The sequence below is a fragment of the Muntiacus reevesi genome, chromosome 3 (assembly GCF_963930625.1).
Source record: "Muntiacus reevesi chromosome 3, mMunRee1.1, whole genome shotgun sequence".
Taxonomy (NCBI): Eukaryota; Metazoa; Chordata; class Mammalia; order Artiodactyla; family Cervidae; genus Muntiacus; species Muntiacus reevesi.
The window spans coordinates 234,174,953-234,395,077 of record NC_089251.1 but is presented as its reverse complement, the minus strand read 5'-3'; the positions used below and the strand labels follow the sequence as shown (position 1 = coordinate 234,395,077).

The 220,125-nt window shown below is 38.1% G+C and overlaps 2 protein-coding genes and 2 pseudogenes across 7 annotated transcripts; 3 read left to right on the top strand and 1 right to left on the bottom strand.

The window, feature by feature from the left end:
* Nucleotides 1-24,123: 24,123 nt before the first annotated feature.
* Nucleotides 24,124-24,998, top strand: LOC136163446 (non-histone chromosomal protein HMG-14 pseudogene; annotated as a pseudogene).
* Nucleotides 24,999-41,176: 16,178 nt separating this feature from the next.
* On the top strand, nt 41,177-157,497 carry LY75 (lymphocyte antigen 75). 2 transcript variants are annotated; one of them, XM_065931619.1, is made up of 39 exons: nt 41,212-41,337; nt 46,668-47,039; nt 51,902-52,072; nt 53,965-54,129; nt 59,602-59,712; nt 60,923-61,063; nt 63,470-63,664; nt 64,600-64,757; nt 67,828-67,938; nt 68,746-68,834; nt 68,983-69,152; nt 71,195-71,394; nt 72,831-72,973; nt 79,799-79,880; nt 80,790-80,858; nt 84,640-84,754; nt 88,338-88,373; nt 88,767-88,942; nt 89,748-89,815; nt 90,101-90,180; nt 91,085-91,224; nt 92,933-93,038; nt 93,284-93,444; nt 98,755-98,884; nt 99,953-100,179; nt 105,540-105,705; nt 107,122-107,289; nt 108,482-108,598; nt 110,428-110,622; nt 112,904-113,130; nt 114,503-114,671; nt 116,915-117,064; nt 118,827-118,949; nt 120,222-120,389; nt 140,655-140,765; nt 148,525-148,641; nt 149,398-149,571; nt 151,663-151,689; nt 154,560-157,497. In XM_065931619.1, the coding sequence occupies exons 1-39, from the start codon at nt 41,244-41,246 to the stop codon at nt 154,760-154,762; spliced, it is 5,625 nt and encodes a 1,874-aa protein (XP_065787691.1). In that variant the 5' UTR covers nt 41,212-41,243; the 3' UTR covers nt 154,763-157,497. The 2 variants fall into 2 exon arrangements, with proteins under 2 accessions (XP_065787689.1, XP_065787691.1); XM_065931617.1 differs by lacking the exons at nt 140,655-140,765; nt 148,525-148,641; nt 149,398-149,571; nt 151,663-151,689; nt 154,560-157,497 and adding an exon at nt 122,312-124,146 and having other exon boundaries at nt 41,177-41,337.
* Nucleotides 157,498-157,762: 265 nt separating this feature from the next.
* Nucleotides 157,763-207,149, bottom strand: MARCHF7 (membrane associated ring-CH-type finger 7). Of its 5 annotated transcripts, XR_010662492.1 has the most exons (11): nt 207,004-207,149; nt 188,671-188,835; nt 179,766-179,955; nt 178,011-178,163; nt 175,311-176,415; nt 172,496-172,665; nt 165,883-165,992; nt 163,182-163,295; nt 161,692-161,740; nt 160,977-161,162; nt 157,763-159,083 (listed from the first exon to the last, which is right to left on the bottom strand). XR_010662492.1 is itself a non-coding variant. In XM_065931624.1 (10 exons), the coding sequence occupies exons 2-10, from the start codon at nt 188,821-188,823 to the stop codon at nt 159,025-159,027; spliced, it is 2,103 nt and encodes a 700-aa protein (XP_065787696.1). In that variant the 5' UTR covers nt 188,824-188,835; nt 207,004-207,149; the 3' UTR covers nt 157,763-159,024. The 5 variants fall into 5 exon arrangements, 2 of the variants coding, with proteins under 2 accessions (XP_065787696.1, XP_065787697.1); XM_065931624.1 differs by lacking the exon at nt 160,977-161,162; XR_010662494.1 differs by lacking the exons at nt 160,977-161,162; nt 161,692-161,740 and having other exon boundaries at nt 165,860-165,992.
* A 7,755-nt stretch (nt 207,150-214,904) lies between these two features.
* LOC136163445 (large ribosomal subunit protein uL30-like) lies at nt 214,905-215,928 on the top strand (annotated as a pseudogene).
* The last annotated feature ends 4,197 nt before the right edge of the window (nt 215,929-220,125 follow it).

The following is a 220,125-nucleotide window of genomic DNA, read 5'->3' as shown; positions in this document are numbered from 1 at the left end:
ATAAACAGCAGGAGTGATAACTTCCTTTGAGACTTTATCTCATCCAGCCCCTGTCTATTATGAAAGACTATATCTTGAGAGAATATCTCAGAAAAGCAAAGTAAAGACAGTGTAACTGTTGATAAGACCCTAAAGTGTTACTTTATAAGCTCATGGCAAGGCTCTGTGTTTTATTTATCTTAAGATTTCTAACTGAGCTTTGGGGAAGAGTATTATCATGCTTATTTGAACTGAAAAATGAAATCATAATTTTTTTGAACATTGTCTTATTTGGCTCATTTGTTTGACAATAATGATTGGCTTTACCAATTAAATTTTATGATGAAAATTTTCATTAAATTAGATGAACTATATGTGCAAATCAAGTGTTTGGATTAAAGCATGTATAAAATAAAGACACTTTAATAGAAAAGTAGTATTGACCAAAGTATGATAAAATTAGCAATATTTTATTTTTCCCAACCTTACTTTGTATGCTAGGCAAAACAAGGTGCCCATAAGTGAAAGAGTAATAGGCATAATTGATAGTCATTTTTAAAAGGAGTAGAGAACTCTGAAGTTTCTGGGTCTAGAAGCACAACATGGCACTTCTTCTCATATACCATTGGCCAGAATTAGTCACAGGGTTCAATCTAACTGCAGGGAAGCCTGGGAGGTCTCCCAGTATGCTCAGGAAGGAGAGGATAATGGACAATCGTGAGCACCAACAACCTCTACCAGCTTTCTCAGCACATATAGATACAAAAGAAAGGGGCTGGGGGGAATAGAATTCATGCTGAATCTTGATTCATGCTAGCAATTTTTAATTAATATTAATTAATTTCATCTGTGGTATATCCATTTCATTAAGAGATGAAATATAACATTTTATTTTTATATATACTATTTATCAACCATTGTAATATATTCATATGTCAGATAATAATTGTAATAATAGTAATGGTAATGGCAACTCAATACAGAAGAAAATGTTTAACACAGCCTATGTTCACAGGGAAATTTTTAAAAAATAATTTTAACTTATCTTTTTACTGTAGGCAAATATGACAAGGAAATGAATAAAATAGTTTCAAGAATAAAAATATATTACATTAGGATAAAATTCATAGGAGGATTGAAATGGAAATACAAGACTAAATGGAAAAAGAAACAAGAATCTTTGACTGCTAAAAGTTTGTATTTCTATTGTTAAACAGACTATGATAGAATTCAAACTGTCATGGTATCACCAATCAAACGAATTAGGGCTTCTTGGTGAAGTGATTGGTTTCAGGTCTGGGGCAGGAAAAACACAAGATGAAACTGGAATATCTTGTGATAACAGAAAGTAAGGAAATGCTAACAAAAAGATGAGATCATGTCCAAAGGGCACAGCACCAAACTGAAGGGGCTCCCAATGGTCAAAATTGGAACGCTTTGAGTAACAAAATAATAATAGTATTGGATTTTAAGCATAGAATATCTATGAGTCCATATTAATGTAAATAAATAAACAAGTAAGTAAATCAAGGAGAAGCAGCAGTTCTTTTCTACAGAAGAATTCCAATTAAAAATGTAGAAGGAATGAGAGAGACAAAAATCACCAATAGGAAAACACAACAGTAATAATTGTTACAGCAAGATCCACTAGTGGTTTCTAAAATTCGTGGGTGAACATTTAAGAAGAAACGGGAAATTTTCATAGCCTTAAAATATTGCCTCCAAAATAGTCATTAATTATAACTGGAAAGTACTAACTTTATAAGAGAAATCTCAGGGTTAAGATAAGCAGTAATAAGCCACCTCAGCATCAGGTATTCTCTCGTATCATGCCCTAAGAAGGGCACTTGATTTTTTGGTATCTACTCAAATAATGCATAATCCCGATTTAACAATAAAAAACATCAGACAAATTCAAATTGATGAGCATTACACAAAATAATTGATGACTTCAAAAGTGTCCTGGTCATGAAAGATAAGGAAAGATCGAGGAAATGTCACAGATTGGAGGAGAATAAGGAGCCATGACAACTAAATGCAAGGTAAAATCCTGAATTGGATCCTGAGACAAAAAATGGATATTGTGGGAAAACATGAAATTAGAATACAATTTCTAGTTAGCAGTATTATATCAGTAATAATTTCTTAGTTTTAGTGATTGTACTATGGTTATATGATAAGTACCATTAGAAGTTGAGTGAATGGTGTATAGAAATTCTCTGTACTATGCTGGTACTACACTATGCTGGAAATTTTCTATAAATCTAAAGTTATTTCAAAATAAAAAGTTAAAAATAGGCTATGATATTATATTCCACTGGATGTGTTGAAAGGATGACATGTTTTTACTTTTAAATGTCATTATAATATGACGAAAATTGTATCCTAATTATAAAAAACTTTAAATGTCAAATTAGAAATGTAGGGAGGGATTTTTTCCCCAAAATTCTTTTAGGAGTATGCAAGCAAAAATATTTGAGGACCATTGTTATATGACATTGTCTTCTCCTGTCCCAAATAAGAACCAAGCAAAACTCAATTTTTCTTCAATCTGTCTAATAGCTCGTCCACTGGAGAATTTAGACCAACATATATCTTGTTGTCAGCTTTCTGCTTTCTGTGCTCTTTTTATTTCACCCCTCTAGTGTCTTACCAGCATTTCCAATTCTCTCACTCCTGTTTATCCATTACAACCTCACGGCTTACTCTTCATGGTAGACAAAGTACAGAAGCGGAAAAGCAAAAGTTGCTTAGTTTCCTCTTTGTTCTTAGGGAACAAACATTTAGAAACATTTCAAAATGTTACATTCCATCAAAATTCTTATCACCAACATTTATATGAAACTTTGCAAGATTATTACTATACATGGCTGGAATCTTCATTCCCTTTTCTTCCACCCCTCAGAACAATGATGTAGAACAGCAATTGGCAGGGTGAAATCCAGCCTACTGCCTGTTTCTGTAAAGTCACGGGAACGCAGAGATCCTCATTCATTCACTCACTGTGTAGGATCGCTTCCTGGCTAGGGCAGCAGCGTTGAGTGGCTGCAACATACACTTGAAGGGCCTGAAATCCTTTGGTATTTACCTCTCACCCTTTACAGGAGAGGTCTGCTGACCCCTGACTTAAAAAAGAAACATCTAGAAGCAAAGTCTAACATGCTTTGGCAAGTCAAACAAGAATTATCATATACACGGGAAGCACTTCAGTGTATTGATAAGCATTTCTACTTGGAACCATGTGAACCATGTGAAAGTCACACAGTCATGTCCGACTCTTTGTGAACACATGGACCTACAGTCCATGGAATTTTCCAGGCCAGAATACTGGAGTGGGTAGCCTATCCCTTCTCCAGCAGATCTTCCTGACGCAGGAATCGAACCGGGGTCTCTTGAATTGTAGGCAGATTCTTTACCAGTTGAGCCTGGTAAAGAATAAGAAGAAATGTCTCTCTATCAGAGAAGTCTGAAACACTTATTGAGAGACTACTATGCCCCAGCAGGCAAAGAGCCAACTCATTGGAAAAGACCCTGATGCTGGGAAAGATTGAGGGCAAGAGGAGAAGGGGGCAGCAGAGGATGAGATGATTGGATAGTGTCACTGATTCAACGGACATGAGTTTGAGCAAACTCCGGGAGATAGTGACGGACAGGGAAGCCTGGCGTGCTGCAGTCCATGGGGCCGCAAGGAGTCAGACACGACTTGGCGACTGAACAGCAATGTGCCCCCAGAGAGGGTTCCAGGTTCTAGAACTGGTAATACAAATAAAACCCCGTGAGCGAGCTCACGAGGTCTCGGGGAAGAAGAATACATACATAATAAATGTAATATAATGTGACACAAATAACAGAAAGAAAAGAATCAGAAAAAAAGGGTACTGATGAATTCTGTCAGGTAAAGAAAGAAACTTAACGGAAAGAGTAATGCCTGTTAAACAGGAAATTTTAAATAAAAGTGATTTCTTTGATATCTTTTGAGTTAGAAAGAAAGCTTTTTAGATTTTGACCAATAATAAAGAAAAGACATACCTAATTTACACATACTTCACTTCTGAATCCTCAGAAAAAAGACAATCACAAGAATGGCATACATTATTACCTTTACACTACAGCTAAATTCATGTAAAGCCTACTTGATTATAGTTATCCCTAGTTATTACTGGGGTGGAATGGAAAGGGTGGGTAAATCTGCATTTGCTGATCATACCATGGCATTAATATTTACTTCCATAAATAATTCCAGTTTAAAAGTCTGTATTATATCACATGCTATATGAGCTACATAATTAACACGTTATGACTCTCAATTCTTATATATAAAAATAATGGCTTCTACTAGAAAAAACTAAAGCACTTATAAATGAGCATTTGAAATAAACATTTAAAAGCTATATCTATTTTAGGAACGTTGACTTAGCTGTTCATGGTTCTCTAAAGCCTAATGAAACTGCTAGTGTCTTGGATTATTTACGAAAATTTACAGCACTTCGAATTTTATTTCCAATGTTTACAATTTAATAGAAAATGACTGAAAATTCAGATTTGTTCACTCTTAGGTTGTAAAATTTGAAGTACAATAGTGTGTGTGTGTGTGTGTATTAGTTGCTCAGTCATGTTCAACTCCTTGTGACCCCGCGGAGTGTAGCCCTCCAGGCTCCTCTGTCCATGGGATTCTCCAGGCAAGAATACTGGAGTGGGTTGCCATTTCCTGCTCCAGGGGATCTTCTCAACCCAGGGATTCAACTTGGGTCTCCTGCATTCCAGGCAGATTTTTTACCTTCTGCGCCACCAAGGAAGCCCATAGTGTAAGCAACTTTAAAAATTCAGCTAATAATATTCAGGCTTACATAAAAGGTTAATATTCCAGGTATACTTATAAATATGTTGAACCATATGTTTTATTTCTTAAGTCAATTCCATTAGTATTATTGCATTTTAAATTTTTTTAGAAAAAAATAACAAATGTGCCTAAATCTGAAATGCTAGATAAAAAAAGTGAAAATCTGCATATGCTTATAATGAATGCCTAATGAAGAATTCTAATTGCAGAAGAAAATCTATAACTAAAGCCACAAAATGAGTACTATGTATACCAGTGACCTTCTCTCCTCAGAGTTAATTAACAGAAGCACTTGCTTCTTGCAGAGCACTTTGCTGTAATTTAGAACAAATTAAGGAAAAAAAATCATTTAAGTGCTATTTTCTTCACACCATGAAGTGAGCATGATGGGCCAAAGTTAACTCATTTAAAATATTGTCATCCTTTTCTTGTAATTATGAATAGCAATACCATTTTTATTGCAAAAAAAAACGACATCCTGATTTATGCCATTGTCTATTTTTTCTTGAGCTTGTATTTAATAATGGAAATTGATTTCTTTAACTAATACAAAATGCCTTATTCTATTTCTCATTTCTCCTAAGTCTTTCATTCACATTAAATTCAAGCATTGTATATTATCCTGGGTATTTTTCAAATATTTTGAAATTAATACAGCGAGTTATGAAAGGACCATTTTCATATTTCCCTACCCTTCCCCCAACCCTGAAATTGTGACTTTACTATTATTTCCATTCAATAATTTATTAATTAACTTGAGTTCCTTCAGTCCCAACTTATGAGGTCATGTCCCCATGAGGCTGTTTAAACTTTGCTCTTCCCCTTCTCAGACAGTGGAGTTTTGCAGGAGCAAAAATGTAGGTAGTAGGCAGGATTTTCTTCCCAATAGACTTTGGTTAGAGGGAAGACCCAGAAGAGAAGACAGAATCAATGAAAACTCATCAGGATTAGGGAGGAATGGGGACTTAACAGAGGCATTCCTTCATGTGTCACCAAAAGCTTTGGCATTTCTGATTAAAAATTCTATTCTGTGGAGACTGAGAAATCTGTTCAAGATTGATCATGCCTGAACAGATTCAGTGTGGACCCAAGCCATCGACACTTGCAGTCTTCAAGTTAGGGTTCCTCTAGCTGGACACAAAACTGTTTTATTCCCATTTCATCCCCCATGACACCTAAGGTGCAAAGGAAAACCAGTCTCTCTGCTCACTACCCATCTGAGGGGGCGCATCTGAGTAAAGCAGTGCCTCCTGGTGACAGAGAAGGATCAGAGCCACTGGCACTCAATAGAAACCCCCTGGAGTTGGCACCTCTATTTATTTCCCAAGGGAAGTTTAGAGAGAAAAGAGGCATACTGAGCAAGAAGGCCAATTTGGTTACTTTTGCTATAGAAGATAATCTGTAATTGAATATTGCTGTTCAATCACTAAGTCGTATCCAAATCTTTGCAACCCCATGGACTGCAGCACGCCAGGTTTCCCTGTCCTTCACTATCTCCCAGAGCTTGCTCAAACTCATGTCCACTGAGTCTGTGGTGCCATCCAAACATCTCATCCTCTGTCGCCCCCTTCTCCTTCTGCCCTCAATCTTTCCCAGCATCAGGGTCTTTTCCAATGAGTCAGCTCTTTGACTCAGATGGCCGAGATATTGGAGTTTCAGCTTTAGCATCAGTCCTTCCAATGAATATTCAGGACTGATCTCCTTTACAGTTGACTGGTTTGATCACCTTACTGTCCAAGGGACTCTCAAGAGTCTTCTCCAACACCACAATTCAAAAGCATCATTTCTTCAGTGCTCAGCCTTCTTTATGGTCCAACTCTCAAATCTGTACATGACTATTGGAAAAAACCATATCTTTGACTAGACTGACCTTTGTTGGCAAAGTGATGTCTCTGCTTTTTAATACGCTATCCAGGTTTGTCATAGCTTTTCTTCCAAGGAGTAAGCATCTTTCAAATTCATGGCTGCAGTCACCATGTGCAGTGATTTCATACTAGTCAATAAATGTCATGTTCCATTTTAATAATCAACTGTACTTGTTAAAAAATGTAGTTGCATGGGTGGGAGCCACTATAATTACCCATAAGTTATTATCATTATTCATACCGCATTTGAGGCACTCTTATCTGACTTAGGATCTTTAGTCAGGATCCTTTAGTTAGGATCTTTAGTCAGGAAGTCAAAAGTATCAGTTAAAGCAAGGAATCATAAAGGTAATAATAGATGCATACTTAGCCTGAACATTTTAATTTCTATTAAAACACACAAATATACATTTATCCACAAATCTCTTGGTATACAGACAGTATTATTCATTTCAATATGGCTTCCTGTCGGTCTTGTGCATAAAGCATTTGTTCACAATCTCTGGTTTCATTGCCTTTAGTGGAGTGCAAATTTAAAGATATCTGTAAGCCAATCTGAGTGCAGAGCACTAATTTAAAAAAATTTTCCCCAATATTTAAAATTGTCTTTCTCAACAATATAATCTTTAGATATTCACGTTTATTGAGTCTTTGCAAAGCTTTTGGTTTTCATAATTCTTTTTATACTCATATTTTCTTACAATTTAGTTAAAGTATAAAATTACAATGCCTAGAACAATTGTCATAGAGAGATTTGTGAACAAACACAAACAATCACGTTAACCACGTGAGGGAATTGGTGGGAATATAGCCTTGCCTTCATTTCAACAGAATGTCTCATAGAGGACTTGGCTGGCCCATCAGGGTGGTGAAGTCTTTAGCTTCTTCTTCAGCTGTTAGTGTTTGAGGTTTCCTCCAAGCACAGGAAATGAGAATTTCCCTCATAACTTAACTTGATATCTACACAGAATGGATCTGAACAGAAATAAGCAAGTTATCTAAATAGAGAAAACAGCTTCCCAGGCCACCTGTCTACAGTCTAGATTGCAACTTGATTAAACATGTCTGAGGAAAGAAAGCAAGAAGGTGCCTAAGAAGGGGCTGGGGAGTGGAACTGGTGGCCCATGGAAGCAGGCTCAGAGACAGACATCCTTGACAGTGTTGGAAGCAAGGATATTAGGCAGAGTACATTTTAGGATTCCAAAGACATCTCTGGGTGAGGTGAATGTACAATATTGTTTAACCATCTTACCTTGTGCTGTAAACATAACATTCTTTGTTCCATTTCCAAACCTAACAAAAATCTTCTTAGTATAGATTTGCCTAGTGTTGAGAGAACAACTTCTCAGACTTTAAGTATAATAGGTCCCTAAGAGAGGGGTTGCCTATGGTAAAGGAAATGACTTGAGATTGTGATTAAATATCCCATGCAGTTAGAAAAAAGCTGTTGATTGCATAAGTACTCATCTTAAATTTCTGGTTGTAAATGAATACATTGGCATTGTGATAGCTACTTCAGTCTCCTGTGTGATTCTGTTGTGGCAGGTCCAGACTGTTGCTCATTGAAAAGGGGATCTAGATCCAAAGAACTTGTCCTAGTGCAGTGATTGAAGAACAAGGGCACAGTGCTTACTTGGACGCCAGAAGAGTCGTAAATTGGCATTACAATCTCTATCACAGCTTGTGGATGTTCACTTAGGGTGAGTGCAAGCATGACATCCCCTAGCGCCAAACAACAGTGATTTTCTGGGATTAAAACCAAAATTCAGATCCTGGCATACAATTGTGATCTTCAGGGTCCAGCCCATCTCCACTTAGCCTCCATTTCCTGTGAAGACTACTAAGTTCTTCCACCAAGTCTCATTCTGTTGATTTCACAGGAGTATTTGAGGGATCACAGATCTGTTTCATGCACCCTGTTTTTCAGATGACAAAAACAAGGCTTAGAAATACACTTTGAGTTCCATGTGCAATACAATAGGTTTTTGTTGGTTACCCATTTTAAATATAGCAGTGGGTACATGACCTGCTCAATGTTATGTTAATTGGTGTAAAAAATAAAATTTTTAAAAATTTAATAAAAATATTCTTTGATTTAATTGATGAATGTTATTTGGCTAAAAGTTGGAATTAGAATCTATCTCATGATTCTCCATTTCAAGCTCTCATCAGTCAGCTGTGTTGCCTACAATTCCACTGACCCCAGAGCACTGCAAGAAAAGCGGAATTTCAGAGGAGTGTGAGGCATGGTAGACCGTGGACAATGAAAGAGGCCATGCTATAAAACCAGAGAAGGGCAAATAGGTTCTCAGCTAACTCAGACACCTAAGAAACGGAGACATAGTTTCAGTTCTACTTTGGAACCCAAACAGGTCTATAGAGCAGGTAAGAAGGGCATGTGGAGCTCTCAAAGTGGGGAGCTGAAGGTAGGAGATACAGGAGGGGGAGTTGGGAACCCCAGAAGAGCTCTACAGAATCCTTGACAAACAAGAAGTTACCCATTTGCATTTTTATGATGGATCTTATGAATGACAAGATTTCTTCCTATAGTCCTGAATAGTAGCAAAAATTGGGTTATTTCTGTTTTGTTCTGTGTTCCTAGAGAACGGTGTATCCTTGTTAAAAGCTAATGCATTGCATTTCAACTTGATTAGAGATATAAAACAAACAGCTCTGAAAAATCACAGAAACTCAGGAAAAGGGGAACTTTGAAAAAAGGCTTTTTTATGTGTAGTGGCTAGAAAGCAGAAGAAAACAGGAACTATTCTGAGTTTGGGATCTAATTGGTCACATACATATCAGATAAAAATGCAGTTTTTGGCATCAGTTTTGTTCGTGTGTGGCTGGTATATGTACTGGGTATCCCTCCAAATCCACATCCCACCTGTCTTCACCCTGCTCTGTGCCTCAGATGGTATCATTTGAACTTCCAGCATTGGCTGGGTCTACCCAATAGGAGACTCCACAGGAAGATTTCAAAGGTGGGGAACACGTTGGTGATTTTAATCTTCCCAACTCCCTCCTCGCCTAAATGCAACTGAATAGTGTGCACCTTCCTCCACTGAGGCCACAGCACCCGTATCCTGCCCCCTCTTCCACAACTACTTCCTCTTCCAGATATAGAAGCAGCAAAACCACTCATCTCTTCATGCCTGGGGTGGTGAAGTCTCCTAGGGCATGAATTCCTGGGTGCTTCGCTGTTCCTTGTTGCTCCTTGGCACCTTCCCACACCTTTATAAATGGTTCTTTCATTAAAGTCTTTCCAGTTCCACTTCTCATGACGCCTCCATTTCCTGGAGGGTCCCCAAGGATACAGCAAGCTTGCAAACATTGGGTTATGCTTTTGATATTGGAATAGCTCACACTTTAGCAGTCTTGATCCTCCAGCTTTCAATTTCATTTTTGTCTGAAGCTTTTCCAAGACAACAACATAAAATTCCAATTAAACACATGTTCAGCCCTACTAGACTCTAAAAGCAAGCACAGTAAATCATTTCCAAGTAAGCCATACTTGGACTAAAGTAAGAGTGGACACTGTCAAGGGAAGAAAGGTTATTATAAGCCTAAACTGTTAAATTATACTTTCATGACTGAACACAACTGTAATCCATATTATTATTTTAAATTACACTATAAAAAGCAGTCATTTATTGCCTTTCCAAAACACAGTGATAATATATTACCAAATTATCAAGGGTACTTTATTAAAGCTCTTGAATTTGATTTATAATGCATGATGTAGCGTATCCTTGAGAAAAATCTACTAAAAGGTATACTTAGTCTTAAAGCTTGTGAAATAAAATCTCCCTCTAATCAGCCGCCGGAAAGCTTCCGCTTCAATGCTTTGTTGATACTGGTGTCAGCAGGACCTTAAAAGCTTGAAGCTTTTTATGTTTGATCAAATACCAGCATTATGCTGAAGCATAAGTATTAATTCACAGAGTGAAGCTTCCAAAACTTCTTCAGTTCTCCTTCATCCTTCCTCCACCAATCACAAAGGTCACATCAAATAGGAGGCTGGGGTCAATACAGAGATGGATATTTTGTGAAAGTTCGATACACACAGAACCACTCTAGAACCCAAGGGAGAGAAGAACTCCAAAATACACTTTTCTGAAAATGCCAATCATATCTAAGAAAAGAAAAAGCAACTGCTGCTTGGAAGTAAGACGACATGGTTATTATTCTCATCTTAAATGAGAGGTGGATGCCAGAAAGAGTTAAGACTTTCAGTTAGTATTTGGAGGAGCTGGAATCATTGTCAATCAGATCATAATGGTCCCTTCCCAAATAAAATCTCTGAACAGAGAAATAGGAAGCCGCTAAAGTTAAAGAAAATAATTTTTTCTACAACTTTTTACCTCACTTTGATTCTAGGCCTACTAACAGAAAGCTTTTGTTATGACACCAGATTCCCCACCCCTACAAATGCTCAAGGGAACAAACAGGATTTTTTAAGTATGTCTTAGAAACAAACATACAGCAAAGTATCAACAATAAAACAATGTTCTCAGATGGTCCTTTTACAGAAGAGCCCAAGATGTATTTATATTGACACCAATGTAGTTGCTATAAATGCTGATCTCAATAACTTTTACATGGCTTCCTTTCCCTCTTATATATACACATACACCTCAAAATGGAGAATTACTGTTCTCGCCATAGTAATTTGGACTCTAGGTAACCTGTAAGATGCCTACCATCAGTGTAACACTATTAAGGCATGGGATTTCTTACCAGATTATTTGATTTTCTTTTTTTTTTTCTTTAACGTATTGAATAGGCAAATAAGAGTTGCCACGATTATTTCTAGCAGGTACACAGGTAAGAGGAGCTGAGGAAATTAATTGCTGACATGGAAGCACACACATGCATTGAGAAAAATGGGGGAAGTACCAGAAGGACCTGTGGGTTTGCCTGAAAATCGTATCAGAGAGTTAAAGAAACATAAGCTGTGCACCTTCTGCTGTCTGAGTCTTTACTGCCATAAGTGTATCGGACAGTTCTGAGCCCCACAGGTGTGATGTACATCAGATCAGATAGGAAATGGAATTTACCATGACATTATAACTTTAGTGTCATTCTTAATAAAATATAAAATTTAACTGAATTGGTCATATTAGGGTCCCGGGGAAGATTTTTCCTGTGATTGAAAGAGGAACATTGCCCAAAGCCATTCCTGCTGACTCCCCAAGTCAAAGAAATTTATTTTCCAAATTGATGATTTTCCTTGTCCACAGATGCAAGGCTTGAAATTTGATGCCCAAAACTTTCAGCCATGATTAGCTTCTCTCAGTTTAAAGGATCTGGCACCAAATTCATTTCTATGGCACTCTGGAGACTATTTTAATTGATACTTGACATTTTGTCCATCTCTTATCTTTGAATGCCTTTCCTGACACGCTCACTTCCTAGCCTCCCTTGCAGCTCAACAACAGGCATGTGACCTGGGTTCCACCAGTGAGATGTACACAATTGAGACTTCAATGCAGAAGCAAATACCATTGCAAGTATGATGAAAGATGACCCCCAAAGATATCAGATCCCAATACCTGGGACCTGTGAATGTTACCTTATAAGGTAAAGACTTCACAGGTGTGGTTAAATTAAAGGTATTGAGACAGGGAGAGTAACCTGGGTTATCCAGCTGGGCCATATACAACCTTGCGTGTATCCTTAAAAAAGGAGGGCAATGGAGAACAGTGTGGAGATTCCTTAAAAACCTGGAAATGGAACTGCCGTACAACCCAGCAATCCCACTGCTGGGCGCACACAGCAAGGAAATCAGAACTGAAAGAGATACCTGTACCCCAGTGTTCATTGCAGCACTGTTAACTAGGACATGGAAGCAACCTAGACGTCCATCAGCCGACGAACGGATAAGAAAATTGTGGTACATATACATAATGGAATATTACTCAGCTATTAAAAAGAATGCATTTGAGTCAGTTCTAATGAGATGGGTGAAACTGGAGCATATTATACAGAGCAAAGTAAATCAGAAAGAAAAACACCAATATAGTATATTAATACATATATATGGAATTTCAAAAGATGGTAATGATGACCCTATATGCAAGACAGCAAAAGAGACACAAAGCATAAAGAACAGACTTTTGGATTCTGTGGGAGAAGGCAAGGGTGGGATAATTTGAGAGAATAGCACTGAAACATGTATATTACCATATGTGAAACAGATGACCAGTCCAAGTTCAATGCATGAAAAAGGGCACTCAAAGCCAGTGTAATGGGACAACCCAGAGGGATGGGATGGGGAGGGAGGTGGGAAGGGGGCTTTGGATCAGGGGACACATGTACACCTGTGGCTGATTCATGTATGGTGAAAACCACCTCAATATTGTAAAGTAATTAGCCTCCAATTAAAGTAAATTAGCTTTTTTAAAAAAGGGTAAAAAAGAAATTATACAAATGAACTTATTTACAAAACAGAAACAGACTCACAGACTTAGAGAAGGAACTCATGGATGCCAGGGGAGAAAGATGCAGGGAAGGGATGGTTAGGGAGTCTGGGATCAACATGTACACACTGTTATATTTTAAATGGATAACCAACAAGGACCTACTGTATAACACAAGGAGCTTTGCTCAAGGCTATGCGGCATCTGAATGGGAGGGGCATTTGGGGGAGAATGGATACATGTATAGGTGTGGTTGTCCACTTGAAATTATCACAACATTGCTAATCAGCTATACTTCAATATAAAAACTATCTACTTGTAGAAATGGTGGCTCAGATGGTAAAGAAACTGCCTGCAATGCAAGAGGCCCAGGTTCGATCTCTGAGTCGGGAATATAAAAAGTTGGTTTTTTTTTTAAAAAAAGGAGGGCAGAGGGAGACTTGACACATACAAGGAAGAGACAACAATGTGATAACAGAGCAGAGGGGTTTGAAGATCCTGACTTTGAAGACTAGAGCTATGCAGCCAAGCCAAGTAATACCAGATGCCATCAGAAATTGGCAGGGCTTGTAAGGAATGTGTTCTCTCCTAGTCACCAGAAGGAGACAGCCCTGGCCATACCTTCCCTGATTTCCCACCAAGTCAGTGATACTGACTCTTGACTTCTGTCCTCCAGAATAGTAAGAGAATACTTAGACAGAGGAGCCTGGAGGCTTGCAGTCCATAATGTCACAAAGAGTCAGACACAACTCAAGTAACTGAACACAATAGCACACATTTTTGTTTTGGGGCTTCCCACATGGCTCGGTGGTAAAGAATCCGCCTGCCAATACAGGAGACACAGGTTCAATTACTGGATTGGGAAGATCCCCTGGGGAAGACTATAGCAACCCACTCTAGTAACCTTGCCTGGAGAATTCCATGGACAGAGGAGCCTGACAGGTTACAGTCCATGGGATCACAAAGGGTCAGACACAACTAAGTATGCCTTTTTGTTTTAAGCCACTCAGCTTCTGAAAATTCATTACAAACTGGTAACTAATAAAAACATCAAGAAGGAGGTCCTGCACAGAATCCATTGTACTAAGAGTGGTGGGAGACACACATAGCTGAAGTGGCCAAAGTTCAGAACTACAGTCAAATACCCAGCGAACTGCTGATTCTATGCCCAAAAGATGCATCTGTGGAGTCCCCTGGTATAATTTATGCATTGCTTTCACTGCGTAGTTTCTGACCCTCTCAACAATTCTGTTAGCTGCCTAATATACTTCTAGAAACTACTTTTCTGCTTAAGCTAGAATGACTTCAGGCTTTTGCATTTAAAGGATCCAAGCCATCACAGTCAGAGAAGGCAATGGCAACCCACTCCAGTATTCTTACCTGGAAAATACCATGGATAGAGGAGCCTGGTAGGCTACAGTCCATGGGGTCGCTAAGAGTCGGACACGACTGAGCGACTTCACTTTCACACGTTGGAGAAGGAAATGGCAACCCACTCCAGTGTTCCTGCCTGGAGAATCCCAGGGACGGGGGAGCCTGGTGGGCTGCCATCTATGGGGTCGCACAGAGTCAGACACGACTGAAGCACCTTAGCAGCAGCAGCAGCCATCACAATAATTAAATTAGCATTACCTTAAAAATGGTGGGTCATCCTCACCTACAGCAGATCATGTACATAGTATTCCTTTCTTCCCACATATTTATCTATTTGAAATCCAATTAAACTAAGACATGAGGGTGACCATAGAGTGGAAAAGAAAAGGCAATATCAGAAGCATATTCAATTCAATTTAAAGTAATTTGAATGAGTTACTGTATTCAATCAAAATAACTATGTGCCAATCTCTATCTTCGACAAGGTAAAATGGGTACTTCAAAGATTGTAGTGTAAATAAATAATACATAATTTCTGTCCTGGTATCTTGCCCCACAGTTCAGTGAAAGAACATGCTTCTCTCTAGGGCCTTGCTACTCAGCTTGTGGCCCAGGCACCTTCAGCATCAACGAAGAGTTTGTTAGAAATGCAGAACCCCACACCTTGCCTGAGGCCTACTGAACCAGAATCTACGTTCCAATGATGCCCAGGTGGTTCATACATCTATTAAAGGTTGAGAAGCATTTTACAAGGGGACCAGAAGGAGGACTTCATGGAGGAAGTGACATTTGGTTTGACACTTAAGTTGATTCTTGGGTTGAGCTGCACAGAGAAAGAGACACCATGTAAAGAATAACACCCTAAGCAAATAGAGGACAGTGGGACAATATGGAACACAATTATGGATCATAAAGTGTTTTTAAAAATCCTACGTATAGACTGCATGCATGCTAAGTCACTTCAGTCATGTCTTGACTCTTTGTGACCCCATGGACTGTATGTAGCCCGCTAAGCTCCTCTATCCTTGGGATTCTCCAGGCAAGAATATGGAGTGGGTTGCCATGCCCTTCTCCAGGGGATCTTCCCAACCCAGGGATCAAACCAGCATCTCTTCTGTCTCCTGCACTGACTGGCAGGCAGGTTCTTTACCACTAGCACCACCTGGGAAGCCCACATACAGACTACTCAGCCATAAAAAAAATGAAATAATGCCATTTGCAGCAACATGGACGGATCCAGAGATTATTATACTAAGTGAAATAAGTTAGAGAAAGACAAATATTACATAATAACACATATGTGGAATCTAAAATATGGTAAAAATGAACTTATTTATAAAACAGAGACAGGTTCACAGACATAGATAACAAACATAGTTACCAAAGAGGAAAAGTGTGGGGGGAGGGATAAATTAGGAATTTGGGGTCAGCAGGGGCTTCTTTGGTAGCTTAGTTGGTAAAGAATCTGCCTACAACGCAGGAGACCTGGGTTCAGCTCCTGGGTCCAGAAGATCCCCTGGAGAAGGAAATGATAACCCACTCCAGTATTCTTGCCTGGAGAATCCCATGGACAGAGGAGTCTAGTGGGCTGCAGTCCAAGGGGTTGCAAAGAGTCAGATATGACTAAGCAACTAACACAGAGATACAAATTACTACGTATCATATAAAATATATAAATGACAAGGCCCAATGTATAGCACAGGGAGCTATAATAAATATCTCATAATAGACTGTAATGGAAAAGAATCTAAAAACTTTTTTAATAAATAAAAATCCTACACATAATAGGATAAAGAATGGCGAAGCAGGTTAGGATCCAACTGTGGATGGCTTGAGAGTCCGGCTCTAGAGTTTTCACTTTAGACTGGAGCACAGAAGATGCAGGAGGGGGCGGGAGACAGGGTGCTGTGTCCAGAATTTTGCTTCAGGAAATTTAATCTGACCATACGTCAGATTGATTTAGAGGGACAACTAGAGATCGGAGCTCAATGAGGAGCAAATGACAATTGTTCAGGCAATGACAAAGTAATGACAGTATGAGAGAGAGAAAGGATTTGAGAGGCAACAGTCCAGGAAAGGGTTTCCTGCTGGCTTGGGGCTTCCCTGGTGGTCCAGAAAAAAATAAAAAGAACTTGGTACTATTTGGGTTATTAGGGATGGCACAGAGAGAAAGATCCAAAGTCTGGGTGTTCAACAAGAAAAAGGAATTTGAAGAACTTGGTGTATTAGCAAGATGAGAACTGGTGAGTCTGAATTTTAGTCTTACTGCTTTGGGTGCATCCCAGGACAGGCCCTGGGTGTGCATATAGAAATATGCTGTTAGATTAGAGCTCAGGTGGGAGGTGGCACTTGGAAAAAGATTTGGGAGAAACCAGCATAAAGGTGATAACCCATACCTGGGAAATAGGTGAGCTTGCCAGTGTTAAAAGAAAATTGTGGATAGTGGAAAAAAAAAAAACCAGGCAAGGGAAGAGATGGGAGGAATACCTTCACTTAGGGGTCAGAAAGAAAAAGAAAAGTAATTGTACTAGCCAGAGATCTTGGGAGTAAATCACAGAACCCAACTCTGGCTCACCTAAGCAGAAACGGAACTTATCGATAGGATGTTAGCTTTCAGAGAGAGAAAAGAGGGAAAACCAGGCCCGCAAAACAATGACCAGGTTAGGCCAGCAGCTGTGAGCTGGCACGAGGTTCCGGGACGGGTGGGTGAGGTCACAACGCTGCCTGCGGAGCACGCTCCGCACAGACGCAGTGCTACCGTCACCTGCAGATGTTCTGACTGTCCCGGGCAGGAGCCGCTCTGGCAGGGCCCAGCTCACGTGCCCGCAGGCTGGCAGCCGGGCTGGGGGAGGGGAGGACGAGGGGCGCGTAGGGGCTGGAACGGAGGAATCAGGTGTGCGGGTCCCGGCGGCGGAGAGATCGGTGGTCACGTGATCACCAGAGGCAAACACCCGGGGAAGCTAAGGAGGATGTGGCCAAACGGTTCCGGATCCGCCCATTGCGGTCAGCGGCACCTTCATGGGGAATTAGACAGACTTTGAGAAAAAAAAAGTGAGCAGCTGGAGAGGTGATAACATGAAGGCTGTACACGTAACTTTTTTTTTTTTTTTCTTTTTTAAGAGTGTGGTGGAAAGAAAGCCGAGAATGGTTATTTTAGAACAAGGGACATTTGAACTTATTTCAGGCCACTAGGCAGGCATCTGTAGCAGGTGACTGAAAATTCCATAAGAACAAAAGGAGTGAAATAAGATCCTAGAGGATGTGGGAGGGGGTGGGATCAAATAAAAGCAGGTGGTGGTGGAGGGAGGTGGCTGGAAGAGAGAAATGAAATTGGGACAAGCAAATCTTGGTATGGGTCCTTTAATTCAATGTAACTAATATTTTTGATATGGTTACCATAAGCAAGTACTCTGCTGGGAAGAGGAGGGAGGTGATTAACAAATCTTGATAAGGCAAGCCACGACTTCAGTGAGCTGATAGTCTAGCCACATTAGATAGCCTCTCATGTTCCTTCAACCTTAAATATGCTACAACATTTTTAACTGAAAATATCAATAAAAGCAAGTTAGAATTTAATAAGGTCAAACAAGATACAAATTGCTGCCGGAGTTCAGGGCTGGAGGCAAACACTTGCAGCTGGGAAGGTTTCCAGGAGGAAGCTGGATTGTAAAGGATAAGTACACATCGCGGGGACATGAGCATTTGGAGGGCTTGCCAGAGAAAACAGAAGACACAAGCAAAAGCACAAACACACAAATTGGATATTAGAGTAGATATGCACCAGTTGTGGGACTTCCCAGTATTTGAATCTCTTGTCTGAGATTCCTCTGAATTATGAGGCAGAGCTGTCACTCTAAAACTTGAAAGATCAGATCCTCAATTGCCCAGCCACCTGTAAGTCTAGGACGGAGGGACATGGGTTAGATTCATCAATGAGGCATGCCCACCACTGGTTGTAGCAGTGGTCATCACTGCACTGGCTCTGTGACATGATTTTATCCATAGTTTTCCATCCACTGCATAGATTTCATTTTCAGAGTCTGGTTCTCCAGCCCTCCTAGCAATTCCACATGCTCTCTGAATTTACTCAATAAATTTCTTTTCTTTTTAAATTGGCTGTAGTTTCTTTACCTTGCTTGCAAATGTGGAATCCAAACAGAAGATAATCCTGACCAATACTGATGTGATCATGGAAAAGCTTATAATCCAGTTTCAATGTAGAACTGGGGGGAAATATATGTCAGAAAAACAACAGCAAAAAAAAAAAAACTCTCTAAATACATCAAGTCAAAGGGGCTTTAACACAGAAAGTTAGAGGATTACTCAGACTCTAGAAGGTCCAGGGGAAAGGTCAGAGCAAAGGTCAGAGAAGCCACTGTTGGAATTCAAGACATTTAGAAATGTGTATATTGTAGAAACCACTACTGCGGATCTCACCCCTCTGATGCACCAAAGTAGGTGACTCTCAGGGGGAAGCCTGGAAATCTTGGCACATCTGACGAGATGTCTGCCATCCTTGGATGCTCATGCGCTTGTGCATACCTGCAACTGGAGAACAACGGCTTCTCCTCTTCTCCCTTGCAAATCTCAAACCAGTGTCTCTCATAGAAGATTCTAAATTGAAACTCCACTGGCAAGGGAATCTGAGAAGTGTAATTTACAAATTTCCAATCCTGCAATTAAGGAGAGCATTTAGAAGGATGGTCATTGAGGTGACAGGAGATAACTCTGCCCACTCTGAAAGCTCAGATGCTCTCTTCTCTCCTTCTGCTTCATCACTCTCCTGCTCCCTCTGCATCTACCAAACCAATAACCCCATTAAAACTTCCAAGACTTTGATGCCTTGATTTCATTCACTCTACCAGCTCCTTCCTCTTTTCCTGAAATCTTTGATTCCTTTGTCTTCAACCACTGCCTCTCTAAACTGTAAAATCCCAACGTTGTACCAATCCAACTCTCAGGTTCTTAGGTCCAAGCTCGCAGACATCATTGGGGGAAAAACTCTTACACCATGCAGATTGGTGTCACAAGTAGACTATAGCCTTTGACAAGTCCCAAGTCAGCTATAGCTCTGATTCCCTACAGCTACCATTTAAATATTAATAATACTCCTATTAGGTCTGACTGCTACCCATCTGCTTCCCACCCCACACTCACTCTAAGCGATGGTCTTATCACCTAGTCTACAGAGAAAATAAACAACATAAACTTGGTATTTCCTTGTGTTCTCTTCCTTCTCCTCACATAAAGCTTCCATTATTATGGGTCCCTCTTTCCAGTTCCCACCACATTCCTCCTACTAGCAGTGGAGGCAACCGCCTCTTGCTCAAGATGGAATCCTCGGGGATTTTATCATTAGTTACTATCTGTCTTGCCTAGTTGCCTCAAATTCTCTCTTCCTGCCTCATTCCCTTCACCATGCAAGAATGCTGAATTCTCACCCATCTTTAAAGAAGAAAGACCTTTTTTAACCATACACTTAGCCATTTTTCTTTCTGCTTTTGTCCATAGGGAAGATACGTGGCTACCTGAATAGTAGTTGTCTACACTCAGTGTCCACCTCCACTAACCTCACACTGGAAGATATTATAGCATATTATTATTGGGTTTAGTTTCTGAGATGGTCAACAGAGTTTAAGTTTTGCTCGAACCAATTACTTAACTGTGTGACTAGTACAAGTCATTTAAATTCTGAAAATCTCTGATTGTTACCTTAAATCAGGGGTAATCACAACTTCTCAGGGTTATGTGAAAAGTGTTTAGTTAGCACAGAGTCTAGCATGCAGTGAGTGCATTTTAAATATCACATGGCCTGCTTATTCCTTGAACTTCCATGATCTGGCTGCCCCCTCTTCTAGTATTGACACTGCCCCCAGCAAGGACCCCAGTGACTGTGTTCTTAAAGGTGATAAACATTTTTCCATTTTTTAAAAGATAGCATTTTATTTAATTTCTTCAAGGTGTTCCACACTGTGTGCCCCTCTGTCTTGATTAAAACCTAATCTCAAACACAGAAGTACAGAACAGACTTTTGAACTCCGTGGGAGAAGGTGAGGGTGGGATGTTTCAAAAGAACAGCATGTATATTATCTATGGTGAATCAGATCACTAGCCCAGGTGGGATGCATGAGACGAGTGCTCGGGCCTGGTGCACTGGGAGGACCCAGAGGAGTCGGGTGGAGAGGGAGGTGGGGGGGGGATCGGGATGGGGAATACGTGTAACTCAATGGCTGATTCATGTCAATGTATGACAAAACCCACTGAAATGTTGTGAAGTAATTGGCCTCCAACTAATAAAATAAAATTAAAAAAAAAAAAAAAATAAAATAAAACCCAATCTCAAAAGTGGGACACACAAGATGAATCACTTGGGTGGGAAAAGAAAGCACTGCAACTTCCATTGACTGTAAGATGCACCATTATTTTATGTATTAGTGAGAAGGGAAAACACTGCCAATTAAATATGATATAGTGTTCTTGTCATTTACAAGTTTAGTTAATATTTCTTACAAGAACTCATTTAGATTCATGTAAACATACATTTATTTAGGGAACACAGATGGCTCAGTGGTAAAGAATCCACCTGCCAAACAGCAGACAGGGGCTCGATCCCTGGGTCAAGAAGATCACCTGGAGAAGGAAATGGCAATCCACTCTAGTACTCTTGCCTGGGAAATCCCATCGAGAGGAGCCTGGCAGGCTACAGTCCATGGGGTCGCAAAGAGTCAGATACTACTTAGTGACTAAACAACAACAAAATACATTTATTTAAATATACAAATAATGGTGGTATGATTTGTTGTAACTGAATTCATATATGTGTGGACACTGATGTCATTTCAGCTCCCTGGTGGACAGACATTAAAATGGGGGAAATATGCATTTTTTGCTAAGTAAAAGAGATTTAGTTTATATCTAAAACTTAGAGAAATTAAGTTTTATTAATAATTACTTATGGATTGAAAATGTTTTAAGTATATAATCCATAAGTAAACAGATATCTATGAAGATTGCTCAAAGAAAAACCTATTGATTGGATACACAATTTTAAAAGTTAAGAGACCACTGATTTAAACATTTCCAACAAGTAATGAGGGTGTTAGTCGTTCAGTTCTGTCTGACCCTTTGTGACCCTCCACGGCCTGCCTCCTCTGCTTCTCCAGGCAACAATACAGGAGTGGGTAGCCATTGTCTTCTACAGGCTCCTCTGTCCATGGACTTCTCCAGGCAACAATACCGGAGTGGGTTGCCATTCTCTTCTCCAGGGGATCTTCCTGACCCAGGGATTGAACCCAGGTCTCCTGCATTTCAGGCAGATTATTTAACAACTGTTTATTATTATTTACTGATCTGTTCCCTGATGGCTCAGAGGGTAAAACATCTGCCTGTAATGTGGGAGACCTGGGTTCAATCCCTGGGTCGGGAAGATCTCCTGGAGAAGGAAATGGCAAGCCACTCCAGTACTCTTGCCTGGAGAATCCCATGGAGGGAGGAGCCTGGTAGGCTACAGTCCACGGGGTCACAAAAAGTCGGATACAACTGACTGACTTGACTTTTCACTTTCTATTTACCAACTGAGCCACCAGGGAAGCCCAGGTTTTCTTCCTCTATCTTTTCATCTGTCTTCTTGCCTCCTGTCTCCTCTTCCTCTTTCCTTTCCCTTCCATGAAATTCTTCATTGTTTAGACAGTCCTATAACTTCATCTACTGCCTATATGCTGATGACTTTCAAATCTGTCTCCAACAGATCCCTCCCGAATTCCAGACTCAGTGAATTTCTCCACATCTATACCATGAATATTTCAAATTCACCAACTCTGAAAGTGAATTTGTTGTCCCCTTAAAATTTGCCCCTCCCCTTAGCAAAAGGTATCATCATTTGAGTTGCCCACTTTAGAAGCTTGAAGTTTATTCTTTCAGCTCCCACTTTACACTTTCAGATATGATACCTTCCAAATGCCTCTCAATTCTGTCACCCGCTCTCCTCCTCCACTGTTACTGTTCTAATTTAGTCCCTGGCTGCAACAGAAAATATGTTACGAGAAAGGCCAATAGTTGCAGCCACAATGTAAAATTGAAATGAAAAAATAATTTGCATCATTAGTTTATCATGCTAGAGTTACTGAGATAATCAAAATGGTCTGAAACAAAAACATCTGCTGCTAAAGAGTGTGTGCCAGAACTCAACACAATATTGTTTTAAGCCGATAATTAACTGGGATGCTGAACTGATTTTTTCTATCCCATAATTTGGTGTCTAGTGACTTAAGTATCTGGCTGTTAGAGAAAATCCCATTATTATTTGGCAAACGATTTTAGACTGGATTGATTAGCCATGAAATGAATGCAAGTGATTTGCACAGCTTAAATATGCAAGTAATAGTTTAAATATGAGATGACATTGACAGCTTTCCAAATAGTGCCGATATTCTAATAAAGCTATTCACTAACATATATCAGTATAATCCTTATACATTACCATCCAATTTTTTCTTTATAGTTCCAGAATTTCCAATTTTTATCTTGACTAAATTCCTAAATTCTTCATTCTAACACCTTTCAGGGGAAAACAATAGAATGGGAAAGACAAGAGATCTCTTCAAGAAAATGAGAGATACCAAGGAAACAATTCATGCAAAGATGGGCTCAATAACGTACAAAAATGGTATGAACCTAACAGAAGCAGAAGATACTAAGAAGAGGTGGCAAGAATACACAGAAGAACTATACAAAAAAGATCCTAATGAGCCAGATAAACATGATGGTGTGATCACTCACCTAGAGCCAGACATCCTGGAGTGTGAAGTCAAGTGGGCCTTGGGAAAAATCACTATGAACAAAGCTAGTGGAGGTGATGGAATTCCAGCTGAGCTATTTCAAATCCTAAAAGATGATGCTGTGAAAAAAGATGATGCTGTGAAAGTGTTGCACTCAATATGCCAGCAAATTTGGAAAACTCAGTAGTGGCCACAGGGCTGAAAAAGGTCAGTTTACATTCCAATTCCAAAGAAAGGCAATGCCAAAGAATGTTCAAACTACCGCACAATTGGACTCATCTCACACGCCAGCAAAGAAATGCTCAAAATTCTCCAAGCTAGGCTTCAATAGTACATGAATCAGGAACTTTCAGCTGTTCAATCTGGATTTAGAAAAGGCAGAAGAACGAGAGATCAAATTGCCAACATCCACTGGATCACAGAAAAAGCAAGAGAATTCCAGAAAAACATCTACTTCTGCTTCATTAACTACACTAAAGATTTTGACTATGTGGGTCACAACAAATTGTAGAAAACTCTGAAAGAGATGGGAATACCAGAACACCTCTGAGAAACCTGTATGCAAGTCAAGAAGCAACAGTTAGAACCAGACATGGAAAAATAGGCTGGTTCCAAATTGGGAAAGGAGTATGTCAAGGTTGTATAATTTCACCTTGCTTATTTAACTCATATGCAGAGTACATCATGCAAAATGCCAGACTTGATGAAGCACAAGCTGGAATCAAGATTGCAGGGAGAAATGTCAATAACCTCAGATATGCAGATGACACCACCTTTATGGCAGAAAGCAAAGAGGAACTAAAGAACCTTTTGATGAAAGTGAAAAAGGAGAGTGAAAAAGCTGGCTTAAAATTCAACACTCGGCGGGTCCCAGCAGCTCGGGCGGCGGGAGGAGCGGCAGCGGTCCGGCTACGCAGCTTCGCGAAGGCTCTCGGCGCGCCGCGGCCCTCAGGCACCCGGCTCTCGTCCGCCCCGCCGTCACGATGCCCAAGAGGAAGGTCAGCTCCGCCGAGGGGGCGGCGAAGGAGGAGCCCAAGAGGAGATCGGCGAGGTTGTCAGCTAAACCGGCTCCTGCAAAAGTGGAAACGAAGCCAAAAAAGGCGGCGGGAAAGGATAAATCTTCAGACAAAAAAGTGCAAACAAAAGGGAAAAGAGGAGCGAAGGGAAAACAGGCGGAAGTGGCCAACCAAGAGACTAAAGAAGTCTTGCCTGCGGAAAATGGAGAGACTAAAAACGAGGAGAGCCCAGCCTCTGATGAAGCAGAAGAGAAAGAAGCCGAGTCTGATTAATAACCACACACTCAGTCCTGTCAGTGGTCCCTGTTTCCCTTCTTGTACAATCCAGAGGAATATTTTTATCAACTATTTTGTAAATGCAAGTTTTTTAGTAGCTCTAGAAACATTTTTAAAAAGGAGGGAATCCCACCTCATCCCATTTTTTAAGTGTAAATGGTTTTTTTTAAGAGGTGAAATCATTTGCTGGTTGTTTATTTTTTGGTACAACCAGAAAATAGTGGGATATTGGATATGGGAGGCTTTGATTGTCTTGGGTGTCAGCTTAACATTCCATAGATGGGGGGTAGCTTTTATATCCTATAATACAAAAGCATACTAAATGGCAGTTTGGAGTCAGTTGTGCATTTAATGTCTTGAACACTTTAAATTACTTCTCTTCCCATATTGTTTTGGTAGAATTATTTCCTACAGCAAACCACTTTTTCATCTTGGCTCTCCTGGTCAGAATTTTGTGCACTATACTATAACACCGTTGGTCGTGGTAGTCCAGTTTTCCTAGTAACTTGGTTAATGTGCTGTGAACGATTGACAGTTTGGGTATGTAGTGTATATGATATTAAATTGTGAATCAGTGGGACGTATGTAACAATATATCAATATTTGAAGATATTGGTACTTGATATCCTGTTAAGGAAAGTTTGCTCCAAATTTTAAGCTGGAAAGTCACTGGAATAACTGTTAAGAATCATAACTACATGATATTTTAGATTTCTGGTACGTATGTGAAGAATTGCGTACAAATTGAAATGTCTGTGTAGTGATCCTCAAAACAACCAATAAAATCTCAGTTATAAAAAAAAAAAAAAACAAAAAACTCAACATTCCAAAAACTAAGATGATGGTATTCGGTCCCATCACTTCATGGCAATTAGATGGGGAAACAATGGAAACAGTGATAGACTATTTTCTTGGGCTCCAAAATCAATGCAGATGGTGACTGCAGCCATGAAATTGAAAGACACTTGCTCTTTGGAAGAAAAGCTATGATCAATCTAGACAGCATATTAAAAAGCAGAGACATTACTTTGCTGACAAAGGTCCGTCTAGTCAAAGTTATAGTTTTCCAGTAGTCATATATGGATACGAGAGTTGGACCATAAAGAAAGCTGAGCACTGAAGAATTGATGCTTTTGAACTGTGGTGTTGGAGAAGACTCTTGAGAGTCACTTAGACTGCAAGGAGATCCAACTAGTCAATCCTAAAGGAAATCAGTCCTGAATATTCATTGGAAGGACTGATGCTGAAGCTGAAACTCCAATACTTTGGTCACCTGATGCGAAGAACTGACTCAATGGAAAAGACCTTGATGCTGGGAAATATTGAAGGCAGGAGAAGGGGCCTACAGAGGATGAGATGGTTGGATGCTATCACTGACTCGATGGACATGAGTTTCAGCGAGCTCTGGGATTTCGTGATGGACATTTAAGCCCAACATGCTGTGGTTCATGAGGCTGCAAAGAGTCAGACAATACTGAGCGACTGAACTAACTGAACTGAACACCTTTCAGCAATGGTGGACTGTGGTAAATACAAAATAAGCTACATTGATGGTTACAGCTTTATTGCTAACTTTATTCTCCTCTTCCAATATTTACAGTTTAGGTGCAGACAAGTTTGGTTGGAAAGCACAAAACCCAAAACCATAGTATACAGTTTGAAGAGAAATGCAAAGAATCTCAATTGTACATGGATTGATAGTCATTAAAATGTTTGTCTAGAAAATTTGGAAAATCTAATTGTACTATAAAATATCTCTCAGTCTTTCAATGGTAGCTTATACTTTTCTATTTCCTGAATGATTTCCCTTATCTCTCATCTCCTCTCTACTTCCATCGTTGCTGCCCAGTTAACACTCTCCTGTCTCTTGTTGGCTTTCCTAACAGCTCTTCCAGTCTTATCAATTTTAAGGTATCCACAGCTGCCAGGGTCATCTTGTCATCTTTTTAAAATCTAAACCTGGTTATATCTTTGTTGTTTTATTGTTTTTATTTAGTCACTAAGTCATGTCCAACTCTTTTGGGACCCCACGGACTGTAGCCCACCAGGCTCCTCTGTCCATGGGATTTTCTAGGCGAGAATAATAGAGTAGGTTGTCATTTCCTTCTCCAGGGTATCTTGCCAACCCAGGGATTGAACCCATGTGCCCTGCATTACAGATGGATTCTTTACTGCTGAGCCAACAGGGAAGTCCATCTTTGTTGCTTTTTTTTTTTTGGTCAAACCCTTTTAATGGTCGGCAGTACACAGAGGATAAAGTCCAAGTTCCTGAATACTGCACACGGGACTTTTTCTTGATGTAGCTACACCTTACCATCTAGTATCACCTTTTTCTTGATCTAGTTCCACCTTACCATCCAGCATCACATTTGGCCATTTCTGCACCGACAGACCTCGCTCCACTCCTGGGTAACCATTCAGATGTTCTGCACTGTGTGCTGTCTTTATGACACTGCATATACAAGTCTCACTACTAGAAAGCCCTTTACCCCTCTCCCATACGGCAATCTTTCTCAGCCCCCAGAGCCTCTTACTCTGGAAAATCTTCCACTACTGTCTAAGCAAAATTAATTGCTCCCTCTTTTAAGCCAGGACCCTGGTGTTAATATGTCTCTATTGTTGCACTAGAAAGTGAAAGTGAAGCCGCTCAGTCATGTCCAACTCTTTGCAACCCCATGGACTGTAGCCTACCAGGCTCCTCCATCCATGGAATTTTCCAGGCAAGAGTACTGGAGTGGGCTGCCATTTCCTTCTACAGGGGATCTTCCCAACCCAGGGATCGAACCAGGGTCTCCTGCATTGCAGACAGATGCTTTACCGTCTGAGCCACCAGGGAAGCCTGTTGCACTGAATCCTCCTAAACTGTAACTGCTTGTTCACATGTCTCATTTCCCATTAGGCTCAGAGCCACTTGAAGAGAAGGACTGTATCTTCTCTATTATTTTTACCTCTGATAGTAATGAGTAGCTAACAATAATAATAAATGCTAGTGATTACACACTAGGACTGTATCAGGTGCTAATCTGCCTCCCCCACCTAATTGTTACAATACCCCATTATGAGGTGGGTGATTTTATCAGCCCCATTTTATAGATAAGGAAAGTAAAGCAAAGCACAAAGTAGGTGCTCAATAATGTTAATGAATGTTATTGCTTTTTAAAAAATTTAATGGAATCATATCATCATTACTCCTGAGAGCTTCCAGAAGCTATCACAACTGAAAGTGGATATCTTGGTGCAGCAGGGTACATGCAGTGTCCTGAGGCTGGCTATTTGGTTTGGGAAGACCCAGATTACCTGCCATTCTGAACTCAATTCCACATATAATGGGCTTGAAGAGTAACTGCATTGTTTTTTTTTTTCCTTTCACATGGTATACTGACTTTGTAAATCATTTTCCTTTCCCCTGATTTCATCTATACCTAACCAACGTGAATCGTTGGAATTAATACTTCTTGTCAACTTCCTTAAAATGTCTAACACAGGGATAAGGTTGCCAGGCCTGGGAAGAAAAAAATGCCCACCTCAAAAGCAGTAAGCGAGCAGTTCTTATGCTAATTTTATCTAGTCTAAATCCTCTCTTCAGCTAGGCTCACTATTAAGATGGATTTGAGAGTTATCCTAGATTATAAGAAACCGTTGCTCTATGACACTTGCTTTACAATTCTTCAGCTACATCACTGCACATGAGCATATGAACTTAGATTGTTAACCAATATGGGTTGTTTCCAGAAAACATTTTCATTTTAACCACTCCAATTTGCTGAGCCCAAATGCATAAGAAATGGGCAGGGCGGGGCGGGCGGGGGGAGGGTGGTGGCGCAGTCTAGGTAGGGGCGGGGTGGCTGAGTGGAAGGCCAGAGGCTGAGGTATTTGTAGTTCAAGGATTGGTGCCAAGTCACACATTTTGTAGCAACTACCTATTGGCCACCATGAAGCTGGCCCTGCCAGTGAGAGAGAGAAGTGTTACAAAAACACCTTTAGCCCCTAGACTAATTCACCAGAGATACCCACAACCCATATTGAAAATCACAGAAAAATAAGTTCACTAATAATCTATTGAGTTCTTCTAGGTGAAATCCACACCTCATGTGACATAGACAGATGAGGAAAAGGGAAATCAGAAGCAGAATAATAAAGTAGCTGAACCCGAGGATTTGACCATCTGGTTCTTCTGTTGGGAGAATCACGCCTGTCACCTTTACTTTGTACTCAAGATACCTTTGTTATTACAAAAGGCAGTGATGGGGGAATTTCCCTGGTGGTCCAATGGGTTAGGATTTGGCACTTTCACTGCAGAGGCCTGGGTTCAAGCCCTGGTTGGGGAACTGAGATCCCACAAGTCATGTAACATGACCAGATTTTTAAAAATTACTTGAATAAAAGAAAGCAGTGATAGAGTAATGAAAGACCACTTCTCCAAGGGAACGAGTTAGTGAGTGAAACCAGGGCACATGCCCACATACAAAGAATTCTGTACACCTTTGCATCTATTCCTTTCAATTCTCTCTGCTGCTTCTTGCTCATGGATTCTGCTGCCTCTTAAATTCTTGATAACTCTCTGTGTTTTGTTATCCCCAGATACAAGAGGATCTGATTGGTTCCACAAATCACAATAGTACCTCCTGAGCAACCTTTCACACCAGGCCCGTAGAATCTAACAGAGAGCAGACCATGTCTGTTCATTTATATCCCCACCCTAGTCTCAGCTCTCAGCCCAAGACTGATGAGTATAGGAGTACAAATACCTCAGCTCCCTCAACCCTGATAGGATTGTCTGTGATGGGATCCTCACAAACCTCTCCAAACCTCTCTACAGAATAGTTACCAAGTTACTTTCTGTGGGATTTTGCTTGACATCCCACCCTGTTTGTCTTCCTTTCAACCTTGTCCCATGTCCCCATTGCTCTAGATTTTTCTGGGAAAAATTCCTATCTCAAGGGTCCCATGACAGCAAGACAAACTCTACATTCTATTTGAAAACTCTTTTCATCAGGGCACTTTCACACAATTATCCCAGGGCCTGCTTTTGGGGAGCCAGTCTCAGAAAAGGCATTTCATATTTTCCTTTTGGGAGTTTTCAATCTGCCCTTCTTAAGAGCCTGCTTTATGGATTTTGGCTTTTGTTCATAAATAAGAAAAAGCCATTTTACATTCTGCCAAGCCATGTAGAGATTGGCTGTTTGTGAGACAGAAGCTAATCTTCGATCTATTCAGTTGTGATTAGAGGTGCAGGATCATGTGGAACAGAGAGCATCATAACCTGTGCACACCCTTTATCAGGGGCTTGGCCGTAGGCTTTGGGAGCCTCTCTGAGATAAGAAGCAGAATCCCAGAGCTAGAAAGCTCCCTTGAGAACACTTTCATATTTATCTGGATAATGCCTCTTGGGCATATGTATGGCAAGGTGATAACAAGTAAAGGCAATGATTGCAAACAGCATATGTCAAATTGAAGAGACCAAAGTGCTCTCAGGGGTGGAAATAGTATGGAAATGATGATGTGTCAATTGCAATCATAAAGCAGCACCTTAAAATGTGAAAGACAAAGACACAAGAAACAAACGGGAGTATAGTATCAAGAGGGAAAGCACACCGACAGGCATGTGCAAGCACGCACACACGAGCATGCAAACACACATACACCCACCCACACACATCACCTCTTCCCACTAAGAGCAACTGGAGGTTGAACCACATTTAAGAACCTTACATGAGAATGGTGTCTCCTTAATTTTCCATTAACTCACTCACAGGGGACGTCTGACCACCCATGGGGAAGAAACTGATGACAGCTATTTACAAGGCAGCAAGGGTACACCTTTACTTATGGTTCTATTCTGCTTTTAATTTTTGAATTGTTAGGTATCTATCATTCATTCTGCAAACTGCATACAGCCACCTAGTAGATGATTTGCAGATTAAATCATTTAACTGTAAGAATAATAAAATACTAAAAATTCCTTTATAATCAATAACTATTGATACTTATCCTAACTCACACACAGACATCACAATATAAAATAACACTACAAAACAGCCATTAAATGAAAGAAATCACAAAACATATAAAGTGCTTTTAAAGGAAATGAGGAGAAACGTCCACAAACATTCCTCTACCCAAATTTGTTCATGATGACCTCACACAGCACAATGGTCCAAACTCTACCCACGAAAGGGAGGGGGAAAAAACCAGTGTTCTCTAGGGGACAAATGAAGGTTTTACTTTTTAATTCTTGAACTATTACTCTTTGTTGCCTGACAGGATTTTTTCTTTGTATTAAAAGGAATTGTGCCAGAGAGCAGGGAATAAAAGCCATTATGACTTGGTACCTGCTCCTATGGGGATGGTGAGCATGGGCATAATCATAAAACAAAGGAAAACATGTTATGTATTCTCATTCCAGCTGATGAAATCAGGGTTGGCCTCAAGGAAGAGGTCTACATATTTGAACCAGACTTGAAAGAAGCATGTACTGTGCTAAGTCGCTTCAGTCATGTCCAATTCTTTGTGACCCTATGGACCATAGCCCACCAGGCTCCTCTGTCCATGGGATTCTCCTGGCAAGAATACTGGAGTGGGTTGCCGTGACCTCCTCCAGGGGATCTTCCTGACCCAGGGATTGAACCTGCATCTCCAAAGTCTCCTGCATTGGCAAGCAGGCTCTTTACCACGAGAGCTACCTGGGAAGCCCTAAAAGAAGGATACGATTTCCAAAAATGTGGGGTGGGGGGCAGGAAATAGGAAACTCCAAGGACTCATTCCTGTGATTACCACTTTCCCCGACCACAGGTAACTCCTTTAAGTCTTACCTTCTTTCTCTTTCAGAGCTTCTCATTCATCTGTCCTTTAAAAGAGAAGCAGGGAGCCCAAGTGGATCTTTTTCTTTCAAAAAGAAGTAATTACTTGTTTCTGAAAAGTTTCTCAAATTTATCTTAGTCTCCATTACCACTTCTGCTAAAGTTCAGACTTGCATTATTGTTCCCCCTTGACTTTTGCAAGAGTCCTGTATTTCTAGTCTCCCATCAAATTGCTAGCACTCTTAGATCAATATTTTCAAAATAAGGTTCTAATCATGTCAGTCTCTTCACTCAAAATCCTTCAGTGGAACCCAAACAACTGCCAAATTGGGTACACATCCCTCAGTTTAGCATTCAGATCGACACACATTTTCAGACCAAAATGAAGAGAGGGCAATATCATGTTCACCAAGCAGAAAGACCAGCGTCCAGAAGACCTGGTGCTATGTGCTGAGTCACTTCAATCATGTCCAGTTCTTTGTGATCCCCATAGGCAGTAGCCCGCCAGGCTCTTCTGTCCACAGGATTCTCCAGGCAAGAACGCTGGGGAGGGTTGCCATGTGCAGTTGCAATGAAAAGCCAAATAAGGTTTCTTGTGAAACTTAACAAGCTGGTTCTAAACTTCATATGGAAGAGCAAAGGGGAAGGAATGGGCAGGATGGTTCTGAAGAGGTAAAAGAAGTGAGATGTTCTCCCTTCCAGAAATTGAGACTTATTCTAAAGTTATAATATATAAGAAGCGATGTGCCACTATTGGTGCAGAGATGGGGAAAAATTTTTTACATGAAGTACCCGTTTCCTCATCATGTGTTCATCAATTATTAATTCATCTCCACTGTTTTCTTTGGTGTGGAGCTTCTCTAGTTCTCATTCATCTTTTGGGATGCACTGTGGAAGGTGTGGGGGAAAAGATTTTGAACCCTCCAGCTTGCTCTGCTCATAAGTATTAGAGTTAAGAAATAAGCTTTGTTCCTTACATCATATACCAAAAAAAAAAGCTCAAATGGCTTAAAGATCTAAATGTAAGACCTGAAACCATAGACTCCTAGAAGAGAACGACAGGCAGGACACTCCTGTGTAGAGCAAAGAAAATCATCAATAAAACAACCTACTAAATGGGAGAAATATTTGAAAATGATATGGCCAATAAGAGATTAATATCCAAAATATATAAATAGCTCATACAACTCAATATAAAAAAACAATTTAAAATGGACAAAAAACCTAAATAGATATTTTTCCAAAGAAGACCAACAGATGGTTAACAGGCACATGAAAAACACCCAACATTGACAATTGTTAGAGAAATGCAAACCAAAACCACAATGAGATATCATCTCATACCTGTCAGAAAACCACCTGTCACACCCTGGTGGTCCAGGGGTTAAGACTCCATGTTTCCACTGCAGGGGGCACAGGTCTGATCTCTGGTTAGGGAACCAAGATCTTGCATACTGTGTGGCTAAATAAAATTAGAAAAGATCTACAAATATATTACAACATTGTCAAGGAAGCAGAGAAAAGGGAACCCTTGAACACTGTTAGAATGTAAATTGGTACAGCCACATAGACAACGTTCACTATAGATGTTCTTCAAAAAATAGAAACATCATATAATCCAGCAATTCCACTCCTGGTTATATATCCAAAAACAAAAACTCTAACTTGAAAAGACACATGCATCCCAATGTTCACAGCAACATTATTTACAATAGCCAAGACATGGAAGTAACCCAAATGTCCCTCAACAGACGAATGGATAAAGACAATAAATATTGGATAAAGTAATATTCCAATATCAATGGAGTATTACTCAGCCATAAAAAGAACAAAATTCTGCTATTTGCAACAATGTGGATGGACCTAGAGAGTACTATGCTTTGCAAAATTAATCAAACAGAGAAAGACTAATACTGTCAAAAACTGGAAACATCCATCAAGTGGATAAACAAATTGTGGTATATTTATACAATGGGACATACATAGCAATAAAAATGAAAAACAGCACAGCTACAGACAACAATGTGAATAATTTTACAAACACAGTTTTGAATAAAATAAATCAGATATAAAAAAATACATAGATCACCAACCCATCCGTATGTAGTTCAGAAACAGGGCACACCTAAAGGGGTCTATTTGTAAGAGTTCTAACTATAAAGTATATCAAGGACATTACTACCATGAAAATGCAAATAGTGGCTACCTCTAGAGAGAAGGGAGATATGTGTGACTTAAAAAGGCGGGGGACACAGAGAGAGTTTCTGGATGGTTTCTGGAAATATTATACACTTTTGCCTAAGTAGTGTTACATGGACATTCACTATACTATTTCAAATATATTAAGTTTCAAAACATTTATAAGCTAATTGGGGAAATGTTAACAGTATGGAATTGTTGTTAATGTTTTTAGGTGAGATGATGTACTAAGGTTGGGTATTTTATGTGATCTTTTAGTGCGTGCATGTGTGCTAGTCACTTCCTTCATGTCTGACTCTTTGCGACCCCATGGACTGTAGCCCGCCAGGCTCCTCTATCCATGGATTTCCCAGGCAAGAACACTGGAGTGGGTTGCTATGCCCTCCTCCAGGGAGTCTTCCAACCCAGATATTGAACCAAGTCTCCTGCATCTCCTGCATTGCAGGTGGATTCTTTACCCATTGAGCCACCTTTTAGAGATGTGTGCCAACGTATTTACAGATGAAATATTTGATGTCTTGAGATTTTATTCAAAATAATCTGTGAAGAGTGGAGAGTGGGTCAGAGCACAGACGAGACAAGATTGGTCAGGTATTGATAAGCATCAAAGGAGAAAAATGGGAACAGCAATTGTCTATACTTTGGGTGTAGTTTTTACATTCTATAGGAAAAAGGGTTTTTAAAAAATTTAAACATACTCAGAGTCTCTCTTCCTCAGATTCATGGACAGGAAGAGACAAAAAATACTAAAGAGGAGAGAATTAGGATGAGAAGCACAGATATGTTAAGAAAAGGGAGGCTGGCTTTTCTTCCAAGGCTGAGAAAAAGATAAGTTTACAGCGAGAAAAATAGAGACCTAGTGAACTAACAGCAAGTAACCTCTATCCCATTAGCAGGCTTCCCAGGTGGCTCAGTGGCAAAGCAGGAGACCCAGATTTGATCCCTGAGTCAGGAAGATCTCCTGGAGGAGGAAATGGCAACCCACTCTAGTATTCTTGCTTGAGAAATCCCATGGACAGAGGAGTCTGGCTGGCTGCAATCTAGGGTTGCAAAAGTCAGACACAAATTAGCAACTAAACAACAACAAGTCCTATCAGCAAAGTAAGAAGCATGTTCCTCTCCATGGAGGAAGCCCAGGGGGAGATAGAACTGGCCCTGAGGAGGAAACAGTGTGAACCATCTTCTTTATGGAGATATAAGTAAGTTGGCAAAATGCAAATAGAAGGTAAAATTGCTAAATTGGTAATGTCATAGTGTCATACATTTTGGTACTCAAATTTCTTAGTAGGAGTCTCACTATGACACAATTGACAAAAATTTCTAAAACTTAGTAATCCAGCATTCTTAGTTTCACCCTTAACTAACAGGTTAGGTATTCTGAACTTTGTCCCTGGGCTATAAGTCAGCTCTGGTATATGGTCAGATCGCCTCTGATTTCCAAAGCTGAAAAGCCTGACCTTCTTTATCTTCTGCTAAAGTTGGGGAAATAACTGTTCTAAAGCACAAAAACCTGATCAGTTTCCCTGAGGAGCAAGGACTCTTGAGCTTTGGTTATTTATCACTGGAGCTGTTGTTTTCTTAGAACAGATTTAGGCAATGGATTTAGTAAACCTGAGGAAAGAGACTCCAATTACATAAGTAAAAGCAAACACATCACCTCAGTTCTCACTTGTTTAACAAAACGCAGTGAATACATGTCTCTGGCAAAGTCAAAACTTATCCCTTCATCACATTTTCCACATCCAGAAAATCATTTGTACCACGACAATAATTTCCTTGTTATTCAAAGCATGCATCTTTGATGAAAATGTTTCCTAGAGAATACCCACCATGCTTGGGATATTGTACCCCTATCCAAAACACATCACTGATATTCACAACACACTCCTACCAGGTACATACTCCTACCAACATGAGCATCCTCTTGACCTGTGACCCACCCTTGCATCACCATCTCACACCCAAATTTCACCTCTACCCCCAGTCAGAAGTAGCTTACCAGCCGTAAGGTGCTTTCATCATGTTTTGGACTCTTCCCATGAATCTCAGGGGTCTACAAATAACCTCTTTAATTTTTTTCATATCCACAGTGGTCACTGCACCTTCTGAATCCTCAGTTTCCTCATCTATAAAATGAGAGGGGAGATAATGGACTCCAAGATCATTACAAGCTCTGTAATTCCACAATTCCTTGCTATCTGTGCATGAGGTTAAGCTGAGCAAGTGAATAAGTCAACTTTGGTTGTCAACTGTCTGCCCAGCCTCTTGTGTCAATGTTCTGTACACACCCTAACAGAACATTTTCTCATCTGAGAATTCTATAATGTCTGTGAAGGAAGTTCAGTTTACTTTAACAAGAAGAATTGTTTAATTTTTTTTGTTTGTCTTTTTAAGTGGATGAATTAAAACCTTATCTTTGCACTGTGATGTCTCTTTTCACAACTAGTTCTCATGAGTTTAGTTATGACCAGGAATAAGCGCAGATCTTTATTATCAAAGTGTAGTGGGAATTGTTTAAAATTTATTCTTAGGCCAAGCCTTGGCCTCCTGGGTCCTCTTACTACACCTGGGACTATCTGTGGGCATCATCAATTTAAATGCATCCCATGCTGGATCTCCTATACCACACCACCTTATGCAGTTGGATACACTCCATTTGGAGTTTTTCTTGTTTACCTCTTACTTACTTTTGGATAGTGTCTCAGGTACAATTTTTGGTAAGTTGAATCAGTGTCACCAAGGTCCAATAAGGAGAACAAAACCCATGCTAGGCAGTTCAATAGAACTAGAACCTTATAGAAGGAACCATCCAAAAGGAGCTGGAAACAAAACACGGGTTTCTGGTGGGAGCTGGACCACAAAGGATGAGACCTCCAGGCCAGAACTGGAACCACGGAGGAGACACAGCATTGCTAGATGCAGTGGCAAAGCAGAGAGGAGAGAAACACCTCGGGGCCTCCCCATCCCAAACTTCTCTCTCTTGTCGAAACTCCCATTAGCTGAACCTCATCAGAAGGCAGTGGGTGAGGGAACCCAAGCAATGCAAGTAGTCCCTTGGGAGTCAAGGCGGGGAAGGGCAGGGGATGGATCCTAGAGAAAACAAATGAATAACCTGCACAAGTACTGGAAGAGGAAACACAAATAACCAAATCATAGGAAAACGTGTTCAACCGCGTTAGTAATTAGGGAAATGGAACTTTAATGTACAATCAGATACCATTTCACCTCACACCAAAAACGTCAAAAAGCCAAGTGCTGATGGAAATGTTCAGCAGTGGGAACACATGTGCACATCACTGGGCGTGCAGGCTGGAGAGCAGAGTGACATGGTAATAACGTTGGTGCTGAAGATATTCTGTGCTCCTGCAACTCCATTTCTAAGATTTACCCTCCAGGGAAATCCAGCAATGTGCACAGAAGTTGTGTACAAAAACATTCATAGGGGCATTGCTAAGGACCACAAACCACCAAGCTAAAACCTACCCTAAATGTCTACTAACAGGAGAATGGATAAAGTGTGCTTTATTCTTATGATGGAATACCACATAAAAATGAATTAACTGTACCTACACACACTTACACAGATGAATGTCACAGGTGTAATTTTGAGCCAAAAAGGATAAGTAGGAAAAAACTTTAAATGATCCTATTTACATAAAATTCAAAAACACGCAAAGTTATATATACTGTTTAAGGAATGACTCACATATGGAAAAGTGTAAAGAACAATAATTCAGAGGCATGTTATTTCTGTGTGGGAATAAGGTGGAGGCCCACAGACATAGCTACTCTTTTTTAAGTATGATATACACTTCATAATTAAAAACAGGACTTTAGAGGTCCTAAAAGTTCATACTCCCTCTCCCTAGTTGTAAATGGGAAGAAAACAGCAGTAACCATCACACACATTTATGTAGTCTTGGTACTTTCACTATGGCTACTGACCATGACCAAGTTGCTGATGTTGTCTGTGTTATTTCAGTTTCCACAGTGAAGACAATAGTAGCAAATACTAGTGAAGTGAGGATAATAGTAACACTTTCATAGAATGATTATTAGATAATAGAGTGCATGGGAAATGCTCTGCAAAAGGACCTGGCACCCAGCAGGAGGCAGATGTCTATTATTTTGCTCACATCATGCACCAGCTTAGAGTGTTCTCCTCTATCTACTATCTACTGAATGGTACTCATCCAAGGCCTGCAGACCCTCCCTTTCAGGCTAGCTGACTTCTCCCTCTTTTAAATACTTGGACCTCCTGTTGTCTGAATCATTTATGAGGCATTTGCTGCTGCTGCTGCTAAGTCGCTTCAGTCGTGTCCGACTCTGTGCGACCCCATAGACGGCAGCCCACCAGGCTCTGCCGTCTCTGGGATTCTCCAGGCAAGAACACTGGAGTGGGTTGCCATCGCCTTCTCCGTTATGAGGCATTTACCATGTATTTAAAAGACAAGCGATTAATATGAGAGGAAGAGAAATCAGAGTATCCCATGTATTTATTTATTTATTCATTTATCCTTTATGAGGCATTTATCAGGTATTTATTCTTTTATTCATTCAGCATCTCATGGGCTAGGTACTTGGGAACACAGAAGTGACTAAAACAAATACAGTCACCACATCCAGGATCCTGTGACCTGGGGAGAGAAACATTCATTCAACAAATGAGCAGGCATATAATTATTTAATCCAGCTGTTGCTAAGTGTTATCAAGATGAATGTGGGATGCACTGAGAACCTGTCACAGAGGAAGCTCACCAGCCTGCAGAGTCAAGAAAGATTTCAAGGAAATGACATTCAAGTTGAGACTTAAAGGATACACTGTTTCTACTGTCACCATAGACAATAAATATTTGTTTAGGATCTATAACCTGGGTGGAATATCTATGCACATGTACTTACAGAAAAAAACAGCTGCAGGAGGTACCATGCTTTAAGTACCAAATGAACAGAATGTACCTTATACAGATGTTTGGAATCCCCAAGGTCTAGAGACCGTCTTAGAAACATTTTATATAAAACATGAGATTTGAGCAGGGCCTTAACTGGAGAGGTGGAAAACTAAGACAAGGGAGGGAGAAAACAGGCATTCCTGGTAGGGGAAAATAAAATATATGGGCAGAGCTAGGAAAAGGCAGGACAGATTTAGACAGGTTGCTTGAATCAAGGAGTGACGTAGGAGGTAATTAAAGACAAAGGGTTGGGTCACAGAGGGGCTTGCTTTATCTTACACGGAATTTTCTTCCTTTTTTGAAGGAATGACTTTCTTTGAGACTCTCAAAGAAAACCTTGGACCCCTCTTTATCAAAAAATAAAAAGGAAAAGAAGGAAATTGTATTCATAAACCTGCATGCAATTTCAGGGGTTCACCACAATCCCCCTGAAGTCCCATTTAGCAATCCCTGCTATCAGCAGGTTGCACTGAAAGGATGTGAGTAAAGGAAAGGTGGCATATTTCAAACTGTTTAGAAGCCTTCACTTGCCTGAGGGTTGGCAGCGAGGTCAACTGAGAAACTGCTGCAGGACTGTGCAAGCTGGAGCTCACACAGCCCTAAACTAACTCCAGGCATTCATTAATAAAGTCAACTAATATTCAGTGAGAGCTCACTCTGGGACAGGCCTGGTGCTCAGTGTTAATGAAGAAGATCATATCACTGCTCTCAAGGAGCTCCAAGCTAGACAGGATGAGAAAGGTAAGCAGTCACAGGTGTGGAGGGAATCCAAGCAGCAATAGATTGCCTTACCCAAAACTTTACACAGCCTGTTCTGCAGAGAATCAAGTCAACATCTTTAATATCACGTTCAAGGCACTTCACAAAGTAGCCACACCTCACCTTTCTGCTGTCATTTCCACTTAGGTCCCAACGACAGCTTCTGTCAACACACACCTGCATCCCGCAGGTCGACCACACTAGACTCTTTGACTGTCTTCTGACACTGTTTTGCCTTTTCCTGCCTCCGTTCTATCACTATGTTCCTCCCACCAGCTGCGCCTGGTCAAGTGTCTACCTATTACCCATGGCTTCCCTGGTAGCTCAGATGCTACAGAATCTGCCTGCAAAGTAGGAGACCCCGCTTCGAACCCTGAGTCGGGAAGATCCTCTGGAAAAGGAAGTGGCAACCCACTCCAGTATTCTTGCCTGGGAAGTCCCATGAACAGAGGAGCCTGGCAGGCTACATTCCATAGGGTTGCAAAGAATTGGGAATGACTTAGCGAAGGGCCAGCTGAGGTGTTGCCTTTGTGGCGTCTCCCTATTCATTCTGCCCTGAGTTAACTGAGCATGCCTCAGTCTCCCCCAGTGAGTACTAAGCCGGAGCAGGCAGGGAGTCCTCCTTTGATCTCACGCTGGGATGGGCCCAGCTTCCTGTGCTGGCAGGTGTTCAATATACACACTGAACCGAAAGGCGACGGCCTGGGGAGAGATGGGAGCCATCAGCCAAGCCTTGGTGGTTGGAGTCGGAAAAGGTAAACTTCCTGTTCACCTCCTTCTGGAAGAATTCACCCTGTGAGGAGGGCGGAAGGTCACCCAGGCACACACCATGCACTCAGTAAATACAGGCTTAAAAATATGGGACATTCATATCCACACTCAGATCACCCTATTTATGATAGCTATTTATAATGAGAGCTTGGGGCTTCCCAGTTGGTGCTAGTGGTAAAGCACCCGCCTGCCAGTACAGGAGACGTAAGAGACTAGGGTTTGATCCCTGGGTCAGGAAGATTCCATGGAGGAGGCACGGCAACCCACTCCAGTATTATTGTCTGGAGAATCCCCATGGACAGAGGGTCTGGCAGGCTACAGCCCATGGGATCTCAAAGGGTCGGATACGACTGAAGAGGCTTGGTACACGGGCAACTCAGATCACCCTATTTATAATGATATCAGTTCCCACAAGCTGAGGATAAAGTCTGCTCTCACAATGACCAGTTTTGGAGGCAGACTTCCACACTTCTAGTGGATTATAATTGTTGTTTAATTATTAAGAAAAGAGCTTACTTGTAAAGGCCAAACAGTTATACGACTTAGTCATCCTTGGAAGTCTTACAGGGTCACTCAAACAGTTCTTGCTTTTAATACTTTAACAAGTGCGGGTGCAACCTCATTGACCCATCACCTCACCTTTGTTTGTACTATCAGATACTCAGGGCGGTGCCAAGGACGACTGAATTCTTTGACTCGACCACAGTCGCAACAGGATGGGTGCACATTTCGCTCTTTCGGGTGCGAGGGGATGCGGGTGCCTTTCCAGGCCAGCTGCGCGAAAGGAAGAAGCCCGTGCCTAACTGAGGTGTGTCAGGCAGACCACCCACCAGGGCGGTGCCAAGTCCCAGCCAGTGCCGCGTCTCCTCAACTTTACTGAAGAAGCGGCGGGGCCCAGGACTTGCCCCTGGCCCCCTAGTCTGCGCGGTGCTCCGCTCTCCAGCCTAGGCGGGCAGCCCAACGCAGGTGCGCAGCGCTCTTTACGCGCAGTCTTCCAGCCCGGCGTCCCGCCCGCCACCTCCGGGCCCCGCCCGCCCCGCCCTGGGACCCGCGACGGGCTGATCCGATTGGCCGAGGGCGGCGGGGGCGGGCCCGGGGCGCCCCGGGAGGCCGGGGGTTGGGGGCAAAGGCGGTGGAGGGGCTGACCTGGCGCAGCCGGAGGGCTGAGTGCCGCGTGCCCCCGAAGACCCGACTGAAGCGCCGGGGCCGGCTCGGGATGAGGACGCGCTGGGCAACCCCTCTCCGTGCGGCGGAGCTACTCATGCTGCTCCTCCCGGGCTTCGGGCTGGTGGAGCCCTCTGGCCGCTCAGGTAACCGCGGGCGCGTCCGCCGGCCGGCCGGCTAGGGACCTCGACGCCGCCGGGTCGGCCGACTGTTCTCGTTTCGGGTTCGGGCTGCGCGTCGGGGTCCTGTCACCTCTGCTGGACAAGTGAACGGAAGGGAGGTTGCGGGGAGAAGGCGCTCCGTTACCCTCCGGAGTCCGGGAGGAACACGGGGTGGGCCGAGGAGACGCAGGGCTTTTCTCATGCGGAGGGCCTGGAGTCCACCGTAGGGGAGGCACCCAGAGTGTCTTTTCTGAACGAGACTCCCGCTCCTTCCTCGTCCTTTCCTCTACAGTCTTGCTTCGCTAGGGTTTAGGGCTTCTCAACTGCCCCCTCACTCACCCACCCACCTCACGCCGCATCCCGCCGTCCCGGCCCTCCTTCGCCCTTTGGCCACTCAGGAGCTTTCCACTCACAGCGCCAGAATGAAACCGCGATTCTCTGACTTCAGTCTGCTCGTGGTGCCCGTCAAAAAGCCATGTCTCCTACAGTGACTATGGCCAAGACTCTGATATGATGCCCGCCCCCAATGCCTCGAGCAGCGACTTTTTCTTCTTATTGGCTTATCGGGCTCCAAACGTTTACCCCAACCCCCACCCCAGAGGCCGAAGTTCCCGCAGTGGAGCCCAGGTTGCTTGCCCAGAGACCTCTTGCCTCTCACTTGAGAAGCAGGACGAGGAGCAGACACCCTTAGCTGATGCTGTGAGCAGTGCCTGCCCCACCCCCTCCCCTTGGCAGCGCCCGGAGTTTGCTTTTAATCTCTCTTTCTGCCTTGACAAAAGGTGTGCTGAGGACTTGGTTTCTTCCTCTGGCTGCTTCATAGGCAATTAGTGAGCTGTCCCCAGCTATCACTTCTGTCATCATGTCAGAATGAGGAAGTAAAAGATGGTCAAGGGAGTTTTTGAAAAACTTCAGTTTGCTTGTGGTATTTACTTTCTTTGCAGTTAAGCTGAGTTACTGTCTGATTGTTCAGATCATGAGTAGCATCATCTTATCTATGTCAAGAACTTTATTGCTGACCTTGTTTTGATTCACCCTTCTGCATTCTTCTTTGATTCCCCATATTGGGAACTACCAAAATGCCTTTATTGCTGTGAGAATTCTGTTCTGCCTGCCCACATAATCCAGGGAGAAAATGATCATGGCAGTAGCTAACTGTAGTGGAAACACACTAGACTTTCAATCACTAAACTTGGTCTCCACCTGCATTTGCTTTATCTTTTTTGTCTCCCCCATAGAACTCAAGATTTTCTTAATTTCTGCAATCTCTGCAATTCCTGGCCTCTCTCATCAGCCAAGAGCAAAGAGCACTAACTTCATGCCTTTCTTCTTGCAGGAGGTCCTCAAAGCTGTTTGTTTTCCTGCATCCTTCCCCACCTTGAGCACTTGCTCCAGTCAGACTTGTGGCCCTCTTGAGGGAAGCACTGGGATTTTGAAACCTCAGCCATTTGGGTAGCTGGTTTGGCACTATGTCAGCTTCATGATGCTGGTGATGGTGTGTGCTTCATCACATGGATGCAGCTAGGTTTGTGCAGGTGGTCTCCAATACTCAGATGCAGGGGAAGTGCTTCTGTGTCCTTGGGAGGATGCCAATTGCTTAGTTAGCTTTTTTGCCTCCTTGGAGGGCTAGCAGCTTAAAGTACACTAAATTTTCAGAGACTCCTGAGGTTTTCATTAGCCCTCACCACCCAATCTGAACTCTATGACTTTCTGACTCCTCGTACATTGCTCTGGACCCAACCATCGCTTTAGGACTGTTTTTGAACTGGCAAATCCAGACTTCTGGGTCTCTCCTAGTATACATTCTGCACATATAGTAGCAGCTCCAGAAAATGCTTAACAGTGTGGGCTCAGGAAGTTCCCCTGAAACTAAAAAAGTTGCAATCTTCATCCTTCTTGCCTTCCCAAACCATCTCCTCTCCATGTGTCTGTGGGTTACAAAATGTTGAGGTCCAGTTTCTCTTTGGAATGTGCAAAGCTCTTTGGTTTGGGTCTTGTAACACAGGAGTTACTTAATAATCAGACAGTAAGAAAGAGCTTTCCTGTGATGGTCTAAAAATTCGTTTTCAATTTATGATAATGCTATGTAGCTATTTCTTCTTAACACCAGTAGAATGTTTATATAAAGAAACATTTTTAAAAGTGCTCTAGAGATGATGAGGTAATGAGTCTTCTTTTCATCGACCTCTATCTTTTAGACTTGTCCCAATATTGTATTTGTGGTTAATATTAAAATTCCTTTTAGGGCCAGTGTAAAGTGAATAAGATACAATATAAGGCTATCAGTAATGAATCTGTTTTATAAATTGCTCTGCAATCACCATTTCAAAGTGTAATATTTTTCTGATATATTTCATAGACCCTTATTTAACAAATTTTTAAAATTATTTTCACATTTTCCAGACCTCCCCCACCCCAACCTACTTTCTCAATAGGGTCACAAGACTGGAGCAGACTGAACAGCTTCTTTGTAAGGGTAAAGAAAGATATGAAGAACTATAATGAGACTACACGACTCTCCCTAGGTTATATATTATGTATGAATGCTTACACATTATATATGAAGGCTAATAACAAGTTTCCTTAAATCATATCAATAATTAATGTATTAGCTAAGTGATCACAATAGATGTCAAGCATTGATACTACATACGTGGTTAAAAGATAGATTTAGAATGAGACAAGTATCTACAATTGTAGATTTTAGAAGCTTGGCAACTTCTTTTCAACATAACTACTCCACACCTCTCCTATAGTCTTTCAGAATTTCTACAACCTTGTTAAGTCCATGGGTGTCCTAAAGTTAAACATATAGTAAATGAAAGTGAAACTATTAGTCACTCAATCATTTCTGACTCTTTGGAACCCTCTCCTATTGTCCATGGAATAGGCAAGAATACTGGAGTGGGTAGCCATTCCCTTCTCCAGGGAATCTTCTCGATCCAGGGATTGAACCTGGATCTCCTACATTGCAGGTGGATTCTTTACTGTCTGAGTTACCAGGGAAGCAAATGGGAAAGGGTAAATTTTTTTTTCTCTTCCAGAGTACTTATAAGGCAGCACTGTCACCTAAGTGCACATGCCCAATACAGATGGAACTCAAATGACCTAAAATGCTACCAGCATGATGTAATAAAGTTGTGGACATCTGTTCAAAAACAACATGCAGTGAACTTAGCAGAGACCTGTAAAGCCTGCAAGGCTAGGAAAACTGAATTAGTGGGAGCATAGGGTGTTAGCACTGGAAGTAACTTAGGTTTTTATACTCTACTGCTTTCATCTCACATTTGGAGATGAGAAGACCCTGGGGGGATTAACCGAATTCCCCAAGGTGTCCCAGCTAACCAGAAGCAGAGGTAGATCTTCGGTCTAGGACCCCTAACTCCTTATTCTGCTGCTCTCACCACTGTTCTAAGTGCTGTAGCTAATCCATTGGATTCTGCAAAGGTAACTTGGAAAATCTTAGGTCAAAGAGCACAGAGCAAAGTGCTCAGGAAGGAGAGCAAGGAGATTTCAGAGCAGGAGAGGGGAAAGTTCCAGCAGGGGTGCACTGCCCCTCTCCCGCAGAAGCCGACGTCTTTGTTTCTGCTACAGTACCTGATACTCCGGAGCACAGGAGAGGTGAGAGGGAATAGATTGAGAAACAGTTACATCAAGGTCTGATAATCTTCTACGATAATATGTTTTCCTTTTTTTTTTTTTTTTTGGTTAACTGTCTGCCCAAACTCTGTCTGTAAGATAGGGAACAGCAGAGTGATGTCAAAGAAGAATGAGGGATGGAAGCTGCTATTCAAACAGATCTAACTGCAACCCTAGGCAGTATTTTAAAATAGCAACTTGAAAGTGGAAATAGCTTAAGGTTTTAAAGGGTTTGTTCTTGTTGTTCCTGTTGTTTCTCTTGGTGCTGGCTACTGTTATTTAAAAGAAGCAAAAATTCTGTGCAAAGTTCAAACTGGAATTGAACTTAAACATATAGGTGTTATTTGCATAGTGAAATTTCCCCTCCAGTCCTTAGTATAAGAATTTCTAACTCTGCAAGCCTATAAATTATTATTAGAAAAGGTGTTTAGTGTTAGTAAAACCACTGAATGTGACGCTGGCATCAAAATGAAAGTACGTTTTGGGAACTAAAATTTTACAGCTCCTTCTCCAGAACCCTTTAGTTCATTGACAAAGATGGCTTTCATTTGTCTAAACTGTTTCAGATCATCAACATGTTCTGTGCTATACCTTCACAAAGTGTTTCTTTGTAAAAGCACAGACCAAATTGTACTATTGTAATTCGCTATAACAGATGTGAATCTTGCTCTACAGACTCAGGTGTTCAAGAAACAGTGCACTACCTTATTTTCATAAAATCAGGTTAAATTTTATTCTGAGGTCCTATTCTACCAGGTTAACAGAAATTCAGTTTCTGTCGCTACTGGGGTCTTCCCCAGCTCATGCAAAACTGCCCAGAGAACACTCAGGGAGATCCGGCCCTGAAGTGACCGCTCATGCTGGTTCCTTCTGAGTTCCCTTTGTGCACGCCTACTGGGTCCTGAATCCTGTGAGTCAGGTGTCTCCTGGAGCTCAGGTTTTACCTCCCTGGGTGGTCCAGATGGTCAGTGCCCACGTCCCCTCCCCAGGGCCTTCTGTCACCTCCTGGAGGTGTGACGGTGGAGCTGGCCACAGGTCTCCCTACACTCAGAACCCAGACCTCCATCGCCTCTTATCCCTTTATCCCACTTCTCTACCCAGTCTCCTCTCAGACACATTAATGTCATGTAATAATTACCTTGCTGTAGTAGCCAAAGTGCAAGCAGGACAGAATTGTGTCCTGAAAGAATTCAGAATATTTTTCATTGACTACAGGCCACTTATCTAAAGAAGCTCTAAGGAGCTTCTTCATCTCATTAAATAAGGAGGAGATCTCACTGAATGACAATAACAAATATGTATACTATTCTAAGTGTTTTGCATGTTTGAGCTCATTTTATCCTCACATCCACCCTGTGAAGTACTGTTTTTCAAAGGAAAAAGCTGATGCTCAGCAGGTAAATGACGCCCTGATCACACGGCCAATAAGTAGCAGAGCAAACTATTAATATGAAGCCAAGCAAACTGGCCCCAGAGCTCACGCTCTTAATCCTACACTGAACTGCCTCTCTGGCCCCCACTGCCCTCCAGCCTTGTGCAGAACATTACAGTTTATACAGCTGGGAGGGTGTTAACAGTCTGGGGATGCTCAGACTCACTCCCTTTAGCGAGTGGAGCCAAGGCACATGGACCACATAATTCAGAATCCTGAAATGTCTTTTCTGCCTGTCTTGTCTCAGGTAATGATCCATTCAGCATCGTCAATGAAAACACAGGCAAGTGCATCACGCCGCTGAACGACTGGATAGTGGCAAAGGACTGTGACGAAACCAAGGACATGTTGTGGAAGTGGGTGTCCCAGCATCGCCTCTTTCATTTGCAGTCCCAGAAGTGTCTTGGCCTAGATATTACCAAACCCGCAGATTCCTTGAGAATGTTCAGCTGCGACTCCAGTGCCATGCTGTGGTGGAAATGTGAGCACCACTCTCTCTACGGGGCTGCCCAGTACCAGCTGGCCCTGAAGGGCGGACACGCCATAGCAAGTACAAATTCATCGGATGTCTGGAAGAAAGGAGGCTCAGAGGAAAGCTTGTGCACCCAGCCTTACCACGGTGAGTCCTGGAGAGGGACTCTGACTTATTTGTTGCTGTATTTGGTGCAAGTGGCCTTATACGTGTACCTCTGATCACACTTAGAGTCATACACTGGTGAGTCAGGTGAACTGGCCTCTAGTTCCTCGCACTCAGTCGTAATGTTGAAGGGCGTCTATGAGGTCAGTGCTATTTGCCCACTTTCACAGGGAAGGGTAGGAGAAGTTAGGTGCCTTGTCAGAGGTCTCACAGCCGTTCTGTGGCACCCGGGGGTTTGAAATCTCTCTCATTTCTGAGCATATGTACTTTCCATGATTACATCCTGAATTCCAGAGAAAAGAAAATGTTAGAGTGACTGGAAGTCCCCTACACAGGATAAAAGTCAAATAACCTAATAAGGTTGACTCTATTCTAAGTTTAAAATGAAGAAGAAGAAAGAGGAAAAAAAAAAAAGGAAATGAATTTTTTTCTTGTCTGCAGATTGGGATGTAATGGAAAAACTTGAAGAGTATTGTGTGGCTTTATTTTATATTTTGGCAAGGCTATCACACTGTATTTATGATTCAGTATTATTAGAGTGGACTTTTTCCACAGTTGCCTCCAAAGTAAGTATATGAATACAAATCTTCCTCTACTTACAATGTTGTTTTGTCCCAATAAACCCATCATAAATTGGAAATATCATAAGTTAAAAATGCATTTAATACACTTGTAATGAATATCATAACTTAGCCTGGCCTGCCTTAAATGTGCTCAGAATGCTTACATCAGCCTACAGTTGGGAAAAGCCACCTCAAACAGAGCCTGGCCTATTTTATAATAACGTGTTGAGTACCTCATGTAGTTTATTGAATACGGTACTGAAAGTGAGAAACAGATGACTGTCTGTCAGTTGTTTACCCTCGTGACTGTGTGGCTGACTAGGAGCTGTGGCCGCCACTGCCCAGCATCAGAGAGAGGACTGTACCGTATATTGCTAGCCCAGGAAAAGATCAAACTTCAAAGTACAGTTTCACTGACTAGGTATCACTTTCATGCTGTCACAAAGTCAAAAAGTTGTATGTCATACCATCGTATGTCTGGAACTGTCTTCCTTTGCCTTTGGGGGCACTGATCATGAACTTGGAGTCTAGAGACTCAGTTATAATGAATTTTTGAGTTTAAAAGGAAAGAGTAGATTTACCTTTTAAACCTCCAAATGTAAATTAGCTCTCACGCAAGCAAATCTTTTTCCATTATGTTGCTCTAAATTATATCAAATGTTGAATGTGTGGGTATCTATCTATATACATTTATATATGTTTCATTATATTATCTTTGTCTTAATTGTTATCTTATGTGTGCTCTTCTTTGTAAATTTACATAGCTTTACAGAGATTTTTTCCTCTCCTCTTAAGCTAAATTTGGCCCCCCATCTTTCTTGTACCTGAACAGGTTTTTCTCCTGGAGGAACCACCTCTTTCCATTTCCTAGTGAGGGTGCAGTAGCTTCTGGGATGTCAGGTTCTGCTGTTATGGGAATTGTCCGAGAATCAGAGATGGGGTTTTCCTTTTCATCAGTCCTTGACCCTTGAGTAGTTGAAAAGTCTGCTTCTGCTAGCCACCTTCCTCCTAACCTTTACCACTTTAAAAATGGCAAGCTTAAATTTTGTGCTATAAAAGCCTTCCTCTCACTTGGCAGCCAAGAGAAAACATGGAACCAAGCAAATTGCCTTTTGAACTGGATTTAGCTTGGTTCATTATATTTGTTCAAAGATCAGAAACAATAATTTTCTTGGCCAGGTTCCTTCTGTCTTCTGCTCCTAACTGATGGACATAGTTGTAATTATAAATTCCCTCAGTCCCCTAAATGCCTTCATTTCAATATAACTAGTTTTCTTTATAATCCTATGTGTTTTATTTTATGCATTTATAATGTTTTTCTGAGAAGGGACTCACATGCTTCACACAGCTGCCGAAGTTATCAGTGGCACAAAAAAGGTTAAAAACCCACCTAGGACATCACCCCAGAGAAAGCTGAGCAGTGCTCACCGGCAACAGCCCACAGGCTGTTTGACCTTATCAAATACAATATTTTAAACCCTAAATATCCAACTAAGAAACTTAGAAATTCCTAAGACAAGATGCATGTAGTCCTGACTTATCAGCATGTATCTTGAGTTTTCATTTGCACTGATGCCAGGGCCAAACTTACCTCTTCTCCATTCCTCTCCAGGTGACAGGTACCATCCAAGTTGCACGTCAGAAATCTACAAGTCACCCTAGAGTTCCTCTGCTCTTCTCTCCCACCATTCAAATGTAGTCAAATATTAAGTCCTGGCAATTTTACTCTTTTAAAATTTTGTAGTCCCTTCTTGTTCTTGGGTTGGAGACTGCTGTCTTAAGTTAGAGACTTTCTCTAGGTCTGCTCTCTCAAACTTCTCATATTGGACCTCGCCCCCTCCTTCTTGTCTAATTGTACCGAATAAGAAAGATAAGATACCAGAGTCCAACAAAGTGAAGTTCAAGGTAACCCAGCTTGTTACGGCAAAGCTAAGGCTCAAAACCAGGATGACATCCCCCAAATATAGCTTCTTTACTTTTCCTTTGGCTTCTGCTATATAAAATTTTTTAATCCTAATATAAAAACATTTATCTGTCATTATGTTCTGGGTTGCCTCTCTCCTCACCCCCGTCCTGTGTGAGCCATGCTCCTCTCAGAAAAAAACTTTCACTGTATAAATTTGATGAATTAATTGCTCTTGACTGGCATCCACATATGCATTTATATCATTAAGATATCTTGGCCTCACTATCACACCTCAGTTTTGAATGTTTGATGAATCACGCAGAGGAAGTAGACTTTCAGTGGTGGGGAACCTATAGAAGTGTCTGAATTCTAAGCAACTTAGAAGTCTGCCAAGCTCTTTAAATATTGAAGCTGTTTTTTTCTTTTGCTACCAAAGAGGTTAATGTTAGTTTTCTGTGTAAGCATCTCATCTCACAGATGTGTGCCTATTGCAAAGTAAGTTGTGGTTTTAAGGCTGCCATCATCGAAAATTCATACATTCAAAGGGTATCTTAGGAAAGCCTGTCTCTCTGGGGAGACCCTTGGGACTTAAGAGGTCCAATAACATCAAAGAATGTGTAAGAATAAAAGTCGTGAATAATTAGCATAATTTAGCTGCTGCTGTTGCGGTGGTTGTTATATGCTTATCATTCTTCAAAATGTATTGTGAACAGGAGAGCTTTTTAACTGAAGCCCAGCTTTGAGCTATGACACTAACTTGAAGCCTGAGAAGGCAGCCATTGATATCACAGGTTGTCCTTATATGTCAGGGACTCAAGGAGAGCCAGTTCTGATCCCTGTCACAGCTAAATGACTCAATGTTTCACTTAACGACTCTGCAAAAACGGGGATTTCACAAACAAGTGTAATACTTGCCCCACTGATCTTGTGGGCTTGTGGGAAAGAGCAAGTGAAAGCACTTTTACAAGTTTTACCAAAAAAATAGACCTCATGATTCTACAAATTATAGTCATTGTGCTCAGGGACTCTCCTTTTAAGTGCTGTGATATGGGAAGAGAAATCAGTCATGTGCTATTGGGAGTTTTGTCATGGTTAAAAATAAAAGGTAGATAATAAGTAGAATCCTTATAAAATATAAGGTCAAATTGCTCTTTAGCCAAAGTATACTGTTCAAAACCATTTATTTATCAGAGGAAAACAAAACCAAAATCCTTAAAAGATTGTTTGCAAATAAAAACATCTACATTATTTTCCTGCACTGCTGCTTAATACATTTTAAACTGTTAAGCCTCACATTTCAGTTAAACAAGCAATTGAGAATAATAAAGAATGTGGAATCAAATTCTATCTTAAACACCCTTTTAAGCAAATCTATGAGACATTTTGAGGGACCCAACTAGCATGATAAATGATGATAAAAATCTGATTATTATGCTTTACCTATAATAGTCATTATTTGATCAGATAACAACCATGGTTTTAAACAAATTATGGAAAAAAGTGACCGAAATAGTTATAGGATTAGCTGTTCTATAAGACACCTCTCCAAAGGAACTGTTACCAACATAAGTATTTAGCACTTCTTCTAGCATTTCCAGGTATATTTGAGGTTGGAATTGTTTTTCAGTTCCTCTCCATGTACCAGGGGAAAATTGCTAACAGGAAAGGCTAGTTTTGCTACATTGCTGGCCACCAACTGGTTCCATGACTGCCCTGCTGACTCTGGTTCTCCTTTCATAACCTGAATTATCATGTCCTATCCCTCTCCAAGAGACTACTGAGAAACTCAGCAGTCTTTTCTCCTACTTCCTCAAAACCCTCAGCTTTGATTCTACCACCAGTCTGTAACAATGGAGCCATTTGTGCATCTAACTCCACAGTTGGTTTCAAAGCCCACACCCAGCCTCAGTGATTCCAAGGTATTTTGCTGGCCTCACTCTTACTAAAGAAAATAGAATGTAGGTTTCATCTCAAGCAGACTCCCCTTTTGGTGACTTTCTCTGCCCTCCAGAGTAGTCAGTTTATCCTTACATGATAAAGCCAGGATCTTTTAGCTCCTCATCACAATAAACGGAGCTTTACCTGATCATCTCACTGAATCTCATGAACAGCCCCATTTGCTGGTATCATTATTCCTAATTTTCAAATGCAGAAACTGAGACTGATAGATGTTGGAGAGCTTGCCCACAGCCGCACAGTTGGTCAGTGAGGGAACCAGCATCCGTGCTCTGAATTGCCACATGGTGCACTCCACCTAGATACTGTGTTCTCACAAGTATGAAAACATCTTTCAAAACGGTTTTAGAAGGTAGTTAGCTAAAGCTGATTATCTAGTTTTTAACTCTTCTTTCCTCTACTTTCTCCCCAACCCACAGAGATCTATACTAGAGATGGGAACTCTTTCGGGAGACCTTGTGAATTTCCCTTCTTAGTTAATGGGACCTGGCATCACGAGTGCATTTTTGATGGAGATCGCAGTGGGCCATGGTGTGCAACTACCTTAAATTACGAATATGATCAGAAGTGGGGCATCTGCTTACAACCAGGTATGTATGGGCTGGTGAACTTCGTAGGTGGAAAGAAAAGGATACTGTTCCTATGTGGCAAAGGGGAGAGGGAAGAGTCCACGATTACTCAAAAATGATAGCAACAGATATCCTAGAGAAGGAGTGTATATTTGAGGAAAGATAGGGAAGTTGTGTGTAGCTAAGAACTTACTTTCAGAAGTGAGCCAGGAAGAGAACCAAGACAGGATGTTGTCACTGAAGGTAGATGATGAGGAAGTCTGCTATACCACAGACACTTCAGGAAGAGGACCAGGCCACTTCCTGGCTATTGCCAGGGTCAGTCAGGAAATTGCTACCAGCCTTAATAGAGCAGTGTCAAGATTAAGAAATATTTTTTAATGGGCAATAAGTTAAAAGCATCAACAGTAAATAGAAAGGCAAAAGCTCCAGTAATAGTAATGGTTATTACTTATAGTAGCAATAGTTATCTCTTGGCCCTGCCAAGTTTCAGGTGCTATTCTAAGTACGCAACCTTTATTAACTCATTTACTCCATATACAGTTTTATAAGGTAGGAACTATTATTTATCCTCATTTTGTTGTTGTTTAGTTGCTAAGTCCTGTTAGACTCTTTTGTGACCCCATAGACTATAGCCCTCCAGGCTCCTCTGTTCATGGGATTTCCCAGGAAAGAATACTGCAGTAGGTTACTTTTCCTTTTCCAGTTGATATTCCCGACCCAGGGGTGGAACTTGGCTCTCCTGCATTGGCAGGTGGATTCTTTACCACCGAGACGTCTGGGAAGCCCATGTCCCCATATTACAGATGAGCACAGCGAGGCGCAGGAGAGTTAAATCAATTGCCTAAGGTTACATAGATAATAAATTTCAGAGCTGAGATTCAAATTCAGCTCTGGAGTCCTTGCCTCAAACAATTACATTATCCTGCCTTATTCAGTAGCCAGTCTGATGAAATTAGTAATGCTGATCTCTCCTTAAGGGAAGCTGAGCTTCAAAATGTAGAGTCCTAAGCAACTTGAAGAGATTATCTCAAGCCAATCATTCTCAAACTTCAGGTTGCAACAGAATTATTTGGAGAGTTTGTTACAATACAGATTTCTGGGGTCAACCTCCAGAAATTGTAATTTGGTAGATTTTGGATGGTATCCAAAACTTTGCAGTTTAGTGAGTTCCCAGATGATGCTGATGATGGTCTGGGGACCACACTTTAAGAATTACTTTTCTAGGTAGAGGCAAAGGCTTTTCAACACTTAGAATTTACTGAAAGATAAAAAGCCAACATTTACTCCACCTGTAATTGATGACAAGCTGGGTTCGGTCAACCAGGCACCAATTTTATTTCAATCTTACTATAGTCTGGATCATGGGCTTCCCAGTAGCTCAGCGGTAAAGAATCCGCCTGCAATGAAGGAGCCATACGAGACACAGGTTCAATCCCTGGGTCAGAAAGATCCCTTGGAGGAGGGCACCCATTCCAGTATTCTTGTCTGGAGAATCGTGGACAGAGGAGCCTGGCAGTCTACAGTTCTTAGGGTTGCAAAGAGTTGGACACGACTGAAGTGACTTAGCATAGCACAGAGTCTGGATCAGAAACTTTAGGGATTATGGAGAGGCTTAGATGTTATTCAGAGCAAACCCTCATTTCTCAGGTGAGGAGCAGGAGACCTAGATTGATGAAATAGCCTGTCAGTGTCAGACCATATTTGTGTGGGGCCTGGTAGATCTCCCAGAATTCTGACCCTCATTTCCCAGTGTGCTCCACCTTGTTCATTCCCCATCCCATTCCACCTTGCTACCTTGACTGGCGTGTGTTACTTTGGATGAAAGAGGGGATTGTATTTGTAAGTACTCTAAGTAATAGTCAACATTATGCCCTTATTTTATGATCGCTGACATATCTTTTTATCAACAGAAAGTGGCTGTGAAGATAATTGGGAAAAGAACGAGGAGATTGGAAGTTGCTACCAATTTAATATTCAGGCAACTCTTTCTTGGAAAGAAGCTTATGTTTCATGTCAGAATCAAGGAGCTGACTTACTGAGCATCAACAATGCTGCTGAGTTAACTTATCTTAAAGGTAGGTTTAAAGAGAGGGGATATATGTATACCTATGGCTGATTCATGTTGAGGTTTGACAGAAAATAACAAAATTATGTAAAGCAATTATCCTTCAATAAAAAAATAAAAAGAAAAAAAAAGTAGGTTTAAGTTGCTTATGGTAGAGCAAATTGCTGAGATGGTAAAGGTGCTGTCTTCTATTTTCATATCTAGGTATGTTGTTTTCTTCTGTATTTCTGTCTCTTTTCCTGGGATTTAACACCAAAGCCCCCAAGTAAAAAAACATACTGAATATAATCCTCTTCTGTCCATTGAAAGTGCATCTCATGATAAAGACCAAGAGAGGTAAATATTCAGAAAACGAGGTGAGGTAACAAGATTAAACTGCTAACTGAAGTCTAAACGAAAGGATCTGAAAAAAGGTGAACATTAAATACTTTGAACATTGAACAGTAGAGAATTTGAGGAGAGTGGAGAAGATTGTTGAGTCGAAGTAGTTCACCTCAGTAAAAAACTTCACATTTGAATAAATGAATGCAGTTCCATATCCATGGATTCAACCAACTGTAGATTGTATAGTTCTATAGTATGTATTTAGTGAAAAGAGTCGGCATGTGAGTGGACCAGCATGGTTCAAACCCATGTTTTTCAGGGGGCAACTATAAATTAATCATCTTTACAATGCCATAAGACAAGTATTTTTATCCCCACTTACAGATTAGGAATCAATGTTTAGAAATAATACACCCAACATCCCAGAGCTATGAAGTATCAGAATTGGAATTTGAATTTCAACATATATATAACTCCAGAACCCTTACTTCTTTACTATAATACTTACTCCTCTTACATACCTTTGTTTGTTTTCATCCTTAAAAACTTACTGGACTTTTACATTCCCACCCACAGTGTATGAGGCTTTCCTTTTCTCTACATCTTCTCCAACATTTTTTGTTTCTTGCCCATTTGATAACAGGCATGAGGTGATATCTCATTGTAGTTTTGATTTGCACTTCCCTAATAACTAGTGATGTCAAATATCTTTCATATGTTTGTTGGCCATGTATGTCTTCTTTGGAACAATGTCAATTCAGATCCTATGCCCATCTTTAAATTGGGTTGTTTGGTTTTTTGTTCTTGAAATGTAAGAGTGCTTTGTATATTTTGAATATTAGCCCCTTATAGAATAAATGATATGCAAATATCTTCTCACACTGGTAGGTTCTTTTGTTGTGGTGATAGTTTCCTTTGCTGTGCAGAAGCTTTCTGCTTTTATATAGGCGAGTTTGTTTACTTGTGCTTTTGCTCATTTGGCCAAGGAAATCTATCCAGAAACATTCTAAGACTGATGTCAGAGAACATACTGCCTATGTTTTCTTCTAGGAGTTTTATGGTTTCAGGTCATAGGCTTAAATTTTGAATCCGTTTTGAGCTGATTTTTTTATATAGTACAAGACAGTGGTCTAGTTTCATTCTTTTGCGCATGGCGGTGTCCAGTTTTCCCAATACCATTTATTGAAAGGACTATCCTTTTCCATTGTATGTTCTTTGTTAAAAATCAGTTGCCCATATATGCATGGCTTTATTTCTGAGCTCTCAATTATGTTCTTTTGATCTGTGTGTCTGTTTTTCTTGCCAATACTATACTGTTTTAATTACTCTAGCTTTGTGATATAATTTGAAATCAGGGAGTGGTTACCTTCAGCTTTGTTTTTTTTCTCAGGATTTCTTCGGTTATTTGGGGTCTTTTGTTGTTCCATATGAATCTTGTTTGTATAAAATTTTGTTCTATTTCTATGAAAAACATCATGGAGAGACCTTGAGAGTGTTGTGTAGTGTGAAATTAGTCAGACATATAAAGACAAGTACTGTATGGTTTCACTCATATGACATATTTAAAGAAACAAATATATAAACAAGCAAAACAAAAACATAGATAGAGAACAGAATAATGGTTATAAGATAAGAAGCAGGAAAAGAAATAGGTGAAATAGCTAAAAGAAGTCAACTTCTAAAATTTGGTGAGCACACCACCAAATATAGAAGTTGAAACATAATATTGCACACATGAAACTTATGTTATAAACCAGTGTAGCCACAAAAAAATTTTGCTGGTCTTCTGTCATGGTTTTTGGCTTAACCTTTATTCAGATCTTTTTCTTATTCTTTTAACACTTTCTTGGGTTATTCAGAACTTGAATAATCAGATCTCTTGAATGGAAATCTGTCAAAGAAAGATAACTTTGGCTATTGTTAGGCAATGGGATTCTATTCCAGACCCCGCTGAAAACTTACGAAAAATACTGTTGAGAATTAAAAGTGCCAATAAATTCATCTCCCAGAATACTGACGTTTGGAAGCTAATGGCTTCTGTGAGGGAAAAAGTTGTCAAAGTGTGACTGTCAACACCAGTCCAAACAGTCTGATGATGCATTTGAAGGAATAAATGTTGCAGGATTTCTTTATGCATCAATTTTCTTCAATAACAAGTAAAAGAGAGATAATGAGTTAATGGGTTCAGTTGTCTGCTGTCCCTGGCCACACACTCCCCACAATTTTTTGCTTATCAGTAATCTTAGGTGTGCAGTCCTTTCTAATTTTCCAAACTTCTCTTTCACTGTGAGTGCTCAATACGCCTAATTATGATTGCTGACTTCCTAAGACCTAAGGAAGCTGTACTTTGACATCTGAAACTCAGAGTAACCAAATCTGAAGCATTTCTTGAAATTTCTGTTAATATTGTGTCCCTTCCCTGAAAACTAGCAGGTGTAAACAGTGGACTGGGAAGAGTGAGGCCCACAAAAGGGCTTCCCCGGTGGTGCCAGTTATAAAGAATCTGCCTGCCAATGCAGGAGACACAAGAGATGTGGATTTCATCCCTGGATTGGGAAGGTACCCTGGAGAAGGGAATGGCAACCTGCTCCAGTATTCTTACCTAGATAATTCCGTGGACAGAGGAGCCTGGCAGGCTATGGTGTCACAGAGTCAGACACGAGTAAGCAACTGAACACACAACACACACACAAAAGTGAATCAGAAATTTGTGATCAAAGTGCTTGATCTAGTCAGGGAAATGAGAGTTGTACAGACACAAAGATAGTAGGGAATGTTATTCCCAAATGACCTCTGGGTTTGGTAGCTAGTGGTTGGATGGGACTAAGGAATTTGCTGACAGAAATAAAGTAGGATCACCCCCTTGAAGATAAATCCCACACAGTCTAAAAGAGCATTCTTTCTTTTCTGTGCCTGCCCTGCACCTAATTAGTTTATTTTGATTTTGTTTTACTAATACAAGGGGCCTACCAGTGGGGGATTCGGTTTCCTCATATTCACTAAATTTTGTTTGGGAGTCGAATGTCCTATGAGTTTGTCCTTCTCAGGGACCTCTAATCATAGATTCATCCCAGAGCTACAAAGGAGGACCTACAATCCCCAGAGCAGGAACAGCAGGAACAGCACGTTTCTGTTCTTCCTAATTTGTCTCTTGCCTGAAGGACTGCTCACTTTGAACTCCCTTGATAGTTGGCCTGAGGCTAGGACATGTCTAGGTCAGGGCCTCTGCTGGCTGTGGCCTTTCTGATGTTCCTCTCAGATGCATGACCATTATCAGGCCCTACAGTTTCTCATTGTGGGAAAAGGAATAGAAATATAGAGTCATGTCTGAAAAGGGGTGTTGGGGATGGTCAGGAATATCTAGCTCAGTGGACTTGCCCCTTTGATTAGACATAGGGACTTAAGCTAGCAATCATCTATTTGTTGATGGCAAAGACAGGCAGAGATAGAGTCTCAAATTGGTCCACACCCACTTCCCTGGTGGCTCAGACAGTAGTCTGCCTGCAGTGTAGGAGACCTGAGTTCGATCCCTGGGCCAGGAAGATCCCCTGGAGAAGGAAATGGCAACCCTCTCCAGTATTCTTGGCTGGAAAATTCCATGAATGGAGAAGCCTGGCAGGCTACAGTCCATGGGGTCGCAAAGAGTCAGACATGACTGACCGACTTCACTTTCTTTTCTTTTCTTTCTGCCAAACCTTCCTCCAAATGCATCATAGCATTCCTTGCTTGGACTAGATGAAGGAAAAAAGTCCAGCTCCAAATTGTCCAGACCATGTAAGAGATCCCAGACGAGGGAAGAAATCCCTACCCTTTGCATTTGCCCAACCAGAGTCTTTTCAAATTTATCACATCTACTCAGCATAAGATACACAAAAACTTTTGAGCACTGATGTTATTAGCATAGTCACAATTTTTAAATCTTATGATTCTAGTGAGGAATAAGGCATAAGTCATCATCAATACAGATCACGAATAGAACATGGTGATGAAGTGAACAGGAGCCTGACACCCTCCAAACATCATTTTGTTCCATTGTAAACGTTTACTTTTTATGTGTGGGTGAACAGTAGGATTATTCAAAGGAAGCAGTATTGTTATTCAGAATTCCTGCTGGGGGATATCTGAAAAGGTTTCATGGAAAAGAGGACATTGAACTTGGGATAGATGGGAAGGGTTGGTCCCCTATATAGTATCCCTGGTTAGAAATGAATGAATGAAAGGAATTCTGAATGTCAGGTATGGTTGAGTCTGGAGTACCATATATATGTCATAGTTTCTAGGACTTCTTTAGGAATGCTGGAAAATCAACCACATTTACTAATAATACATTAGATTAATTCCTCAAGGTCTTGCTGTACCAGTGCTGACAGCTCTTGCTTATGCTAACAAGGTGAAAAAAAAGGAAAAATCCAGAGTTCCCTTCAGCATTCTCTTCAAGCCATCTACTCAAATATCCACCTCTCCTTCCTTAGTAGAGAGAGTATCCTTATCTATCTCCTTGAGAAAAGTGAGGTCAACCCCTCGTTTCTCACTATCACATTTAGAATTTTTTGTGCTGAATTATCTATGCTGTTATTTCTCCACCTGGTTCAATGTTAACTACTTCCTCCAAGCTGTTTGTAACCTCATCAACTGTTTCTTCTCTTATATTTTTATCAGAACTCTATTGACTCTTCCCAAATAGGCTATAAACTTGTTTAAACATCTACCATTAAATTTTTTCCCCCTGGATCGTGAACCCTTGCTTCTGTCTTTCACAGTGAAGCTCCTGGAAAGCACAGTGTATTCTTATATTTCACTCTTAACCTCATATTTACTTTTCATGGAGTGATATTTAGTCCTCTGTTCCTACCATCTTCTTCCCAGAATCTTCATTCTCATTTTTTTTCAATACACATGGACCCATACAACCGTGGAAGAATTGGACAAGCTAATGGAGAAGCTGAATTGAATTAACTTAGCAGCCTTTGGGTTTCTCAATAGGTAGAAGTTTTGTTGCCTGTCAGCATCACCTGCCTTTGTTGGATATACAGTCTCCTACAGGGATCCTGCCTTGTAATCAAGACCCGAAGATGTTTTTGCTAGTAGTATAAACTTAAGTTTGGATTATTAATAACACATAATTTTGTCACTTTTTAAACCTGTGTAAATCTTACAGGAAAAAAAGGCATTGCAAGAATTTTCTGGATTGGTCTAAATCAGCTGTACTCTGCTAGAGGCTGGGAATGGTCAGACCACAGACCGTTAAACTTTCTCAACTGGGACCCAGGTAACTGCCTGCTCTTCCATTTACAAAGCATAAACCTCAAAAAAGAGCTTCCACTCCCTGGGAGCTTATACAAATTTCAAACTCTCAGAAGAATTTTTTTTTTTTTCCTAAACCCTTCTTCATTGTGATTCCACTGTAGCCAAGTTGACCCCCACCATGGGCAACTGAGCATTTGTCCCTCATCTTTAGAGTGACCCTGCATTTTTAGGTAGGAGTAGAAAGAGCCCCACTTCATGGCCCAGGAACCTTTCTGTGTCCCTGAGAGGACTTGACACGTCCATGACTGACCCATATTGCATTTCATCTGCAGCTTAACTCTAATATGGAAATAATTCAGTTCAGTTGCTTAGTCGTGTCTGACTCTTTGCGACCCCATGGACTGCAGCACACCAGGCTTCCCTGTGCATCACCTGCTCCTGGAGCTTGCTCACACTCATGTCCATTAAGTTGGTGATGCCATCCAATGGAAATAATTCCTCATTCTCAAACTCTTGAGGTCTTCCACTGCAGCACCCAAGTACTGACAACATAATGGTTATATTTTCATATACAAATAAATATCCTTAAGAAAATTTTATAGTGAATAATACAAAACCCTAGTTAGTCAAAAGGTCTTCCTCCTCCCCAAAAAAGGTTTAGATATCTTTTTAAAAAATAAAATCATAGGCTTCTGATAAATGTAGAATGGGAAAATTAACACTAATTTCAATACCAAAGTATTCTATATACATATAATAAAAATGAGATAAGTGCAATAAAATACCAACACACTGGCATTTCAGTTAATAGAATTTTCTTAGTAAATAAATTCTCTATTATCTCAGTAAGTAGAATCTTTAAAGATAATTTAATCTTAAAGCCTTAAAGGCATAGCAGAATCATAAATTAGCATTTTTATTGGGTAGGGTAGCAAATTAAGAACTACCGACCACAGGATTTGACAGTCAAATTGGTTAGGGGCAGAGGTTTGGTTTTTGGTTTTGTTTTTTAAATTAATTACAACATATCAGAGTATTTCCTGTGTCCTATATTTAAGAAGACATAGTTAAACATGTGATTGTCCATTGCAGCTTATACATCTCAATGTAGTTAAAAGTTTTAACTATTTCGTGAGTTCCAATAAATAAAGTTAAGAATACAAGTTATTTTTTCTAACCACCACCCGTGCCCTAACCTTCTTCTTTTAACTCTGAAAATCTTGCCATTTCAGATGTGCTGATGACACCTACCATTGGCAGATCAAGCTGTGCAAGAATGGATGCCGATTCGGGTCTGTGGCAGAGTTTTTCCTGCGAGGCTCGACTGCCCTACGTCTGTGAGAAACTGTTAAATAGCACAGCAGAGTTGACAGGTACCTTTCTCAGTTCCTCCAACAAAGGTCACAAAATTAGTTTTGTGAAATCGAGCAAATCCATTTCAGATACCTGTTTCCCTCTTTCCTTCACCTGATACTGCCAATGCAAGAAGGTATTTGATGTTGACCCTGTGGTTAGATATTATAAACTATGCATGAATAAAGCTTTAGTTTGTAATATGCCCATAAGAAGGCAGAGATATTCTAGATAGGAAATATAGTTCTCTTCGCAGGTGGCTGTTCTTTCCTGGAGCAGTGGTTCCCCAGACCAAGAGCATCGGCTTCACCTGTACCTGTTAGAAATGCAGATTCTTGGGATGTACCCCATACATACTAAATGAGATACTCTGAGGGTGGGGACCCCCGTCCTGTGCTTCCAGGGGCTCCCCTGGTGGTCGGGTGGTTAAGAATCTGCTTCCCGATGCAGGAGACGCAGTTTTGATCCCTGGCTGGGGAACTGAGATCGCACATGCCATGGAGCAGCTAAGCCCACACACCTCAGCTAGAGAGTCTGTGTGTGCCAACAAAAGATCCTGCATTACCCAAGGAAGATCCCACGTGCTGCAACTAAGACCTGCCACAGCCAAATACATAAATAAAAATTTTTTTTTTAAGACTCTGGATTAAAAAAAAAAGTTAACTTTGAGAAAAGAAAAAAAGCCTTGCAGATGATTCTGATACACCCTTAAGTTTGAGAGCCACACTCTAAGGAGAGGTCTTACATATGACCTGCCCCTATGGGGAATGAAAAATGATGGACATAGGAATTGCCCCACAATGCCCACCCACCTCTCTGCTTTACCAGGCTGATTCTGACAAATGAGGTAGAAAGGAGAGGTGTAGCTGGACAAAACATGTGTGCAGAGGTGTTTTTTCCCAGGGAGTTTGGGAGTAACAGAGACACAGGACAGCTGAAACTTCCAAGGTCCATTAAAAGTTTGAGAAGTGTTCAAAAGAATGGAGGAGAGAAATATCCTTATTGTCTTGCTTGGGGCCCGCCGTATACCCGGTATTTGATTAAATCCTCATTGAATACTTAAAACTGGGAGAAGAGGTTTTAAATTGTCTTGTGCTTTAAAGAATGTTAAGAGAAGAGAATAAAGCATAAAATTTCTTATCATCTAAATAGGAGCATAAAGCTATTCTTTTAAGATTAAAAAATAATAGGGGAAAATGAACAGTCATCTTCTAAGTTGATTCAAACCAAATTTAGTTCATACAACAAAAGGCATAGCAGAAAAGACAGCACAAATGAAAATAAACCAGGGTGACTGATTATAGATCAAATAAATATCCTTTAGTAGCAATTATTAAGTAAATCATGATGTTTCCACATGATTGAACAAGTGCATTTATTAAAATAACTGTGCCAGCAGGAAAATACAAAGAGCAGAACAAAATCATATGCTTACTTATCATTGTAATCTTGTAAAAATATGTATTCATAGAGACAAAGACTATAATATGAAAATAATTATTTTAAGTTTAATGGTGAGTGTTTTCCTCTCTATTCCTTTATTATAATTGTAAAATATAATAATAAGTGCTATTTCAGAACCTTAAAGTTAATTGAGTTATTTTACAAGTGTGAGAAGTTGAACCTGATTTTATCCTTTAGTGAAAAACACACTGTCCACATTTCTAAGATGTGTTTTCTTATAACAAACATTCCAAATGGTCCAAATCCATGAAGCCTGAGTAGCTGAACTACTTTCGAGTGCTGTTAAGAGGGGTAGACATATTCTTTATGGTTTATACCTCACTCTTTTTCTTTAATCTTTTTGACCATAACTTGACTAAATTTTATTATAGTCAAAACAAAGAATCCCTCATTCCATGAGGCCTGTAGGACTAGGAGAGGGCAGGAAAGAAGAGGTCCAGAGATGCTCTTTGCCCTTTCCCTCCTGCCATTTCTTGGATGTGAAGTGAATAAATGTCTTATTATGTTCCTTAAATCTCTGCTTGCTTGTTCAGCCATGAGCACAAACGTACATTCCCTCACTAAGCTGACCATACCTGAAAAGGAAGCTTAACTTTATAATCTCTCAAAGGCAGAGACTGGAGGGGAACGTCACAAATCCCATACCCAGGAAGAGATTTGTCAATTACTTACTTACCCCACACTTTTCTTCTGTCTACTAGGACTCAGGGAAATCCCTCTGTAAATAGTCTATAGCCAGCCAAGTAGCAAATTTGTATCACTCTAAAGTCAAATTATTGTCTGAATCCCTGCAGTCACTCTTATGATGCTGTGCACTGCATAAATTCATGTCACTGTACCATCTAAAATCCCGTTCTTCAGTTTTCCCGAAGCCTTATGATTCAGGAAAGAAGAATTTGCAATGTTATTGATTCAAAATAGATGTATCTTTACTGGAATATAAATAGCTTCTTTTCCTCCAGATGTGTGGACATACTCAGATACCCACTGTGATGCTGCAGACTGGGTGCCAAATGATGGCTTTTGCTATCTGCTGGTCAATGAAAGTGATTCCTGGGATAAGGCGCATACGACATGCCAGACCTTCAGCAGTGACCTCATCAGCATTCATTCTTTAGCAGATGTGGAAGTAGTTGTCACAAAACTTCATAATGGGGGTAAGTTTTTAAGATATCCTCTTAAAAAGAGGTTTAAAACATTTTAAAGTATCCCTGTTTTCAGACTCTTAGATTGAAAAGCTTACAGTTTGATCCTGTACATCAGCACTGTCCAATAGAATTTTCTGCCGTGATGGAACTGGCAGAAAATCTGTGCTGTCATTCAATAACCACCAGCCCTTGTGGCCTTTGAACCCTAGAAATGTAGCCAGAGTGACTGGAGAATTGAATTTTTGCTTTCATTTCATTTTAATTGATTTACAATTTTCAATAGCTGCATGTAGCAAGTGGCTCCCAACCTGACAGTACAACCATTGACTGAATAATTTCCCTCTTCTCATAAGCTGAATGCTCTTTAAATTCCTCCCGACACTTAAGTGATGATTACTTCACTTTTATAATTATTTGGAAGCTAAATAATGAACGAAACACCAGAGAGCCAGTATTAAGGTCTCCTCCCAGGATTCACCCATAGTAATAGCACAACTGAGCGACTTCACTTTCACTTTTCACTTTCAGATACCTATATTCTGTGCCAGCGTGGTGCCAGTTGTTTTACCTGGCAAAGCAGTACAGTCATTCAGTGATGGGCAATATTCTTATTTTAACTGGAATATCTATAACAGTGTTAGTAGAATTTCATTATTTCTCATAAAGGTTTATCTAAACCAGGTACCAGGAACACCCAGCCTACAAATCTTAGTACAGCTAGCCTATGTACCCTGCCTGCATACGTGACCTGAAAAGCCCTTGTCATCAGGCCAGCCTAACATAGCAACATTTTTACAAGCTAATTAAGAATACCACTTTTCTGAATTAAAAGAAAAAGAAATACCATCAAGGCTCTAACACCCCTTGTCAGAATGTAAAAATCAGGAGTAGTTTCCACGTGGAAGTATGTGACTGAGTATCCAAACAAAGCATTTTTCTTTTAGATGCCGAAGAGGAAATGTGGACAGGCCTTAGGAATATAAATACACCAGCCCTATTTCAGTGGTCAGATGGTACTGAAGTTACTCTAACTTACTGGGATGAGAATGAGCCACAAGTTCCCTATAATAAGACTCCCAACTGCGTTTCCTATTTTGGAAAGGTAGGAAACCTCCTTGGATTTATTTATATTCTTACTGTTATACCTGATAATCTTATAATATGGTGACTTTCATTGGAATATTTGTGTTTAAGCTAGGAAAGAAAATAAAAGGTAATTGCACTGTAGATTATCTTTCTAGTAACTGCTGAGAAAAGGTAAATAAAGCAATTACTAAAGAAGCAATCCAATTCTTGTCTGAGAGTACCTGCCCAGGTGTGAAAGAGATCAAGAGAATCTCTTTGGAGCTGAGATTCTTGCGCCAAATGGTTTCTGAGAAGCTGCTTTCTCTCAGTAATATTTAGCAGGTAGCCACATTGTAACCTGGAAAATCCCGTTGTCTCATGTTCAGGTCAAGTGTTATATTAGTCCCACTTTGAGAAGTGAAAAAATGGTTTTATTAAAAATTATGCCCAATAAACATCTTACTGCTATAGAATTCATGAATGTTTATTGAGCATGCTTCAGTTAAGAGTCCAGGATAAGCAATCTTTTTTTAAAATTTATTTTAATTGGAGGCTAATTACTTTACAATATTGTGGTGGTCTTTGCCGTACATTCACATGAATCAGCCACGGGTGTACATGTGTTCCTTATCCTGACCCTCCCTCCCCCGTCTCCCCATCCCACCCCTCAGGGTCATCCCAGTGCACCAGCCCTGAGCACGCTGTCTCATGTACAGGATAAGCAATCTTGAGCCAAAGGGACACAAGTGTCTCTATATTTTTGTTTGTAGCACTTTCCTGTGAACTCCTGTTTTGGAGGCTGATTGTATCACCCAAACTTCTAGAGAAACTTAAGTGGAAGCAATAAATTGTAGGGCTGTTTAGAAGTGTTTCACTAGAAAAGATGTTTTTCAGTTCAGTTCAGTTGCTTAGTCATGTCTGACTCTTCGAGACCCCATGGACTGCAGCATGCCAGGCTTCTGTCCATCACCAGTTACCTGAGCCTACTCAAACTCATGTCCATTGCATCAGTGATGCCATCCAACCATCTCATCCTCTGTCATCCCCTTCTCCTCCCACCTTCAATCTTTCCCAGTATCAGGGTCTTTTCCAATGAGTCAACTCTTTGCATCAGTTGGCCAAAGTATTGGAGTTTCAGTTTTAGCATCAGTCCTTCCAATGAACATTCAGGACTGATTTCCTTTAGGATTGACTGGTTGGATCTCCTTGCAGTCCAAGGGACTCTCAAGAGTCTTCTGCAACACACAGTTCAAAAGCATCAATTCTTTGGCACTTGGCTTTCTTTATAGTCCAACTCTCACATCCATACATGACTACTGGAAAAAGCATAGCTTTGACTAGACAGACCTTTGTTGGTAAAGTAATGTCTCTGCTTTTTAATATGCAGTCTAGGTTGGTCATAGCTTTCTTCCAAGGAGCAAGCATCTTTTAATTTCATGGCTGCAGTCACCATCCGCAGTGATTTTGGAGCCCCAAAAAATAAATTTTCTCACTATTTCCATTGTTTCCGCATCTATTTGCCATGAAGTGATGGGACCAGATGCCATGATCTTAGTTTTCTGAATGTTGAGTTTTAAGCCAACTTTTTCACTCTCCTCTTTCACTTTCATCAAGAGACTCTATTTCTTCTTCACTTTCTGCCATAAGGGTGGTGTCATCTGCATTTCTGAGGTTATTGATATTTCTCCTAGCAATCTTGATTCCAGCTTGTGCTTCATCCAGACCATCATTTTGCATGATGTACTCTGCGTATAAGTTAAATAAGCAGGGTGACAGTATACAGCCTTGATGTACTCCTTTCCCGATTTGGAACCAGTCTGTTGTTCCATGTCCAGTTCTAACTGTTGCTTCCTGACCTGCATACAGATTTCTCAAGAGACAGGTCAGGTCATCTGGTATTCCCATCTCTTGAAGAATTTTCCACAGTTTGTTATGATCCACACAGTCAAAGGCTTTGGAGTAGTCAATAAAGCAAAATAGATGTTTTTTCTGGAACTCTCTTGCTTTTTCAATGATCCAGTGGATGTTGGCAATTTGATCTCTGGTTCCTCTGCCTTTTCTAAATCCAGCTTGAACGTCTGGAAGTTTCACGGTTCATGTACTGTTGAAGCCTGTCTTGGAGAATTTTGAGCATTACTTTACTAGCGGGTGAGATGAGTACAATTGTGCAGTAGTTTGAGCATTGTTTGACATTGCTTTTCTTTGGGATTGAAATGAAAACTGACCTTTTCCAGTCCTGTGGCCGCTGCTGAGTTTTCCAGATTTCCTGGCATACTGAGTGCAGCACTTCCACAGCATTCTCTTAAAAGATGTTTTTAGAAAGGTGTAAAGCTGAATTTAGAAGGGTGTCACATTTAATGCTGTATTTAAAAGGATACACAGGATATATTTAAAAGAGTATCAAAGGTTGAAATGAGGTCCCACAAGCCACAGTGAACTGATGGCTTACCTAGATGGCTTTCAGTGTTCAAAACTGACCCGTATCACAACTGACTTTCTAAAATTTCATTCAAAGAAAGCATAGTGACTCAAGCAAAATAAATGTTAAGTAGCATATTTGAAAGAGAGAACTTTGACATCTGAACTGAAGTGGCGTTGGAAGAAAAATTTGATTCTAAAATTCTTAGCAGTTATTCTGATCACCATCATCTTACACATGAGGAAACTGAGACAGGGAGATTAAGTGACCTGCCCCAAAGGTATGAACCCGCGGACAAACTTTGTCTGTGTCCCATGGAAGGAGAATAGAACACTGGCAACTCTTTGTGGGCTGGGTTCTTCTCTCTTCAACTTTTGTATAAGTGTCCTTTAATAGTTTTTATTGTTACACTTATAAGAAAATGAACTTCATCCCCATTGTGACCTTGAGGTGATGCTGAAGTAACTGGCTTCCAGTCTTGTTGGGCAGCATTTTCTAGGAGTATGTTCTCAGGTATAATTGCTCAGTTATATTCATTCTCTCTACCTCCCTTTCCTCCTTCCCCTCCTCCCCCTCATCCTCCCTGATAGTTGTAAGAAGAAATTATCTTGATTTAAAGTGAGTCCAATTCTAATTATATGGAAAATAATTTCTCTTGTGAAGGAAATGATTTTCTGTTTTTTAAAAGCTCGGTCAGTGGAAGGTCCAATCATGTGAGGAGAAACTTAAATATGTGTGTAAGAAAAAGGGAGAAAAATTGAATGACACAAGATCTGATAAGATGTGTCCTCCAGATGAGGTATGTAAAACGCCTGTGTAAGTTTTCCTAAGCAATATTACACCTTTTTGGTTAGAGATGGTAACTGAACTTAAACAGTTTAAACTTGGAAAACAAAGAAATTACTAGCTTCTGTTCGTTTACATTTACATTAGACCAAGCCAGAAGGCAGTGAATCACAGTATATAGCATTCCTACAGAAGAAAAAAAAAAAGTTATAGGAAAAAGAATTACCTATTCATGAATTTCTATAAGAATATATGTGATTACTCTTCTCAATGCTGATTTTTTACTTCTACTCATATTATTATCGTTCAAAAACAATTGAGCTAACAACTGTTACAGTCTTAAAATGAGCTAGGCATTGTGCTTCAGTTATGTGCTAGGCTAAGTCGCTTCGGTTGTGTTTGACTCTTTATGACCTCATGGACTGTAGCTCACTAGGCTCATCTGTCCGTAGGATTCTCTAGGCAAGAATACTGGAGTGGGTTGCCATGCCTTCCACCAGGGGATCTTCCCAACCCAGGGATTGAACCGACATCTCTTATGTCTCTGGCATTGGCAGACAGGTTCTTTACCACTAGCACCACCTGGGAAGCCCGAGAAAGACATTGGGGGTAAAGAAAATTAAGACATACCTTCTGTCTGACACGAGATCACAAGCTTATGGACGTTATCCATGAAATTATATCCCACCCTCATCATGTTTATGAATTCCCTAGCCATGTCCTTAATTTCTATTAGTTGTGAGATGTTAGCCTGTGTAGCAGAACCTTGCTTGTCACCAATTCTAGAAGACAGTGTGATGATATTTTTCCTCTGATTTAGGGCTGGAAGAGACATGGAGAGACCTGTTATAAGATTTACAAGGATGAAGTCCCCTTTGGGACCAACTGCAATCTGACTATAACTAGCAGGTGTGACCATCAGTAAACACATACTGGTGAACTTCTAACTTTGGGCTCCTTTGCCAAATAATCTTCCTTAAAAACAAAGTTCATCTTCAATTTATATAGTAATTCTGTCTTTGTAAAAACACCTACTCATCTGACTTTCATTTTATAGATTTGAGCAAGAATATCTGAATGATATGATTAAAAAGCATACTGTGTCTCCAGAAAAATACTTCTGGACTGGCCTGAGAGATACAGGTGCAAATGGAGAATATAGCTGGGCAAGTGTTGGTGGAGTAAAGCGGGCTGTAACCTTTTCCAATTGGAATTTTTTTGAGCCAGGTAGGTGCCTTAGCCTCTAAAGCAGTAGAATACAGTGACGTGAGAGACAGCTTTCCTCCCAGATCTATTCTTCACTTACCTTTGAAATGTGAAGGAGATGATGATCATCTGGACTAGAGTCTATGTATGGAACCATAAATAGAAGCAGTGACCATGCCTCCCCTATGAAATCCTCAGGGATTACCCAGTAAAAGCTGGAAATTTTGGTTCTCAGAAACCACCATCTAATGGCACAGAACTAGAACTGTCAGTGTGAGTTTAGCATCTTTTCCATATAACTCTCAAACAGAACCTGAAAGTCTCATCATGAGCACTTTACATTTTCACCTCTCTGCTTCTTCTTTCTCCAAAGTGAATTGTGTTTATTTCTTTTCTTCTCAAGGAGTGTTAATTAAGGAGGCCATGAATTATTTATTCTGAAAGTTAGTTTATCCTTCTTTAGCCTAAAGCATTGACCATAATGAGCCATAGAATCAGGACATTTGAGCCTCAGAATTCCCTTTGGATTTTAGAATTGAGGAAACAGAGGCTTAGAAAGGTGATTTACTTGTCAAAGGTGACCTGGTTATTGAACTGCTAAAATCCTGATCTGATTTCTAAACCAATACTTTTTAGAGGATTTTGACTTTGTATGAGAGAGCAGTTATGAAGCATTTGACTTTTCTTCCTTTGAATTATTTATATTTTCTTATGTTTTGTACAGTGAATCATGAAGGCCATTTTTATAACATAAAACTTGGAGCATGTGAATGTATAGTTAAACACAACATTTGAGATAGAGAATGCCCACAAAATTTGTAATACGTGATCATCAATATAAATATGAGTGGTATTGATAATATCAAAATATCAAACTTTTTTTTTTTTATCCTTCAGAACATGGAGGATACAGGTGCTGATCCTGGTTCAATTTCATCTTAAATTAGAATGTTCTAATATACAAAACACTTGCTTTCTTTTATAGACACTGTGATAGTTCAGAGTCAATGTCAAATTCTTCCTGGGTAAGCCTCAGTGGTTGAAAGGGTGCTCAGGAAGTAAGCTACAATGGCTGTTCTCTCAGTCTGTAGCCAGAAAGACTGTCTTTAAGGCCTCTTTATCTTTTCACTCCCAGATTCAGCCAGTTTGGTCTGCACTGGGTAAGCCATGGCAGAGGGTAGACTAGGAGAAGATAGCACACCCACCCAGGTGTGTTGTTTTTCCCAGTTCCTTTTTCTTCTTGCTGTCCCTGTGTCATGAGACATGAGACTGTATGGCTTCTCTGTGTGATGGAATGGAAGTCATCCTCATTACTTTGCAATGTATGCTTTTCTTTTCCTTTGCCCATTCAAAGCAGTGTGAAGTCATGGGAAAGGAAGCCTGGTATTCTGTTAGCAAATCTGGGTTCCAGTTCTGACTCCACCACTCACTAACTATGATTGTGGGCAAGTCACTCATTTTTCATCTGGAGATGGATCTGATGATACAAACTATCTTTTAATGTTATAGTGAGTAAATACAACTCTGGCTGACATAAATAGTAAACAAATGAGTGTTACCACACACCTCCTTTTACCTTTATTGAACCAGCTCTTCCTTTGGATTTGAATCTGGGAGTGTTTTGTTTTGAGGTTTACTAAGTTGCTCAAAAACTGTTGGAAGTTGTTAGGCGAATACAAACAATTTAGATTACACAGAGCATCGTAGTGGTTTAAGGTTCAGCTGTACACACATGCTGCTTGGATTTCAGTTCCTGGTCAACCATTTACTCACATGTGACCTTGGACACATCACTAATCCTCACTGTACCTCAGTCTGACAACAGAATCCACTCTATGTGAGGATCAATTCATTTAATCTGCTTAGAATAGTACCCAGCAAGTAGTAAGCATGTCTCTGTATTACTGTCGCCATTATTATTGTGAAAGTACATTTATTTCCTCCATTTTCTTTCCTATTCTCTTCTGCCATCTTGAATCAAATGAGGAGTGTAGGCACTAGAAAGTGTTTGTACTTAAATGTTCTAATGTAATTTTCAGTTAAACTTTTCCATTCAACCCCAGCTTCTCCAGGAGGGTGTGTGGCTATGGCTACTGGAAAGTCTCTTGGAAAGTGGGAGGTAAAAGACTGCAGAAGTTTCAGGGCACTTTCAATTTGCAAGAAAATAAGTGGACACTCTGAGCCTGAAAAAGCAGCCCCCAAGCCTGAAGACCCCTGTCCTGAAGGCTGGCACAGTTTTCCCTCAGGTCTTTCTTGTTACAAGGTAAAGTAATATTCTCATTCAATCCCTCAAAGTCATCTCCCTCCTATCCTAGTCCATGTCCTTGCACAAACTCTGCTTCTCCGCAGACATATACGTCCCCCTGCCAAAGTGTTTAGGAGCACAGAGTCCTTGTCAGAGTATCAGTGAACCTCTGCGTCAGATAACCCATTTCCATGTACACTCATGTACTACCCAAAGGAGCAGGGCCAGAATCAGAATGGCTCTTTCCTTGGGTTCTTTTGTTTTGGAAAGTTGGATGAGCTACATGCCATGGTGATACTTTGTTTATGATTCTCAAATCCCTCTAATTATTGTTGTCAAATGAAGAGTTCTGTCACTTCTTACACATAAAAGAATTTGTTTTAGAGGAGTTCGTATCAGCCAACTGTTCCCGCAAAGAAATTATTTCATACTATCTCAAAATTCAGTGGCTATGACAACACTGAGTCTCATGTTCACAGATCTCTGGGTCAGATAGAGTTTGAATGATTGAATTTGGGCTTTACTGGTCAGCTCTGCTCTCAGCTGTAGGTCAGCTGTGCTGGCCTCCACGCTATCAGTTGGGGTCTGCTGCTCTTCAGACTAGTGTCAGGCCAAAGGAGGAGCAGCTAGCAGGGGCTTGTTCTTCCCATACTGAGTTACTAGAGCCAGAAATGCAAGCCTAACCCAGTTAAGCACATTTTAGGCTTCTGCTCACTTTACCTTCACTACTATCCCATCGGTTACAGCAAGTCGCATGGCTGAGCCCCAGGTCAAGGCACAGGGACATATCCTTCACCCACCAGGAAGCCATGATGGCAAGAGTGGATAACTATATCACAGGGACTGAAAAATCAGGACCAGTAATTCAACCTACCATTGTGTCATCTGCTCCTCTTCTACTTTTGAAATGACTGTGGTTCATTTGGCCTAAAATCAGTCATCACAAACCAAAGGAGCAGTCCAAAGTGGCAAGTTTTGTTTTGCCATCTTCTGTAAATGTTCACACTCCAGTGCAGTCTGCCCTTTGATTCTTCTTCATCAAAAGTAGTTCCGTACTTGCGCAGGGCTCAGTGTATATGTTCAGAATTTGCCGTTAGCGCATTTCTTTGCAGAAATCTACTCCCAGAGCATTCATGTGTATTCTTTATAACCTTACTTCATTTTATCTCTCAAGATTCTTGAAATGCAAGAGGAAATGGTGTCATGTCAGGGCAGTTCCCCAGCCTGGCTAAGGAAAGCTATCCCTCCAGCGACAGTGACCGATGCCTGTGCTGGCCTCTGGTTGACACTTGGAGCAGGACCTGTCTGTGTCTCAGTATATGTGTCTTTACCTCAATCTACTACACTTCTAAGAATCCGTTTCAGAGACCCATACATTCAACTGTGATCGACTTTAAAGTTATAAATACTTTATGATACTATAAGAAAACATATTAACATTATATTTTGTTAAGTTATTTCATAGAGAAAGAATTGTAAGAAAGAGAAACTGGGAAGAAGCTGAGCGATTCTGCCAAGCGCTTGGAGGACACCTTCCTAGCTTCAGTCACATGGATGAAATAAAGGAGTTTCTTCACTTTTTAGTAGAACAGTTCAGGTAATGTTCAGGCAGCAGTTCTGATCTTTTAGAGTAGGATCTTCTATCCTAAATTTGACATCCTCTAAGTAACCCCCTAGAGAAGGAAATGGCAACCCACTCCATATTCTTGCCTGGGAAATCCCATGGACAAAGGAGCCTGGTGGGCTACAGTCTGTAGGATCTGTGAAAGAGTAGGACATGACTTAGCAACTGCTGCTGCTGCTAAGTCACTTCAGTCGTGTCTGACTCTGTGTGACCCCATGGACTGCAGCCTACCAGGCTTCTCTGTCCATGGGATTTTCCAGGCAAGAGTACTGGAGTGGGGTGCCATTGCCTTCTCTGGACTTAGCAACTAAACGACAGGTATTCAGAATTGACATGGTTTATTATCTAAAGGATCATTCAGTATTTTAACAGTCATTCAACATTAAGCATTCTTATGTGCAAGATGCTATGAGGGATCAGTGCCTAGAGGGACAGAGTCACCACCCTTTGTGTAGTGTAATAAAGTCCAACAGTGGGGGTAAGAAAAATATGGTGGAAAAATCTAGAACATTGGTAAGGAGAGGCCATGTGAATTTAGAGCAGGGAGGAAGTGTTTCTGGGTGATACAATTAAGGAAAATGTTATGAAGAAGGATGGTTCTTAGAAAGTAAGGCAGGGCTTCCGTGGTGGCCCAGTGGTAAAGAATCCACCTGCCCATGCAGGAGACACGGGTTTGATCCCTAATCCTGGAAAAGCCCACATGCCAGGGGGCAATTAAGCCTGTGTGCCACAGCTATTTGGCCAGTGCTCTGAAACCCAGGAGCTGCAACTACTGAGCCCATGGGCCACAACTACTGAAGCCTGTGCTCCACAACAAGAGAAGCCACTACAATGAGAAGCCCACGCACTGCAACTAGAGAGCAGCCCCAGCCCTGCTCACCACAACTAGAGAAAAGCCTATGTAGCAATGAAGACCCCACACAGCCAAAAATAAATAAGTGTAATTAGTTTTTAAAAAATGGAATATTTGAAGGGTAAGATGGGAGAAGGAGCCATGGAAAACAGAACATAAGCAAAGGAACTGAGACCAGAATATGCAGATATGGTCAAGGAAAAGTGAGCCTGCAACATCGCTAGAAAATGGAATTTGTATATGAAATTGGAATGTCCTTTCTAGCTAGGGAAGGAGTTTAATCTATAGTAAATAAACAAAAAGCATTCAAACAAAAACAAAGTGTGTGCGTGAGAGACACAGACAAGACAGACGTGGGGTAGATGCAGAATAATTAATTCTAAAGCTATTGCAGCCCCTCTGGTAGAAAACTATATTGAAGATGGCAGTAAAATGGGACAGTAAAGGAAGTAGTCTGAGATGTTACAAAGAGGAGTCAATAAGCCACTGTAATTTTGATGTTATGTAGAAGGAGGATTCCTGAATAGTTTTCCTGATGTCCTCAAGGATGATGTGGAGAAATATGAGCCAAGTGTTGGTATCATAGGAGGAAATCTTTTCTGAGGCTCTGGGGCAGTCATTAGTATGAGGGCCTTTTACTTCATGATTTATTTTCCCCCTCACTCTTTGAACTGAAAAGAAGACTGAAATTTAAAAATCTAGTATTCAGGATATACCGGGCAAAATTATGGAAAAGAATCACCACCTGAATATATCTTAGTGAATACTTTCCTGATCATTTTGACTCAAAAAAAAAAAAAAAAAAAAAAAGGCAGCAAAACAGGTACCAAAACACAAAGAAAATCCAATTAGCCGCCTTCTCTAGGACATTAAATATAAGAAGGCATTTTAAAAATTGAGATTGAAAAAGTTTTGAGGTGGTAAATGTTTGATTGTGTTGATTTTAGTTCCCAATTTAGTGGTTTTTTCGTTTGTGAAGATAGTAATTGACACTATTTATGCTCCCTACTTGAAAAAATGAGGGCTTCCCTTGTAGCTCAGTCGGTAGAGTCTGACTGCAATGCAGGAGATGTGGGTTTGATCCCTGGATTGGGAAGATCCCCTGGAGAAGGAAATGGCAACCCACTCCGGTATTCTTGCCTGGAGAATCCCATGGACAGAGGAGCCTGGCAGGCTACATACAGTCTGTGGGGCCCCAAGAGTCAGACACGACTGAGTGACTAAGTGCACTTGAAAAAAATTTCAAAGACATATTCCAGTTGAGAGGTATTCAAAAACACATGAATAGATATTTTGTTTTTAAAGAATTAGGAGAAAGAATACATAACATAAAAACATAGCTCCAGTCTAAGTAATGCAATCTATGTAACTGAAAAATTATCTTAATTTATCCTAAATTCTGAAAGAGAAACAATAATATTTTAATAAAATCAGTATTAACTCTGCTTCATACCAGAGTTTGTAACTGTTTATAAATACTAACTGGACTGTAAAGAGATAAAATGGCTTTGAAAAATTAAAGCATAATAAATACTCATTTTACTTGGAAATTGCATTTATAAACACAGATTTTATATATTTTTAAAACTGTAAAGAGTATATTCATCCACCGAGTATTTAATGGGTGGAAAGGCCCATACAGCAAATTATAAAGGAGTAAAATAACAAGCACAAAACCCAGCATAACATTTAAAGCAGATAACTAACAAGGACTTACTGGATGCTGCTCAGTGTTATGTGACAGCCTGCTTGGGAGGAGAGTCTGGGGGAAAATGAACACATGGATGTGTATGGCTGAGTCCATTTGTGGTTAACCTGAAACTGGCATAACATTGTTGATCAGCTATACCCCAATATAAAATAAAAAGTTAAAAAAGAAAACAGCACAAAGAAACAGCAGATCACCATAATCTTCTCAGTCATGGGGGCCATAAGGCAATGGCACCCCACTCCAGTACTCCTGCCTGGAAAATCCCATGGACAGAGGAGCCTGGTAGGCTGCAGTCCATGGGGTCACTACGAGTTGGAGACAACTGAGCGACTTCACTTTCACTTTCACTTTAGCCTCTGATACACTGCCATATTAAACAGACCATAATGTCTGCTTAATACACACTCCGTTAATGAGAGGTCATTGGTTCATGCTATACTTAGACAACATATTCTAAAACGTATTTAATATAACCATGGCTTGAAGAAAAGGAAGGAAGCAAGCCCATTTATATCAGAAAGTGATTCTAAAGCTTATTCCGTGAACACCTTTAGGTTTTTATTGCAGGGATTGACCTTTCTCAGCAAGACGTCCGTTGTCCAAATTGTGTTTTGCCTGCCAAGGAGTGAAGTCAGATTACTGCTCTACTCACAATCTGAGTTCCACATCTCTGTTTGTATTTCAGTGAAAAGGCTTCAGGGTGCACCAAATCATTGAGGCTCTAAGATCTTTGCAACTCTTAGCAGCCCACCAGGGAAAGCCATTGTAAAACAAAAATAGCTTTAGGATTAGGGAAGAAAGCTTTGTTTGCAGAGCAATTGCTGTTGTGTATGCTACCTCCAGTGAAGTGGCATGAATAGATTTGGATATAAATCTAAGGCTTTATAGACTAAGCAGCCCCTTCAAATTGTGTTTTTTAGCAGTTATTGCTCAGGTACTGTTTTCCTTAGGAACCAGATGCAGCAGGAAATTTGATTGACAGTAGAAATTTTACCACAAGATACACATAGTAACCTTTCATGCAATGTCTTCTTCACCTCATATTCTTAGTACTTGGAGTGGAAGAAATTTATAGAGAGAGAGAAACTGTTTGATTTAATTCCTCAGTTGCCCATTTCTTCCTTCAATTTTTTTTTAAAAAAATCTACATTAGAGGTGTGCAATGATAATGTGATTTCCAATTTTCTTCTTCTCTTTAGCTGCCTAATAAATCAGGCCAAAGCAGAAATAGGTTATAAATGAGGAAATATTTTTCACCTCTTAACACACCAAAAAAAAAAAAAAATCCCACAAGTGGCTACTATTTTCTATATTTATAACACATTAATAAATCCCTTGAAAGGAAAGCTGAAAACTATAAAGATCTGGGTTGAAATGCAGTTCAATCTCAGAAAGTAATAAAGATCAGAAATTTTGGACCATGAGGCAAACTGCTGTCTCAGAGACTGCTCACTGAGATGCAGCAGAGGAAGCAGAAATGGGATTGAAAGCAGAAGTTTCTAAGGGAAGATGGGGAGTTAAGAGCAGACTGGGTAGAAATGTTGGAGACAGACGTCTAGAATTTTTTGTGGGAGCTGCCTATGAAGCAGTGATCCCAAACGTCTGGGATCTAATGCCCGATGATCTGAGGTGGAGCTGATATAATAATAATAGAAATAAAGTATACAGTAAATATAATGCATTTGAATCATCCCAAAACCACCTCTCTACCCCCACCTGCCAGTCTGAGGAAAAATTGTCTTCCATGAAAATTGGTCACTGGTGCCAAAAGTGTTGGGGACCACTGCTATAGAATAAATGCAGATCGCAAATGATATTTGATCATCTTCGGGTTGTACTGTTGATTGTGTAAAGAAGATAAAATATCTAATGCTTACTTTGTGTGTGTGTTAGCTGTTCAGTCAAGTCCGACTGTTTCTGACCCCATGGACTGTAGCCCACCAGGCTCCTCTGTCTATGGAATTCTTCAGGCAAGAATACTAGAGTGGGTTGCAATTCCCTTCCCTTCTCCAGGGGATCTTCCCAACCCAGGGATCTAACCCAAGTCTCTGCTTTACAGGCAGATTCTTTACCATCTGAGCCACAAGAGAAGCCCAGTGCTTACTTTAGGGAAACACAAAATTCTGCATAAATTCTCCAGGCCCAAATAAATAATCTACAAAGATTAGAAAGAAATGAAATATGAGGAAACAAACTTGACCTCTTTATTTTAGCTGTCTTTTATTATAATGTATTTGGCAACTATCTAGACCTTGTGATTTAGAAATCCAACACTCAAGAAGTATGATACATTTGTAAGTCTATAAGAAATCTCTGATTAGTTAAAGACACGAACTGAAAAATCATTTTTTTAGCTGCTAAATTCAAACTGGACTTAATCATTTCCACTTGATTTATCTTAACTTTACAAATTGGTGATCTTTCATTTTGAAAGAAAACAATATAACAATACAACTGAAAGGGGACTGTTCTCATATTCCATTGCAGTAAGTTGAGAGGCTTGAGGTTGGCAAGATGAAAAATGTGATGAAAATTTAATGTTAAAATATGAGGGAATGTTGAACAGAGGAAATAAATGAAGAAAATTATTTTATTAAAAAGTGAGAAGTTAAATTGGAGTTTGTTTCTGCCTTGGATTCACTAGCAAATATTTTTAAATGCAAACTTACTATATTTCCCAGCAGTCCTGTAACTGTACGATCCATATATTCTACTGAGCTTGAAAATAGAGATTAATTTTGGATTTGGATTCTACTCCTTTTCTAATATGTGTTCTAGTTATATTTAATATGTATATATGTATTGTTTTGCATCTATAATTTTCACTCATGTACTGATGATACATGATATATACAATCAAAAGGTTAAATTTTACAGAAAGTAACCAGTGTCACTCCCCCAAAATGCATGGAAAACGATCTACTTATTAAGGCCTAAGAAGTATACTACATTTTAGAGAGTATTTTCAAGAAAAATTAGCGGTGGAGAGATTTTTTTATGGTTATTTCTTTTCTGTTTATACTGAAAGTATCTCCCTGGCTAGAGCATACATTAAATTGAGGGAAAGGGATCACTGACAATGTGTGTCCCTGTCTCTGTATGTTGTTGTGTACATTCTTCCTTGGAATTCCTATTGTTTCTCCTCTCAGCCAATCTGAATACTGACACGTGGTAAACACATTCAGATTATGACTCAAAAGAGACATTAGCTATTCTTTGAAGACTGTCTTTTGTTCTACTGATGTTACAAAGTGTTTCCTGACTTCCTACAGTTCACAATGACCTCTCCTTTTTTCAAATTTTTGTACTACTTAAAATATATCCAAATTTTTATCATTTGGTGCTTTTTCAAAAATGGCCTTATATTTTCTCTGTTCATATACATCTTGCTTCCCTGACCAGTTTATATGCCACTTGAGGGTAGATATTATGTCTGGTACATCTCTGTATCATTATTGCACATAGCTCAATGATTTATACACTAAAGTATAATAGTTATGAGTGTTAAATGTATTCACTTAAGTGATTGCTTAATTGTATTGTTCTAGTATAACCCATGGAGTTTGGTGTTTAGAAAATACTTAAATGCTTGCCTTACTTTAACTTAGTGGGCACTGGGAATTAATTTCTTTTAAATATTGTTTAATAAAAGGTTAGATAAGTGGTTAGTTCTGCACTTTAAAGAAAAGATATTTGATAGTTATAGAAAAATGCTATAAGTAAAAACTGTTGCTGTTGTTGTTTTTTTGTTTGTTTATTTTTGGCCTTACCCCATGGCATATGGGTCCTTAGTTCCTGACCAGGAATGGAAACTATGCACTCTGCATTGGAAGTGCAGTGTTAACCACTGAACCACCAGGAAGTCCTGCTATTGTTGTTTTGCATCTGAAAACATTATCTAATATTGAAGCTCTGCAGTAAAAGTTTTAAAATGATCATATACTCTTTTTTTTTATTCTTAAGTTCTTCAAAGCAGAAGAATTTTTGCCTTTCACATGAAGAAAGTAACATTAAATTTAGTTTTAAAAAGAATGGTACTTTTTTGGTGGCTACCCCATAGTTAGGGCTCAATTTCATTTCAGAAGACTTTGTTATATAGCTTGAAACTGTGTCTCAGTTAGTGACAAGGTTTTCTGAATAAACTTACCTGTGTTAAGCATTTTAGACGTGTAAATGCTAAATATCTTTGCCAAATGCCGTGCTCATCTTTTATTAACACTTCCTTTTTACATAGTGACCAGCGTTGGCTATGGATAGGTTTGAATAAAAGGAGCCCTGATTTACAAGGATCCTGGCAATGGAGTGATCATACACCAGTAAGTTTAATCTTTCTTGTGTGGGGTAATATGGAAAGAGCATTTGTTTCAGTAACAAGTAAGTTGATTGCTAATTAATATAGTCATACATCCATGAAAACTATGTAGATGTATCTTTATTGAAGTGGAAATAGATTCACATATATAAAGTGGGGAAAAGATGTTACTAATTTCAGTTTTTACTTAAAAAAAATAGCCATATGTATAGTCTCTATATGTAGCCCCAAAGTATGAAAATATAGATATATAAATATAGCAGTCATTTGGGGATAGTAAAAGTGATTTTTTTCCTTTTTCATAATGAGAAGCTTTTATTTTTATTATCTAAAAGTACAAGTTATGTAAAAAGAAAAAAAAAGAATTTTTATTGAAGGAACAATTTGGGAGAACCTTAAAAAGTCCTTAAATCGTATTTCAAATATTTGCATTATCCTAAGGAGAGGTTCTAGCTAACACTGAGAGAAACAAATTATTCTCAAATATTGAATATTTGCTCCACATTGCTGTTGTGTCAAATCACTATGTTTTCTTTCTGAATGTAAAATTCCTTGACTTCGTTTTCTAATTGGAGCATATCCGAGAATAGTTAATCAAATAACTAGCATTTCAACACATACAAAAAAAGAAGTATTTTGCAAGACCCTGATTCTTTGTGCTCCAACTGTGAACTTAATACACAATTAACCTCCACTTCTGAAACTGTAGCTGCCTTTGTTTGGAAACAATGACATCATGACATTTTATAAGTCCTCTTCATGATTTAGCATCCTGACATAAAAAAAGAAATGAAAAAGTTTTCCTCCCTTGGCATATGAACGCACTTGAGTTATTAAAGCTACCTAAATTACATCTAAATTGCAAATATTTATACATCAGTCTTAAATTCTCAAGCCTCTCTTGTCTTTTAAGGTGTCTACTATTATCACGGCAAATGAGTTTCAGCAGGATTATGATATCAGAGACTGTGCTGCTGTCAAGGTCAGTACAATGCTAGAAAGTCTGCATATTTAAAAAAATAAATCTGGCAGTACATGCAATCAGGCAACAGACCATGGAGTCCTTTTGTGTGTGGAGCATGATATTAGGTGCAGTCGGAGGTTAAAAGTATACTCATGGTCCAGACCTCAGGCAACATAACTTACACTTAATGTGAGAAGATAAATTCATATTCAAGAAAGATGACTCTTGTTACTATGCAGTAATTAAGCTCCAAAGGAGTGGGTTGAAGAAGGCTAAGGAAATTCAGAAGAAAGTGATTTCTATGGCGGTGTTTCCAAAGAGAAGTGAAATGAAAGTCACTCAGTCATGTCCTACTCTTTGCTACCTCATGGACTATAGTCCATGGAATTCTCCAGGCCAGAATACTGGAGTGGGTAGCTATTCCCTTCTCCAGGGGATCTTCCCAACCCAGGGATAGAACCCAGGTCTCCCACATTGCAGGTGGATTCTCCAGCTGAGCCACCAGGGAAGCCCCAAAGAGCCAAAGAGAGGTGGGACCTGAATGGGACCTTTGAGGATGGATAGCATTTGTTCAAGTAGGAGAGTGTAAGACATAAAAGAAAAGTGGAAGGGAGTGACTAAGTCAGTGAGGGGAACAGAATGCAGATCAAGAAGTTTTAACTGGTACTGTGGTTGAAAATAAAGGTGGGAAATTAGGTTGATGCCAGGTTAAGGAGTTTGTGCATTTTTTTGGTAGGCAGCAGAGCATGATTAAAGGTTTTTGACATGACCTAAGAAGGGTGTCTCAAGATTCCTCTTGAGACAAATTTCAAGATGCAAAAGACAGATAGGACCAGAAGACAGGCCAGTTAGGCCTCTTCCCTTGCAAACTTCATTCATTTTTTGCTTTGTTTTGTCTTGTTTCTTTTACAAATTAGTTTTTTTTTTAACTTTTCAAATTTATTTATATTTATTTTTGATAGACTGAATCTTTGTTGCTGGACACAGGCTTCTCGTTGTGGTGGTTTCTCTTGTTACAGAGTACAGGCTCTAGGTACATAGACTTCAGTATTTGTGGCTCACAGGCTCTGGAGCACTGACTCAGTAGTTGTGGCACATGGGTTTAGTTGCCCCTTAGCATGTAGAATCTTCCTGGACCAGGAATTGAACCTGTGTCCCCTACATTAGCAGGCAGATTCTTAATCAGTGGGCCACCAGGGAAATCCAATTTCATTTGTTTTTCATTCTGTAGGTAGTATGTCCAAACAGTCTGTGATACTCAGGGGAGGGGCGGGAAGGGGGCGGGCAGGTCACCAATGACAAAATCTAAAATAGTTGTGCCTTCACAGAATTTATAAGCTAGTAGGAGATATAGACAATAGACAAGCAATTACAGGGACTGTGACAAAGTGTAAGTTTTATGCAAGAACAAAAGTCTCATAGGAGAGTAATGCTGCTGGCAATGGTGATGATGGTAGTGATGATGCAGCAGCTAACATTTGTTAGCTCCTGAGCCAGGCACAGTCATGTCACATCTGTTATCACACTTAATATTAAACCACCTTTGAAGTAGGTGGCTTCCGTGGTGGCTCAGATAGTAAAGACTGCAATGTGGAAGACCTGGGTTTGATGCCAGGATGGGGAATATCCCCTGGAAAAGGGAATAGCTACCCACTCCGGGCTGCCATCTGTGGGGTTGCACAGAGTCGGACACGACTGAAGCGACTTAGCAGCAGCAGCAGCCAGTATTCTTGTCTGGAGAATCCCATGGACAGAGGAGCTTAGCAGGCTCCATATAGTCCATGTAGTCACAAAGAGTTGGACATGACTGAGTGACTAAAACACACACACACACGAGGTCGTTACTGTTACTATATCCATTTCATGAGGAAGAAACTGTGAACTCTGAGTAACTTGCATGATTACAGAACTGAAATTTAAATCCAAATGTCTGGGTCTACTATGTTCTATGACATTTATAGAAACAATCAGAAGGGGATCTTTGTTTATGGAGAAAATAGTAGTACATTTTGCTTTAACTGATGTTTTGAATCCAAGCTTGCAGTAAGAAATATCCTGGAGTAAGTTAGAGTCAAGAAACTAGAGTTGAAGGAAAAATGTTCATTGAAAAAGAGTTCCCTTGTGGCCCAGTGGTTAGAGTTCTTGGCTTTCATTGCCAATGTCTGTGTTCAATCCCTGGTCAGGGATCTGAGCTCTTACAAGCCACGTGATATAGCCAAAAAAAGCACAGAAGTCCAAGAAGTGGATTTCGGGTGATTAACAACATTTAAACTGTAAGAGGATGAAGAGGGAAGAGGGAAGAAGCATCTAGAAAACATCTTTGCTGTGTAAGCCCAAGAAAGAGATTCAAGAATATGATTGACTAGAAATGTTACAAGAACGTTGAGACAAAGTACTGAGGGGTCCCTTGGAAAGCACTGTTTCAAAGGAGCTGTTTTTAATAAATTCTATAGTATCATGCCATTTTTATAGAACTCCCAATTTAACACAAGAAAGAATGAAAATTCAATGGAAGTTTGCGAAGTTTCCAGAACACCCATACAATAAACTATGTTTGATGTAAATTGAGTCCCTATGTGTGAAAAGATTGGAAAAACCTACCAAAAAACTAAATAGAAGAGACTGTCAGGAACAAGGCCAACCACGGCAGTGTCTGGAAGGAGAATCTTACCTCACCTACCGAAGTACCCTCTAGAATCTTGCCCTTAAGAGAAAACAGTTCAGGTCTTCCTTAGTGGTCCAGTGGTTGAGAATCCACCTGCCAGTGCGGGGGATGTGGGTTTGATTCCTGGTCTGGGAAGATTCCACATACTGCAAGGCACCTAGGCCTGCGTGCCACAACTGCTGAAACCCATATGCTCCAGAGCCCTCAAGCCACAACTGCTAAGCCTATGTGCTGCAACTATGGAAGCCCCCACGCCTAGAGCCTGTGCTCTGCGGTAAGAGAAGCCAACACTCCGCAGCAAAGCATAACCCCTGCTCACCGCAACTAGAGAAAGCCTGCAGATGGGCAGCAACAACGACCCGGCGCAGTCCCCAAATAAATAAATACAAAAATAAAAATTTTTAAAGACAAAACAGTCCAAAAACTGATGGATGCGCCTACCAGATCTTGTCCACCCCTTACCTTTCCCTGTTGCTTGCTGGCTGGAATCTGTAGAGAGCCATCGCTGGACTCCTCTGTCCATGGAATTCTCCAGGCAAGAATACTGGAGTGGGTAGCCATTCCCTTTTCCAGGAGATCTTCCCTACCCAGAGAGCGAACCCAGGTCTCCTGCATTGCAGGCAGATTCTTTACCAACTGAGCCACCAGGGAAGCCCCTTAGATCACACAGAGGAGGGCAATACCCCAGGAACACAAACCAACACCAAAGATCAAACTTGGGCCCCTGACACCCAACTTTTATGTCACTTTTCACAGATCCACTATGATCACAGCCTGGTATTTGGAAATCACTGAACAAAATATTCTTTTCTAGCTTGGTCCTTCCAAAATTTAAAGTTGTAGGATTCTGTTATTTCATATCAGCAAAAACAGAAAAAAACAAACAGTAATTTGCATTTTGGACATAAATATGACCCTATGTTATATTTCCTTTATCAGTCCCTCTGAAGTCTCTTGCTTAATGCAGTTTAAATTTTACTGCTTACACACTGCATTCTTTCATGTGTTCATTCATAAACATATATCTTAGGTTCTAGAGCTAAAGTAGAATTAAAGAGCGTAAGACTTAGAGTTTAGTGTTGTATAAGGGCTGCATCAACTTGGAAATATTCTACAATTCTCTTCCTCCTTTAGGTCATTCAAAGGCCATGGCGAAGAAGCTGGTATTTTTATGAAGACAGAGAATTTATGAATCTAAGGCCTTTTGCTTGTGATGCAAAACTCGAATGGGTGTGCCAGATTCCAAAAGGTAAGTGGTTGTTATTCCTTTTCCCAATCTTCTCACATGAATATTGTGGCTGCTGATCCAAAGTATCTAAGAGAGCATTTTAGTCTATAATTACAGTTTTGAACACCTTTGATTATACAGCTAGTATGTGAAGCTCCATCCTGCCTGACTCCTGTTGTTGTTGTTTGGCCACCCAGTCATGTCCGAATCTTTGCCACGCCATGGACTGAAGCACGCCAGGCCTCCCTGTCCCTCTCCATCTCCTGAAGTTTGCCCAAGTTAATGTCCATGGCCGTCCAGCCATCTTATGCTGACTCCCTCTTCTCCTACCCCTAGTAAAAGGCTGCCTTTTTGAAGTTAGGTACTACCTTCCTCTTTTATCATGAAAGAATTTGTATAGGAGAGATCATTTAAGGCTAATTTAGGGAGATTAGGCCTTGGAATGAAAGATTATTCCAAGTGAAAGAAGAGACAAAGTAAAAGGAATCATTTAAATCATTTAATCATTTTAATAATTTTGTTGTAAAATGAAGACAAGCTTGGGAAGAATGAAGCAAAAGTCAGGAAATCAAATTTGGGCAGGGCCCAAATCTAAATTTTTTTACAATTTCAAAACAATTTTCAATGAGCTCAAAATTACTAAGTTTATCTCCTTCAAATTCAGGATATCAGTTAGCTTGATAGTAGAGCCCTTGGTAACAAAAAAGAGAAAAGATAATAAATAAATATCCTTTTACTTCACTTTGTAGTAGGAAAATGTCAAGGATATATTAAGGAAAATGTTAAGATTTTAACTGCCAAATTCTTTTTAAGCAGATTTTAGATAGATTAGATTAATTAACATAATGGTAAATGCACAGAAAGTTCCAAAATGAATTTCTGAACTGAATGTAAACAGCTTATTGAAACCAAAGGGATATCTTCTTAAAAGTTCTCCAAGAACCCAAAGATTATCTTGTGGAACTGCCCAATTAGAAGACGGTTCTTCTCTCCTAAGAAGAGCCACCTTGCCTTTGAAAGAGCTTCAGGTATTTCCCTCATGATCCAGTGGCTAATACTCTGCACTCCCGGTACAGGGGTCCTGGGTTCAATCCCTGGTTAGGGAACTAAATCCCACATGCTACAACTAAAGATCCTGCATGCCACAACTAAGGTCTCGAGCAGCCAAAGAAAGAAAAAAATTAAAAAAAAAAAAGCTTCAGATGCAACATCTGGCAGAGTATCTGGCAAGTCTGTTTCACAAAGACAGACTTGGGGGATCATTAATAAAAAAGAAAGTGTGTATGTCTGTGTACATGTTGATGGAGTTTTCCTAAAGGAAAAAGTATACCTGAGTTAGTCCTAATTATTGATTAACCTGAAAGAGGAAAATTAGTTTGGACACTTTTCATACAAGTGGCAAAGTAACTAATATATAATTAGCTTGGACAATGTCTCTGGCTTGAAGCGTTATGATACTCCTATTATTCTTTGGCATGTAGAATGCTACAGAGAGTGCCCTTGCTTCCTCCAAAGTATGCTCGTTAAGTATGCTCTTTATTTTCCTTGTAGCTGTTCCCCTGCCTCATGTTTGAGTGGTGAAATAGACTCTAGAGTTTACACTGGGAAAACCTTAGAAATGCCAATCCTGTAACCACAGGAAATATTAAAACCATGGTTTTCTTTTTAATATATTTTGTTTTTATTTATATGCTTAGAAAATATAAATCAAGTAATAAAAGAAATAAATCTTTTAAATAATTGCATCCCTGCTCTCTCCAATGCAGAAATAAAATTTAAAACTAAAGAATGTCCCATCTCAACCTCAGTGTCAGCCTTCAAATGTCTCAGTCATTTGAAGCAATCAGTGATGATTTGATCCAGGGTTTAAATGTTAACTCCCCTTTGAAAGTTCCTAAATTTCTGAATTACAGTGTATCTCATTCACTAGGTGGATATTTTCTTGGTAATTACAACTGCCAAAACCTGCTCAACTAGATACTTCTGTATTTATGTTTTCTGATTTCCTTGAAGCAGTTTGCCTCTTCAGTAGCCCAAATCACCCAACCTTTTCTCTAGCGCTTGCCTTTTTTATTATCTCATCCATCTGGTTCTAATTAGTCCCCTCCTCTCTAAAAGAAATAATTTAACAGCCTAATTTTTAAAAATTATAATCACTATTGATATATGTACTTTTATTTATTTTTTTATTATTATTATTTTTTTTAATATTATTTTATTAGTTGGAGGCCAATCACTTCACAACATTTCAGTGGGTTTTGTCATACATTGATATGAATCAGCCATATAGTTACACGTATTCCCCATCCCGATCCCCTCTCTGTGTACTTTTAAAGTATTATTTTTTTAGTCAAGAAAACTATATCAAAAATAAGGTTCACAAAAAAGTTTTTGGAAAATGACCTATAAACACAACTTTGTTGAATTGTATTTCTTGATACCTTGTACACACAAACATGTTTGTAATTTTGTGCAAAAAGCCACCTTTTATTTTGCTTTTCTCACTAATGTAAAGAAATATAAAGGTTAAACACAGCTTTCCCCCAACATACAAATGAACAGACAAGATTACAAACAAGAAACTGTTTTTAACTGATCTGCAGCATTGCTAGTGAAAATCATCCAGTATACAGAGGGCTGAGTCAGAAAAAACCACAGACGCTGGATATGTAGGCAGTCCTCTGAGTAGAGTCTTCTCATGCATTGGCCCTGATACATAGCAAAATGAAGAACAGCTATTTTACCGTATAATTTCTAAAATTCATCAAATTATGTCTTTGGCTTGAAACCAATGTGACCTATGACCAGAATGTAAAGAGAGAGAAGAGCAACTTAGCATCCTGAGGGGAACTGCTCTGTGCCTGGCCCTGTGTGGGGTGCTTACATAAGCGTGATCTCACATGATCTTCACACTGTCTTTGTGAGTTAGGTAGGAGAGTTTAGTTTTTATAAAATAGAAAGTTGAGGCTCAGGGAGTTAAGCAACTGATCCCAAGTAGTGCAGCAGCAAAGAGTCTGAGGGCATTTGGACACTGACTCACTCAGCTTCAAAGACCGTAATTCTTTGTATGGTACCGTATTTCTTTGCTGGGTGAATTTTATTATTTTCCTCCCAGTTTTATCTCTCCTCAAGTTTCAGTACTGGATCACTGAACATTTTTTCCAAAGGGTATCTTGGGAAACAATAAACTCTACCAATCTAAATGTATTCAAGTTGCATTAGATGGAGATGTGGGTCCTGAGCAACCTCATCCTACAGTGATGATTATCTTGCATATTCCTATATAATATAATATATACAATGTACTCATTTACTTATTTGTGCTTCCTAATTATTAACTATATTTTATCCATCTAGTCTTCTTTTATGACTTCCACAATATAAGGTAGAGAACTGCTAGTTATACTGTATTAATATTTAACAAATCTGCCTTTTTGGTTGCCACAAAAACGGCTTTAGCATAGGCCCCACAAAATTCAAACTGAAATGATCATAACATGAAAGGAAATGGTTTGGCCAAAAATCAACAAATCTCAGCAAAATTGCAAGTATGCTGTGGTCTATAATTGAATACTAAACTTAAGCCACTTGCTTTCTCATACAGGTCATACTCTAAAAATACCAGACTGGTACAATCCAGGTAAGTGAAGAAAACTAAAATTTATCCAAAGTTGCTTTTACCTTTTCAGTGGTGTATTTAGTTAACTATTTAAGCCCAGGTCCAAGTGCCAGCTTTTTTTCTATTATGTCTTCAAATGCAATGAAGTACCTGCAGGGAGGGAAGGTGATTGGCTGGTGTGGGATGAGACTCTGGGTCTGGATTTAGTCTTCTCCATGAGTGCAGGGGGGTAACAGAGCCACTCACTGGCTCAGAAATCCTTGAATCCTTCCAGGCAGAACTGCCCTGGGCAAAGCGAGCCAGTAATCTCAATGGATTACTATTTATAAATAGTTTTGAGTCTTCATGCATGCTGAGAGGGTGCAGTTGGGTTTACGCAGTCCTGATTCTGCTATTCTTCTTCTTCTTCTTTAGAGCGTGCTGGCATTCATGGACCTCCAGTTGTAATAGATGGGAGTGAATATTGGTTTGTTGCTGATCCCCGCTTAAGCTATGAAGAAGCTGTTCTGTATTGTGATAGTAATCACAGTTCTCTGGCTAGTTTAACATCTTTTACAGGACTAAGAGCCATCAGAAACAAGATAGCAAATGTAATTTAAAATAATGTATTTTATTTTTTAATTTTTATATTTGTCATTTTGTGCATGTGTGCTCAGTTGTTTCTGACCCTGCAACCCCATGGGCTGTAGCCCACCAGGCTCCTTCCTCCATGGGATTTTTCAGACAAGAAGACTGGAGTGGGTTGCCGTTTCCTCCTCCAGGAGGCTCCTGCATTGGCAGGCAGATGCTTTACCACTGAGCCACCGGGGAAACTGTATTTATTCTGTTAAAATTTTTTTTAAATGTACAAAAGTTGAATGTTCCCCTCAAGTGAAATTTGCCTAACAACCTATAAGTTCGTCACTGCATGTTAGAAAAATTTTAAATAGAACTGTATAATGTTTTAAAATATTCAAGATTAATTATAAATGTCAACTGATAAGATGAACATCAAAAGTTATTATAACTTTGTAGTTAACTTGAAATTCTGTTTCTAAGCATAACTAACTCTGCAAAATAGCTCTTTGGAGGAAAAGTAATTTGTATATTTTAAAATTTATAACTGGTAGCAGTAGAATATTATATGTTCCATTAATGCATGTCCACAATTACAGTGACCATATTTCTGTATACAAAATAGGGCATGTGAATATAAAAAAAGTTTCTAAGTTACATTCTTCAGTAAAAGGACCCAGTTTATGTAATTTAGTAAACAAAGTAATGAATATTTAGAAATTTTAGTGGTTTGTGATTTTGATAGACCAGGGAATTTAAATCAAAACTCTCCTAGAAAAGTTAGCACATGTAAGGGTGGTTGTTCACTTGGTTGTTTTGTTTTTGTATTTTTTTTTTCAGATATCTAGTGATGAGCAGAAATGGTGGGTGAGAACGACGGAACAGGTGATATCACATCGTTTTATATAGTATGTGACATCTTTGACGCTGCCTTTGTAAAGTTATCATGTAAAAGAATCTGTCCCAAATCCCCTTTTATTGAATACTAAATGGAGCAGTTATTTATAATTAGTTTTGAACATTAATTCTTAAACTACCTAGACTGAGAAACCAAATCCTTTTGCAAATGAGCATCAAGAAAAAAGTAAATTAATGGCCTGACGTTAAATTTAGAATTAAAATTGATTACAGTAATGCCCAAGATGGAACATGTAACTATATTGCAAGCTGTCACATCTCTCATCTTCTTTCAGCTCACGAGACCCATGGCATCACTTTCCTATACTATTTGGAGAGGAATGCTTTTACCTGTCTGCCAGGACTTGGTTTAATGGTAAGGTTAATTCCAAATCCTTTAATGTTAATTATGTAATATGTGAACTTCAGGTTCAATTACTAGCTTAATCTTGTTTTCCTTTTGATTATATATGTGGTAGCTTCATCTTGTTCTGATTTATTGCTAATGACAATAGCTCAAGTTCCAAATGCAAGTAAAGGTGCTTTTTACTGAGAAAATATTTTGACTTCCTTTATCCTAAAGCAGTTGAGCTTCCCTCATAACTCAGTTGTTAAAGAATCTGCCTGCAAAGCAGGAGACCCCAGTTTGATTCCTGGATTGGGAAAAAATGCTGGAGAAGGGATAGGATACCGACTCCAGTATTCGTGGGCTTCCCTTGTGGCTCAGCTGGTAAAAGAATCCGCCTGCAGTGAGGGAGACCCAGGTTCTCTTCCAGGGTTGGGAAGATCCCCTGGTGAAGGGACAGGCTACCCACTCCAGTATTCTAGCCTGGAGAATTCCACGGACTGTATAGTCCGTGGCATCGCAAAGAATCAGATGTGACTGAGCGACTTTCAGTCACTAAAGCAGTTACTTAGAAATAAACTTACCGTTTCCTAACTGATGAGGGTATAAGCAAATTCACAAAGATAAGCAAGCAGCAGTTCTAAAGTATAGTTTAGGTCTCTATCCCCCTTCCTAAGAGCCTTCTTCATCTCTCTATTTCCTGCCACTAGGAAATTCACCAATTTGTGCATTTTTATAGGCAATATTGATATGCTACAATCTATTGAAATGAGTAATAATAATAGGAGACAAAAATAGCTAGGGAAGAAAAGGAATATATTTTAACCATTTGGGAAATATTGACTTAAAGAGACTTTCTTTACTACTGGATTGTTTTTAAAAATGTGCTGAATGGAAAATTCTCACCACAGTAATCTTGCTTTTCACTTCTCAGATTTACGAAAACCTGCAGACTGTAGTACCAAGTTGCCCTTTGTCTGTGAAAAATACAATGTATCTTCATTAGAAAAATATAGTGCAGATTCTGCAGCTAAAGTGCAGTGCTCTGGGGATTGGATTACTTTTCAGAACAAGGTAAAAAGGGAATTGCTACATTGTGCAAATGATGATTGCTTTCCTGATGGTTATATGGCCCATGGCAGAATGAGATCCCAAGTAACTTCATTAAGATAGACTCTGCATATTTCAGTATCTCACCTGATTCCCTACATTTTCAGAAACAGAGTTACTCTCAAGTTAGTCACGTCTGCCTGTCTTTCAGAATACTGTGTTCCTGTTCCATTGCTGCTAACACTTAAATTGCTGAAGTTGATCTTTCAATGAATAGTACATTAACTAGTCAGGATTATCCCTTTGGCATGTAGGACCCTGACTGAATTTCTGGCTGATTAATTTTCCTCCTTAAGGAAAACATCCAAACGTCATTTATCAATCAAATTAGATCAACATTTCCCAAACTACTTTTGGGGATGTACACATATGCTAACAAAATATTATTCATTGATCTTGCCTCCAGAGTAGGGTTTATGATTAAATAGATTGGGAAGTGCCACGTTCTATACTTGCCTCCTTGAGATGCACAATTCATATTGGTGTATGTATCTTAGAAAATGCAACTGGCTGCTAAAAAGAGAAATTACTACAGTATGCTAAAACATTTATTCTCTCAGATAAAAGAAATTTGAAGATCAGCAGGCTGGGGTTGGTATGAAAGCTTTATGGTCTTCAAAACCAGACTTCCTTTTGTCTTTTTGCTCTACCATCCTTAACGTAAGGCTTCCAAACTCAAGTTCAGGGTGTTTGTTCAGGGAGTCTTTTCTAGAAGTGCCCCCAATGACTTTATATCTCTCTGGCCACTCTTGTCTGTAAGGAGGCTGAAAAAAATTTTTTTTGTAGAATGTTTTAAGGAACATAATTGGGGCCATACTACTACACAGTAATATGACTATAATATCAAACAGAAAAAGGAAGAGATGGGTCTGGCAACTGAAAGCATCTGTAGTAAATTTAAAATATTAGGGGTATATTTTGACTTTTTAAAATTAAAATAATCTTTTCCCCCCAAGGTTCTAGGACTAGATTAATTTACATAGTTGATAAAAATTTTTAGAGTTTTTGTTTGTTTTACTGAAGTATAGTTGACTGAAAATAGTATATTAATTTCAGGTGTTCAATATAGTGATCAGATATTTCCATAGATTATACACCATACAAAGTTATTATAAAATTGATTATAATCCCTTTGCTATGGATAACGTCCCTATGACTTATTTATTTTAGTCTGATAGTTTGTATCTCTTAATCCCTTTCACCCCCTTTGAATTAAAATATCCTGCCAAGAGACAGTGGGATGATTTCTTTTAAAGTGTGTGCTTTTTTTTTAGTATAAGGTAATGGTAAAGAATATATATTTGAAATCAAATGGAGCAGAGTTTAAATGCTGACCATGCTATGGCTATTTCACTTACGGGTAAAGTTTCTTAATGTCTCTGTGCTTCTGTTTCCCCATTTCTTGTGAGAATTAAATGAGATAATGCTGTGCAAAGTGTTTAGTGCAAGGAAGTACTCAGTAAATGGGAAATTTTTTAAAAAATAGTTCAAAGACTGCTCTTCAGTTGTTTAAATTGAGAGTATAGGTCTGCATTCTTATGACACTACTTTGTAAATTTCTATACCTTACAGACAGAAAATTAGCAGCTCTCTAAAAGATAAGGCATTTATTTCCTACATGAACTCTCATTTGTCTGAAATTTTATACTTTGTGTGTATTCTTTGTTTGTAGTGTTTTCTAAAGATCAAACCCAAGTCTGTCGCGTTTTCTGAAGCCAGTGATATTTGTCACACCTATGGTGGAACCCTTCCTTCAGTCTTGAGCCAGAGAGAGCAAGGTAGCAGAATTGCTCTGTAAACATGTTTTATTCTGATCTGGGGGCCAAGTTTCTGTTGGCAAGATGTGGGGAGTTAACGTATACAAAGAATCTTATTAAATTACTTTTTATAGAGTTAGGTGATAATCAAAGATTCTCTTGATAGTTAGATAAGCTCAAAGTATTCATTGACATTTTTAGTATACCTTTAATTTCAATAAGTCAAATGCTTTTTTTTAAAAAACAAATATTTCTCCTTCTGACAGATTTCATTACATCCCAGTTTCCGGATATGGACGCTTCTTTATGGATTGGTTTGCGTTGGACTGCTTATGAAAAGATAAACAAATGGATGGATAACAGACAGCTGACATACAGTAACTTTCACCCATTATTGGTTGGCCGGCGGCTGCAAATACCCCCAAATGTAAGTTTGTTTGTTCTTTTAATCAGTACAGCGTGTAGCTGTATGAAATACCTGAGTCTTCCACACACTATTGGGTTATGAACAATGGCCTATCTTATGAGTCCATTTATATGAAACATCCAAATAGGCAAATCTATAAAGATAGAAAATAAGTTACTACTTACCAGAGACTAAGGAGGCTAGAAGGATTGACAGTGGTGGCTGAAGCATATGGGGTTTCTTTCTAAGGTGGTGAAAATGTTCTAAGATTGACTGAGGGTAATGGTTGCACAACTCTGTGAATAAACTGAAAACTATAGAGTGTATACTTTAAATGGGTGAATTATACCATCTATGAATTTTATCAATAAAGCTGTCACAAGAAGAACAACAACATAGCTTCCCCAGCCTTTGTGTGGGTGCCCTGGTTTTTCACAGTAGCATCAGATTCCATAGCACTTATTTTATAACCATTTAAAACCTTCAGTGTGGTTAGTCACTCAGTTTTGTCCAACTCTTTGCGACCCCATGGACTGTAACCCACCAGGCTCCTCTGTCCATGGAATTTTCCAGGCAAGAATACTGGAGTGGGCTGCCATGCTCTTCCCGAACCGGGATCAAACCCTTATCTCCCACAATGCAGGTGGATTCTTTATCGTCTGCGCCACCAGGGAAGCCCGAAACCATCAATAATGAGCTGCAAATAAAAGCTAATATAAAGGCTTTATTTATCACTTTGGAATTTGGAGCTGTGAGATTTAGTCTTCTGAGGTTAAAAAGTACAAAATTGGTGATCGGTGATCATTTTTCCCTAAGATCTAAATGTAAAGAAGCTGTAGAAGGGAAGAAGACATTATTTTAACAATAGTTAGCCTATTTCATGATATTATTGTCCATTGCTTCTGTCTTCCTTATTTGCTGGGTACAAACCACCTTTTGCACAGAAAGCAAAAATTATTAAGAGATTAAAGTTGAATTCCAAAAGTACATGCTAGGTGACATTAACTGATATAACTGATGCAATAGAACTTTGCTCAAGATTTACATTGATGGCAAAGGGAACTGGAACATGTAATTATTACACAGTAAATATCAAAATTATACTTGGTTATTATAGAAAATTTGGAAGTTATAAAAGAGTAAACAACATAAAGAAAAATATCAACCTTCATCCTGCTTATATTTAGGCTGGTAGCTTTTAAACTTCTAACTCATGCCCTATAGTAAGAAATACATTTAAAGAAACATTTAGCACATAGATATAATACTGAATTGAAACAAAAATTTCAGGTAATAATACTTACCCTTAGAGCTTATATTGCTTCCTGTTCTAGTCTGCTTTAGTCTAGTATAATCATTCTGTTCTCTGTATTCTATCCTATTCTATTTCATTATCACAGGTAAGAATCAAGATCCACTGAACTGATTTCATGACCTAGTAAATGAGTCTCAAACCATATTTGAATCCTGATCTAGGGAATCACAATGAATATTTCAGCATTTTTCTTCTAGGACTTTTCTATACACTGTCTTCTTGACATAGATAAGATTATATACTATTGTATCTACTTTTCTTATTTAGTATAAGTATCAATAATTTCCTATGCCATTAAAGGATATACCTGATAACCATTTTGATGGTTGCACAGTATTTCTTGATATATATGCCATCATTTACCTAAACAATGCTGGGCATTTCAGTTGTTTTCAGTTTTGCATAACCTTAAATAGCTTCAGTTAACATCTTTGTGTATAATCTTTGCTATATATTTCAGGTTACCTTCTTAGGATAGAGTTAGGTAGCCAGATCAAAAGATATAAGTAGTTATAAAACTCTGGTTACCAAATTGTTTTCCAGAAAGGCTTATGAGTTTATTTTTTTTGTCAGCAATATGTTGTGATTACTCTTCTATTCATACCCGTATATTAATAATTTCCAACATTTATTGAGCAGCTAATGTGTCAGACGTTCTACTAATGCATCACATGTATCATTTTATTTGCTCTGCACAAAAAATGTGAAACAGTAGGTACTCCTCTCCTATCTTAGAAACGTGGAGACGGAGAGTCACTTAACTTGCCAGAAGTCATTCTGGGTATGCATGCAAAGTCGGCTTTTAAATCTGAGTCTGCAGAGGTGGCATTCTTAGCTTATTTACTACATTGCCTCTACTAAAGTGCTCTAAGGAGCATTATCTTTTAAAAATTCTTGCTAATTTGTTAGTTTAAGTGATATCATATTTTCTGATTTCTAGTAAAAGCATTTGTTAGATTTCTGTTGCTCTGATTTCTAATAAAAGCATATAAATTCAGTAATAATTTTATTATTAAAATTTTAAAATTAGTATTATTAAAATTATTAAATTTTAATTGAAATCAAATATGAATTTTTTATTCTTTGAAAATTTATCTGTCAAAGTCTTCTTGTAATTCTTACTGTTTTTATGACTGTGTAAACATTAACTGTGCAAACCCTGTGTTTCTTGCATTTATTGCAAATATTTTCATAGGATTTTTCTTTAAGTCTAAATACCAAAAATATTACAGAAATAAGTTTTGATTTTTTTTGTTGCATGTTTAACTCTATTTATTTCTTTTTTTTCCTCCATTCTTTTTAGGTTACAATGTTAGTTAAGTGTATGCCTTTATTTTCTTCATTTTGTTTTATAGCTTGCCTTTTTATCCTGACAACGTGATACATTCATGTTATATGGTATATGTTGTTAATGGGTACTTAATCCTTTTCCCTTATCCTGGCCAATTGTTTAGCATCATTTATTGCATATACCTCCATTTGTTAAAATCAATATAGAATGCCTTCTTTATCATATGTGAAGTGTGTATGTGTGCATCTATGTATGAGACGTACTCCTGTATAGCTCTCACACTGATCTAAATACTACCATATTCCCATATTTCAAAAAATATAGTAGAATTAGTTATCCTTTATTATTTGCTTTTAAAAAATTTTAGCTGTTCTGTCTATTCTTCAAGGCTAACTGAATTATTTACTTAATTTCCACTCTAAACAATTAAATAGAAAATATCTGGTGAGAATTTGACAACATTTTAGGAAAAATTGACATCTCTTTATAAATTGTTCCTCAAGAATATGGTGTAACACGTCTCTCCACTAATTCAAGTCTTACTTTTAAATTCCTCAGTGATGTTTTCATAAAAATTATCTTTCTTATTGCTGTTGATAATGGCAGCTTTTTTCAATTTTCTTATTGATGTGTAGGAAACCTATTTGGGAATTTTTGTACATTTATTTCATAGGTATCAATCTTACTAAAAACTCTTACTACTTCTCAGTTTTTCACTAGATTTTTTCTTGGGTTTTCTAATTAGATAATCATAATTTGCAAATAACAGTTCACACTTCACTACATGTGGTAAGACTTCCAGAGCCATGGTAAATACCAGGAGTATTAAATAATATCTTACACTTGATCTTTACTCTAATAGGACTATCTTTGTCCTATAGTCTTTGATTTTTACATTTGATGTGTACTTTTTTTTTCAAGATATATCATTCTATAACTAGTTTATTTTAAACTTTTATTCAAGAATAAGTAGTGGATTTTCTAAAATTTATTTTCAACATCTATTAAAATTGTGTCAACAGTTTTTCCCATTAGGCCCATGGATATGTGGCCCATTGATAGATGTTGTGTTTAAACCATTTTTATCTCCTAAATAAAACCTAATTTCAGTAATAAAACCTAATTACTGAAACTGAATTATTATTTTACTATTTTACTGAATTAGATTTGTTAGAATTTTATTTGGGAATATTTTCATCTCTGTTCATAAAGTTAATTTTTTTTAAGTTTTTTTTTTTTTATTTTTTTAATGCTATATTGTTAGATTTCTTTTTTTCTGATTGTGTCAGCTTCATAAGATGAACTGGGTAGTTTTCTGCCTTTGTATTTTGAGATTATGACTCAGCCTGGGAGTTATCTTTCTCTGAAAGTTTGAAGGAACAAAACCATGTGATATTAGAATCCTGTTCCAAGATCATTCTTTAATCATAAAGGGATTTGGTACAGTAGTTGAAGGCTAAACTCTCGAGTCAGATTGTCTGGATTTGAATTCCATTCAGCCATTTAGTATGCCCTAGGAAATTCGCTTCTCTTAAGCCTCAGTTTTTCATTTATAAAGATGCCCTGGAGAAGGGAAAGGCTACCTACCCCAGTATTCTGGCCTGGAGAATGCCATGGACTGTATAGTCCATGGGGTTGCAAAGAGTTGGACACGATTGAGCAACTTTCACTTTCAGGTGGTGCTAGTGGTAAAGAACCCACCTAGGAAGGCAGGAGACATAGAGCCATGGGTTCCCATGGACAGAGGAACCTGGTGGGTTACCATCCATGGGGTCGCAAAGAGTCAGACGTGACTGAAACAACTTAGCATGTATGCATGCATGTAGTATTTAAAAAAAAAATTATAGCTCCTGCGATAAGCTTACTTTTCTTATTTTTTTAAAAGTAATATGTTTCAAACATTTAGAAGAGTGTTGGAGAAGGCAATGGCATCCCACTCCAGTACTCTTGCTTGGAAAATCCCATGGACGGAGGAGCCTGGTGGGCTGCAGTCCATGGGGTCACAAAGAGTCGGACTCGACTGAGCGACTTCACTTTCACTTTTCACTTTCACGCATTGGAGAAGGAAATGGCAACCCACTCCAGTGTTCTTGCCTGGAGAATCCCAGGGACAGAGGAGCCTGGTGGGCTGCCCTCTCTGGGGTCACACAGAGTCGGACACAACTGAAGTGACTTAGCAGCAGCAGCAGCAGGGATAATATACTTTGAATAAATTTTCATGTCTAATGTTACTGATTTGTGGTCAACAAATGAAATCTAAATAGATACTTTTATTTATGGATGTTTCATAGTGACAAGTATCGGATCAAAACTTTAAGGTGAGTTCTCTCTTGTATGGGACACCATTTGTCATTATAAAAAGTTTATAAATATCTAATAAGTTAAATTAGTTGTCATCACTTTTTTGCTTACTTACAATGTTAAGAATGAAAGCAGAGTGTTAAATATTACTATAATTGCTTTTGTCTTCTAATAGGTTTTCTTTATCTGTTTTGAAGATATATTTATCAATACTACTACTATTTTGGTTTGTGATTTCTAAAGTTAATTGTCCTTTTCCCATGTTTTGAAAGTTTATCAAGATTTTCTTAGTGATTCCATGGCCAGCTCCCTAATGGATTTTTCTTTAGGAAGAGAAGTCCAATTTGGAATATAAAATTATCTTGCTGGAATCTTCAGACTGTTAGTTTCATGATTGCTTATACATATTTGCCTTTTTGTTTAGATTTTTGATGAAGAGGCATCTTACCACTGTGCTGTAATGCTCAACCTCCAAAAATCACCTTTTACTGGGATGTGGAATTTTACTTCCTGTAGTGAACACCATACTCTGGCTCTGTGTCAGAAATACTCAGGTATAGATCATTATTTAGATGACTCTGGTACTTTATGTTGTTAGAGATGTACAGTATGTTTTCATACAAAAATCTTATAAATTAACTAATATTTGTAATCATACAGCTTCCTTAACATTAGCATGGCTACATCCATGTGAGTCAAATTAGCTCAAGTATTGAAGAGAATGTGATTTTCTTTCAAGGTCATTGCCATAATTAAATATCAAAATTAAGTATTTAATGGAATTTGTTAATAGGAGTTGTCTAATGACAGTAAATTATGGTTGCATTTTGTTCTCCTTTTTACTCTGGAATTTTTCAGATTTTACTTTCTATCATGACAAAAAGAGGAGAAAAAAATGTTTGTAACTGAACTCAGTGTAAACATTCATGGTTAAATTTAGCACTCAAAAAAATAAAAGGATATGAAGCATTATAAATGGATCACAATCTAAGCTTTATCCTATAATCCACACAAAAATAAGATATGTACTTAAAAGTAGACATCATCTATATTTTCAAAATATTTTTTCTTAAATTGTTTTCATTGGTCACAGTTAGTTTTTAACAAATGATTTAAAAAAAGAAATTCTTTGTCATGTAATGAGAATCTCAAGTAGCTAATCTGCATGCTTCTGAAGAACTTTTTGCTAAATTAATCTTTACTCATTTGTCTTATACTTTTTAGTAACTGCCTTAATTCAGAGAAGTATTGTAAATCAATAATGCAAATATATCCTCTAAGGGGTGGTTTCATACATTTTTTCGTGGGTTCTCCCAGATGAAAACTTGTAAAGGGACACTTAACACCTTCTCTTGTTGAAGCAGTTCAAAGAAAGAAAGAATATGACACCAATCTGAAATGGTAATCTTACTGAACTCTAGTTTTATTTACAGCTTTCCCCCTTCCCAAATCAGATTGACTGAAACAGAATTTTTTTAGCAAAACATACCTAGTTCTCCTACCCAAAATCTGAAACAAATAGATAAGTAATACCTAAAGTACATTATTATGGGGAGAAATTTCAAAAGCTGTCTCTTGACTTGACAAGTGGGTGGGTTGTTTCTTTTTTCTTTTACACACAGAAATTGAAAGCAGACAGACCTTGCAGAATACTTCAGAGACTGTGAAGTATCAAAATAACCTCTACAAAATAATCCTGAAGACCCTGACTTGGACCGATGCTCTGAGAGAGTGTCAGAAAGAGAACATGCACCTGGTGAGCATCACAGACCCTCACCAGCAGGCCTTCCTGACTGTGCAGGCGGCCCTTCGTAACTCTTCTTTGTGGATCGGACTCTCCAGTCACGACGTAAGTTTTCAGTCCCAATGGCCAGGATTGGGTGACGGAATGTGACATTTTTTTATTGCACACAGCATCTCTCATAACAGACTAAAAAGACCCAGAGATCATAAAGTCTTACTCCAGTGAATGAATTTCGTGAAGTATGTAATTTTTAGTGGCAGTCATTTTTCCACTGATTTGCTGCTTTATTGTTTAGCTTTAGAAAAATGTCCAATGGACATATGTAGTTGAGCACTTCTTTTTATTTATTCTAATCAAAGATGGAGCTGGAATCTGGAGCTGCCATCTCTCCTCAGCCAATGAAAAGGAGAGGGGAAGGGCAGCTAGAAAATCACAGGGGGTTGGGTGAGTGGAAGCTCATGGACATTATTAAAGGGCTTTTTATCCCTTTCTGAATAAGCAAAGTGAAATTAAGCCACTCTACAAAGGAATTAGAAGAGCAGTTCACTGCATCTCCAACTCTGATCTTGGGTACTTGTTCATCTCTTAGCCCAACAACGAATGCTAGTCTCCTATTAGTTCCCGACACTGAATTACATACATATAGCATGAACAGGAATATTTATGCTCCTAAATCGTTTGGCTAAAATTAATAGGGAATCTTCTTTAAAATAGAGCTCTATTATTTCTGTCAGCATCATAGTCCTTTTTTGCCTCTTTTCTGAGCCTTCTTTGTAATGATTTGATGCTTTGCCACTGAAATGAATTTAAAGTTAAGATATAGGGCTGGTATATAAGGCTGCATATGTTGTCTTCTGATAGGGGTGCCATTTACAAAGATAGTAATGTGAACTTTGCTTCCTGCATCTGTACAGCGAGTGACCCATAAAGCCCAGTTAGAAAAGCGTCACCTAACCAGTACCCCTAATCCACTCTTAGAGAGAACTTAATCGGGAGGGTAGGAGAGAAGCATCCATGGCATTGTGAAGCAAACCCGAGGCATATAGACTGTAGGATAACCCTCGGTGTACCAAGACGGTTTTAGGGTTGTCTGGAGAAAAGGTGATGAAGGACGATTCAATCCTTACACAAACCCCAAGTTGAACTGGAGAGTGGATAAAAAACTTAAACTCAGAAGTAAACATAATATTTTGACAAACTTTAAATTTATTACCACCAGCATTTGTCAGAAGCTCAATTAAAAAAAATAAGAAAACAGTATTTAGAAATTTCTTGAAGAATAGTTTCTCCAAAACTCTGAATTTTAAAATGTGCCCATAGTTCAAGCCAGATTGTCAGCTTGAACTGCTCCCCTAGACTTCACAGTATCAGTTCCTTCATAACATTGCTTTTACTTCCTTTCTCTTTCATGTTTGGCATTATGTGAAACCCATCACTGTGTCTCTTGTGAAGCTGGTAATCAGTTATTACATTTTCTAGTTTTAATCACATTAAACCTTTTAAAACAAAAGCAGTGTTGTCACTGGAAAAAAAATCGTAAAGTTAGAATAAATTAAAGGAATAAAATTGAAACCACCTGTAATCCCTGGTATCTAGTGATAAATGTGCCCTAAATGTTTAGTATATATCCTTCAAGTTATTTTTTCTGTGTACATGGATTTATTTTTAAGAAACTTGGTATTATACAGTTTTGTAACTTTTTCCCCCCACTTGATGATTTTGGTCTTTCTTATTCTGTTTTCAGTCTTCACCTCTTTTTCTCTTTTCCCTTTTGCTCTTCAACATATTTTATATAGCTCTTTATTATATATTTTTGTAAGCTGCCTTAAATCTTTGGAACATGGCAGGATATAAATAAATGAAAGTTTACACTAAAAACCGTCGGGAGGTTTTGAAAGATTTTAAGCATGGTAGTAACAACATCAGACTTTGACTTGAGAAAAATTATGCTGTGGAGAAGCTGGGAAAGGAAGTGAGAAGACCTGAGACAGAAGACCAGTTAGTTTCTTATAGACATCAGTGCAGGAAATGATGATGGTTTGGACTGAGGTGTGTTTACACTGTCTGCAGCTCAGCAGTTGTGGGTTATAGGAAGCCCGGAGTGTGACTGTGACGGCAGGTCACTCGAGTACATTGAAGTGAAAGTCTAGAAGAGGAAGTCAAGAAGGTTTGGGAACGGGGTGAGTCAACCACATGAACACGGAGCTCCCTAAGTGAGAGGTAGGACCAGGAGGACAGAGCAAGACATGGGGCATCTCCTTAGTGAATGTCAGAGATGGGCAGGGGGCCAAGACCTCAGTGAATGTCAGAGAGAAGCAAGGACTCTGGGAGGTTGCAGTGATAAGGGCATAAACCTCAAAGGAAATTATTAAAGGAGGTAAAAATACCCATGACTTCATTCTCATGGCTCTGTGATACCTGAGATTAAGAAAAACAAATAGCCTTCCCTTGTGGGTGCTGAAAGGAACTTACTCTGTTAGAAAAGACAGGTTTTAATTAAGATCCATCAAGGTCTAGAATTTAGTGAAGAGATACTTACAGTCTTAGTAAACAGATTTAGCATTCAATAAAGAGATGGAGGGAGTGGGATGGCTTATCTACAAGGAACAGAAGTTCCAAAGGTCCAAGGGCCTGGGTTAGTTGGGAGTGCAGCAAGGGAGAAGGAATCCAGGGTAATACCCAGTACTGGCAACATCACAGGGACAAAGGGCCACATTCGAGGCCACTTGGTTTAGAAATTAACTAGCTACAACTTTACAATTGGAATGTTCAGTTCAGTTCAGTTCAATCGCTCAGTTGTGTCCAACTCTTTGCAACCCCATGGACTGCAGCATGCCAGGCCTCCCTGTCCATTGCCAATTCCTGGAGTTTACTGAAACTCATGTCCATTGAGTCATTGATGCCGTCCAACCATCTCGTCCTCTGTCATCCCCTTCTCCTCCTGCCTTCAATCTTTTCCAGCATCAGAGTCTTTTCAAATGAGTCAATTCTTCGAATCAGGTGGCCAAAGTATTGGAATTTCAGCTTTAGCATTAGTCCTTCCAATGAATATTCAGGACGCATTTCCTCTAGGATGGACTGGTTGGATCTCCTTGCAGTCCAAAGGACTCTCAAGAGTCTCCTCCAATACCACAGTTCAAAAGCATCAATTCTTCGTGTGCTTAGCTTTCTTTATAGTCAAACTCTCACATCCATACGTGACTACTGGAAAAACCATAGCCTTGACTAGATGGACCTCTGTTAGTAAAGTAATGTCTCTGTGTTTTAATATGCTATCTAGGTTGGTCATAACTTTTCTTCCACGGAGTAAGCATCCAAGTCACCATCTGCAGCAATTTTGGAGCCCCCGAAAAGAAAGCCTGTCATTGTTTTCATTGTTTCCCCATCTATTTGCCATGAAATGATGGGACCAGATGCCAGGGATCTTAGTTTTCTGAATGTTGAGTTTTAAGCCAACTTTTTCACTCTCCTCTTTCACTTTCATCAAGAGGCTGTTTAGTTCTTCTTTGCTTTCTGCCATAAGAGTGGTATCATCTGCATATCTGAGGTTGTTGATATTTCTCCTGGCAATCTTGATTCCAGCTTATGCTTCATCCAGCCGTGTTTCTCATGATATCTCTGCATATAAGTCAAATAAGCAGGGTGACAATATACAACCTTGACATACTCCTTTCCTGATTTGGAACCAGTCTGTTGTTCCATGTCCAGTTCTAACTGTTGCTTCCTGACTGCATACTGTTTCTCAACAGGCAGGTCAGGTGGTCTAGTATTCCCATCTCTTTCAGAATTTTCCACAGTTTGTTGTGGTCCACACAGTCAAAGGCTTTGGCATAGTCAATGAAGCAGAAGTAGATGTTTTTCTGGAACTATCTTGCTTTTCAGATGATCCAACAGATGTTGGCAATTTGATCTCTGGTTCTTCTGCCTTTGCTAAATCCAGCTTGAACATCTGGAAGTTCACAGTTCATGTACTGTTGAAGCCTGGCTTGGAGAATTTTGAGCATTACTTTACTAGTGTGTGAGATGAGTGCAATTGTGCGGTAGTTTGAGCATTCTTTGGCATTGCCTTTCTTTGGGATTGGAATGAAAATTGACCTTTTCCAGTCCTGTGGCCGCTGCTGAGTTTTCCAAATTTGCTGACACATTGAGTGCAGCACTTTCACAGCATCATTTTTTAGGAATGCTGGTGGAGAACAGTTCTGGATGAAATAGTTGGTGGTATTGAGGTTTGACTGCTTTTGCTATTTTTGATTCACTAAAGGGACTGCCTATGGCCTTTGCCCAATGTTCCATGTAAGCCAGTGATGCCAAATTGCCATGGGTTTCAGGAAAGCATACCTCAGTGGTCCAGTGAGTAAGGCCTGGTGCCCTGGGAGCACCACGGGAGAGCTCAGGCAGGCCTGTACTTGACAAGCCGTCACCTGCACGTCTGCAGCTACCTTGAAAGCCTCTCTCAAGACAGGTAGTCATGCTTTTGTCAGGATGTAAACAGAGATGTTAACAGGTTTCTAGCGCACAATAGAATGTAGTGAATAAGGAAGTTTCTCTTCAAAGACAAGTGTGAAAAGAGCGATATGAGATCCACAGGGCCTGAGAGTTTAAAACGGAGCTAACACCCATGTAACTCTTATTGTGTACCAGCTAGCCACTGATTTATGTCTTACCCGTTACCCCATTGATTCTAACCAGTGAGATTAATTGTTACATCCATTTAATAGAAGAAGGGATGGAAATGTGGCAAGGTAATATGACAATCAAAAGCTGACAAATGACTGAACCAGAATTCAAAACTAGTACGCGTAGCTCCAAACCAATGTTCTTTCCACTACTACACTATCTCTAAGTTAATCAGTGCTCACAGTGGTCCTTACTCCATTTTTGCTTTCTGATTTCCAACAACCAATGGTTCTAATTATGTGTGAGGCAGCAAAGCATAATGGTTTAGACTATGAACTCCAGTGTCTGATGGCCTGGATTTGAATCCCAGCTCACTGTGGTTTTACTTTCTGTGTGATGGTGCATGACTTCAGTTTCCTCATCTATAAAATGGATATATGATAGTACCTGTGTGCCTCATATGGTTGTTATTAGGATTATATAATATTTGCAAAGTACTTAAAACAATGCCTGATACATAGTAAGTGCTTTGTAAATATGTACTAAATATAAGGTAAAATTAAAAGTTACACTCAGTCGTGTCCAACTCTTTGTACCCTGTGGGCTGTAGCCCACTAGGTTCCTCTGTCTATGGAATTCTCCAGGCAAGAATACTGGAGTGGGTAGCCATTCCCTTCTCCAGGGGCTGTTGCCTACCCGGGGATCAAACCCAGGAGTCCTGCATTGCAGGTGGATTCTTCACTGTCTGAGCCACCAGGGAAGCTCTTATATCGACCACAAGGGTCAAAATCAAATAGTCGGGATAAGATGAAGGGTTGCCACTTAAAATATATTTCTTCTCCTTCCAGGATGAACTCAATTTTGGTTGGTCAGATGGGAAACATCTTCAATTTAGTCGCTGGCCTGAAAATAATGAACAACTTGAAGACTGTGTAGTATTAGATACTGATGGATTCTGGAAAACATTGGATTGCGATAATAATCAACCAGGCGCTATTTGCTATTATTCAGGAAGTATGCTAATTTCAAGTATTTTAACACTAATTGTTATCAGTCTTATGAGTAGTGGAATTCGGGGAAAATGGATTTGAAATCTTGTTTTAAAATTATAAAGCAATTATAATCTTGTCCTTTTTACAACAAAATTTATTGTGAAAATTTGTAATGAAGAATTATTATATGTTAAATATTTTGTCATTAATTTGTTATTTTAGATGTATTTTATCTTTATTTCTGTCAACAGATAGTAATTGGCCTTTGAGTTTTAAGTCCTTGTTAGCCTCATTTTGTGTACCTTTTTGTTTATGTTGCTATGGAAAACTTACATCTGTGGGCATTCTTTTGTAATTCTTTTCAACACTTCACATTTGTTTTATGAGTCACTGCTAAGATTGATTTAGTTGCAAATAACCGTAATGAGCTCACTTAAGAGAAATTTAGATCTTCAGAAACGGGGATAGAGCTGCACCTTCTGAGGAAAATGAGTCTGTAAGCCAGAGGTCTTCCACCTCTCTGTTCTGTGGATCTGCACTCTTATCTTTATATACTTTCTGCTTCTCTGCACATAGTGAAACATGGCAGCTCTGCAGCTTTCAATTTTAGCCATAACTGGAGATGAATTGACTGTCTCTGAATCCCACTTTTCATATCTGTAGAGAGAACCTGATAGACTCAGCTGAGTCAGATATGCAATCTCTAGCCCAGTCAGAGGAAAGTGGTTTTACAACTTTCAGGGGCCCACATTTGTGGGTTTGTGGTTAGAAAAAAGACTACTTCACAAAGGGAGTTGCCGTGAGCTAGGAGAAATACTGTACTGAATGGTCTGTACTACATATTAAATCAGTTTGATTGGCTTTGAGTAGAGCATATCTCTATTTGCATCTTTTTTAATGTATAGCCTTTTCATAAAATGAAAAAAAAAAGCTGAATTCAGATTTTCTAGGTGTCAGATTTTAAATTATTTCTATTTGCTTTGGTTAGAGCAATAACTTGTTTAGAACATCACATGTTTCATAAATATTTCTTTAAAATTAGAGAAGATATCAGTAACCAGAAAACTGAAGGTGCATTCCCAAAGTTATATTTAGGTACCTATTATTATATTTGTATGGTTTCTCTGACGTGGTCCTTTGTATTTGAAGTCTGGCAATACAGGAAGACAGAAATTGCATCTAAGCTAATAACACTTCATTATCCATATTATTCTACTCATTCCACATCAGGGGAAAGAAAATTGTATTAAATAATTTCCTTCCTACAGAAAGCCAGTTAAGAGGTCACATTTTATCCAAGCATAAACAGAATAAACATCACCAAGTTATTATTTCTTGGCTTCCTGAATATTTCCTACAAATCAGGTCTAATTACTATGAACATGATTTAATATATATATATGCAATTAGAATTCTTAACCATTAATTCTTTTTCTAGATGAGACTAAGAAAGAGGTCAAACCAGTTGACAGTGTTCACTGTCCATCTCCTGTTCTAAATACTCCATGGATACCATTTCAGAACTCTTGCTACAATTTCTTGATAACAGAAAATAGATACAGAGTAACAACACAAGATGAAGTTCATTCTAAATGCCAGACACTGAGTAAGTATCTCATATAGCCACTGTATGTTACATTATGCTCTTAAAACGAATCTCACCTGAGTGCATTATAAATATTTCTCATTAGCAGTAGTAACAAGAACTCAACAATATCCATCTCCTCATTTCTGCATTGTCAATGACAAAGTATTAAAATTTGTGTTTAGTTAAAATGGAAAGTATATGAGTTCCTTCATTTTTAACCTATCCATTAGAGACCTAGTCTGACTTTACATGTATAAACAAAGTGGATTCTACTTACAAGGGAAAAGAAATGACACTGAGACTAGGGAACTGGATGTTAAATCAACTCAGGCTGCAGGCAAAGAGGAAATAGGTTAGTCTGAGTTGCTAAAAGCTTAGATAAGCTATAAAGAAGCACCTCTGCTTGAAAGAAATACAGATTTCATACTTTCAGCTCTCAAGGTTATCCAGATATTTCCTATGAGGTCCACTGAGGATTTGTGACTTTTTAACAGTGGACCCATCAACTTTGTAGAAAATCCCTAGGGAAGGTATCAAACCATTATTCCCCAAAGTGTGCTCTCTGGAACACTACTTTTAAGAGGTGTTCTATTAAAAAAAAAAAGATTCTTAGTAAAAGAACAAGGATGAGAAATGCCACACATCTTTGTTTCCTGTTAAAACATTATCAAATATACATTAGCATGTACTTTGAGAAATACTGGCATGAATGAAGTAGTTTAACTTTGGTTAACTGTTGTTTGTAAAGTTCTTTTCAATGTAACTGTTTTCTGAGGAACCCCTGAGGAACACACTTTGAGAAATATTAAACTTTTAAAAACTTCCTGTAAAACAGTGATCTCTAAGGAAAAGGAAGATTTTTTACTTTTAGCCCATTCAAGAGGTTTTATTTAATAGTCTTTGACATTGTATCATTAATATACGTGGATTTATACCAACTCAAGCCTTTTGAGGAGAAGCAAATCAGTGTTTCAAATTCTCTACTCAACTACTAGTTTTTCACTATTCTATGAGACCAAATTTAAGATCAAAATGTTTGAAAACTTCTCAACCTATTCATTGTAGTACAAGATGGTTTTAATTTATGTCTCTTATTTTCTACTGTTGTTTGTTTTGAAGTGTATTAAACTGGGAAGTAAAAATTCCTAAATCTATCAAACAAAGTGTTCTAAATAGTTGTTTGAATTATTGGCTATTTTTTATTTAACAGATCCAAAATCGCATATTCTGAGTATTCGAGATGAAAAAGAGAACAACTTTGTTCTTGAGCAGCTTCTACACTACAAGTACATGGCTTCATGGGTCATGTTGGGTATAATTTATGAAAGTAAGTTGTAAATCTACTGTTTTTTTCTATATTCATAGTTCATTATGAACTACTTGTTTATCACATTGTAAAAGTATAGCTTTCAAAGTGTTTGTTTATCAACATACAAAATTATAATTATGTACTTAGTATAACTTACACAGATACCAAGGTAGTTTTTGTGTCTCTGCCCTGCCACTAAAATACCTTTGCCACCAAGCTTAGAGTTTAATGGTGAAAAATTATTTCCTTTTTCCACTCTCCCTCCTAGCAGTACAAGACTAACTAAAAATGACTGTACTCCCACATAAATCTCTAATACTTACTTTATATCTCTAGGTGTATGAGCTGAGTGAGAACAGAAGTACACTTCTAATGTTGCATTTTTGGGTTTATGTCATTGGTTTGGGGTACACATTAGAGAAGGAGAGACATAGTCTGCCAATGGACTAGAATGTTTGAGATTGTAATGCCACAAACCCAAGATATAATTGCTATGAAACTTTTTTAAAAACACAGACTCTAATATAGGAGAAGTAAGACCAATTTAGAAAGATACTCATTAAGAGGTGTCCTAAAAATCATAAAATTTTGAAATTAGAAAAAAAAATCACTCTCTGGGCATAAAGCCTCAAAAACGTATATTTACCCAAAGAGGGGCCTGAGTGAGAGGCATAGGACAATGATAGCTAGACGTAGGGTAAACAAAGAAGCTAAATTACCCAAATCTGGCCATTTTAAAAATAGTCTACTCTTTGCTATCTAACCTGTCTCTTTCTAAAAACCACTCAAGATTTTCTTGTTTATAGCTTGCAGATGAGTTAACAAAAATTAAGCTATCAAGCAATGACTAAGACTTGGGTTGCCAGCTGAAGATAAGTTCATCATGATGGGATTTAGTTGCCCAAGTCTTTTCTCTAATGATGCTTGAATACTCAGATTTGGGGATGGAAAAAAATGGAGAGGAGCTAGGTAGACGCTTCCCATTTTGGAAAAAAGTGAAAGTGTTAGTTGTCAGTCCAGCTATTTGCAACCCCATAGACTGTAGCCCTCCAGGCTCCTCTGTGGGATTCTCCAGGCAAGAATTCTAGCTTTACCTGAAAGTGACTGAGGAAACAGTGATCTTGTGTGGAGCAGCAGAAACTAGACCCAGGATATAGTTAGAGATTTCAATTGTACCCTCTGCTGTACCTTCTTAGTTATGTTTTCAGAAACAACCGAGGACTTCCCTGCTGGTTCAGGGATTAAGAATCCATCTGCCAATGGAGGAGACATGGGTTTGATCCCTGGTCCAGGAAGATCCCACATGGCATGGAGCGGCTAGGCGCATGTGCCAAAGCTACTGAGTCCATGCGCCTGGAGCCAGAGAAGCCACTGCAATGAGAAGCCCATGCATAGCAATTAGAGAGTAGCCCCCATTCACCTTACCACAACTAAAAAAATCAGTTGACATAAATTGTGCATAGTTTAAGTCCAGTTTTCTACCACTAGTTTTATAACATGTTAATTTTTTAAATAGTTATGTTAATTTTTATCACAATTAAACATACATGTATAAAAAAGTGAATATTGGATGAAATAATAACAAAATGTTAAATTATTTCAGGATGATAGAATTGTAAGTAAATTTTATTTTTCATATGTATAATTTGTACTTTCTAGGTTAAAAGTAAGCATTGTTTACTGTTAAAATTGGAAGCTATTTTAGAGAAACACACATAAGTATACAACCTTTAGAATGTTGTAAATAAAGATAGAAAATTACTTGAGTTTGAGATATTAACCTTGTAACTGTAATTCAAGTCTTAATTTAATCTCTAAGCATAGGAAAAAAAATGTTTCTTTTCTAGATAATTCTCTTATGTGGTCTGACAAGACTACGCTGTCATATACACAGTGGAGGTCAGGAAGACCAGCTATAAAAAATAGCAAGTTTGTTGCTGGCTTGAGTACTGATGGCTTCTGGGATATTCAAACCTTTAATGTTGTTGAAGACTTACTATACTTTCACCAGCACAGCATTCTGGCTTGTAAAATTGAAATGGGTAAGTATGCTAAGGCAGAGTTTCTACTGCAGAGAAAGAGAATGTAAAGCCATTACCTCCACTAGTGGGCATTATGCAACTGAATTTTCTGAGTAGCTCCCTTGTATTCAGTACCATGAGAAGCACCACAGAGGTTTTGGAGGAAGACACACTCCCTGTTGTCATGGTCTTGATCTCAAGGAGTAAAATGAATGCAGTTGGGAAAACAGCATTAAATGTTTATTGTTGTTTTATGTAGGTTAGTCTTAGGTTATTTAGTATGTACAGGCTTAAATTTGTTGAGAAATCAAGACACCAGTGAACACAGATATAATGAAAACTAAGAATGCATTGAGGAGAGAAGGAAAAACTTGGTTGGGCCTTGGAGGGTGGATAAAATTTCTATGAATAAGAAAGTATGTGTGGGTAGTTTTGACAGTCTAGGCTAAAAATGCATGTTTCTCAACTTTGCATAATTCCTTAAATAAGTCTACTTTTTAATGCATATCAGGTTTAAATTTTTTACAGCTTAAAAACTGTCATTATGGCCATTCTGCTCTGAGCCCTCTGCTAACATGGAGCCCATCACAGTCACATCTGGGCCCACCTTTTCCCTTCATACTCTTGGAGAATAACTTTCAGATGCACCATTTCTATCAACAATCTCCAGGAATTCCCTACTATAAGTTATTTTGAGTTCCTGTAAACCTTTGAGACTTTTTAGAAACCAGTGTCTCTTCTAAATTTCTAGGCTTTCTCCCAGTCTCCGTTTTTTCCCACCATTTTTGGTTCGTTAAAGATCTTTTCCTGTCAGGCTGATCTCTTAATTGTCCACGTACAGTGTATACCCTTTCTCACTTGTACCTTTATTTATGGGTTTTTTCCCTGCCATGATGTCTTCTACCTTCTTTCTTTTCTTTTTCTTTTTTAAATAAAACTTTAACACGAATAGTTTTAGATTTACAGAAAAGTTGCAAAGATAGTGCAGAGAGTTCCCATATACACTGTAACAGGTTTCTCCTGTTGTTGACAGCTGTCTGAAGTATGGGACACTTGTTACAACAAATAAACCAATATTGGTAGATTATTATTACCCAAAGTCCATGTATTGTTCAGCTCTCCTTAGTTTTTACTTCATGTTATTTTTGTGTTCAGGAATCCATCCAGTATACTACGTTACACTTGGTCATCATGTTCTCTTAGGTTCTTCTTGACTATGGTAGTTTTTCAGATTTTCTTTCTTTCCTTGACAATTTTGAGAAGCACTGGTCATGTGATTTGTAGAATGTCCCTCAGTTTGGGTTGGCTGATCTTTTTCTCATGGTTAAACTGGAGTTACGGGTTTGGGGTTTAGGGAAAAAGCCAAAGAGCTAAAATGTCATCCTCATCACATCCTATGAAGGATATATGCTCTCAACGTAGCTTATTACTTGTCACTGTGGGTTTTGACCTTGATCACCTGGGTCCAGGTAATGTTTGTTAGCTCCCTCCACTACAGAGTTGCTCTTCTTCCTACCTCCCGTAGCGTACTCTTAGGAAGTTACCACACTCAGTCCTCACTTAGGGAATGGAGAGTTGTTTTCTACCTTCCTGCAGTGGGGAGTATCTACATAAATAACTTGGAGTTCTACATAGGAGAGTTGTCTGTTCTCTTCCATCTAAAAACTCATTTAGTCATTTATTCTTATCAGTTTGTGATCATGGTTTTTTTTTTATACTTTGGACTATAATAGACTGTATTATTTTAATATTTTCCTTGAATTTTTCCAGATTTGGCTGTTGGTCCTCTTTAACATGGCTTCTGTGTCCCTTTGAAATACCCTCATAATTGTGGTCTTGTTATTACTGTAGTTGTTTGATTGTTTTTAGTTGACTTTCTGGTTACTATATTTCTTTTTAGAACTAATTTCAGCTAACCAAAATCTGGAGACCTAATTTATTAAGCAGGTTTTCTGACTCTCTTAATTCAGATGAATCTTTCCTTTTCCAGTCAGTCACAAGTATTCTAGTGGTTAATTGTTTTGCCCTCATTTCAGGTGGTGGTGTTTTCTGTGCCCAACTAATATGTGAGCTCCTTAAATGAAAGACAGTGTTTATGCCTTTTTTTAATCACCCAGACAATTGTAATAGTTAAGAGCCTATTAAATAAGCTGTGGCAATAAGAAAAAAAAGTATGCATTTGACCTTCTTATAGTCCAATTTTATTTAACTTTTGAAATGGTTGTATGTGCAATATTACCCAAATTATGTATTTTAAATAATTTAAATTTAATCACTAACACTTTTAATTTAAATATTATAGTTGACTACAAGGAAGAATATAATACTACTCTGCCACAGTTTATTCCATATGAAGATGGTATTTATAATGTTATTCAAAAAAAGGTAACATGGTATGAAGCATTAAATGCATGTTCTCAAAGTGGAGGTCATTTGGCAAGTGTTCATGACCAAAATGGCCAGCTTTTTCTGGAAGATATCGTAAAGCGTGACGGATTTCCACTATGGGTTGGGCTCTCAAGTCATGATGTAAGTCTTATTTTGTTTTCCAGAAACTTTCGAAGTATGTTAGAGGGTCGGAAATTTGAGCATAAAATATTAACTCAAAGTGTAACATCAGATTAAGTCCTGGGATTGCATTTGCATACCATAGTGCTTTCTCTCTTTTCACAATGTAGAACAGATAGAAGACTAGGGCTCCTGTCCAGGACCACAGCTGCCCTAGACCCTGCCAAGCCATCCTAAGGACTCAGTAGGTTAATATCTCAGCAACAGCTCTGTTACCTATTTGGGATGGACCAGTGAAGAGCTGGTAAAAAGGGAATGGCTTGGGATCAGAAAAATCTGAGTTCCAATATGAGTGGCAGGTCTTCTATCTATATGTTGGGTGACCACAAGCAAGTTATTATACCTTTGCAAGCTTATTTCCTCATCTGTCAAATAGGGGTGATGATATTTTCCTTAATAGAGGATTATTAGCACAAAATTTGTATTGGGGTGAGGACAGATACATGTATACATATGGCTGAATCCCTTCATTGTTCACCTGAAACTATCACAACATTGTTAACTGACTATACTCCAATACAAAATAAAAGTTAAAAAAATTATATTAAGTGCCAAGTAAAACTCTTAACTACATCTAAAATATAGATGTATATTTTCACCCCACTTCCCCCTAGAAATTAACACTATTTGAAAGTAATCCTCTGTTGGTAAACCTGCCTTTTGTGCACTATTTGAATCCTATTAAGTAGTGTATATGTGTATACATATATATGTATATATGTACTGATAATAACATCTAGTATAAAAAATACAGTCTGTTGAGATTAGAATGGAGGCCTAATCTAAATAAAGTGGGAAAAGTAAAAGGATGGCAAGTTAGGATTAAAGAATCAAGGACAAATCAAAAGTAATCTTCCAATATGAATTTCTTGGGAACTATTTTTCTCTTCCAGCCCCTTGCTGCTCGATAACTTCTGTAATATGAAAAAAATCAAGCCAGGGACACAAACCACAACACTGTAAAGCATAAAAAACAGTATTTAGAGTAAATGAAGATTGGGATTGTAAACCTGCAATTGTGACAAGTGGAAGCCATTTCCATGTCATCTAATTTCTAGTGTTATGTAAACTCACCCCTAAAAAAAGAAATCTAGAGATAGAGTGTAGTAACTCTATCTCTAAAGTCCTATTTAAATTATATGCCAGAGCAGATGTCTCAAATAAGTGCATCAAAAGTAAATCCCTGGTTTTACAAATATGTTCAGATCTATAGTACTTATAAGCAAATAATTAACACTGCATTCCTATACTTCTTAAAGTGTGCATGTTCATCTCAATGTTCTTTTGAAGTCATACATATGAATTCAGATTATCACTATTATTCTTAATACAGGGAAGTAAATCAAGTTTTGAATGGTCTGATGGCAGTGCCTTTGACTATATTCCATGGAAAGATAAAAAATCTGCTGGAAATTGTGTTGTCTTGGATCCAAAAGGAATTTGGAAGCATGAAAACTGCAACTCTGTTAAGGATGGTGCTATTTGTTATAAACCTACGGAATGTAAGACTTGATTTCAAATAGCTGTATATTTACTAAACCATCACATTTGTTTTATGTACCTGATTAAGTAAGCAAAATAATGTTTATAGATATTAAATAAGGTTTATTCACAAATCCTAGCAAAATAATTTTGATACTTTGTGAAGAGAAACAAATATGATATGCCCATTCAGGGAATTTGTTCTCAAAGATTTTCAACTGTTCTGTTACTCAGTGAGTTTTACTCTAGAATTTATGAATTTTAATTTCACTTAGCAGTGTTTTTCAGAGAGTGAGATTCTCCTTTTTAAAAATGGGTTCTACAGGATATAGATTTGAGAAAAATCTTAGGTGATTTACCATATTAATGGCTCTGAAAGTTTTTATAGTAAAGAAATGTTTTGTGTAACTAAACATTTTCCAAATGTTTCTACTATAGAAAGTAGAGAAAAAAAAAAAATAGAAAAAAAAAAAAAATAAATAAATAAAAAAGAAAGTAGAGTGGTGATTGCTGCAGGAAAGAAGGAATGAGGTGTTATTATTTAATTGGAGCAGAGTTTCAGTTTTGCAAGATGAAACAGTTTGGAGGTGGATGGTGGTGATGATTACTTAATAATGTGAATGTACTTCATGCCATTGAACTGTACAGTGAAAAATAGTTACAATGGTAAATTTTACATAATGTATATTTTATCCCCTTTCAAACAAAATGGAATCTTCTTGACAGGAATATAGCAAACTTACCACAAGGCTGGCCCTTGCGGGGAAAAAATAATGTGAGAGTTGGAAGCAAAACTCAATAAAGAACAGTAAGAAAAGAAAATATATGCCGTTTAAGACAGGCCATTTTCAGCTTGGACTAGAAACAAATAGACTTTGAAGATAAGGCATTTCCATATGTTCCCAGTGTATGAAGAATTGTTTTTAAAGCCAACCCATTCATAAAAGTCCACTAGTCCTAGCCATGCATTGGTAGCCAGTGTTCAGCATGTTTTGAATCTAAAAAAACAACACACACCATTGCCTGTGCAGTGATAGAGTAGTCAGCAGTATATTTTTTGTCAGAGATACTATTTTCACCATATGATAGAATCAAGCACTTGTTAGTAGCATCTTCCTCCACCACAACCTTAACAAAGAATTGTCACAAGTCTTACAGACTTCGCAGGTTAATTTTTAGATGACTTTTGGTCATCTACAGCTAGGAAGCTTACCCAGGAGTAATCAGTTTTCAAACTGAAGGAAGACTTAGAGCCCAAACTAGTGGCATTAGTGAAAAGTGTGGAGGCAGAAGTCAATCAAATAACTAGATTTCAAAAAAGATTGAGCCCGAGTGGAGAAACAGGATAGAGAAGCAGAATAAGGAATGGAGAACCATCCTGAAGTCTCTAGTGGGAAAGAAAAGGGCAGTAGCCATTCTTCTGGAATCATAGGGATCATAAATGAAAAGAATTCTACCAAACTGCAATGAGGAACAAAAGCAGGAAAGCCTTCAATGACTGAAGGACATGCAGACCATGCATAATGCTTAGAGAACAATGGTATGGGTTGAGACCACTGGCCATACCAGATCAGATATTTGATTCAGATAATCTGTAACCGGTCAACAGGATGCTGGCAATTTACTTTCCAGTTCTCATACTCTCTGCTGTTGGAATTAACAATGGTGTTAAGGGGAATAGGCTTCATTACACGGGCTTCTTGTGTTATAGAGAATGACTGAAAATTAAACAGTTTACATGGAAGCCAGGGGAATTGTTCAGAGCTGAGAAACCACACCTCCTTTTTTTTTGGCTTGAGATAGATATTTCAGTGCTGATCTGTTGTGCTTTGTAAACAAGTTACCAAGTTTTCAATGTGGGTATGATTTTTTTTATGGCAAGGTAAAAGTAGATCTTTGTGATCAATACAAAAAGGAATCCAAAGAAAGAAAGAATTTTAATTATTATTTCAAATTTGTTACAGGCCTACCCAGCCTTGTCTTTTCTTCTCAATTCTTTCTAGTTGTTTTTACTTTAGTCTAAATTCATCTTAGAGAGTTAAGTACTTTCCTCTCTATTCTCAGTTTTAAAAATGATTTTCCAAAAAGCTAATGAAATTGCGTTCTCAGAGTGTGGGCTATAGCCCTCTCTGATGTGTATTGAAATTGAATGCCTCTTACCTACAGGAACCATGTGAGATTTTACCTACAGGTATCAGTGAGATTTTAAAAGCCAGTCATATTTTTCTGTGCATGTTCACAGTTATGTCTGACATTTTTACAGCTAAAGAGGTGTCCTCTTATACTTACTCATCAAGATGTCCAGCAGCAAAAAGGAACAAGTCACAGTGGATTCAGTACAGGGACCATTGTTATATGTCTGACCAGGCATTGCACAGTTTCTCAGAAGCCAGACAGTTTTGTTCAGAGCTTGGTGAGTTAAAATGTGTTGATTTTCTTTGCTCAGTAATTTAGTCATTAGAATTTTTCTTAAGGAAACCCTTTAGAATAAATATTATATTTTTGAAAATCTTTGTGAAGCACTCACTAATTATAATAGCATTATAACCTAATTGCCAGTGGTTCAGAAATGGTTAAGTATTTCATGATATATGAACTCAATGGACTACTGGAACAGCCAGTAAAAAATGATCAGTATAAGAATAAGTAGATGGTATATAAAAGTAAGTGGGAAGAAGTAGAATAAAAAATTGCTAAATAAACTATTATGTGAAAACACTGACAAATGAAACCATTTTAAATACAGCTAGATATGCTCAGATGAAAGGATTAAGAAGCAGATTTTTTGTAAAGTTGATTAAGTAGTAAATACAAAATTGTAGATTTTTCATTACTTAGTCATTAATAAGTAAGTTTAACCTGACCAGGGTAACAAAGTCCAAGAAGCATTGGTTGTTCATTCTGCAAAACGGACCCGTGGCCCACATCTCTGAACACTATAGGGGACAGGACTTTTAATCTTCAGATTTAACTAAAATGAAAGAGCAGCCATGATTGACTCCCTCCCATGAGAATCTTAGACCGTAGTCAAACTGTGAAATAACTTCTAAGGAGACCACCTAGAGTATTTCAAAGACCTGCATCCTTAGGTAGCAATTTAGGCAGATGACATTTATCTTATTTATTTTGCTATGTTATGGAGACACTTTACTGATTTAAAAATCTCCTTGTTACCGCTTAGCTACATGATGGAAACTTTTATGTGAGATTAGTATTATAAAAGGTAAAGTACCCGCACACTGTGGTGATCTATAGAGGAGAAAATGCTTTCCTTTGCCCTTCTTTTAATACTTCACACCACAAAAGACATGCTTTAGTTCAAGTATGGATAAACTTGTTCGGATTGAAGACTATTTGATTCCATTTTGGATTAGTTTCCAAGTCCCGGTATTATTTTGTTTCTATCCCTTGCCTGATGCTGGTGATAGTGCTATTATCTCTGTGGGTTTAAGGCAGCCTATCAAACTTGAGGAATACTCACTCATTCAATTCCATACTGTATTTCAGACAGTATACAATGTCATGACCATGTATACTTATGTATAAAATACTATTAAAAGGAAGGCTAATGCTCTCCAACATCTCAAATCTATTTGCTTTTATTTTCATTTTAACAGAAGCACATTTAAAGTTAACTTATTATACAGAACCAGTTGTTGAGAAGAGAGTGTTGAAACTCTACAGGGGAACACAGATTTCTTTCATCACACACCCCACTTCTTATGACTAGCTGTTCATACAGGAAGGTCTCACTGGTTAAGTAGTTCCAAGGCCCAGAAATATTAACATGCAAACATTTTGAGGAAACATAAGATATGTATATACACAAAGTTTCAACCTAGAAATATTTCTAACATTTTTGGAAGCTATTAACACTATACTTGTGTGTATTAACGCTATATACTCTGTGTCAAGTTTGAATATTTTCATGATCTTAATCTTGATTATTGTTGTTCTGTCACTAAGTCATGTCCAACTCTTTGCAACCCGACGAACAGAAGCACATCAGGCTTCCCTGTCCTTCACTGTCTCCCAGAGTTTGCTCAAATTTATGTCCATTGAGTCAGTGATGCCATCCAACTTTCTCGTCCTCTGTTGTCCCCTTCTCCTCCTGCCCTCAATCTTCTCTAGTTGGCATAATGCTAATTGACTTAGGGTTTGTTTTCCTTCAACAGCCCATTCTGCAACTATCGTTACCATAAAGGATGAAGATGAGAATAAATTTGTGAGCAGACTAATGAGGGAAAATAATAACATTACCATGAGAGTTTGGCTTGGATTATCTCAACTTTCTGCTGGTAAATATCTGTGTGTAGAGTGTGCAAAGAGAGTTCTAACTTGTCCTGAATGCCAAATCAGCCTCACTAAAGATTGTCAAGTGGTGGCTAACTCTAATGCTTCTTGGTGATGAATAAGCTAGGTCTGCTGGTTTAGAGGCTTATAAATTCCTAATAAATAAATGAATGACTTATTAGTAATGATGGAAACACTAATGAAATAGAAAATAAGGTTAAATCAACTGGAATTATTTTAGAGGCTTAAGATACTTGGGTCAACAGGATATTTTTTCCTCCTATGGCAGTATCTGTGTCCCTTGTGTATCCCACCAGGAACCCGTTGGTTACTTTCCATAGCATTCTAGTGTCTATCACCTGGTGTTTTTGTAGCTCTTAGCTATTATTCAGAAAGTTGTCTTCTTGTTGTTCCCTTCCCTCTTGAAACATTTTTACTTTTTTTTTTGTAACCATAGAGTGAAATTAAGTCTTAATGGTGATTTTTTTTATATTGGTGATTTTTATATTACCTTAATAAAATTGCAGAGATTTGGTCCAGAAAGATTTGTGGAAGAATTCTTCAATAAGGAATAATAGATTGTTTCCATGCACTTAGAATTGATGAATGAATTAACAGTACATCTTTGATAGAATAATAGAAAGTTGGCTTCACATTTTATACAAATTTGAATTCTAAATAATTGAAATAAATGTGAATTCCAAAATATTAAGTATGTGTGAAAAGTGAGTGAATTCTAAGTTGGCCCCCTAAAGGAAGTACAAGTTGTGTTTATACTATCACCACAAGGTGGTGCTCCGTCAGCTGGGAACCAGAGGGGGAGTCATGGTGGGGAGGACTTCTTGGACCCTGCAGGACTCTTCCTCTCTCACCAGCACACTGTGAATGATTTTTAATGGGGGAAATCATGGGTGGGAAGCAAGGGACAAGGGATACAGATCTTTAGAAATCAGTCCATCACACAATAAATGTGTAGGCATTATGCACTTCATTTATAACACCATACTCTATTTAAGTGCTGTCTAATAGAACTTTCTACAAAGATGAAATTTTTTCTATGGCTGTGCTGGTCCAATGTAGTAATCACTAACCATATGTGGCTGTTGAACACTTGAAATATGTCAAGTGCAACTGATGTGCTGATTTTAATATTTTAACTTTCAGTAAATTTCATTTTAAAAATAGTGGCACAGCACAGTTCTGAATAAATGAATTGTATGAACCATGTGCTTTTTACCTTAGTAATTTAGTTACAGTACACAAACTTCTTTCTTTAGATCAGTCTTGGAATTGGTTAGATGGATCAAAAGTGACATTTGTCAGATGGACAAATAAAATTAAGAGTGGCAGTGGACAATGTAGCATTTTGTTAGCTTCAAATGAAACTTGGACAAAAGTTGAATGTTCACGTGGCTATGGAAGAGTTGTCTGCAAAGTTCCCTTGGGTAAGTATGTAACCTGTCCTTAAGGAACCATTTTGAAGAATGGATCAGGCAATAAATGTATGATTCAATTGTGTGCAAAGTTTTGTACTTTGTCCCAGAGTACTTAGTCCTTAGAGTATATCCAAACAAACTTTGATTAAGTCATAAAGATTCTTTCCCTCAGAAAAATAAATTACAAATGACAGTAAATGCACAAGATGTCTAGGATTCCCAGAGGAAAGTACTGAACTGTCGAAACTTTGTATAATTCTTTCCTAAGAAAAATGGGAGCTGCCAGAGTTTTAGGGAGGTCATCTCTTGGCAAATGTTAAAATGTATTTTATTCTATAGTTCAGACATTAAAAGCTCAAAGGTCTAATTCTGCAGTTGTTTCATTTCCTTTCTCCCCATTCCCATAAAACTCATAATAAACAACAGTGCAAAACTGTATTTAATTAGTTACAACATCCTAAGTATCTATAGGAAATTGTACTTTGAACTTCTGTTTCGTCATAGTTGGCATATAAATTAACCACAAAAATCTTAACAAGATCTAAAATTTTCACATCAACATTTTTAAAGATTAGCATAAAATGTCCATTTTGGTATACAGATGTTAAAAATAAAACCTTAACTCTAGGTAATCAGTATCTACATATTTATGCATTGATTCAGCAAATATTTAGAGTATCTGTTTTATGTGCTAGGGTGCACCCATGAACAAGACAGGTAAGATTCCTTTTCTCACAGAGCTTACAGTCTATTGAAGACAGATAAGGAGTACCAAGCAGGTCCATTTTTAAGAGAGGAAAATATCCAATAGTTATAAACTCTGTGGTGTGATGGTAAAGAATCCTGGAGAAGGAAATGGCAACCCACTGCAGTATTCTTGCCTGGAGAATCCCATGGACAGAGAAGCCTGGCGGACTGCAGCCCATGGGGTCATACAGAGTTAGACGCAGCTGAGCAGGCACTCACATAAACTGTGCTGAGACTAGGGGTTAACTGCTCTAGGTCAGGGGTGATCAGGGAAGACTTCTTAGAGCAGGAGATGTGGAAGCTGAAATCTGGAAGGTCAGCCAAGGCCTTTGGGATCAGCGGAAGAGTCACACCAGGCAGAGGTACCAGTTGGAGCAGAGGGCCTCATACAGAACATCTTGATGTGGGCTTAAGGAAGAAATGGAAAGTAGACAGGTGTCAGACAGGTAGGGCTTTGGAATCCTGAGTCAAGTGTTCAGGTTCTATACTTAGTGGAATAGGGAGCTAGTACCCAAGATTTGGGGTGAGGGAGAAGTAGGGTTAGAATAGTATAAACCAAGAGTTCCGTTTTGGCATTTTGAGCATCCGTGTGGAGATGAACTATCCATAAGGAATGTCTAGTGTGCAGTTGGACATATGAGAGAGAAGGAAAGTCAGCACAGAGCTGGTATTAAAGCCTTGGGACAAAATTATTCCATCTTGGCAGCATGTAGATAGGGGCCTGGAACAGCACTTAAAACTGAATAGTGAGGAACTCAATGAGGTCATGCTAAAGGGTTAATTTCCTTTAAAGCAAATAACACTTTATTTGGTACTAGGTAAGTCAAACACAGGCATTTACCAACCTTTAGCAATTTGCTGTCAAAGTAAGATAATATACTGGGAATGAGGGTCTCAAAAGGATGATGGGAAGGGAATTTGAGAATAATGGTACCACTCTAATTTCTTTGAAAGAAAATTGCTATAGGAGTGAAGAGGATTTGAGTGAAAACAGTTAAATTGGATAAGAAAGCACTGAAGGGTTTGATGATGAGTTTGAATTCTGTGTTGACACTGAGACAGTCAGCATTTACTGTATCTAATTTGTACAGTGTTCACATCTGTGACACAAAGCCTAATATATAAAATCAGTGACAATCACTGTTCTGTTCTCTCCTCCACTGTCAACCCTTTCCCTGGCCTAGGCCCTGATTACAGAGGGATAGGTATCGCATTTGCTGTGCTGAGCATCTTGGCTCTTACCTGCGGACTGACCTGGCTCTTCTTCCGAAGGAACCGTTGGCACTTGTTGGGCTTCTCTTCAGTTCGGTATCAACAAGGAGGGAATGAAGATGAAATCATGCTTCCTTCTTTCCATGACTAAACTCTTCTAGAGGTTTGCTGATTTGCACTGATGCTTTAGGGAAAATGAGCCATTTAAAATTTTCCCAATGTCAGTATTTACTCTGTTTCATTGTTGGGGTCTTAAGTATTCTTTTTGTTTAATTATAATGCTGGTATCTACAGTTACCCACAAAATGCCATGTTCATAATATGGCATGAAAAGATACCCACAAAATGCCATGTTCATAATATGGCATGAAAAGATACCCACAAAATGCCATGTTCATAATATGGCATGAAAAGATAGCAAAGTTATTCTGTTTCAATGTTGGGGTCTTAAGTATTCTTTTTGTTTAATTATAATGCTGGTATCTACAGTTACCCACAAAATGCCATGTTCATAATAGCATGAAAAGATAACCAAAGTTTGAACTAAAGTCCAAATTGTTTATAGAGTAATGAGCTTAATGTGCATTTTCTCTGTAAGAATGTAGTTGGTAACTAGGATATGAATGGCATTTTAACAAAATGTCTTAGGAAATAAAATTGGCATATTACTGGGTCATATATGTATGTTTAATTTTAAGAACATCTAAGCCAAATGCAAAATTAGTACCTCTAGGTAACAAAACTAAATAATATCAACATTGTTTTAAAGTAGTCATTTGTAGCATTTAGGGGAAATTATTGAACAATGAGCATGCAAACAGCAGAATTATGCCTCTTGGCAAGATTTTCTTATACTGTTCCAAAGATATTTCATACCAGAATTATTTAAATGCAAATAATTTTGTTCTGTTCATAGTTTTTCAAAGGCTTTTAAAGAAGATTTAGTACTTAATGTTTTTTTAAGTGTGGAAATATTTTTAGATTGATTAGATATCTTATAGCAGTGTGTTTGTTGTTTTATATAAAACATGTTTTCTTTTTAAAGGGAATGAGATTTTTTTGAAAATTTCACAGTTTATATATTTAACATAGTATGGCAACTTCTGACTAAGAAATTTTTATTCTTTGTTGCCTTTTTACATAAGAGATAGTGACAATTGTGTATATTTGTAAAAATGAAAAATTTTACAATGAAACTCTAAATCTTGTGATTACTGCTAAAATATTTAAAAGTATGAATGGTTTAGGAAACATGGTCTTATGGTTACTGTTTTGAATTTTACCACCTAGAATATAGTCTTAATAATAGCTTCTACTGGATATTATGAATGTTTTATTCAGTGTTTAACTTATATTGACATTTGTACTTTATTTTTGTATAAAATCCACAGATTTATTTTAAAATTTAGTGTTTATATTATGATAATGTTGTAAATAACTTTCTAAGACAATTTTAGTAGTCTAACACTCTGTAGTATGATTGTCCTGAACTATTTTATACTGAATTTGTTAAACTAGTTCTCTTACTCTATCATCTGTGCAATTTTAGTTGTTAAGACGTTCTTCAAAGAACTGAACAAATTTGATGCAAGAAGTACAGGTATATATAGTAGTGATGCCATAATAAAATCATTTTCTTTTTTTTTTTAAGGAAAAGTATTGTTGATCTTATTGTAAAAGTATTTGTCTTCCGTTTTGAAAAACAAATCTCTAGATTGGGCTTTATTATGTTACACATATAGCATGACAAGAAAAAAAGTGTCCAGCTATTGTAAAGCAAGGCATCAAGATCTTGTGTACACTTTTAAAAGAATAAATATAATCATTTGTACATCTCTTGAGTGTTTGATTTTAGGCTCCTTTTTGGATTCCTCTGACTCAGCATTTCTTCTAAATACTGGGTCAGCAGGGGTCCCACCTATAATACACTTGCTTCTCATCTGTTTGCCTCCCTCAGGAGATCCTTCACACTGCCTCCCACCCCACGGCATTCATCAACCACTTCTAAGTCAATAATTCAAATATCTAATTTCAGGTTCATATTTCTAATTCCCTCTGAACAATCTCTATAAAATTCCTTCTTACCATGACCAGAGCTGCCCATATTGTGTTCCCTTTCTCAGAAGAACTGAAAACAACCTTTTCCAATCTCCCTAACTAATCCAGCCCCCACATGTGGTCTGACAAAATTGATCTTTCAAAACGAGGCACCTAAAAAAACATATATACACCTAATGATCAGGTATAGAGGACAAGTTTAGAAGTGACCAATGAATACCCCCTGAAAATATTCTCCCCCAATCCCAGGACAGGATGTTTCATTATCTGGGAGATCTGCCCTGCAAATGTTTGCTGGAGTGTTGGAAACCCCAGTTCTGACTCGCTGCTGAGTTGATGCTAGGGAAAGCCAGAGATTCAGGTTTCTCTTTGGTTCATTTAATCCTAAAAGCCTCTTGGAGAAACAAAGACCTGATTGCTAACTCACCTAAAAAGAAAAATTTTAACTATTAAGTTCAACAAATTTTTACCTAAAAAGACAAATTTTAACTATATCTCAAAGACTTTATTGTTTTTAATTGGAGGATAATTGCTTTACAGTGTTGTGTTGGTTTCTGCCACACAACAACCTGAATCAGCCGTAAGTACGCACATGTCCCTTCCCTCTTGAATCTCCCTACTAGCCTCCACTTCATCCCACCCCTCTAGATTCTCAAAGACATTTTTTAAAAAAACTAAACCTCATGATCTGTACTGTAAACTCTAATTTCCTTTATATTCTAAATTAAAACATTCTCACACTATTATATCCCAACAAATTTAGTATACATCTATTTCTCCTTTTGCCCAAGCTAACTTAAATCAATTCTGCCCAAGCAGAGTCTGAAAGACATTTTTTCCATTCTCCCAAACAATTCTTCTTCTTATATTCTCTTTGAATTAATATGAAGACAGCATACCCCTTGTTTCCCAGGGTAGAAACTCAGAATTCATCCTTAAATCCTCTCTTTCTCATCTCTCTAATCCAGAAACTCTGTCAGTTTTCCCCCACACTTATCATGGACTGGTCATCTTCATTGCCAGCTGTCTTTATTTCAGAACTTTATCCTTTTTTCTTTCTGGATTATCTGCACGAGGTTCTTCACTGGTCTTCCTCATCAGCCTTTTCCCTTCACCCCATCTTTCCCACTCCTGGACCTAGGGAAGCTGAGAGTTACAGAGGAGGACTCCCCTTCTATTTTGGTCTCCATTTATGTAGCCCTAAGTACTTTAGGGCAAAAGGGAGCTTAGCAATGCCCAGCCCAGGACTCTCTCCGGGAACCTTTAAGAGGTTGAAGTCAGTCCTGAGTAATCCTAGGGTTTTGGTTTCCTGGCCAAATGCCCACTCTTTAAAAAAAATAAATAAATAAATGTTTTTTGTTTGTTTGTTTTTTATCTATTTTAATATTGATTTGCTTATTTTATTCAGCTTCATTGTATCTTTAGTTGCAGCATGCAAACTCTTGGTTGTGGCATGTGGGATCTAGTTCCCTGACCAAGGGTCAAGCCCAGGTCCCCTGCATTGGCAGCGCAGAGTCTTAGCCCCTGGACCACCAGTGAAGTTCCCCAACACCCTCTTAATACAAAGTAGGGTCAAGTAAATACTGTTTCAAAGGCTAAACAACAAAGAGGCAAAGTCAGATGAAACTGGAGTCCAGGAATTAGGAAAACATTGGTGATCTTAACCAATAGAAATGCAGAAAATCACCAAAATCCAGATGGGAGTGAGTTGAAAAGTGAAAGGAAATTAGGAAACTGAGAGCATGAAATTTTGAGATGTAGAGATGGGCCATAGCTAGAGTGAGAAGGAGGAAAGGTGAAGAAGACTTCTTCCCAAAGGAGATGGGGGAAGAGATTGACACATTTAGAAGCTGAGAGGAACGAAAACAAAACACATCATTGGTAACAAATGAACAGAGAGAAGTTGATGCAGGGGAGAAAGGGGAAGATCTTGAAGAAGATGGGATAAGAGGGCAGATCTAAATCCATATATAAAGGAACTAGGTTTGGATGGGATGGGAGGAAGCTTGCCTTCCCCTCTGAGGACAGAAGAGAATGACCTGTGTGGAAGAGAAGGGGAGAGCAGACAGGTATTTGAAGATGTTTATCTATAGCTGATGGCCTCTATTTTCCTAGTGAGTAGAAGGTGAAGTCTTTTTCAGAGAAAGATAAATATCAAATAGGGTTTCAGCTTAAAGAGCATAATAAAAAAAATTGAAATATTCTATGTGGGAAATGAATGAGAGAGAGTGATCAAGACAAAATAAGACTGCAAAAGAGGCTTACTGGGCTCACATGAAATTAAAAGCCATATATTAGTAGTGACAACCATCAGGAGAATGAATAGATTTCTTCTACCTGCCCTCGACTGCTTAACTAAAATTGAGGGAAAGGAGAATATGAAGGAGAAAATAGATCCCCTATCCTCAAAAAATTAAAGATAGAACTACCACGTGATCCAGCAGTCTCACTTCTGGGTGTAAAGCGAAGTCAAGGGATTGGAGTCTGGAATGAGGCCAAAGAGGAAGTAAACAAGTGAAAGAGAAGGAAAAACAGTATGAGATGTAATTGGAAAGTAGGACATCATAATGAGAGATTTTGATGAAATAACTATATTTTCCCATGCAGAGGGGGTAAGTAGTCTGTCTTATATTAGCATAAAAAATGAGGAAGTGTGCACCAGAGTCAACAGTGGGGAAAATATGCCTTCCTTTAGGTCAAATGACTGAAAAATTAAAAAACTGCTGAAATGGGTTATTTGCCTAACGTAGATTGATTCATGAAGGTGCTACTCTATTGTAACTCTAACGATTATTTGAAAATTAGTTTAATAAAAATTCACATTGATACAGTGTGCTTTGGTGCCTGAGGTAGGGGTGGAGATAACTTATTCAGATAGATGACTTTTTTTTCCCCCCTGTGTAGTTAGCAGGATAGGAGTCCCAAGAATCGGGAGGTTTGAATATTTAAACACTGTGTCCATTTGAAAGGATTTGCTTTGGATTTGGGTTTAGTATACAAACAGTCTGAGGAATGATGGAAATATATCAGTTGAGCAAGTCCTTGAGACTTTGGCAAAGAGACTGAACCTGGAGAGGTTGGGAGAGTCCAGCAGAAGACCGGGACTCTGGTTCCATTTTTGGCATTCACTGTGTGCCCATGGCTAAGTCACATCCTTTCTTTGGGCCTCAGTTTCTTTATCAGTAAATGAAGATGGCCCCTACCACCTCCGACATTCCGAGACTCCTTACAGACCCCTTTGGTCAGATGGTGCAATCACTCCATTTCCAGTTGGACAATCAGCAGCATGGAAAAGATTAGACTTGATTTTTTTTTTAATAGACTGTAATCTTTGAGCAGTCTTAGGATAAACATTGAACAGAAAGTAGAGTTCCCACATACATCCTTATGTCTCGCCACCTTTTTCTTATTATTAGCATCTTGCATTAGTGTGGTACATTTGGTAAAATTGATCCAAATCAGATACATTATTCCTAATTAAGTCCATAGTTTACATCAGGATTCCTCTTTATGTTGTATATCCTATAGTTTTGACAAATGTATAATGATACGTATCTACCATTACAGTATTGTTCTGAACAGTTTTACTGCCCTAAAAGTGCTCTGGGCTCCTGTTCATGTCTCCCTTACCACCTCCCTCAACCCTTGACAACCACTAATTTTTTTTTAAACTGATACCACAGTTTTGCCTTTCCAAAATACAAAGTTGAAATACTAGGGTATGTGGGCTTTTCAGACAGGCTTCTTTCACTTAGCAATATGTGTTTAAGTTCATTCCATGGCTTGATAGTTCATTTCTTTCTAGTGTTGAATAATATTTCATTGTGTGGATGTACCACAGTCTATTCATCCAGTCACCTACTGAAGGGTAGCTGGGCTGCTTCAAATATCTATGTGTAAGTTTTTGTATGTAACATTTCAACCAAGGATAAATACCAAAGAGCATGATCACTGAATCATACAATAAGAGTATATTTAGTTTTCTGAGAAGCTGCCAAACTCTCTTCCAAAGTGGCTGTACCATTTTGCATTCTCACTGGAAATGAATGAGAATTCATCTTGTTCTCTATCTTCTTCAGCATTTGGTGGTGTCAGTGTTTTGGATTTTAAAAGTCATTCTAATAGGTGTACAGTGGTATCTGGTTTTAATTTGCAGTTCCCTAGTGACATACGATGTTGAGTGTGTTTTCATGTACTTTTTGCTATATTTATATATCTTATTTGTTGAAGTGTCTGTTCAACTCATTTGTAAATTTTAAAATTGAGTTGTTTATGTTTGTATTCTTGAGTTTAGACTCAATTTTAAAACACTCTTTTGCTAATGACATGAGACGACGTCAGAGTTTAAACAAGCAGCCTGTGTGACTCTGATTTGTCTGGTTCCAGAGACCCCCGCTATTCGAGTTATAGTTGCATAGTTCATATGTATAGTAACAAACATGATTGCTGCTGTTTTTCTTAAACAACAGAAATATATTGTGTCAGAGTTTTGGAGGCCAGAAGTTCAAGATCAAAGTATCCAAAGTATTCCTTTCAAGGGCAGTCAAGCACAGTTTAAAGACCCCTCATCCAAGAGCTGATGACAGAATTTGTCTGATGGCCACAGTCCACTGAGAGAGCCTTTGAAAAGGTTTCTGGCTATTGGGTTCAAAGAACAAACACCACTTTAACCAAGTGATCAAAGTTAACATTATCAGTGATAAGATAGAATGACGTGGTCTTCCTGGGATGGGCAGGCCACTTCTGTGGTACTCTTGCCAAAAACCAACCAACCACCACCAGCAACAGAACACAGAAATATAACCTGAATCCTTTGCTTCCAATCTCCCTCAAGAGGAAGCATCACACAAACCCAAACTAAAGGACGTTCTACACAGCGACGGGTCAGTACTCTTCAAACTTGTATCCAGATAAGCAGTGACACAGGAGCTGCCCCCCAGTAAAGAGCCTGAGACACGTGACATCGCAGTGCAGTGTATGATCCCGGATTGGATTTTAGGACAGAGAAATGATCAGAAGGACAACTGATGAAATACGATCAGGGCTGCAGATTAGCCCACAGTATTAGATTAGTGTTAATATACTGGCTTTGACCATTGCACTGAAGTTACGTACGACGTTAAGATTTAGAGAAAGAAGCTGGCTGAAGCGTTGCGGAAATTCTTCTTTGGAAATCTTTTTGAGATGCTGAATTGATTTCGGTTCAGATGAAGTTTTAAAAACCACGGCGAGCCGGGGGCGCCGGCCGGAAGGCAGCGCGGGCGGGCTCTCGGCCGGGCCGTGGCGGCTGGTGGGAGGGGTCGGACGGCGGCTCCGCACTTCCGAGAAGCGCGCGCCCGGCCCGCAGCGCCGTCATGCCACGAGCCGCACCTCCCGCTCTTCTGCTGCCGCTGCTGGGCCTCGCCGCCGCCGCCGCCGCGGGTAAGCTGGCCCCTGGCCGCGCCCCTTCCTCCGCCCGGGAGCTGGCGCCCGGAGCGACCGCCTTCCCCGCGCCCGGCGGAGACCCTCCACTCTCTCCCCGGGCGAGGGCTGCCTCTCGATGGCCAGGTGGCGCTCGCCTGCGCGCCCACCCCAAGCGCCTCCGCAGGCTGCTCAGCCCCTCTCGCCTCTGCGTTCGGTGGGCTCCGTGAGAGCGCCCCCGGGGAGGAGAGAGCCCGCAGGAGGGGATCTCCAGGGACCCCAGAGCGCCCTTCATCTCCCACCGTGTCCACATCCTTAGCACGCACCCCAGTCGCGGGCAAGGGTCCCCAAACGGGGCTAATTGACAGGAGAGCAGAAAGACTTAAGAGCGCCAGGATGAACGTGGTTTCACGGCCGTTTGGGGCTGAAAGGGGAAGTGGGGAAGTTAGACTGCGGAGATTTTCCCCAGCTCGAGTGCAGCTGGGGTGGGATGGGGGTGGGAGGAAGCTGACCCTTTTTTGCTCTCGGCGTTGTTTGTCCATTTGGTTGGTGTTCAAGATGTTGAAACAGGAAAACAGTTCAGCCAAATAACCCCTCGGTGGATGTGGGAAGAGAACTCAGGCGAGGCTTGGATTCCACTTAAGTCGTGTGATTTAAAAATCTTTAAGTCTAGTCTGCTGCTGAGCAAGTTTCATCTGAAAAACGACTCGTGATTTCCAAAATGAGTTCCGAGGAAAACAGACTCTTCAATATGTTTTGTGTTTTTTAAAAACAAGTTTCGCTTATAACCGTGTCAAAAAAGTTGTTGGGGGAAACTCTGGGGAAAGACTTAACATCCAAAACCACTATTGATGGAACAATCCTGGGAATTAAGGAGCAAAATAAAGAAAAACAGAGTACTTGCGTGGGTCTGAATAAATTGATTATGCAAGAGTTTGGCATTTTTTCCCTCTGAATTTAACTGCTGTTTTATAAATTCCTGCTGAAAGCCTGCTGACAGGATCTCAGTGTTGGAGGCAGCAGTAGCACAAGCAGCTCAGAACTTGCTTACAAACTCACAGCTCCTATCCTGACACCTTTTGTCGACCAGCATTTATGACCAGTTATGCCATCTGCTGCCTATGGAGGAGCAGAAAGGAGAGTTTCACACTGTTCAGACTGAGCACATCAGGTTTGTCCAAAACAAGGCTGGACTAGAGAGTCTGCAAAGCTCTCTTTATGCACACCCTCCTTATGTTTGCCAGTTATATTTAAACACCCATTTAAGCCACCCTTTGGGTTGCTGAGCCCGAAAGAGTTGATGCTTTCGAACTGTGGTGCTGGAGAAGATTCTTGAGAGTCCCTTGGACAGCAAGGAGATCAAACCAGTTAATCCTAAAGTAAATCAATCCTGAATATTCATTGAAAGGTCTGACGCTGAAGCTGGACCTCCAATACTTTGCCTATCTGATGTGAATAGCCGACTCATTAGAAAAGACCCTGATGCTGGGAAAGATTGAAGGCAAAAGGAGAAGAAGGCAGCAGAGGATGAGATAGTTCAATAGCATCACAGACTCAGTGGACATGAATTTGAGCAAACTGGGAGATAGTGAAGGACACGGAAGCCTGGTGTGCTACAACCCATGAATTTGCAAAAGAGTTGGGCGCAACTGGAGTGACTGGACAACTGAGTTTCTGTGCCTTTGTATGTCAGACTAAGAAAAAAAAAATACTTGTCAGATTTCTTTAAAAGCCCATTTGTAGATTTTGATGTCTCTCTTCTTCAGAGAAGCTGTTTTGATCAGCAGTGGAGGACAAGCATTTACCCGTCTGGGCCCTTGCACTTCTTAATAGAAATAGATGAGACCAGATGAGGAATACAGGCAGGGCTTTACTGGGACTTGAGCTGCAGAGCAGGGGAGTGAAAACAAGTAACAGGTGCCCTTGCTTGCTCCCTAAGTGGGGGTGAGCTGGTCCCTTAAATGGGGTGAGGGTAGGAGCTGACGCAGTCCCAGCCAGAGAATTAAGTGGCTTAGGGGGGCTGCCCACCCCCTTGGTGGTGCTATGTGCAGAGATCAGGCTCAGTACCCTGCTTTTGCTCCTGGCAGCTCAGAAGTGGCAGTTGGGTTTTGATCTTTTGGTATCTTGTTGCCCCAAATTTGCCCCAGCTGCCCATGCATGCAGTTATTTTTAGTCTCTTATAGTGTCTTTGTATTCTGTGGCTTGAGGAGACATTTGTCCAGGAGGAAGCACTGTAGCAAAGGGTCTCAGGTCCCAGCCTGTCTCAAAACTGTCTTTGGAAAGTATTGTCTTTTTTGTTTGGTTTTGTTTTAATAAGTCCAGTATGGTTACATAGACTTTATAAGAGCTGAAGAAGTGCATGTTGATTAAATTAATGCTGTGAATTAATTAGCTTCTCTCAGGAGGTTTTATGGATTAAATTAGAAGGTGTATGAGTTTTGGCGTTAGGTACAGACTGTGTGGGCTTCCCTGGTGGCTCAGAGGTTAAAGCATCTGCCTGCAATGCGGGAGACCTGGGTTCGATCCGTGGGTCAGGAAGATCCCCTGGAAAAGGAAATGGCAACCCACTCCAGTATTCTTGCCTGGAGAATCCCATGGACGGAGGAGCCTGGTGGGCTACAGTCCATGGGGTCGCAAAGAGTCAGACAGGACTGAGCGACTTCACTTTCACTTTCACAGACTGTGTGGCCTTGATTGAATTGCCCAACTCATTGCATTTCAGTTAAAATCGAGATTATGGCCATAGGGCGATCATGGGCATTCAGGGAGTACGCTATGTCTAGCACCTATTTGAGGCACTGTGAATCTTGGTTTCCCTTTGTTCTCTTCATACGAAATGAAGGGTAATTATTGCAAAGAGATAACATCATGAGTGCAACTTTATGTGGGTTGATGTGTATGGTAACTGAGCACATTCCCATGCATGTTGATAACATAGAGCTGAAACACCTGTGTCCATATTTTATTATCATACTTTACCAATTTATCTAGACAAGATCAGGAATAATATTTTGCTTAGAACTAAGTAAAAAGAGCTTTTCAAAGTTATTGTGGAATTTGCAGAATGGCAAGATCTTAACAGGAAAGGTCCTGTGGTGTTGCAGAAAATATAAATGTAATATTGAAATGGAAATTATTGTTCTCTGTTATTTTGGATTTTGTTAGTATAAATGATCTCATGTTTTTCTTAGCTATTATCTTGAAAAATCTCAATGAACAAAGCATTCTTTAGATATATGGGTTAGGTACCATAGCAGCCCTTTTAAAAAGTTCTTCTGGAACACCACATTTTGTATGTAGTAAATGATCAGTATATGTTTCTTGGGTCAGTGATTTCCCGTGGGGAGCATGAATATAAGTGAATATAAGCATGTTAGAGTAAACCCTATTCTGGTGGTAGTTACATGGATCAGAATCTAGGTTACTAATTTTGAATTGCCATAGCCTGCAATACTCTGCCTCCTTCCCTGATGTCACCTCTTACCACCCTTCCTGCCATTCACTCTGTTTATCCACACTGACCTCTGTGGGACTCAGCCACCTTCTGACTCTCCTACCCAGACCACCCTCCTCTTCCCCATTCCTTGGCATGGACCCTTCCATGTCCTTCAGATCTCTGTTCACATGTCTTCTCCCCAGGCCTTTCCCGAACACCCCACCTTCTCTATAACATCCCTGTGTTTGTGTTTTCTCTTCAGAGCACTCATTTCTCTTGGAATGAATCTTGTTTTTCTTCTTGCTTGTCTCTCTGCTCACCAAGGAAGCTCTGTAACAGCAGAAAATTCACTGTATTGTGGATTTTTGTTTTGTTTTGAAATGTGTCTCTATGCTGTATTCTAACTTATAATAAAAGGACAAAAAATTTAGATGAATGATTTAAAAAGTATGGCGGTGGGTCATGGGTTTGCAGTTTCTTTGAAATTATTTTTACTCTTGCCCTTGAGCTCATCTCATAATTGAATTCAAAGCATTAAGTCACTTAAATGTATTGATGTGACTTATTCTGACCCTTGTGGATGGCACAATGATGTTTCAGCAAAAATTATTTCAGATTGTAAAATTTGAAATGTTAATGTGTGTTTATTTTTCTTCCAATGAAAAAGTTATAATTAGGTATTATTTCAGGACTTCTTTCATTGAGAAGCTTTTAAAAATGTACTTAAGTGTTGAAAATTAGTTTTGCAACAGGGTTATCATCCACAATTTTTTTCTGATACATATCAAGTATTTAAGATTATTTTAGATTTTTTTTTCTAGATTATTTTAGATTTTGAGGGCAGATCTTCAGGTTGCATCGATTAAAAAAATGGACCAGTAAAGCCCAATGAGAAGGGTGCAGAGAAACACTGCTACCTTCATTCTATGAATAAAAGTCATGACAGCTTTTCTGAGAAAGGACTTGAAGGGAGAAGATGGGGTGGACGTCTTAGAAGCTAGGTTGGGTGACGTTGAGAGGGGATGGAATGTCAGAGTGGCTGAATTTCCTTAGGATTTAGGGAGATCTTGCAGGCCTTCAAGGTTATCAGGAGCCTGGTATACCATATGGTCCTCCATACATAATAAATGTAATAACCAATGACTGTTTCTCCTTCTGCCACAGTTGCCCTTGTGGAAGGTAAGTGACTGACCTGTATCTTAACGGGAGAAAGACAAAGGTCTTATTGATGAGGAAAAAAAAAATACAATCTTGCCTTTCCATTGTTAACATTCAGAACAAGTGTGTCCCAAGGATCACTTCCTCTTCTGCTGTGCCTGGTTCTTTAAAAAAATTAATTACAAGGGAACAGAGAGTTCTATTAGAACTCGCTGGCAATGCAAAATATTTCTGTAGATATGCCATCTTATTCTTTTAGCACATGATAGTTTTAAGCAGAGGATCTATTTGGAAACTTATTGGAATTAAGTACAAGATTTTAAAAGTTTCATCAGGTTCCTAGATCTCTATAAACACAGTAAATCAATAGAATTATAAAATTATACAATCCATAAAGAGTCCTTTCAGTTCAGTTCATTTCAGTCACTCAGTCATGTCCGACTTTTTGCAACCCCATGGACTGCAGCATGCCATGCTTCCCTGTCCATCACCAACTCCTGGAGCTTGCTCAAACTCATGTCCATTGAGTTGGTGATGCCATCCAACCGTCTCATCCTCTGCTGTCCCCTTCTCCTCCTGCCCTCAATCTTTCCCAGCATCAGGGTCTTTTCAAATGAGTCAGCTCTTCGCATGAGGTGGCCAAAGTATTGGAGTTTCAGCTTCAACATCAGTCCTTCCAGTGAACACCCAGGATTGATCTCCTTTAGGATGGACTGGTTGGATCTCCTTGCAGTCCAAGGGACTCTCAAGAGTCTTCTCCAGCACCGCAGTTCAAAAGCATCAAAGAGTCCTTTAGGTGCAACCTATCTTTCAGGACAACTGTGAAAAAGTGAGAGTAACAGAGAAGCACACTGGAGAGAGCATTGTGAGCAGGATATTTTTTTCTTTTGAGCAAAGTATGTTTATTGAAATATATTTTCTAGAAAATATTACAGGTTCTGTAATTGAAAACTTATGCTAGTATTCTGGAAGGCAGGTTTTTCACTGTAACAGGATTATAGCAAAGACACTTAGCACTGAAAATTTAACCTTTCTTTTTTTTATTTTTGAGTAACTAATAATTGTCAAAGATTATAATTGTACAATATTAAGAAGTATAGAACAAAACCAATTAGTTTAGCTTTTCTATCTATACGTGTGAACCTCAGTTAGTTCTATCATAGGAAGTATCAGCCTCTGTGTGAAAACTCTTCTTCTCAGAGTAAAAATACATTTTTTGAGTAGTGCTTAAATCTTGTTTCTGGGGCATACACTCTGGTAGTATGAGAAGAGGGGTTCAGTGCTGAATTAACTGGAATTAGTGTTAATGCTGAAATAAGCCTGAGGAGAACGCTGTTGGAAGTTTAAAGAATATGAAGTTAACAATTTGTTTTTTACTTTTTCTGCCTGTAGCTTTTTGTTTTTATTTGTGTTTTGTTTTTCTGTTAGTCTGAGCACATACTGCTTATTTAATTATTCAACAAGGGTCTTTGTCAATTGTCATTATCATAATACTCCCATCTTAGAGGCCTGTGTGACCTAGATAAGCATTTGGCTTTTTTTTTTCCCCCAGCTCCTTCAGGTCTCTTTTTTTATATGTCACCTTTATGATGATCAGTGCACGTGAATATGTGTTTGTCTTCAAAGGGTAATACAGCCCCTTTTCCAAGAAGATAGGCTACCTGTGGTTTTTGTGCCTAGGGCCTTGACTTGCTCACCATCCAAGCTGCAGCTAATCAAAATAAGGGTAGTTTCCTAAATCAAAGACTGACTACTCTAAGCTAGGTAGCAACCCAAGAGGGTACCTGGTATAAGAACACTAGGAGGTCTATTTAACTGCTAGGAGATTATCCTTAGATTTCTTATTATCCCAGGTATCCCTGCAGAAAGTCTCTATCATGTGGGGTAACCAAAACAAGTCTTTAGTCTTTATAATGAGAAAAGGCCTCTCACATCTTGTATAGTGTAAAATCCTGTAGAAGTTCAGAGGGGTCAGAGTTTAAGGAAGGTGAAGGTTGGATACTTCACAGATAATTGACACGTGAGCTGCCACTGAACAAAAGAATACAGTTTAGTCTATAGATGATTTGGAAATCAGAGTTCATTGTAATCATAAAGCCTAAGAACTACTGGGTTGGCCAAAAAGTTTGTTCAGCTCTTTAGTAAGATCGCGTGGAAAAAACTGAGTCAACTTTTTGGCCAACCCAATACAAGTGTACAAAGAAACAATTTATAAATTTCACTTTACTTGGTGTTAATTATATTTTATATACTTAATAGACATGCTTTATTCCATTTAAATGATATTTCAAAAATTATTTTTATATTCTTGAGTTATTTATCATCATTAAAAGATCCTGTGTGTAGCTTTGACTAGAAATAATACACAAGAACATTTCTCAGTCCATGGTCCAAGAATTTTCAGTGATATGTAAAGGTGTTTCAAGTGGAATTAAGTGTGGTAATGGAGTTTGTTTCTATTTCCATTTTTAAAAATTCTATAAGAGTAAAGGAAAAACAACAAAGGGAACCAGAAGAAAAATACGAAAGTCAAAGTTTGCAATTCAGAGTATGTGCCCTCCTGACTTTCAATTTGAGTTTCATTCTGGAAATGACTGCTTTTTTTCTCTCTATCATGTCTTAATACAGAAAACATGTGATGGCAGGAGTGTGGGACAGGAGAGACCTGCCTAGTTTACCCTTTCAACGAGTATGTGACTCTTCTCATTGTGGTTTTTATGGTGGTCTCTCTACCTGGGATTTCTTCATCTTTCTCCTTTCCACGTGCTAAAGTTATCCTGTGAATTGCAGCTCAAATATTATCTCCTTTCTGGAATGTTTGCTTACTCCTTTTTTGTCTGTGTGTGTGCTTACTCAGCCACGTCTGTCTCTTTGTGACCCCACAAACTGTAGCCTGCCCAGCTCCTTTGTCCATGGGGTTTCCCAGGCAAGAATACTGGAGTGGGTGGTCATTCCCTTCTCCAGGGGATCTGATCGAACCCGGGTCTCCTACATTGGGAGTGGGTTGTCATTCTCTTCTCCAGGGGATCTGATCGAACCCGGGTCTCCTACATTGGGAGTGGGTGGTCATTCTCTTCTCCAGGGGATCTGATCGAACCCGGGTCTCCTACATTGGGAGTGGGTGGTCATTCCCTTCTCCAGGGGATCTGATCGAACCCGGGTCTCCTACATTGGGAGTGGGTGGTCATTCCCTTCTCCAGGGGATCTGATCGAACCCGGGTCTCCTACATTGGGAGTGGGTGGTCATTCCCTTCTCCAGGGGATCTGATCGAACCCGGGTCTCCTACATTGGGAGTGGGTGGTCATTCCCTTCTCCAGGGGATCTGATCGAACCCGGGTCTCCTACATTGGGAGTGGGTTGTCATTCCCTTCTCCAGGGGATCTGATCGAACCCGGGTCTCCTACATTGGGAGTGGGTGGTCATTCCCTTCTCCAGGGGATCTGATCGAACCCGGGTCTCCTACATTGGGAGTGGGTGGTCATTCCCTTCTCCAGGGGATCTGATCGAACCCGGGTCTCCTACATTGGGAGTGGGTGGTCATTCCCTTCTCCAGGGGATCTGATCGAACCCGGGTCTCCTACATTGGGAGTGGGTGGTCATTCCCTTCTCCAGGGGATCTGATCGAACCCGGGTCTCCTACATTGCAGGCAGATTCTTCACCATCTGAGCCATCAGGGGAGCAAGTTACTTTTTTCTTCTATAGTCTCATAACATTTAACCTCTCATACCTTTGATATGTATTTGTGTCTGACTCTCCTAGCAGACTGAACACTTTAAGTGCAGGACTCATTCCCCTTTAATCAGAGGTCCCCAACCGCCAGGATCTAATGCCTGATGATCTGAGAGGTGCGGCTGATTTAATAATAATGGAAGTAAGATGCACAGTAAATATAATGCGCCTGAATCATCCTGGTACCATACCCCTCCTCCCCATACTCCCCTCACCGCCCCCCAACCCCAGCCCGCCCCAATCTGTGGAAAAATTGTTTTCCACAAAACCAGTCCCTGGTGCCAAAAGGCTGGGGACCACTGTCTTAAATCCTTTTATCCTTACTCCCTGGTACTAACTGTTGTCTCTGACACATGGGAGATGCTCAGCCAATGATTGTTGGATGGATGATGGTAGTGACAGTTATCAATAACGCTCAGAAGTGTGAAGGAGGGGATTCTGTTTCTGACTCTAGTGAAGTGGGACTGGACTAACACTCCCCCCAAAAGCAACTGGAAAATCTAGATGAAATTCTGTAATAATGGTATCTGCAGGCATCAGAGAGTTGTTTAGGCAGCTTGTTGACGTGAGCCCACTATCCTGTGTATTACTTTTCCCTTTAGGAGAGTTGCCCACATTCTAAGGAGCTAAAAAGAGAGCAGAGTTTTTGGCATTCACACAGTATTAATGAGACAAAAATTTGAGTTTTTACTTACCAAAGAGGAGGGACGCTAGCTAATCTGCAGGCTTTACTTGGAATCTATGGATATCGGGCCTCACAGAGATTGTAACAGCTCCCTCAGGTGGAATCAACCCTTGATTGTATTTAAATAATCTTCAATATGCCAGCTGCATGCCAGGATCCTTTCTAGGGGAGAATGACATCATCTCGAGCCTCTGCAATTTTTTAATTTTAAATATCAAATACCAGATACTGTGCAATTTTTCCCGCACAGTATCTGGTATTTGATATTTAAAAAAGAAAACAAAAACTACCAGGCATAACAAGAAACAGGCCAAAGCTGGGAAAATAAATCAAAACAGACCAATAGATAATACAGAAATTAGGGTTTTCGAAAATGAACTTTAAAATAACTGTAATAAGTTCGAGAACATTTATAAGGTTGAGAATTTCACCAGACTCAGAATCTATAAAAGTACAAACAAATGGAAATTGTGTACCTGAAAAACAGCTGACATTATGAACTCAGTAGATAGGTTTAACACATTAGTTAAAAACCAAAGAGCAGACTGCACATGTGTGCGCGCTTAGTCGATAAGTTGTGTCTGACTCTTGCGACCCTATGGACTGTCGCCTGCCAGGCTCCTCTGTCCATGGGATTTCACAGGTAAGGATACTAGAGTTGGTTATCATTTCCTTCTCCAAGGGATCTTCCCAACCCAGGGATTGAACCCAGGTCTCCTGCATCTTCTGTATCACAGGCAGATTCTTTACCTCTGAGCCACTGGGAAAGCCCAAAGAGTAGGTTAGTACACCATAAAGAACAAGATTATGATATGGAGCACCAAAGGCATTAAAAATAGGAACAAAGTGAACATATTGAACATGTGAAATCTAACATTTATGTATTTTGAGTCCCAGAAATGGAGGAGAAAGAAAATGGAAAAGCATTATTGAAAGTGATGATGATGGCCAAGAACTTTGCAAAAGTGAGCAATGAAAATAAAGACACAGATTCAATAGTTGTGTTGCATTATTAGCAGGATTCAAAAAAATACTAGAGATACTACTGTCAAACTACTAAAAATCAAAGACAAAGAAAATCTGGAAAGCAGCTACCAAAGAGCAACCATCAGACTGACCTTGATTTCTCAATAGGAATGATAGAAGCCAAAACAGTAAAATTACATCTTCAATGAAAAATAAACTTCCTTTCAAGAATTTTTTATTTGCAAAAATATCTAAGTGGGAAGAAAATATAAAGACATTTACAGAAAATCACAAATTTAGGGAATTTGTAGTAGACCTATCCTTAAAGAAACACTAAAGGGGTTTATTCAGGCAGACAGAAAATTATTCAAATAAGTAATTCAAATATATAAGAATGAAAAGCAACAGAGAAGATAAATATGTGTTTAAACGAACATTGGCCACACAAAATAGTAATAGAACAATAGCACAAAGAGAGAGAAGTTAAACTATTGTAAGATCCTAGAGTTGTCTAGGAAATAGTAAAAGTACTAATTTATTTTAGGTACTAATAAATCAAGATTGCATAGTGTAATTTTCAGGGTACCCACTATAGGAAAAAAATTAAAGAATATATAATTAATAGGCTAAAGGAAAAATAGAATATAAAATTGTTTAATAATCCAAAAAGACAACAAGGGAAGAAAAGGAACATAAATCAAGTAGGACAGATAGAAAACAGTGAGGTGGTAGATATAAACCCAAAGGTGTTGATAACTATATGAAATGTTAATGGAAATAGCCATTCTTTTTTCTATGAAAATTTAATATCTCATATCTTTAGGAGTTCATGAAATTCTCATTTTCAAGTTATTTAACAGTGTTTCTCTTTTTCCCCATAGACTGCCCTTCATCCACCTGGGTTCAGTTCCAAGACAGTTGTTACATTTTTCTTCAAGAAGCCATCAAAGTTGAAAGCATAGAGGATGTCAGAAATCAGTGTACTAATCATGGTAAGGAGTTTATTCTATTTTGTTTTTTCACAGATCAGTAAAGAATGTTCACTAATTTCTTTAAAAAATGGTTTGTTGTGTCTTACTTTTTACCTTTGGTCCTTGTAACAATTTTTATTCTATAATATGCAAGACATGCAGTGGAATTGGGGTAAACTCTTGAGTTGGAAGTCAGCTGTTGGACAACAGTGCTCAAAGCAGAGTGACAAGAGCAGTGTGTATTTGATGTAAGCACTCTGTGTTAGGCACTGTTCTTAAGCACTTAATACACTTTTACTGGCTTTTATTATTGCAGCAAACCTATCATGAAGTTTATTATTTGCCTTCTTTTATCAGGAGAATAAAACTACTTCAATTATTTGTTCAGGATAAATAGGAAATAATTGGCAGAGCCAAGATTCATACCAGGGATTGTCTGATTTTAGGAACAGTGTTCTTAATCACTCTGTCTTTCTGCCCTGAAAGTACTGTTTCAGGCATGCAGTGAGGGCAGAAGTCAGATCACATGGTATTGTGACATGTGGTATGGAAGAATCTGTTGTCGTTGTTCAGTCGCTAAGTCGTGTCCCACTCTTTTGTAACCCCATTTCATTCTCCAGGGGAACTTCCCAACCCAGGGATAGAACCTGAGTCTCCTTCATTGGCAGGGGGATTCTGTATACTGTTAAATAAAAATGAGAAAAGGGCTGTTTGCTACATGATTTGCTCAGTATTCTCTGGGAAATTTCACATTGTGAAATATTTTAAATAAAAATGTCATTTTTTAAAAAGCTGCTCTTGAGTATTCTTTATATATTTGGCTGTTTGGCCCAAAGTGCATCCTTGTTGAGCCTCTAATTGTGATACTTGTCAGCTGAAACTAAAACTATAGTGTCAACTAACATCTTTTTCAACTGAGATACCTATGATGGTGATATGAGAGTCCTTGATTATTTAAAAGTGCTTTTTATTATTGTGTGAGATCTAAAAATTTCTTGATTATTTCACTAAATTTTCTCTTAAGCATATTCATAACACCAGCATTTAAAGTACCCTTTAGCAGGAGTTCCCCAGCAGTTCAGTGGTTAAGACTCTCTGCTCCCAATGCAGGAGACAGAGGTTCAATCTCTGGTCAGGGAACTAAGATCCCACATGCTGCAGGCCATGGCCAAAAAAAAAATTAAAATGACTTTACCTAAAAAACACAATTCTGACAACCCACCAATATGACATTTTGGAACAATATCAAATTGCTTTAGGGTGCTTTAATTAAAGTCATATTCGCTTATTATAGAAGGAATAAATGTAAGCATAGGAGTTTTAAATCCTAAGACATGCCAATACTACTCAATACATATTTATTGTTTTTCTTAGGAATAAATGTAGGCATAGCAGTTTTAAATCCTATGAAGTGCCATGGAACTCTCAATACATATCATTTTTCTTACTTGCTAAATGGTGTTGAACATTGGCTCTTTGAAGACAAAACATTTCCAACATGCCAGTATGGTTTCATTCCAAGGAAATGGAATAATAGGAATTTTGCTGGTCTTACAAGATTTTTTAAGTGGTGTTTTCTCCCACAACTACTTTCTGTCTCTTTTTAAAAAGCCATATTGGGTATACTTAGACAAAAACACAGATTTCAAGAAACAGATTATATTGGAGGTTCAGAGCCAAGACAAGATGTGTTCTATACTCCTGTTAGTTTGTATGAACCGCATCATTAGATTTCATTGTCCAGCTCTGATACTTATGTTCAGCAGTTAAGCAACCACATTCACTACAGAGGCATAGCTTTTACTTGTTGACTGACTTCCTCTGCAGTTAACTAAATGTAGTTAATTGTATTTGCAGTTTTCCTTTAGTAAATGAACCAAAACGAAATTGAAAACACCCAGCAACTTTGAGGCCTCATATTTGATTACTTATTTTGAAGTCCATTAACTCTATTTGTTCAAAGCAAAGTAGCCATTTAGGGATTTTAAATTCTTGGGTACAAATTTGCTTATAAAGTTGATTTTATGTCTAAATAAAAATGTCTTTATCCCAGTTAATTTATAAATTCAGTTTGTCTTACTGATGTGAATTTTTAAATTTCTTATACATTTTTCATAATGTCATCATTTATTTCATAAATCCTGTATATTTGCTTCCACTATGGAAATACCCATTTTATTGATAAATCAGAAAATTAACTAAAAATTAATATTACCATTACATTTTTGCCAAGGGTAGTGTTTAGAACAGTAGGTGGTTTGTACAGTAGGTAAACATGAATTCAGTGTTTGCTATATATAAAGAAGGAAAAGCATAAAGAATACAAGATATTTAAATTTGGATTTATGAAGTCTTCACATATTGTAGAACTATACCAAGTCCTATCTTAAACCTATATTTAGGGGTATAGAAAATAAGTGACTTGTTATTTTTTGGACTGCTGAGAGCTATATTTAGAAATATTCCCAGTGCTCTGTGCTAATTTACTTGAGGTTACTTTCATTATACTTATTTGGGGTACTGTTATCATTCATATAGGAAAATAACTGTGAGAGCCTAAAATTTTTCTTATTTTGCAACATTTACTCTTTTTTACATTTACCTTTGATTTAGCTATTTTCTTTATAATAGAGCCAATAAGTATTTTCAGTCTTTCCTTTTTGTGATTTGTGTATAAGCTATGTTACTAGCCATTAAAAGAATGAAAGACCCAAATTACATCTCAGTAGGTAGCATTACTGGTTATGCATTTAAAAAAATTATTTTTTTGCTTGAGTACATGCATTCTTCAGGGACTTATGCTGTCATTCGTTAAAGAAAATGAGTGTGTCTTTTTTGCCTGACACAGTAATTTAAATTTGTTCAGTATTTACTTAAACTGCACTGTTAAAAATCATTCATGTTCCATTGGCTGACACAAGGTCAGAGAAAAGAATGAAAATCTCATCTCTGAACACTTAAGCCTAAACTATAACCTAGTTAAATATTTCTCTTGAGAATTTTTTCTAAAATGGCACTTTGATTACATTTCCTAAATTAGTACAAGTAAATTTGGTACTAGTAGGGTAAAACAGATTAAAAGTGTACGTGACATTTAATAAACAGGAGGTGATAACAGCTAGAATTGATAAAAAAAAATCCTAGAATTTTTAACAATGAAGCTGTGACTTAGAAAGAAAACCTTGCTAAATTCTAGCTTTGGACTAAAGTATTGAGTATTTTAAAGGTCAGTCTTATTTTTTTCTTTTTTTTTAAACTTCTTTCTTAATTACACAAATGCACAGTCATTATATAGAAAAACATATGCAAATATTTTAAAAATAAAAGAAAATTACCCTAAATTGTACCATCCTGACTGAACACACACAAGGAAATGTAATGACTGTTAACATTTTGCTAAGTATCCTTCTAGACTTCCAAACCCCTAGGCAGATATATTTTAGTAAATGTTTGATAATACATATATCTATGTGCTAACTCACTTCAGTCATGTCCAGCTCTTTGTGACCGTAAGGACTGTAGCCTGCTAGGCTTCTCTGTTCATGGGATTCTCTAGGCTGAAGTGGGTTACCATTTTCTACTCCAGGTCATTTTCCTGACCCAGGGATCAAACCTGCATCTCTTACATCTCTTGCATTGGCAGGCAAATTCTTTACCACTAGCACCACCTGGGAAGCCCATGTTGCGACCCCATGGACTGCAGCACGCCAGGCTTCCCTGTCCTTCACTGTCTCCCAGAGCTTTCTCAAACTCGTGTCCATTGAGTTGGTGATGCCACCCAACCATCTCACCCTCTATCGCCTCCTTCTCCTCCTGCCTTCAATCTTTGCCAGCATCAAGGTCTTCTCCAATGAGTCAGCTTTTTATATTAGGTGTCCAAAATATTGGAGCTTCAGCATCAGTCCTTCCAATGAATATTCAGGGTTGATTTCCTTTAGGATAGACTGATTTGATCTCCTTGCTCTTCATGGGACTCTCAAGAGTCTTCACCAGCACCATACTTTGAAAGCATCAGTTCTTTGATGCTCAGCCTTCTTTATGGTCCCATTCTCACATCACACATGACTACTATAATATACATTACATATGTGTGTATATATATATGTACATATGTGTGTGTATATATATATATAGGGATTATATTAAGCAAACTGTTCCATAATCTGTATTTCCCTTAAAAATATCTTTCCATAGCTGTAAATACAGAATGTATATTTCCTAATAACTGCACGATACTTCTCTATATGGATATGCCATTGTTTTTCAGTTGCTCAGTCATGTCCGACCCTTTGTAACCCCACGGACTGCAGCACGCCAGACTTCCCTGTCCTTCACCATCTCCTGGAGCTTGCTAAAACTCATGTCCATTGAGTCAGTGATGCCATCCAGCCATCTCATCCTCTGGCATTCCCTTCTCCTGCTTTCAGTCTTTCCCAGAATCAGGATCTTTTCCAGTGAGTCAGCTCTTCACATCAGGTGGCCTAAGTGTTGGAGCTTCAGCTTCAGCATCAGTCCTTCTAATGAACATTCAGGACTGATTTCCTTTAGGATTGACTGGTTTGATTTCCTTGTTGTCCAAGGATCTCTCAAGAGTCTTCTCCAACACCACAGTTCCAAAGCATCAATTCTTCAGATATGCCATAATTGATTTAATTCTCTAATATTGATTATTAAATTATTTCTAATCTTCGAGTGTCATAAATGTGATGAACATTAATGACTGTACCTATTTGAGCATAAATTGTTCAGAATTGCTGGGTCAAAGATGTATACTTTTATGTAGGACTTTCCATACACCTTGCAAAATTGTATCCAAAAAGGTTTTTAACTAATTTTTCTCCAACTAGCCACTTATGAGTTCCTATTTTTCTCCACTCTAAGTCAGCACTGTTTAATCTACACTTCTGAAACTGCTTATTTTTCTTTTCACTCCTTTACTAGTGAAATTGCATATTCACACATTTATTGTGGTATATTTCCCTTTGTGAGGATGAATTGTTTTTTTTTAATTGAAGTGCAGTCAATGTACAATATTAAGCAAGTTTTTATTCCATTTTTAGTTACTATAAAATATTAGCTATATCCAGTGTTGTACATATGTCCTTGTAGCTTATTTTATGCATAATGGTACCTTCTAATCCCTACCCCTATATTGTCCGTGACCCTTTCCCTCTCTCTATTGTCAACCACTAGTTTTGTTCTCTATATTTGTGTCTGTTGTCTTTTAAACAGTCTGAGACAATGTTTTTCCTCTTTTTTATTCATAATAGAGCTAGTCTGCCTAGTTTGTGATTTTCTTCTTTAACATAATATGGTATGTTTGGGGAGAGATTTTAAGTCCTATAATTTTCTTTTTCTTATAGTTACCTTTATTTGTTAAGTTTCCATTAAAAGATGTAAAAGTAATCATCTGATACAAATTTTTCTTACCACATCATGAGCTAAAAGCACTTTCTTATCTCCAGTTATCTGTTCATTACCAAAAAATTACGGATTTTTAGAGTCTTCATAAATAGCCTAGTAAGTTTCCTTTAATTCTCAGTGGCAGCATCAGTGTCACCTGGGAACTGGTTCAGAATGTAAATTCTCAGGTTCCATATTATTCCAACTAGATCAGAAACTCTGGTGTAGGACCTAACACTTTTAACAAGCCCTCTGTAGGTGATTCTGAAAATGAAAGTGTTAGTTGCTCAGTCATGTCTGACTCTCTGCCACTCCATGGACTGCAGCCCGCCCTGCTCCTCTGTCCATGGAATTCTCCAAGTAAGAACACTGGAGTGGGTTGCCATTCCCTCCTCCAGGGGATCTTCCTGACCCAAGGATCAAACCTATGTCTCTTGCCTTGCACACAGATTCTTTACCATCTGAGCCACCAGGGAAGCCCTGTAGGTGATTCTGGTGCACACAATAGTTGGGCTTCTCTGATAGTTTAGTTGATAAAGACTGTAGCTCAAACAGTAAAGAATCTGCCTGTGAGGCAGGAGACCAGGGTTCGATCCCTGGACTGGGAAGTTCCTCTGGAGAAGGGAATGGCAATCCGCTCCAGTATTCTTGCCTGGAGAATTCCATGGACAGAGAAGCCTTGGACAGTTGATAAAGAACCTACCTGCAATGTGGGAGACCCTGGTTCGATCCCTGGGTTGGGAATATCCGTAGGAGAAGGGAAAGGCTATCTACTCCAGTATTCTGACCTGATTCCATGGGGTAGCAAAGAGCCGGATGCGACTGAGTTACTTTCAGTTTCATATTTGGAGAGCCACTGATCCAAGACAATATTCTGAAGTTTTCAGGAGTCTTTTTTTAAGTCAGGATAATTTTGGAAGAATTTAATAGTAGAAAAAGCTTCCTTATCTCTCCATGTAGTAGTTGAATTAGTTGTAGTACTCAAAACTTCCAAGATAACTTTAAAAATGTATAGGATCAATGACTTTTTGGAAATTTAGGAAAATTTAAATTGTAAAATTACTGAGACTGGAAAGTCATGTTTCTTAGGAACACTTTGATGCTAATTGCTCACTTAGCTGAGTAAAGCTGAAAGGATGTATATTCCCCAGGAGTTAGATGTACCTTCCCCACCAGATTTCTGATGATAAGCTTTGATGTCAATCATTATTTTCACTTACAAAAAATCATACAATATCATGAGAGAAACTAAGTCCATTAGTGTTTTCTCCTAAGTAGTATCCAATTAAGACAGTGGAAAGATTTTTTTTAATTTGCAAGAGCATCTTTCTTGGGTTAAGATATAAGATTAAATAATCTGGGAAAAGTGAAGTGCTCATATTTTATAGTGTATGTAGAATATAGATTAAAAGGATGAAAACATATTTGTGAGACATAAGATATATATATATATGTATATATATATACATACATATATATATATATATATATATGACTGCTGCTCTTGAACCAGGTGAGTCTCCCAGAAAAAATCATTTATCCACTGAGAATAAGAAATAAGGACCTCCTTTATCACTTTCCCTAAGCAGGAGTTTTCTAAGGATGACCACAGAGGAAAATACAGGAAGGGGTAGGCTTCAGGCAGCAGGCGCATAGTGGTCAGTTAAGTGAGGCAGGTCAGTAACTGCTTGTTACCTGAACTTCGTTAGGTCTTGGGACTATTCTGGCAAGTTGCCCTGGGACTTTTCAGCTCTCCTCAGTAATGTCAGAGCTACTCCTCCCTATAAATGTGAATCGAGGGCAGGAGGGGCCATGAAGACTAGAGAAAGGGATAGTAAAAAATTGAGAGTTGCAGGAAGTATGTTTTTCTGCTTAAGCCTTCCCATGATTTTGTTTCCATGTTGTTTATGAGATTACTACCGCTAGGTGAATGAGATAAAAGGTATGATTCAGTTTATCATATTATCATTTTATTTTTCTCATGAGTCTATTGTCTTTTCAGTAATGTGCATGACATTTCCAAGCTATTTTTTTTTTTTTTTTAAAGGATGTAAAAGTATATGTGGGGCTTCCCAGATGGCTCAGTGGTAAAGAATCCACCTGCAATGCAGGAAACAGATGTGGGTTCAATCCCTGGGTTGAGAATATCGCTTGGAGAAGGAAATGGCAACTCACTAGAGTATTCTTGCCTCAAAAATTCCATGGACAGAGAAGCCTGGCAGGCTAATCCATGGGCTTGCAAAAGGTTGGGCATGACTTAGTGACCAAAGGACAACAAAAATATATGTAATGTAGTAATGTATAATGGGTATATGCTTCATGTGATTTTCATTGCTTTGGAGAACATGCTGACTTCCTCTCCCTAAAATAATTTCAGGAGCAGACATGATAAGCATACATAATGAAGAAGAAAATGCTTTTATACTGGATACTTTGAAAAATCAATGGAAAGACCCAGCTGATATCTTATTAGGCATGTTTTTTGACACAGATGGTAAGTGATATTCACACTTACGTTCTTTCTTAATGTTAGTAATAACTTTTAGCTGCTCATTTCCCTAGTTCAAGTTGATACTTCCTGCAGCTTCCAGGCGCTGTATTTTCAGGATGCAGTCATGTTCACAGCTTTTCACTGAACAGCTCAGTGTGTCCCATATGAGAGCTAAAGTTGAGTCTTTCATCTGGATTAAAATATGATTCTAGACTCAGTATTTTTGTAAAATGGTAGCGTAATAAATATTGGTAGTAGTATCAACAATAGAATAGAAAACTATCAAGGTAATATTATAGAAATGTAGAAATGTGTTTATTGTCACTATTGAAAATGAAAATTACATATATAACTATTTTCAAAATCAAATGCAATTACTAAGGTTACCATTAATATTTTACCGATTATTTCTCCATGAAAATTATATATAAGTTTAATAAAAAATGGGATCTTCTTTAGAACCTTCTTGAACTAGTATCTCTTGTCTGTGTATAGGATATATTCTTCCTTCTAATTTAAGTACCACAATCAAAAGTTTAGATCAGACTTACCTTAGTAACTTCCCACCTTTAAATCTAGACCCAAGAAATCCCTGGTGGTCCAGTGGTCAGGATGTCACTCTTTCAATGCTGAGGGCCTGGGTTCAATCCCCTGGTCAGGGAATGGAGATCCCACAAGCCATAATTAAAAATAAAGCTAGACCCTTTTCTTTAACACATTTTATACTGTCATAATGTTAAAATATTCCTTAACTGACAGATGCCAGTTTCAAGTGGTTTGATAAATCAAATATGACATTTGTTAAATGGTCAGACCAAGAAGATGGCGAGGAGCTAGTTGACACCTGTGCCTTTTTGCACACCAAGACAGGTGATTGGAAAAAAGGAAATTGTGAAGTTTCTTCTGTGGAAGGAACCCTTTGTAAAGCAGCTAGTAAGTATAACTGAAGGTCTTTTTCCATTTTAAGAAGGGTGGGGAAGACAGGGCTGGTTTTTAAATAACTTTCTTTGAGTTGTGTGCCTCAATAAATAGAGGAAGTAAGATTTCAGAAGACAATTAGGTTGGTTTGCACCCAAGACTCTTGGAAGGCAAATATGTAATCCTATTACATTAGAAGTAGGACCAGATCATGTGAATCAGGCATACTTTTATTCTCTGCTTATTCTCAGAGCTAGTAAGAAGTCAAAATTTTCTTATGCTGTTCAAAGGAATTATCATAGCTTGTTTGATGTGATTTGATTAAAAAGTGGAAGTGGTGAAGAATAATGGTTAATTCCAAAATTCTAGTTAGTTTACAAAGAATTTGATTCAGTACAAGGACATCCTTGATTAGGCAAAGAAAAATTATACCATAGTTTATAATTGTGGACTAAAATATAAGTTTTCTTCTTATGCATCACAAGGCTTTCTAATGAACAGAATTATCCTGTCCCACAATATTTTCATATTATTGTTAAACATTAGATTTGTTCTTTTATGTTTTAGAAAGAATTGTTTTCTCATTAAAGGCATTTAAATTTCAAAACATGATTTTAGGATGCTTGAAGCAAGACAGAAACAGCCATTTCCCCACGTTGCATCCTTAACATTCCCCCCTTCTACTCGAACTGCAAACCAAAACTATACATCTGTCTCTGATTATTTCCTTTCTTTACATCTGGAGTCACATACAATTTTAACTTGCCTCAGCAGGTTTTTTGACTAATCAGTCACACTTTTATGGTCATAGCATTCAACTTCCAGTGTTTGTTGGATTTTTAAAATGTTGGTAATCTTTTCATATACTGTGCCTCAGGTCAGTTCAGTTCAATCACTCAGTTGTGTCCAACTCTTTGAGATCCCATGAACCGCAGCACGCCAGGCCTCCCCGTCCATCACCAACTCCAGGAGTCCAACCAAATCCATATCCATTGAGTTGGTGATGCCATACAACCATCTCATCCTCTGTCGTCCCCTTCTCCTCACACCCTCAATCTTTCCCAGCATCAGGGTCTTTTCAAATGAGTCAGTTCTTCGTATCAGGTGGCCAAAGAACTGGAGCTTCAGCTTCAGCATCAGTCCTTACGGTGAACACCCAGGACTGATCTCCTTTAGGAGGGACTGGTTGGATCTCCTTGCAGTCCAAGGGACTCTCAAGAGTCTTCTTCAACACCACAATTCAAAAGCATCAATTCTTCAGCACTCAGCTTTCTTTATAGTCCCAACTCTCACATCCAGACATGACCACTGCAAAAACCATAGCCTTGAGTAGATGGACCTTTGTTGGCAAAGTAATGTCTCTGCTTTTTAATATGCTGTCTAGGTTGGTCATAACTTTCAAGGAGTAAGCATCTTTTAATTTCATGACTGCAATCACCATCTGCAGTGATTTTGGAGCCCCCAAAAATAAAGTCTGTCATTGTTTCCCTATCTATTTGCCATGAAGTGATGGGACCGGATGCCATATCTTAGTTTTCTGAATGTTGAGCTTTAAGCCAACTTTTTCACTCTCCTTTCACTTTCATCAAGAGGCTCTTTAGTTCTTCTTCACTTTCTGCCTTAAGAGTGGTGTCATCTGCATATCTGAGGTTATTGATATTTCTCCCAGTAATCTTGATTTCAGCTTGTGCTTCATCCAGCCCAGCATTTTATTATATAAGCCAAAGTTTTAAATGAACTATAACTTCAAAACATCATAGTGAGCAAACCTGTATGAGGTAAGGTCACAGTTGTCTTCTTTACTTTTATGTTTCCACACTTTCCAACCCAAGTCATTTTGTTTCCCTCACTTCATCACATTGTCCTTTTCTTGAGTTTCCTTATTCTTTTTCCACTTTTTGAGCTAATGAATTTTTAGTCCTCTACAATATATATTTTTTTAAAAACTAAGTTCAAAACAGGTAATACAGACACATGACCAAACAATATAAAGAATATTAATTCTAAGCTAGTAAAATGTTTGTTTTAAACTACTTTGAGAGTATTTAAAATCAATCTTAGAATAAGGCATTTTTAAATTAATGATGATTTCCTTTTGTATTCCAGTCCCATATGAAAAGAAATATTTATCAGGTAAGTATGGTCTTTTGTTAAATTTTCCCCACATATAAGAATACATTAAGATTCTAGCATATTAAAGTACTGAATAGTATTAAAGACCTCTTTAAATATTAACTACATAACAATGTAATGTGGAACTTTTATAAGAAGGTAGAAAGTTCTCTTAGCTTAATAAGATTTTTTAAATGTATCTGCAAGTTATGTATGAACATTTTTAAAAACAACAAATAACATCTCTTCATTGAACTCCATTATCTGTTTTTGTGGGAAATGACTGAATCTTTTGTTAAAAAAAATTTTTTTTCTTATAGTTTTAATTACAACTTATGAAGCATCCGTCTCACTAAATGCATTTTTGGGAAAGGAACAGTTAACATACTTACATGGTTCAAAAAGCACAACTATAAAAGGCAAATTGAAAAATCTGTCTCCCACTTTGTCTCCATCCATTCTGTTTTACCTGTACCCTTATTGGGCACTATTTCAGTTTTGTCTTTAAATGTCCAGTGTTTGCCAATACAAACAAATTAAGATATATGACTTTTTTATTTACTAACATGGTCTAGCTCTCTCTCCATATCATTACCTATAGATAAATCTTCATTTAACCACTGTATACTTTTTCATTTATGGATATTTATCAGCTCCAGACCCCTATTGGGTTATTTCTGTATGTTTGCTATTGTAACAGTGCTGCAAGGAATGAGTAACCTTGCACAAACATGTTTATCTTTGATTTCCTGAAATATAACTACTGTATTGAACATGTATAACCTTGATCAAAACTGATGGTGTTTCAGAGAAATTGTACTATTTTGTGTCCTCCCCCAAACAATGTATGAAATTTTTGGATGTCTGCAAATTGTATAGTTTTTAACTTCCATATTTTTGAAGTATAAACATAGGGTAAAATGTTTAAATGTACACCTTAATGCTCGCTTATGTTTATACCTGTGTAACTAACACTCAAAGAACACTTTTGTCACACCACAGAATTCCCTGGTGACCCTCCCAATAAATGTACACGCTACCGCCATCCACCCCACAGGTAGCCACAATGGATTTCTATCACATAGGGTAGTTTGTTTTTGGGAACTTCACGTAAACTAACTATTTCTTTCAGCCAGAGTATTATTTTTGACTCATCAGTGTTGCACAGTATTTTAGAGACATACCATAATTGGTCTATTCTGTTTGTTGATATTTGATCATTATTAGTCTGGTATGAATGTGGCAGTGCTATGAACATTCTCACTTTTTTTTTTTTTGGACCGATGTTCTTGTTTTCCTTGAGAGTGAAATTGCAGGGCCATAGGGTAGCTAATAAGGTCCAGTATTCTTAGAACTAATCAGATTTTTCAGAGTGGTTGAACCATGTTACATTCCTGCTGACAGTGTATCCAAGTTCCATTTGCTCTACATCCACCCCATGAGGGTTTTATCAACCTATTAATATCTAGTTTTAGCCACACATATGGGTGTATAGTGTTAATTTTCCTGATGAAAAATGATGTTGAGCACTTTTACACATTAGCCATTCAGTTATCGTTTTTTTTCCCCCAAAAAATGCCTACTCAAATCTTTTGTACTTACTGTTCCCTTAGTATCATGAACACTTTCTGTCAGTTTGGGGCTTGCTATGACAGAAGAGAGGAGTGTTTATGGGTTCAGGAGAATGTAGGAAAAGTTAACATTCTTACTCTTCTATAAGAGGAATATATATTTTAAAAAATCTAACAAAACACCACATTCATTAACTTGGCTATCAAAAAACAAAACTAAGAAAAAAAAAAAAAACAGAAAATAACGTTTCCACAAGAATACGGGTCCTTTGTGTACTGAGAATGTAAACTGGTTATTTGCTGTGAAACAGTACAAAAGCTTCCCATTAAATTATCATATGATCCAGCAATCCATTTCTGGTTATGTCCCCAGAAGATGTGATAGCAGGGACTTGAACAGAAATTTAAACAACCATGTTTATAGCAGCATTATTCTCAGTAGCCAGGAATGTGGAACCAAATCAAGTGTTCATTGACAGATCTGAGTAAGCAAAACATGGTATGGAATACTATTCAGGCTTAAAAAGGCAACTCTACAACATGTATGAACCTGGAGGAGCTAAGTGAAATAAGGCCAGTCACAAAAGGACACTGTGTAACTCTAATTATATTAAATACCCAGAGTAGTCAACTTCAGAGACAGGAGGTAGAATGGCAGTTGCCAAGGGCTAGGGAGAGTGGGGAATGGGGAGTTAATGTTTAGGTTTGCAAGATGAAGTTCTATGGATGTATGGTGGTGGACATAGCACAACATTGTCAATGTACTTAATGCTACCGAACTGTACACTTAAAAATGGTTAAGATGGTAAATTTTGTTTTGCATATTTTACCACAATTTTTAAAAAGTTTTAAATCAAAGAGGAGTGTAAGCATGTTATTTAGAAACATGGAGGCAAGTAACAGGAGTAGTTGCTTTGAGGAATGGTAATTAAGGGTAATAGTAATAGGGAGGAGTAGTATGGTATTTTCATTACATACCTTGTAGAAATACAAATTTTAAACTATGTACATATATAGTTTGGAGAATATAAAAGGATATATGCAAATTGAAACACACAGTGAAACTTAGTATGGATAATTTCTATCTCAGATCTTAAAAGTAGAGTGGAGACCTGCAAAGTCTACTTCAAATTTTGAAGTATAGAAGTTATTCAAGCTAAGAAATATAAATCTTGATAGTAATAAACATTGTTTTTCTAACCAATATGAAAAATTCTCAAAAATAGGTAAATATTTAAGTGATGAAACTATATTTATGCTCTCCCAAAATCAATACTAGCAACTTGTATATCCTGATTTCCCATATTTTTTCTTTTTCAGATAACCGCATTTTGATATCCGCTTTGGTGATTGCTAGCACAGTAATTTTGACAGTTTTGGGAGCAGTTGTTTGGTTCTTGTACAAAAGAAGTTTGGATTCTGGTTTCACCACAGTTTTTTCAACAGCACACCAATCACCTTATAATGATGACTGTGTTTTAGTAGTTGCAGAGGAAAACGAATATGATATTCAATTTAACTAAGATTTTGGAAATGTCAGATTAAGACATCAAATACCTTTCCTCTGCAAGATTTCAATATAAAACCTGACAATGAAAATTAATTATATTATTTTATTCCAGTAACATTCATTACTTTTATGTAATCATTGATCATGACAAAATTTATCTTTAGGTTCATTATAAAAACAAAAGGAGTAACAACCTTGGATATAATTTAATGGTTTTAACCACCTCCCAAGTGCATCTTTCGGAGAAGGCAATGGCACCCCACTCCAGTTCTCTTGCCTGGGAAAACCCATGGACGGAGGAGCCTGGTAGGCTGCAGTCCAATGGGTCGTTACGAGTCGGACATGACTGAGCGACTTCACTTTCACTTTTCACTTTCACACATTGGAGAAGGAAATGGCAACCCACTCCAGTGTTCTTGCCTTGAGAATCACAGGGACGGGGGAGCCGTCTATGGGGTCGCACAGGGTTGGACACAACTGAAAGTGACTTAGCAAGTGCATCTTTCACTTGACTTAAGGAAAACAGGTAAAAATAAAAATCCAGTCTACTTGTCTTACCTCCTCTATCTTCCTCCCACTGAGTTTAACCACCTTAGTTGAAAAAAAATTCTACTTACCACTAGTTTTAGCAATCACTAGATCTTTAGCAATTTCTATTGTCTTGCTCCTTTACCAATAAGATATGGAGAATACACCTACCCTTAAAAGATTCTCATTTAGATATCACTTATGCTGGTTACTCTGGTTAATTCCTTTAATACATCTTATCTCCCTTTAGGATTTAAATGTATTAGATGCAGAAAATTTTACAGATTCTAACATCCCATATGCCATATAATTATATAATTTTAATACTTTTTAGAATACTGTTTCGGACCACAGCATTAACATTATTTAGCACTGATCATAAATGGTGAGGATCTCAGTAAGATTTTGTGAAACAAAAAAAATTACAGCCATACCATATCAGGAAGGTGTGGAGGAGGCTGACATATGGGTAATGTATAGAGCCCTTTAAGGATTTTTCTCCTGCTGCCATATCCTACCATATCTGTTCCTATGTATCTCATGCTCCCCAAGCCTCAATGAAGTATTTCAATGACATGAAAACTGTGTAAGCAATAACTAAACAGAAGAACTACATACTACTGTAGTGATGATGTTCAAGTTTCTGGTATGTATATTGTACATTTTAAGACAGAATCATTTGGCGGTAAAAAATGAAAATGCAGTAAAACTGAAACAAGAGTGCTTTCTTTAGCAACTGTTATAACTTAACATTATGAGAAAAGATAAGGTATGTACTTAACGAAATTGTATTTACTATATGAAGAAACTTGAAAATGCAAGAAAGTAAATTCTCCCTAATGCATATCCCATCAATCATTTTATGGGAATACTTTTCATATGTAGAGACACTCTCTCAAGCTTGACCAGTGGCAACAAAGTCATAGCTTGTGACACCTGTTTCCACCTGCCACCATGAAGCAGAATCATTCCTCATCACAATTAATGGCAGTTTTTTTAAACAAGACGTGAATAACTACAAAGTGATGATAACATATTTGACTGTCATACTAAAGAACAGATTTTATACTACGTGTTACTACACAATTATGTTTTGTAAGATTGAGATTTTGTGTTATTGACTGAGATGTCTATTTTATTGAATTAACAGGGCTATTAATCATGAACATTTGACTGAAATTCCTTCCTGCTTTTCTAACTAAAATTCTACCAGTCCTTTAAGAATTAAGACTAACTTTTTGTTCTTAAAACTTTCTATCACAAATCTTTACAATATGTATTTCAGTAGCCACCGGCCACATGTGGCAATTTAAAGTTCACTTCCTCAATTAACACTAGCCATATTTCAAATGCTCAGATCACATGCAGTTAGTAGCTACCATATTTGGCAATATTTCCATTATGATAGAAAGTTTCACTGAAAAATGATGTTCCAGTCTCCCGTTCCATTTCTATATAACTAATAATTTCTTCAGTTCATTTCAATAACTTCTACCTAATGACCGCTCTATCAAAATAGTTGTTCTAAGTGATTTGATTTTTCATGTCTGATTTCAAACAAGTCCTTAAAAGGCCCTGGTAATGCAGTGCTAAATCTTAATTTCCTTTATATATTTGAACATATGTAACAGGCCTTTGTGTCTATTCATTGCTCAACAGATAAGTGGACAATTCAAGTCTGTATTTATTTTTAATATTAGTAATAACATAAGCATGCCTGTTTACACTCAGAATGTATAAACTGCTTTTCTTCAAACATCTTGATTCTATCTAATAATGACAATGTAATTCTTATCTTTGGTAGCTGTTGTTACCATCGTTTCTTTTAGTTATCATTTACTTTTAACATTTTATTAGAAATTTGTATTCTTAAAATTCTTAGGAATTTGAATATTGTATGGTCTCTATTTTGTTCAGAATCTAAAAAATGATAACCAATGAAAGATTTTTCTTAATTCACATTTACAGGTTATTAAACAACCTGTAAATGTGAATTAATATTGAAATACTAAGTAGTACTAACAAACTATAAGGATACTATAAAGCTCAAGTCACTGGGGTCAGAGTCAGACATGACTGAAGTGACAGCAGCAAGACACTGTGTATCTCATTTAGCAGTTAATTTAGCAAAACTATAAATAAACTGTATGCATACCAATGGAATGTATTCTACTATTTACTTAAAATTTTTAAATAAAGAATTTGTAGGTTAAGAAGACATTACATTTTCATATTGACTTTTATTAAAAGTATAAATGTTTTGAATTCAAAGCAAAGACCTGTAGTATAGATACTGATAACTGGCATCCTTAAATTTCGCATACCTGCTTTAAGGAAGGTAATGCCAAGATAACAGGCAGAAGCTGAGCAAATGTTTTAGAAACAGTTATTTTCATATAAAATGGAATTTGAAACTGTAAGATTCTTGGCTATGACATTTGAAGGCTTCTTTGAGCACCAGTTTAAAAGGAAACATTTCAAACTATAAAGTAAATCAGTATGTACTTTATTTCAAGCCAAAGTTTTACATTAAGACCAACAGTCTGACTGAAAATAAGCAAACTGTTGATTCACATTTGGGAAACTACATAGTTTCTATTTAGATTCTGAAAAAGTAGTCTGACAGACTTTATTTAACCTGAAACCACCTGAAGGCATTTAAAAGTGTATCTTAAGGGTGCTGATGAAGAAAATATACAGTGTTATGGATGTATACACAACTCAGGACCACAGTGTAAATCTAGTCATGGTGAATAGGTAAATGTTCATCTCTTCTCTAAAGGTAGTGAAAAATATTAAGTCATCAAATAAATGTTTAGAATTACCAAGGAACAGTTAAAAACAGCCAGGATCCAAACAGGTTATTTATACCATATTTATCTATAAAGAAGTGACAACACTAAAAAACACATTGAAAACCAGTGTTTTAAACTCTAAATGTGGGCCTTAAAAGTATCTCATTAACTTGAGATTGCAATAATTTTTTTTAAACCAAACAGCATGTGGCTAGCAATTCTGATATAATTTACAGCTGCAATATTCCTAAGAGGAATATCTACATACTACATACTATGGTCTATCAAATATAATCTGCATTTTCCAAATCAATACAAAAGTTTATCCATCATTTGTACACTTTATTTTTAATATACTTTTTTAGAAAATTAATTTTACTGCTAAGTGAATTTAGAATTCAAATTAAATTTGGAAACCTAATATAATGCTCTTAACTTTCTCCCCATTTTTTTAAACACTGGAAGCAAATGATTATAAAACTGAGACTGCAACTTAAGGCATTTAAAAATAAAAATAATTAGGTGCCATCTGGCAATTTATTTTGAAAGCCTATTTTGTCCCACTTTTACCACTAACAAGAGACCAAAACACCAACCTTTCTTCATAAATATAACTACACTAATCAGAACACAAAAAAGGGTTGTCAACATTGCTTATTTAAAACAAGGGTAACACTTTCCCCACTCATTAAAAGAAAAATACTTTTACTTTTAATTACCAGTTTATAAACATTAGATTCACTGGCCATGTTAAAGGTCCAGCAGAATTTTAATTCAGTAACACTTGAGAATGAACATATATATACATGCATAATGTGTATATATGAATATATATATATTCATTCTATAGAGATAATATATTCAACAGACATTTTCCCACAAAATTAACTCATACTTAATTGCCAGTTTTAATAACACTTGTTCACAGATCATCCATTTGTCTTATATGAAGTTAGGCAATATCAAATGTTCTGTTATGGTCTCCATCTTCTTCTGAATCATCTTCTGAAGCTGTTGAAAGAAAACAGGATGATCAAGAATGATTTTAAGGGGGATGAGAATGGAAGTGTAAGTATGAAGCCAGAACAGCAATGATTTATAAAACAAAAATCCCAATTTATTATATACTGTTTGGTCAAAATGATAAATTATGACGACTGCATGAGGGTAGTTTGTAGGTGACGCCAAGCCACAATGCCCCCACCCCCACAACTTTTTGTTACGTTAGTTTTTATTAAAATGAAAATGTTTTAAAATGTGGTTCAAGAACATCTAAAAAGTTCCTGAGATCAGTTTGTGTCCGTAACAGCTAACGATACACTAGACAAAGAGTAAACTTTAGGCAAGTGCTCTCACACACCTGAGGAGAATCTGGCTTATTACCGCTGCATGTTTGATGTATCCGATGAGAATGAAAAAAAAATGTACATAGAAATAGAATAATAGGTTATGGGTGTTCTTGCAATTTACACCAGAGCTATGTCTATACAATGCCAAGAAAGTTCTATTTAGTCAAAAAAGCTTTATATAGATACAGCCTAAGTTAAAATAATTGGATTTAGTAGAAACCTTTTGTTGAGAGTATTTCTATGCCTCCATGTTGTCAAAGACTCATCCCTCTTGCAACAGTTCTGACCTCAATTTATTTTAGAGTCATTAGTAGCTCAAGAGTTTAACAGAAAACATTCTTGAATGTCTTAGGACATATTAAGTGTAAGACTGTATAAAGTTTATGTGAAGGAAAATGGAAATACACTAAACATCTAACCAGCATTTCCCCTATTATCAAGAGCAGAAAAGATAAATGTATACTCTTCTTGTATTTAATACTGGACAGTTTAAGAGCACCCAGCAAATGCAATCAACAAGAAAAAAATCATGCAACATGTATAGATGAAACTTAAGTCTCCATATATTTACCTTGCAGAAATTTTAAGTTCATTTTAAATAAATGGTACCAAGCATATACTTAATTAGCTCATGAGGAGTAAAATCCTACACTTAAGTTTTATATATATCATGGAGAAATGTCAAACTAAAAAATAAAATAGTTTTTCAGAGAACTTCTGTTTTCTACTGGATTAACTCTACAGAAGAAAATTCAGTGAAAACCAGTTTTCAGAATATATTAGTACTCTGGTATTTAGAAGTCAACTAGTAACATCCACAACATCTTTCACCCTGAGTTTGGATATACATATTTCAACTCCATCTTTTCCCTCTCATTCACATGCTTAAAAAACTAAATTCTAAATAGGAACATTAGTTAAAAAAAAAAAAAAAAAAAAAAAAAAACAGCAATCAGGGGTAAATGTACACTGCAATAGATTACTCTCATCACATTTGACAAAATATAAATTATAACTTACAAAAAAGAGAGAGATCTTTGTATTAGCCAATATGATGGACCTGAACTAAGAAGGTATGAAGGAAAAAAAGATTTACACTCAATGAAGTCCCACTTTATTATACCATTTTGATTCCTTTACATACCATTTCCACACATACTAACCAAAATTGTGAAACTGTATCACCTAACTGCAGCTCTAAATCCTTTTACAACTTAAAATTGTAGAAACTCAATGACAAAAACCCATGCCTAAGAATATTCAAGGAATTATTTTAAAAAAGGAGGATTAGGTCCTTCTGAAACCTTACTTCAAAGGATGCCAAATTTTGTCTAAAAGTAAAACATTACACAGACTACATATAATAGTCCATGTATTTTAAAGGTGAGTATAGAGGATAATCAACTGGAGAAAACATATTTAAAACACTTCAAAGAGTGTACTGGAATCTGATCATGGGGAGTGCCAATTGCTTTGGGTAAAAAAGCACAATAGCTAAGTAGGGTAATCTTGGATTCCCAAGAACAGTTCCAGAGCCACCAACATCTGTGCCCACCTGGTATGAAGCACCCTGGAGATTGTAGGACTTTGAGAAGAGGGTTAGCTGTGCAGATGCCTGTAAAGATTTGGGCATTAAGTGCCTTCACAAAGAAGCCCAGGCAGAAGTCCTAAAGCTGGAACGTGATCTTAAGAGATTGGAGCTGCTGGCGTAGCTGGCTGCCTATTAAAGGTCCATGAGGACCTGAACAAGGAGCAAAAAACAAAACAAAAAAAACAACGAAAAAACTATGGCTTCTGTTAGGGACTCAGAATTAGAACTCTTTCACTCCTATTTTCCTGGAATTGTATATAAACCCAGGGAACACCTTTTATGATCTAACAAAGCTAAATAACAAAATTTCATACACAAAAAAAATCTAACCAATTAAGTGTGTTTTGATTAGTAGTTAAACATGTCTTTTTAAAAAGTGTTAACAGAAGTGTTAAAATTAAGGTGATTAAATATGTATTTTTATTTTAAATAAAAGTAAAATACTGATGGTTAAAATAATATCCTTTTATACATTAAAATTAATGCAATTTAAAACATATGCTATTAAACTAATGTCAGTTGCCCAACACATCTTTCCCAAATCAATTATTCTGGTATTATTAAGCCTATAAATGAAGCTCTAATTTGGTATAAAGAGTATATATACTTGGGTTTTGCTCTATGGGTTTAATTTGCAAAAGTAAATTCAACAAGTCTGGGGAGGGGAAATTCCACCTACTTTCGAGATCTTCCATATGTGCCTGAAGAGTTCTTGCAAGGTTAATAAACTAGAAACAATGCAGAGAGAAATACGGTAGTTTAAATGTAGCAAATGGATCTAGAGAGAATCAGTATAAGAGATTCAGTTCTACTTAAAAATCAAACATAATTTTAAGCCTTTAAATAGGGGGGTCTTTCATCCCCTACATCAAAAATTACAAGCTTTTAATGATATGACTTTTAAAAACATCTCATATATCATTATCAGTTATTCAGAAATCATGTATTAATCATATAGAAACTGGGAGCAGATAACAATAATCTTATTCAATGAATACCATTGTGTTCTTGCATAAATGTAACACTTCCAAAAACTATGGAGAAAATTAATCCTTTGCAATTTGGAACCAAATGATTGTTAGTGGTCAATTAAAAAATATAAATCAATTATTTTCCTGCCTAGAAATATGACATATGATTCTGTACTTTAAATGTATATACCTTTTACAAAGGCATGAATTCAACAGGTATTAATTTATATGGTTCATTTATTGTGAAGAGACAAGTTGCCTTTCTAGAAATCAAGAGATCTTTGCTCAAATTCTGAAAGCTTTTGAGAGTTCCTTCTCTTTTCTCTGAATGATAAAAATTAACAATTGGCTAGTAGGAATAATGCTTACATGATTACAAAAAATGTTCTATCCATATACACTGAATTTGTTATTTGATAATTTTCAAAATATAACAAACGTTATACTTCTCCATAAACTCTACTAAATTTTTATCACCAAGAGAACATTTATATAAAAAAACTGTTTGAAGGATATATTTATGAAGACATTTCAAGAATCAGGTGTTCAGAATGCTACTGTAATGAGATGTAGACTCTAGTCCCTGCTACATAAAATGGCAAGGCAGTAGAGTATAAATTTCCATAACAGTACCATTTAATTAAAAATACCTAACAAACAACTTTCTTACGTGTTAAACTAAGGCAATAGTGTACAGAGTAAATACCAAATAGTCCAAATTGTAAGTAGTTTGAAATACAGATGCTTAAAAACTACTAGAGTGGGGGAAAAAAAAAAGCTACTAGAGTGGTAATCTTTTACAGGATAGTAATGAATAAAATGAAGTAATTTCCCATACTCTTTCAGTTTTTGGAGTTCAGTATCAGGTTTCTAAGTTATAACACTGAGTTTTGTTTTTAAATTAAAAAGAGCATTTTCCTTTGTACTTCCAAGTCCCTGTTTCTCACTGACATATATTCCAATTAACTTTAAGAGCTAGAAAATTTCTTCTTTTTTAAAACAACTTTATGAAAAAAATTATGCTTCTTGATAAAGACAGTAATTTCTATTAAAACTACAATACTTTTATTTTTAAAAAAGCTTTTAATATAGGAACTTCCCAAAGGAAATAGTGTGTGAGCATATAAAACAATCTGCCTTCCAACTCAAACAATGGTGCATCATGTCCTCCCGTCCCCCCTGCTCCCAGGTTACTTACTCGGACACGTGTGCTTGGTTCATTCGTATTTCCCATCATATCAGAAAAGCTTTGTTCGCACAAGTGCAATAACACAACTAGGTAGAGACCAGAGCTGATAAACTCATACTCAGCCTTCAAGAGGGAAGCAAATGAGAAAAAGAAGATATATGGAGAATGAAAAATTAATAGACAAGAAACTGACATTCATATACTGATAAACTAGAGGAAATGTATTCATATTTAGTTCTTAGAGATAAAGTACCATCTATTAAATCAAGAAATAGCCTCCATAATATCATAATTGTACTAATGCTGTAAGTATACAAATAGGTGTATGAATATCCTCTTTATTTAATTCACAGTCTTCTGTTATGTAATGACTTATATATGAAAGTGGGGCTTTTAACTCATTTGAGGGGAGAACGAATGATCTAGTTCTATAAAGCACCTAACAGATTTTATTAATACAAATGGCTATAAATGTTTACCTAAAAATTACCATTTCATGTATAGCTATGTATCAATATATGCAAATAAAACCTATTCAAATCAGTCAAACACTTATTACATAATATAATTAACTTTAAGGTAACAGTAAATATAAAAATAAAGGTAACAGAGTAACTGTTCCTTGGATGATTCACATAGAAATTTTTAGTGGGTAAAAACTGTCCTTTGGTTCAAAATTATTGTTCTGAAGCTAACAATACAAGTCATGAATAGAGTGTTATTAAAAATCTAAACTATCCTGTAGTTTTTATACAGCAATCTAAATTGTACTATTTTGGGTAATTAACTCATCTGATGTTAAGAGCTATATGTTCTTAGTTACCAACTTCAGCAACTACCTGTTCTCATATTCCACAGAGGATTCGAAAAATCTGAAACTGATTTAAAAACTGTCTTTACATCCATCACTTCTTAGTTACTTTTACTTTTTACTTAAAAGGAAATTTATGTCCAGATTTTTTTTTAATTTTAATATTTATCACCTTGAAAAAAATGAAGCCACTGGATGAGGAAATAAACTGTATTAAACTAGTTATTTAAAATGATAGTTCTTAGGCCCCCAGAATCCAAGATTTACACACAGCAAAGAAGTTAAAAGTCAGGAAGCTTAATCAAGACTGTCATTGTTTTGTACTCCACCTAACATTTTCTCACACTTATAAATTATTTAAGATCGTGGGCCATTCAATCCTTGGAGAACCATGAAAACATTCCTGGTTGAAATGAAATGCCAAAGTACCAGCTTTCAGAGACATGATGGAGCACCTAGAGAAGGAAGGACAGCAGGAGAAAACCATCCTTTGAAACCTACTCTCATTTTGAGAAGATTAAAAACAAATTTCTTTCCATCATTCTACCTTTACCTACTCTTTCCCTTGTTCTTTAAAATACCAATGCTCAGCTATCCAGAGATTCCTTGGGGATTTAAGACAATTCCTTGCTGAAAATAGTATTTTCTTTGGACAACTGGCTCATTAAAGAATAAAATAAACTAGGGTGAGTAGCATCTGTGCTACATCAATTGCCCAGAGTTGCATTAATTGACTCTTAACCTGGATTGAAGTAATCCGCTTCAAAGGATCTGAAAATCCTTTAACTCATATACAAATTTCATGAATCTGTATATTTTATTGTGTGGTCTTAATCATATTTTACAAAGGGTATTCATTATTCCTACATTTTAACAGTAAAGGGTATCCAGACAGGATTATGTTGCTTGATTCCACTTATGATTTTTATGTTTATGTGAAATTTACCGCAATCAAAAAAAGGGGGTGTCCACTACTCCTTTATTTAAAAAGTGTTTTTCAAGCATTTATACATTCTACCACCATCATATCTCTTTTTATAATGAATATGCTAAGCATACTTGGATAGTATGGCTCTTGAGTCAACCCTGTAATCTCCCTGAACATCTTTTTGCCCCTAGAATTTTCCTTTGGCAGGGAGAAAGGGAGGAAATACTGAACTCCTCTTTCTCCCTAAACATATCAAAATTTTTTAAAAGTTTAAAGCTACAAAAAATAAAAATTAGTGACCAAGTCAATTCTCAGAATAGTTATCAATACACATCAAAAAATTCTGAGAAATGAGAATATCTGAAAAACTTTTGAATAAGATAGGAGATTATTCATTATATAAATAGACTAAAATGACAAATACTAAAAGAAAGGTTTATAAACAGTGTGAACTTGGAATAAAAGATTTCATAAGATTCATAAGTATTCAGTATAAAGTTGCAGGTAGCAATAAGGACAGTGGAGGGAACTAGGAGAGCAGAACATGGGGTGGGGGGGGGCAGACAGGCACATAAAAATCTACTTCTAACATTAAAAAAAGAAACAGGATGTAGATCCAGGGCTAGGTGTTTCAATCACCTTCCAGGACTGAGGCATTCACAACTGAGACAGCTCTAGGGAGTTAAGATTAGGATGCCTACCTGGGGACCACTTTCCTAAGCCTTTATTTTCAGGTTTATTTAGGAACCATATAATACATTTTACCTTAATAATTTAAAACCTGTGACTTGCTTTTTTTGCCCTTCATTTTCAAAAGTTATAGGAAAGTAAAGAAAAATACTTAATGCAGTAAAAAGAAAATTACGTTACTATTTTAATGTAGGTTTTCAGATCATGATTTAATCTTTTCTTCAAGAGTTGTCCTTTAAGCACAGAATAGACACTTACCAAATTAGGCAAAATATACTAACTTGTTCATTTGCACGAGCTCTATGTAGTTCATGAATATCAAAATCCTCCAGGTTAAGCTGCAACTTCTCTTTACAGAGTTCACAGGTGGTTACAGCCTCTAGTGAAGAACCTGGTAAAAAAAAAAATCTCAAGTAAAACTTAATTTTGCTATGTCTCCACAAAACATTTTTCCTTGTGGGTTTTAAGCTTAGAATATAGAAAACTAAAAGGAAGGAAGGAAGAGATAGCAGAGAGACTGTACTACCATCATAAACCAGTAACGTTTCCTAAAATAGCAATTAGTAACACCTGATGTGCATGTCCTATTCTTGTGGAACCTAAGCCTCCACCTTGTGTTTATTTTCCCATCCCACATATTCATATATTTTGATGTGGGACGCTGACAATGGAATACTATCTGTACTTCCTACTTCCTCTTTAGGTACTCTGACAAGATGCCATAAAGGTTGAGTTCAGTTCACTCACTCAGTCGTGTCTGACTCTTTGCGACCCTATGGACTGCAGCACGCCAGGCTTCCCTGTCCATCACCAACTCCTGGAACTTGCTCAAACTCATGTGCGTTGAGTTGGTGATGCCACCCAACCATTTCATCCTCTGTCGTCCCCTTCTTTTCCTGCTCTCAATCTTTGCCAGCATCAGGGTCTTTTACAAGGAGTCAGTTCTTTGCATCAGGTGCCCAAAGTACTGGAATTTCAGCTTTAGCATCAGTCCTTCCAATGAATATTCAGGACTGATTTCCTTTAGGATGAACTGGTTGGGTCTCCTTGCAATCCAAGAGACTCAAGAATCTTCTCCAACACCAGAGTTCAAAAGCATCAATTTTTTGGCACCCAGATTTCTTTATAGTCCAACTCTCACATCCATACACTACTACTGGAAAAACCGTAACTTTGACTAGATGGATCTTTGTTGGTAATGTCTCTGCTTTTTAATATGCTGTCTAGGTTGGTCATCACTTTTCTTCTAAGAAAATATAGTCTGTCAATGTTTCCATTGTTTCCCTATCTATTTGCCATGAAGTGATGGGACCAGATGCCACAAAAACATGATATCTAAAACAACTAGTTACATAGACCTAGGCCAGTATCTTTGATGTAATAACATACACTAAGACTCTGTGGTCTAAGAAATGTGTCTTCCCTATAACACAGGAGGCAAAGAAAGGGATCCACCCTTCTTCAGATAAAAACAGCTCCCCTCGGCCATAAAATGAATGAAGTCCTGATATGTGGTACAACTACTAAGTAAAATAAGACACAGATAATAAGATACAAAAGATAATAAGATAATAATAAGATACAAAAAGTCCCCAAATATTGTATGATTTCATTTATATGAAATACGTAGAATAAGCAAATTCAGAGAGAAAGGAGACCAGAATTTACCAGGGGCTTGGGAGGAGGGTGAGAAGGGTGTTAGTGCCTAATAGATATAGAATTTCTGTTTTGGATGACTTAATAAAAGTTTTTTAAATAAACAGTGGTGATGCTTACACAATATTCTAAATCTACTTAATGCCACTGAATTATACACTAAATAATGGTTAAAAGGGCAAATGTTATGTTATATATATTTTACCACAATTAAATACAATTCCTTCTGTCCTTTATGCACTCAACATTTGGTTACTCCTAAGCTTCTGGATCCAATTAAGTACCAGTCTTGTTTAATTAAACATCTTGTGTTTATTTTTAGACAGGATTTTAAAATGAAAAACTGTCCTAAAAACTAGAATAAGTCATATGCATAATAAAGATTTAGATTCAATTTAACATTTGTTGAGTGCTTGTTATGTGCCAAAAAAATATTAGAAGTTCTAGACATTAAGAAAGAAAGTTATGTGCCAAAAAAATATTAGAAGTTCTAGACATTAAGAAAGAAAGAAAGTCTTGAAGAGCTCATAAACTCTGAGAATTAGTGTTATTAATAACAATTCTTTAAATAATAAAAACTTAGCATAAAGTCTAAGACAATAGTAGTAGTAACTTACATGCATTTTCTAAAAACAGCTGAAAGGAAAATGAATGAGTGCTACTTTGAGGTAGTAACATGTTTATGTCATCTCAAGATGAGCTGGAATGAAACTGCAAAAGACATTTCTCTTTATCAAGTATGTGAATAATATCGATTTGCTTTTCAGAAGTCAAGCATACTTTGCAAGTGTTGAAATTAAAATGCATTCATAATATTTTCTTAATCATTAAAAAATAGTATATTACTGGAATATACTACACTCACGATGGAGAATATAAAAAATGTGAAACTTCAGAAGGTTTTCTCTTACTAAGACATTTATTCTTTGAATCAAAAGCAGGAAAAGTATGATGATCATAAAAAAATATGGACACGGATGCAACTTAATAAAGGTCTTTCACATCTTAAGGCTTCGTGTTTCTCTTCTATGGAAAAAGTGACATAAAGAAGTTGTCATAAAGGCGTATGCAGCTTGGAGGAACCATTTATCCTTGCAATCTTTAATCCAGGACACCCCTCAGGTGTCCTTCATATCCCATCTCATTCAGTAGGCCCTGCCTACATTTGCCTAAGCTTATATTAAACTTATTCTATTCATCTTTGAACATCCTCAGAGTTTTTAACAGTCTATATATAGCAGCTGCTTAAATGTTTATAAACGAAATCTCTATCAGAATGAATCATCTACCAGATGCGGTCTTCACATAAATGAGAAAGCCTTGTGAAAACTTAACACGAAGGTTCATTTCTTGAGATCTTAACATTCATCACCATGAATACTTATCATTACCTTTAAAACCTATTTACTTACTTACTATGAGCCCAATCCTGTGAGAAACTATTCATAAACATCATCTCATTTGATCTTAACAACAAACTATTCCTCAATTTGATTCTTGATGGAACTGAGGCCCAGCCTCAGACCTACTTAACATTCAAGAATGTTTAGAAATTGGATTTAAGGAATTTCTGTTTTTAAAACATAGATGGGTAATTCTGATCAGCAACCAGAATTGAGAACCAAAGTTAAGAGACTTACTCAAAATCCTATAGTTAAGTGTTGGGGAGTCATTATTCCAACCTAAAGCATGTCTAACTCTCAAAAGCCAATGTTCTTAAATAATATATTGTATTATCTGTTTTCCTATCTATACAATACTAACAGTCCAACTGCAAATATAATAGAAGGTGAGTCAAGGTGTCTTTCATTCTGGTAATAGCTAACATTTCTGGGCCCTTGCTAAGTGTCAAGAACCATGCTGAGCATTCATTTAAACTTATAACACCCCAGGGCAGTGCCTAATAGAGCCCACAAGGCTTTCATAACACCACACAGTCAAAAAGAGGCTGCTACAGGTAAGACTGGCCAATCCTACAGGTTTGGGATCAGGTTAGTTTAGAAAAAAACATAACCCCCTACCCCAATGAGGCCTTTGCTATCTCGCTTCAGGAAGAAAAGTTTTCCACTAGACTCATCATCTCCAGTCTGAACAAGGTTACTCAAATTCCAACAGATCATTAACACTGAAACTAATACCATCGTACTTCACAACCTATTTGCCTGTCACCCAACTATCATCATCAGACCATCATTGCCACGCAAGTATGTCCATTTATTACTATGATCTAATTTCCCACCCTACTAGTCATATTTCACTAGGTCATCCTGGTACTCATCGCTAAACACAGGTAAATTCTTCTTAACCAATTTCCTTTATGAATCACCTGTTCAACTTCAAGACTGAACCACAGGGCCTCACAGTCTGATAAAATATTCTTCTGCAATCATTTCCCCCCAACAGTCATTTGAATCTCAGGACCAAGAAATACGGATAGAGGTCCCCGATACCTACTGCTGTTTTGAAACTCAAAGTTCATCCTCATTAATTAACGACTTTAGCACCTATCTTCTTCACACAACTTATTTCTTGGTTATTTCCACATCTACAAAGACCACAATTGATTCTGACGTCCTCAACATCCTTGCTTCCAATATTACCGGTCCCCACTTCAGCCACCCACTTTATGGTCATTAACCTTGACCTTGTCATTGCACTTTACAGCATTACTCCTAAAATCTGTATGTTAAGCATCTCTTCTGTATACCTACAATTTTTCACCATTCTAGCTAACTCTGGCAATTCAATGAGATTCAAAAGACACAGATCCGACTTCTCACTATCTACTTCCTAATGTCTTTACTCCCTCTTTCGTGTCTAATTTCTAGACTCACTACAACCACATCCAACTTTAATTCCCTTCATCATTTTTTTGCCTGGCAAAGGTCTCAACTCCACTGAACTCAAATCCTTGTCTGTATCCAAGCATCTGAAAATTGCTTCTTAAAAATGTACATGTATCCCAATTGCACTTTTAAGTCATATTCATGGCCACAGATTTTTATGGACACTAGTACTATCTGAAAACCCTGAAAGCATTTTAGAATGCTCTTTTCCTCACACATGAAAATTTCTTAACCCATCCCTTCCAACAGTTAAAGACCCTTATTAAGAAAACATAGGCAATTATATAGGAATTTAAGCACCTTCTCACCAAAGCAACATGCTTTGGTTAGAAATAATTCGTATCTACACTAGCAAGTACCCTTTCATATTAAAAACTACCTATTCAACCTGTACTCTGGATCCCATCATCCTCTTCTCTTTTCATAAATTTTTCTCTTCACAGTATCTCGTTAAAAACATGTCCTCAAATTTTCTACCTTGAAAGCAAAAAACAAAAACATGTACCATGACCAGATGGTAGAAAACTCTCCAATTTCTACCCTATCTCTCCAATTATCTTGACAGTAAAGTTTATTTTAAGAGGGTGTCTGTCTATGTTGCTGTTTCCCTAGTCTTAGCCCAATTTAGTAATACAATGACACCTCACCTCATCCCCTTTGCCAGCAATGAAGCTGCCAAGGGCATCCATGCTGCTAAATTCCAGCTGTCATTTCTTTGTTCTTATCTCTCTGTTCTGACTTCTTTGAGGTACCTGACAGGGTTGATTACATCCTCCTAGAACATGTTCTTCTTTTGACTCGCACAACACTACATTTTCTCAGTTTTCTTTGTACCAGACTGAGGCTGCTCCTCAAATCTTCTCTGGTCCCACTAAATGTGTGGGTGCTTCAGAGCTCTGTTTTGGGTTCATTTTTTTTTAATATCTGCCCTTGCGCTAGTGACATTTACTCTCAAAGATTAAAATACTATTTATGTGCTCATGATTCCCAAAACTGCAATTTTCAGCACTGAAACCCTTGAAACATCATGCATGTCTTGCTAACTGCCCAGCTGACATTTCCATATCATTATCTAATAAACAGTTCATACACAATTATTTCAAAAACAGAACTCTTGGTTTCCTTTCTCAAATTTACTCTTTTCTCAGTCTTCTTTATTTTAGTAAATGGTCCCACCATTTACTTAGTAGATCAAGGCAAAAACTTACTTCTCTAATTGTTCCTTCTTCTTCACTCCACCACATCCAATCCATTTGCAAGTCCCATAGAATCTACTTCCAAAACATACTGGAATCATCTATTTCTACCACCACCACCACCACCACCTCTAGTACAATAAATTCCTAGTTGGTCACAATAGTTCCCTGCTTCTACTCGTCCCAATAAAATCCACTCTTCACAGAGCAGCCAAAACAGAAATAAGATCATTTCACTCCTCTGACCTTCAGTGGCTTCGTATAACACTTATAAAAATCTAAGTTTCTGACATTAGCTTTCAAAGTCCTAAATGAGGAAGCCTTTGCTCACCTCTCATATCTCAACTTTATCACCCCTGTCCTTTCCCACAAGTTACACTCCAACCACACTTGGCCTTCATTCAGTTCCTCAAACACACCTAAGTCATTCCCACCTTAAAGGCTCTGTGCTAGTTGTTCCATGCGTTGGATGCTCTTCCTCTCATTCTAAAATAGCTAGTTCCTCTTCGTTCAAGTTTAAAATGCCCTCATCTCAACAAGATTGGAGAAGGAAATGGCAACCCACTTCAGTGTTCTTGCCTGGAGAATTCTAGGGCTGGGGGAGCCTGGTGGGCTGCTGTCTACGGGGTCGCACAGAGTCGGACACAACTGAAACGACTTAGCAGCAGCAGCAGCAGCATCTCAACAAGACATTCTTTTAACACATAATACCACCACCACGGGAGCAAGTTGCCTTGTCTGACTTGTTCTCTATATCCCGTATCCAGAACGATGCCTGGCTCTGTAACAGCACTTAATAAACAAAGACTCCCTATAGTAATCCTACTGCTGCATAATAACATTAGAGAAAATAAATCTTTCTCAAGGACACATAGCTGCTAAATAGTAACAGTATTTCTTTGATTCAAAAGCATCTTACATGACATAAGGGTCACCAGCAATAACAAATCGCAGTTGAACTATACACATATAAAAATAAATAGATTATTCAGTAAATGAAATATAACACTATTATGCATTAAATTTATGAAGCAAAACTAATACTTTAATGCTTATGCTTCACAAAATGATTGACACTTTTGATAAGAGTATAAATTTGAATAAATTATAATCAGAATTGTTAACTGAAATGCATACATGCATGCATTTCTTAGAAAAAACAGTGAAAACAAAATACACAAACGGGTATATCTTACCAGAGTTAATTTTGGCCTGTAACCACTTCTTCATACACTCTTGGTGGACATACTGTAAACTTCCTGTGCACTTGCACGGCTCTATCAGCAAGTTAGAGGATGATGCAGCTGCCATCTGACAAATTCTACATAAATCACCTTCTTCTTCTTCAGAGTCCTCTAAAAGGAGGCTGGAAAAGAAGGTATGTTTCCTAAACAGAGCTATCAAAACTCAACCCTGGTTGGTCATTTCTAGTAATACATAATCCCAAAATATATCATGGTCTCTCTGGATAGAAAAAAGGCAAACAATAACAAATAACAACTATCAAGAAAAATACTTTCAACAAGAGTAAAAAATTTAATATTTTAAAAGTAAATCAAATAGGCTACCCTATTACTTATCTTCAAACAATTTTAAGTAATTGCGTCCTTGGTACCCCAGCTTAAGTTCCACAGCTTTCATAATTTATAAGTTTCGTTAAGATTTTAATTTCTGCATTATCACAGACTACTTCAATTCCAGTAGTATAAAGATAATGCACATATATACCCATTACTTTTGTCCCCTCAAAACTTTTAAGACAACTTTGATTAATTAAACATTGACTTGTGATTTTTCAATTTACATGTGAGTAGAATCACGTTATGTTTAAACTGATAAACTTTTGTATTAAATCATAATAAAATCAAAACAATAGATTTTAAAATTTCTAACTTTCCCCAACCCCAGTAATGTTAGTAAATCATCCTCATTTCTTTAAGGTTAGGACTTGAAAGTGTGGAGCAGTTCCCATTAACCCACATCCTCTATTTCACAGGCCAACATGTACTGCTTATTTAAATGCAGAAATGATCATTATAGAACAAGTAATTATTTTGGTTAAAATCTGTCACCTTAGTCCACTGCTGACACAAAAATGGTACTCAATAAGTTGATGATACGGAATACTAAAGTTTAATTGAAATACAACCTGGATTATATGGGTTCTAAATGAGTTTAGCAAAAGATTTGTGGAAAGAGAAACAGATGTACTTTGAGGTGACTTCCATACCTAGGCTTAACCAGAGATATAACCTCAAGTATGAATCTTTGTTTTTTCTAAACAGGTATTATTTACTTATTTCTGGCTGCATGGGCTTTTCTCTAGTTGCCATGAGTGGGAGCTACTCTCTGGCTGTGGTGTGCAGACTGCTCATTGAGGAGGCTTCTCTTGCGGCAGAGCACATGGTCTGGGTGTGCAGGCTCCAGTGGCTGCGGCTCCTGGACTCTAGAACACAGGCTCAGTAGTTATGGCGCATGGGCTTAGCTGCTCTGTGGCATGTGGGATTTTCCTGGACCAGGGATCCAATCTGTGTCTACTGCACTGGCAGGCAGATTCTTTACCACTGAGTCACCAGGGAAGCCCCCCGAACATTCATCTTTATGTTAACATTCATCTTTATGTTTAACCTTTAGATGTGACTTCCTTTGGCTCAGAGTTTTTAACTTTGGGAGAGTCCATTTTTTTACACTTTTATTCATTTAATTGTAAAGTATCTTATAATCCTCACGTATAAATGAAAAACATAATAAAGGAACACACACACACATATAAACTCCCTGTCAAAATACCCAAACAAATGTGCTTTTGAACTAGCTAACCAGACAGGGCAGTGCTGGCTTAATTGGCTACTCTTTGGAAATCAGTAAGCTAATGCTTTGCCTACTTACACTACTGCACTCAAATTAATCTCACTTTGAGCACAAGAAATATAGTATTTACTTATTATATTACTCAGCAGACACTTCGCAAATAGAGGCTGCTCCTATAATCTTAAACCTAACACTAGCACAGCAGAGTAAATTCTTCTCCATGAAAGGAGAAAAAGCAAATTTTAAGAGAATCATCACTTGGTACAATTTGTTTTTTGCAAGGAAAAGTGGAAACATATTAGTCTATGTTCACTATCTTAGAAAGCATATGAAGCTCCCTTTATTACCCAGAGTAAGATTTGAATTATTTCTTGTTAAAAACCAAAAAAAAATCTAAAATGATAGTAACAAATATGTTCCCCAACAATTTCATTACTGGGGCCTTTATGAACAAGAAAAAACAAAAACCAAAAACACCCAACGACCTTAGCATTACATAAATCTTTTCTTCTTACAAGTATATTTTATGTGCACTATCCTATCCCATTTCATGATAAAAATAATTTTAATAGATGGAAAAACTAAGCAACTATACTAGCATGACAAAATAATTAAGTTGGACTGAAAATCTCTGATCTTTCATCCTTCTCCAGAGATTTTTTTAAGCAATCTAAACTCTATAAAAGATTTCATATGAATAAAAGATTCTAATTCCTGAATTTAAACTGACATTTCTGTCAGTCACAGTAATTCAGCATACATTTAGACTTTAAAAAATCTATGATTTTACCTCATCCCAAAAAAGATGTGAAATCAGAAATATAAATAAATGGTAAATAAATGATCTTATTAAAGGGTGAAATATTGTCTTGATACACATTACCACTTGGGCCAACTTACCAATTCCATGTAGCACTAGCCTACCAAGAAAAAGGGTAAGAGATTAAGGCTTTTTGTCTCCATATGTATCTGTGACCAAAGCTGGTTAAAAACAACCTTTAGATTATTTCTCGATGCAATCTGCGCCCCCTGTACCTACCTCTAATATTCACTACTCTCATCCATTTTACCTCTGAGCAAGATACTAACATCGGAAGAAAATTTCAGACATCACTCTTATGAGAAACCATTTTAGAAACAAACAGTTCTTTCTCTAATCTGTTCCTGCTTTACAGGCTTAAGACATGTATTCAAACTTACCTCTCTTTTATTTTCTGTAGTCTTTCCGGGTCTCTTGAAGGTACATTTTTAGTTTTATCATTTTTTCCATCAGATGAACTCCACCCTGAAGGAATAATATCTACAGTGATCATAACATTGTCAGTCAAATTATTTCCAAGTGCTGGGGGCACTGCAAATCGGAATAAGGAACCAGGAAGGATCCCTGTTATTCCTGTACTTCGTCCGCTACGAGTTGAATCTGATGGGGAGTCACCTGTACCAACACTGCTGGGTGCTGCAGATGCTTGCGGTCTGTTGGCACTAGCCCCAAGGGGATCACTCTGTGCTTCAAGGTGAACCACTTCATTTGATTCTCTTCTAAAAAGATGATGAGATCTAGATGGTATATCAGAGGTAGACATCCTTGAAGATTCATCTCGTCCCTCTCGCCTCCTTCTAGAGAACAAAGGTGTGCATCTATTTCTAAGTGAGGAAGATAACCATGGTCCTGTATTTCTACCTTCAGATTCTTGGTTAAAATTCTGGGGATCTGGCTCAGAGTTATGATTTTGGCTAAGAGATGACAAACCCCATCTTCGCCGAAGAAATCGAAATCCCTGAGAAGCTTCGGATGCCCTATTATCAGGACTATCAGAAGCTGATGCTGCATTACCACGAGACTGAGAACCTGTCAAGATTCTTGGAGAAACATAAGAATTTTCAGAACTCAATGACCTTGTATTCAAGGAATCTTGATTAGACCTTCGTGAAAAAAATGTAGATGACATACTAGAAGCTATACGTGACAGCAACCTCCTTGTTGTGCGTCTACCTTCGTTGTCAGATTCTTGAAATGATCTGTGAGATGAGTTAATCCTATCTGAACTGCCTATAGTTGAGGTTTCACCTCTATTTGAAGTATAAGAAAATCCAGGCTGCATACTGCTTTGGGGAGATTCTAATTCTCTTGAAGAAATATTTGATCTTAAAGAATTTCTACCAGAGTCCCTAGAACATGGTATGGTTTGATGTTCAGAAGGCATTTGGTGGTTAGTAGATGATGTACTCAATTGTAAAGTGCTTAATGAGTTCTCTTTTGGTCTTGCTCCTTGTGAATATGAAGAAGGAACTCTGTCTTGAACATCTATTTTTTAAAAAAGGAAAAGATAGCCAATTACATAAATTATCGGTGCATTATTAAATTTTAGTCTATTAACCACTAATTAATGCCAAAATTAACCCCTAGATTCAAACTGACCACTGGCATATTATAATTACACAGCCTAACTACTACTACAGAAAAAAATTAACATATTTAACTATCTGTCTACACTGTTGGTAAAATCCAGTGCTGCTGAATAAAGTCATCATTACAAATTTTAAAAACAGAAATGCACTATAGCTTTATAAGAGGTAAACATCAATCTACCAACCTGGATGAAGATATAATAGTTGAATATACTGAATAAAAATTGATATGGGAGAAGAATACCTAACATCTAAATGGATAAGGAATTTTAAATCGGTCAAAAACTCAATGTAAATGACTCATAACAAGTAAAAGCAAAATTCTCATACGGAGATGGTGTTTTGGAAATTTTTCTTACTCTGCAATAAGTACAAATTTATTTCATGTAAATACTATCATTCTTGCAATTTTATGGCAAACCAGGCTAACAGTTCAAACTTTCTCCAAACTGTGGCCTCTTCTTTCAAGTTAACAACAGGGATTCTGATCCCTGATTGCTCATCAACCATAACTATGTTTTTTTTTTTTTTTTTTAAAAATACTGGCCAGGAACTCTGAGTCAGAATAGAGCTCTGGCATCTGCAATTTTAACAATACACTGCTGATGATTCTAACCTTCAAGTGGAATGAGAAATATCACAGCATTCCTTTATAAAAAATATTCATCCATATATCTACTTTAAGAACTAGATTGTTATTGTGCATGGTTACTGTTACATGGTACCTCATGGAAGAATCAACTATTAGGGACTAATCTATTCCATATACTTATACTCCCCAAACCTAGAAGCTACTGACACTGTTTACTAAACGTTCTCCATCCGAAGTCAAGCAAATGAAGATACGCTTTCATTTGTCTTAAATAAAGCAACAAACTGCCCTAGTAAGATCATTTAACAAATCTAGTTAAACCTTCCAATAGAAATGTATATTCTTCTTTGTAAATCAAATTCCACTTTTGTCTGCCATGACTGTCAACTTCAGTTAGTATCTTTTACCTTCAGTTATTTACTATTATTGTTTTATTTTTATTTATTTAATTGCTTTAATTTTTTTCAGGTGGCTTCACTGCATAATGGATAACTCACTGGACTTCTATTTTTTTTTAAATTTAGGCTTACGCACACTGACAGAAACAGTGTGGGTCTTTATTTCAACTAAATGAAAACAAAAACAAACTCATGCTAAACTAAAGGAATTCTAAATTATATTGCAGCATATAAGCATTATCAAGTATGTATAAAACATATATTCAGAAGAGTGGAAAAATTATAAGCAAATAGAATTTGGATACTTGTGTCTAAATATTTTAAATTGGTTACCATTTTTACAGTAAAACAACAAAGTCCTAGAATATATATCAAGCTATCCTATATTCTAAATCTTCATAGTATTTATTTCATTTATTCCTCTGTACTGTGATTTTAATGATAAAAAGAAAATGTAACATTATTAGATAAATTATGCATAACAATATAGCTTATACATACATGATGAAGTTGTGAAGTCATCACTTCGGTGACTATAATCTGCAAGACTATTAATGGAGGAATCTGTTCTCCTCTCTCTCATCAAGTCAGTTCCAAATGATCCAAGTACCACTGATGAAGATCTGGGAACTTGACTATGCCTCCAAGTAGAATCTTAAAATAATTGAAGAAGTTTTAGTTCAGAGAAAGCTTTCAAGGTTTCTGATGACAACAAACCTTCAATACTACACAGAGATAATTATGGTTTACTGTGGTGCTAGTGGTAAAGAAACTGCCTGCCAATGCAGGAGACTTAAGAGACGTCGGTTCAATCCCTGGGTCAGGAAGACCCCTGGAGGAGGGCATAGCAAGCCACTCCACTATGTTTGCCTGGAGAATCCCATGGACAGAGGAGTCTAGCGGGGTACAGTCTATGGGGCTGCAAAGAGTCGGACACAACTGAAGTGACCAGGCATGCACGCAGCACAGGAATCCAGTTATACAGTTGCAATCAAAAGCAAAATCCACTAATGAACTAATCACTCATAAAATTATCTCCTACTCAAACACGTTCTTCTCTAATACTGAAATTCACCCCTCATCTAGGATGCCAATATCTCAGTCACTCCCTAAAATACCTGAATACACAATATACACATGATGTAAAAATGATTACAGCAAAAGTGATGAGAACAGCCAAAATCAAAGCCATCTTGAAAAGAAAGAGGTTATACGGCAAGTTACATTATTTTGTCAGAACTATTATTGCTGCCATACTTTTGTCAGAACTATTATTGCTGCCATACTTCATTCATCCTTATGCTAAGAATTAATGTATCATTCCAATTATAATCTAAATTTTGTCAGAAATAATTTGATTTAAGAAGAAATTAAAAATTAAGTCTCAAAACTTACCCCCCTTTACTGTTTACCTTGAAATTCTGGGTCTTCCTCTCCTAGTCCTAAACTCCTTAAATAATTTCCCTTCATTAAGGGAAAAGGCCCGGGGTTAATATTATGCCTTCACAGAGCAGAAGAGAACAAAAGTATCACTACATAACGATATCTGTCTACAAGTTAAGGTCAGTCTGCTCTTACCCATCACGTTACTCTTAATATCTTTCAAACGGCCAGTGTCTTTCCCATGGTGGTCCTACCTAACAAAATAGAAAGGAATCGCTAACGCTAATTTAATTATTTGATGCCTAAGTCTTTCATACTAGAGTGGATTCAGTGATTTGTCCAATGTTACACAATTAGAAGACTAGAATCATAGCTTCCCAATTCCTTGTAGAGAACTCCCAATAGAATACCACCAACAATTTTTCAACTAAAGAATTTCTACATTTTCTTAAAAGAAGTGTCATATAGCACAATGTATATTATTTACAAATACTCTAAGGAAACATTTTAAACATGTTATCTGTAAATCTGGCTTTCCCAGTAACAATTTAAAACTTTATCTCCTATAATAATGAGCAGAAGACAGGTCAGTTTTACAAACTTTGCTACTAGAACATATCAGCTATTCTAATTAAATAAATTCTGTTAATACCCCATTTGTGTAAGATATTTTTACCAAATTTAGAACAAAAATCCAAGATGAAGAGTTAATTTCAGTTCCAGCACTAACCTAAGGTAAGATTTTGGAAGTTCCACTCATTTCTGACTCAGGCTCACATGCAATCTACTTGCTTAAAACAGAACAGCTTGGGAAAAGGGCTTTTGTCGAAAATACACATACAGTGACTATACGTACATAAATTTAATTATTACCTGATACTGCATTTAAACCATGTCCAACACTTCTTCCAGCTGAGGTAGATGTACAGTTTGTACAAGAAAGTTTAGGTCTTTTTGAATCATGATCCCGTTGCTGGTTTTGTGATCTTGAGCGTGCTCCCTGAGTTATCTCAGACTCACTATACCAGGTAGGTTGAAATGGTGATGCAGCTGCTGATGCAGACTGTAAGTTAAAATGAAATTTTACAAAGGAACAAAACACTTGCAATTTTTAAATATTAAGTTGAAATATCAAATTTAATCGATAGTGTTCTAATAAACTGCTAAGGATCAACTCATTCTTCACCAAGCACAAATTTCTCTACCAGGCAGGTTCTGTTGTCTTCTACCACTTGTCCCTTTACATGGTAACTTGTTTTGCTTGACAGCCAATTTGATTCAGGTATGTCTTCTCTGTAACTGAATATAGACACTAGGCTAGGAAACAGGGAAGAATAAAACTTAATATGTAACTATTTTGTTCTCCAGGTTTAATATTAACCCATTGAGGAACCTTGTTTCTTCATCACCAAGAAAGGCACTAAGTGACTGTGAGTACTCTACTGTAAGAATAAGATTTTCAAGTAATCAAAAACACATCTGGATCTTATGCCCATTCTCAGGAATAGTCATACAACAATATACATGGTATTAACAACAACAACAACAAAACTAAAATATGGGATTTCTTCATCAAAGAAACAGCTAAAATTACATATTTTAAAACTCTTACTCAAAGTTTTCTCTTTAAACATATAATTACATGTACAACAGAGTGAAATAACACAAAAATTTTACAATGTACAAATATACATACACACACAGAGAGAAAGATCATATATTTCTCCACAAAAGAAAGTTAAAAATGGAATGTTATCATGGGCCATAAATTCAGTCTATATTGACATTATATTCAAACATAAGTACCCAAACAACATGCTCAAACAGTTTAAGAGTACAGATAAACAAACAAATAGTTATCATATGAGTAAGTACTATAAGAGGAAGTATGCTGAAAGTTCTACAGAAAAGAAAAACTTAACTATGTCTAAGGAATGGGGAGAACAAGTAGAAGGTGATAATTGGAGTTCACTGAAAGGCAAATGAGGAAGGAGGTTATAGGTAGATAACACAAAAAGATAAGATGTCTTAACTATTCTACCATGGGAATTCTTCTAAAGCATCACTACTTACTTGATCTTCTATTATCTTTCAATTATGAGAAGTATACTGCATATATACAGGAAACAGTATTAGTCCATTGTAACTCAACAGAATAAACCATGCACATATATGGAAAAGCATAAGATACAAAACTGAAAAAGTACTAATGGGCAGATCAGGATTTCTTCTAACTCTTGCCCAGAGACTATTTTGTTAATTAAATGTAGGAATCCTTCAGTTCAGTTCAGTCGCATCCGACTCTTTGCAACCCTATGAATCGCAGCACGCCAGGGCTCCCTGTCCATCACCAACTCCCGGAGTTCACTCAAACCCCTGTCCATGGAGTCAGTGATGCCATTCAACTATCTCATCCTCTGTCGTCCCCTTCTCCTCCTGCCCCCAATCCCTCCCAGCATCAGGGTCTTTTCCAATGAATCAACTCTTCACATGAGGTGGCCAAAGTATTGGAGTTTCAGCTTCAACACCAGTCCTTCCAATGAACACACAGGACTGATCTCCTTTAGGACGGACGGACTGGTTGGATCTCCTTGCAGTCCAAGGGACTCTCAAGAGCCTTCTCCAACACCACAGTTCAAAAGCATCAATTAGGCACTCAACTTTCTTCACGGTCCCAACTCTCACATCCATACATGACCACCACTGGAAAAACCATAGTCTTGACTAGACGGATCTTTGTTGGCAAAGTAATGTCTCTGCTTTTAAATATGCTATCCAGGTCGGTCATAACTTTCAAGGAGTAAGCATCTTTTAATTTCATGGCTACAATTAGCTTAGCACAAACTTGGTCTCACAAGCCTTCTCTACCAAGTCGTCCACAGAGACGCAATCAATGAACTGAATAGCACATGAAATGAAATTCATTCAATATTTCAAAATAAAACCATGTTATGAGCCACCATCATCTATCTATCAGGGACCTAATCCTGCAGGTCAATGGTTTTAAGACCTTTGAATTTCAAAGATCAAAAATATTTTTCAAGTTTTAATTTAAAATTTAGAAAGAACTTCTATTTCTGACTCTTTTATTTCTGTAAATCTAAAATAGCAAGTATTACTTAACCTCACCCCCAATCTTTTTAAATGGGCATTTTATATGCTCCTAAAACATGAACACATCGGGCATAGCAAACATCCTTTTCTGATAACACAAGAGACAACTCTATACATGGACATCATCGAACGGTCAATATCAAAATCAGACTGTTTATATTCTTTGTGGCCAAAGATGGAGAAGTTCTGTACAGTAGGAAAAATAAGACCTGGAACAGACTGGCTCAGATCATCAGTTCCTTACTGCAAAATTCAGACTTAAAGAAAGTAAGGAAAACCACTAGCCAAGGCCATTCAGATATGACCTAGGTCAAACCCCTTATTATACAGTAGAGGTGACAAATAGATTCAAGGGATTATATCTGTTAGAGTGCCTGAAAAACTATGTACAGAGGTTCGTAATACTGTACAGGAGTCAGTGACCAAAACAATCCTAAAGGAAATGAAATGCAAGGCAAAGTGGTTGTCTGAGGAGGTTTTACAAATAGCTGAAGGTTCAAATTTCTCTACAACATTGTCAACTCTTGGTATTGTCTCACATGTTTTATTTTAGCCATTCTAGTGGGTATGAAGTGGTGTCTCACTAAGTGTACATTTGCACTTCGTAATGGCTAACGATGTTGAGCATTTATTCATGTATTTGTTGGCCATTTACACATCGTTCAAAAAATGTCTGTTCAGTTGCTTTGCTCATTTTAAACAGAGTTGTTTTTTTGTTACAACCTAAGAGTTCTTTATATAATCTGGTTACAAGTTCCTTCTCATATGGCATATGGTTTACAAATAATTTCTGCCATTTTGTAAGTTGTCTTTTCACACTCTTCATGGCACTGTTATGGGCTTCCCTAGTAGCTCAGCTGGTAAAGAATCCACCTGCAATGCAGAACTCGGTTAGAGTCCTGGGTCAGGAAGGTCCCCTGGAGAAGGGATACACTATCCAGCCCAGTAGTCTTGGGCTTCCCTGGTGGTTCAGACGGTAAAGAATCTGCCTGCAATGCAGGAGACCTGGGTTCCATCCCTGGGTTGAGAAGATGCCCTGGAAGAGGACATGGCAACCCACTGCAGTATTCTTGCCTGGAGAATCCCCATGGGTCAAGGAGCCTGGTGGGCTGCAGTCCATAGGGTCGCAAAGACAGAGCTGAGTGATTAAGCATACATATATATGGCATTTCAGTTCAGTTCAGTCACTCAGTCATCTCCGACTCTTTTTGTGACCCCATCAACCGCAGCAAACCAGGTCTCCCTTTCCATCACCAACTCTCGGAGTCCACCCAAATCCATGTCCATTGAGTTAGTAATGCCCTTCAACCATCTCATCCTTTGTCGTCCCCTTCTCTTTCTGCCTTCAATCTTTTCCAGCATCAGGGTCTTTCCAAATGAGTCAGCTCTTCACATCAGGTGGCTAAAGTACTGGGAGTTTCAGCTTCAACATCAGTCCTTCTAATGAACACACAGGACTGATCTCCTTTAGGATGGACTGGATCTTGGATCTCCTTGCAGTCCAAGGGACTCTCAAGAGTCTTCTCCAACACCACAGTTTAAAAGCATCAATTCTTCTGCACTCAGTTTTCTTTATAGTCCAACTCTCACATCCATACATGACCACTGAAAAACCATAGCCTTGACTAGACGGACCTTTGTTGACAAAGTAATGTCTCTGCTTTTTAATAGGCTGTCTAGGCTGGTCATAACTTTCCTTCCAAGGAGCAAGCGTCTTCTAATTTCATGGCTGCAGTCATCATCTACAATGATTTTGGAGCCCAAAAAAATAAAGTCTGACACTGTTTCCCCATCTATTTGCCATGAAGTGATGAAACCAAATGCCATGATCTTAGTTTTCTGAATGTTGAGCTTTAAGCCAACTTTTTCACTCTCCTTTTTCACTTTCATCAAGAGGCTCTTTAGTCCTTCACTTTCTGCCCTAAGGGTGGTGTCATCTGCATATCTGAGGTTATTGATATTTCTCATGGCAATCTTGATTCCAGCTTGTGCTTCCTCTAGCCCAAGGTTTCTCATGATGTACTCTGCATATAAGTTAAGTAAGCAGGGTGACAATATGCAGCCTTGACGTACTCCTTTACCTATTTAGAACCAGTCTGTTCCATGTCCAGTTCTAACTGTTGCTTCCTGAGGCAGGTCAGGTGGTCTGGTATTCCCATCTCTTTCAGAATTTTCAAGTTTTTGTGATCCACACAGTCAAAGGTTTTGACATAGTCCATAAAGTAGAAGTAGATATTTTTCTGGAACTCTCTTGCTTTTTCGATGACCCAGCAGATGTTGGCAATTTGATCTCTGGTTCCTCTGTCTTTTCTAAAACCAGTTTGAACATCTGGAAGTTCACGGTTCACATACTAGTGAAGCCTGGCTTGGAGAATTTTAAGCATCACTTTACTAGCGTGTGAGATGAGTGCAATTGTGCTGTAGTTTGAACATTCTTTGGCATTGCCTTTCTTTGGGATTGGAATGAAAACTGACCTTTTCCAATCCTGTGGCCACTGATGAGTTTTCCAAATTTGCTGACATATTGAGAGCAGCACTTTCAAAACATCATCTTTTAGGATTCAAAATAGCTCAACTGGAATTCCATCACCTCCACTAGCTTTGTTAATAGTGTTGCTTCCTAAGGCCTACTTGACTTCACATTCCAGGATGTCTGGCTCTAGGTGAGTGATTATCCCATCGTGATTATCTGGGTCGTAAACATCTTTTTTGTACAGTTCTTGTGTATTCTTGCCACCTCTTCTTAACATCTTCTGCTTCTGTTAGGTCCATACTATTTCTGTCCTTTATTGAGCCCATCTTTTCATGAAATGTTTGCATGAAACATTTTTGCCCATCTTTGCATGAAATATGGCATTTCTTGACTCACTAAAGTTTTTTATCTGTTATGTCCAATTAATTTTTTTGCAGTCATTACCTCAAGAGACCAAGAACATTCATATGAAATTAAGAAGTGGATGAAGAGCATGAAAAGATAACTTACAGAATGGGAGAAATTATTTGTGAATACACTAAAAATCACTGAATTGTACACTTTAAGTGGGCAAGTCGTATGCTATCTGATTTATATCTCAATAAAACTATTATTTAAATGAATGTTATCTACCAGACAATGCTTAATCATGGGAAATAATGTAATGCACAGTAATGAAAGTACAAGTCCAGTGGGAGGGGGGATCAAGATGGGGAATACATGTAAATCCATGGCTGATTCATGTCATTGTATGACAAAGACCACTACAATATTGTAAAGTAATTAGCCTCCAATAAAAATAAATGAAAAAAAAAAAAAAAACAAGTACAAGTCCAGAATAAAATGCTCTTCCTTGGTTCCTCATTTCCATGAATCAATACCTTGACTGAGATGATTGACAGTTCTTTGAATATTTTCCGTATCATAAGCAACAACTAAAAACTTGACCTCTTCTTTATACAGTCTTCTCTATGACTCACCGTTCCCCTTTTTAGACCAAACTGCCAAGCATTGCTTCCTTTTCCATATGAACAAAACACTTTATAGACCTGATTGTGTTTCCTTGTGATCTCCCTGACACCCAAACAAGGGCCCAAGATTAACTTCAGAATACTGCAAAGGCTTACAAATCTAACAGTTAACTCTGACCCACTCTCAGTATTTTATCTGTATTTTCCTGATTGCATTTAAAACTATTTTCATTTTCTTATCTGATTGTGTGTATGCTTGGTATGTATGTATTTCCTTGGAAACTGTGTACTAGATAAACAAACCAAAACAAACAAACAAAGAAAAAGGTTAATGACAATTGGTTATTTTAACTGTTGAAAATATATACTATGCAAAATATGCCATTGTACCGAGCTTTGTAACAGTTGATATATAAACTAAAAATGATGTAAAAACTAACCTAGAACTTCCATAAAAAGCCTCTTTTATTATTTCATATTAAAAAAGCAATCTCTCCACAAAGCAAAAAGTGGGATAAGAGGTTGCTTAGAGAAATAAATAAAAGTAATAAAAATAATTACATATTCACAGAATACTCCCAAATTTTCACTTTTAACCATCATGTAAATTAAATTTTCTTTCCAAAGACAAACAAAATCCTACTTACTGTTACCAAAGAGATAAGATGATCATAGTTCTGCACCATTCAAATTGTAACAAAAATTTAAAGATGGAGTAGCAGAAATATCAATAAGGTTAATAACAGAGACAGCCCAGCTTAAAAATGGACAAGAACTAAAAGATATTTAGAAAATCAACTGTTCGGAACTTAGAACCTACATTTCCCAAAGACACAATGCCACCCAGAAGTCTTAGATTCTTCAGCTCAGGCACACTGTATGCCAATTGTGTGGCTGGGAGAAGCCGCATATTTATCCCGATCTCAGATCTTTATTTATGAAATGACACAAGCGTCTGTCCTTGTATATTTAAGATTAAAAATGAAAAATGTTCTGCAATATGTCAAACACTGTACAAGTAAGGTATTGTCACATCATTTGATCCATAACATAAATGATCTACTATGCCCTGTCACCTGACCCTCCTTTCTAAAGCTTCAGGTTCACTAAGTGCAATAAAGAAGTGAAGTGTTATGCTGCAGACAGTTTTGAGTAAAAAATACCAACAATTAACCAAAAAAGTTCCCTTTGATAGTCAAAGGTCTCTTTCATTCATTAAATACACATCCTGTTGAAAAATCATGTGATATATAATCTGATATATACTGTCCCCTAAGGATATTTATCATCCATTTAAACCAATGGCAAAGTCAGGAAATGGTAACAGCAGCAGTAACAATCGTTATAACCAGTTAACATTTGAACTCTTCCTAGGTTCCCGGCACTGTTGTTCTTAGTGCTTTACATGCAGTACTTCTTCCAATTAAAACAGTAACTGTATGAGAAAATCACCCTTATTATCATTTCACATAAGAGCAAACAGAAAACTACTTTACCCAGAACACAGCAATTTCAGTTTCTAAGTAAAAAATAAAACAGCAATCTGGAAATGTTAATGCAACCCACTAGGAAAAAAAGGCTGAAAGCCACTTAAATAACTGAAAAACATTAAGGAAAACCCCCAAATTTTCAAAACTAATTTATCTGATTGAGTCAATAAAACATTTACTTTTTTTTTTTTTTTTTAATGTTTGCATTTATTTAACTCCCACAATGAAAATTTAGACTTTTGGAATAATCTATGACATTAGTTAGGAATAAGCTGAAAACTCAGGAAATAGTATTTTAAAGGGATGTCAATAAATTTTCTAAACATAGTCAAGATTTTTAATCTTGTTTTACAGTCTGTGTTCCTCACTAATCATGAAAAACCGGACACAGATCAGCAGACAAAATTTCCTCAAGACTGTACTGAAAAACCCCCAATTCTGTGCTCTTACTAAGTCACAATGCGGGACTGCCCTGGTGATCCAGTGGATAAGAATCCGCCTTGCAATGCAGGGGATGTGAGTCCAATCCCTGGTCAGGGAACAAAGATCTCACAAGCCATGGAGCAACTAAGCCTACTAGCCACAACTACTGAACCCATCTAGCACAACTAGAGAATCTGTGTGGCACAAGATCCCACATGATACAAGGAACATCCTGCATGTTGCAACTAAGACCTGACACAACCAAATAAATAAGTATCAAAACAAAAGCCACAACCATTTAACCTACATTTCCAGCAGAATGAAAAACATGTGATTCTGGCAAGAATACTCTTGCCTAGCAACAGAGTAAAACAAACACATTGTCAAAACAGCATTTAAAATAAGTCTAAATAAACAATACATATAACATTAGCAAGCTGGCAGTAGATACAGGCATTCTAGAGAAATTACCTTATTTCATTTGTATAAAATGCTTATTACTAGGCAGAAATGCTTCTAAATGACTTCTGTTAATAGAGTATATTGCATGATATATATAATATATAAATATTAAGACATATTAAACATAAAACATAAATAAACATTTCCACTAAAGGATTCTCTTTAGAGTCAGTTACCAAAACATTAGATTTTTGCAAATCGCATGTGACTGAATCAGGTTTTCAGTCAATAATGCAATAAACTTAAATGTGATAGACAAGCAAGATAAACTGAATTAAACCTACAATCCAAAACTCTTGAGATTTACACCGTTAGACTACAACCACTGTTACAACACTAATAAGCTATTTAAAAAAACAAACAAAAAAAAACGCTATTAGTCCTAATGAAAATTAGCTACATAAAAGGAACTTACGTCACTTTATGTAAATTACAAACCAATCAACTCATTACTAACGGTGAAAACCCCTTAATTCATGTAAAAGAATGTTAGTGATGTACCTTCATCAAAGAACAGCCTGTTAATTTAAATTGATAGTTAAATGTTTTTAGGTTAATAGGTTTGCGAGTATTTGGAAAGTATGAACATTTTCTATATGATCACAATTCTTTATTCAAAATTCCTAAGTCCAAAAAGTTTGAAAAACATCAAGTTTTTGCTACTTAGTATGGAACATTCAATCAGTGTGCAGAAATATACTAATATTTTGATTACAGGATGCCTCAGGTCCAGCTGAGGTGTTAAAAACACACTCTACTACTTTTCTAAACTCTAGAAAATAATATGGCTCCAAGGACTTTGAAAATGAGACTGTATGAACACATATTTCAAATTAAGATATTACCTGATATTCAGAATCCAGTCTAAAGGAAGAGTCCCTTGAATGATAGGTATCATTTAAACCACTTCCTCTGCTTCCAGACATCAACCTAGCACTTAAAGAGCTAGCAGGTTGAACAGAAATTCTTCTTGGAATCCTTGAAGGTTTAGACTCCATTCTTAAGGTTTCCTGTGAAATGCAAATTTTGATTACTTGCCTTTGGGAAAACATTCGAATCTTTGACTCTTAATGCTCTCCTTAAAGATCAGTTCAAAATCAAGAATTAACCATGCAAAGTAACTAAATCTGCTAGTTAAACTGTAAGACTATCATCACTCTCCTTCTACAAGACAGAGAGGTTTGAACTTCATCAAAGGTTCCCTACTGTACATAAAATGAAGCAAACATAATAAAAGTGGTGATGCAAAACCTCCGTTTTTCTTTCCAAAGCCTGAATTCTTTCCTTACTCATTTTATCTCTATATAAAATCAAACAGACATGAGCCCTTGACTCTTGCTATTCCTGTTCAGTTCAGTTCAGTTGCTCCTGACTCTTTGCAACCCCATGAACCGCAGCACACCAGGCCTCCCCGACCATCACCAACTCCTGGAGTTCCACCCAAACCCATGTCCCTTGAGTCGGTGATGCCATCCACCATATCATCCTCTGTCGTCCCCTTTTCCTCCTGCTCTCAATCTATCCCAGCATTGTGGTCTTTCCAAATGAGTCAGCTCTTCCCATCAGGTGGCCAAAGGATTTGAGTTTCAGCTTCAGCATCAGTCCTTCCAATGAACACCCAGGACTGATGTCCTTTAGGATGGACTGGTTGGATCTCCTTGCAGTCCAAGGGACTTTCAAGAGTCTTCTCCAACACCACAGTTTAAAAGCATCAATTGTTCTACGCTCAGCTTTCTTTATAGTCCAACTCTCACATCCATACATGACCACAGGAAATGCCATAGCCTTGACTAGACAGACCTTTCTTGACAAAGTAATGTCTCTGCTTTTTAATGCTGTCTAGGTTGGTCATAAGTTTCTTTCCAAGGAGCAAGCGTCTTCTAATTTCATGGCTGCAGTCACCATATGCAGTGATTTTGGAGCTTAGAAAAATAAAGTCAGCCACTGTTTCCCCATCTATTTGCCATGAAGTGATGGGACTGGATGCCATGATCTTAGTTTTCTGAATGTTGAGCTTTAAGCCAATCTTTTCACTCTCCTCTTTCCCTTTCATCAAGAGGCTCTTTAGTTCTTCTTCACCTCTGCCATAAGGGTGGTGTCATCTGCATATCTGAGGTTATTAATATTTCTCTTGGCAATTTTGATTCCAGCTTGTGCCTTCTCCAGCCCAGCATTTCTCATGATGTACTCTGCATGTAAGTTAAATAAGCAGGGTGACAATATGCAGCCTTGACGCACTCCTTTACCTATTTGGAACCAGTCTGTTGTTCCATGTCCAGTTCTAACTGTTGCTTTCTGACCTGCATACAGGTCTCTCAAGAGGCAGGTCAGGTGGTCTGGTATTGCCATCTCTTTCAGAATTTTCCACAGTTTTGTGATCCACACAGTCAAAGGTTTTGGCATAATCAATAAAGCAGAAATAGATGTTTTTCTGGAACACTCTTGCTCTTTCGATGATCCAGAAGTTGTTTCCAATTTGATCTCTGGTTCCTCTACCTTTTCTAAAACCAGCTTAAACATCTGAAGTTCACAGTTCACGTACTGTTGAAGCCTGGCTTGGAGAAATTTGAGCATTACTTTACTAGCGTGTGAGATTAGTGTTCAATACTCATACTGTAAGCATTAGCTATACTGTATTATCTGTACACTCCTTAACGCAGTATGCTCTCACAGGACTTTGTACATGCCTGCAAAGTCTATATATTCCCCATTCAATTACTGAGCAGAGCCTTAAAACAAGATCAAGTGTGCTTCTACTTTGCACATACTTTATTAAGATATCATACTACATGCTGTAAATTGTTTTCCTGCCTCCCCTTCTCAAAAGAAAAATTTCTAAGTTTCCTAGGGTAAACATTCCTCAACACATGCCAAGGGTCACCATTAGTTACATTTTATTTGCCAACATTCGTTGGATTATCAAAAAGGCATGAGAGTTCCAGAAAAACGTCTACTTCTGCTTTGTTGACTACGTCAAAGCAGCTGACTGTGTGGATCACAACAAACTGGAAAATTCTTAAAGAGATGGGAATGTCAGATTTGACATTCCTGACCTGCCTCCTGAGAAATCTATATGCAGGTCAAGAAGCAACAGTTAGAACTGGACATGGAAAAACAGAATGGTTCCAAATCAGGAAAGGAGTATGTCAAAGCTATATGTCAAGACAATAGTCTTGACGTATTGTCACCCTACTTATCTAACTTCTATGCAGAGTACATCATGAGAAACGCTGGGCATGAGAAGCACAAGCTGGAATCAAGATTGCTGGAAGAAATATCAATAACCTCAGATATACAGATGACACCACCTTTAGGGCAGAAAGTGAAGAACTAAAGAGCCTCTTGATGAAAGTGAAAGAGGAGAGTGAAAAAGTTGGCTTAAAACTCAACATTCAGAAAACTAAGATCATGGCATCTGGTCCCATCACTTCATGGCAAATAGATGTGGAAACAATGGAAACAGTGAGACTTTATTCTTTGGGGCTCCAAAATCACTGAAGATGGAGACTGCAGCCGTGAAATTAAAAGACACTTGCTCCTTGGAAGAAAAGCTATGACCAACATAGACAGCATATTAAAAAGCAGAGACATTACTTTGTGAACAAAGGTCCATCTAGTCAAAGCTACAGTTTTTTCAGTAGTCATGTATGGATGTGAGAGTTGGACTATAAAGAAAGCTGGGTGCCAAAATATTGATGCTTTTGAACTGTGATATTGGAGAAGACTCTTGAGGGTCCCTTGGACTGCAAGGAAATAAACCTGTCAATCCTAAAGGAAATCAGTCCTGAATATTCATTGGAAGGACTGACGCTGAAGGTGAAATTCCAATACTTTGGCCACCTGATGGGAAGAACTGACTCCTTGAAAAAAGACCCTGATGCTGGAAAAGATTTAGAGCAGCAAGAGAAAGGGACAACAGAGGATGAAATGGTTGGATGGCGTCACCGACTCAATGGACACTTAGGGTTTGAGCAAGCTCTGAGAGCTGGTGATGGACAGGGAAGCCTGGCATGTTGCAGTCCATAGGGTTGCAAAGAGTCGGACATGACTGAGCAACTGAACTGAAATGATATAAATGGATTCTTACAACATGTACTCTTTTTCTGTCTGGCTTCATTTGCTTAACACTATATTTGTGAGATTAATTCATTCTGGGGTTTATGTAACATTTCACTGTATCAATACACCCAATTTACTTCTCTTTTCTACTGTGGGTGAACACTGGATTGTTTCCAGTTTTAGACTATTACCAGTAGGTGTAACTATGAAAAAATTTTATGAAAAAAAAAAAAAAAGTTGTAAATCTTTTCTTGGAAAGACATTTACAATGCACGGCTTCTGAACAACTGAGATGACACCAGCCATGACAGTAAAATGAGAAGGGCAAAAGAAAGTAACAGTAAAAAGAAATCACAATAATGTCTTCAACTTGTCCCAGTCACCACTTTCAAGGTCAAAAATCATTCCCTTATTTTTCTGGCAGTGGACTGAAATTAATGTGCTTTACTTGCCTGATATGCAGCCTAAATAGCTATATCTGCTGTATTAAAACATTAAAATTTAAACATTTAAGTTAAAAATACCTAATTCACTTTCAATTCATTAACTTATCAACTAAGTTTTAGGTCAATCATATGGCTCTGCTACCAAAGACTATCAGCCAAAAACATGGTATCAACCAATGACGGAAAAGAGGATGAAGAGAGCTAAAACATCAACAAAACGAAAGGTCTATGCTACAGCAGGAGATATACAACAGACCTGAAAAAAATAAAAACACAAGCCAAGTATCAATTAGAATTATTCATCTAAGAATATCTGAGGAACCAAAGAAAAAGCTATACTTTGGAACATGATTAAATCAAAGATAGCTTATCAGAAAAAATCAGTTTGAACTTCCAGTTAAACATGACCAATTATCTTTATGTACGTATTTTTGGTCCCTTTTTCCAAAATCCCTGTAAAATGACAGTTGATGAATCCAAAAGCTTTAACTATGAAAAGAATAGAAAAAGGGATCATAAAAGGCAAGAGATTTCAATGTAATTTGGAAAATCAAAAAAAAGTTGGGGGAGAGGTAGAATAATTCAGGAGAGTATAATATTTCCTAAGCATTTTTACAGAAAGGTAGGAACTGAAACCAGAGCAGTAAGTCATAAGCATCCTAGAAAGAATCATGACCTGGAGATACAAGATGCCATAATAAAGGGATAATGTGTGGAGTTGCCAAATTAAAATCTGCACTTGAAGCAGTAAAAACTCCAATTCTTCCCACAGCTCCATTCTTTCAAAAAATAGGGTATTTATTCTTTGGAGAGTAAGGAACTCCCTTGTAAGCCACTAACCCCTCCCCCAATATACAACCATCTCTGCAAAGGTTAAGTACAAGGAATAAAAGAAAATCTACCTACTCAAAGTTGAGACCCAAAACTTCTCTCTTTCCTGATGCTGTTCCTACGATGCTCTCAGAAAACCAAACAAAAATACTAGACACTTCTGGATACTGATATTTGGAATGCTTCCAATTACAAAGCTAGCTTGTCATTTGACCATCCTACCCAAAGTGAAGTCCACTAGTAACCATGAATTTCTAATCATCTTTTTTAGTGCTTCCCTCTAATAGACAAACACCAAGGATCACTAGGTATCCAAAAAGAAAGACCAAAGTAAACAACAACAAAAAAAAGAACTTAGAGGAAATGTGGGGAAAGAAGCTAATAAATTACTATTCTCAAAAGGAGCAAAAGACATTCATTATAAAGTAAGAATGGATGCTTCAGAAAGCAAACAGTATAACGAACAGCTTACGGAAATCCAAAATGCTATACACTTAAAAAAAAAAGATATGTGATACACTGAAATAAATCCAACAAAAAAGTTGGGAGTAAATTGAGGACATCCCCCCAGAAGTGGAAAATGTAACTCAAAAACAGAACTGTCCAGGTGAGTTACTGATCATTTGACTGTAAGCATGCTTATAGAGAGAGGAAAAAGAAAATGGAGAAGAAAAAATTACCAAAAAATTGAAAAAACTTTTCAAGAATTGAAGACCATATATCTCCACATTGAAAGCGGTCAAGAGTAGCTGCCAGGATCAAAGAATAAAGACCAACACTAAGCACCATTTATCATCTTGAAATTTCAGAACACCAGAAATAAAGATACTATAATTTACAAGAATGGAAAAATGGGTCATATAGAAAAGAAATCAGAATGGCTTCTTAATTACAACTTTAAAAACTCTTAAGACAATAAAGCAAGGCCTGTAGTACTGAGAAAAAAAATTTGCACTGAACTCCAATTTAGAAACTAAACAGGAGGTGGAGAAAATATTCAGACATGAAAGATTTTTAAAAACAATCAAAAGACAAAACTATAGAAAGTCAGTTAAATGAAAAGCAGGTCCTAGGAAAACCAGCATGTAAAGAATTAAAGAACCAGATGCAAAACTTAGGAAACAGGGTTCTTTGATGGTTCAGTGGTAAAGTATCTGCCTGCAACGCAGGAGACACAGGAGATGCTAGTTTGATCCCTGGATCAGGAAGATTCCCTGGAGGAGGAAATGACAACACTCGACTATTACCAGGAAAATCCCATGAACAGAGAAGCCTGGTGGGCTACAGACCATGGGATTGCAAAGAGTCAGACATGACTGGGCACGTGTGTGTGTGTGTGTGTGTGTGTGTGTGTGTGTGTGTGTGTGTGTGTGTGTGTGTGTGTGTGTGTGTGTGTGTGTGTGTGTGTGTGTGTGTGTGTGTGTGTGTGTGTGTGTGTGTGTGTGTGTGTGTACACACACACATACACATAAAACACTCAAAAATCATAAAATCATCATTTAGAAATATGAAGGTAATTCCTAAAACAGTTAAAAGTTAAGGATAGCTGCCTATGGAAAGGGGACTGGTAAATAGGTAAAGGGTGAGGCAAAGGACTGCTGTCATTCTTTTAAGCAGGATGATCATATTTCCTGGTTTGCTGAGACCAGTTTCAGTTTATGGCAAGAAAAGTCCTAATTTGTGCTCATTATCCCTGGACAATTATTAATAGTACTTGCATTGTCTCTCAAAAGTGGCCTGGTTTGGATGATAAAGCATACACTCACCTAATGTAAATCTTTCCTACCTTCAGCTTTTTATAAACTCTCTATCCACATAAACATTTGTATTTAAAAAGTGAATTATGAATTGGACATTTAAGGCATACAACAGTGGAAAGAATACTAATGGTTAAACAGTGACACACAAAAGTCCATGAGATTTAACAAGTAGCATATTTGTTACTTTATCAAGAAGGCTATAAAAATATTAAACAAGGGACTGTATTTGTCGAGGATTTTAAACGGGAAATAAAATGTTTTTAAAAAGATACAGGCCTACAGTTGGTTCTTTACAATAATGCTTCTTTTTTTTATTAGTTTGAGGCTAATTACAATATTGTAGTGGTTTCTGCCATACACTGACATGAATCAGCCATGGATTTACATGTGAACAATAATGCTTCTTAATCATACTTGTCATGCTTTACTTTGACTATATCTATACTCAATTCTTACTTGCACACTTACTTGCAGAATGAAACTAACCTAGGAGGAAATCTCTGAAAACAAAGCTCTTGGGAGAAGGCAAAGAGGCAGAGTCCTTCGAGAGCTGTAATTTATACTGCATAAACTATTTTTGGAAACCCCTCTACATAAATTGATTAAATTTTGACAATGTAGGTGTTACCAGAAAACTTATATAATTTGGTTGTGTAAGTTGTAGGTCAAAAGCACAAAAAATGGTAAAAAATAAAATGTGCAGTCCTTGAGAAACTTCTATCAGATCACTTACAAGCTACTATGAGGCATCTTCTCAAGTTCATTCCTTCATTCATTCAAGTAGTTTTTCACATGCTTACAGGTGCTAAGCACATTAATAAACACTAAACAAAGGGATGGAGAGAGGGGACAACACTGAACCTAGTGAGGTAATGACTATAAAGAAGCTGTGGTCTAGGAGAGAACAAACTACATAAATAACAATATAACTTAAACAGCTATAAATGCTCTAACAGAAAAGTATAAGCAATCAAGCTGGAAAAAAGTATCCTGAAGCTCAATGCTTTTAACCAAAACTTACAAAGTAAAGCACAAAAAGCTGCATGTGTACAACCTATCCTCAACGGTCAATATATAATGGCCTCTTACTTTCCTTCTGTCACTACGCGTGCATGCTAAGCTGTGTCTCTTTGCGACCCTATGGGCTGTAGCCCACAAGGCTCCTCTGTCCGTAGGATTCTCCAGGAAAGAATACTGGAGTGGGTTGCCATGCCCTCCTCCAGGGAATCTTCCCGACTCAGGGATAAGACCTGTGCCTCACGTCTCCTGCACTGGCAAGCAGGTTCTTTACCACCAGCACCTCCTCGGAAGCCCTTGTCACTCTACAGTTTCTTTAAATATATATTTCTGTCAGTTTGATTACAGAGTTGGATAGTTGAGGTCTTTTTCTTTCTGGTGATAAGATAAAAATATCAGCAGGGCTGATTTTATAAATGTGTGACCACTTAAGCAAACACATGAGGCCCTGTGTTTCATTAAAAGCTCCACTGTTGACATTGAAAATCATTAATACTTTAAAATTTGAACTTGTATCTTATAAGTAAAGTCAGATAGGATAGTGGAGCACGAGCTTGAGCAGAAGAGATATGTGCCATGCCTTGCCACTCAATCTGTATTTAGCACTTATTGCTATGAAGCTTCGATCTTAACACACTTCAATTTTTACTCCGAGTCTCACTCATATCCTAGGCATCTAGATCAACTGGACTTGAGCGCTCATATTCCTTATCAATACATCTATGTCTGAGTAAGATGAGGCACTGACTGCTCCCAGAGGTCCTATTAATCATTCTTCAGAACTTGTTTCAATTTGAAATGCAGAAAGAAGGTAATGAACCACAAAGTCACAAAAATCTTATGATCAATATTTGAGATTTTTACTGTATTGAACTTTTGAACTTGTAAGATTCTCTGAAGCTGGTATTTCACAGATCGCTTACCCAACTAGTCTTAAGGTGACTTTTAAGTGTTCCCTTACTTTCAGGTATTTTAAGAGTAGCTGGCATAAGGAACACTAGTGGAAAGCAAATGTTTATACCAACTCCAAAATTTATATAGTCTGTCATCTCATAAACCTGTGACTTGTTAACTACTACTAAAAAAATAACTGACAATATTTTAAAAAGGCAATTTCATGCAGCTGGGCTTCATAGGAAACCTCTGTAGAGCTCTTTAAAAACAAGTTCATGTTTTTGGTGGCCGATTTAACACTATTGGGCTTCCTTTGTGGTTCAGCCAAATCAAATCCCTTATGACTATACCATGGAAGTGAGAAATAGATTTAAGAGACTAGATCTGATAGAGTGCCTGATGAACTATGGACGGAGGTTCGTGACATTGTACAGGACACAGGGAGCAAGACCATCCCCAAGAGAAAGAAATGCGAAAAAGCAAAATGGCTGTCTGAAGAGGCCTTACAAATAGCTGTGAAAAGAAATGAAAAGCAAAGGAGGAGAGGAAAGATGTACCCATTTGAATGCAGAGTTCCAAAGAATAGCAAGTAGAGGTAAGAAAGTCTTCCTCAGCAATCAATGAAAAGAAACAGAGGAAAACAATAGAATGGGAAACACTAGAGATCTCTTCAAGAAAATCAGAGATACCACGGGAACATTTCATGCAAAGATGGGCTCAATAAAGGACAGAAATGGTATGGACCTAACAGAAGCAGAAGATATTAAGAAGAGGTGGCAGGAATACACAGAACTGTACAAAAAAGATCTTCACAACCCAGATAATCATGAAGGTGTGGTCACTCACACTCACCTAGAGTTGGACATCCTGGGATGTCAAGTCAGGTGGATCTTAGGAAGCATCACTATAAACAAAGCTAATGGAGGTGATGGAATTCCAGTTGAGCTATTCCGAATCCTAAAAGACGATGCTGTGAAAGTGCTGCACTCAATAAGTCAGCAAACTTGGAAAACTCAGCAGTTGGCCACAGGACTGGAAAAGGTCAGTTTCATTCCAATCCCAAAGAAAGGTAGAGCCAAAGAATGCTCAAACTACCGCACAATTGCACTCATCTCACACGCTAGTAATGCTCAAAATTCTCCAAGCTAGGCTTCAGCAATATGTGAACCATGAACTTCCAGATGTTCAAGTTGCTGTTAGATAAGGCAGAGGAACCAGAGATCAATTTGTCAACATCCACTGGATCATCAAAAGAGCAAGAGTTCCAGAAAAACATCTACTTCTGTTTTACTGACTACGCCAAAGCCTTTGACTGTGTGGATCACAATAAACTGTGGAAAATTCTGAAAGAGATGGCAATACCAGACCACCTGACCTGCCTCTTGAGAAACCTTTATAAAGGTCAGGAAGCAACAGTTAGAACTGGACATGGAACAGGCTGGTTCCAAATCGGAAAAGAAGTACGTCAAGGCTGTATATTGTCACCCTGCTTATTTAACTTATATGCAGAGTACATCATGAGAAACGCTGGGCTGGAGGAAGCACAAGCTGGAATCAAAATCACCAGGAGAAATATCAATAACCTCAAATGTGCAGATGACACCACCCTTAGGGTAGAAAGCAAGGAAGAACTAAAGAGCCTCTTGATGAAAGTGAAAGAGGAGAGTGAAAAGGTTGGCTTAAAGCTCAACATTCAGAAAACTAAGATCATGGCATTTGGTTTCATCACTTCACGGCAAATAGATGGGGAAACAGTGGCTGACTTTATTTTTCTGGGCTCCAAAACCACTGTAGATGGTGACTGCAGCCATGAAATTAAAAGACGCTTACTCCTTGGAAGGAAAGCTATGACCAACCTAGACAGCATATTAAAAAAGAGAGACATTACTTTGTCAACAAATGTCTGTCTAGTCAAAGCTACGGTTTTTCCAGTAGTCATGTATGGGTGTGAGAGTTGGACTATAAAGAAAGCTAAGCGCCCAAGAATTGATGCTTTTGAACTGTGGTGTTGGAGAAGACTCTTGAGAGTCCCTTGAACTGCAGGGAGATCCAACCAGTCCCTCCTAAAGATCAGTCCTGGGTGCTCATTGGAAGGACTGATATAGAAGCTGAAACTCCAATACTCTGACCACCTGATGAGGAGAGTTGACTCATTTGAAAAGACCCTGATGCTGGGAAAGATTGAGGGTAGGAGGGGAAGGAGACGATAGAGGATAAGATGGTTGGGTGGCATCACCAAGACAACGGACATGGGTTTGGGTGGACTCCGGGAGTTGGTGATGGACAAGGAGGCCTGGCATGCTGCGGTTCATGGGGTAGCATGAGCGACTGAACTAAACTGAACTGTGGTTCAGCTGGTAAAGAATCCGCCTGCAATGCCAGAGACCTGGGTTTATTTCCTGGGTTGGGAATATTCCCTGGAGAAGGGAAAGACTACCCACTCCGGTATTCTCGCCTGGAGAATTCCATGGACTATACAGTCCATGGGGTCGCAGAGTTGGACACAACTGAGCGACTTTCACGTAACACTATAAAGGAACTTTAGACCAAAAAACAGTTTCTCCTACCTATAAACAGTACAATTCAACTCTAGTCAATGGAAATAAACACTTTTAGACTAGGTAAAAAGCCTCGAAGAATTCTGTCATTACCCAACATGCAAAATTGTGTCCCCAGTGTTACCTGCAAGTTAACAAGATCTCAGTCACATGCTAAATGCAACTGAAAACTTTTCACACAACTTACACTAAAATACAAATTTAAACTAAATTTTTACGTTTTCAGCAAGACTTGACATGAATATGAGACCTACTCTAAGTATACCAACGTTTTTCTCTCATAATAGCACAATAGGCCTTGTCTAAAGGGAATTTGTCATTAATCCACACATTCTCTCATTTCTATTTCATCTTACTAGTAATGACACCACTTCCCAATCAGACTTCCAACTATTCTCTACCTTTAAAATAAAGTCTAAATTCTTTACCCCAGTATCCACAATTCTAACCCACCTTTTCCACTTAACTTTCAAATTGTTGTTAAGTCGCTATGTCCAAATCTTTTGCCACCCCATGGATTGCAGCCTGCCAGACTCCTCCATCCATGGGATTTCCCAGGCAAGAATACTCGAGTGGGATGCCATTTCCTTCTCTACGGGATCTTCCCGACCCAGGGATTGACCCTGCATCTCCGCATTAGCAAGGCAGATTCCTTACCGCTGAACCACCAGAGGAAAACTACCACCTTAAAATAAAGTGGGAGACCTGGGTTCGATCCCTGGGTCGGGACTGAAATGACAACCCACTCCAATACTCTTGCCTGGAAAATCCCATGGATGAAATGAGGATCCTGGTAGGCTACAGTCCATGGGGTTGCAAAGAGTCGGACACGAATGAGCAACTTCACTTTCTTTCCAGTTCACTCTGGTGGAGAGGAGGTGACAGGGGTCTGGGAAAAAGACATAAATCTTGGGACCGCTCCACCTCTGAGGATCAGGCACTTAGAGCCTGCCTAAAACTCAAGAAGGATGCATAAAACTAAGAACACCTCCTTTCCCATGGACTTTCCTCCAAGTATCTAAGAAGATATAGCAGTTTACTGTTTAGGGAATTACAACAGCCTTTGAGTTGTAGGGCTCTCTGTAGTGCAGATATGAAGGGCCTACAGAAGTTGAGGTTAGTGAAAGAATACTGAAATAAATCCTTGAGCAATCACACTGAGCACCATGCAGAAGCAGTCAAAGAAAACTCTGAAAAGTATACAAAGCAGTAATAAAGTTCAAACCCAGCTCCACTACAGACTAAACGAACTCAATCTACCATACTAACAGTCTGACAAGATATGTCCATATCCAGGCATAAAAATTATGACCTCAGTCTCCACTGTTCTTTGTGCAACATTTCACCATCAATCAAAAATTATAAGACACAAAACTACAAGGAACCAACCCAACACTGTAAAACAATTATCCTCCAATTAAAAATAAATTTAGAAAAACAAGGAAAAGACGTTCATCAAGAGATAGCAATCAACAGAACCAGATGAAGAAATGGCTCTAACATTAGCAAACTGGATTTATCAGTAGCCTAGGTAAAACTGACAAAACCAGAAAAATGGGAAACAGGCTAGAGGAAAACTATCCAGAATGAAGGATGGAAAAAACAGATGATGGCAAATACAGGAGAGGGTTTAAGAGAAACTAAGCAAAGAGTAAGGAAGTCTATTTTACTTTAATTAGTTACAGCAGGAAAGAACTAGAGCACAAAAAACTTGAAGAGAAATTGGCTGAATTGATTTAATAGATGACTCTGCTTGCAAAGGAATCTCTCAAATAACATGTATCCTTCCCCATTACTCTATAGATCACTGTGTTCCATTCTTAAAATAATAGTCATGTTCAGCATGTCATGAGTCACATAGTAATCATAAACCAAATGACAAAACTAACAAAAAGGCCCAACTCCATTCATACTAACAGCCTACACCTAAGACACTCCCTTTATTTTAAATGTACATATTAATAAAGGAAATTTTTCCAAAACAGTAAACAGGATAAAAGCAAGATAAACTACCTGCTGCCCAATTTTCAGCATATGCATCAACTTCTACTTGTAAATACAATATCTGAAACCACAAGCTTTGAGGTCTGTCCCTTGGTGTGACTCTGCATTTAATATCACTAATGCTTTATTTTTTTCACCTACAAAATGGGAATAACAATAGTACCAATTTTACAGATGTATCGTGAGCTTTACTGGCACACAATATATAGTCAGTAAATAATAGCTAGAATTAAGCAATACCATCAGATGGTAAAATTTCCATATAAACAGCTTTAGTAGGCATTACTTTGGGCCTCCCCAGGGGCTCAGTGGTAAAGAATCTGCCTGAATGCAGGAGATGCAGGTTTGATCCCTGGCTCAGGAAAACCCCTGGAGAAGGAAATGGCAACCCACTCCAGTATTCTTGCCGGGAAAATCCCATGGAGAGAGAAGCCTGGCTGACTGCAGTCCGTGGGGTCGCAAAGACTCAGACATGACTGAATGACTGAACAGGCATTACTTTAGCTTTTTCATTATTTGAAATTTGTCTTTAACACAGAGTAGAAAGATTTTTAAAAGTCATTCAGATTTTGGTACTGGAGGATAATCACTGTAAAGATAACTTACGTACCTGACTTATATTAAGCATATGCATACAAAATTGGGGGAAAAAATAGATATTATTAACATTTTATTTTACGTCTGGGTGGGTTTTGCTTTAACTTTTTCAAAATGTTTTTAATTTAACTTTGATTATTAAGGGAAACAGTTATTGGCAGACAAGATATTTTTTATCTTACATTACAATAAAATCTACAAAGAACTCCTAAAAATAATTTCTTTTCTAAATTGCAGCACTGCTGGTTTATACCCCTTAGTATCTATATACTACAAAAGAAGTAACAAATTCTGGTAAAAAAAAAAACAAATGGAAAATAAGGTAATACTTTGTAAAATGGAGTTTAGATTACCCGAGTACGCCTTAAAAATTTTATTTTTACTATGAGAAAATTTCAAACACACACAAAAATCAAGACAATAAACCTCCACATGCCAAACAACAGTCTTCAACAATTATCAACATTTAACTATTTCACCATCCTCTATTTTAAAGCAAATCCCGGTCATGATATCTTTAAGAATGTCTGTTCTCAAAATATTCTAAGCCACCTGTGGTAAATTACAAAGTATGGCTACAAAATACCCACTCCCTTCACACTAATGGTGATCATATGCCTGGGAGAGGATGGAATCTATTTCCCCACCCCTTGAATGTGGGCTACATTGTGAAATTTATTTTGATTAAGAAAGTGTTAGTCATTCATCCGTGACTGATTCTCTGCAACCCCATGGACAGGAGCCCATCAGGTTCCTCTGGCCATGGAATTCCCCAGACAAGAATACTGGAGTGGGTAGCCATTCTCTTCTCGATCTTCCACATCCAGGGATGGGGCCCATGTCTCCCGCACTGCAGGCAGATTCTCTACTGTCTGAGCCACCAGAAAGTAGTGTGACACTGTATGATTTCCAAGGTTATAAGAAGTCTTATAGCTCCCATTTTCACTCTCCTTGAATGCTGTTTTGGAACCCTCATGTCATAAAAGACCACAGTGAGCAAAGCCTAAACGTTAACCAACACCAAGTGCCAGAAATGTGAGGGACGCCTGCCATCTTGAACCTGCTAGCCTTAAAAATCTTGCATGAGTGAATCCCGGCAAAACCAACAGAACTACCCAACAGGCACAAAGAACTGTAATAACACTGTAAATAGTAGTTTTAATACAGAGGTTTCTGAGGTGGTGTGTTATGTAACAACAGAGCAAAGCTTCGTAACTTATTCCTTTTCCTACAATCATCATCATGCACCTAGTTTCATGAAAAACCTAATCATTTCAGGGTCTAACTTAGACTTTTTCTTAAATATCCAGGGGAGTTACAGTCATTGAATTACCAAAAGCACAACAGTACTCTGCAATGAATTCATGGCATGAAGATCAGAGTTATTACAGAAAATACCAATGTATTTCAACAGCCAACAGTCTCCCAGAAATATAAACATAGTTAAAAACCTCTACATGGTATATAGCCTTTGTTTAAAACATCTGCTTCCGAGGAAAATTTTTTTTTTCTTCATGGGAAATCCTAGCGTTGTGTTGATATTAGTGAACATGGAGACGTAAAATCTAGGGGTACTCACAAGGAAAATACTCTGAAAGCACAGAAGTTTTGGGGTCTTTAAAAAAAATCCTTCTTGATTTTCAGCTGGCAGGTATTTAACACACACAGATACACCCAAGTCTTAAAAAATAACTAGAAAAAAGTTCAACATCTTCATGAGAAAGTAAGACTAACACTTTAGGTCTACGTTAGAATACTTTGAAATAATCTGTCCTCCTTTGAAGTGTATTTACTCTTTGTCAAGTTTCAACCTTCACTGAGCAACTGGAAACTATTTTAGAGTTATTCTGAAACCAGGAAACATAACACTGAAGTGAAATGATCATAACAAGGAGATGAAAACTAGTTTTGAAGGTTCAAGATTTCTCTTCTTAAAACTGTTGACTAAAGGGTGTATACCAGTAGGTAATCTCAAAACCAGGCGTTTGACTTATCTAGTTTAACCAGTAGAACCAGAGAAATACTTTTGAGAACAAGAAAAACCAGCTTTGACATCAGGAGTTCAGACCAAAGAAAACTTAAAAATTAAGATCATGAAAAGTAACCCAGTCAACTCTCAAATTATAACTTTACCCTGCTCCCCCTCTTCAGCTTCATCTTATGATTATCAAGTGTATTAATAATAGAATTTTTGTAAAATAACAACTATGAGAAAATAAACTATTTCCCTATAATCCTACTTCATTGAATTCAAGTAGATCTTAGTAAGAATTGAAAATCTACTCATTTTAAATTGTAATTATACTAATGTGATCAGTTTTTGACTCAGTTACTAAACAGCTAAAAGGTTCACTAGGTAAGTTTAATTTGTTGGTTAAAAATGAGGTTTGATACAAGGCTATGCATTTCACTTATGCATTTCCCACTGTTCTTTCCTACTAACACAATTATTTGTAGTAACAGAAGGATGTATCAAGAAAAATAATTTAAAATCATTCCTTATTTGGCTTAGGGACACAAGAGCTCTTTAATCCCCAAAGCATAGAGCACTAGCCTTCTAAAACAGTATAGGTCTTTTCCTGTCATGCTCTAACCACTCACCTGTTTCAGCTACGGGGAACAAACTGTACATTCCTAAAACAAACCATGATACCATGACTTACAGTTTCCTTACCAAACTTCTAACCATCCTTCACATCTCAGTTCAAGTAATACTTCCTGTAAAAATTTCCCCCAAGATTAAACACCTGCTCTCAGTTCTCCCACAACATAACCATGTATCACTCCTTACATTAAGATAACAGTAATTGTTTTAACATTAGTCTAAATGTATAATTATTTGTAATGGCTCAAATGGTGAAGAATCTGCCTGTAATGCAGGAGACCAGAGTTCGATCCCTGGGTCGGGAAGATCCTCTTGAGAAGGAAATGGCAACCTACTCCATTATTCTTGCTGGAAAATTCCATGCACAGAGGAGCCCGGCAGACTACAGCCCATGGAGTCGCAAAGTCATACACAACTGAGCGACTTCGCTTCTTCATACATTAGTTTGATGATTAAACTGTGAGTTGTGCAATCCAGACGCTGTGTCAAGCTCCTTGTAATGTAAAGCCGTAAACTAGAATCTAGTAGCTAAAATACAACAAACTATCAAAAATTGTTTTACATTTTTTGATAGTTTTGCACTATTTTCCTGAAATTAAGTGGGCAACTCTTGAACATATATCAGATAAAGAGTTGTGTGAAATGGATATGTAGCTTGTTAAAAACGAGCCATGGATGTCTTTTTATATTCAAGCTGATTATCTGACATCTTCATATAGAACATGTGTGTGTGCCTATACAGGGAATCTTTGTGCTTTATCTGGGAATATTAACTCTTGCCAATGTGGCAGAAACAGAAATTACTTATACTTAAGAAAGGAATCTTTAACCATCCTTATTCCAGACCTCTGACCCAGCACGCAACTTCAAAAAAAAAGTCAGGACTATATTTACGGACCATGCTGACACGACCTCTGTGGTATGATTTAGGGTACAGGAAAAGTTGTAAAAAGCTCCTGTCTAAAGTAAGAACTTTTAGTAATACAGAACTTTTATAAATATAATTATTTTGAGTGTGAGAAGCATTCAGTACCCTATGAGTAACATACTACAGGGAGAGTAAAATTTGAAAAAGGCATGAATATGAACTGGACTTTAGTATGAATTCCAATTGTTTACATTTATCAAAAGTTCACTCTGCAAGTATTACGTCCCCGAGTGTTGACTGCTACACACACTACTGCATCTAATTTAATCCTCACTTCAACTCTAGGAAGGTTAAATAATTCCGGTGAAATCAAGACTCAAACCTATATATCGGTCCCTAATGCCTCCTGTGTCACTGCTGTTTCACAAATGCTGTAGAACTGTGAATGAAATACTGACCCCATTTCCGAAACACAATTTTATTTCACGGAAAAAAAAAACAAAACTAGTTACAGTATGTGCCTGCCTTTTAAACAACGGTATAGCATTTGATTTTCAAATCTGAAATTCATCTTTAGTTCCAGACAGAAACAAATAGATTAACGCAAGAAAAAGGGAGATTTTAAAATTATTTTAATAATGAAAAAGAAAAATACCTAAAACATCCTACAAAATCGAAAAAACTAATCTTAGGAATGCAATTTCACTTCGCACTTTACTCTTAATAGCGCCAAACGACAGCAGTTGTGATCAATTTATCAGTATTACCAAGACAGAGAGATGTTCCTTATATATTTACATCTGCTCGTAGGAAAAGAGAATTACAGTATTTTTAGTGTGCGTACACATTCATCTTTACTACGCAGTTTCATTAAAATGAGGGAGTACTGTATTCAACTAATAGTGCCTTCCTTTTACTTCTTATACCAACAGGTACGTTGTTAAACATACCACCACCTATTTCTATTTAAAGAACATACAGTACACTACAGTACTAAAGAAATCCCAAAGTATCACGATACTCAAGATCCGGGATGATCAATGAGCAAATCTTTACCCCTACAAAAGGGGCTGGCAAGGTTCCTTCAATTCGAGGTTGGTCTGGCAAAGCCCTAAATCTCCCCGCCTTTAACACTTCGATCATTAAGTACCTCACTCGTGACACTCCCTGCCCTCGAGGTTCCGGAGGACCGTCCATACCCCGATCGAAGAGAAGAAGGCTGCCAAAGGCCAAATTCAGGGCTCAAGCCCCTTCCCCTAGGCCGCCGCACGTCCACAAGACGCACGGCCTGCCCCCGCCACCCGTCACAAACCCCACCACGGGACGAAAGGCCACCGGCAAAGAAGGCCTGCGCCCGGCTCGCCTTATCACCCGCGGTCCCGGATCAAGCGTCTGCACCCGAATATTGAAATGAAGGGGCCTCGGTGTCCCCAGGCCAGCGCTTCGTTTCCTCCCCTCCCCCACCCGCGGCCTCGACTAGAACCACCTCCCCGAGAGCCAGAAACCCGAGGTCCGCAGTTTATTACCCCTGCCCCTGACCTGGCACTGAACAGGGTTTGTCCCGCTCCCAGCGATCACACCGCCGCCTTCCTCCTCGGAGTTTTAGGCCTCTAACTGAGTCAGAACAGTAGACCACGAAGCACAATGGCGTCCGCCCAGCTCCCGGATCCGGCGCAGAACCAGCCTCCACCGTTAAATGCCCCTCCCTTCTCCTCTCCGCGACTTCGCGGACTCCGCCGAGTTCTCGCGAGATTGGTGGAGCTACGCGGATCCGAGAGCTGCAGGCTGGCTCGACGTACCCCACCGCGGGGTGGTGCTCTGACTGCGGCAACCGTTGAAGGGCTGCCCCCGGGGAGGCAGCGAGGCGCCACCGGTAAGCGGCTGCGGCTGATCGGCCCGCGGGCTGGCGACTGGGCCGGCGAATTTGCGGGCATTGGGAGCGGGGCACCCGGAGGCCCGGCCCTGGTTGGCCGCCCTCGCCTGGCTGGTGAAGGGCTCATATCCAGCCCTACTGCTCCCCAGCGCCCGAGTCCGCGCCACAGGATATTGGCCCCTTCGGCAAATCTGCAGGGCCCACTGCTTGAAATACCGCCCATCTTTTTTTTTTTTTTCTTTTGCGCTTGGTGAGTGGCGCAGTGAATGTTTATTGACTTTAATCAAACACTGCCTTTCCGACCTCCCCTCCTCCCATTCCCTGTTCACCCTATGTGATGGCAGCGAGCCCTCCCCTTTAAGGGTCGGAGCCGATTCGTCCCAGACCATTCGTTCCTTGTGGTAGTTCAGTGTTGGTAGTGGTGTATTTCTGCAGTCATGTCTTTTAAAATCGTGGCACTGATCTTTGATAGTGTAGCTACAGATTTTGCGGTAAAAATGCATCCACTTAGAAAGAGGGAGGAAAATTGTGTGATAAATGGTCTGATGAGAATGAGACGAAACTTTAAAAAAAAAAAAACTGTAAATGTGGTAAACCAAGATGTCAAATGAATACTAAGGGAGTAGATTAGAGAAAAAGCCAACATTTCTGTGGATTTAGGTGATATGTGGCTTTTGAATAAGGTATCAAGCATGTAAGTTCCTTACCGATAAAAATAAGTTATTGAAACTTGGAGGCATACTGATGACACTTGTAAACGGACTTATTTTATTGGTTTGCTTAAGGAATTCATTGGATACAAATGATTTCAATAAATGAAGTGTGAAGTTTATGTGTATTTCTTTGTCATTTCATCTGGAGGGTGTGCACTAATCAGTATCATCTCTGTTTCACTCAATGTTGGAGACTAACAGACTGTCCATGCTTCACTAATGTAAATTGTAAAATACTAAAGATTATTGTTGTTTAAAGTTGGTACATAAACGCCAGTCTAACTTTTTAAAATGTGATTTGAAGATTAACTATCTGGTGTGGGATAAAGTGAACAGAGACTAAGTTTGAGAAAATTGATTTGCCTTGTATAGAAAACTTTTTCTTCCCCCAACCTGTTTTGTACCTGTAGCATTATGGTTATGGGTATACACATCCTGAAGCACCGTACTGCATAAGTTCAAGTCCCAACCCTGCCTCTCACTACCTTTGTGGTCTTGAGCGATTCTGTGTTTTGTTTTGTTTTGTCTGCTGGGTATGTGAGATCTTAGTTTCCCAACCAAGGATCAAACCTGTACCTCTTGTATTGGAAGCGGAGTCTTTAACCACTGGACTGCCAAAGAAGTTCTTGAGCATTTCTTTAACCTTGCCAAGCCTAGGTATCCTGTTTGTGTTTTTAGTCACTAAGCCCTGTCCTACTCTTTACTATCCCATGGACTGTAGCTCGCCAGGCTCCTCCGTCCATGGAATTTCCTAGGTAAGAATACTGGGGTGGGTTGCCATTTCCTTCTCCAGGGGATCTTCCCCACCCAGGTCTGGAACCCAGGTCTCCTGCATTGCAGGCAGATTCTTTACTGTCTGCAAAATGAAGAATACCCAGTGCGTTTTTAAAAGGATTAAATGAGATAATGCCTCAGTTCCTAGAACATAGCATTCCATGATTGTTAGCTATTACATTCCATGTCCAAATCACTACTAATATTATCTTTCTGGGACTTATTGTATAGGTCCCTTAAACATCTTCTGAGGTACATTCTACACTAGAAGGATTGACTACCATTTTCCTGAGGTATCGCAGTCAGATCTGGTAAAGGTAACTTCTCTACAGAAACCCCAAACCTGTCAAGAATGGTTCAGATTTTGGCAGACTGTTACTTCATCCCTACACAGCACTGATAATATCAGAAGAGGTGAGTGTGGCCCCAATTTCTTAGGCTAAGCAGACTTTTCAAATTAGTGTCTTGTTGATGCTAGTAAATAAAGACCACTAGTAAGTATTTTTTTGTTTAAGAATTGTTAGTTGATACTGTTTTCAATGTACTTTCTCTGATTTGAGTTTCCAGATAATTTTCATTATCAGAAAGTAATTATTGAGATTTTCTACATTAAAGACAATTTGATAGAGATTATAGATACAAATAGAGTGACTATATTTTCTGAACTTGAAATCAGGACCTGTGCTTTGACAGGGAAATTATTTGAAATTAGAACTTTTCTGACCAATTTAGACCCCGTGATTGTCTTTTTTTGCACAAATTTCCCCCTTTTGACTTTTCTTTGCTGAGCTTTTTATCCTTAAGATCAACTCTGACATACCTTTTTGTGTATAAATATCTTTGTTCACCACTTGCCCCTCCAACCCGTTAATTTCCATTTTTGAACTTGGCTTGTTCTCTAAGGTCTTCTTTATTATTATTAATTTATCCCCTTTTACTTTATAAATTTGTCTATCATTTGGTCATGGTCATAACAACTCTCTGTTTTTATGCTTGAATATTTCTTCAACTACCTGATAGGTTAGAATTCTCTTTCAGATACTGAATTTTAAAGTTTCTATTTTCCCCATATCTTACCATTCACAACCTAGCCTTCCAAGAAGCTTCTCTATGGTAAGGGCAATTTTATAGATATTCTTCACTTTGCATAAGTGATATAATCTTGAAAAGATATGGTTATATTTACTTTTTATGAATCAACTTATTTTTTGAATGTAGTCATTTCTTAAACTTTTGAGGAACAGCAGGTAATACCTAGGATCCTCTTATGCGGGGTGGGAAGGGGAGTGTCCCTAAGTTGAAAACAAAGGCTGGCAATTTCTTCTTAAATGGGAATTTTATTAATTCTGGAGAAGGGAACCTGTGGCGTTAACCAAATTGAAGATCTACCATTTAAAGTTACAGCTAACTCTTAAGTATACAGTACTTATTATTATTGAATAACAGTCTATAGTGTGAAGATTCTTCCTTCTAAGGAATACGTTACTTAAAAGGTCCTTTGCTTTAAATCTTTGATGTAAAAGATTCTTTTTATTCCAAAAGTAAAAACCTTTGATTTAGTGAATTTAAATTTTCCCTCTTTTCAGGAACAACTGAAAGATGCTCCATTTAATAAATGAGCATTCAAGACATGCTCTTGGTTGACTTCTGTTGGATTAGCAGCAGTAATAACTTTTGATCTTCAAAACCAGTAGAGAAGGCAATATAAAAACCAATTAAAAGAATACCATCTTGAAACCTTCTCTGAGAAACTCTTTCCTAAGCTTAAGCTTATGGTCTCACTGGTTCTAGGAAAATTATTCCTGCTCTCATTGCTGCTCCAGAATATCTGGCCTGGTCAGAAACAATTCTCAGTTTATGGGACACTTGGATCCATGTATGAAACACTTTTCCCAGTGTCAAAACATAGAGCTTTTAATAAAAGTAACTGTCTTTTATTGTTGATAGCACTAGAGGTTGGATTCACTGCTTGTTACTATAAATAGTTTTATAGGAACACAGCCAGGCCCATTACTTTATGTATTATCTGTGTATAAATCAGAGTTCTCCATAAAAACAGAACCAATAGTATACAATACATATCTGTCTATCCACAATTACAAAATATCTTCACTACAATGCCTAAATTAGAATTTGATTAAGTGACTTGATATTCTAGCCTCCCCAAGTTAGCACATAAAATTAACCATTGTATTCTACGACTGTTTTTACGTACAGTGGCAGAGATAAGTAGTTATGATAGAGATGATATGACCCAAAAAGCCTAAAATATTTACTAGTTGGTTTTTTGTAGAGAGTTTGATCACCCCCAGAATAAACCATAAAACCAGATTGAACTGACCCCTGTCCCTTTAGTACAGTAAAGCTGAACACATACATAACAACCTCAGATTGATAATAACCAAGACCATATATACTCTGCCTCATGTCCACGTTGGACTACATTTTGTGACACTTCAAGCAGAAGGGCATCTATTAATAAATACTGATATGAATTCCTTGGATATGCCCTCTGGCAAGTTCGTTGCAATGTCCTTTATAATCTTAATTTCTTTCTTGTCTACATTTGTTTGTAATTTTGTAACAATGTGTCATACATGCTAGCTATTTTAGTATAGGCTGTTTTTTTTCCCCCTTCCCCCTTTTTCTTCTCTATTTAGCTCTCTTTTTTATTTACCTGTTTTATTTAGCTCTCCTACCTCTATTTACTATTTCATAAACATTCTTGCAAATTTAGTATTCTTCATTTTTTTCTTCACAGTAATACAATATTAAAAGAATAGTTAACACACATGCAGACAGAGTAATACTCATACAGATATTTTTTCCATTTATTTGATAAAACAGCATCAAATTTCATGTGCATATTCATCTCAATTTTGCAATCAAAGGTACCTTTTTCTCTAAATCCTTATTTATATCAATTATCCTTTTCATTTTATTTATGTATTTATTTATCGCTGTGCTGGGTCTTTGTTGTACATGGGCTTTCTCTAGTTGCAGTGAGCAAATGGGAGCTACCCTTGTTGCTATTCATGGGCTTCTTATTGCAATGGTTTCTCTTGTTGTGAATCACAGGCTTTAGATGTGCAGACTTCAGTCGTTGTGGCATGAGGGGTCCATAGTTGCAGGCTGCGGGCTCTAGAGTGAGGGCTCAACAGTTATGGCACATGAACTTAGTTGCCGCACAGCACGTGGAATTTTCCTGGACCAGAGATCAAACCTGTGACCCCTGCATTGGCAGGCGGATTCTTAACCACTAGACCACCAGGGAAGTCCTATCATTTCTTTTCAGTGTCACAGATATTGCTACTCTGTCCTGCCTTCACCGTGTTTCTTTAACTGTCTTCTGTCTGTTGTTCAGTCGCTAAGTCGTTTGCTATTATTCTTTGCAACCCTGTGGACTGTGGTGTGCTAGGCTCCCCTGTCCTCCACTATCTCCCAGAATTTGCTCCAACTCATGCCAATTGAGTCAGTGATGCTATCTAACCACCTCATACTCTGCCAACCCCCTTCTCCTTTTGTCTTCAATCTTTTCCATCATCAGGACTTTTTCCAGTGAGTCAGCTCTTTTCATTAGGTGACCGAAGTATTGGAGCTTCAGCTTCTGCAGCAGTCCTTCCAGTGAATATTCGGGGTTGATTTCCTTTAGGATTGACGGGTTTGATCTCCTTCGGTCCTAAGGTTTGTACCAAACTTAGTCCAAGCGCCACAGCTTGAAAGCATCAATTCTTTGGCACTCAGTCATGTTTATGGTCCAACTCTCACATCTGTATATGACTACTGGAAAGACCATAGCTTTGATTATACGAACCTTGTTGACAAAGTGATGTCTTTGCTTTTTAATACACTGTCTACATTTGTCATAGCTTTTCTTTGAAGGAGAAAGTGTCTTGCCATTTATTTTATTTTACCATGTGTTCATAGATACGTTCATATGGTAAAATATGTATGTGATTTCTTTATAATTTTGGGCTTGCTAGCTAAACTTAAAAAATATTGCCTATTCCCAGATTATATCATGTAATACCCTAGATTTTCTAGACTGTGGTTAATTAAACTGAAATAAATGTTTATTTCCACAAGAAAAATCTAAGAAAAATCCCATCAGTCTTCTGGCTTGGAAAGAGAGAAAGGAACCAGTTTGAAATACACCAGAGCAGTCCATTCTTAACAAACAGTGTACTGAGGGGAAACTAGTTAAGTTGACAGAGTATAACACAACATTGAAAATCGACTATACTCCAATGTAAAATAAAATTTTAAAAAAGAGAGAATGTAGAGTCCCCTAGATGAGAAATATTTTTGAAAATGTTCTTTTACTCTTAGAAAGCATCAGTTTCATATAAATTTTGTAGGAATAACCAAAACTTTAGCAAGAAATAAAGACATTTTAAGGCAGCTTCTTCCAATAGAATGCTGTCATATTATCTCAATATTTCTAAAATATTTTAAGAAAAGTTATTAATAAAAATAATAAATTCTGGGGGATAAAGTATAAATTATATTATTAAATTATATTATTAAAATATATTATTAAAAGAAAAAAGAGGAGATCAATGTCTTCATCCCTTAGGTTCCTGTTGATCTGATGGTTGAGCACTTTAGGCTAATTTTTACCACTGAAACAAAATTGGGAGTCTGCTATTGTTACTTCTCTTGCCTGATAACAGTTGTTTGTTCTTCCTCTTTTAAGGTGATTAATTACTGAGACCTATTCAAAGGCAAGCATTGTGGCCAGGATTAGATCACAAAATGGTTAATGTCAAAAACGTCAAAAATGTCAAAAATGTCAAGAAAGCCATGTCTCATTCTCTTTCTCCAGGGACCCCCCACCCTATGTGCTTAAACAAAGACTGTGGGACAACTAGAAAAGGTTTAACGTGGATGTAATGGGACTATCAGGAGAAGAAAGAAAAGAAGAACTATTTGAAAGAAAAATGACTGAGAATTTCCCCCAAATTAATGTTAGACCCCAAACCATAGATCCAGGAAACTCAAAGAACACCAAGCAGGATAAATATCCCCCAAAACTATACCTTGGCATATCACATTCAATTTTAAAAAGTCAAAGATTAAAAAAAAAGCAAAAAAACCTGAAATAGGACAGAGTTAAAAAAAATCTTACCTATAAAGGAACAAAATAATTACATCCAACACCTCCTTAGAAGCCACATAAACACAAAGACTGTGGTGTGGACTGAAATATCAAAACTGTTGGGAGAAAAAAACACCACCAATGTAGAATTCTGTATTATGTGAAATTACTTTCAAAACTGAAGGGAAAATTGACAAAAATTAAGAGAATTTGTTGCCTGTAGACCAGCCTTGCCAAAAACAGAAAGAAATTTATTAGAGACAGGAAAATAATATAGTTCAGAAACTCATATCTACATAAAGAAACGAAAAACATCAAAGAAGGAAAAACTGAAGATAAAATAAGAACTTTTATTTACTTTATTCTTAATTGAGCTCACAGCACTGTGTTAAAAATAAATAGCAACAATATATTCAATTATGTATATGTCTTATCTATGTATGTATACACTTGTATGTGTGAAGGCTAAGTTGCTCAATCATGTCCAACTCTTTGCGGCCCCATGGACTATAGAGCGTCAGGCTCCTCTGTCCGTGGGATTTTCCAGGCCAGAGTACTGGAGTGGGTTGCCATTTCCTACTCAGAGGATCTTCCTGACCCAGGGATTCAACTTGCGTCTCTTTCATCTTCTACATTGGCAGGTAGATTCTTTATCACTAGCGCCACCTGGGAAGCCCACATATATGCTTAAGTACTCTCATATGTTGGCACAGGAAATGACAATCCGCTCCAATATTCTTGCCTGGAAAATTCCCTGGGCAGAGGAGCCTGGCTAGCTTCAGTCTGTGGGGTCACGAAGAGTCAGACACAACTCAGCACAGCACAGCATTCTCATACATGTTTGCTTTGCTTTAGTCGCTAAGTCGTGCCCGACTCTTGTGACCCCATGGACTGTAGCCTTCCAGGCTTCTCTGTCCATGGGATTTTCCAGGCAAAAATACTGGAGTGGGTCGCCATTTCCTTCTCCCATGGATCTTCCCAACCCAGGGATAAGTGAAATGAATAACAGCAGTGAAACAAAGGATAGGAGGGAGAAATTAGAATTATTTTGTTATTATGAGGTATACTACATATGAAGAGGAGTAGTGTTATTTGAAAGTGCATTTGGACTGTTGCATATTAAAAACTCTAATAAAACCAATAAAAAAAATCAAAATATGAACTATAGCTGATGGACTAGGAAAGGAGACAAAGTGGAATCCTATAAAATGCTCATTTAAAACCACAAGAGAGACATGAGTAGTAGCTGCAGCATTGGAAAAATGGTGGAGGAAGAGCCAAGAAGAAAAATCCCTTTGGTTGCAGAGAATCTCCTGAAAAAGAAGGTGGCTTATCAGGCCCTCAAAGCCACCCGGGCAAAACAGGCACTTTTGCAAAGGAAAGAGCAGAGAAAAGGATAAGAGATCAAGTTTAAGTGACTAGAATGGTTCATGCATGATTCCTGGTGGCAACTATAGGACAGGGTACAACTCAGATGGCTAAAAGTGAAAGCTTGTGGCTTGAAAGTGCCAGACAAACATTCCTTGGCCTTTGTTGTACATATTCAAAGGATTAATGGGGTGAGTTCACTGGTGCAGAGGACAATTGCAAGACTTTGCCTGAATAAGATTTTCAGTGGTGTCTTTATGAAAGTGACCCCTCAAAGCATGAAGACACTTTGTATTGTGGAACCTTATGTGACCTGGGGATTTCCAAATCTCAAGTCTGTTCAGGAATTCATCTTGAAACATGGACAGGCCAAGGTCAAGAACAAGGTCATCCCTGTGACAGACAACACAGTGATTGAGAAGCACCTGGGGAAGTTTGATGTCATTTGCTTAGAAGACCTCATTCATGAAATTGCCTTCCCAGGGAAGAATTTCCACGTGATTGCAGGGTTACTGCACCCTTTCCAACTCTCAGTGGCCTGTCACACTATGAAGAATAGAGTGGGCTATATCAAGGAAGTAAGCTCACCTGGCTATTGAGGTGAACACATCAATCAGCACATCTGGCAACTGAACTAAACCCCGTGTACCTGAAAACACAGTGCACTGGAAGTGTGTGTGTTTTTTTTATGAAATTTTCACTCAGTATCTTCAAGGAAAATTGTTTTCTGCTAGAACATATATCTTCAGAAACTGGAGGCAAAGAGTCAGAGAAAACATAGTAATGTTCACAACAGACACTTTTGATCCCACCTCAGTTCCAAGGAAAAGTTCCTGTGTGTTTTCTCTGATAATCACTGTCCACCTCTGAAACCAGCAAAAGGCTCGTGCCATGAAGAAGGAAGTCCTGTTTTATCACATCCATCCTGGGCTTTACTGTTGGTGAATGAACACCTACATGTGAATACAAGACAGCAGTGGACCAAGCCTGGGAGCATATTGAACCTGGAATTTCCTGGGGCCTTGTTTTTGGAAAGAACTTGAAGTTAGAATTAAATTAAACTAGAACTTGAAATTAAAATTAGAAGCACACACACACGCACACATACACACAAGACCATAAGAAACAGATAAGAGAATACTGTAAACAGTTATATGCCAACAAATTGGACAACCTAGAAAACATGGACACATTTCTAGAAACATACATCCCATCAAAACTGAAATGGATAAGATGAAATTGATAATTTGAACAGACCAATCACCTGAAATAAAGTAGAATTTGTAATTTAAAAACTCATTCCAGCAACAGTCCAGAACTGGATGGCTTCACTGGGCAATTCCACCAAACAAAACTTATATCTGTTCTTCTCAAACTCTTCCAAAAGGTTGAAGAGGAGAGAGCACTCCCCAAATCATTGTATCAAGCCCCCATCACCCTGATACCAAAGCCAGACAAAGACACTACCAAAAAAGAAAATTACAGGTCAATATTTTTGGTGAATATAGATGTAAAAATCCTCAACAAAATTTTAGCAAACTGAATCCAACATCATATAAAAAGGATCATGCTCTGTGATCAAGTGGGTTTCATTCTAGGGTCACCAGGATGGTTCAACATATGCAAATCAATTAATTTGATATACCACATTAACAACAGAAAAAGACAAAAGTCACATGATCATCTCTATAGATGAACAAAAAGCATTTGATGAAATTCAACAACAAAAATCAATTTTATTTCTGATAAAAACTCTTCCTAAAATGAGTATAGAGGGAACATACCTCAACATCAAGCCCACAGCCAAGAAACTACCAAATGGTGAAAAGCTGAAAGCCTTCCTGGTAAATTCTGGAATAAGACAAGGATGCCCATTCTCACCACTACTGTTCAACACTGTATTGGAAGTCCTAGCCACATAAGTCAGAGAAGAAAAAGAAATAGAAGGCATCCAAGTTGGAAGGGAAGGGGTAAAATTTGTCATTTGATACAGATGCCTGATACTCTATGTAGAAAACCCTAAAAACTCCACATAAAAGCTATGAGAACTGTTAACTGAATTCATCAAGAGAACAGGATAAAAGAGTAATATATAGAAACCTGTTGCATTTCTTCACACTAGCAATGAAATACCAGAAAGAGAAAGTTAAAAAAAAAATTCTCTTTAAAATTGCATGAAAAAAAATAGTCATAAATGTAGTAATCAAGGAGGTAAAAGATACATGCTTAGAACTATAAAAATTGGAAATTTAAGAGGATTCAAGGAAATGGAAAAAAACCTATGCTCTTGGATTGGAAGAATTAATACAGCTAAAATGGCTGGACTACCCAAAGCAATCTACAGATTTAATGCAATCCCTATCAAATTACCCATAACATTTTTCACAGAGCTAGAACAAATAATCCTAAAATTTATATGGAATCAGAAAAGACCAGTAATTGCCAAAGCAATCATGAGGAAGTGGAACAAAGCGGGTGGCATAATCCTTCTAGACTTCAGACAATACTGCAAAGCTACAGTAATCAAAACAGTATGGTATTGAGACAAAAATAGACGTATTAATCAGTGGAACAGAAAAAAGAGCCCCGAGATAAATCCACACATACTGTGGTCAATTACTTGTCAACAAAGGAGGCAAGAATATACAAAGGTGAAAAAACAGTCTCTTTAGCAAGTGATATTGGGAAAGCCAGACAGTCACATGTGAACCAATGAAGTTAGATCACCCCCTCACAGCATACACAAAAATAAACTCAAAATGATTTGAAGACTTAAATATAAGACATGACACCATAAACTTCTAGAAGAGAGCATAGGCAAATAGCCTCTTACATAAACTTTAGCAGTATTTCCTTAGCTCACTCTCCCAAAGCAATAGAAATTAAAAAAAAAAAAAAAAAAAAAACAAATAGGACCCAACCAAACATAGAAATTTGTACACATCAAACAAAATCATAAACGAAAAGACAGTTAATGGGAGAAAATGTTTGCAAGCAGTGCAACACACAAGGGCTTAATTTCCAAAATATATTAACAGTTTATACAACTCATTGATGAAAAAAAAATTTTTTTAATGGGCAGAAGGAACTTCCTCAGTGGCACAGTGGATAAGAATCTGCCTGCCAATGCAGGGGACATGGGTTTGATCCCTGGTCCAGGGAGATTCCACATGCATGTAACAACTCAGCCTGTGAACCACAGCTACTGAGCCCGTGCTCTAGAGCCTCTGAGCTGCAACTGCCAGGCCCTGGAGCTGCAACTATTGGAGTCTGTGTCCCCTAATGCCCATGTGCTGCAACTACTGAGCCCGTGTGCTACAACTACTGAAATCTGAATGTCTAGAGTCTGTGATCCACAACAAGAGCAGCCACTGCAATGAGAAGTCCCTGCACTGCAACAGAGAGTAGCACCCACTTGCCACAACTAGAGAAAGCCCATGCAAAACAGCGAAGACCCAGCACAACCAAACATAAATAAATTTAATAATAATTTTAAAAAGAACCAAAAAATGGGCAGAAGACCTAAATAGACGTTTCTCCAAATGACATACAGATGGCTAGCAGACACATGAAAAAATGCTCAGCATTGCTAATTATTAGAGAAATGCAGATCAAAACTATAATAAGGTGTCACCTCACTCCTGTGAGAAAGACCATCTTCAAAAAGTCTACAAATAAATGCTAGAGAGAGTGTGAAGGAAAGGGAACCCTTTTATGTTGCTAGGAATGTAAATTTGTGCAGTCGCTATGGAAAGCCCCTTAAAAAACTGAAAATGAAGTTACCATATGATCCAGCACTTCCATTCCTGGGCATATATCCAGAAAGAAATGAAAACTCTAATTGGAAAAGATACATGCACCCAAGTGTTCATAGCAGCACTATTTACAATAGCCAAGATATGGAAGCGATCTAAGTGTCTATCAACAGATGAACAGATAAAGAATATGTGATATATATATACACACATATACATGTAGTGTATATTAGTCATAAAAAAGAGAGTGAAACAATGACATTTATAGCTACATGGATGGATGTAGAGATTATTAAGCTAAGTGAAATAAGTCAGACATAGACAAATATTGTATGTTATTACATATATGGCTTCTAAAAAATAGTAGAAATTGATTTATTTACTAAACAAGAACAGACTCACAAATGGAAAACAAATTTATGGTTACTAAAGGGGAAGGGGGGAGGAATAAATTGGGAGTATGGAATTAACAGATGCTCACTACCACACTATATATATGCATACTATATAAAGTAGATAAACAATAAAATTTTACTGTGTAGCACAGGAAATGATATGCAATATCTTGTAATAAGCTATAATGAAAAAGAAATTTTCAGAAAGAGTGTAGGGGCTTCCCTGGTGGCTCAGTAAAAAGAATCTACGCACTAGTGCTGGAGACATGGGTTTGATCACTGATGCTGGAAGATTCCACATGCTGCAGAGCAACTACTGAGTCCATGATCTAGAGCCTGAGAGCCACAACTACAGAGCCCATGTGCTGCAACTACTGAAGCCCACATGCCCTAGAGCTGGTGCTCCATGGTAAGCAACGCAACCACAATGAGAAACCCTAGCACCTCAACAAATAGTAACTCCCACTCACTGCAAGTAGAGAAAAGCTAACGCACCAACAAAGCCCAGCACAGCACAAAAATAAACTTTAAAATTAAAAAAAGAGTGTATATGTGTGTATATCTCCAAATCAACACTTTGCTGTACATCTGACTAATGAAATATTGTAAATCAGCTATACTTAAAACACACAAGGCAGAAAGGAGTTCAGTTTAGTTCAGTCACTCAGTCATGTCCGATTCTTTG

What these genes read in the sequence shown, in the direction of transcription:
- MARCHF7 (XM_065931624.1), bottom strand. Translation starts at nt 188,823, where the DNA reads ATGGAGTCTAAACCTTCAAGGATTCCAAGAAGAATTTCTGTTCAACCT. An exon ending in GACTGGATTCTGAATATCAG is followed by an intron (nt 179,956 to 188,670) that starts GTAATATCTTAA and finishes TTTAACTTACAG; the next exon opens with TCTGCATCAGCAGCTGCATC. An exon ending in CTACAGAAAATAAAAGAGAG is followed by an intron (nt 172,666 to 175,310) that starts GTAAGTTTGAAT and finishes CTTCTTTTCCAG; the next exon opens with CCTCCTTTTAGAGGACTCTG.
- LY75 (XM_065931619.1), top strand. Translation starts at nt 41,244, where the DNA reads ATGAGGACGCGCTGGGCAACCCCTCTCCGTGCGGCGGAGCTACTCATG. An exon ending in GGGCATCTGCTTACAACCAG is followed by an intron (nt 52,073 to 53,964) that starts GTATGTATGGGC and finishes TTTTATCAACAG; the next exon opens with AAAGTGGCTGTGAAGATAAT. An exon ending in CACAAAACTTCATAATGGGG is followed by an intron (nt 63,665 to 64,599) that starts GTAAGTTTTTAA and finishes TTTTTCTTTTAG; the next exon opens with ATGCCGAAGAGGAAATGTGG.